This window comes from Emydura macquarii, unplaced genomic scaffold (assembly GCF_026122565.2).
Source record: "Emydura macquarii macquarii isolate MOO-44397 ecotype Brisbane River unplaced genomic scaffold, CSIRO-AGI_Emac_v2 contig_3692, whole genome shotgun sequence".
NCBI classification, from domain to species: domain Eukaryota; kingdom Metazoa; phylum Chordata; order Testudines; family Chelidae; genus Emydura; species Emydura macquarii.
The window spans coordinates 7,352,674-7,585,696 of NW_027133829.1; the positions used below are offsets into that span (position 1 = coordinate 7,352,674).

The 233,023-nt window shown below is 46.0% G+C and overlaps 2 protein-coding genes and 1 long non-coding RNA gene across 3 annotated transcripts; 1 reads left to right on the forward strand and 2 right to left on the reverse strand.

Annotated features, from left to right (window-relative positions):
• Window positions 1–2,061: 2,061 nt before the first annotated feature.
• LOC137145988 (uncharacterized) lies at window positions 2,062–87,189 on the reverse strand. Its single transcript, XR_010917808.1, has 3 exons — window positions 87,097–87,189; window positions 86,062–86,194; window positions 2,062–2,614 (listed from the first exon to the last, which is right to left on the reverse strand). It is a non-coding gene; the product is annotated as an uncharacterized lncRNA (long non-coding RNA).
• Window positions 87,190–90,966: 3,777 nt separating this feature from the next.
• On the reverse strand, window positions 90,967–172,544 carry CFAP58 (cilia and flagella associated protein 58). The gene is made up of 18 exons (XM_067537095.1): window positions 172,536–172,544; window positions 169,418–169,699; window positions 164,749–164,897; window positions 163,469–163,625; window positions 161,326–161,520; window positions 158,950–159,087; window positions 156,116–156,275; window positions 154,559–154,641; window positions 152,677–152,868; window positions 146,348–146,509; window positions 141,592–141,738; window positions 137,608–137,748; window positions 137,026–137,249; window positions 132,901–133,012; window positions 130,476–130,580; window positions 103,576–103,695; window positions 98,208–98,341; window positions 90,967–91,976 (listed from the first exon to the last, which is right to left on the reverse strand). Exons 1-18 carry the CDS (start codon window positions 172,542–172,544, stop codon window positions 91,856–91,858), a joined length of 2,631 nt encoding a protein of 876 aa, XP_067393196.1. The 3' UTR covers window positions 90,967–91,855.
• Window positions 172,545–186,303: 13,759 nt separating this feature from the next.
• Window positions 186,304–212,373, forward strand: ITPRIP (inositol 1,4,5-trisphosphate receptor interacting protein). The gene is made up of 3 exons (XM_067537182.1): window positions 186,304–186,561; window positions 208,229–208,425; window positions 208,991–212,373. The coding sequence occupies exon 3, from the start codon at window positions 209,004–209,006 to the stop codon at window positions 210,654–210,656; it is 1,653 nt and encodes a 550-aa protein (XP_067393283.1). The 5' UTR covers window positions 186,304–186,561; window positions 208,229–208,425; window positions 208,991–209,003; the 3' UTR covers window positions 210,657–212,373.
• The last annotated feature ends 20,650 nt before the right edge of the window (window positions 212,374–233,023 follow it).

Sequence of the window (233,023 nt, forward strand, 5' to 3'; positions counted from 1 at the left end):
GTTTTAAAAAAGAGATCAGTCCTCAAAAGACTCAATGGCCAGACAATTGACAGGGACTACCCATGTGAGTAACCGCTCGCCGATGGGAGTTAGGGATTTGCAATCTGACTGTACGGCTGGCAGGCCTTAGCCCCATTTTACAGATAAGTAAACTGAGGCACAAAGTGTTTGGGCCAAGATCTCCTGGCAAGATAGTGAGAAGCACCTGGCAGCCTAGACTCCAGGTCCTGGGTTTTAACCGGGCCCTCTCTCTGTGTTGGCAGAGGGGAAAAATGCAGCAACACAAAGCACCAAACACTTGATTATTCCCTTTCCAATTTTATAGATCCACCTCCAAAATCCTTAGATGCAGAGAAAATTCAGAGGCCCATCTTCCCCCAACAGCTTTCACCATAGCCCCAGGAGAGGAAACACATCTCTGAAAGTGACTGAGCGTAAACCACCTGTCGGCAAAAGGGATCATCTGCAAAGTGTCAAAACCAAGAGATTTTTGTTTTGTTTCGCTTCATTTGAAGTCTGGGATTTGATGTCAATGCTTTGAAAAAGTCTAGTCTCCCCCAGCAGCTAGTGGCAGCTTTATAAAGATCTCAACAGCTAAGAAAGTCTAGGCATAGTTCACTGGCTAAGATGCTTTGAAAGTGATGGGAAAGGAAAGGGAGTTTTAAAGGATGCTTTGCGGAAGCAGTAAGTAATTGGAAGAAAAACAGAGTTCTGTGTACCAATAACTGGCTTTAGACTGGTCTGATCTGTGTTTCGTGAGCATCGTCCAGCCCTTTAAATGCCGAAATAAACACATCACACTGTTAAAACAGAAACATACCACAGGTACCATTATTAATTGAGTGAATCAATACACAGAGCAGGCCATGGGGAATTTACATTTTCTTTGAAACTTACAAACAACTGGTTCCAAGCCATTAGAAAAAAACTGCCTGCCCTTTATGCTTTAATTCAGACAACCCCAAGGACCCAGGACAAAGACCTTTACTGCCAATTTTCCATTCTCCCCACCATTCTGCTCACCGGCTGTTTCTTAAGTCAAAGACTCACCACCCAGCCCCAGAGGAAGCCAGAAAAGTCTTTTTATAGCTCAGGGGGAAGATTCCCTTCCCACTCCGCTCACTTTATGCCATACAGTGGCAAGGGTGGCTCTCCTCTATGATGACCATGGGCAGGGCATAAGCAGGGCACAAGGATGAGTGACAACATCTGTTTGTGGTCTGCAGCTTGGGCCAGATTTCCGAAGTCTCTGGAAAACTGGACCTACCTTCATTCCACAATCCAAGCGATGGGCATAACACTGGCTAAGTGTGAAAGAGCTCTTTATTAGGGGAGGGTTGTTCCCTCTCGGCCCAGCCCTTTTTTCCTCCCCCACAGAGGGACTGCACCTGCGCTCTTTGCCTTACCCACTCCCTCTCTTTATTATTATTATTGATATTGCTTAAAATCAGCACCAGGGCCCCACCGCGCTAGGTGCAGCATGAACAGGACACGGTCCCCGCCTCAGAGTTTATGAATTCAAGGGAAAGCGAGGCACAGCGAGCGATCCTGACAAAACAAGAGGGGGGGAGTGGGAACGACTGACAAGGGTAACGGCAAAGCTGCATAATGGAGTTGCCAGCTTGGGGCATCAGGGAGCAGCATTCAAGACAAGAGGATAATTGCCTCTGAGACCACCTGCCTGTCTGTGCTCGAGGAACACACCCAGGAACTTGGCTGACATGCTGGGCTGGGCCCTGAGGGTTTCCCTCACAGGGGCTGCCTGGCTAGGGAGACAGCGCCTCAAAGGAAGAAGGCCAGGGAGTTGCTCTCCTCAACAGCAAAGAAGCCATCTTTGACTCTCCAGACTACAGGGCCAGAGACAGAACCAGTGGGGCCTAGGTCAAAGGGAGTGTTGGAGAGTCCTTGAGGAGGGAAGAACAAGGGACTTCACTCACCCTTGGGATTGGGATGCCCTAGGAGGGGGCTACATGAAAACCTGGGTTTTCGACTGAATGAAGAGAAAACAATTTGATTTTCTCAAGAAAAGAAACACGGTTTTTGTTAGAAAAAAATCCATATTAGGCCAAATTTATTTTTTTGGACATATTTTGTTTTTTGACAAACTCTATTCTTTCGACCCATTTCTGACCAGCTTTATTCTGGAGTTCTATGGTCCAATAACGAGTGTGAACAACTTGAGGCTACAAAAAAAAAATGTGCCCAGTCATTTTTAAAGTTGTCTCTCCACCCCACAAAGGAAACACTTCCAAGATGGCCCCTCTAGTGATTATGCAGTCAAATGACTGGCAGGTGCAGGATTTCAGGCCAAAATGGCTCACCACCACCTTTCTCGCTGCCAATACATAGGCATGAAATAACCTGGGAAGAAACTGCTGAAAACCTTGCATGGAAGTATATTAAAAAAAAGAAATGTATTTATTTTTGCATAGCACCACTCTTGAGGCATCGCAGATCAGCTCTTTCCCAGGGCTTTTCTTGTAGTGCAAATGTCATCTGTTGCAATGCCAAAATGAGAAAGCTCTTACATCATCTTGCACTTTGCTGCGTAGCTCCTCATGCAGTGCATACTTGCCCAGTTCGTGCCTCTCAGGAGATCAGCCAGTGAAGAACCCTATCAGTAAAATGCTGGGTTAGCAAACAGCAGAGCCTACAGACATGATGCATTGCATGATCTGTTGTTAGTTCCTCCATAGGAACGTGTACATAGATTCATATTCCGTGACCGAGGCATTGGATTAGATTAATCTAACACCTCAGAGCTCTCAGCCTGCTCTCCTCGGGGGGCCCCTCATTTTTAAAGATAGCCTAGTTTGGACTGATAGGAAATCATTCTGTTTTTATGAGGACTTTAATCCTCACCGGTGATCTTTCACTTACTGCTGGCCCTGAGATCCCAGAGCTGGGGTAAAGGAGGAAGGAGTTATTAGAGGAATTAATTATGGCAACCACAGACCAAGCTCAGATAAAGTTTGCTTGAATGACTCTATTTCCAGACAGATAAGGGAGTGGGAAACGAAGAAGGGGCAACTAGATTTTCTTCCAGTACGAAAATGAGCTGCAGCAGCACAGAGCCCATGAAGTACACTGTATCACACACTCAGAAGCACATGCTGTAGGAACCAGCCAGGCAGAGGCAACAAAGAGAAGAAATCCTCTCTCTCTCAGTCTGCACAGACAGCAGTCTGCAAAAAGCCAGACATCTGGAGCCCAATTCTGATCTCATAAATAAGGAGTAACTCCACTGAAGTCAATGGAGTTACACCCGCATAAAAGATACCCCAGAATCAGACCCTGATCAGAATGCTCAGCCAGGCCTGTCCTTGCTACTCCAGACACGCTGCACTTTTCAGTGCCCTGACATTTCTCTCTAAGCAGTCTATATTTCCATCCAGATTTCCCCTACAGTGCCCTATGCTCCCACACGTTCTTGACCCTTTTCAGGATGCACAGGCTCATCCTCTTCATATGCGCTAAATGCCACTTTTTTCCAATCAAACTCTTGAGGTTTTCTCTTAACAAAAAAGAAGGGGGATGAATGTAGTACTTGATCCAGGGAGACAAAATGGGAAGCTTCCTCTTTTGTTTTTCCTCCACCCCGTGGCTCAGCCCATGCCCTCACAACCAGGACAAATTCAGACTGGAAATAAGGCATACATTTTTAATGGTGAGAGTAATTAACCATTGGAACTATTAACCGAGGATCGTCCATCACCGGCACTTTTAAATCAAGACTGGAAAGATGTTTTTCTGAAAGATCTGCCCTAGGAATTATTCTGGAGAAGTTCTATGTCCTGTGTTATACAGCAGGTCAGATCAGATGATCACAGCGATCCTATGGAACCTATGAATGGCTTACAACACACACATCCACTCCATCGAGGCTTGGTCCTACACATTTGAAGACAGTTGGAGTTTTGTTACTGACATGAATGGGATCAGAGTTTTTACCAGGCCCATGTTGACAGAGAAAATTACTCTGTGGTTTTGTGCTGTTCACAGTTAGGAAGTAGGATAATAACCCCTGTGGTCCTGATTCTCCTCTCACACTAGCATAACTCTGACTTCAGGGGAACGACACGAGTGAATCAGGAGCACAATCATGTCCTGTAGCTGTCTATAGCACTTTCCACCCCACGGTAAAGGGCACTTGACAATCATTGATAACCTCCATTTTCCAAATGGGGGGAAACAGACAGAGAGGTGACGTGACTTGGCGAGCTTCACACAGCGAAAGTCAATAGCAAAACCACTTAACCTCATTTCCACCCACAATAGGGCTGGAACCCAGGTCTTGACCCACGCTGACTCACTGAAACACACAATAGCCAAATTTCTGAGTGTCTGCTTGATCAGCTTTTTGCCAGTCTACATTTCTTTCACTGTTATGTTGCTTGTGTGTTGACTTGACAGGATAGTCCCAAAATGAAGTCCTTGAAGTTATTTAACAGAAGTAAAAATAGAACCAATTGCTTGATTTTCTCCATATTAAGCAGCCCCATGTTAAGGGATCTTTTCCCCAAGGGTCAGAATTGGCTCCTGGGTGATAGAAAACTCAGCAAGTGAATTCAGAGCAGACTGCTAATGGGTTAGGGATGCTGTAATCAAAGAGGGTTGGAAGAAGAGAACCCTATTGCAAATGGGAGTCATAGTTAGAAGTGCATTGAGGTCCCTTAGCTATTCGTTAATGTGCTAACATATGCATACATTCTCAGCCATGCTCTAGTAGCCTGGAGGTGCCATCCCATGTCTCTTTAGATCACTGGATACGTTAACATAAGCTAAGTGGGTCAATTTAAAGCTTAAGATTCGACTCAATTGGCGTCATGCATGTTAGCATATACAGCACTTGGTCTATGCTAGACTTTTAGCACTAGTTAGCGAATTTGTTCCAACAACACACCTTTAATACTAATCTAGACAACGCTTGTGTGATAAGCAGCATTTTAGCTGCGTCCTATTTTAGCAGGGCATCTCTATGAACAGTGTGCAGGATAACATAGGCGTTATTTAGAGGGCTACCAAATGCTGATGCAAACTCCAAGACGTTGACAGTGTAACGGTGTGGGGCCAAGCCCTGATTTCATTTCCTATCTCAGGGATCCACTGTGCATGGATCTGGATGAGGATGGACTAAGGAGATGCCACTGCCAGAATTCACTTCTCTGTGCAATGCAATAAGTCCATAGCTACAACACGCCAGTGGCACATTCCTCTACAAACAGTCTGACTAAAAATCCATGAGACTACCGATGAAGTAAGAGACTTCTCAATGTGAGTGTGACCCTAGTCACCCTGTATGCACACCCTACACTCTACTGCAATAATATCTGTACAAAACACGCCTTATCATATGAAAGCTAACAGCACACTGGTTTTCAACACCATTGCAGAATGCACGTGTTCACCTTATGACATCATGAATTCCCTCTGCAAGATGCATTAGCAGGAGCGTTGTTAGCAAGACATGAGAAGTAATTCTTCCGCGCTACTCCACATGGATTAGGTCTCAGCTGGAGTATTGTGTCCAGTTTTGGGCACCACATTTCAGGAAAGATGTGGACAAATTGGAGAAAGTCCAGAGAAGAGCAACAAAAATGATGAGAGGTCTAGAAAACATGGCCTGTGAGGGAAAATTGAAAACATTGGGTCTGCTTAGTCTGGAGAAGAGAAGACTGAGGGGGGACATGATAACAGTACAAAAAGGGTTCTTGCCAGGAGGAGGGAGAAAAATTGTTCTCTTTAACCTCTGAGGATAGGATAAGAGGAAATGGGCTTAAATTGCAGCACGGGCGGGTTAGGTTGGACAACAGGAAAAACTTCCTAACTGTCAGAGTAGTGAAGCACTGGAATTAATTGCCTAGAGAGGCTGTGGAATCTCTGTCATTGGAGATGTTTAAGAGCAGGTTGGACAGACGCCTGTCAGGGATGGTCTAGAATAACCCTTGGTCCTGCCTGGAGTGCAGGGGACTGGACTAGATGACCTCTCGAGATACCTTCCAGGCCTACGATTCTACGTTCCTAAAAGATGGTTAAGATCAGAGAGGCTAGCCGAGGTAAAGGTGATAATCAGGTCTGTCCTGGACAAAGGAATGAGGGTTTACCTCTATTCACATCTTAGCAGTAAACAAAGCGATTGAACTAAACCGATGGTGATTGTTCTGATCCTGAACTCGAGAGACAGAGAATTAGCCTGGCTCCTGCACCCCAGAGAGACACAGAGGATTGAATACCCAGGAGGCCTTCCTTTGAGGGTGCTTTTGGGAAGGGTTTGCAGTGCCTCGTGGGGCAGGGACAGCACCACATGATGAAGAGGTCTGAATCCCATCAGTCCATGGGCATCCGACTAAATTGAGAGCCTCATTTTCACCTGCCCTGTCCGCCAAACTGACATTGTCAACACTAACACAAGAAGCCCCCAGAAGTGGGAGGGGGAGTGTGTGTGACAGGGAGTGAGTGAGTGAGCGTGTGTGAGAGAAAGAGAGATGGAGTGTGTGTTGGGGGACAGTGAGTGTGTTCGCATGCTGTCTCTAAGTTCAGACGGCAGCTGGAAGCAACCAATCCTGAGGCAGAAGCTGGTGCCCAGACAGCTGATGTCCCCCTGTCCCCCCAACCCCAGCTCAGGGGAGACCCATACACCTGGCAGGGGATGGGGGACCCCTCGACATCAGCCCCCACCTCCCTCCCTGGCTCTGCACAGCACATCAGGAGTCTCTCCCCTTTCCTCTTCCCCCCAGCAGCCCGTGCTGCCTGCCTACCGCTGCAGTCCTAGTTCCAGAGGAGAACAGGACTGACTCCCTCTGAGCCTCCTCTCCCCACAGACCCAGGAGCTGCACGCCCTCTCCTGTAGTCCAGGCAGCCGGCACACTTAGCTGTGTGAGCTCTCCACGCTGAGCAATTTCAGAACTTCCGGGAGCTTTGAAAGGGAAGGGGGCGCCTGTCTGCATAGCTGAGAAGTTTGACTGGTGGTTGTCAAGCGCTTTGCAAACCTCATATGAAAGGATATAAGAGCAAATATGCCATTATCCCAATGCATTTCTCCTTGTTTCTTCAGCGAGGCCCATTCTGGTACCTTTTTCAAGCCATCTCCACTACACCATGCCCTCCTTGCCCAGATGAACTGAGCTCATCAACCCTGCAAGGTTTTCCCAGAAGAGATAATACCCTCACGAGTGCCGTTTGCCTTTTCCGCTCCCCCACCCTGAAGTCAGCTCTGGGGAGAAGAGTTCCTAGTAGCACAGCATCAATGGAGGATCAAGGTGCCGATCAGAGACACAGAGCTCCCACATGGATTCTCCTGGCCTCTTACAGATCTCCGGGGATCTCCCTGCTTCATAGATAGGACCTTGCAGCTTATTCCACCAGGGAGATGTTCACCTCATGAGTCAACGAGAGGCGCTCCAGGAGGGATTCTACATGGAAACTGGCTGCTCCTCCCAGTAGCTTTTCCCCTGGAAGGGGAGATCACTGCACACACACAAGGATGCTTTTACAGCATAAGCTCTGCCATTCGCTGAAGCAAACGATTAGGCAGGCTTCTGATGAAAGAGATGGCACTGGATTCTTACAACAGGACCCAGGAAGTGGCTAGAGCAGGGGTAGACTATAGACGCCAACGTGAGCAACACAGCCAAGCATGAGTAATTCATCACCAGGGAAGGACTGTCATTTCTTTACGAGCAACTGAGAAGCTGAATTTACAGGAGCAGCTACTGTCAGAGGCTCCAGGTCCTTGAGATACTCTGTCTCTTTGGGCTTACATGTATTGTTCCTGTCTTGTTTTTTCACTGACACACCAGTAAATCCTGACAAATATTTTCACACCAGCTGTTGAAGCTCTAGTCATCCAAACGGAGTGTCCAGCTTGCTGGGTGATGCACCACACAGAGCCCGCTCACGTTCTCCTAATGGCAAAGCTTCGTCTCTCTGCTTTTGCTCAGCCAACGATATTGTAGGCACACTATGTGCTTAGCACTGTGGGTCCCACTTCTTTCTATGGCATCCACAGATGACTCCAAGGAGCTGGGACACATGCCGTGATGGCAACGCCAAGACACATGGCACTCTTGACTTACTCCCAGAGTCTGTAGCTCCATGTGACTGTATTAAAGACCGCTGCAGGGCAATTAGTTTTCAAGAAGCTGCCCACTGCCTTACTCACAGCAAAAGCGTAGAGTCAGAACAGATCCCAACCCTTTTCCTTTGCCCCTCTCCACTGTCCTAACCCCCCACTGCCCCGCCCTCAGTCCTGTGCATGTCCAGGGAAGCATGACCTTCCCAAATGGAAAATATTGGGGCTGTAGAAGCAATTTAAAACTAATCACTCAGCGCATACTGCGGAGAAACCAGCGTGCCTGCATCATCTGCAAAATTTGCCATCTCGCTTCTGACTCTCCCCCTTTCAGATCATTAACAAACATCAGTCCTGTCAGATCCTCGGTGCAGCCCTTGGTGGAAGAACCACTGGAGAAAGGATGGTCCAGTGGTTAGGACACTGGGTTCAAGACTCTGCTCCTCCACCGACCAGTGCCCATCTATGAAGTAGAGATGCAACTAAAAATGGGCCAATACCGCAAAATGCAGATACTGATCCAAAACAGCCTTAAGATTTGAGGAATGTTTGGATCCCAGGGTTTTCATTTGGCCTCAAAGTGAGATACAGCATGTAGTAGAAAGAAAGAGCCTGAGACATGAGGCCTAACATAACAGGCCAGGTGTGAGGCCTGAGGCCTGGCAAAACAGGCCAGATATGAGGCCTGAGCTAAGGTAATGGTATAAAGCAAAGTTAGCAGGAGTCATGCTGTGAATGCTGGCAGGCTCACCGTAACTGGCAAGAACAGAGCTGGTATTACAAACACACATTCCAGAGAAGTGCTAGACACAAGCACATTCCAGAAAGGTACCAGGACATCCTAACACCCCAGAGATAACGAGGCCATCCTGACCTCTCCAAATGACACTGTAAAGGATAGAAATGTCTTGTTAATATGATGAATAGAGAGGTTTTGACCGAACCATCCGGTACAAGGTAATGGGTGGTATCTTACCACGTCAAAGCCACGTCAGAGGGTGGCAACTATACATGTCAGGGAGGCAATATGCAACTTGTTTGTATCAGTGTATAAAAGAGTGTCTCAGAGGAAGTGTCTTAGTCTGGCCAAATGAGGAACAGAAAGTCCGGCCGTTTACTGAGCCAGTACCATTGCCAGGGGCACACAATATTAAGTGTACTTGTAGCATGTATAGGGCACTTTCTGCTGTGCTCATTTGACAATAAACCTGGCTGGGTGCCTTCATTGCTGAAAGGATCTGTGGTCTTATTGAATAATTCAATCGTAGAATGGTGTCTCAGTTACCTGCACAGAGCCAGGACAGCATACACACTGGGAGAACACACACGCAGCTGACAACACAGCAGTCACAAAGTTCACACCCAGATATACCTACAAACTTTCCCGAAGTGCAGAGACATCTGGGTATGGGAGTAGGCTTCAGACCCATAAATCTATGCTCATCTGCATAAGCATTTACTACTGAGTTCTGTTCTTGTTGATTCTGTGCATTTATATCCCACTCTGGTGGCTTTCAGACCGCCAACAAGTGGCCAATGCAGCATTCAGTATTTGGGCTCCCTTGGTTGAGAGACAGAAGGCGGCACATAATGAAGCTGCTGAATAACATGCAAAGTAGAGCTGGTTGAAAATTCCCAACAAAATGTTTGTCCTTCAGAAATGCCAGTTCATCAAATCAAAGCTTTCTGTGGAACAAGTCAATTTTGACAAAATTTCATTTCAGAAAGGAATCAGAACGCTCCCTGCCAAATGTTAGTGGAACTGAACGTTTCAATTTTTTGTTCTAAAACACCTTTCCATTTTGAATTGTTTTAAAAAAGGTCACAACTGATAAATCCTCTGATTTCAAAATAAAAAAAACAGAACATTCTGATTGCTCTGAAACTTTTTTTTCTCCCAAAAAATTCCATTTCAGGGAAAATCTCAGAATTTTTGGTTCTGATTTGGAAAGAAAACTAATTTAGAAATCTCACAATTTTTCACAGAATGGAAATTCTAGTTCTTGCACAGCTCCAGGTAAAATTTCTATCGTGCTCTGTGCCATGCTGAGTAACACACTCTTCAGAAGTCAATTCCTCTGCCTGTGATGGCACCTTCACGCAGAAGGCTAAATCACTTAGTGTACAACTACTTACTTAGTTAGTAAGTACTTACTTACAACTACTTACTTAGTTTACTTAGTTAGTAAACTACTTAAGCTATGTCTTCACTGACGGCAGCAAATTTGATAGAATAGGATTGCCAAACTTGCCACCGTCAGATCAACTTATCTGGATCAACTGAGCAGTCAGTGAAGACCCACTCAGTCGATCCAGAAATCGACGTATTAAGACCACCTTTTCAAGTGGCATAGCGCTGTGTCGACAGAAAAGCGGTTCCCATCAGCGAAGTGCAGTGAAGATGGCGCGCAGAACGGAAGCACAGAAGTCGACAGGAGTTACGCAAGTTTTTGCATAGTTTGCATAACTCCGGTCGACTGCCACCGAATCTCCGAGATAAGTGTAGACAAGCCCTTAGCGTACAAGTGTTTTGCTAGATCAGAGTCTAAATGATTCCACCTTCCCTGCTAATTCCACTGAACTGCATTGTTTCGAATATCTAATGTCTAATAATGATCACACCAGTATAAGTGAGAGGGGAACCAGGCCCAGGAGATGTACAGCATAGCCAACTCTCATGTTTTTAATCACAAGTGTCACGATATTTGGTGTCTTTCTTAAAACCACAGTGGGAATCACGTTATTCCTTGAGAACATTAGCTTTCACTTACAAACACAAGTAAGTTTTCTAGTAATGGTTGCCGAGAGCATGTTGAAAACATGACCCTAAAGGCTCCAACACCAGATGGCAAAATTTGTTTTTTTTCCCAGTATTTTGTGATTTTTTAAGCTAATCTCATGGACTTTTTTAACACTTGGGACTGAGAAGCCCAGCTGTATTCTGTGCAGTGGCTTTAATTCCAGAAACCTTGATATTACTAGGAACATCCTACACAGTGATCTCTTAACCTTGGTTAATGCGAATCCTCCAAGGATAGCAGAAAGGGGAAGGATGGGAGGAAATACACTAAAATGGGCTTCAGAGAACTGGAACCCAAACCTGGTGTTCACTGGTATAGCCCCATTGAAACAGAGGGAGCGAGGGGGCTTTTACACCATCTTTGGATCTCATCCCCAGACTGGAGATCTCTGCAATAGATGCATTATAACCTTCTTTTTACATCCATAGCCTTAGGGGACCCAACAGCTTCTTGTCCCACACTGAAGAGTGGTGCTTTAATCACATTGGACTAAAACAGAGCTTTTTCTCTGTCTTCATTGGGCACACTCCAAAAGCTGTGGAAGGTTTTGCAATAGAGATTTCTGTTAACTCATCTCCTATAACAATGAATTCAGATTTTCCCTTTTTCCCCCCTGCAGTAATGATATGTAAAGCAAGAGAAAGCCTGGATTGAAAGTTTGAGGGCAATGGGGTCTATATTCAAAGAATGTTGTGCCTAGGTACTGCCAGAGTCTCAAACTCCAGTCAAGAGATGGCACCCTGAGGACAAGCGCTGGTTAAGAACAATGTGATGCTTTACATACAAAAATATTCCAGGCAGCATACAGAGAAGACATTGAATTTCATTTTATTGTATTTTATAGGCTTTAAAGTGTGCCTGCCGGGAAGCATATTATGTTCACAGTAATGTTGGCTTGTGCTGTGATCCGATAACATCCTACAAGCAGGATCAGAGCTATATCTACTGATGCCAGTGATTCAGGAGGAGATGTTTGCCTCTGAACCAATCCCCCAGCATTTTGACAGGGAGTATTAATTCCACTGGAGGTTCTGTCTTTCAAATAATATGTCAAACTAAAATCATGATCACTGATGGTCATCAAAGATCCCATAGTAATTTTTGCAAGAGTAGAAGTATATGGCTGTAATTCAGCAAGAATACTCAGTCTAAGCAACTACAAACTTCCCCTACAGTTTCAATTGTATGTAGTATACTTCATTCCCTGTCCTAATCCAATGTGTAACACTGCTTGCTGTTCAACAACTGCCATCTTCCCCACTACACTGTTTGTACGAGAGCTGGTTGAAATTTTTTCCCCAAAAGATATTTTGACAAACTGTGGTTTTTCAATAAAAATAAACATTTTCACAGAAACATTTCTCACTTTGGTTGAAAGCTTGTTTTTTAGACAAATAAATGAGAAAAAAACTGAGAGCTATTTCATTTTCTAAAACAGTTTTGGTGAAGATTTTCAGGTTTTTTAAAACAAAATTTTTACTGAAAAGTGTTTTAAAAAACTGAACATTTCTCACTTTTCATTGAAAAAACCAAAATGTTAGCACAAAGTTCTGGATTTTTTTTTTAACTTCTGGGTGAAATAATTGGCATTTTTAGATCAGCTTTTGTTTGTGTATCAGTTTGTACAATTCTATGGGGTTCTTTGAGATAAGCAGCACTGTGTATATGAAGGAAGTAATTATGCACATATCTACTAGAGATGCAAATTCTAAACTCACTGGCAGTACATCTCAATGCTAGCTCCTACAGACAAGTTATAAATTAATATAACAGTATCAAATATCCAGTGCTGATCTGTATAAATGAATCACAGCTTGTATATTCCAACTTTTAAAACATATATACTTAATTTGACGTGTTATTTTTAGATTCTAATGATAAGTTTAAAAAATTAACCAGAGCTGCTTCAGTGAGGATTGAGTGAACTGGTTTAGAAAATCTAAGCATCCCTTCTTATCACTACCACTCCCTTATTAACTGTCATGATATATGGAATCACAGGACTTCTTAAAAATCACTTAAAACCACCAGCTACAGAGCGTACAAAGAGGCTTCTGCAAAGCTTCACTTCCAGCTTTGTCTTCCTTGTTTACCAAGCAGTGGCTAAAAAATATTCCGCAAGCAAATATATCATTACATTAACCAACCCCCCAAAAGAGGACCTCTAGCCACCTGCAGAAACCAACTTACACCAAATAGTTTGTTAAGGGTCTTAAATATTCAGGTAATATTTTTCTTCTGTTTGTACCTGATCTAAACACTCCTGAATTTCATGGATATTTGAGCCAGAGCTGAATTTGGAGGCTTGGGACCTTTTCTACTTTGTTGCACTCCTACATTTCAAGTGTGCCCCAACCTCAATAGAGCAGAGTCAATTTATACCAGCTGAGGAGCCAACATCTGATCTCTAGGTCACTTAACTGAACTCTCATCTTGTGGATATTCACACACTACTAGCCCCAGTCCCCGCTTTGTCAGATCAACTGTGCCATATCTCTAGAATGGTTGAAAACCCTTTACTTTTGCTTCATGCTCCTCAGGACCCAAGGGTGGGAACATAACCCAGACAATGCGAAATAACAAAATTTACAACAGATGTCGATCTGCCCAGAGACATGACGCTCATCGACTGGTATGTAAAGCAGAGAAACCCAAGGCCGGGGGTGTAACTCAGACACTCATTGGAGCATCCGAAACAGAACCACCAGAATCTCAATCAGCTGAACCATTCACACAACGTTCTTCCCAGAGAGGAGAGGGAACACTGAGCCTCAGACTAACATCACCCCTTCCCCTCACTCTTTCATGTGATGAGTAATTATTCACTTGTAGTTTATCAGCTAATTATACATGTGACTTGGCATTTGAAGAAGTAGGATCACTCCTTTTTTTCATGACTAGTAATTATACAGGCCTCTTCTGATGACTCTGCTTTAACATGAGGGCTCATTGTTTCCACCAGCATGCTGGCATCTCCAGAGGTTAAATATCAGTGGATTATTGCTTACTATCTTGTTTAACACAGAGGGCAGGCGTCTGCTTCACTTCAGTAGCCATGGCAATGCAGGGCTTTCTCGTAACTAGAGCTGGCAAATACTACAGACTACTTCCCTAAATGTTAAATATTTAAATCAATTTGCTTTGAGTGTGTGCAGAGCTCTTGTGCATTGACTTCCTGGGTGAAATTCACCCCAGCGCACAAAGGACTATAAGTAGGCCGATGCACCACTTGCATCCCACTGAGTTTAAAAGGAAAATAAATGGATGTATAACCTGTGCGCTGAATTCACCATCTACTGATGGAGCTTACTGGCAGGAACAAACAAATATTGAGAAATTGCCCCTTTGTGCAGCAATTTACAACACTCTTAACACCAGGGTTCTAAACAGAGCTGTGTGGAGGACAGAAGCTCCACTGCATGATAGTTTTCGAGATTTCAAAATCTGGCTTCATTCCAAATCAGAATGAAAACCACAAATTTTAAAATTCTTCGGAAAGGAAAATTCAGAAAGTTTTTGTTTCAGATCAAAGTGTTTCATTTTGATTTTGACTTTATTTTGTACATTATCTTGCAAAATTTTTAACAATTCCAAATGAAAAGTTGTTTCGAAATGAAAAATCCATACGTCTTGTTCAAAAATGTCAAAATGGGACTCTGACATTGTCAGAACTTTTTGGGTTTTGTTTTTCTTCAGAATAAAAATTTTAGCAAATCAACCCAATTTTGAAAATCATTTCAATTTCAGCAGACCCACATATTTGTCGGAATATGACGTTTCTCTGATCAGCTGTAGTTCAAACCGTACTGATGACCTGTATCGCACGTTGTTATATAAATCATTCTCTCCCCTTTGGTCTCTTTCTTTCCACTTCTACCCACATAGCAAACTCCTGCTACTTAACCCCACCCTGGCACCTGCCTTAACACAAGACCAGTCAAATATGGAAATATGTCCTCATTGGGAATGAGAGACTCACTCACTCCATTCTCATGGAAAGTCACGTCAGCAGCAGGCGGGGGGAGAAAGCAGACAAATGAGAATTGATGAAGTCTGGATTCCTGGAGTTATCAGACCAGACTGCTGTGCTTTAGAGGTGCGAGTTTCCACAGAAACCTCAAGCTGCATATTAAGTCCATCCCTTGGTGCTGTGTGTGTTAGGAAGGGGAGGGAGAAGGGAGTGTTTTAAAGTAAAACTGTAATAGGTCTGCAATAAAAGTGTACCAGCTTTTATATCAGTTCCTAATAATGAGCAGAGATGTTTCAGTAGCTCAAAGCTCACTGTGATAGGAAAAGCAATTTCTGGGAATAGGTTATTAGGGGTCCTATTCTGCCTTCACTTACATGGCTCATAACTCTGAATCCTTTCTATACTTAAAACGACACTGTCAAGATTGAGCTCATATATTAAATATTAACACACGCACACACACAATGCCATGCATAGCAAATGCCTTCCATTATTAAAAATGAAAGAGCTTAAGAAAATCCACTTTACTTTACACCATTTATGAGGTTTATCCAAGGTGAGTGAAGTTCAGAGAGTAAATACTTAATCAAGACCGGTCAGTTTCACTTTCTGTTACTAGTCAATTTCATTTTCCCTCTCACCCACTCCCCTGATATGGGTCCAACATTCCCACTGCTGCAGTAAAATGTTTAACTCAACCAAAACTGTTTGCATTGATTTCTTTCTTTCTCCCCCCCCCCCCCCCTTTTTTTTTTTTTTTTTAAAGCAAGAAAACATTTCTAGTCAGATTCAATTTTTATCACCATCCTCCTCCCCACTTCTTCTTTTGGCTTGCTCCAGTAGCCAGTTGTGGCCTGACCTCAGGAGGAAGGTGGTAGTGCAAACGAGAGCTATGGAGGATGCTGGAGGGAAAAGGCCATTTTTTTCCCTGTTGATTGTGACAGCCCTGCCAAGAGACTTTTTTCTAACTCAGGGCCAAACCTGGATGCCTTTAATCAGGGAAAGGGATGGAGTGAAATATTCCAAAGCAAAATCCACAGGAGGGAGCCGGAATACCAATGTTACAGTTATGGCAAGGTAGTCCGTGTTTGACCCACCAAAGAAACTACCGAACAAGAGATCTGTGATTCTGATACAGCCCCCATTACCAAAGTATCTGAGCACCTCGCAGTCTTTAGTGCATTTATCCTCACAACAGCCCTTTGAGATAGGGCAGTGCTGTTATTACACTGCAGCTAGTGGCATGCCTCCCAGCCCAGGCAGACAGAAATGCGCTAGCATCCTAAAAATACCCGTGCGGACGTTGCAACAGGGGCTAGCCATCCAAGTACGGACCAGGGAGTCAGGCGGGCTTGTGCTTGGGCAGCTAACCTGTGTTGCAACATCCTCACAGCTATTTTTAGCAGGCTAGTTCACACAGAGCTAACATGTGCCCCACTACTCTCCAGTGTAGACAGACCCTAGGTTACACCGGAAGGCTGTTCATAAACTATGTAACGCATTTGGGAGTGGGTATCCTTAATTCTGTGGGTTTGTTTCAATGTTACAAGAGGCTGGTGGGGCTTAAAAATCACCCAGAATTGTGTCATGTAATTTACGAATAGCCCCAGAGCAAGGGATTGCACCCCAACCACCCCACTCCCAGGCTGGTGCCCTCACCACTAGTCCATCCTTTCTCACTGAGGAGCTGCTATCTAAGCAACTCGCTCTGTAAATCTTTCATTTCTCTTCCTCACACACACACACACACACACACACACACACGTACGTATGTGTATGGGATTCCCCAGCATTAATGCAGCTGCATTACATTTTGTATAAACTTCCCATGGGCTTTGCGGATGAGGTAACAATTCACGTCCCACCCAACGGTTGGTGGAACTGGAAAAGCAATCAAAATGGCGTCTGTGGCGTCAATCCCCCTCTCCTCAGAAGAAAAGGGAGACGAGTTCTGGGATGCCCCAAGATCAGTGCTATGACCCCAGCTTTGGGCCAGTCCCTGAGAGGACCCTTTCAGGGAGCCAGATCCCCTAAGGGACTCACTCTTCCTCCAAGGCAAGCCACCTGGCTTGACTGCCTCCTTAACTGGACCTCTGGTCCTTCAGCTCCTCTGCGTCACATGCTCACCCAGTCCAGCTGAAGCAGACCCCTGTGGGAGACTTGTACTATCCTAGGGAGCAACGCACCTCCTCTGTCAGCACCTGCAGGGAAACTCAGCTGTAAACCAAAAGAGTTTGTTCGTCAACTGTGACATGGCGTAGGAAGTCCTTGGCTAGCACAAAGAAAAGGAAGTTACAGCGCTGTCCATCCCTGTCAGCACAGAGCCCAACACCCAGTCCCTCTGACCGCTCTTTGTCCCAGTTCATGTATGCCCCGATTGCGTCCAGCAGCCAGCTCTTAACTTCCATCTCACACCCCCCCAGTTCTTTGTTCTCCATCTGGGGAGATGCAGCTCAGCCTCCCCTCCAAGAGGCGGGAAAGTCCATATCTCTCCGGGTCGTTGGTTGCTAGGTAGCAACGCCCCACTGACTGAATTTGCCATTGTCTCTGCAGTGCCTCATCAACATGGGGATGAAAACCCATTTAGTCCCAGACATCCAGAAGCCATTCACACCTGCGTCTCTGAGCATCTGCAGAGGGCAAACAGACCCTTCCCCCCACTTTGTAACCATGCAGCATGCAGGGGAAACTGAGGCACACACAAGCTTCACAAAACATTACAGAAAATTCCCACTTCGTCACAAGTTCTATGTGGCAAGGCTTCCTAGATGCCAACTATGCTGCCACGACCCACAAAGGTGTCCAGTCCAGCACACGTTGCACACAGCTTGGGTTTGCACTGGCCATTGCCTAACGAACTGCTTGGTTCGAATTGGAACAGAAGCTTTGCAGACACAATAAGCAGACCCGGGAGCGGATGAGCGCATCCAAGGTGGGGCCCGGATTTGGCAGCTCCTAAAGTACTCTGAAACACCCGCTCACGTTTGTTGTGTGGCTCCATTTGACAGCACTATCCATGTCTGATTTACACAGGCCCCTTCTCCCCTCTGGATACTGGGCTGCCTTCCATCACCTCCAGTCTGGCCTCTGGACTCCAGTTGCCATGCAGCAACCCGGGTTAGCAGCTTGACATCTGGGCAGTGCAGGTATTGCCTTAACATCTTCATGAACAACTGGCTCAACCCATTAGGCCAGCTTCCATGATCAGAACTCTACGTCATCTCCCATCAGTTCGTAGGGACGAGGTGCATTACAGTGACAATGTCCTAACGGGGTGGGAGGTGGATGCACGCCAGCCCGTTCTTAGCCCCCATTCCTCTCTCTACCCGCTTGTCTAAGATGTGGCAGTGAAAGCAGCCCCAGTAAGTCAGAAACAGTTGAAGCACACCAGTCCCTCTGGGCTTCTCTGGTCCCCAGGACTCCAAGTTTTATCTGTCTCCCATTAACGACACACTTTCTTCTCTCCACTACACAAAGTGACCCCACAGCATTTTCTGGTAAGGGAAATTATAGCTTGGCGTCTGTTCTTTTCCCTGCCAGAATCAGATTGCTCATCTTGTTACATCTTACAAAATTGCTCACGACCAGCAAGGAGAAAATTGATTTTCACGATGGCCTTTTTTTTTTTTTTTTTTTTTAAATAGGCACTCTTAAGTCTGTGAGAAGCCATCACACACCCCAGCTATTGCGAGAACATTTGGAAGTAAGACTGTACATTTAAGTATAGATGCTAAAAAGTGAAGAGAGATGCTAGGATTTCTTACCCATTCTCCTTCCAGTTTTCTACACTATGTTGTCCAGTGTCAGTTCAACTGAGACTGCGTCCACCACCTACTTTGGGAGAAGCCTGGCGGATGATCTCAGCTTATCATGACCAAGCCAGGAAGTACCACCTCTCAAAACCAGACAAGCTTCCAGCACCGTGAGTGCACAGGAAGTATTTACAGGTAGATGTAGCCAATAGGTATTCCAATCACAGGCACGCTGGCACATGCCATGATTGTGAGCACAAAAATGCCAGGGGTGCAGCTGTATGTTTTCATTTAGCTGAGCTCTCTAGTGAATAGGAATTTTTAATTCACCGAACAGAAGGAGCAAGACATGGCATATGTAAGCTTATAAAATAAAAGAGATTCTAGATTCCCAGGTTTGACAGGCCTTTTCTGACCTGCCATAGCCTGCACCAGCAATGGAAACAAAACCATAAGAACAGTGGTGTCTGCCTGGGAAGCTTTTGGGATGTGATGTTTTTTGTTTGCAGTTGCTTCTCATGGGAAGATCATAAGAACAACAGCTGGGTGATTCCAACAGCTGGAATTCCAGTGAACTTCCTTTAAGGCACCTGCGGCTGTTTGTGCTTGTCTGCTAGTAGGTCCGAATTTACCAAATAATAAGAGTAATTAGCAGTGTCCTCCATCCTCTGTGTGTGTCTGTGTGTCCTCCTTGCATCATGGCAGCTGACGCTCACACCTTGATCCTTCATGGTCTATAGACCCTGAAGGAGCTTAGACATATTGGGTTGAAGAGCCAAGCCAAGCCAGAAGGAGCTGTGTTGAACATGTAACATGGTGCATGTTGTTCTCAAACTACAGCTAAACTCAGAATGTATTCCAAGCCCCCGGCCTCCCCGGAGCAATCAGCCTCCTAGATGTCATTAACCATTCGGAGAGCGCTGCCAGGTGTGAGCAGAGAATGCTGAAATGAACCGTCCACAGAGTCACCGGGTGTCAAGTTCAGACTTCTTGTCCTCACTTTCAAAGCCTTCCATCACGCAGCGTTAGCCTACATCTCTGACCTGGTGTTCTTTCAAGTCTCCCTCTCTACTCCCCGCTCCCCACACCCACCCAACCCTCACACAAGTGTTAAATTCAAAAGGGAAATATTCACAAGCCATGCATGAGAGGTTAAAAGAAAGGAAGATGTAACAGCAGCATTGATCCAGAAACCACCAAGTCCACAGAGCTGGGGAATCGACTTCAATGAGTCTGACCAAGAAGAAACTTTGAATGAAGCCTCGGCAAACCCCAGCAGGCTCAGCCGCGGTGGGAAGATCAGTTTGGAGACTCCCACGATGGATACTGTTGCATTCTTGCCAACCTACACTGATCAAGTGTGGCAAGATACCAGCCAAACCCTTGGGCACTGCAGCTGGAGCAGTGATGAAGAGACCTTCACCTGAAATGGAGTGAAAACATCTGGGGGAGAGAAAAGGAAGAATTCACCCAGCAGAAGCAGGACTTGAACTCAGATCTCCAGAGCACTAACTTACACACTACCCTATGCACTAGACCACATTACAAGTAATGGGAAAACATGAGGCTGTAGGTGTGCAGTGAGTGTGGCTTTCAGGGCACTCATGCTAGATGTATGCTGAAGGAAGTTAGCAGCAGGCTAGTAAGTATCTTTACAAAAGCCCTTGCCTGAAAGAAGAGAAACAAGCTGGAAGTTAAAAATGATTTTTTTTTAAAAGCCATGCGGTGTTCAAACACACAGATTATTCCAGGCCAGGCCCGACTAAGGCAGAGCACATACACTCCATAAACCAGTGGGAGCCACGGGTATGCAGCAGCTCTTGAGATGTAGCCCCACAACCCACCCCCAAAAGCAATTCCGAAATCCAGTGGGGCCTGGCCTCAGAAGAAGAGGTCCTCACTGAACCGCAGGGAAACAAACGTCCCATTTGTTTTTTATCTATAGTGTTTAATTTTTTTTTTTTTAAAGACAGATTCCAATTGAAGGAGGGCAAGGACAGACAATCTGGAACCAGCCTGCAAATCTGAATTAGGACAAGTCATGCATATTTTATTTCCCTCCTTCAAATGCAAATGCATGTCTAATGTATTTAAAGTTTCATCTATTGCGGGGCTGTTTTGCCAGCAGAGGTACAAAGGGAAAGGGCCAGTGGGAGGCTAGGACAATACAGCTGCCCCAGCACGTGAGACACTGGTCCTCAAACTGTGGGATGTGCCCCTCCCCCCCAGGAACTGGGGGGGGGGGACCGGCAGGGCCCAGGCCAGCCCTCATAGAGGGTGGGGAGGGAGCACCACCCACCCTGCTCTGCCCCTAGCTCTGCTCCTGCCCCCCATGGCTCCAGGCTCAACTCCCGGCTCCGTCCCCCAGCCCTGGCTGCCGGCCACAGTTCCTCAGCTTGGTCCCCGGCCCCACTGCCAGCCTCGGCCGCTGGCTGCCGCAGCCCCCTTCCTGGCCACAGCCCCCGCCCCAGGCACTGTTCCCTGCTCGGCCACCGTGGCCCCGCTCCCACCCGCAGCCCCGCCCATGGTGGGACAGTGGGGGGGGGCGTGGTCAGGGTGAGGGGGATGCAACCCAAAAAGTTTGGAGACCCCTGGATAAAGCAGAATCATAATTGTGTGTATGATAGTGCATCCCAGGTGGTATTGAAAGGGAGTCAGACAATGAGGGAGAACAACCACGACTTCGTCATGACTGGACAAAAAAAAAAATCAGAAAGTCATAGGGCCAGATTCTCTGCTGCTGTCTAGCTGTGCTTGAACCACAACCAGATTTGGGGGCAAAAGTGGTTTTAAGGCACCTTTACGCTTGACCGCTTCTGGCTCGGGGCTGGTGTCTCTTGTACACTTGGACCACCCTAAAGACTCCTCTGATGAATGCAGGGGTTCTCAAACTTTTTTTTTTTTTGCTGGGACCTCTTTGAAAATATTTCAGGCTGTGATGACCCTCCCCAAAAGTGATTGTCCCCCCCCTGCCATGCCACCTTTAGCAGCATGTGCTGGGGCTGACAGCTCGTGATCCCCGGGGGGTCAACACCCCCAGTTTGAGAACCCCTGAACTAATGCCAACTTCCCTCAGTGACGAGGAGGCCTCTCCAATGGCTACAGATGGCCAGGGTTTAGGGTTGCAGGGAGAAGCCTGAGGGGAGCCAGATCCACAAGTTTCCAGGCCGTTTTGCACCACCAGGGTGACACAAGCAGCTAGAGCAGGGTCCGGGACCTGACCTCACAGTGATTGTTTTGTGCCTCCTGCCCTTGTGAAGCAACACAGGCGCTACAGACAGCGCAGCCGCTGGAACCAGCCAATGTCTCCAACTTGTGGTGACGGAATGGAACTGCAGCCAAGTGAAAACCCCGCTGTGCTGTGTCGCTTGGGATCATGAGTCCCAGATTCGCATGACGTGGTAGATCCCTGGATGGAAATAATCCTTCGCACAGAATCTTGTGGAAATTAGAACTGGAAGAGACCTCGCCCGTTGCAGGGTTCCAGTCCAGGCCACGCAAGCCCAGCTGCCATTCTGCACTGGTGCTTTTCCCTTCGTTGGGACTCACAAGAACTAGATGGCTAAGTCTGGACAGGTCAGTGCAATGCTAATGAGAGTTTCTGCTATGCTTTTCCCTTCAGCGTAGCCGCATTCCCAATGACAAGAAACTGCGGCTCTCAGAATCATAGGCATTAGTGAGCAAGAGGACATATTAGACCATTAATCCTTCACTTGCCAGAAATACACTCTAAGAGTGTTCCTTCGGGTGTATTTTCTACTCCCTCATCCAGTAGGCTTTCACACAACTCAAGCAATGGAGTATCTGCCACTTCCCTGGGGCGTTTAATTTTCCACAGTTTACTAAAGATCGCACTCTCAGGAAGATTTCAATTCTCTTCTGCTTAAGTTTTCCCCTCTTTTAACTTTATCATTTCACTCTTCGTTACTGTGACCTGTCCGTGCCTAGGGTAGCCACCTGAAAACGCCAAGGTCAGGGCTGGCTGTAAAAGGTGAGCAGATTCTCCCAACACTGGTGGGTGGCACTGGAGTCAGGCTTCCCAACCAGCCACAAACTGTGCTTCTGATTCCCTACACTGGTTATCAAGAAGCCAAAATAAAGATATACACACAGCCCCCTTTACTGCATTTCAGTCTCCGGCTCCCAATCAGCCACTAGCTCCAGTAAAGAGACCAGTTATTTAAAACTCTATGCTCTTTACCAAAAAGGTTTCTCCTGACCCCAAAGGGTCAGCCACAGTACTAGATCAATACAAGTTTGGATCTTACCCAAAATACCACGCTGCCAGCCAATCCTTTAGCAACTAAAACTAAAGGTATATTATAAAAAGAAAGGAACAAACTATAAGAGAAGTGTTAAAGGATTAAAATCAATCAGACACATACAAATTGATTTGAAAGTCCATATATATCAGTTTCTAGAAGAATTGTGGAATTTGCAGGCTTGTATAGTCCCTCTGGTGTACATCCAGTACCTGGATGGGTCTCAGTCCTTTGTTTCACAGCTTCAGTTCAGTTGTCGATGAGTTGATCCAGAGGTAGGTAGGTGGCTGAAGACTGAAGACGGAAGACTGAAGACAAAATGGATGTCAAGCAGCTGCCTTTTATGTCCTTTTGCCTTGGCCATGCTGCTTGTGGAAATTTACAGGAATAAGATGGAGTCCAGGGTCACGTGAGTAAGTCCTGGTGACTCATCAGGTATATCCTTGGCTTCTCCTCCTGGGTCCCCTGTACTTGTGAATTTCTTAATAGGCCATTAAGCAGGCTAGTGCTGCAGCCATCCTGCCTGGGGTGTCGCCCAGACACAGCACAATTTGAAATACAGATATATCAAACATACCCATAACTTCCATTACACATATAACACATGAACATAAACATCCTCATCTTACTCAGCACATTATCTGTACCTGACACAGCATGGTTTATATGAATTATTATGATTTTGACATATTGATGTTAAATAATATAATAAATGCCCTCCCTCCCCAATCCAGCCAGCTTGACAATTACAACCCTGGATTTGGCATGCTCTCTTGATGGTTATCATGTTGCCCACTCCACACACACAGTCCTCATGGTCAGTGGGCCATCGTTTGTTCTTTCATCCTTTCCGTATCACTTTATCCTTCTAGCCCCTTAGTTACTTTTGTGGCTCTTTTCTCAGCTTCCCTCCAATTTCTCTACATATTGTGCTGCTCTGCGTCACATGAAAGAGGCATACTGACTAGGGCACTGATCTACTGAAAGGAAAAGAATAAAGTGACACATCGGGCTCTTGAATGATATAAATTGCTCCAAATTTCCCCTCTGGGATGAACTGAAGTTTGCCCTTCTTTGAGCGAGTTTCATAAGATTTTCTTTCTATCCTTTGCAATAGCTGCCCTCTGAGTGCACCGTCACACGCTCACCAAGTGGGAGGGGGGGTTTAGGATAACCTGGGATAAAGAGAGAGAAGATGAATGTGCTACTGATTGCTATGGCACGTAGCAAAGAAAAGCGCTGTATAAATTTCTCCAGGCAGAAGATTCTCCCCCACTCCAAAAGTTGGGGTTTTTTCTCGAAACGTCCAAACACAATTCCAGCTAGCAGGCCAAATTCTGATCTGGCACAGCAGTATAAATCCAAAGTAACTGTATTCTTAAGTGGTATTGCAATAGCCAGCTGGAGGCCGCAGTCAGGGATCAGGGCCTCCTTGTGCTAATAATTGTACAAGCATAACAAAAAGACGATCCCAGCCCTGAAGAGTTTGCTAATCCAAGTGGAATTACTCCGGAGTAACTAACTGCTCACACTCCAATCCAGAGGGTGGGGTTAGGCGAGATTGGAGAGGGAACACAGGATAATCAGACTTAGTGTTTATATAGTGCTTTTCACAATCTTTAATGTATCTATCCTCACAAGAAACCCTTGTGAAGTCAGGAAGTGCGATGATCCCCATTGTACAGATGGGAAACTGAGATCCAGGAGAAGCTAAGTGACTTGCCCAAATACACACAGGAAGTCTGTGGCAGGGCAGGGAATTAAACCCAAGTCCTAGGTTAGTACCCTACACGCGGCAGAGGAAGGTGAAAAACCCTAAAATGGAATAACCTCCCCTGAGGGGAGTTCTCTCTCTCTCATTAGTACACACATACAAACAGCCTCTTCATGGTCATTTTGAGCGGTGTGCCCTTCTGACAACAGTGTGAACTTCGCCTGCCCCAATCACTAAAGGAGGAGGCACGTGGATGAACAGACAGTACTGCAGGACCTCCGGATGGTCCCAGAGAGTCACATCCTGAAGTTCTTACCCCGGCAGATCCCCCCACTAACTTCAAAAGGGAGTCATTTGTTTAAGGGCCAGAGTACAGGCGTATCGCCTCCCTGAAGTCAGTGGTGCTACACTGATTTACACCCGGTGAGGATCTGGCCCCAGGATTCCCAGCTGTGCTGCCCTTTACTCACCTCGTTGAGCATGTACCATTGCCTTCACTCGGTGCTTACCCAGGTGAGCCCGGACTGCACAGTGAGTGCACAACCGAAACTGAATTGCCGTGTCTGTCCGCCGGGGGCAAGTCTGTTCAACTGAAAAACCCTCCAAACAGCTGGAAGGACAGAGATCCTCACGCTTTTCAAAAGCGGGAGTCCAGATGTGACCCTCTCTCAGGCGCTGTTCACAGCCCGCACTTTTGCAGAGGGATTTGGAAGCAGAGTAGCCGCTGCCTCATCTCTGCACTCGTTGGATGGAGTTTGTGGTGATTGCGGGCAAGGAAAAGCTTCCCCCAAACTACTCTCTCACTCTCTCTCTAGGGCTAGAAGAAACTTCATTAACGCATTATTTTCACACTGCATCATCTTAAATCTCTCTTGACTTTCAACCGCTTTCAGCTACAGCCACACACCTTGAAGAGCTGATCTTTTTGCATGCATGACAACCTCAGCTTTAAACTGATTATTAAAATATACAAGCTGTTAATCTAATGAGTGCCAGCTGAAGCCACATTCTCTCACTGTTTAATCTTCACTTACAATGTCAGAATTCATTTGTTCTTTCCCGCTGCACTTATTACTCCCTATTGTGTGTTCCCTAGGCCTCTCACTCGCTACACACGCCACACACACACACACACACACACACACACACACACACACACACTCCAATTCATACATATCTGAAAACAGATCATTCTGGGAAGGTCTGCTCGCAGGTTTGTTTCAGGTAATAACCCATAGCAATCAAAAGGAACAGCTCAATCGATATGAACTTAAGGACAAAAAAGCAACAAATTGACTCAATATTAGGTACTTTTTGCAGAGTGGAATAAACATTTTCTAGTGGATGCAAGAGTCTTCTTCACTTCCTGCTCTCAAATATTGAGAAACATTGCTATTCAGTGTCAATCAGCTGCTGCATTCCACCCCAGAGGCAGTTGCATTTTAGTGGTAGGTCATGACATATCTGGAGAGGGTAATTATCACACAGCTCAGAAGACACCTACACTCGCTAACAGAGTCCTATCCCTTCTAGAGCCAAACAAACCATCTTTCTCAGCTCACCACAGCCTGTTGTTCCAAGCAACATGGGGTTTGCCTCAACTGAGATCCCAGGGACAGAGTGCTTCCAAGGTCTCAGTCATGCCAGGGGTGCAAAGAACTGGTCATCTCCCTTCAGGCAAGCTCCCGAGGAAGGCAAATTAAGAACCACTCCTTCCAGGCAGTCTCCTGGTTTCCCTGCTCAGCCCACCTGACAGCACTAGGACCTGTTCTAATTCAGAGCTTCCAACCCTGGAGCAACCCTGACCTCCTCCAGCAACGTCCTCCTTATCTAAGGTGCAAAAAGGAGGGTCTTTCCCACTGCACAGTTGTTTCTCCCCTCCCCTGGGTGTCCTTTCACTGAGGGCAGGTATCGATGGCCTTTCTAAAAGAAAGGGATTTAATTGCTTCCCTGCCACTCAAGGGATGAGGTCCAGCTCACTCGATCCCACAAGAGAAGCTATTCTCCGGTGTGAGTTCTGTTTGCATCATGCTTTGGAAGTGACCGATGTAAACATGGGGCTCGAAACGGATTAACTAAATTAAAGGCAATGGTGTTACATCTTTTTACACCAGCTGATGATCTGACTCCATTTTATTAATAATCATTAGAGAACAGAGCCAGAGACATTAAGCAACTTACCCGAGGTCGCACAGGGAGTCTGTGGCACTGAAGCCAGCTCTCCTGAGTGCACCTCCTGTTTCTTAACCACAAGACCATCCTTCTGGTTATACAGCAAAGAGCTCCCATAAAAAAGCAGTTTAAGGTACCGGTACTTTCTGATATTCTGCTGTCATTGCAATCGCTGGGAAATCGGCCATTAAACAGCGTGTGAGATCTTTGCAGATAGGTCAGATGTGACCTCAGGGCATAGAACAGTATGGGCCAAATGAGCGTGTGGTGCAAACACTGAGGCCAAGAGAAGCAGTGAAGGCAAATGCCCCCAAAGGAAGAATTTGGCCAGAGTTTTAGCCTCTTTTCCTACTTTGCTTCCACTGCTCCAACTGAACAATTAACACCACATTTCCAAGATCATTAGGTTTTCCCAGTTAGGGTCTGATCTTCAACCCTCACGTGCGTGAGTAGCTTATTGAAAACAGTGGGACTGTTCCCAGGGAAGTTGCAGATTGGACACTTACATCTGTATTTGTGACGCTACAGAGCGTAAAAGGGAGAATGAATGGGGAAAACGAAAACATTTTAAAACAAAAAGGGACCTTGATTATCTAGTCTGCCATCTTGCAAAACACAAACCTTAGAACTCCACCCAGTGACTCCCGCAGGGAGCCCATCACCTTATGGCTGAACTACAACATATATTTTGGGAAGAATACCAGGCTTGATTTAAAGCCGACAAGTGAAGGAGAATTTGGCATATCCCTGGGAAATTTGTTCCAATGGTTAAATTACGCTCACTGTTCAAAAATTCCAGTTGGAACTGATGTAACTCCAGCTTCTAGCCACTATATCTTTTATGATGTCTTTATCTGTTAAATTAAAGAGCCCTCTATTTTCTGATATTTTCTTTTATAGACTGCGATCAATAGCTGTCCCTTTATTAATAAATACCCCAGTAATCCCCCGATACCCTGCAGGATTACTAGTGCGAGCCGAAATATGGTGGGGGCATTGAACATAGAATACTCTAGTTCTTTTTGTCTAAGCATTTCCATGTGGATTTCTGTTCAATTACTCCATTGCCAGATTTAATGGCCTTCCAGCACTTCTCAAAAGCTCTGCCCTCCTCATCAATGATTCACACCGACTCTTAGAACTGTGCAGAGATTAAAGAGGCCACAGCTCCCCCATCACACTTCAAACCAAAGCGTTTTTAAATATTTCATCTCGCCGCAGAACTGTTCTGCACACATCTTGAGGGCTGTCGGAAGAGCTCTCGCTGGGTCTGCGCTTTACCTAGAGCGGCTGCCGTGCTGCTGCCGCAGCAGCTGACGTTAAAAGCCCAGCCTGGAGCCTGTGTTTACACTGTTTAATGAGTTCAGCACTGCCCTGGCCCCCGAGTGGGAGGTTAAAGGTCACAGGAGCTGCTGACGCCCTCACTAATGAGAGACGTCCTAACGGCACTCAGAGGACGAAGTTGAGAGTGTTTATAACATGCAGCCTACAGGGAGTAACCACGTGTTCCAAAGCCCACTGAGGGTTTGGACTAGGAAGGCAGTGTTATCTAGTTAGTAGTACGCTCGGCCGGGACTCAGGAGAGCTGGGTTCAATGCCTGGCTCTACGACTGGCCTGCTGGGTGACGCTAAGCAAGCCACTTCCCTCAGTTGCCCCATCTGTCAAATGAATTTCTTTGCAAAACACTCTGAGATCTCTTGATGACGAGTGCTATACAAGAGCCAGGCATTATGACGGATTCTGGTTCACGTCCTAAATGACAAACACAGCAGGAAAACAGAAAGGACATCGAAATGCGGCTGGCTTTTCAAAGGTGCTGAGCACGGTCAGGGGTTAATGGGATTTGTGGGTGCTCGGCACTGCTGAAAATTAGGCCAGGAATTCACGCTTCCCGGGACAAGCCAGGTGCCTTCAACTTCCCTGGGCACCCATCTCCTCTGCGGGACAGAAAATAAAAGCTCTGTAAAGCAGAATTGGTCAGTGTCAGCACATTAAGACTGTTTCTGGTCACATCTGGACAGATCTCATGGACTTACAGACAACGGAGATGGAAGAACTGATCACGGAATCTATCCCCCAGTGAAGGCAGGGTTGGGCCCTGTGGTGCAGTCTAGACGCTTTGTACAGCTGCATTTTAAATACTTGCCCAGCAGAATGGCCCCGTGGCCACGACCCCTGCCTGTAAACCTAGAAACATGGTTCTAATCCCAGCTTGGCCACTGTGGTAAACCACTTAACCTCTGTGTGCCTCAGTTTCTCCATCTGTAAAACAAGATGGATCATTCTTACCTACCTTTGCAAAGCACTTTGAGATCTACACGTCGATAAGAGCTGAGTACATGACTATTTAGTCTCTATCTCCACACACGACTGACGTTCTCTGAGGGAGGACTGGAGTTAGGCCTACCACAAAAGAGCAGGCAAACTACTACGGGACAACATTTTGCACTCTGTTATTGATGCAACTTCCATTGAAGGCAGTTTGGACATAATCCTGCTTTTTTTTTTTCCTAATTGAAAATTTCCCCTCTTCTCCTCCCCCACCAAATGTAAGGGTAGAAAAGAAGAAAAAAAAAGACAGATGAACAGAGAGATAAAGGAAAAGACGGGGAGGGAAAGGAAAGGACAGTGAAAGCTCAGTTTCCATCTGCTAGGAATGAATAAGAGTTTTCTCAAAAGTTCTATTCCTGCATTCTAATCTCAGTTCTTTCTAGCAGAGTCATTTAATGGGTCCGGTACCTTGGGTTTCTATTTTAAAGAAAACAAAAGTTCATTGAAAAAAACCAACGCAATATGTTGATCAGAGAAACATAATAAAGAGCCATTTTTACCATAGAAGAGGCACCTCTGGGGGAGGAGAAGCGTCCTATCAGGATTTGAACCAGTGATCCATGGCTTCCCAGACAACTGCCCCGACCCTGTGCCACAAGGCTGGACTCCCACTACCTTCAGACAGGGAGGAGGGTGATTTGGGTGATAGAGCTAAAAATCAGGGCTAGCTGTAGCTCCTTGTGTGGTATAGCTACAAAGCCTACGATCAGAATCATAGAATCATAGAGTTGGAAGGGACCTCAGGAGGTATCTAGTCCAACCCCCTGCTCAAAGCAGGACCAACCTCAGCGAAATCATCCCAGCCAGGGCTTTGTCAAGAACCCAAGCACATTATGATCCCTTGCAGTAACCCCTCTGTTCACTATCATCACTACTGTAGCTGGCCAGCTGATATTTGCAAATACTTCATTCAACACCCATCAACAGGATGATTCATTTACTGATGAATCTATTCTGACCAGTGCTAGAGGCAGTCGAACGACATTCTTTGGATAAAAAATGATTTTTGTTTCCTCTGATTGGCAAATACTTTATCCACAAAAAAAATGGTCAGCTGTTTGACCTGCTCTGAATAGAGCGACAAAGACACACACAAAGAAATAGACACACACTGAGAGTTCTCTTTGCAACCGTTGTAGCTTTTAAACACTTTGCAAAGATGGATTTCACCCTCCTGATTTTTTCCCCCATTTCTCTTGTCCTGTGTTTGGAGAGTTACCCATTGGGCAGCCTTGGAACAGGTGGGGAGCAAAAGCAGTTTGCAGCCGCTTGAACACCTGTGCTTGTTCCCTCGTTTCCCGTTAGCAAGGAGCTATTTGATTTCGCAGCCTGTAGGAAGTGGCAGACAGCCAACTTTTCCCAGCCTTTTGCAAAGTGAATTTACGGCTGGTGGAAGGTGCCAAGCTGAAAGCACTAATAACCAAAGCCCTCACACCACACACAACCCAGGTACGGCACAGACAGCACCCCACGCTGCCCCTCAACTCTGACGTCGAGGGACAAGCATCCACCCTCATGGCCCAGACAGTTCCTGAGCTCTCTGCTAAGAGTGCCGGCCGGGGAGCCCTTTAGCGGGTTGTAGACATTCATCACAAGGATTTGGACTGGGCCACAGCACTGGACCGCTCTGATTTATGGTCCCTAACAATCCAGGTTAGATACGATCCAGCGAGCCAAGGGGTCTAGATCTCATTACCGACCTGCGGCCTCCATTGTCCCTTATGTCTCCACTACAGCAGCACCCAGGCTCCAGTCTGCGGGGCAGCGTTTATCCCACGGGGGAGAACGCATGCTCAGAAATGATAAGTGCACAAAGGCTGGAGCGTGGGCCTTTGGCTTCTGCCATCTTATAGCTACATAGGGCCCTGCTCATCCAGAGGCTTGTGCAGACACACACACACGCATCAGGGCAGATTCTGCGCGGTGACAGACAGGCAGGCAGCCTCTTCGCACCATTGCTGCAGGGGCATCAATGACCCCTGGTGTTACTTAGAGCAGCCCCCAAGGCTGATCTCTCTTACAGTCCCTCCCCACAGCTGCCCATTAACTATTCTCCAGCCCAGAACACCCATAGCGGTGAGCACTATGGGATGTCCCGCTCCAGCCGCAATCCACCCTAAGTCCTGCCTCCAGCACCCCTGGGACGTGCATGGAGGAGATGCTCATGTAACACCAACAGACCTCGGTCGTCAGCAGGTGGGACTGAAGCTAAGTGTATGAGCCTCTACTGCATGAGCTAAAAGCCACCCGGGACTTAGCTATGGCTCATCAGTTTCTAGCTGGGCTACGTGCCACTAGAGAGAGACAAAGCGCCATCCCCAGCAGACCTTGGTTAGACTTACATCAATCCTCTGCGTTTCCAAAGCCAGGGGAATTCTCTCTTAGCCCCTGCGGCTTGTTTACAGTGAGAGCGGGCTGGACGTTCTCCAGCAGAATGTTTTTCCAATGGAGGATGCCAATCCCAAAGCCTATTCTCAGAGCTAAACATTTCACAGAGACGCTTCAATTTTGACTATGTTGTCAAAACCGAGCTGGGTTCCTGCTGGCTTCCCTGCCTCGCTTCCCAGCAGTTCGCCAGGCAGACTGGGGAGCCAAGCACCTGGAAACTCCAGTTCACGTACTCCTCAGCTCCCAGGCTCCTTGCCTGGTGGGCATCTGTGGAGTGGGGCTCCCTGGGCTCCCAGCGCTTTGTCAGCTCCCCGGGCCAGGAACTTGGGAGTCACGAATCCCCAGCTGAGAGTCTCCCGGAGCGTCCAGGGGCTGCCCTGCTGACTGCTCCTCAGCACGGATCCAGTGTGGCCCACCAGACAGCCTGCCTCAGAGTCAGGGACCCCAGAGCTTCTAGGATCCACTGCTCCAGGCCGGCCTGCCATGTGAACTGCCTCAGAGCCACCTTGGCTTCTGGGCTGCCCACCAGGCCGGCTGACCAGGGCTGGAGCTGGAGCTCTGTCCCCTTTCCCAGAGACGTTTGAAATGGTCCGGTCTTATTCCGAATTAGAAGGAAACCAAATGGCAAAAAATCTTCCATGGAGCAGCATTACCTTCCTGCGCACAGCTCTATTGACAGCCTTTAAACAGCTCCAGAGCATGGCAGAGGAGGCGGGTCCGGCACCAGAATTTCTATCTAACTCTCCAGTGACAGCGCAACTGTTAGCACATTGTCACCCCTAGCTGCGCTCTTTGCTTCCCCCCCAGCACAGACCATCGTCACCTCAAGCAGGGGAGGGGAGGGGCTGCTACAGTCCAAGAGAGACTTTTATTTCTTTGTTTGTTTTACTAAAGCCTGGGCGTCTCCTTTGCATTTCAAGCTCTCCTAAATCAGAAGCAGCAGGAGACGGAGCAAAGAGCTTTGTGGGCCTGCAAAAGCCAGTTCTCCCTGGGGGAGCAGTCAGAAATTGCTTTAGTTAGTGCAAAAGCAAGTAAAAAGCAAGCAATAAAGCAATACAAAAAATGAGTGGGCAGGTCCAGTACCTACATTTTATCTTCAGTCAATACCTTCTCAACACAGCTGATCGTTAAATCAGGCTGCAGCAGTGTACTATAGAACCCCAAGGGCAAAATCCAGACGCCTTGGAGAGGTTGCACGCTGTGCGCCGTATTGCTGAGCGTAGCCTTTCAGATCGTCTGCCCAGGCATGTCTGCTGTGCCCATCATTGTGGTAACCGGGCAAGCTTAACTAAAAGCAGAATTCGTCTTTAGAGGCTACCTAGGCTCCGCCAGTCTGTTTTAGCAGCTGTTGCCCGTTATCTCCTGGCATTTGTTTTGCTCCATGACCTATGTCACCATCCTGTTCTGCTGCCGTTCATGAATAAAAGGAAGCTGCACGTTAAAAAGGTCTTGCACTGCAGCCCACTGACTCATCCTGATGAGGCTCATCTCCTCTCAGGTTTACCCTCCTGTCTTGCAGGGATGAGAAGGTCCATATTAGAGGGCCGTTTGTCACAGCCACTCCACCAGCCACGGAGAGTTTCCCCACAGGACTCGATCATCCCTGTAGGACAAAGCGGTCACACTGGGTTGGAGAAGGAGAGATCACCTCTAGCCTAAACGCTAAAAAATGTGAAGTGGGACCTTAAGATGGATCCAGAAATCAAATGGTGAGACAACGAAGCATCCACCGCACTCACGCAAGGTGCGCTCTGACATCAGTCTTCCTTTGCCTGCGATGCCAGGGTTCAAGGCATTCAAGAATAATTCAAACAGTTCAGTGCAGCTCCGCTTCCACAGACAAAATTCTTGAGCTTTCCCCTTTCCCAAAGACCCACATGCCAAGAGATAATAAAGATAATAATTTACATATAGAGTATACAGCGCCTTTCAGGCGGCAGGCTCCAAAAGCACTTTAGAAGAAGCATGTGTGGGTACGTGTAGACACACACACACACACACACACACAATTGTGTAGTTGCCTTGCCTCGGGGATTTTCAGGGACTGTGAATGGACGGGAAGCAGGTCCATGAGAATCTCTCTGTTAAAATCGGGTAAACACCATGAGAAAATTTGAGACCCCTGTCTTTAAAGATACAGTGTAAGCCAGGCTGGCCTTTGTACCTTGCAGGGGGTGTGCAACCACCATCTCTTCTTACGGTATTTCACAGCGCCAGGCCAATGATGCCTTCAGGAATGCTATGCAACTCACTCAGATACAGTAAAACGCTATAATGGGATGGAATGAAGAGATGCAAATTGCTTTACTGCCTGACAGTGTGCACCTTGCAGTTTGAAAATGAGTGAAATCTCTGTTTCCGGGGGGGGGGGGGGGGGGGGGGGGGGGGTGTGTGTGTGTGTGTGTGTGCGCGCGCGCATCTTCACTGGAAGAGGCAGGGTCCCGCCGTATGACCAGGATTACTCTGGAGACTGTGCAGCAATGATGCTGGAGTTGACAGAAGGGGGAAATATCAATATCTTCTACAACTATTCATCAGAAGCACCCCTTCTAGAAATGCAGTGGTAGATGTCATTGTCCATACCCAAGGAAATACATGGTTACTAAAATCTTAAACATGCGGTACATTTGATTCCTATGAGTTTATTTGTCGGTAAATGTGGAGGACCAGATTAATCCCTGGTGTGACTGCATTGACTTCAGAGAAGTTACCCCAGGGAAGTATTTGGGCTGACGTGTTTAAAAACAATGTGAAAGCACCGTCCATTGGATAGGACGGCATGATGCTACCTCTTAGTTAATTACATTTACAAATTAAAGTTAGCAGAACAGGTCCTGGCCTGGTGTCATAGCCATCCCAGCCCTCTGGAGTGAGGGCTACACTGATTTACAGCCATTGAGAAGCTGGGCCAGAAACGTAGGGGACAACTGCAAAAAGAATCAGATTGATAAGCAGCAAAACCACAACCTTCTCTAGCCAGGGTAGATCTTCATTTTCAAACATGGATTTCTCAGTGGATTTTCGGGCTCAGAGGTGCTGTACTAGCTGATAAGAGTCAGAGAGTTTAAGGCCAGAAAGGACCAGCAGATCATCACAGGCCATCAACACTACCCAGCACCCGCACACTAAGCCCAACAACCAAAATTAGAGCAAAGCATTACAGCCCACAGGAACTCAGACTCATGTGCCACAGCCAGAGACTAGGAGGGACCGAGGTGCAGGGAAAGGGTTAAGTGAGCTACACCCAGCTAACCCTGGCAAGTGACCCGCACCCAGACTCTGAAGAGGAAGTTGAACCCTCCCCCCAGGTCACTGCCAATCTGACCTGGAGAAAAATTCTTTCCCAACCCCACATATGGCAAAGCCCTGGTTGGGACGGTTTAGTTGGGGTCGGTCCTGCTTTGAGCAGGGGGTTGCACTAGATGACCTCCTGAGGTCCCTTCCAACCCTCATCTTCTATGATTTTATGGAGATGAATGAGACCCTGAACATGTGAGCAAGAACCAACCAGCCAAGCACCTGAGAGAGAATACTCGGTGCCGCCTTAGAGCCCTGGCCCTCCCCTGCCCTCATATCCCACGTCCAGCCATGGCCATCCCTAATGCTTCAGAGGAAGGAGACAAAAAAACCTTCAGAATACACTGTGTGGGGGGTGGTGAGAGAAATCCCTTCCTGACCCCTGCAGATGGCCACCTGAAACCCTGAAGCATGAGCTTTAGGAACAGAAGACAAACCAGAAGTGAGCCCCAGGCTGCTGAGCCCAGCCCCCTACCATCACAAAAAAAACCCATCTGCATACATACATATCCCCTCAGAAGAGAAGCACAGACCACGAAGAGACCGAGAAACAACAGCACTAGAAGATATACTCCAGTGGGCAGTTCCTCTACTCTAGCTGCCCCACCAGGGTGCACCAAACGCAATCTAAATACAGATGGACCCAGAGCCCTGACCTCCGCAGCCCTTCATTTAAGCCTTTTTTTTCCTCCAATGAAAAGCAGCATGGTCTAGTGGCTATGGCACTGGATGGGGTTTGGGAGATCAGGGCTGTCCCTGGCTTTACCACAGCCACCCATTGGGCAAGGCACTTCATCTCTGTGCGCTTTGGTTCCCTACTTGTAAAATGGGGATAATCTTTTTTTTTGCCCCATCCTGTGTCTGACTAACTATTTAGATGAGCAGTTCTTTGGGGGCAGAGATGGATTCCCACTCTGTGTTTGTACAGCGCCTAGCATAATGGAGTCCTGATCTTCGTCAGAGCCACTAGATGGAATGCTAATAATAGCAATAGCAGTTTTTTCCACAATGAATTTTTCTAAAGCTCTGCTGCACTATACACTAGCTCACACCCCCAGCCAGGGATGGGCCGTTCCCTATAGCATACGCCCTAGTGCATTGTCCAGCTCAGTTTTAAACAATTCAAGCAACTGGGTCTCCCATCACTTCCCTTGGGAGTCTCTTGCACTTTGCAACAGTGCCACCGTTAGGGTTTTGATCTTCATCCAAGCCAGGATACTTGGATGGACCCGCCTCATGTCCCTGAGCTCTTGCTGTCTGCCGGCGATCTGATTTGCATATTAATCCAATCACCCGTCACAATTAAATAAGATGGAGGGGAGAGAATAAGACGAATCCCTCTGCAGATGTTGCCTTTTCCATATGGTCACCCATATGGCCGTGTCTCACTGCTGCTCTGGTTTACAGGCGCTTTCTCTCCTCAGACGGCAACCTCAGCCCCCTGTGTATTGCAGTCAAGTGATTGATTAGGAAACAGGTAATTTTGCAAGGTACTTTGTCATTTCTGATAGAAGTGCTGAACAGCCATTGGTAAATTACAGCTATCAGTCTCCCTTGCGATGCACAGATACACATTCTTTCTTTCTTTCTTTCTCCATACAGACAGATACTTCCCGTTTTCTCAGCATACGCTGTGGGGCTCGCTATGCCAGCCTGGCATCTTTACACCGTTTTAATGTCTTTATTACTCAGATGTCATTTTTCCATTTCTAATAACCTCTGCAGGGAGGCAATAATACTAGTTAGCGCTTACAGTCTATTGGGCTTTTAATCCTCCCAAATTAGTTCATTTACCCTCAGATCTCCCCGTGAGGTTGGGAGGTAATTATCCCATTTTACGGTGGGGGACCCACGGCACAGAGAATGGACATGATTTGCCAAAAAGAAAATAAATAGTCAGTGGTGGGGAGAGGGAGATGTCGATTCCATGGTGATGGGTGCTGTAGAAACCCCTAAGATAGATCTAACTCAGGCCTTCTGAGCTCCTGTCCCTGTTCGCAGACTCGGTGGGCATGATCCAAAGCCATTTGAAGAAAACAAGACTCGTTGGCTTTGGATCAGGCCCAGTAAGTGATAACTCAGGATGCTTTCCCCCATGGTTGGGGTTTACTTGGGGAGGGGTCCAGAATTGTACAGAGGATGAATCTGTCAAGCTGTACAGTGGCTTAAAAATGTAAATGTGTTAATTGCTAATTGTTCATATAATAAATAAAAATAAGAACTAATAACAAACAGTAAATGATTGGTTCAACCAGAGCCTCCTGCCTCCAGAGGGGATCTGAACAGCCGCAGAAAGCCCACCGGCCACTCAAGCATTGATTACTTAGGACTCAGTGGCTAGCAGTTAAATGAAAGAAGACTGACTAGTTCAGGGGATTTTCCATCAAAAAAGCTTCCTGTACGGTCCAAGATCCTAATGGGAAAGTACCTACAGACGTGACCTTACAGTGGGTATACAGAAACTCTCTCCGATCTGTCCCCTTCTCCTGGCAGAAAGGAATGGGCAGTTTACAATAACATTTTCCTTTTATGTCCCAATTCCACTTTCGTTATACCAAGAAGATCTTCTTTCTCCAGGCTGCACTTCTCGGGTGATTAAAGACACGAACCTTAGACCTTGCGCCTTATCAACACTGCCCCAGACACACCATAACCTCTCAGATACGCTCGGTCTGTCATCTCTTATTACTTCAGAAACTTGACAGCAGACCCACTGCAAGAGAATTATGAAGCCAAATGATTGCATCCCGTTCAGTCAAACGAGGGGCAAAGTCTGTTTTAAAATAAAATAAAATAAAAAAGGTCTAATTGCAGAAACACAGAGTGGATGTAAAGATGCTGTCAGTTCAGCCAGAGTTTATAACGCGCTGGGGCTCACTGGTTCTAACCTCCAGTGGTGGGAGCGAGGGCCAGGGAGCTATGGGAAGGAAGGTCAGACCAGAGGGGGGGCGCCAGCTGGGGTGGCTGTGAACAAACTAGCCATTAGCATCAGGTGTTCAGTAGAGCACGTGAGCTCGGGATTCAGGTGAACTGCCAACGCTGCACGTGAGACGCTGGCCCAACACTTGGCTCTGTTACGCCTGGCAATAACCATCTCTCTCAGCCCCTGGCTTTCCAGAGCTTTAGAGCTGCTCAGAGAAAGAAAAGCCGGAGCTGGCTGTCGATGAGGATGGATTATTATTTATTTAGCCCGAGCGGCCGTACTGGGCAAGGTGTTTTCCAGACACAGGGGGGAGAACACAGCGCCTGCCCCCAGGAGCTCACACACGACACAGCAGGTGAGAGCCGCAAGTGACAGGTGGAGTCGGGTGGGGGGACAAAGCGAGGGCTCATGGTTCTGGTCCTGTGAACAAATGTGTCGCCTGATCTGCGTAAAACTCCCCTCAGAACTGTAACCCCTCTCTAGGGCAAAGCACTCCATTCACTGGCACCCCCCTTCCTCACCAGGCCATCTCCCCAAACATCTGCCCCCACAGCCCTCACCATCACATGCCCTGTCCCTCCCCTCTACCCAGCATCTCCCTTTCCTCAGGAGGCAACCTCCCCCAGATTTCCCAGCCGTCTGCCCCTCCCCATCCCTTGCCCCTGCTCAACACTATCCAGCCCCGTAGCTCTGCCATCATCCTTCCTCCTCACGCAGCCCCCCCACCATCCTCAGTCGGGATGGCAACCCCAGGTGACTCACGCTGTGTTACTCCATCCCTCCCTTTGACAATCAGATCCCTCCACCTGCCTCCCCTCCACCCACCTGTGCCAAGCTGCCTTCCTCACCAGACCCCTGGCTGGGTGTCTCAGGCAGAGCCAGTCCATGAGCTTCATGGGACACCAGCAGGCTGCTTCTGCAGCTTGACCCGACCCCTAAGGAGATCATGACAGGTTGAGAAGGCGTCAGGTGCCAGGGGCGTCACAGGGAGCCAGTTTCCAGCAGGGCTCCACTCCCCGTTGCTGCTGGAACAATACCTGGCTCCCTGGAGGCTGGCCCACCCCTGAAAAGTTCTGGCTGCCTCAGCCCACATGGCTGGAGGAAGACAGAGAACTATGTGCCCCTGGGGAGCCTCTTCCCATATCCTCAAAGCATCCCCCAAACAGGCATGGAACTAGGAGAAGAGGTTCCACCAGGGAGGATGTTTTCAGAGTCCAATGGCTGCTGTGATTTGCATCAGAGCTAGAGATTAGAACATGCAGCGCCTTCAAACAGAGGCTCTTGGTTTGGTTTGGAAATCCTCCCATTTCAGAACATAAGAACAGCCATAATGGGTCAGACCAATGGTCCATCTAGCCCAGCATCCTGTCTTCCGAGAGGGGCCAGTGCCAGGTGCTTCAAAGCGAATGAACAGAACAGATCATCAAGTGACCCATGCCCTGTCACCCATTCCCATTTACAATCTCCAAATTCCTCCTTTTCTTTCAGAAGGCACTACTGTTGCTCTGATTCTGCTCTTGCATGTACTGGGAAGTTGCCCCAATTACAGCCATTGGTGACCCAACCACCGGTAGGATGCAACCACCTCACCTAAACAGAGCAAACTGGTATAAGCAGGGACTTGTATTGGTTCAATTCACCCTGCAGAGGTTAGCTCCACTGTTGCAAATTGTGTCTACACGAAGGGTCTGCACCGGGGCACATATGCCAGTGGCTATAACTGGAGCAAACACCCATTGGAAACGAGGATTCATTGACACTGGCCTAAGTCAGGAATTACCTTATTAAAGTCAATGGAGTCACTCTGGATTGAGACTGTATAAAAGGGGGACCGTAGCCTGGTCTTGGATCTCTGCAGGGAGCCTATTCCACTGTATGTGGATGTCTGTCAAAGCATTTGCAAAGCAACTTCAACGGATGATTAATTTATCCTAAATATAACATACAGTTAAAGCAAGCACCAGCACGGAGCCAGCAATATCTGAATCATGGGGAAAGGTCTCTCTCTCTCTCTTTGCCTAACGCTTGTTCCCCCTCTCCTTTCCACATTCAGATTGAGAAAAGGTTTGTTTCTCCTTTAAGAAAATATAACTTGGGCTTCTCCATGTTTGTGGTTTACATGAGCTGGGAACAGAAGAGGATTGCCATGGTTACAGGCCTTGCTCAAGGACTTGGGGGAAATGGAGGCAAGCACAGAGCCAAAGCTCAAAAGCTCCTTGTATACACCAGGCAGCAGTAATCAGAAAAGTGTTTACACCAGAAGGGAACAAATACTTCTCCAAGAGCAGAAAGAAATGCAATGGTTGGTCAAAGAACAACAAAGCATATTGGGCATTCAAAGCTCACATTAAATCAGGATTTTGAGAAAACAGGACCAACATTTCTCCTGGAAAAGGTCCAGAGGGCTCCTGACTAGAGTAGACAAAAGGTTGCTATCTATAAAACTTACTCCTTCAGAGCACAGGTAAATTATTCTTTTAAAAGCATAAGGGCCTTCAGGAAAATGATTTCCTCCGTGTTTTGTACAGAACCAAGCACTGTGCTAATGCCAGGTGGTCATGCAATAGTAAAACCCAATGTAGAAATGCTTCAATCATGACACGTTGTCTCCCTGCAATCCAAAGGTAACCACAAGCAGAATTCATGACACAACGAAGACACACCAGCCGCAAAGGCATTTCAAGCTATTTTCTTTCACCGTCCTATATCCTGCGAGCATGGAATAGCCCCATCGCTATGGCAGGTTGGATATGCTCAGTGCCCTCATCATGGCTTTAGCAACAGGAGGCACCATGGTCCAACGTGCAGGGTACGGGACTAGGATATAGGAAGTCAGGGTTCTGCTTTCAGCCGTGTCATTGGCTCACTGTGTTACCTGGGGAACGTCACTTCCTCTCTCTGGGGCCACCATTCATTGTTGCCCTCTACCTTGCGCACTCATTTACACCAGCGAAAGCTCGCATGTGTCTGAGGGCCAGATCCAGCCTATGCCCACGTTTCCACTGGTGTAAACGACTACACAAGATGTGGCGGCAACACTGAATTAGGAGGCCCTCTGCACCTCAGCCACGTTTGTGACCGACCCACAGTTTGAGAGCACTTGATAAGCGAAACACTGAGCCCCAGGTGGGAACTGAACCCACAGCCTTTGACAGCCTGAGGTCCCACCAGCTGAGCTACAAAACCCAGGTCCCTTAGCAACCGATATAACAGTGCCCTCAGCCTCTCTAGCTGCCACTAGACAGCGACAAGGACAGAGCATCGTGATGAGTGGGTGTTGATTACACAAGCACTTCTTTTTAAAAAGAGTTAAATGGATTATCGCCGTTTCAATGAATCAGCAATTTTTTACCAAAAAAAAAGGTTTCATCAAAAGATTCCCAACCAGCCTCCAGGTTCCCAATCGTTAGAAGATCACACAAGTTACGAACCAGGGAACAATTTTACTGACTGACATTCTAACTTACAATGTGTCGGGCCATTGGAGACCTGTACAGTTACTGACTCTTCCAGAGGCTGGAGCGCACACGACCGTTTGTCCATTCCGCTTCCTACAATCCAGGATGGAAAAAAAGAGAGTCCCCTTCTTATGTCTCAGTAGGAGACAAACAAGTCTAAACTGTGAATGTCTGCGGCAGATGACAGAACAAGGAGCATTGGTCTCAAGCTGCAGTGAGGGAGGTCTAGGATTGATATTAGGAAGAACTTTTTCACTCGGCGGGTGGGTTACCTAGGGAGGTGGTGGAATCTCCATCCTTAGAGGTTTTTAGGGCCTGGCTTGACAAAGCTCTGACTGGGATGGTTTAGTTGGGGTTGGTCCTGCTTTGAGCAGGGGGTTGCACTAGATGACCTCCTGAGGTCCCTCCTAACCCTAATCTTCTATGAACCAAACCATACAGTGCAAATTGGCATAGCTCTGTTGAAGTCAATAGGACAGGTGCTCAGCAGATATAAATTCAGTATATTTCCATTGAAATCAATGGATCACTTCTTCACCTCATGTAAAGCAGCACCGCTTCTTTGACCTCCGTTCTCAGGACCTTTTCTGAACTGTGGCTCTGGCCCAAGACACGTAAATGGTGCTAACAGTGTAACGACCTAGACGCTGGGAGCCAGTTCTGCAGATGGCGTCAATGATTTACAGGGCCAATCTCTACCCATGAGGATCTAGCCCTAGGACTATACTGCCGCAAAAATATTTGCGTTCTCATCATATTGCACAGCCAGTGCAAAAACATTTTGATAGCAATTAACTGATTCCATTAAAAACCGCTTGCGGCCTTGGGCAAACGAGCATGCAGTTTAATTGGCGCTCCCTTACCCACGCCAGGGAAATCACAAGATGGATTTACCCGTTTTACAATAGGTTTTATTCTGCATTCTGTACAACGACACGTGACATTCCCCAGCTGGCCTCTTGCACTGAACTCACCGGTCACTTACAACTCCTGAACAGCAGGGGCTGCGATTTACACCAGCGCAATAGCCAAATCCCAGGGAAGTCAACGTGAGTCTCCCCACGGACTTCATTGGATGCGAGATCAGGCCCTAAATGCTGAGTAATACCACCGAAGTCCATGGATTGCCACTGTTGCTGTGTCACATTGAGAGCAAGGATCATCGGACAGGAGAGATCCTGCGAGCTACTCCCGGGATACACTTTGGACTGGAGAATTCCAGCTTCATTCCTCTCTTTCCCCCAAGCGCCCCATGGTTCAATTAGATTTATCACCTGAGTTTCCTTCCACATCCCTGCCCTCCTCCTTTTCCTCCTGTTAATTGGGCTATAGAGGTTTGTTTTCAAAACTGTCTGGATCCCAGCAGAAGCTTTTTAAGTCTCAGACATCAAGCAGCAAAAATTTTACTGTGGTTAATTATGGTAATTTTCGCTTAGAAGTACCCAGTCCCCAAAGAGTGGAAGCTATTTAGAAAAAGCCCCAGCCCTGGGCATGAATTTCTGAGCATGTATTTCTTGTGATTTATTTTTGCACAGAGTTAAGTAGCAGAATAAAAATAAAACCCCAAAAGAAAAAAGCTGCCAGTGCTGCTCTGGCCTGGACTTACGCAAACATCAGCCACGGCTCCGCTAAGCACACGGCCAAGAGCTGGGGCTACCAGCCACTTTGGAGCCACGGCACTATGGCTTACGTCCAGAACCAGAGGATGCTCGAACTCACACCACCATAGAGGAAGCTCAAAGGCACCTTAAAGCCACGCACACCTTGTGGCAAATGGCTCATCTAGTGTTGAACGTGCACGTGTTTACACCTCTCCCATCAGCACTAGCCTGGTGTGTGACCTTCCTTTGGGGGTATGGTTTCCTTTGGCCGAGAGGCACGACATAACGCAATGGGTTAACACCGTAGTCCCTAGATTCAGAGCTCAAGGGACTGCAGCAGGTTAGTCTGACAGCCAGCCGGTCTAGCAGTCAGGCAGTTCTCTTCAGCCTGCTCATTCATTAGGATGGCCCTCAGTCCCTCGCCTGTGTCCCTCCTATTCCCCTCGGGGTCTGTCACAACAGAGGGACTGCGGACCAGAGGGACTGGGATTTAAAGGACTTAAAGGCATGTGGCAGTGTCCAGACCACTTGTCGGTCCACCCCAAGTTACACTCCCGCCTTCCCCCCCCGGCTCGCTTCCTACTGGGCTGTGGCTCCTTCCTTTGGGGCGTAGGCACAGGTTAGTCTGCCAGCAGGACAGCATCCCATTTCTCGGGGCCTCTCCTTGGTTTCCAAGTCCAAAAGTGGGAAGCGGACCGGGATATGAATCATCACTTCCAGCGTGGCCTTACCTACGCTGGGGTCACGCTGCCCACAGCTCCAGGTGTCCGCTGCGCTTCTGCGTGCAGCCTGTAAGTCCTTTTCCCCCAGTGGCCCTTTTAAACGGCCCCTCCACCTGGAGCATGCCTGGCAGCTGTTGAAGGGTGGAGCCTCTCTAGCCCACTACTGCCCCATGCCATGCTCTGGTTTAGTGTGGGGTCTGTGAACCCCATCCCAGGGACATACTGGGCTACCCCTATCTTTGTTTAAGGACGAGAAGGATCTCAAGATAAGGAAACGCGCAGTTGAGCTGATAAGACCTAGAGAGAGAACCTGAAATGACTGCCAGTGGGCCATTTCCAAAGGACAGCACTGAGTTCAGAAACAGCCACCATCTGTTAAGTATTCAATATAGTAAGTGGCTGAGAGAGACCCCCCCACTCACCTTAAAATTTAAAAAAGCTTTTCAACACCCAGAGTGCTGGCTGGATTGGTGACAAATCCCAGTGGGACCCAGATTTGTTTTCTCCCTCACTTATAGTGAGGAAATAATTAATCAGTGCCCCTCTCTCTACAGCTCTGCTCTGGGTCCACGCGCATTGCCCAATGGAGGGTCAGTGCCGCTTAGCACCAAACCACCTCTGATCCCTTACTCATGCAGTTATGCTACACAAGTCTTCCATCCAAGCCGCAGCCCTGCACAGGTCAACTCGTTTGGCGAGTCATGACGGACATCTCAATTTGGGTACTTCCAAAAGGCAGGGAGAGATGAGTGCCTGGGAACAAACACCTTGCAAAGCGAAAAGAGGACATACATACTTGTATCTTAATGCAATGACAAGCTTGGTGGGGGTGGACTTAAGTGAAAGAGCAAGAGCTACTCGCCCTGAGTCTGAGAGTTATATTCTTAGCTCTGCCACTAAGTTACTTATTTGGACTTGGGCAAGTCATTTAGCCTGTCTTTGCCTCTATTACATTGGCTATACAACAGGGTTAGTAATATTTACCTGCTTCATAGGCTTCTGCTCCTGAAAGCACTGCCAATCTTGTAACGAGAGGCTCCCACAAAAATACTTCCCTTTAGCCTGAGATAAGCCAAGCATCCCAGAGGTGTGTGGGACACAGGGGGAAGGAATGAGTTTTGTCATTGATTTCATTGGCTGCAGGACCAGCCCTGATGATCTTGGCTTTAATATAATTTCAGGTAGCGGCTCCTAACTCTGAAGAGTCTGAGAATATGGTAGTTTTATGAATTATTGCCATATTTCATGTTCAGTCCGTCTTTGCCACTGCAGAACTCATTTCATCTTCAGAGCTCCTCTTTTTTAGGCAATTTAGCAATTCGCCTGGGAATCTATAAACCATTTGGAGCAGTTTGAATAAAACGTTCAAATATTTATTACAGGGTGGGTTCAGAGGTGAGCGTGAGAATTTGAAAGGCAGCTTCAAAGCTTCCCACATTCCGCCATCTCAAAGCTGGATAAAGAAAAATAAATTCTTTATTTCTCATTTAATCGATGACAAGTATCTAGGCAATCACCAAAGGCCTTTCCAGAAGCTCTTGTACTCGAGCTGATGTAACTGTTTGTTTGCAGAGTGCTTTGAACAGGTTATAATCATTGTTTTGTGTAAAAAGAAAATAAATAGTTTCTGAAGGTTGACAAAAACCATCCAGGTAAAATGTTTCAGTGTTGAGAAAGCCACCTACATTTGCGAGGATGCCTACTTTAAATGCGGTTTACTTTTCTCAAGCTAAGTAGATTTGTGTCTTTGGACCCTTGCTTGGTTCTCAAGTGTTATATTTCTCCTACCCAATCTTTAGTAAGGTTCTCCACACACAAGAGTGTGTCAATGCAAGTGCTGAGGGTAGCTGTTAATATAAGGAAATGGTGGTTAAAAAAAGCAGTATCTGGATATTCCAAAGGAGTTTGAAGGCCAGCAAATGAGTAAGGCACAAATTGGTATTTAGGCACTGATCCAGCAATGCACTTAAGCACATGCGTAACTTTAAGCGCATGGGCAGTCGCAACAAATCACATGCGTAACTTTCAGCAGATGAGAAGTTCCACTGAAGTCAATGGGATTGTCCATGTGCTTAAAATTACACATGGGCTTAGAGTGCTTTGCTGAATCAGGGCTATAGGGCAGAGGCCAAAAAGGTTGCTGACAAGCAGAAACAAAAATTATGCTAATTAGTCAATTATCCACAGGGCATTTTAATGATTTTTAAGGCCAGAAGACACCATTGGCTCATCTAGTCCGACATCCTGCGTATCGCAGGCCAGAGGAGGTCACCCCCTCACTCCAGTATTGGGCCCAATAACCTGTTTGACTGAAGCAGATCGTATGGCACTGGAGTAACAGATATTTCAATGTGTGTTTGTACAGCGCCTAGAACAGTGGCGCCTGGTTGTTGACTGGCGGCCCTGGGCACTTCCCCAGCACAGGCAAAACTGGGAGGAGGCTGGACCAGCACGAGGGTATTTTGGACACAAGCGTCCAAAGAAGGATGCTGCTGGCCGGCTACCTTGTCCTGGCTGACCATCAGCCTGATTCCATGTCTACTGAAGTCCAGGGAAGGACTTGAGCGGGCATCGATTCAGTCCCGATAGCCATGAAGAACAGCCCGTTCACGGTGATCTGGTCCCGTACTGAGGAGAGATCGTGCAACATAAAAGGAGGTTTGCACCGAGTTTTGAAAGGTACAAGACTCAAGTTCACACCGATCTTCAGAAGCAGGGTATTCCCGAGGCAGGGGACTTCCACCGAAAGGCTCCTGCTCCTTGGATTCTCTCAGTCGCAATGCACCTTTTGATCATAGCGTTTTTGGTGGAGTGCAGAGATGAAGGGGGGACCCCTGAGTCACCTAAGCCCTAGTCTATTAAAGGCTTTGAAGAGGAGGATTGGAACTGGACGGGGGGCTGTGAGGAGCACAAAACAAAGATGCTAGCTCTATGCTTTTGTTATGCCATGCCACCGAATGGGTCCTCCAGACCTAAACACATGAGCCTCTACTGCCTGCGCTAAAATACCTACCTCTGTTCACTGCGTCTGGAGCAGACTCCTCAGCCTATACGTAGCCTCTCGGGAGACAGAGCTCTGCACGGAAAGGCTGTAGGTTACACTTTCATCAACCTGTCCCCCGAAGGCGGCAAAACATTGCCTCTTGGAACAACATGAACCGCAGTGATGTCAGCCATAACAACGGCTTCCCCTGACCGTGGTCCCGCGAGAAGCAGTTTATGCCTTGGATTGTATTTTCACGGCAGAGTAAGCAGAGACCTGAGACAGTGGCCATCTGAACTCCTTCCGATGTCAAACCAGTCCTCTGCAGCTTCTGGTGTTCGGACGACATTTTATTCTGGTTCATGGGGAAGCACATTGACCAGTACTGCAAGTATAAAAAACCTGCTTAGAGCAGAGTGGCCCGCAATAAGAGACTGTGGGCACACATGCCCGCCCACCCGCCCACATGTAGGCACGTGTACACCCACTGAGGCACAGGCATGCTGAAATGTATTACTGCCCTCTCTCTGCTGCTGTCATCTCACTGACCAAGCTAAACCCGAGATAAAAGCTGCATCAGCTAAGCACTCCTATCTGCAGGTTCCAAAGAGCCACAATGCATCAGCTGGAGATATTCCCTGAACGTAATCTTCCCACTTTATAACTCACCGTGTAATTCTCTTAGAAACCCAGGCAACTCTTAACTGCGGATTTAAGCCCAAGCATAAATGACCCCCTAGAAATGTGATAAACTTGCACTGCCGCTCCCCGCATCGGCAGCCACGGTTCAAGGACCTCACAGCTTGAAGCAAAGCGCTCAGGTATCATCTTGGATTTTACAGCATTCCTGTGTCCCACCATGGCACCCAGCCGTTCTCCACAGATCTCATCTTTGGAACGGAACGGCGGACTTCACACCAGGCGTCCTCAGCAAGTTATTAGAGCCACATGGGCAGCCTTGTACGTTCACGTACAGCTGAGCGCACCAGTGAAAGATTAGATACTAACCACGGGCCGACAACAACTAGTGATGGCGGAACATTCGAAGGCCTGTGAAGTTCACGCCAGGGTAAACGTCTCGAAGTGCATACATCCTCTGAACCTCCTGGGCTTGCAGAAGAATACAATACAGCCTCTCTCTTGGCATTTCAGTCCTTCCCCGTCAGGGCTAGAAGATCCTCGCAGTCATTTTTGTCCACCTTGGAGTAACAACCCAGCTTTGGATGGTCCTAACAGTCAGCAGACAAGTCTCTGAGTGCGAGAGACAGATTCTTATTCTATCGGGTGCAGCACTGCCACGTCCACTGGGGAATTTCAGTTCAGGTCCCAGGGACTCAGCAGCCAGTGTTTATGCATGGCTGGGTCGGCATCGGATGACAGACACTGCATGCAAAAGGCCTGCGTTTAACTTTCTTCAGAAGCCACCCCACCGCAAAAAAATGGCTTCGTGACCAAAATACGCAAAGAGTCACAAAAGTTAGTCCTCTTCTTCTGGGTTGGTATCCATAGCTTTTCTCTCTCCCAGAACACAGTCAGGGCTTCACTCTGTCACAGCCAAGTGGGGAAACCACCAATATTAAGGAGAGAGAGAACATTCTCCATTCCCCATGTATCAACCTGATCTAAAGGGACGCATCTCCACTCTGCAGCTGAGACAAGACCCAGCCAAGAGAGGGAAAAGTTTCTCTTCCCGTCAGTTCACCAAAGGATATTTCCCTCCTTTTGGGCAAGCCCTATCCCATATGCCCCTTGTGACAAAGTAGAAAGGTACTCCACAAGCCCTAGCATCTGAGGGGTTTACCTGCCTGTCATGTGGGTGATCGGGGAAGGGGTTATAAAGAAATACCTAGGAGAAAGGGTGTGTCCTTTTCCCGTCCCACCTGGCAAGGTCTCTGCCAATCGGAAGCCACTGCGCTGAGTGATCTGGAAACCTTTGTCCCGTAAACCAATTATAAAAAGTCCTGTGGAGAGGGAGTGAAGTTCTGCTGCTGGTGAGAATGTTATTCATCTTCTAGTCATTCTGCCCCCTGCTCCACACCTCTGCTCCCCAATTCTGAGCCATATTCAGAGATCTGATGGTCGTGAAGCAGGGCCATTCATTAGGAACACAGGACATCCATTTCTCCTGCTCCTCCCCCAGCAGAGATAGCAGTAGCTGAAAGCTCTCCTTATGCTGAGCCTTGGAATGATAAATGACAACCAGACAATTGCTAAACATATTCACACTTCCTAGTCTCAGGTGGTAAAAAAAAAAAAAAAAAAAAATCATAGTCTTACTATGGGAAATACTATTAGCTTGCCCAACTCCAGTGAATTATAGCCATTGATTTCACCATCAATTTTAGTATCATTGCCTTTATATCAGTCTCCGTAACTATTTGCAGCATTAAACTCTCCTTTTTTCCTTGCAGACAGGCAGTAATAAGCTTGCTTTTATGCCCAGAGCTGAGCGACTGTAGGTCATGAGGAGTGTTCATATACCAAACCCTGGCCTAGGCCATCCAAGTCAATCGGCAGCACTTATGCTGTGCCATGCCTTCTTGCAGTTTGTTAAGAATTTGAGTTAGGAAGAGCTCCCAATTGCCAAGAATTCAACTGGAGTAGACAATGTCTGTAGAAAACACCAAAGGAAGGGACACTTCAGATAAATTATTATTAAGTTGGGGTAGGGGAACTGGAAGCTGCTGCCCCAATCTAACAGGGTAACTCGGAGCTGGTGAGAAAATGGAATTTCTGTTCAATGGGAAATGCTGATATTTCAAAGTTTGGTTTTGTTCTGAATTGGAAGTGACCTAGGGTTTAGTATATGAAATGTCCTAGGGTATGGTATATGAACAATACTCACTCACCTATGGACATAACAATGGCAAAATGATTAGGATAGAAAAGTTGAAACAAAATACAATGAAACAACATTTTGCCTTGACTTTATCTTACTGAAATGTTTTGATGTTAACAAAAGAAAACAATAGTTTCCTGAAAGTCTGACCAGTAGGCAGGCTCCAGCCCAGCAATTTTCATAACCTTCCTTTCCAAGGAAATTTTCACATTTCCAACCTTTCAATCTAGTCCAGAACAGGGGGGAAAAAAGCCCTCAGAAATGCACAAATTTTCCATGGGATGGAAATTCCAGTTCCCTCACAGCTCTAGTTCTAACCCCAGTTCTGCTGCCAACTTGCCGAACAAGATCAGTCAAGTCACTTGACCTCTCTGTACCTCAATTAACAATCTGTCAGATGACGATAATATCTTGCTGGGTTGCAGTGAGGCTTAATTAATTATTCAAAAGCATTTGAGGATTCTTGCAAGAAGAGGTGTTATATATGTGTGTGTGCACAACATTAATATTTCAGTGGGTGTTAGGTTTGCGATGTAGGAGACTGAGCTGAGGACAGGTGGTGAGCAAGTAGTAAAATAGCAGAACTATTGGTGGACAGATGGCAAATCCGCATCTTCACCAGTACTCTTCCTCCATTTTGGAAGAAGTTTGCGCATCTTTAATCAGGAATCATCTGCCCTACAAGGAAAAGCTTATTTTGTCAATGCCAAAAGAGAATTCTCCTGCACAATATAAATTAACCAATTACACTGTTGCAACAACATATTCCCTTTTATGTGCATCTCTAAATGATTATTGCTGCTCTATGCAGAATGGGTGCTAGTTAAATGGGATTTTTATTTTGTTCATATTCGGTCCAAAAGCTTGTCCATGAAGAAAATGCAGAAAGGTGTAGGTAGTTGTTATTGTCAAAAATACAGTTGCAAGGAGACAGGTATTTGCTGCTGGGGAAAGAAGGCTAATTTGAATTACAAAAAAATGTTTTTTGTTATGAGCTACTTATCCATTCCCTGAGGAAGGGGTGGGGGAGACGAATTTGTCAGGTAAACGTACTTTAAATAGATGATAATATCGATGAGAAAAATTCCATTTTAGCAAGGTACAATGAGAAGCACATCAGGCAATTTCTGGCTAGGAAATTATAAAAAGCAATTTAATGAGGCATAAAAATATGGTGAAAAATGATCTGTAATTTTTTTTGTAAATAAAAGTTACATTTCAACCCGCTTCCAATATTAACATAAAACCCCTTAACTTTATTCAGCCAAACAGCAGCAGCTGTCAGAAAGAAGAAAGATTTGGAAAGTGAGATACTGTTTAGATACTGTTTACCCACTTCTATACTCAAAGCTCATATTGGCATCGCAAGGTTGGACGGGGGTGATTATTTTTACCAACACAGCTATACCAGTGTAAACCCTAGTGTAGACGCACTTATGCCTGCATAACAGTGCTATTGTTGGTACAGCTTGTCTCTCGGGGAACTGGTGTGAGCCGCTATGCCGGCAGCAGTACGTTTATGTTGTGTCTCTGCTAGAAGGGTTTGTTGCTATTGTCATACCAGCATATAGTTATGCCAGCAAACTTTTTCTAGTGTAGACAAAACTTAAGAATTGCAGGGAATTGCAGTCCTAATCTTGCAAATATGCTTCACTTTAAGTATGTGAGTAGCTCCACTGAAATCAATGGGTCATATTCTCGTTTACACTGATTATTGTATAGGAGTAAAACCCGCTTTGTGCTAGGTGCTGTACAAACATATAACAAAGAGATGGTCCCTGCCCCAAATAGCTTACAATTTAAGTATAAGACAAGAGACAATGGGTTGGTACAACACATCAAGGAGAGGAACATGAAGAAACAATAAGACGTGAGTGGTCAGCGTGCTAAGCAGTGGTCACAGCATGCCAGTGCTTTTACACTAGTCTGGCTGTTTAAAGGGACTAGGGACCTTACAGTGGGTGTACCTGAAATTTATTTCCACTTTAAGGCCACTTTGCATTGCCAAAGCAGGATAAGGGTGTCAGAGTAAATAAGAATAAGGCTGATAGTTTCATTGTCCATGAGATTGGAGGTCAATTTCTGGTTGTCCCAGAGATCAGTGTGTCCTTATCACTAAATCTCTGTGCCTCAGTTTCCTACATACTTCCCTACCTGACAGGGATACGGTGAGGATAAATTCATTCATGTTTGTGAAGTGCTCAGATATTACATGGCTGGGCTCCATATGCAGAGTTCACAGAGAAGTATGAATCCTGTAAGCAGACATTACAGGTTTGTGCATTTCAGCCTGGGTTCTATCTTGTTGATCCAATTCAAGACACATCATATAAGTTACAATGGCCGAACAGTCTTGACGGGCATCTATTATCAATTGAGTTAAAAATTTAAAAAGGCAATGTTTTTCATAAAGAAAAAGTAAACCCCCCAGAAGGCGATTATTTTGCAAAGGACTGTATGCTATAAACAAATCAATGAGTTTTTTCCCCCCCGAAGTTGAAATCATCTGGAATTATCGGCATGCGAATCCCTTACAAACCCTGCTGCATTCAACAGTAAGATGTTAAATCATCTACTTTTGCAATTTCAATTAGTTGAAAAGGACAACTGCAGGATTGGGAAGCTGGGATGGAGAACAGCCTGCCCTGTCCCTATTGCAAAACTATCAAATCTCTGCCGGTGTCATCTTCCCTGCCCGTCTCTCTCACCAGGTCACCTCCCCCTTCAGAACCATCCACCGGTTTTCACTACATCAGGCTTCATCTTATCTTCACCTTCAAGGCCCTTCGCAGCTCTGCTTCGCACCCCAAAACCCCCACCACTTGTTGTGTCTGTAGCTCTGCATACAATGGTAATAACCATTCAGCTGGGCTCCAGGTAACCATGTTTACTAACTATACACAAACATCTAAGGCCTTGCTGTGTACATCCATCTGCTTTGGCTGGTTCCTGGCTGTTTCTAGAACACGGGGACTCTGAGCCCCAGTAATTAAAGGCCCTACTACACCATTCATCTCTTGGGTTGCCCCACCTGCACTCCCCCAGTGATTCCATCCTCAGCAGTCTGCTTCTCCCACAATTGTCTGTTTTTTCTTCCATGCTGCCCATTGTGCATGGGATGACATCCTTGAAATGTTCTGTAAAAATCACTGCCCTGTCCTTCAAATCCCTCCTCAAAAGGACTTCTGCCATGATGCCTACAGGAAATTAGCCAGCTGAACAATTACTGGGCAGAGAGGCAGCTGGAGAGAATTAATGAAATAAGTATTGTTTGTGCATGTGTTAGAGCTGATCAAGAACAAGATAAGTATTTTCACATGAAACTAATTCATTGATTTTATTAATTGATTTTCATGGATGTTTCCAATGAAATGAAAGTCAAATTTTATTTTATTTTAGTTTTCAAAAGCCAATGCATTTTCAGTTTTCGATTACTGCATTTTCTTTTCCCTACTCCATTTCTTTCTCCCTTTGGGGGGGGGGGGGGTGTGTGTGTGGGGGGGGGGGAAAATTTAAAAAAAGGAAAGGAGAAAAAAAAAAAAAAAACCTGAAAAACTGAAAACCGAAGATAGTTGGTTGGGTTTGGGGGTTTTGGGTTTTTTTTGGGAAAACTGGAAGGAAAGATTTTTTCTGTTTGAAATTAAATGAATTTTTTTTTGTTTTGATTCATGGGGGAGGGGTGTCAGAAAATTTCACTGGAAACAAAAATTTGTCTCACAAATTTTCATTCTCTTCTTAAAGACTTTTTCCTCGAAAGAACGTTAAGACAGAAAGGTTTGACCACATCTAGTTTGTGCTTTCCTTCCCCTCCCTACCCATCCTTCATCTGTTGCGGGTCTTTTGAGTTTGTGAGCTCACTGGAGCAGGAACTGCATCTTCCTTTCTGTGTGCAACACACCTAGATCACTGCAGGCACTACCGTAACCTGTATGCTAATGAGGACATTAAAACAAAAGAACGGTTCTTTAGTCCCAGGCTGGCTACTCCAATTTATGTGCGGAGCAGCTGCTTTTGTTATGTAACGATGTGGAGTGTGGCTGCAAAACCATCCTCCATTTATTATTATTTGTACAATCATAGGTCCTAGAATCATGGACCAGGAGCCCACGCGCTAGGTGCTGTACCAACACAGAACAAAGAGACAGTCCCTGCCCCAAAGAGTTCACAAACACAAATGACACTTTAGAAGGCAAGGCTCTATCAATCTAGGGTGCAGCATCAGAGCACCTCACAATCTTTAACAAGCCTGTGATGTAGGGATGCACTATTATCCCCATGTAACATATCAGGAACTGAGGCACAGTGAGGCTAAGTGACACACCTATGGTCACACAGGAAGGCCTGGGGATGGAGCAGAGATTTGAACCCACGTCCCCCAAATCTTAGGCTATTGCCTTAATCACCTTCTTCCTTTTCAGCCTCCAGAGGCGGCTGAGCCAGTGGCAGGCCACAGCTTACCACAGGCTCTCGTGTGTATGTATGTATGTGTGTAATGTGCGAATAAAAACAATATTTCTGTTAAATACAAGCTCTTGTTTTAATGCTCAGAACAGCATGTCTTGTGCTCTGTTCTCAATGCCCGAAGGTCAAAAAAGATTGGGGAAGGATGAGGTTTAAAGTTATAAGGTTGAACTCAAGGACCTGGCACAAAAACGTGACAATCCAGAAACGACGGGACTTTCAGAGATAAAGAATAAACTAGCGAGGTGTCAATCAGACTCCGCGCCCACTTAATCAAAAAGCAATATAAAGCCTTCGCTCATCCATCTTGCTGTTTGATATAAAAAGACTCCAACCAGAGTTATAATTAGAACACGGATGGAAAGTTCAGAAAAAAAAAGTTTCTAGACTCAAACTTCCAGGGTGACCTCTCTCTCTCTTCTCCAGAGCACCTTCCCTGCCACAAGGAAAGGTTATCTTGTGGTTAATGCCCCACACAAGGATTCAGGAGTACAGCAGGGTGAAATTTTTCAACAAACTTTTGGGGGCAAAAAACGCAGGTTCAGGTCAACCAAAAAATTTCACAAATTTGTGTTCATTTCAGCAAATTGTTTCAGTAAAAAAAACCAAAAACCCCTAATAAAATTCCAAAAAAAAAAGTCAGTTCATTTCATTTAGACATTTTCTAAACAAAAACTACTTTTTAGAAATTTCCTTGATTTTATTAAACAAAGGGGAAATCATAACGAGAATGCACAAAGTCTAAACAAAACGTTTCTTTTGGAGTCAAACAAAATGTTTTTCGACCCAAAATGAATTTTTATTCCTCTCTTCAATTCCCCAGTTTTTTAAAACTTCATTTTCGGGTCAACCTGGAGTAATTCCCCACCCTACCCCCCGCCGGGGTGGGGTTGGAATTGCCAGCAAACCAAAAACCCCATTATTCACACAACCGTGTTCAGGAGAGGTAGCTCCATTTCCGCCACAAACTTGCTGTGTGATTTTGGGCCAATCAACTCATCTCTCTGGCCCCAACTCAGCAACATTTTAAGCACACACTTAAATCTATCCCTATTCGCAAAGTATTCAAGCAGGTGCTTAAGTTTAGACACACTGAAGATAATGGGGCCTGAACATTTATGTAAGCGCTTTACAGAATGTGGAGGGACTGCAGAATCAGGGAACTGAGGTACGCAGACCCCATCTACACCATCGGGAAAATAATACTGCCTCCCTGGGATGGTGTGAGAATAAATGCATTAATGACTGAGGTGCTCAGGTACTAGTGTGGTGGGAGCCAGGCAAGTACCAAGATAGGTAGGTAAGTCACTAGGGGCTTGTCCACACAGGATATTAGTGCCTGGCTTGCTACATACGAAACGTCCCACGTGGACACTGCAAAATGACCTGCAGAATTCTCAGTGCTCTGTAGTAGTAGCCATGTGGGACACCGCTGCATGGCAAGCTAGAGCACTGCAGATTCACACCCCGGCTTGCCACGACCGACATCCTATGTTGGCAGGCCCTAAAATACAGGAGGCGAAACGCTAGCCCCACCAGAGTCATTGACGTCCTTGAGGTCCGGATTTCACCCAAGCTCTTGTTGGTTTATCAGCTAAAGGGACTTTAATATTTAATCTTTGAGACAAGGCCAATATGTCTTACGTGTTTATACAATGCACAGCACAACGATCCGTGGGGGGGCTCCTAGGCCAAGTAACGAACGATCATGGTTTTTAAACTGCTCTCTATCTATACGTATATTTGTGTGTGCGCACATGTCTTGTTCTCCCCCAGTAAGACACAAACAGTAACGTCACAGAGAGGATGAAATAAACTTCATTTAGACACTGCGTGGCTTAGCCCACCTCATTACCCGAAAGGGGTCTGAGCATCAAGTCCCCTGGGTTACACCAGCTCTGCCTTTGCACAGGATTGTCAATATGGAGCAGTCTGGAAACAGGGCTCCTCGTGACATGTTACAGCTTCTACATTATGAACATTACAAATGAGGTGTCCTGCTGCGGATCATTTCAGGAGGTGAGGGGTAAGATGCCATATGCCGTTACAGGTTATTTTTAAGCTGACGTTTCTGTGCAGCTGTCATTAGTTAATTGATGACACAGCCTGTTAACATTATGCCTGTCTTTGGTATTTATAGCTCGCCGATTGCCATAGTATCTTGGCACCACTACCAAGCTGCTATCAGAGGAAGCTGGGCTCCAAGGGCCAGATCTGTAGCTGGTGTAAATTGGTGTAACTCCGCTGAAGTCAACAGTTACATCGTTTTATGCCAGCTGAGGATTTGACCACAACTTTACCAGTGATGAAGGCTGATCCCTAGTTCATCATATCCCTGGATGCCACAAGAGGACAAAGACAATAAAAGAATCTGCAATGCAATTGCAGCTCGTTTCCTGTCTATCCGAGATGTTTCTCCTGTGCCTATCGCTATCACGCTCTAAAGTCAAGACTCCAATACCCTTAGTCATGCTGGGGAGCACAAATATCCCTGCTGAAGGTGCTGGGGGGAGTCCCACCCCTACTGAAGTCAATACAAGTTTTGCCATTTGGGGCCAGGATTTCACCCTAAGAGACTCTCTGTGCAGCACAGATGAATTGAAGCAGAAGGGTCTGGCCTGATTTACTGATTTCCTGTCTAAACAGGAGAGGTGAATTTCTTTATCCCCCTGTCAAAACCCTCCAAATACAAAGCGCAGAGGAAATGCTAGGGATCCACCTGCAGCAGCCACCGCCTTTCTTTAAAACGGGGGGATACAAAGCAGGTGGCCTCAGCCTACCTAGTTTTTGCTAGATGAGCTCGCGTAGTACCTCCCCTCCCAGGGATGTCAAAATGCTTTGCATATCTTAGAGGGTTTTTTTTTATTTCCTTGGTACAGTTTTTGTACCCCTCTGCTGTAAAGGCCAGCTACTTCCGCACCACAAGTCCAACCCTACCGGGCTCAGAGGTTGAGGAAGAAACATACCTGACCTGAGATGGTTTTAGTGTTGACAGTCTCGCTCCCTGGGCACAGGGGAACTCTGCAACAAGAGTCACGCTCGCCTGTGCAGGAGACCGTGCTTTTCAGGGGGCTGGTCCCAGCCTGTGGAATGAACTCCGGGAACTAGAGGACCATCACAAACTCAATACCTTCTGCTCCAAGTACCAGGCGCATTTGCCTTCTCCCACATAACTACATAGCAACAGGTTCATTTAAAAAAAAACCAAACACACACCCTAATAAAATAAGACACTCGACTGCACTCACTTCTCGCCCTGGGGAGAGGATGAGAGAACAAACCACACATGGCAGATGGGTAGTCACTACTGGAAAGCACTCCGATACTATGGTGATAAGTACGATATAACGACCTATAGAATAGAACAGAATAGCTTTAATCTGCAACCCCTTCAGGATGTTCTACGGCTGTGCATTGCACTGGAAGGTGGGGAGCTAGAAAGAATTAAAGTTTCTCTCACCTTTGGCCTGAAGAGAGCCTCGAAAACAAGCCAATCAGAAGGGTTGAAAGAGAAAAGCAGCAATGCCTTATCTGCCTCATTTAAGAACTGATCACTGGGGGGAAAAAAAACTTGTGGACAAAGTTCTAGGGCCCATCTTCCCTCCTTTTCTGATCCTCCTCTTCCTCCTCAGAAGGATAACAAACAAAATACAGCTTGGAAAAGAATCTCTTGCCACAGAGTTGGAGCAAGTGCATGAAGACAGGGATTAAAGAAACACAGAAGATCAGCGTTTCTTTATACTCCCAGCAATGGCATTTTACACTGCACAGAAGGCGTTATGCATGAGAGGAGGAATATTTCCCCGTCACTCGTGAAGTTTAATGTTAGACTGGACAAAATATAGACACACTGGACTGAGCCAACGCCGTGGTGCACCGTATCAGCTCCCTTCCACTGGCAATGTGCATTCTTGCAGAGGCTTCTGGGAGAAAAGGTCTCATGGTGTATGTGACCCACTGCAGCACTGAGTTCACAGCCAGGCAGGATAAGACAAGGGGCAAGAAACCATGACAAGATCCCTGAGAGGGATTTATGATTAGGGCCCTACCAAATTCATGGTCCAGTTTGGTAAATGTCACATCACAGAATATAGAAATCTGGCCTCCCCCATGAAATCTGTATGCTATACAGATTTCATGGGGGAGGCCAGATTTCACAGTCTGGACTGTGACATTTACCAAACTGGACCATGAATTTGGTAGGGCCCCAATCTAAACCCTCTCAGGATCTTGTCATGGTCTTATCCTGCCTGGCTGTGAACTCAGTGCTGCAGTGGGTCACATACACCATGAGACCTTTTCTCCCAGAAGCCTCTGCAAGAATGCACATTGCCAGTGGAAAGCACCTTGCTTGTCTCAGAGTGGAATCTTGCAATTCTCCTACTCTTCGACCAGGATCAGAATACACCATCCTGTGTATCAATCACTTATCCCGCAGACACCTGCGTCCACACCAAGTAGCCTGGGGGTTCAGCCATGTGGTCTAAGGACAGGAAGTCCAGGATCTCTAGCAGCACACCAGCAAGGCCTGTGATTTGATGTGAATTGATCAAACCCACACCATTTCCACGGAACATTTCTGTTTCTATAAACTGGAATTTTCATTGGAAAAATATCCAACCAGCTCTACTCAGGAGATCTGGATTCAAACCCTGGCTCTGCCAGAGACTTCCTGTGTGACCTTGGGCCAGTCAGTTAGATGGGTCATCTCTGCAGAGCTGACTTGGGTGAGCAGCCACCCTGCAAAATCCTCTCCAAGTTAGCTTGCTTTCCTGGTGCTGCGCGATCCTGCGTGTGTCGCTCAGAGTTCTGGGGGCATACCCCAGGGCTTTTAGCACTGCAGTAAGTGGAGCCACTCTAGGATCCTTAGCCAGGGAATAGCAGGAGAACTTCTGTCCTTCTGGGCAGATGGGGGGAACGGTGGGAAGGCACTGGAGGACGATCAGCACGCCAAGTGGGATAGGCGGTATTCTCACTGCAAAGTGGGTGGGTTACTAGCCTGCATGAAAACCGCATCGGGGCTCTAACCCACACCCCAGCCATCTGGCCTGAGTAAAACACAGGGGGGAAGGGGGGGTGTGTGGACAGAAGGGGGTTGGAGACAACACCTGAGTTAATTCTGCCGTAGAGACAACCTGAGGAACTGAGTTTTCGGGAAATCTGTTCCCAACCACGGGTGTTGAGCACTTTTGAAAATCTAGCTAGTCATATCTTCTGGGTTTTAGCCCTCTATCTGGAACCCTAATAATCCCTGGATCCCAGCCTGGTGCGTCTTGTCTATTTAGATTATAAACTCTTTGGAGAGGGGACTATCTCTTCGTACCTGTCTGCACAACATCTAGTACTATGGGGCCCTGATTTCATTTGAGGCACGTCAATGCACCTGGAATACAAACAAATGCAATATAAATAGCCTACCAGCCCTATTTCATGCAGCCCTGATCAGTGATAGAGGCTACAGTCCTGATGTGCCAACACACACCCATGACAGCTGAATGTCAAGTTAACGTAGGACGATGGTGGAGCTGTGACATACCACTCAGGCTGGACTTAGGTTACAACCTATCACCCCTGAGCCATGCTTCTAGTCAAAACACCTATGCTCATCTGCATGCTAATTTCTCCCTCCATCCCTTTTGCCACAGCCTGGGAATGGTGATTACAAGCGCTCTGCGTAACTCATCCCTAGGTTTCCACATGAAAAGCCTTTTGTTTATATGGATTCTGATCCTTCAAGGTGCTGGTCAACTTCAGCTCCCATTGAAAGAGCCTCCTGTCTATGGGAGTTGAGGGTGCTCAGCACCCTCTCTTGGTCTCTCCAAACCTAGCAGGATCAGGTCTTGGAAGACAGAGCATCTGCTCCAAGCTGATCTAGGTGGTGTTGAACAAGCTGGGTTATTATCTACTAATTATAAACAGAGCCCGATGGCCATGTATTTCATTCCTGCCTTTGCCATGTAAACCTAAGAAATGAAAGGGAACTGGTGGAGAAAGCGTGAACTTGTATTGCAGAGGTTAAATGCTCTATAATGTTAAATCAAAAAACATAGCTTCCTGGGCAGCAAATGCCAGGCCATTTATTTTAGCCAGGCTCAGATTCCTGCTGTGATTGGTGTGTAATTGTCCACAAGCAAAGAACAATCTCAAAATTAGTGCATGTCACAGAGCTCCACATTGCCTAGAACAACAACTTACCGGGGCTTGAAATCCACCGCTGACCCAAATCAAAGGATGGTCTTTCTGGCTGGAGTTCCTCTCTAGCCATCCCTTCACCCTTCCTCCACAAATGGACCCATTTTGGCCCTCAATAGTATCCTAAAGTTATAGAAACTGGAAAATGACATAGCCACTAGTAATATATCTGCGGTGTGTTCCCCCCTCCCTTCCCACAAGGCCTAATTTCCAGGGATTAATAGCAGGACAACATCGTGTTACCATAGAACAAGAATCACATAGAATAAATAGAAGGCACCAGCCAGGATTGAAGATCAATTTATTTTTCTGTGGAAAATTCTTACATTTGTGAAGCATTTTTGCTTAGTTAGAATGGGAGCAAGAAGAGCTCGTTTGCATCCCGAGTGCAATTCTCCAGCAGCTTCTAAACCAGAAAAACCATAGCCTGAATTTTAAAAGATAGAGGAAGATTTTTGAAGTCACAACATAGACGCCTTGGTATGATGGGGAGAAAACCAGCCCGCCTGGCTCCTGCGCACACACCAGTGCAAGTTGCTGGCTTTTCCAGCTAATCCAGGAAGAAAAAATAAATCCACAAGTGACTGCCTCCTCCCCCAAAAAGAATATTTAACATTGGAAAAATGTTTGTCCTTCTTTGGACCCCGGTGCCCACGTTGTATACACTGGATCTCCAATTCTACTTTTCCGTTTCAGCTTGTGTTTCCCTGGAAATCTTTCAGAAGCTGTGTGAGATCACATGCCCCATAATACTACTACTTAGCTCTTATCTAGTGCTTTTCACTAGTAGATCTCACAGCGCTTTTCAGAAGGAGATCAGGGTCATTTTACAGAGGGGGGAAACTGAGGCACAGAGAAGCAAAGCGACTTGCCCAAGATCACCCAGCTGGCCAATGGCATAGTCAGTAGTAGAATCCAGGTGTCCCCAGTCCCATTCCCGAGGAACCAAGGGCTCTGTATGTACATCTGAGTACTCCAGGCTTAGCTTCCCCAGAATCTCTGGAAATTAAAGCAAGATGTACGTGTGTGCTACTTTCCAAGCTCCTTGCACGACAGAGGAAGTCCTGTCCTGCCAGATCATCGCAGAGACACACTCCAAGACAGGAATTGCCACGTTGGATCTGACCAGTGGTGCAGCTACTCCAGGATCTGGTCTCCAGCTGTGGCCGGTACTGGAAGGTGGGGGTGGAAAAAAAAGAAAAGTAATGGCCCATGTGATGGGGGCTCTCACCCTGGCAATGTCCCTTGGCAGTACAGCGCAGCATCAGAAGTACATATGCCTCAGTTTCCCCAGCAGGTTTTCGATGACAGTCAAGGTTGATGTATATCAAACCCCCTTTCAGCGGTCTAGTTTATTTAACCCAAAAGGTGAAACAGAACACAGATAGGCCTCTATCCCAGTGCGAAACCCTAGAAGCTGGAACGTTGGTCATAAACGGGAGGCTTATAAATAGCATCACACTGGTTAGCAAATCTGCCACCGGACTCAGCAGAGAAATCGTTAAAAGGGACAGTGAGAGAAAATAACGGAAGACCTCGCGGTGAAGCAGTTTAACCCAGCACAGGAGAAAGTTTCCTTTTAGGAAGCCTAGGATAAAAGGAAAAGCAGCCAGGGCTTGAACCTCAGAGGGGCTGAACGTCTGCAGTTGTTGTTCACTTCAGTGGAGTTGTGGGTGCTTAGCACCCTTAGAAGTCCAGCTCTGTGTGTGTAAAGTAAAAAAAAATCAAGTGACATCCAGTGTTGAAGAAAGGTGCTGGGCTGGAATAATTTCCATAGACCTCCCAGGAAAGTTACAAGCGCCCTCAGACAGTGGAATTCTCACAGGGCCGGATCTAAAGCCCGCTGAGGTCAACAGACGTCCAGTGGGCTTAAGTGCAGATCTTTCTCAGACTAGATACAGTAGCCGGGAGTCAGAACAACCTCTAGGGCTCCGAGGGGAGTTAGGACCATTGGGACATTGGCCTCTCTCCTGAGACCGCCAACCAGTTGGGGTGTTCATGCCAGTGGAGGTGGGGAAGTGAACACCTGAGTTATGGGGACCAAGTGAGGCCCTCATCTCATGCAGGCTAGCTAAGAACGCAAACCACTTTTGTTGAGAACCAAGCTGGATTAGAGTCAGACCAGACACCTGGCAGCTCCCTCACCAGTCCCCTGAACCATCCAGGCCCCGAGAAGAGCTGTTGCCTTTTGATATTTTTCTAGACTGTTGTAGCGTAAAGGCACATGAACTAAAGGAAACAAAGAGAGGACAGGAGAATGGCGAGGCTGTTTTAAAGTGCATTAAAATAAGTTTGAATCAGCAGCATAGGTTGCTGTGTGTGTATAAATGCTACACACGTGAACTGACAAGTCTCATCCGGGTTTCTGTCTGACGACACGGGCCCGTACCGTGCAGTTAGATCAGTGCACTGGGGCACCACAGACACACGCGCACGCCTGCCAGCACACACTGGATTGCAGGACCGTGCTATGGTGTGTAGTGACCAAGTGAGAGAGCTGTGCTCTCTACAGAACCAAGTCAGGAGAGAGTGGGCCTATCACCAGCTCTGCCACAGACTCCCTCTGCAGCCTTGGGCGAGTCACCTCACTTTTCTCCATGCCTCAGTTTCCCCCATTTATAAAAGGGAGGATAACGAGACCCGACTAACCCTCCTTATCTCCTGCTTGGATGGTGAGGGGTGGAAAGCCCTATAGAAAGCAAAGTATTGTGCATTTCTGTACGCTGGGAGCGTGGAGTGGGAAGAAACAAGGCAGGTGTCTAGCCTTGTTTAACTTATTTTGTCTCCTCATCACTCCTTAAAACCACTCCTGTCCCCATTTCCCCTTCATTCCCTCCCCTTCACCCCTGCTGCTTCCCGCCTTCAGCCCTTCCTGTTCTCCCTTTTCCATCTTACCCCACATTTCCCCCCTGCATCCCTTCTTACCCCCTGCCCCCACTCTCACTCCTCTCTGGCCCTCTGTCCCGTCCCCGGATTCTTCCCTCTGTGGCTGGCTCCTTCGCACTGGCTCCAACACGGCTCACCGTGCTTTATTGTACATTAAAAACGCGGAGCAGTCAGCAAATCCAGTACTGAGCCCGGCTCTGAAATGAAGGAATAAAACCAACCTCTGTCTAATAAAAGGAAAGCAGACAGCGTCTCACGCTGACAGGGGTGCTTTCCCTCCCAGCTACACGGTGTGATATCAGGGAAGTTACATTATTGGCTAAAAGCGGCTTGGTGTTTATGATGAGAAGCAATGGTAAGTACTGCAGGTCAGGTTTGTCTCAGCACAAATCAGATGTTAATAACAGCACGGCGGCTAGATGCACCGATGCCTAGACTCTCAGCATCTGTCAAGATGACAGCCAAGCACCAGCACGGAGATCCCAACGTCTGAGCTCTCTTTCTGATCCTGCAGCCAGTGTGCTAGGCCGTGCCCGAATGGAAATCTATGCCCAACGAGTAGCGGAAAACGACCCCAGCAACGTTAAAATGACCTCAGCTTTCGCAGCCAGCTTCAGGTCTGGTTTTCTCGCTGTCATTCAAAATCAAGGGGCTGGTGTCCTGGGGCGGGAGAGGTGAGAATAGCAGGTTTGCAGTGAAGCGAGCCAGCTGGCATCGTTCGGTGAAGTCTTTGCTGGTGACCAGAGAAGTGCAGGGAAGCTAAGCAGCCACTGGCTGTGGGGACCCCAGACATAGCCTCCTGCAGCTGAGGGGACTTGATTCAGAGCCGACACAAGTGTTCACCTGGGAGACAACGGGGACCTGCAGGAGAACACTCAGCCCTCCTCGCATGTATCTGAGCACCTCCTCCAGGACACAGATTTCCTCCTGGCCTCTCCGCCACGTAACCTTTGAAGATCTCCATCTTCCATACCGCCCTGCGGAGGCTGCGGCTTTGTCCTGTAGTGTGACTGCACGGACGTACCCCCATACCACAGCTGACGTGAAAGGGGACTATAGAACGCATTTTAGCTGGCAGAGAGATGCTGCCTGCCTCTTTCCATGCTGTGAATCGAAGCAGCCTAGCACCAATGTACAATGAGTCAGACGGAGCCACAGAGCAGGACGGAGATGGATTTAGAAGACAGCCAACACCTGTTCCTTTGGGGGTGGTGTGCAGCAGAAGGGGAGGTCTCGGGAGAACTGACAGATCTCTTTCTGCTCATGCTCCCATCTGGGCGTCGGAGCTTCTTCCAACATCTAGGGCTTTCGCTTCAGAAAAATCTTTGCCTTGCACATTTGGGACTCTGACGTCATGAAGCCTTTTTACTGTTATCTACAGGCTGCAGGGATCCCTCTTTCTAGTTCTCTTTGGAAGCCTTTGGTGACCACGTTCTGAAGAAACTATGCTTCCTCCTAGTGACGGAGCACTCTCTGCACTGCAGGATGGCGCTCCCTCCTGGCCGTTCTGGGGATTACCTCTGCCAGGCCAACACCACTTCCCGCGGTTATACTCCGCCACTCTCAGTCTGCAGCCCCTCTCTCGCTCCAGGAACCTCAGTGTCCCTCTTCGGGACACAGAGGCCTGGCTGGACAGCCGTGCCGTCTCCCTTCCTGGTGGGGGAGGGAGAGAAGTGTATCAAAGTCCCTGCTCACCAGCAGTCTCAGGCAGTCCTCTCATTCACTGCCCCAGTGGCGGGTTGGAGAACCTGGGCCTGCCCTCTACTCTGGGTTGTAGCTCAGGGACTCTCTAATCAGCAGCCAAGGTGCGGTTCTCTCCTGTACCTTGCTACCTTTCCCTGAGCCTCTTCCTTACCTCCTGGCCCTGCCCACTCCTCTGGGTTTGCCCTCTCTCAGGGAATAACTGCAGATCACCTCCCTGCATCCCTCTCTGCTGCCAATTTCCTGCCTGTATATAAGCCCCACCTGTTCCCATACAGGCGAGCTTGGGCTTTCCTCCCAGATCGCAGCCAGATGGGCTGATTGGGCCAAGTGGGCCCGATTCAGCTCTAGCAGGGCCATCACACCCCATCCCACTCTTCCACGCAAATCCAACTCCGTCCATGCATTAGCCGTTTTTTTACCTCTAGCCGCCACCGCTTAAACAACGTAGCACTGGGTACAGCCAAACCACCAGGGCTTTGGTGCGGCACTAAAACGCGTGGAAACAAAAACAGAGCCCCACCCATCTTGTGCATGGCTTAAAAAACAATGTCCCATGGGTGCCATTCAAAATACAATGGTCATCACCCCAGCGACACACATCTTCCTATAGCCGGGAATGAAGGAGGGAGAAGGATGAATGCGTGGATTGAGGAACACAAGAGGAGGGCAGGGGGAAAGAATAAAATGGAAGGGGCTTGGCTGGTGTGTTTTAAACTTGAACAGCCCTTTGTTCCACACAACGGAGAGACAGAGGACATGGGAACAAACACATGCAATGAAGCTCCACGTTCTGTAATCACTGCTGCCTAGTCCTAGCTCAGTGTTTCTCAGCGAATGGTCTGTGGACCGGCGCTGGTCCCTGACACAGTTTAGGAAGGCAGCAAGCCAGTCCCTGCTGTCGAAAAGGTTGAGGAACACTGTGGCTGATCTGCTAACCGTGCACCCCGTATTGCAGCAAGCTGGCCCACTTTTAACCTGTTCACAGACAGACTGTGAGCTTTATTACTTGTTCATTATTCTTACTAGGTGTTTGTACGACACCTAGCACGATGGGCCTTTGCCTGGGAGAGGATCTCTCTACGCTACCATGATAGAAATGTTACACAAGTAATAAAAACACTCACAACTGTTCAACAAACAGGAATTTCAGCCTAGGGGTTACCGACCAGCTGTCGTTCCATGGATTCATTCTCTTTGATCTGCGTGATCAAAGACATGGGGTAGTTTTTCTGCTCACTGATTGGATAACCGGAACTCACAGATACAAAAGATGGGACGTCTCCTGAAGATTCTCATTCTTTGTCAGCAGGAATGCCTCCTAACTTTGAATGAACGAAACCTGGCTGAGGCAAGTGATCAGACAGTGAACAAAACAGACTCACTAATTCCCTGGTTTTTTGTTTGCACAGATATTCTGGGATAATTCTGGGGTATTTGCCTACCTCTGTGGCTGAGTTTTAGTGCTTGGATTTGAGGAGCTCTCAGTCACCTGGGACAAAACCTGCACAAATACACAGATTCTGATGCCCTTTTTAAAAAAAAAAAATCACACGAAGTGGCACCTTGCTCCATTGACTTCACTAGAAGTACTTGTGGAGTAAGGGACTATTCAGTGTGAAGCAAAGTATTCAGAATCCGGCCCTTAGACCCTGTTCCAAAGCCTATTGATTACAAAGGACTTCGGATCAGACCCCTACAGAACTTACTATGGGCTCATATAGGCCCCAGCTCTGCAGACCATTTAAGCACATATCTAAGCCCGCACCTACTTAGGAAAGCACTTAGGCACATGCTTAAGTCCCATTAAAAGTAATTGATCGGAGGACAGCTGGTCCTGTGGTTAGGGCCCTCACCTAGAACTTGGGAGAGCGGTTTTCAACTCCTGACTCCACCACAAACTTCGTATGTGAATTGGGTAAATCCCTTAGTCTCTCCATGTCTCAGTTCCACACCCATCAAATGGGGGAAAACAGCACAACTTTGCCCTACATGAGTCTTGTGAGGCAGCCAAGTGACGGGGACCCATAAATACCCTAGAGTGAGGTGAAACCCATTGATTTCAAGGGGACTGATGTACACATATTTTGCTGAATAGATGCGCATTACTGAACTGGAGCCAGAAAGTCAATATATTCTATTCCCTGATTAATGTTTTACCAGTAGGTCCTGCATATACAGAAAATCTTGGCCACAGTGTACAACCAACCTTTCAACACTGTAGGTGGCTATTAAATATGTATCACACATACCCACACTGTACATCCCCCACAAACGTGATTAACTTTAAGCACCTATGCCATTTCCTGCAGTCCTCAAAAATAAATCAAACTGCAGTATCAGTGTCAAATCATAAAGAAAGATCATTTTATATGGTAAAGCCGCACTTTGAAATGGCTTATGCCAGCTGTATTCAAAAAAACCTGCACAATATTCCAAAATAGTAATGTGTTTGCCTTTAAAAATGAATGAGATAGTAAACAAAAAAATACAGCCCCTAGGGGATAGTCGTAAAACGTAGCAAAATAAAAATAAATATATTTTTTTAAATGTGTAACTACAGCTTCATCGTTCAGGGTGTATTTCCCATTCTGAACATGAAACAATGCTGAAGAACCGTTTGCCTTGAACAGCTGTGCTTTTTTCCTTGGCTTCTTAATGCCACTTTCAGCTTAATTAAAGAAAATGACGTCTGAAGTAAATGGCATTCTTCACACCTGTATGAGATTCCTGGGATGGGGAGCCCTGGGCGTTGTTACAGGATAGAACAAATCAGTTCTCCTCTTTATTAAAGTAACCAGTCCTTGGGTATCTAGGAATTCCACCCTTGTCATCACGTCACCCCCCACCCCGCAAGAACTTGTAAGGGGGAAGTAGGCCTAGAAATTGGTGCTCTCTGCTCCCCAAGCACACACCCCTGCCATCTGAGCTAACCAGGTGTTGCTAGTAAGTGTGGCAATATAAGAGTTTTGTAAAAATGACTACTTTTCCCTGACTGCAAAGGTTGATGCTATTTCTCTCTCACTCACACACACACACACACACACACACACACAAGTGGCTTTTATGTTCCCCTGACTCAACATCTGATTTATCCAGCGTGCTATTCCATAGTGAGAGGCAACCTGCAGGGGACAAATTATGGGACTTGCCAAGTGATACAGACACATCAATCCTCAGCAGTAGCAGAAGCCAGGATCATCTCCAAGCGCACAGGCCCTACCACACAAACAAGGAGAATCCCCTCATGCTTCTAGCACTTTAGGGTCTGTGACACACAGTCGAGCTGTTCTGATTTCATCCAGTAGGGAGCAGTAATTCACATGCACGTTTGTTGGAATAAATACAAATAAAAAGCTCCAAGCCGACAGAGGAAACCAGACCCAGTTTTTGAGCCTGCAGCTTCTATCTTAGGTACCTACACAGATCTCATTACTGGGGTGTCTGAGCACCTCAGTCTTTAGTGTACATAACCAGTGAGATTATCCCCATTTTGCAGATGGGGAATTGACACTCACAGGCTATATATCTTACCCAAGGTCACACAGCATGTCTGCAGCAGAGCAAAGAATTTAAGCTGGCTTTCCTACAGCAGAGCCTAGCATCAGACCAGCCTTCCTCTCTGCTTTTAAAGAGCATTTCTTCATGTAAAGGCAGGCATGACAATCTTATACCCAGCCAAAGCAGAGAGAGATGGAGGAGGCCAGTGATATGCTGGAGGGGAGGTTGGGACCTTTCAAAAGATTTCCTTGCTAAAACTGAAGAGAGGGTTAGGGGAATTTCACTATCTCTGGATAGTGATAATTCACCCCGACAGAGGGGACGGATCCCTGGAGCTTGTCTAAATACTTTAGAAGACTACACAACTCTTGACAAATGTTTAGGCAGCTGGTGTGCTGTGACAGCTGTTTATTCCACCCTTCACACCTGTATCACCCATCTCTTGCTCTCCCAGATGGTTGCCATATCCCTCCTGCTGTCTCATCTCAAACATAGATTGTAAACTCTTTAGTGCAGGGACCCTCTCCTTCTCATGGGTTTGAGAAGCACCTAGCACAGTGGGGCTGGGATCTCTAGGCACTATCATAATATTAAGCTTAAAAAACGAACATCGATTCTGTCTTTACAATGGAGCAGAACATCACACATGGCAGAGATGGTCAACAGGTCTCCCAGGGCAGGGTAGGACCTTCACCCCTGGCACACGCCATATTATACATGAGACGGTGCTATAACAGAAACACACTCGGCGTATTCTACAGCAAGGAGCTCTTAACACCCCCGTGTAAGAGTGCCACCTTCATCCTTCGCGGCACTTACAAAAAAAGCATTTTGGATGCCACGGGGAGATGAATAGATTCCTCTGTCCCTCGGCCATCTCCTCAGCAACGCCCACGCCCCGGGGACAGAGGGTTTAATCACAGGCAGGGGGGAGGCAGAGATTATTGTGGCAGCCCCTTGTTAAGATATTGGCAGCCCATCACGGGGCTAGTGTGAGAGAGAGACCCCGGCCTGTTTAATAGTCACCTATAGATCAGGCTTGGCGCAGCCGGGGACCGTTCCTGAGGCAGTTTCGTTTCTGGCTGCGGGGCCCAGAGTCCTTTTGCTCCAGGAGAGAAGCGCTCCTCTTCGGAGCGGCCAGGCCAGCCCCTTGGCTTGCTGAGCCGGGGGCTTGGAAGGTGTTTCTGCAGCTGGAGGCGGCAAGCCAGCGTCTCGGGAGACAGGCCCCTTTTGTGCACACTCGGGAACTCCAGTGCCCATGCAAACGAGACGACTCTCCAGACCGAAAGGGCCGGCTCTGCGCAGCTCTGCCTGGAGCCTGCGCGGCTGCCTGTGAGGTGCAAACTGCTCGCTGGGATCACATCAGCCCCGTTTGCCCTGGCTGGGCTCCCCACCCTTCGTATTTGTGCAAGTGCCTGGCTGACAGCTGCCCTTCTGTTCTTTGAGGCTGGAGAATCAGTGGAGCAGAAAACAAACACACAACCCAGCCTCATCACTGGATGCTAACGAGGAAGCTTAAAACACACGTTGTTGGGAAGCTGTCCCTGTGGGGTCGGCTGCCAGCCTGACCTGGGAAAGAGGGGCTCCAGAACAGCTGGGGACAGACTTCACGTCGGCATTTACTCTTCACAACTCCGCAGCCAGTGCCCCATAAACCTTGGCATTTAGCCCAGAGGCCCTTGTCAGCTTCCCCTGGTTCCATGCTCTGGGACTAGATAGATGCCACGTAGCCATGCTCATGGGACGAGGGACTAGTAACCGAACCGCCCTAACAGGACCCCGTTTATACCATTCCTCTCACCACAGCATCCAAGAGTCACTGGTGTATTTTCTCCTGACATTACACCCCCCAAGCCAGGCAGGCATTATTCCTATTCTACAGATAGCAACTGAGGCACAGGACAGATGATGTGACACACGGAGTCTGTGGCTGAGCTGGGAACTGGACCGAGGTCTGTCGAATCCCAGTTCACAGCCTTATCCACTAGACAGGCACACACAAATATCTAACGCCCTTTACAAGGTATTGTCGAAACCTGATCTACCCCTGGGGCATCTGGTATAAACATTCCCATCAGTTCTGCAGACATACCACTACAGGGGGAAGGTAACTCACACCCACAAGCGTGTTACACACGTCCCATACTGGGCCACGCTTGTCCTGCACATCTGAGGCCCACACTAGCTGAAATCCCAGAGAAGTCCCTGCCTGTAACAAATGATATCATGGATCAGCACCCGGCTGAAACAGGACTTAATTGTTGTCTAGGCTTCATGCCGGCCTTCTGCACAGGGGTGAATCATAGGACTGGAAGGGACCTCGGGAGGTCATCTACTCCAGTCCTCTGCACTCGAGGCAGGACTGAATATTATCTAGACCATCCCTGAGAGGTGTCTCTCTAACCTGCTCTTAAAAAATCTCCGGCGATGGAGATTTCACAACCTCCCCAGGCAATTTATTCCAGTGCTTAACTGGCCCGACAGTTAGGAATTTTTTCCTAATGTCCAACCTAAGCCGCCCTTCCTGCAGTTTAAGCCCATTGCTTCTTGTCCTATTCTCAGATGTTAAGGAGAACAATTTTTTCCCCCTCCTCCTTGTAACAACCTGTTATGTACTTGAAAACTGTTGTTATGTCTTCCTCCCCACCCCATGTCTTCTCTTCTCCAGACTAGACAAACCCAGTTTTTTCAATCTCCCCTCATAGGTCATGTTTTTTAGACCTTTAATTATTTTTGTTGCTCTTTTCTGGACTTGCTCCAATTTGTGCACATATTTCCTGAAATGTGGCACCCAGAACCGGACACAGTACTCTAATGGAAGCCTGATCAGCGTGGAGCAGAGCAGAAAAATTACTGCGTGTGTCTTGCTTACAACACTCTTGCTGATACATCCCAGAACAATGTTTGCTTTTTTTGCACCGGTGTTACACTGTTGACTCATATTTAGCCTGTGAACCACTATGACTCCCAGATCCCTTTCTGCAATATACTTTCTTAGGGACTTACTTCTCATTTTGTACGTGTGCAAGTCATTGTTCCTTCCTAAGTGAAGCACTTAGCATTTGTCATCACTGAATTTCATCCTATTTACTTCAGACCATTTCTCCAGTTTGTGCAGATCAGTTTGAATTTTAACCCTATCCTCCAAAGCACTGGCAACACCCTCCCCTCAGCTTGGTATCATCCACCAACTTTATAGGTTTATTCCCTATGCCATTATCTAAATCATTGATGAAGATATTGAACAGAACCGGATCAAGAACTGATCCCTGCAGGACCCCGCTCGTTATGCCCTTCCAACTTGACTGAACCACTAATAACTTCTCTCTGGGAATGGTTTTCAACCAGTTATGCACCCACCTTATAGTAGCTCCATGTGGGTTGTATTTCCCTAGTTTGTTTATGAGACAGTCACGCAAGACAGTTATCAAAAGCCTGATTAAAGTCAAGATATACCACATCTACTGCTTCCCCCATCCACAAGGCTTGTTACCCTGTCAAAGAAAGCTACCAGGTTGGTATGACACGATGTGTTGTTGACAAATCCATGCTGATGACTGTTACTTATCACCTTATTATCTTCTAGGTATTTGCAAACCTAGGCTGCAGACACAGGCAGACAGGGATAAGCCGCGCAGTGACTGGCTGAAGTGGGAGGTTTATCCTGAAGAGGAGTGGAGATAGATGCATTACATTAACAAGCCTGCACCTGCAATTGACTCCGGCTTGTCCCAAGGTAAAAACGCTCTCATGCTGCGCACTTCAGCCCACAGCATCAGCTTCCTGCGGCACTTCAGCGGTTTGATCTCCCAAGATTGCAGAGAACCAGGGCTGTGGCAATTAGCAGCACAGAGTGACCTCGGCGGCACCTCCCACTGGATCAATGGCCGGGGCTGTGCTGCTTGGACAGCTGCAGTCAGACCTGGGAAAGCAGCAGACTCCCATGTATAAGCCTGATGTTACTGCAGCATGGGAACATTAAAGGAAACTGCACAGACGGGATGGGAGGGGAGGGGGAAGCGCTGTGTGTTATTTCAGTGTTTAGAGAAAGGAGCTGGATAAGATTTTAAGAGGGAGGCTACGGAGACTCAGGCAGAAGGAAGACATTAAGATGATGCAAGTGTTGCTAGTGGTTCTCCCAAGAGCTCCTGGTTTTGCATCCCACGCTCTCCCTCTAACGAGGTGCTCCTCATTAGTATGGCTCTATCCCCTCACTCACCAAGCAAACCTAAATGTCATCCTATTTTCTAAGGCTGAGCTGCCCTGCTGAGAAAAAAAGCTAGGTTCCTGTCTCAGCACAAGCAGCTCACTCTCTCTCCACGCCTGGGAGACGGGTTGCAGATCTGCTCTTCTGACTTCCTATTTTAATTTCCCTTTTTTGCATTGTTTGAGTGGTTCTCTTTTTCCCATTGCTACTTCTCAAACATGCAAACGGTTAAGTCCTCACCATAGATGCTGCTAGACACTGCTCTGGATGCGTCCTCACCACACGCCAACACAGCATACAGCACATGCAACGAAGATACGCTGGACAGTATTCTGAATAAATACTCCCCACAAACACCTGCTGGACAACTTTCCAGAGGAGGAGACGCTAAAAAAAGCTTGCTGGACAGCACTCTGGGGGCCCAATCCTGCTCCCAGAGATGTCAACAGCAAGACTCCCTGTCCCAGGGGTGCTCCACTCACCGCCAGTCTGGCGCCTCTCGGTCACAGTGGGGATTAGCTCCGAGGTAGACTCCACCGTCCGCATGCCATCTCTCCGACTCTGGCCTGCAGCGCCTCTCGCTCCAGGGCCCTCAGCCTTTCCTTCGGGACTCAGCCTTCGAGCGAGGGGACTCAGCATTGCTCCTTCCGGGATACAGTCCCTCAGCGGTCATCCCGGTCACTGCCTTAGTTCTACACCACACCCTCGGCCATTGGAGAACCCAGGCCTGCCCTCTTCTCCGGGTTCCAGGCCAGGGTCTCTCAGCTCGACCACTCCGGGGCTTTCCTCTCTCTGCCCTCACTGCTCCTCCCCTGGACTGCTTCCTACCACTCTGGGTGTGCTGGCTCCCAAAACCCTCTTCCCAGGGCGTGACTGCTTCCAGCAGCCCCCAAACACGCCTTCCACTGCCCCGTGTCAGCAGTCAGCCCCTCTGCAGTCTGTCCCCCAGCGTCACAGGCCCCACCTGCCCCTGCTCAGGTCAGCCTGTTCCTAATCACTCTCCTGCTCCAGGTGCAGCCTGTGGAGTTAATTGGCCCACCCTGCCCCCTTAACCCTCCCCCCCCAGTCCTGTGTAGGGAGGACACCATCACACTCCCATTGATGTCAACGGACTGGGATTTGGCCCTGAATAAGTACTCACCCCACACACACACACACAGGGCAGTGCTCACCACAAACACACACAGGGTGACTCTGAACCACAACAGAGACGTGAGTGTTTCCGAATATTCCCCCCGCCCCCTCCCTTCCTTTGCTCCATGCCAAGCACCTGGGGCAAGGTTGTGTCCCACCCCTGGATAGCCGCTGAGAACACAAACAAACCGGCTGCCCCCCAGCTCTCAGCCCGGCCTGGGCCAGCCCACGGCATCGGTGGCATTGCCTGTGTATACCCGAGAGGAATTTCACCCCTGGTCTTCCATTTGCTCATGTCTCCTTCCACTTCTCTCTTCCATTCTCCCTTTTTCCTCCCTAATCATTTTCCTTCTGCTAAGCGTCCCTATGGCTCACCCGCCTCCCCACCCCCAGCTTTGCTTCCTGTCCCCTTTCCCTCCATCTCTCCCTCACTCCGACCCACTGGCATGCTCATCCCCCTCCCCACCGCTGCCCTTGGCTCCCAATTCTCCTTTTCCCTGTCTCCCTTCCAGCCCACCAAGCCCTCCCATCCCACCCCAGGAACCTGGGGAGGCAGCGTAGGCAGGAGAGGATCGGAGCAGGATGACCAGAACTGAGACCAGGGCCCCCAGATGGGGCGGGGGGAAGGTACACTTGACCAGGGCCCGGAGGCCCTGACCGGGCTGCAACCCCCATTCTGTGTGTGGGAGGGGGCCCGTGTTACAAGTTCGTACTGGCCCCAAAAAAATTATGCTTGGGCCCTGGAGGGGGAACCACCCCCACCCCCACAGAGTGAGTAGGCCAGAGCTCTTCACTCTTGTGTGCGCTGGGCTCCAGGGCACCCCGCACCACCTCTACAGTCACACTGGGCTGCTTGCTCACTGCGGATTCTGGGGGGCTCCCTGTTGCACAGGGGGCATGAGGACCCCGTAGCTCACAGCAAGCAGCCCTAGTCCCGTGCAGGGCTGGTGGGTGTTGGCAATACACGGGATCCCAGCACGGCCATCGCAGGAACAGGAATTCCTCCGGAAGACTGGGAGAGGATCTACACTTAGCCATCTTACTCCACCCCCTCCCTGGGAGAGGCAAGAGCTCCCACGCCTGCCACTGTCTACCATGGCAGCTCACCGGAGTCTGGGACCACAGGTGTGTTCTTACACCAGATAAATCAAGCCGACAGTGCTCTGCCTGAGGCATTGCGCTTTTAAATAGAGTCATGAAGGGGAGGAGCAGAGTAGCTGAATGTACCCAAAAAGGAAGACGGATTTCTCTTGACGCCGTCAGCATGCCTTCCAAGAAGATGTCCATCAGAGTGGGCTCAGCATAGGCATACCTGGGTGAAATTCTATGGCCTGTTGAGGAGTTCCAGAGGGGGAGCCAGGTTAGTCTGTTTTTAGCAAAACAGCAAGCCCTGTGTCACCCTAAAAGACTAACACATTTATTTGGGCATCAGCTTTTGTGGGCAGAAACCCATGCACCCGATGAAGCGGGTTTCTGCCCATGAAAGCTTATGCCCCCATAAATCTGTTAGTCTTTAAGGTACCACAGGACTCCTGCTCTATGGTCGGTGTTATCCAGGAGGTCAGACCAGATGATTAAATAGTCCCTTCTCACCTTATAAAGCTAGGGGTGGGGAGGCGAGAAAGAAAGCCCTCTTTGTGGGAAGCTCTGCCTAGTACAGTGGTTTTTAATCCTGTGGTCTGCAGCTCTCTAAGATTGCCAAAAGGGGTCCACACCTCCATTTGAAATTTTTTAGGGGCCTGCAAATGACAAGAGGCTGAAAATCACTGGCATAGTATATAAAACAAGAACGAGAGAACACACACAAGAGCTGTAAATCCCATGCAGTATTTGTGTGTCCCCCCCCAGCCCTGCGACACAGTAATACCCGTGTGACTCAGCCGGCTGCCCTTTATTGTACTGGCCTCTGCAAAATCAGCCTCCAACCCTGTGAGCCGCTTTCTCAAATTATCCCTTGCGTTTCTAGGATTGTCATCTGCCCCTCCTGTCCAGGAAGGGGAAGAAACCCGGCTCCGTTCGACTCAGCAGAATGGGTGGGATGTTTCAGTCTCATTGTCTGCGTGACTTGTGAGTTGTTTTAAGATGCACATTTTAGACCAGATTTTAAAACGTCTCGCTGCCAGGTGGTGAGGATCTGAAAGGGCTTTTCTGTGCTATCACAGCCCTATGTCTGCTCCACCTTAAAACCAGACTCCTAAGACACACTGGCCTTGGAACCATCTTCCCAAAAAGAGTCCCAGAGTTTCAGGAGCAGAGAACACACGGCAAAAGAAATCTTAGGTGCAACAGGATACCCTAAGGCAGACAGAGCTCCTGGTCACCCTATAGTCAGGGCCTGTGCCTCTGTTTCCCCTCTCACCCTTTATCTGTCTTGTCTGTTTTCAACGTACTCTCTCTGGAGCAGGGACTGTCTCATGCCATGTATTTGTGCTGCACTAAGCACAAGGAGGCCCTTGGGCTCAAGAAGTCTGATGGCTACTGTAATACAAATAAAATAAACACCAGCAGTGATAACAAACAATTGCTCTGACCTAGTTGTCCCATCCCCACCCTCCCTCCGCCCCTCCCACCCAACAGCAGAAAGGTTTGTCGCATGTCAGGCAACAAGAGGCACTTTGGCCCAGATCTGTAAAGGTATTGAGGCGCCTAACGTCCACTCCGATCACAAAACGTGCTGGGCTTTTGAACTCCCAAGGTATGCGGCTGTGTGGCGTTCAGTAACCACGCAGAACAAGGCACTTGTTAGAGCTGCTTCGTTCAGCCACTGCCTCTGCACGACACTTCTGCAGTACCACTTCCCAGACTTCCGGTCTCCACAGCTAAGCCGCTTAAAGGTACAGTTTCCCACAACGTGTAACCACAGTATAGGGTTGCCGATTTTGGTTGGAGGTATTCCTAGGGGTTTCATCATAGAACTTAGTCTTTAAAGATTAAGTTTTAATTCCTGGAGACTTCAGGACATTCCTGAAGGGTTGGCAAGCCTAAAACCACACACCTATGTCTAGCTAAACCTGGACCACCTATTTGTGGAGTGTGGGTATGCAGTCCCCTCCCAGAACATGATCAGTGCCTTGGAAATAGACATCTTTGGTATGAATTGATTTGCTCACAGCCGTGCAGCCTTCACGCCACTGATGAGACCAGCAGCAAAGCTGGGAAATAAATCTAATTAATTCATAAAGCTAAACAAGGTTCTCATCTTAGGCATGCCATTGTAATTCCACTGAGTTCAACGGAACCCCCCTGGTTTTATGGGATCAGAATCTGACTGGTAGGATTGCAGTGGAATCCATTTACTGATCACACCCGAGTGGGCAGTCTATTTTCCTGCTTACTCCTGTGTCTTGACTGAGGCTTGGTCTACACTTACCTCAGCAATTCGGCGACAGTCGATGGGAGTTACGCAAAGTACTGGCGTAACTCCCGTCGACTGCTGCGCGTCTCTTCTGCGCGCTGTCTTCACTGCACCACGCCGATGGGAACTGCGTTCCCGTCGATGCAGGGCTACGCCAGTTGAGGAGGTGGTTTAGTATGTCGACTTCTGGATCGACTGAGCGGGTCTTCACTGACCGCTCAGTCGATCCAGATTAAGTCGATCTGACGGTGGCATCAGTGTAGACATAGCCTGAGAGAAAAACCAAAAGCAGATATCACAGGGGAAAGGTGGGTGTAACATACCAGAGGAGTTCCCAAGGATACAGATGACACTTGCAAGCAATTATTGACAAGGGACAATCACAGTGTGTTCTGCTTTGGGTAGTTATAAAAGCCTGTATTTCACGACTATCCCATTGCCTCAGAAGTAGCCTCTTTGGAGATGAGGTTTTCTCTCTTTTCTTTTATAAACCTGGACATTTTATGAAGTTCTAGTATTTGCTGAAGTTCCCAGTGCTTCATTCCTTCCACACTACTCTTGTCCCAACTGGACTTCAGGCCTTACCCCTTTCAAGATGAATCAAGAGACATTACAGAGGAGTTACACTCCATTTGCTCCTGGAAATGGTCTTTGTGTTCACATTATTTGCCAGCAACACTCCATCTCCATAATTACCACTGCTATTTTCTCTCTCTCTGTCTGGAACATTGAGGGGGAAGCAGCAGTCAATGCTTTTATTTAAGTGGCTTGTTCAACTTAAACACATTTACATCTCTAGAATAGGTCTACACTGCATCTGGGAGTGAGCCGCCCAGCCTGGATTCACACTGTGTTAGCAGGGCTCCTGCTAGCATGCTATAAATAGCTATGTAGACGCCCCAGCTCGGGCCAGATCTCAGGCTCCAAAGCCTGGTGGCAGGGTTTGAGAGTCCAAGCACCAGCCTGTCAAAGCGCTGTCTACATAGATGCAGTGTGAACGTATCCCTAGATTCTAATATACAGCACAAATCCACCAGCCCTTCAATGCACCCACTTGAGAGCAGAACTCCACACTGTACAGAGAGGTGCTATTTCAAGGACAGAATCGATGGATTTGGGCTGATTCAATCTAGTAGCCTCATATCAGGGTGTTTGAGAAAAGGGTACAACAATGGAGTGCCTAACACCACAGAAAAATCAATTGTAAACGCTTCTTGGTGAATTTGAAACAGCTATTGTCATGTTCAAATCCAGCTGGGGGATCAGCTGGTATTCTGAGAGAGGACTTGTTTCATTTTTTCTTTTATGGGCAAATCTGGAATTGTTCCTAGGATGGGTTCTGTTCCTGACATTGCCACTGCCTTACGCCCGGATCTAGGACAAATGAAATCACTCTGTACCTCAGTTTTCCCCATCTGTAAAATGGGGTATGATCCTGACCTCCCTAGCCGGGCTGTTATGAAGCCTAATTCATTAACGTTTACAAAGCACTGTGAGATCTGTGGGTAGAAGGCACAGGAGAAAGTCAGAAGTATCATCTCCATGGCACTGTGCAGCAGAGCCCCAGGCAGGTCTCTTTTTTTAAATCTCACTCACGTCCTACCCTGCAATACCCACGCCACCCACCTTGTTCCTTTCATTTTTACCCTGCTCCTACCCGCAAAAATCTTGGATCCCACAAATCCCTCAAGTGAGAGATTCCCCCACGGTGCTAAAAAAGTCAGTTATAGACATAAAAATGGAATTCAGACAATTTTTAGCCACTAAAAACAAAACAAATCTTGCTTAAGCAATGTAAAAAAAAATACTTTAACTCCTGTTATAATAGACGTCAAATCTCTTTACATTCCTCAAGTATTTAAAAAAAAAAATTTTTTTTTGAATAGAGAAAAACTTGCTTACACTGCTGAAGTTCTATGTATGACAAACCAACGAGAGATTTAGTGTTTGCCTGCAAATTAATGGGATCTGGTTTTTTTGCCCACCCACTCCCGCCTGCAGAGTACATTTTACCCGCTCCTGCTATTATGACAGCAGGTCCTGAGGAATCCCAATCCCACGGCAGGGCTCTACGACACAGCACACAACTTGGTGCCATGTGGTTAGACAAGATTTATTAAAGGCACCGCTCGATGATATGAAGCCAAGTCTACTCACAGCACTGCAGGCTGGGAACTTGCTGCTTTATTCACTTGCGTCACAAGGCAAGAACATGAAGTCAGGAAGGGGGTGGAGCCTGGCTCCATCCCATAATACTCTGAGTAACTACCATGACCACAGAAGGGATTTGGGGCCAGATTTTTAAAGATCTTTAGGCGTGTCAAGAGGCAGGTCAGCACTTAGTGGAATTTTCCCGTTGGAAGTTAGGCCTCTAGGTGGCTTCTGAAAATCCTACTGCATCTTTAGACAGCTAGATGCCTTCCAAAGATTTGACCCTGGGTGAGCCTGCACTATTTCTGGAAGGCACATTTTTCGCTTCCCTGCATCTCCAAGCGATTCACCCCCCTATAAAGTGGGTATTCTAGGTCATTGAATCAGAATCTCTTCGCACACTGGTGGTGGCAGCCTCTGTGCCCACTTTGCACTGGGGTAAGTGCCAGATTGGGGAAGGTAGGTGGGAAGAAATCAGGCCCTTGCATTCTATAGCTTTTCAAGGGGAGCAGTGGGGGCAAAAAACCCTAGCTGGCTTCAAGACTGAGCTTGATACATTTATGGAGGGGATGGTATGATGGGACAGCCTAATTTGGCAATTAACAGATCTTTGACGACTAGAGGTAAATATGCCCAAGGGCCTGTGATGTGACATTTCATGGGGCGGGTTCTGAGTTACTACAGAGAATTCTTTCTGGGTGTCTGGTGAATCTTGCCCACATGCTCCGGGTTTAGCTGATTGCCATATTTGGGGTCAGGAAGGAATTTTCCCCCAGGGCAGATTAGCAGAAATCCGGGGGGGGTTTCACCTTCCTCTGTAGCATGGGGCATGGGACACTTGCTGGTGGATTCACTGTACCTTGAAGTTTTTAAACCATCATTTGAGGACTTCAGTAACTCAGTCATAGGTTGGGGTCTATTACAGGAGTGGGTGGGTGAGGTTCTGTGGCCTGCGTTGTGCAGGAGGTCAGACTAGATGACCATATTGGTCCCTTCTGACCCTAAAGTCTGAGAGTCTATTCCTGGCTCTGCCACAGATTGGCTGTGACACCTTCAGTATGTTGCTTCTCCTCTCTGTGCTTCTCCATTTTACAGACTAGGAAAACGCATGATACTAGCCCCACTCACCGGCATGGCCCAAGTTTAAATTCACTAGCATTTGTAAAGTTCTTTGAGGTACTCTCGGGTGCAAAGCAGTGTCATGCTGCAGCGGGTCCACTTCGTTCATCGGCGTGAATTTCATTTGGTAGGGACAGGTCAAAACAAGCCCCTTGCCCAGTCGGATGACATCTCCCCCTTAAGGAATGGCTACACCAAGAGGCTTTCCTGACACAAAAGAGCAGCAAGCTAGGTTTACAGAGGTGCTATCTACCTCCCACAACCATGGAAAAGCTCCGACAGTTGAATACTATTACCTAGCTCTTACGTAGCGCTGTTCATCATTAGATCTCAAAGCACTTCACCATCTTCAATGTATTTTAGCCCTACAAGCCCTCTTTGAGGTAGGGGCTGCTTTTATCCCCAATTTACAGATGGGAAACTAAGGCTGAGAGAGGCGAACGGACTTGCCAGAGGTCACACAGGACGTCTCTGGTGGAGCAGGAAATCGAATGCAGGTCTCCCAAGTGTCTTAACCACTGACGCATCAACTTAGTGACCCTGTCTGTGAGTCGAGGCAGCTGGTATTTCTGACAAAGGTGGCTTGCGAGGATCCTCGGCAAAAAGCTGTAATTCCACCCAGAGGGGGCCTTAAATCAGCCAAGCTAATTCCCACGTCCTTTCTCCTCCAACCCTTTGAAGACCCCAGTGTAAAAGGAGAAACCACCCCACTTCGATCTGCAGTCTGAATGCTCTGCCCCTATATGGGAGTGTACCATGGCCTTTATCTGGCTTGGATACTGCAGGAGGAATGTATTGCAGACCCCACAGGCTAATAGCAACATTTTGCTCCTGTATATAACTGGTGGATCTTAAGTCCCAGCACTCTGTGGATCTCAAGGCTACTGCTACAGAGACTGTGCTTTAAATGTCAACGTCTCCTAGTGGGAATGTTGTTCAATAATCCATCCCTGCTTTATTCAAAAAAATCACAAACCCATGGAGGTTTTTCTGGGATTTCAGATTCCCCCGAGGCCAATTTTGCTGAAAGCCACATTAAACTAATAGTCCCATGAAAGGCCCATTGTGGGACGTAATTGGATTGCAGGACTTCGCTATAAAAAGGCTGCCAAAAGGCAGTTTCCTAAGGTCAATTATCTTTGTGTTGCTGGAGCCCCAGTGGAAGCTGGCCTGAGCATTCCATTTTACAGGCAAGTTAATCAAAACCTAGGGGCTGACCTCCAGATCTGACCTCCTTGGCAGCTGGAAGCAGAAGGGAGAGACCCGCTTGAGTTCTCCGGGCAACGAGCGAAAGCTTCCTTGCAATCACCCACTTAGCAGAGGTTAATGCACGTGGGAACTGGGCAGTAAACAAAGATTGTGGGGAAAAGAAAAAAGCCGAGTCACAGCCTCAAAAGAAGAACATGGATTCAACAGCTCTGCTCTCTTTGGTGCCTGAAGAAGATGCCAGGATGTCCTGGCTTGGTGTGTATAGGGCAGTCTTTGAGTGGTGCCCCTCCGTCCCTAGAGGGGAGAAGGCAGCTAATACTAAGCTGTGCTAGTGTAGTTCTACTGTATCTTGAGCTACAGTAGTCAGTATCTTTAGAAATGAAGCACTGGGGGTCTCGTCTAACCTCCCCCTATGTGAGTGATCAGACTCATGGTGGCACCTGACTGCTCTGGTGTACGGAGTTGTTACATCACCAAAAGCAGCACTTAAAAATCCCAGTCCCCCTTTGCATTTTTCCCCCCCTCAACTCCTATTTTAGCTCACAAGAATGGTGGGGGGCCAGCCTGCCGCAGCAAGACAGCACCACCTGCTTTGCGAAAAACAGGAGACCTCTGGCTCTTCAGATGCTTCTGCTGAGAGGGCCACCGGCCAACCACAGCTCTGGCAGCAGGTGATGTGTTAGGAACTCCCCATGGGAGCGTGGGAGCCAAAGCTGCTGGGGCTAAAAAAAAAAAAAAAAGTCAGAAAAATGAGGCGAGAACTTGACCCAATGCTGTCGTGCGCTGTTGAAGCTCAGCAGAAATGAAGAGGCCGCAGGGAGAGGTAAGCGAGAGGCATGTACTGCCTGGCACCAGGCTTGCTTTGCTTGCTGCCAACGGATGGCCAGAAGACCCCATCCCAAAGTAGTAACGAATATCTAGCTTGCACACAATAATGGAGACAATGGCTCAAACAGCCAAGGTGAGAGAAAGACAGCTGAAGTTCATGTATCACAATTGTTTTTGGCATTAATGAGGATGAACCACCAGAAACAGCAAATATGCACTAACATCCAGTGTACAGACACCGTACGAGGAACAAATTTGGAACGCCATCTAATTACGCGTAAACACGATGGAGCTGATCCTTAGCAGATGTAAATGGGCACAGCTGTGCTGGGCATAGATCCACGGACATCAACAGAGCTGTGCCTGTTTACACCAGCTCAGGATCTAGCCCCCCACATGTGTATTCATAATATGCATCCTGTCTAGCTTATGGATTGCAATACTCGTCTTCAAAACAACGTACAATGCAATCTGAAAACAACTTGTTTTAATGAATTTTGGAGGTAAGTTTTAGGCAGTGGTATATTATGCTGTTGATACTGAGCCAAATTTAGGCCTGGTAGGAATGTGGATTTATCCAAGAGCTCTCAACAAATAAAGAAGCACCAATCAAGAGGAGTGGAATTAAATGCATTTCAAGTTCCTCACTTTCCTCCACTGCACCTGAAGCAGCAAGGGAGTTAGTCATTTCTGGAAGATTCATGCACGATCAGTTTAAATGAGAACTCCAATGATGAGATTTCCTAAACTGTCAAAAGGGAATATGTCCAGATCACAACTCTGAAATCTCAGGGGATGGAAAAGACCAAATGGTGACAGGGAAACCCCAACAGTTATTAGTGCACCTTGCTGTGACACTCCAAGAAGTCTCACATCTAAGTGTGCATGTATTGGAAAGATTCTGAGAAATGACTGAGTAACTTTTAAAGCGCTAATGTGGACAATGCAGCTACATCACTCCGGCGTGCTGAGGCCTGATCACTGGAGCTAGTCAAAACAGTTTTATCAATTTTTGCCAAAACAAGTCTATTTTCAACACAAAAATTCAGGTTTTAGGGGGTTTTTTGGGGGCAAACACCCAATTATTTCAAGGGGGAGTTTAGGGGAGAGAAATAATCTCCCAAGTAATTAGTACTGTTGACAAACTTTCTACTTCCTTACTATTATTAATATTACTCTAGCAACTACAGGCTGCAGCCAACATACACACATGTAGGGCATGTCTGCACTGCAATCTGTGGTGCTTTAATCCCGCTAGCACAGCTAAAGCAGCAGTGAAGAGAGGGCAGCCTGGACCCTGACCTGGGCTAGCAATGTCAGAGCGCACCCAAGGTCCCAGCATGGGCCTGTCTGAAGTCCATGGCTGCTGCACCTTTACTGCTATTTTTAGCTGTGCTAGCTACACTGACGCTAATTTAGGTGTGTCTAGGCATGCTGCAATCACACCTGACTGCAGCAGATAGAAACAGTCCTTGTCCTGATGCGCGTGCACGCTAAATAGACAAGACCAGTAGAGGAAGTTATCTTATGCCCATACCACAGATGGCAAACTGAGGCACAGGGAGACGACACTGAGCTGGCCAAGATCACCCAAAGATTCTGTTGCAAAAGCAGGATTTGAACTCGGAGTGGCTCAGATGATCCAGGCCAGCATCTCCTCAAAAGACTATCCTGCCTCTCAAAACTACTTTCTGAATCCATTGTGGAATCAAAGAATTAGTCATAGAATTGATTATAGAATGCCTGGCCTGAAATTGATTATAGAGGGCCTGACCTGAAACTGGGTAGCCTGAACTGTGATGGAAGCCCTCAGGTTAAATCATTGACAGGATGCCCAAACTGAGACGGAGATAAAGATGCTAAAATCCCACAGGATGTCTCAGTATCACAATCTAAATGCAAACCCCTGTTGTGAACCTTAGCCCTATTAAAGTCTCTTTTGAAGTCTGGAAACAGACATCTGTCTTGATAAGTACTGGTACCTGCTCCCCAGACTTACCGGCCCCTAGACATTTTCTGTTTAACAGACTAACACCCCATTGTGTATTGCATAACTCTCTGACACTTGGGTGATAGCCGGTGCAGTTGGAAAACCCCATTGTATAATCATTTGTTCTTTGGTCTTACTTGATTAACATCTGGTGTACCCCATTGTGCATTATAATGTGTCTTCCTGTAAATTATAACCTGTTAATTAAATTCCACTATACGATCACATGAATATGTAATATTACCTTATATAAGTCTTCTAGTCTCAGGTAGCTGGTTGAAGTTCCTATGAGCAGCATCTAGACATGCTGCTGGGGCTTCCCTTTAGCTAAAGTCTCTGTATGTGTGTGTGTGTCAATTAAAGCTGCACCCAATCCAACTCTAAATATAGCAGTGTGACTTTATTTTTCCACGACACCATGTAGTACATTGCAGTGTTCTTTTTTCCCAGGCATTAGCTAAACTGACTTTATTTCACCCACTGTTCAGGCTGCAAAAAAAAAGGAAAACTTGCATGTTGTTTTTTTATATGAAACTAGATGGGATCAGACACACCCAGTTGGGACACATGGTTGGGTTACGCAGGATTAAAAGGCAGGAAATTCTGACTGACTATATGTGACAAGGTCACTCAGTCACGGTCACAGAAGATCCTGTCCTTCAACTAGCTGCCACTGGTGACTTCACTGGGAGTTGAAGTCACTTGTTACCTTGCTGAAGATACTCAGCATATTACAAGAGTGAGGCTCTACCCTGGGCACACTGAAAACCTGCATGTGCACCATGGTTCCGCAGAGCGCTTAGGCCAGATCCTCAAAGGCATTCAGGTCCCTAACTCTCATTGAAATCAATGAGTTAGGTGCCTAGTTACCTTTGAGGATCCAGGCTGTAAGTTCTTGAATTGTCAACGGGACTGCTCACATGCTTAAACACGTATTTAAGTGCTCTGCACAACTGGGGCTTCAGTGAGGATCCTGCCATGCCAGTATGATCCATTAACTAGTCTGGGATGAGGAAAGTGGTTTGAGATTTTGCCCGGGCACACACACTCTCAAAAAGACACAGGTGAGAATCAGACTAGCTGATAGATGACCAGATTCTACAGCTCCCAGCCTCAGTCTAGGAAACTAGAGCAAACATTGGGGCAAGCAATCAACCAAGCGTGTGTGGGTGAGAGAGACATTGACTCACCCAGAGCAGGAGTTTGGGGCATGCCCAGTTTTGGGCACAGAGCCAGAGGCTGTTTTGGAAAAGGTGACCCTAAGGGACCAATGACTCCAAAGCCCACCAGCAAAGGCTGAGGCTACACCTTGTCATTGTGATGTGGTGCATGAACCCCACACTGGCCAACTGGGGGTTAAGGGATTATTTTGGGCCCAGCCAGCCCTGTCCCCCCACACCTGCAGCCAATCTGGTGGGGCATTTAAACAGCTCATTTGGCTAGCAGAGCTTGAAAAAAAGCTGAGCTGCAGCCCCCAGCTCCAGCAGTGCAGTGGCAGACAGAGTCTGGCATAGCTACCCCCAAAGAGACCTCCATGAGGGAAGGGAGAACACACCCCTAAAGTAATCAGAGAAAGGGAAGCATCTCCCCCTCCCACCTGCTGTTCACACCGTTGAGGCCTGGACCACTAGGTCTCTCTTCTCAGAGTGCAGAGCTCCACGCTTGAACTGTTCTGTAAGTAACCGCCCTCCTCCCCACCCAGAAAAAGCAACATGCCCCCACCCTCATGCATCCTGTTTGGGATCAATCACAAGTCAATTAATACCCAGCCAAGGAGCACACCTGCTGTGGCAACCCCATGAGATCACTGGCATATAGCCCTGACCCCTCTGGAGGCACCTACATTCTGACAATCACTCCACCTCGGGAGACCGCTGCGTGACCAAATCTCACCAGGGTGAGCTAAGGACAGGATTTCCGCTCTATCTCTAAAAAGGGCTGTTGCTGCGGCTGCATGGATGCGATCATGCCTGGTGCAGAGCGCCTCTGAGGACATGACCCAGCTCCTTGAACTCTATTGGAGTTCTTGTTTGCTTACTCACCAGCGTTAGTCACTCAGCACAGCGTAGGTTCAAGTCCTGGGTCAGTTTCAAATATATGGTCACACTCTGATGCCTTCTCATGCCGGATAGTTCTTTACTGCACAAGCTGCCCCGCTGAAGCCAATGGGACTGCCTGCAGAGAGAGATGCCACTGAGCGTGAGCAGGGGTATCAAAAACTGACCCATAGAGCCCAATGCACCGCTTCAGATTTCAGTAGAAGGGGGTAGCTTTCAGCAGGAGCCCGGGGCGCCTTAGGCCCCTGAAAGTTGTTGCATTTATGGAGGATAAAATGTAAAAAGCAGTCTATTTTGGGAGCACGTGTTGTGATTATTTCCTTTCCTTTCAATAATTCATATAGGTTTACGACAACAAAATTACCAACACCTAACCCCCTTGGCTGGGCTGTCAGAAGGGTTTGAAGATGGGACCCTCAGAGCTAAAAGCACACATTTTTATGGCTTAGGCAAGAGGACCAGTGCTTCTAACCAGTAGCGTTAGTAGGCTTTTATCCTCTCATGTGGAGCAATTGCTAGAGAGGAGAACAGAGATATACCGAGCTAGACAGGAGGAAAGACACCATGCTAAGTAGGTTACAGTGCGTTCGCAGATTGAGAAGTGACTCATTTAGCAACCACGCATTGGCCTAGCAATGGGAGGCAAGGCATATCCAAGGGTCCCACAGACACCATTCACTGCCTCTTTGGAGAATGCTATAGGGGGAGGTGCAGACATAGCATATCCCCTTCAAAGGTGCTGAGCCCTTCTGGACTAGCTTTAAGTCCATGTCTGCCTGGTTATAGAGCAGTGCCCGCATGGCTCTCTCCCTGGAGACTCTTTAAGGCCTGCCCTTCACTGGGGCCTCTAAACAAGCCTTAGCCCCTTCTCAGGGCTCAGGCCACCCTGCCCGTGAGGGAACCCAGAGCAGCATACTATGCCAGGTCCCTACCCAGGGTCCCTACAGATAGCAGCCACGTGCTGCTTCCTGTAATGGTTGCTGCTGTTATTCCCTGGGCCACTTCCCTCCTAGCCCTCACCTCAGGCTGATGTTCTTCCTTATCACCAGAACCCATCTTCTGGTTCTTCCTTGAGCACCAGCAAGGAGCCTCTTCCTTGCTCCTCTGGTCCCCACCAGCAACTGGTCTGCACTCAGACAGCCCTGCAGCTCCTTTTATCTGAGTCTGCTGTGCTCCGATTGGTTGCTTCCCTGAAGCCTTTCTAGGCAGAACTGGAGGACCCACCTTTACTGCTCTTTTTCTGGGGCAGTGTGTGGTAGGACCACAAGGCCTCCAATAGGGGGCCTCAAAGGGCCTGGTAAACCTAGTGTTGCCACCTTGGAAATGCAAAAAAACCAGCACCCATCCCTCCAACAAGTTACGTCCACCACAACCCCCCACCACAAAGCAACTTCGCAGCCCCTCACCCCCTTCAACAGGCACTTATAATATCTAGAGAGAGAACACGTCTCCTCACTCTCACATGACTCAAACCCTCTTTCACACACACACGTGTGGTGCACTTGTGTGTTGCCGGGCAGACAGCTGCTGTATTTTCAACAGTTTTGATCGGTTATCGCTTACACTGTGGAAGCGGAAACACTGCAGCATCTTTAGCTGGACACAGAAACTTTTCACATCAGATATCCTAGTGTACTGTGATAATAATGCACATCTTTTAGACCCACGTAAAAAATTAAATTATTTTTCTGGCAACCGGCAAATCCATAAAAAAACTGGCTGTGCTGGTCAAAAACTGGCCAGGTGGTAACCTTAAGTATACCCCATTGCACACCTCTCTCCAGATTTGCTCATGGTTCAGCTAATTCAGCCCTGGCATAAGAGGGGGTGTGACTCCACAGCCATCCAGGGAATACTGCTCAGTTTGGCTCAGTCATCTGAGAACTGACATATTCCACACCAGCCCAGAGGGAAATTTGTACGGCTAAATTATAAAGCTCCGATAATAGTGTTTACCATGCCAATGTTGTCAGACCTACCTGGCAGAGTGTCATCTCTGTAGTGATGCTTTGCTCTGTGTTAGCCGTCTCGGTGATGTCTCATTTCTCCTTCCCCAGGCTGCTAACACCTCTGCTAGTTTTCCTGTAAATTAGAGCAGCCTCTTCTTTGCTGGCCACACTGTCTCTCGCCTCTCACTCTTCCAGGCCATTTAGAGCAGCGGTTTTGTAAACTGTGCTCTGTAGACCGCAGGAGATGCACAGACCATGTCGCAGATTTCCAAAGGGGTCCGCACCTCCATCCCAAAATTTTTAGGGGCCCGCAAATGAAGAAAAGGTTGAAAACCACTGATTTAGAACATGTTGCTAAAACCATATTCCTCTCCTGCTGTTCCAGCCACAGCTCCGTAGCCTCCACGCACAAATCGCACCTTCTTCAGTGACACATGGAAAAGCTCCCATTCACGAACACCCCCAACCCGCTTGTGATGTGTTTGCGGTACTGATCTCCCCACAGGTGGGTCCTGGTTGTGACCTGCCTTACACGAGCGAAATCCCATGGACTTCAGGGGCATTATTCCTGATTTACACTGGGAGGAGATGACAATCAGGCACATGGTATGTTCTTCTGTTATTCACACTGCAGTAGTCCCTACGGGCCACATTTACAGATCAGGGCTGCCTGATGCTAGGGGCTGTGTACACATGTAGCAAACAGATGGTCCCGTCCCCGTCCCCACCTCCCCGCCAACAGATCATGCTTCTGTGGCTGAATTTGTTGTATCATGTATGGTGTGTGTCTGAGGCCCTGCTCCTGCAACGTGATCAGGACAGACCCCTCTGCACCTACTGACATCAGCTTGAAAGGTCAGGGCCTTAGATGGTAACTTCTTCGGGGCAGTGACCTTGTGTTTAAAGTAGTGTGTGCCCCTCCGGAGCTCTGAAATCAAACAATAATGGAAAAGAATTACACCCACCATGAGAGAAGTTCCTTAGAATCCATGATAAACCTCATCAGGCAGACAGCGATGGACCCAATCCAACACCCATTAAAGCGAGTGGTAAGGCTTCCATTTTCTTCTGGATCGAGCCCTACATCTCCATCTTTTCACGTACTTTTCCAGCAACAGAAAGGTGAAGTGTGCCTGTTCTTTCTTAAATCTTGCCCAGTATTGGATTCAATTATCATTATTCAGCTATGGGACTTAAATGAGCACTTCAGAAACACTGCCCACAACGCAGGGCTAAGTGAACAAATGATGCTACCATTAACGTTCTGTCATTTCCTGCTGTGTAAGTCAAATCTTCGAGCGTTAAAAGCACCTCAGCACCATGCAGATTTACAGACAGCGCCAATAATTTTCAAGTTCTCTGGCTTTTATAGTCTCCGTTTTTTTGTTCTGTTCCTGGTGTGCTTTAGTCAGTTTTATTTTCTGAATCCACAAAAGGTTTCAGGACTCTCTGATGCTATAAATTAGGCTGGCTATAGTTGCTTAGTTCCTGGCAATGACAAAAGTTATTAGCAACAATCTTGTGGTTGTAAAAATATTTTCTTTCTTAATTTTTCAAATTCCTGAGCAGATTTAGTTCTCCTGAAAGCGAGAAGCTAATGCAGTTGAGCTGAGCCAGGGCTAGTGCCCAAGGTATTCAAATTTTGGGTGCCTAACATTAGGTATCTGTCATTTTATTGCTATCTGCTGCAATTGGTAAGTAGGCTAATACTCATTACTCATCCCTTGGAGTGGGGAGCGTACTGGGTGTCACTAATTACAGTACTTTGCATTCCTATAGTGTTCTTCATCTAAGCAGCTTAAAGCACTTTTCAAAGATGAATGAATTAATCCTCATAATTCCCCACTCAAGTACTAATATACCCATTTTACAGATAGATAAACTGAGACAGTGATCTATTTCGGATCAGAATCTGCCTTCCTTACTCAACACTGAATAGTACCTTACTCCATTCGTAGTCCCATGTATTTTGACACTAGATACTACTCAGTGCAAGTAATGGTGGCAGAATCTGTCTGTTAGGGACTTGCCCAAGGTCACAGAAGCGGAAAAAGGAAGAAGAGTGAATGTCCTGGTGCCTAGTCCCCTTAATCATTGGATCACACTCACTCTCCTAGATCCTGATCTGAATTAATGGAAAGACATCCATTGACTTGAATCCATTTTGGATTAGGCCCCTATACTGAACAGTTAAGATATGTAATAAAAAAACAAACTACTTATCCATAATAGGCTGGGCTTCTGGGGTTCTGTGAGCCCAATTCTGCCATCATTACTCATGTGGAGTAAAGCTTTACTCTGGAAGTAGTTTAATTTATTTCAATATGACTACTCCCAGAGTACATTACTACTCAGTCTGTGCAAAAGTGGCAGAATCTGGTTTTATAGGAGCTACTGGAAATTCAGCTCCTTAACGCAGGCCCATATTCTAAAGAATGGCCTATACCCTATTTGGGATACCTCCAGACCCATGTATCCAGGTCAGCCATCTTAGCTTTACTGTGATTGGATTATTGTGGTTATACAGCAATGTCATGCACACACAAAAGACAAGATTCAGACAGTAAGACTGCCCTAAAATGATACGTGGCATAAATACAGTTGACAGACAAAAAGAAAAGTACGATAGATCTGATGATTCAGTGTTCTGGTCCCTGATATAACAGCAAAATAGATCCCTGTCATATTTAACTTGATTCCTCTGAATTAAACACTTCCATTAAAAGTTTCCCACAGTAGCTTTAATATTTAATTATGTATTCCACCAAAGCAAAGATCAAAATCTCTGCAAAGGTTTGGGGTTTTTTTATATTAAATATTTATCAGCATATCTCTTTGGACTAAGTTTTCATCCCCTAGGCCAGGAGAAAGCATTCCACATAGAAATCAGTTTCAAAACATTTTATTTTGCAGCTCGAGAGTTTTCTGTACTTCAACAGTGACTTTCTCATGTCACTTTTTAATTAATGGTAATTACATCTCTTTTGGCTGAAAAGGTTGGAGGGCTCACGCTGCGTTGCAAAAAACAATTTTTTAAAGTTCCAAAAATGTTCCAGGATCTTTCTCCTAATAGAAATTAAAGTGCAAAGTTTGCCATATTTTGAGTTCAGATTCACAAGAATCAATTTATATAGGATGGCAAATTCCAGACAGTGTATATGGACAGCCTATTTGAACAGACATAATTATGTTGCTTTGTAACCACAGCCAGTAAGCAGAATAGCATCCTTTAACAATGTACAGTGGGTAGGTCTACTGTGGCCACAAACTCCCTTGATCTTAGTAATGGCTGTAGCAAATATTGAATAAACCAAATGATATTACACCTGCATGAAGAACTCTCTCATGTGAGTAACTGAGCAAAGAGTTGTCAATTCTGTGTTTGCTTAAAGTAGGACATGGAGCTTCTACCTATTCCTTTTCCTTCTTTTCTGTTTTCTCCTTCCTTTGAGTAGATTTGAATTGCTGGATAAACGGAGTGTGTGCCTGGGGTGGAGGTAGATAGAGGATATATAATTCTGCACATTAAAGTATTTTGCCATGTTACAATTCTAAGTAAAAAGTCACAGTAACAAGGAAGAAATATCAGTATATGTCCCAACTGTGCGGCTCCATTGGCATGTGGTGATGTTTGTGCCATCAAGGGCAGAACTTAGCCCATAGTGTGTAAATTACAACACTGCCCACTCTAGAATAAGCCTTTTATGAAAACAATGCAGTGATATCAAAGAGAATGCTTGATATGAGTTACTCTAAACCTAGTCTCAGAAACACCCAAGAAAAAATTTAGTTCAGCCGAAAAAAGTGGGACATGATGAGATGAGTCCAGTTTAGGCCATAATCTTGGGTGACTGCTTGGTGAGAGCAAAGCCTCCCCCAGTGAAACGAGGAACGTCCATTCTCTGCATTGGATACTCCTGCTCCATGTTAGCCAATGCTTGCTCCTTATCCCTTTTGAGGAAACAAAGAAGAAAAGGAAAGAAATGTTTTTCACTTTAATTATGCAACAGTTTTCTCAAACTAAGAAAGTCTGTGCCTCCAAAGTTTCTGTGATGCAATCACTTTACCAAGAGATCATTAAAAATATGTTGATTAAAGCCTGTTAGGCTAAATAACCAAGACTAGGTGTCTGTTGGATGTAATTAAGCGACTACCAATGGTTTTCAGAATTATTAAAAATTAGAAATAAATGAGTTCTAATGTTAGCCCCCCAACGTCGGTCAAAGCATCTCTTTAGAATTAGAATAAGCAGGAGCTTTGTGACTTTGGGTTTCTAATCATCGCCCCGTTTTACCAAGTCCTCATTTGTTTTCAAACAAACAGCTGGATTCATCAAGGCACGATGGAGAGATATTTTTCCTTCGTTGAATTTTAATGAATAAATGGCGTTATCAAAGTTCCAGTTATAATTACCCAGCCCGGTGTATTTGCAAAAAACCAACACTATATGTGTGTGGATCTGAATGTGCATCTATAACCTCAGGAATTTGCTCCATCTGAAGATCCATAGCTTGAATGTGGTAGCCTTAAGAAAATGGAGCAGTGTTTACATGCTCACTCTTTAATAGGTCGGGGGAGTATTCAGAGTAGAATAAATATAAAGGGGCAGCATTTTCAATTTACTGTGATACACCTCAAGGCTTCAGAGACAGGTGTCAGAAATCATAGACTCACAGAGTTAGACGGGACTGCAGGGATCCTCTAGTCTAACCCTCTGCCAAGATGGAGGATTGGTTGTGTCTAAACTGTCCAAGACAGATGGCTATCCAGCCTCCTTTTGAAAACCTCCAGTGAAGAAGCTTCCACACCCTCCCACGGCAGTCTGTTCCATTGTCTGACTGTTCTTACAGCTAGGAAGTTTTTCCTGAGGTTTAATCTAAATCTGCTATGCTGTTTGAATCCATTGCCTCTTATCCTGCCCTTTGTGGCAGAAGAAAACAATTTTTCTCCCTCTTTTTTTGTGGCAGCCCTTCAAGTATTTGAAGACCACTATCACATCCCTCCTTAATCTCCTCTTTTCCAAACTAAACACACCCAGTTCCTTCAGCATTTGCTCGTATAGCTTGCATTCCACCCTTCTGATCATCTTTGTCGCTCACCTCTGGATCCTTTCCAGTTTCTCTACATCCTTTCTATACATTGGTGACCATAACGGGACACAGTACTCCAGCTGAGGCCTAACCAATGCCGAATGAAGCAGTACTATCACCTCCCATGACTTGCATGCTATGCCTCTGTTAATGCAACCTAAAATTGCATTTGCTATTTTTTTGCAATAGCATTGCATTGCTGACTTGTGTTGAGGCTGTGATCTACCACAACTCCCAGATTCATCTCAACGTTGCTGCTGCCAGTTTTCCCCCATTCTGTATTTGTGCATTTGGTTTTTCTTCTCTAAGTGTAGCACCTTACATTTGTCTTTGTTGGATTTCATTTTGTTGTCTACAGCCCAGTTCTCCAATTTATCAAGATCCCTCTGAATTTTAGCTCTACCTTCCAAAGCATTGGCAACCCCCACAGCTTTGTCATCTGTGAACTTGATCAGTATGCTCTCTCTTCTTAACATCCCATAAAGATGTTAAACAACACTGGACCCAGAAGAGAGACCTGTGGAACCCTACTTGAGACCTCCCTCTAATCTGACATCAGCCCATGAATAGATACTCTTTTCTAATATTTTAAAGTAAATCAATCAGGATTTTATGAAGTGCTAGTTTACTATAATAACAATGGAGCTCTAAATGCTTTACAAAGGAGGATACCGCTGGTTTATAGGTGGGGAACCTGAGACACAGAAAGGGGAAGAGATTTGCTCAAGGTTACCCAGCATGCCAGTGGCACAGCTGGGAATAGATTCCAGGTCTCCTAAATCACAGTCCAACCTGTCAACTAGGCCACATTGCCTAGCCCTGCTTAGCTGAGATTAAATAAACAGTTACTATAAAGGAACACAATTTCCTTTTTTTGTATTATTATTATTTTGGCTTTCACCACTAATCTTTGGCCTCTGCTGAGTCCATCCCAGTCTCCTTGTGCTCCTGGATTCATCTCCCAGTGAAACAAATGGCTTCCTGCAGTTAGCATTTGTCCCTTGGTCCTCCAATATTACTATCTGTAAAAGAAAAATCCCAGGGAAACCCCATACGGAGGCCAGGGATGGTTTCTTGTTCCATGTGTCATTTGTGTGGGAGCGTGTGAATGAGCATAGGTTGGCTTAGATGTGCACAAATAAACCAAACCGCTTGTAAATGGTTTTAACGAAGTCAATGCAGCGTTGAGGGAAGGTGGCAGGCTGACTGCCTGGGGCCTGAGATGCTCCATTTTCACAGGTAACACCATCCTGTCAGTGTACTTCAACCCAAACACTGAGGTGAGAAGGTAGGCCCAGCTTCATGTCCTTTCAAACTGTGGGCCCACACTGAAGCTGTCGGCAAAGGTGCCAACCGCAGCACTGCTGGTTCTCGTGCGCCAGGTACTGTTTCACACAGCGTCATTGTTCAGCGGTCAGGTGGTAATGACTTTCTGTTCCCAACTGCAGTCAATACGGCTACTCACACGGGTAAGGGCTAACGGATCAGGTCCCTGATCTAGATTCAAGCTATTGACCTAGAGACGACTAAAGGCTCCACTTCCCATGACCAATCCTCTGAGCTCAGACAAGCACCCAGGTGTTCGAGGCAACCAGCAGAAGTAATGGAGAAGAAAAGCAACAAATAGTGGTAGTGCAGAACAGGAAGGGGGAAAGAATGTCACAGGGAGCTGGGGAAGCTGTCAGGTAGGGCCAGGGACCAGAAAAGGAGGATTATAAATTTATAGTCCCAAACACATGCTTGAAGCCAAACCCAACGCTAAGGTCCCATGCGAGTTCATCACTCATTACAGCCATGGAAAGCCACATCACTTCAATAAGCAAGTCTTTAAATCACCAAAGAGGGCAGGCTGGTGCAAATCAATAAAGTCCTTTAGATTAAACCTTTGTGTGGTGCTATCTAGGAGTATTAACTCAGCCACATTCCAGCATAGTCAGTACTGCGGCTAATGCTGCTGTAGCAATAGGATTCTCTTTTTTATCGGCAAAGGCAGCCACACTTACAGCGGACGTGCTGTTGACATTTGCCGCTATTGCAACGATCAAAAAAAAAAGTTTAGTTTTGGGTTGAACTAAATATGAAATGTCGAAACAATTTCAAGCTGGGTGAACTGAAGGAGCAGGAGCAGTGGTGATTAGGGCACTCTCCTACGATGTGAGCGTGCCAAGTTCACTGCCCGCTTCTAGCTGATTTGGAGAAGGGATTTGAACCCGGGTTTGGCAGAGTGCCCTACCCACTGAGCAATGGGGCTCTCTCAGTCTCTTCTCTTGAAGCTTTCCCACTTTTTATAAATAAATCATTGGAGCTGGGACCAATATCAAATAGTTTCAGTCAACCTGAAACTGCATTTTTTGGCAAATAAACTATTCACCAAAAGAATTTTGCTCAGCTCTAGCGATCTCCCAGAGGGGGAATGCAAGTCACTGCTTGGAGCCAAAACAATGCTGTCAACTTCTGAAACAGGCGGATGAGGGAGTAGGGGGACATAAGACGCTGAGGTCATGGAAAAGTCTCAGCACTGGCACTTGGATGAATTCCCAGAGCACAGATAGGGTGTGGCTATCAGGGAACAAACGTTCATGCTCAAAGGACTGCCATTGTGCCTGACCCGTGCAGGGGGCCTGATGGCTGAACCAAGGGCAGCATTTAATCCTTAACTTTTAAACAGTATGATGGGTCTGGCATAAACTGAGCAATGACAGGAACCTCTGTATCACTGTGTGTGAATGACGGGGGAGACACAACTGTCCCATGCAAGGTTTTCAGTTACTTAAAAAAAGTCATGTCCTGAGTAACGTGCTTCTCCATAAAACTGTGACAGGACATGAGTTCCAGCTATGAACATACAGCAAACAGGAGTGTATTTCTTTTCTTCTAATGCACACAAGCAAATGTGAAATCAAGGTCCAAACTGTAAACATTAAAAATGTTTTCAAGAGGACACTTAGCTGTTGGAAATGGATGGTTAGACATTAAGGGCGCCTCGTGTATTGATCCTAAAACTCCAGGAAAGCCATTAGCAGCGAACAATTGTTGACAATTCCAAACATCAAGGCAGCCTTTTATGCAATTTGCAGATGGACAAAGGTCATTTTTTATCCCTGACTATTTTGTTAATTCCACCATCAGAACTGTTTGTTCTCTGAAGTACAATTAAGGCAGAGACAGATGCAGGTAGCTTTGAATCACAGTCAACAAAAATGGGGTTCTCAGTGTCAAGGGGGGCAGACTGGGGGAAAAGATGGGTGGAAGGAAGACGGGCTCATGCAGAAAACCATGACTGCAAATCAAGCCTTCCAATTGCAGAGTCACCTAATCTCCTAGAAACCTCTCCTTGGAGGAAAAGTCAAATACCCACATTTCCAGACATGACTAGTGATTCTGGGTGCAGCCTGAAGCACCATAATGGAGCCTGATTTTCAGACTGTGCCAAGCACCCACCCATGGCAAATTAGGCCCCTTTAAGGCATCACAAGTGGAACACCCAAAAAACACGAGTCACTTCTGAAAATTGAGAGCAGTCAGTTTGAATGCTCAACTGAGGGAAATTACCTACCATCAAACTAAAACACTCACCATTGGCTAAAACACTAATGACTAACTAGATACGAAAAGATTCAGACACGGCCTGAGGTAGAAAGGGGTGACAAGTCTGGCACAGAAAGACTCCAGGCACAGCTGAGGTTCCTCCATTTGCAGCTAAGGAGAAGGAAGAAGTGTTTGGACACAGCTCCTCCCTTCTACAGCTGTGGACAATGCATTTCTGCAGCCACAAGGGAGCACTCATGCAGCCCCAATGGGCGTGGCTTTTCTCCAAGGCTCTGTGGCACCAGGGACACTTTATCCCGACACTAAGAACGGGCACTCAGAAGAAGAACTGCCTCCCCCACAAAGGTGCAGTTTTAATGGTTTTAAAATGCCTTGAAATTCACAGTCCAGTCAGTGCTAGAGAAGCATCCAGTAGATGCACCTCAGCTGCCCAGTTACCAACCTGCATCCAAACTCCTATTTCTGAGTGAGATAATAGAGAAACTGGCAAAGGCCCACTTCCAACCATACCTGATCACCACCAATACCATGGCCATCCTAACAGGGCTTCCGATGGGAATAGACACGGAGATGCTGCTGCTGCAAGATATTCTCCTGACCAGGGGCTGTGGCAGCTGGCTGACGCTAAACCCAGCCATGACCCAAGTGATGTTGGGAAGTGAGGGGATACATTTAGAAGAAGTGACACACGCGACTACATCACGCTCAACCAAGGTTGCCCTCCCTCCAATAATAGGGACTGTCTCAAGACCCTTAGCAATAATGGCAATGAATGCTTTTTTCTCATCTATAGCAGGCTAGGAGGTCTACCCCATCCTGGTGGATGCAGACCTGGCCACATTGATCCGGAGACGCATGACCTCCAGGGCTGCAAAGAACCATGCCTAGGAATGAATATGACAGTTTTAAAAATAGCTCCAGCTGGTGTAACATGCTACATTACATCTGCCAAGAGACTCAGACCAAAGCAAACATATCCACTCAATGCAGTTTGCTCCCTTCCCAAAACCAGATCAAATTCACAGTCCTTGCACTGATCTTCAAGTACCTCAGTAAGACAGAACTAAGCTAGCTCAGAAGTCACCACAATGATGACAGTTGATCTCATGGAATTGTTCAGTTGTGTTAGTGGCGGGGGGGAACAGCGCTTTCTTAGTGCCTGACCCATGATTACGAATCAGATCCTAATGCAATAGCATTCGCACAGTAACATCCAACCCTGAAGCAACAAATATACTATAAGTGTTGCTAAAAAAAGGAGACTAGGGAATGGAAGAGAGGGATAGTGAAAGGAAGCAGAAGATGGAAGTCATATGAGAAGATGGGAGAAAAGAAAGGGAGGAAGAAAAACATGAGAAAGAAAAACATATAAAGATTTTTTTTAAACCTTCTAGACCTCCTCAAGGAGACAAGTGAAGAACTCTGAGAGTACCCAAACTTTTCAGCATTTGTCTCTTTGTAAGGCACTCAGATGCAACTGAGATGGGCCATACCTAAGGGTTGGCTGGAGAGACAGTCTGACAGAATTATTATTATTCCTTACTTGGTTTGTTGTTCCTTGCGTTTCTGGGTTAGGTATTTCTTCTTCACATTCAGAAGCTCATTGGCAAGTCTTTCTATTTCATACTTGTACTCTTGACTCTGTGACTCATACATGTTCAGTTCTGAAGACAAAACCTAACAAACCGAAAACAAAAAGTAAGGACATAAGAGGCCAGCTTCACATGCAGGTAGGTTTCTTATTTCACAGCCTCCCTTCTACCCTATCAGATAAAATCTCTGCCCACCTGAGGACAGTTTACAGAGTTAAAACTACATCACGTATCTACACCAAGCATCTTTTGAGTGACATTAACAACATTTACTGTAGTTCTCTACCTTCCTGGACTCAAATGAGAGGCAAAGACCCAAAACAAGGAGCATAGAAAAATAATTGGTAGGGAGTTTTAAAATGGCATGGGATCTATCTCTTTAGCACAAGTCTTGATTATTCATGTCTGATGTAAATAATTTACAGCAGTGAAAGTAAGGTAAAGGCAGATTTGTTTGGGTTGGAGAAAACTGTGGCTCTTAGAATGAAAGTTGTCCAGTATAATGAGGGTATGCTGAGAGATATAATGTGAGCTGGACATTTCAAAATGCCTTTCAATGCTTTCTATCTTTACTAATCAGCAGAGAGCTGGCTGGGGTCTAGACTTCCAGAGAGTAGAGCAAATGTTACTCTGGAATATTTCTGCCATCTGCCTATACCATTACATCATTAATGTTTCTAACTGAAGGACGACTTTAGACATAGCTGAAAAGTTATCCTGTTCTACTAGCATTGATGTACCTTCTCTTGTGCACCCTTTCAAGTCATTCATAAATATCTGTTTCATGCGGACCTTAGGAGAGCTGCCTCATCAGAAGCAAACAGGAATTTTAATATTGCCATTTTTGTTCAAGAGGACCCATTGTATTACAGAATATAATTAACTCCACCTAAGCAACATGGCATCATTTGATACAATTATCCGCATGATCCTGATCCCATTTAAATCAATTAATTAGGAAATAGGGTCATGCCAAATGCACTTTCCTGCTGCAAGAAGAAGAATAATGAGAAAAGTCAAAGTTTGGAGCCCTGGAGATGTTCCAGTTAGGAAGGTAAATTGGTGAAAGTCAGGTATTTTCTATGATGCAACACTGTTTATTTACAAGGAATGTATGAAGTCCTGCTTCTCCAAACATGGGAGGAACCAAAGACAATGGGAGCAGTTTTGTGGCTTACAATCCTAAACCTCTTTGGTTAACAGAAGTTCTCTCTCTAGTTTTTCCCAGGGTCACACTGTGCTCATTGGCTACTGCTTGGCTTTCTTGCTTTTTGCCTCTGCCTTGCTCACTGTTCTATCCTCAGTCTCTTCCAGTTTTTTGTCTGTTCTCCTTCACACACACACACACCCTACCCAAAACAATACTCAGCAAAAGCTCCTGGATGGGTTCACATACTTCTTTTGTCTTAAGTGGAGGCTTATCCTTACAATAATAACAACAGTATGCTTAGACAGCAGAGGTCCATGGTGCTGAGTGTACATGCCCACTCTGTTCAGCTTTATTCCAGGCATCTAGGAGTTCCACAGGGTTATTAATGATCTGAGTGAGGGGGGATTTGATAGCAGCCTTCAACTACCTGAAGGGAGGTTCCAAGAAGGATGGAGCTAGGCTGTTCTCAGTGGTGGCAGGTGACAGAACAAGGAGCAATGGTCTCAAGTTGCAATGGGGGAGATGTAGGTTGGATATTAGGAAAAACTTTTTCACTAGGAGGGTGGTGAAACACTGGAATGAGTTACCTAGGGAGGGGGTGGAATCTCCACCCTTAGAGGTTTTTATGGTGTGGTTTGACAAAGACCTGGCTGGGATGATTTAATTGGGGTTGGTCCTGCTTTGAGCAGAGGGTTAGACTAGATACCTCCTGAGGTCCCTTCCAGCCCTAAGCTTCTATGATTCTATGATCTGGTGCAGCCAGCTTAATCGCAGAGGACTACATGGCTGCCCCCAGTACGTGACCAGGCAGGGTCCCCTCCTAACCTCAAGGCCAATCTTCAGGGTTTGATGTGCACGGACTTCGTCTCAAAGGTGGGCAACATGACCAAAAGAGCCAGCCACCGGTGGCCAGTGACGACTTCAGTCCTCTCAAGGCCAGTTTTCAATGATACATCCCTATTACTGATAAAGTCAAACCATCTTATACCCAGTAGTTGCTGCTGACAAGGCATATGAAATACCTCCAGTTTCCTGATGTTTTGTTTAAACAACGTCCATGTTTCAGATCCACATAACAGAATCTGAAGTATGCAGGTTCCATACATCCATACTTCTGTATATAGTTTCAACTTCTGTTCGCCCCAGACACAACGCAGGTCCTTCATGGCTGAAGCTGCTAAACCAGTTCTCCTTAGGTTGTCTAGCTGGCTGTGTCTGTTCGCAGACAGTTTAGTGCTGAGGTAGATTAAGTCATCCACTACTTCCACAGTTTGCCCAGAAGCACAGATGTCTTGTACCACAACTTTCGCACCAACACTCTGCATTTTTGCTTTTGCCCAAGAAATCCTTGGCCCAAGAGCTGCTGCCACATGCTGGAAGCTCTCTAGTGTAGCTTTTAGATTATTTGCGTCCTGAACAAAGAGGATGGCTTCATCCGCCTAATCCAGATTGGTAAAAGAGGTTAAATTAACAGTTTTACCGATATTTGTGGAAATATGTTTAAGGAGCCAATCCACTGTGCAGCAGAACAGGCTGCAGACAGGACACATCCCTGCTTCACTCTGGATTTAGTGTGAAATCTGTTAGACCTATAGGTCTCCAAATGCACCCATGTCCTTGAGTAGTAGATCTTGAATTAGCCTCAAGAAGATGTCAGGGACACCAATGCCTCTCAGGATCTTCCACAAGACCGCTCAAGCCTTACAGTTACATAAACAGAAGGGTGAGTTCACAACTATCAGTCTCAGTGAATTTTTAACTCAACCCATAATCAGAGTTCACTCAGCTCATAAGTATATCTTGGCCTGGCACAGGAAAGTAGCATGCATGTCTGTTTGCTAACAGAATATCGTTTGTGAGGAAGTAAAAATGTATACAGCAGCAATTTAATGCACTAACAACCAAAGAGAGCTCTGTGGAAAACTTTTAATCACATTCATCTTCACTAAACTTCTGTTTCTATTTTACATTTTCTGCATTTCTTTTCTCTTCTTCTGCCTCACTAAGATCTGCATAAAAACAGGATTCTTGTTTATTGAGGGCCCATCTGCTCCTTCAGGTTTTTCCCCATGGTTGGCGTAGAGTTGACTATGATGCAGCAAACAGAAGATGATGTCTTCAAGAGGGAAAGGAGTTGTAAGAGCAGATGAACTCTTGGGAAGAAGGCTCTTTCTTCCATAGAGTCAAGAACAAGGGAAGAGCCCTATATAGATATAAGTAGAATTGCTTCTCAATATCACACCTTCAAAAAATTTTCCGTGAGGCATAAGAAGCTCTTCAGAATCAGGAAATCCTGATTTCTAGTGACAAGGAGTTAAGATAGATTACTCTTGTCAGCCCTATAATAAGATGTGAGACTAATGTACGTATATGCACTGTGAGAGAAATATCAAGGATGTAGGAACGGTTTCCATTACTTTGTTAAAAAGGAGTGTGAAAATGTTTTGACTTGCTTATTAGAAGATCTCACTCACTTAAGAAAAAATTAAATTAAGCCTCATGCAAAATCCTGTGGTGTCTCAGAATGCCCATGTGTATGAGTATTTACAGTGATATGCTGTAAATTAATATTCTAATTAGACTTTCATTTCTTCTTTATTTTAATGAAACAAATAAACATAATGTTACTAAATTCTATTCTCAGAATGCTTAGGAATATTACACATTTGTTTTCTCCAGTAGAAAGGCTGTGAATATTATTATGGACTTTCATACAGAAAGCACAGTTAACAGATAGCACTGGCATTACACAACATTGTATTGTAGAGTGGAGAAATGTCATGTAAATGCTTGTGAATATACCTACAATAACATGTGCTGTTCTGTCCACCTCAGAACCAAAAAACCATTGGAACAAAGTACTAAGGGAAGTGGTGGATTTTCCATGTGTTGAAGTATTCAATTCAACACTGGATTCCTTTCTAGAAGATAAGCTTCAGTGAAACACAGGTTATTGGGCACAATACAAGGATAATTTGATGAAATTATCTGCCCTGTGTTAGGAGGTCAGAGTACATGATCCAATAGTCCCTTCTGGCCTTAAAAATCTATGAATCCATGAAAAAGAAGTCAATTTCTGAAACATAACTGGTGCCACTAGCCTCTGTGGGCAGACCAATAAACAGGTCCTATATCTTGTCCAACCAAGTAAGCCTGTTGAATAAATATTTACAGAGCACTTTATTCCTGAACTGAATAGATTTCAGTCTTTCACAGATTTATTTGGATGAAACAGAGGACATACTTATTGATCTGTCCTCAATGGCAAATGGAAATGGTTAGGTTTTGGATAGTTCTTAGAAAGAATGCTTCTCAACTGACGTACCAGTCTTAGCTTGTAGAGACATTTTATAGTAATCCTTCATCTTTGACTATTGATATAGTGGCTCCTGCTTGCCCTCTTAGACTTATATCTATTGACTAATCAAGCTGAGTTATTTTAATCTTTCCAAATAAATCAGTATTTTCAGCCTTTTGTCATTTTTTGCTATTCCACTCTGAACTCCTTCCAACATGTTGATGTCTTTTTGACACTGAGGTGGGCAGGGCTGTGACTATTAGTTCAGTGTTTCATGGAGAATGTAGGGAAATATTAAACTATCCTTTTTTGACAAACATCATAAATATTTGTTTAGGACAAGACAGGACTGCTAAAGGAAGAAAACTATGCTCATTCCTCACAGTTAAAAGGTCGTTGGCCTCACAGGTCATTGTGGAATACAGATGCATAAAAAGGTGAGAGAAAACCACAGAACTGCTAAATAAGTGTATAGCTAAGTAACATCACAGGAAAACTAAGGTGTCTTTTGATATGCAGCTATAGTTTAGGAAGTGTCTTATTGTAAAGAGTTTGTTCCACTTTTCCTGACATTATTATGTCTTATCTTTTCTCACTCGCTGTCCACCTTACTGCACTGAAGTATTATTGGCCATCCTGCACAAAAGCAATGAAAGCACTGTGAAGAATTACAGTATCCTGAAAAATCCGACAGTGAAACATTTAAAACTCCTTGTCCCCCTACCCAGAGACTGAGGCGAAGGTTCTTGGCACCAAAAGACTCCTTGGGAAGACAGACTTCCCTTTGCAAAGTGTTGATGTAGTCCTATAAGCATAGCAGCCCTTTGGATGGACTTCCTTTCTGATTAATCCCACGAAGGGCATCTCTTACTTTCAGTTGCTTGGTCTTCTCTCGGAGGGTGTGCCGATAGAGCTGCATCTGTTCTGCGGCTTCGGGCCCAGGCTGCCGGGCCAAGATGTGCTTCAGCTCTACATACAGCTTTTCCTTTTCCTAAGAGACAAGATAAGCAGAAGAACAACAGTTCATAAGTGCTCTTATTTGCAGCTACAATAGCAACAGTACAACCTGTATTTACATCAAACTATCTGAAAGATGCAAGTAAATCGAGCAGCTATTTGCAGAAACAAATCTGCCTGTGTGTTAGTCTCAGCCTTGCTAGCCATAAGGTATTTAAAGTTGTTTTGATAGCAATGGGATAGCTCATTAAGAGAAACACCCAGCTAGTTCATACCAAGAATTAAATATTCTTAAACACTGTCATCAGCAAACCTGCTTTGGCAAAGGGAGTATAAAACAGAGTCAACAGAAATGTAGTCAAGGAGAAAATTACTTACCAGTAATTGTGTTTATTGTAGTCCCTTTTTCCCACCCCCATCACATTACACTAAGGGATATAGCTCCACCAACCAGGAAGTAAGGAGTCGACAGAACTGTCAGTCAGAGCCTATACAAAAGACCCAGCCCACCCACTTTCTCCTCCAAATAGAATTCTTCAGAGCAAATAAATATATATAAAAAAACAACACACACCACTTACTGAGAGAGCACCCAAGGGGATGTGGGAGGAAAGGAAAATTAGGGATGACTATGACAAACACAATTACCAGAGAGTAATTTTTCCTTGTCATATGTCTCCTCTTCCCCCGCATTACAACAGAACCTATGTGGTAAATGGATGTAACAAGCCATAAGTTCCCAAAGGAAGGCCACACTCTATGGCCACTTGTGGCTTTCAGTGCTGAAAGTTTGCTTCCAACTATGCTTTAAGATCTAATTTATTGTACCTGAGGACTGGTCACTTACGTCAACCTCCGTACACCTGCGTCTACACTGGCACTACTGTTAATTTGAATTAAGTCGCGTTGAAAATCGACTTAATAAGACCACCTCTGCAAGTGGCGTAGTGCCTAATTCGAATTTTTTAAGTCGATTTAGTGTCAGTGTAGACACAACTTCACTTAAATTGAATTTATTGGCCTCCGGGAGGTATCCACAATGCCCCGTTTTGACCGCTCTGGACAGTCGCGCTGTGCTGCTCTGTGGTCATGCTACCAGGAAATGTCCCCTCCCCTCAAGCCCCGGGAAGATTTAAATTTTCATATCCTGTGCTGCCAGCATGGAGAGAGCTTTGTTACTGTACTCCGCATGGCTACTGCAAAGCCCAAACACGCTCCAGCATGGAGTCAACCAGAGGTCTTAGATCTCATCGGTCTGTGAGGCGAGGAGTCCATTCTGGCTCAGCTCAGAGCCAGCAAAAAGAATCTGGACATTTATGGGGAGATATCCCAGGGCATGCTGGAGAAGGGACACAAGAGGGACGCTCAGCAGTGCCGCGTGAAGATCAAGGAGCTGCGCCAGATGTATCAGAAAGCCAGGGAAGCTAACAGACGTTCTGGCTCCTCACCCAAAACATGCCGCTTCTATGATAAGGTGCATGCAATTCTCGGTGGCGATCCCACCATGGTGCCGCCCCACAGCATCGATACCTCCACTGGGTCACAGTCCATGGACAATGATGAGGACTCCGTGGACAAGGAGGAGGCTGAGGAGGGCGGGGTGCATGAGAGCGTGATGTCCGTTCTCCCTGAAAGTCAGGACATATTCCTGACCCCAGAGCAGTGCAGCAGCACACAGGATAGCACTAACGATCCTGTGGAAGGCACATCTGGTGAGTTTTTTTTCTTCTTAGCAGTTCTGTCTTTTTACATTGGGAAGGGGGGGGAGGGAGGAAGGGGATTTCAGGCATTTCGGTGACTGTAGTGGGGGCTTACCCAGGGAACAGTTTATTTATGTGATGAGAAATGCTACGTTTATCATCAGTCGATATCTCACGGAAGCTTTCGTGTATGTAATCTGTTATCCTTTGCAAACGTTTTCAGGGGAGGGCTGCCTTGTTCCTCCCTCCACGGTAGGATATTTTGCTGCATTCAAGGGAGCCTGCATCATGGCAGAACACTGCTGGTACCTTGCTGTGTCCAGCAAATCTGTGTTTTAAGCATAGACTTCCCCCCCCCCCCACCTGTCCGCAGTTCCTCTCTGTCAGGGCACAGCGCGTGTTTAAAATACCAGAGCTATAGAGCAGATGCCCTGTGCCTGTGTATTCCCCATTGTAGTGTCCTACCAAGTCACATTGCTTACTTTTATTTGGTTTAAGCAGAGACTATATACTCCCCTCCCCCACGCTGTCCTCAGATCCTCTCTGTAAGGGCACAGCGAGCAGACCCTTCTGGGACGTCAGGAATGGAATGAGGCTCTGTGTTTGCCCTGTGCACTGCATGGGGATTATTGTCTGCATTGTTGCAGTTGTATCATTTTCTTCATTCTGCTAACAGTGGCTACCTTGTTATTTTTTTTTTTTTCATTCTGTAGACACCTCAGCCTGGGTCCCACCCTCAAAAAATGCTGCGGAAAGACTATTGCAGATTAGAAAGAGGAAAAAAACCAAGAGATGACATGTTTGGCGAGATCATGAACGCCTCAGGAGCCGCAGAGACAGATCTCTGAGCGTGGCAGCTCACCTTGTCCCAGAATATGGACATGGACAGGGAGAGTCGCAGAGAAATGATGGAGCATGATCGCAGTACCACGCAGGAGATGCTGCGAATCATGCAGGACCAGGCAGACGTGCTGCGGCAGCTTGTGGAGCTTCGGGAGGAGTGGAGGCAGGACAAAGTCCCGCTGCAGCCCCTCCATAATGCTCCTTAACCGAGGGCTTTGCCGCCCGCCCCCTCTCCCGCCCCGAACAAGATATGATTTAATAAAGAAACATGTTGAAATGATGCAAAAGTTTATTCCTGAACATTCAAGTCATGGGGGAAGGGAGGGAGTGTTCATTCACTGTCTCAAGGGGTAGGGTGGTAGCTTGCTGGCCAGCTGTCAGCGTGGCCGCCACTGCTTTGTACTCGCTAAATGCACAACAAGTGAGGCAGGAGGGTGAAAGAACAGAAAGACTCTTGGGCATAGGGGTGTATGATGCTGTGTGTACCACACTGCTCATGCAGGATGCAGAATGACATCATGAATGGGCAGAGCTATAAATATCGGGTCCCGGGGATGAAGACTGCTGCGACTTCTAAAAATCAGCTGCTGAAAGTCGACTTAAAGTAAGTCGACTTCACTCGGCAAGTGTAGACATGGCCTGAGTTAATACATGTATTAGGTAAGGACTATATCATGGCTTTGCACATTTCAGTGTGGTTCACGCCTCACCTCTCTCAGTATTGTTGCCACCTGTCCAGGTTTTCCCAGGATCATCCCTTTTTTAAGGTGGCTGTCCCAGGAAATTTGCAAATGTGCTCAGTACACACTGTCAGCTGTCCAGTTTTATGGGCACAGGATCATCTTGGATTTCCTGGTTTTTTGTACCTCAGAGATGGCAACCATACCTCTTGGACTAAGATAATTATTATTATTTAATATAATCATCATCTTAGAAAAGACATAGCAGGCCTCTAATTTGCTAGATAAAGGGAAAGAATGATCCCATTTCTGTATACTATGAGTGTAGAAGCATTCTTTTCCCAGTGTTGCCACCTCTCACAATTTTATTACGAGTCTTGCAATACTTGGTGTTTTTCTTGATGCCTAGCTCCTGCAGTTAGGTGACTATGAGAATTTCAGCTTTCATTTAAAAAAAAAGTTTCTAGCCCCATGGTTGCAGAGAAAAGATTGAAAATGTGTGCCTCCAGAAGGCTCAGAAGCCAAAATGAAAATAAAAAACTTCTTTAAAAAATCTCATTTTTAAGCCAATCTTGTGATTTTGGGGGCCCCGACTCTCCATTTTTGAACAGTTGGCGTTGGCAATACTGCTTATCAAATGAACCTTGGAACCCCTGCAGTGCCTTTGGGAGCTAATAAAGGACAAAGGAAAGACAAGCAGTGACAAAAGGTGATATTGGTTGGCCCATCAGTAATTTCAGAGGCAGTTAAGGTGTCAGGTAGGGAAGGTGATCCACGAAGTGGATGCCAGGACTGAGACATGCACCGTAGGCATAGTTAAGATCCTGTTAGACATAAGGCATCAAAGTGTGTCAGTGTCTTCAAAATGCCTCTCCGCATGGCCACATTCCTCCAAAAAACAGACATGCACAAAGGAGCAGGAATTCTCCCAAGAAGATCTATCAAAGCCAATCATCTTGTATTACTTCAGACTGGTATTTTCTATAACCAATGGAGCCAGTGACAAACTTATGAGGGACTTCCATTCCTCTGGTAAAGGAGGGAACTCTGTCCGGCTCAGAATCTGTGTGTGTGCATGTCCAGGTCTATCCCTTCCTCCAAAGATTCCTGTTCTTCCTCAACCCTAGAGTGCTTAGGGAAGAACTCAGGAGGAGGTTGGGCTGCTTGGGAAGCCAGTCAGTTGTACTGCAGAAAGCTGGCAGAAGGAAGTAGGGATCTTCTTTAGATGTTGTTGAGGATGACACTGGCCAACGAAAGTCATGGTAGGACCAATGAATGATGCAATCCTCACACACAGAGCAACAGAGAAAGAGCATGGACAGAACATCCTCGTTGCTTATCTGATCTGGAGAGGGAGCATTAGCAAGCAGATGGGGTCAAGAGAGGTGGCATGGAAAGAAGTGTGACACATGCAGTAAAGGGAACAGGAAAGGAGAGGAACTCAGGAGATACTGAACTCAGCTAATCCTCAGAACACCTGAAAGGCTAAGAAACATGGATGGAAAGTAAATAGGAAGAGTAGGAGGAGGGTGGGTCTGGTGAGGAAAGCAGGGACCTGTATATCATGTCATCGCATGCTGTGTCTGGAGCCTGACAGACAAAAGAAGGTGTAATGTGATACTGGGACTCTGTTGAGATTACCAGATTAGGAGACGGTGGGGCCAGTGAACGTCTAGACATTTTTTTTGTTTGTTTTGTTTTTGTAGAAGATGCTGAGCCTCCTTAAGTCTACAGTCCAAGTACAAGGGAGAAAGCACTAGGAAGGCTGCCTGCACCAGGCCTTCTCTACTCATTTACTAACAAGCCGTAGAGTATCTGGGAGTTCACTGACTGTATCTCTCTCTCTGTTTTTATCCTTTTTACTCATCTTTTTTTTTTTTAAATTAAAAGAAACATCTTCTATTTTATCCTTCTCTGCTCCCAGGAGAGCTGGAAGGGGAAAAGAAGTGTGTTTGAATAGAAGAAGAACTAGAAGACAAGGAATGAAGAAAGGGGCCTAGACTTGCAGGCTGAAGAAAACAAAAAGACTGAGTAGGAAGTAGGCAGGCTTGGTCATTTAGACTGGCTTTCATGAATATCCTTTTCACCTACTTGCTTCGTGGAAGGTGGAGCTATCCTCAATCAGAATTCTTTTGTAGATGTGAAGAAAGGAGACCTACAACAGTGCGTAACTGCTGTGTATGCGCTATATTCGCATTCAACTTTTGACCTAGACCAGGATTTGCAAACGTGACTTGTGATTTGGGGCCCTTCAACTTTTGGATGCCCAACCTCAACATCTTCAAAGGGCCTGGTTTCAGCACTTTCTGAAAATCAGGACCTTTTAAGGTGTCTCATAGACTCATAGACTCTAAGGTCAGAAGGCACCAATATGATCGTCTAGTCTCACCTCCTGCACGACACAGGCCACAGAACCTCACCCACTCACTCCTGTAATAGTTCCCTAATCTATGACTGAGTTACTGAAGTCCTCAAATCTGGTTTAGAGACTTCAAGGTACAGAGAATCCTACAGCTAGTGACCCATGCCCCATGCTACAGAAGAAGGTGAAAAGTTGAGCACCCAAAAATCACAAATTACTTTTGAAAATCCTGGCTTTAAATTATGATCACTTATTCAAAGGAAACCCCTTATAAATTTTTATCAATGCCTGGCAGAAAACACAAAATCATCACTGATCAAGTTTGCAGATAACACAAAGATGGAATGGTAAATATGGAAGAGGATGGGTCACTGATACACAGTGATCTGAATTACTTGGTAAGCTAGGCACAAGCAAACAATATGCATTTTAATATGGCCAGATGTAAAGTTATACATCTAGGAATAAAAAATATAGACCATACTTACAGCATGGAGGACTCTATCTTGGGAAGCAGAAACTCTAAAAGTGATTTGGGGGCAAGAGGGCTAATCAGCTGAACATGAACTTCCAATGAGACGCTGTGGCCAAAAGAGCTAACTCAATCCATGGCTGTATAAAAATGGAAATACTGAATACAGGTGTGAGTTTATATTACTTCTGTATTTGACACTGGTGCAAATATTGCTACTGGAATACTGTGTCCAGTTTTGGTGTCTGCAATTCAAGAAGGAGCATGATAAATTGGAAAGGGTTCAGAGAAGAGCAAGAAGAATAATTAAAGGATTGGAAAACATGCTTTATGGTGATAGACTCAAGGAGCTCAATCTATTTATCTTAACATAAAGAAGATTAGAATCTGTAAGTACATACATCAGGAACAAATATTTGACAGTGGTCTCTTCAGTCTGAAAAGCAAAGGTCGGACAAGATCCAATTGTGAAAGCTGAAACTAGAGAAATTCAGACTGAAAATAAGGTGCAAATATTTAACAGGGAACATAATTAACTACTGGAACAACTTACCAAGGGGCTGTGGTGGATTCTCCACTGTTGGCAATTTTTAAATCAAGGTTAAAGGTTTTATAAAAGATATGCCCTAGTTCAGAGAGGAATTAATTCAGGGAAATTATCTGGCCTGTGTTAAACAGGAAGTCAGACCAGATGATCACAGTGGTCCCTTCTAGCATTAGAATCTATGAAGGGACATGATTTTTTTCACAGAACTCCTCTGTAATCAGAGAGTCCATTGTAACATGAACTGCAATTTGCACATGCAAAGCATTACATGGGACTTTCATTCAGCTGCACAGAGTTTCACTACGACCCTAAAAGCGGCTTCTACCTTTTTTTGTTACTTTTGGTTCAAGCATTTTGCAAGTTTAAAAAACAACAGCAAATGAAAAAACTGCCTTGTGAAATCCAGACTTGTCTGTGTTAACATTCCATCCATGAATGTATCACCAATTTGTATGTTGGGAGAGTGTACTGGTAATTTGGATAAATATGGAGCAGTTGATGGATTGAAGGTCTTATGTGCAATTGTTTTCCAATTTATTTCTCTCCTAACCCACTACAAGGGCCAACCAAGCTCTTCAAACATTGTGCAATGGTGTGTAAAATAACCCCATTTAGAGACAAAGCGTGCAATTCTATTATAAAGGGAATCTATCTTATGCAACAGAGACTCATTAGCTGTCCAATGTGTATTGTCTCCATAATCCAGCAGTGGCAGAACCAGCTGTCTTGTAATGCATATCCTGTGCTTCTTTGCTAAATCCTGTCCACCTCTTTTATATCTAGTCAATTAATTTGTCACTAGGTTAGAAGCACCATATGTCAGTGAAACATCAAAAGAAAATCCTGTATACTTAATCCTTTCCTCATCAGCAAAAGTTTGTATTCACAGGTTGATGCTTCTAAATATTCTAACATTTTGGCCAAGGATGCAAAAAATGTGACTTTTGTATCACGTTATGGTGTTTGCCTTTCAAATTACTTTAAAAACACCTACAGCCGGAATAAATTTAAGTCAGTATACAAGGTATATCTGATACTATCAGTAAAAGTGGTGCAGTTATTGCCACACATACATATTTGGGAACGTCTGACAAAAACAAAGTAGCACAAAATAACTGAAAAAGAACCTTGACTTTCACAATACATAGTCAGGGTGGCGGAATGGATGGGTTGAGGAATATGCACTGTAAACTACACATGGGTATCTCCTCTATATCGAGCCACTGGTTGGCACACTGACTATATGGAGTCACCAGCCAGTGTTGTCCAACGTATTTGCAAATGTATTTGAAGAAGTGCTGCTTTCAGCTGTGATATTTCCTGTGCTGCAACCACAGCTTTGCTCCAGGATTTGGCTTGTTGTTACAAGAGGCTCTGTACAGTTAGTGGGCAACAAAAACAATTAGGGGGCTGGAGCACAAGACGTATGAGGAGAGGCTGAGGGAACTAGGCTTGTTTAGCTTGCAGAAGAGAAGAATGAGGCGGGATTTGATAGCAGCCTTTAACTACCTGAAAGGGGGTTCCAGGGAGGATGGAGCTAGGCTGTTCTCAGTGGTGGCAGATGACAGAACAAGGAGCAACGGTCTCAAGTTGCAGCGGGGGAAGTCTAGATTGGACATTAGGAAACAGTTTTTCACTAGGAGGATGGTGAAGCACTGGAATGGGTTACTTAGGGAGGTGGTGGAATCTCCATCTTTAGAGGTTTTCAAGCTGCGGCTTGACAAAACCCTCGCTGGGATTATTTAGCTGAGGTTAGTCCTGCTTTGAGAAGGGGGTTGGACTAGATGACCTCCTGAGGTCCCTTCCAACTCTATGATTCTATGATTCTTCTTCTATTCTATGAGTGACGCAAGCTATTTCACAGCTATGGCAAAGTGATGAGCCCACATTCATTGTGCGTAAGCAATGCACATGGGGAGTCTCAGATTAGGGATTACAGTCAGTCTCCAGGAGTTCCGAAGAGGAATTCAGTGCCTCTGTAGTAGCTGTTGTATAATTTGTGTAAATAAAACTCAGAATTATTTTTAGAACAATCTTGTCAATCTGAGATTTGTTTTCCAGGAGTGCTCAGAGAAGCCCACAGATCTGCCTTTAGGCTGTGCTCTGATCATATGTTTCTGTGTCTCTAAGTCTCTCTCCCATTTACTCTCCTGCTTTTTATTTCCTTCCTCTGAATATGAACTAGCTGCTGTCTTAAAATTTCTGCATTCCCCTGACCAGTTTACTAGGCAGTTGCTGAGTGAGAGGAAATCATTGCTTCTGTAGAGGTCTGACTAAGTGTCTGGCAAGTTCCAAGGGACAGATTCTTCAAAATCCCACAGTCATCAATTTACTCAGTCTGTGGTCAGGCAGAAGCACCTTACCAAACACTAAAGCTATGTCTATATTTGAGCTGGAAGTATAATTTCCAGCTCCAGGAGACATACCCACACTAGCTCTGATCCAAATGGTGCACTGGAACGTGGCCACGACAGCATGAGCAGTGACCAGGGACTAGCCACCCCAAATACTAAGCCCACGGTCTTGGATGGGATTAAACTCAGGGGAGCTAGGCCCTCCGGCCACTAGTGCTGCCATAGCTACTCTTCTGTTTTTAGGTGCTAGCTCGATAACAGTTAGCGTGGGTATGTCTACTTGAGCTGGAAATTACAAATGCAGAGATCCCCTAAGCCAGGCTTGTCTACACTTACGGCACTACAGCTGCGCCACTGTAGCACTTAGTGAAGACACTACCTACACCAATGGGAGAGCTTTTCCCATCAGCATAATAAATCCACTTGCCTGAGAGGCGGTAGCTGTGTTGATTGGAGAAGCCCTCCCATCAACATAGCGCTGCCTACAAAGGAGGATAGGTTGGTATAACTGCATCGCTTAGGGGGTAGAGTTTCAACAGCCCTGAGTGATGTAGTTATACAGACATAAGCTGTATACCAAACTTAAGTCTGCTTCACACAGTAGAAATTACTGGTGCCCAAACTGGCTCACTTTGCTCACTCTTCCCAAGCAGGAAAGACAATCAGTGACTGATATATCAGCTCCTTGAGTGACATTCAGTCGTATTCCCAGAGCACCTCTCAGCTGTTATTTCAGTCACAACCCAATTCCTCCTGTAGGTGGTAGTATGTAACACAGAAACCAGTCATTGGGAACCCAGGGCTGTGTTCAATTATGGCATTTTCTTACCCACTCAGGACACTGGCAAACACCTGAAATGATTCTAGTCATTAGTTAGCCCAGTGTATGATTTAGAACTAGAGGTGATCAACAAACTGACATCTAATGAAGACGTATTCGCAGCAGAAATAGACTAAAAAGCCCCCGTTCTCTCACAGTACCAGCGTGGCCTTCCGGTTAGATTTTTCAACAAACATGACTAGTATGGTTGCTACACATCAACAGCCTTCTCAACCAGTTCTGCAAAAATCCTATTATGCACCCAGCACTCTCCCTCATGCAAAAAAACCAACATTTCAATCTGAGTACATTTCCTTTGTGTTTGTTCCTGTCTGCAGCCACAGGAGCTCTCCAGCCTTTAGCAAATGAAAAATAAAGGAAGACTGAGATGTAAAGCAAAAATGTGTCATTTACTGTACCTTGGCATCTCCCAAAACACTTAACCAAACTGGAAACCCTTATTTTAATTAGTAAGAGGTGAAAAACAGTACAGCAGCTCTGTAAGCACATTGCAGTTCAACACAGTTTTGCTGAAGAAAACAGTTAGTCAACATGCCACAGGGAGTTCCTTGTTTATTGGCATTATGTTCAAAATGTCAGAGCTCTGCTGAACTCCAGTACCATTCTGTTTATGACATCATGGAGTCGTACAGCCTCTTAGAGGGGTTGAAATCCCCCCAGTGAGATGTTAAATAGGCGGCTAGAATCTGGTTTGAAATAAGAATATATATAGTCATAGTCATTTTCCCTTTATAAGCAAGGTCCTTTTTTTATAATACAGTATTTCTTGGCTCAGGATGTCTATGATTAGGAGTTTTATGAGGCATATGAGAAATTAGCATACGGTAACCTTCACGATTTTTGTAACAATAGAAGAAAGTTGCCTCTAGCACTTTTGAGCTATGCGCAATATGAACTTTCTCAATAAACACTTATCAAGAGCTCTTGCTCTTTCTCCGTGTCTATTTTAAATATGTCAAACACCTTTGCAAGTGGCAGCTCTCTAAAATAGCTTGCATTTATATCATTGAGTAGGCTCTCCTTTAACAGTCTTGGGCAAGATTTTCACTGGACAAACTAAATCAGGCTTGAAACATAACACTGAAGTCCCTCCACCATGTGGCAGTGCTAGCATGGATGTGCTAAAGGAGCTACAGGTTGCTCCCTGTTAAATGCTGCCACCAAATTGACAGGAAGGTCAGCATGATGTTCCTGCCTTTGCTGGAATTTGTACCACTCAGGTACAGTGCTAAATTATCTCTGCCGGAGGTGAGTTATCCCTCCGGCTCAGAAAAATGCTTCTGAAGAGCAAATTTGTTTCCTTTGGAATGGAGCAGATTACACCAAAATGACTGGCATTTTCAAACAACTTAATGAGGGGGAAAAAAATACCTTGGAGCCTCTTATAAAGACTTCAACCTCAACCCTTTCTCCCAATGACACAAGTTGAACACTACATTATCACTGTGTTTCAGGAACAAAGTATAAATATTTCCAGCAAAAGTGCAATTGCTTCAAATACATTTATTTTTGCCACGTGGTGTTGCCACCTTCTTTGGGTGTGGGTCTAGAAAGCTGTTTCATTCAAATGGGAAAACAAATGTTTCTCTCTGCTCCTTTACCTGAGAGTTCAAAGTTCTAGGACACAAGGTTTATAACAGGCTAAGGGAGAGGGAAAATTACATGGGAGCCCCTTACTAAAATATTGACAGCATTTCACTAATTGCTAGTGATATGGGGTCAGATTGTCAGCGGGTATAAATCGGTGTAGTTCTGTTGATGTCAATATTTACCCTTGTCACATCAAAAAATGAAGGATTAATTATCACTTGTTCTTTTCTTTATGTTCACAAGAACAAACAAAAACTGAGATTTGGTGAGCTGTTCCTTGAAGCTGAGAATTATAGGTGGAAAGGCGTGGACTCATTTAAATGGTCTAGCTCTCTTCAAGGTCCTCTCAACTTGACAGAGTTTTGGCTGAACAGAGTTCTAAACAAACTTAATTTATACTAAAAAGAGCTTCCCTTTGACCAGCTGCAACTTGAACTAAAATCTGATGTGCACCAACAGCTCTTAGCTTTGCCAGTGTGTTTATGAAGAATGCAGAGGAATGATATTAAAGAGAGGGAGAACAATGTAGCCCTTCTTGACCAGCAGAGGCAACTGCTATGCCCACAAAATATGGGCCTGGATATGTTTTGTTTTTAAACTATGACCTCCAATGTGTCCAATTTTAAGGACATCAGGCCATAACGAGATTTTATTAACAGTGATACCTACCTCCCACTCAAAATGATCTAGCTGTTGTTGCATATCTTTCCATCTATGTTCACCCAACACTGACACTATTTAGATTCTTCTGGATATGAAACTGAGAGGATTTAAAAAAAACAAAACCTTGACTGTCACTGTGGTATGTCATTTTTTAAATGACACACACACTAATCATCCATCACCGAAGGTGTTGTCATGGATTTTACATGTCCTGAAACTCAGAGGACTATTGAATACATTCGCCCTGTGGGAAGAATGCCTGCCAAATGGTACCTGAGTAATGGGATTTTCAGCCAGCTTTGGGATAGGTGCTACAATGTGGGCTTGTGAATGCATTGCTATACTGCTGCTGCACTCCTCCGGTATTTTAATTTCTCTAACAGGGGGTGGATGGCTAACAGTCTATACTGCATTGCTAACACCACAGCAAACTTCATGTATAGCAATGTATTTATTCAGCAGAATGAGTAATTTACCTTTCCTTAACAAGATAACTATTTGATTAATATATTTCACTCTAGGGTGCACGGCAGATTTATTTCCTTCCCAAATATATGCTTGAATCCAGAGATGAGGAGTAAACATTCTTTATTCAGTTCATTTGTTACTTACTGGACCAAATCCTGAAGTCTCCATTCAGACTTTATTCATGTAAAACTCTGACTAAAGCCAATTGCAGTTTTGCCTGAGTCAGAACTTAAGAAGTTGACCTATTGCATGTAATGTTTGCGGTTTAATAGCACTTTGGGTTAATGCTCGGGAATCGGATTTATGGGTTCAGATTTGGTGTAGGGAACCAGCAAGAGGAATATGGTGGTCTCTGTGACTTCTGTTTTTCTGCTAAATTGTGTGCATTTATCTCATCCTTCCAACCCACTTTCACCCAGTTCATCTGCCTTTTGCATCCAGTCTGTCATGTAAATTGTGAATTCTCTGGGATGGGGACTGTCTCTGTTACATGCCTGTGCTGCACTTACACATGAGGCTCTGATCCTTGATTGGGGCTCCTGGGGGCTACCAGAATACAAGTAATTAATAATAATGGTCTCTGCCTTAGGTACTTATATGGCCCCTGTTACAATAGTATCTGAATGCCTTACTACCTTTAACATATTCATCCTCACAATTCCCCTCTGAGGCAAGGCAGTGCTATTAACCCCATTTTAACGATGGGAAAAATGAGGCACAGAGTGGCTAAGTGACTTGCCTAAGGTCACAAAACTTCTATGGGGGAACAAAGAGTCCCATGCTAGTGCACAGACCATTACGCAAATATATATGGTCCTTGATTTGAGGGAACACTAGAACTAGACTAGTGCTGCAGGTCAGGAGTGCAGGGAATATCTCTAGAGTGCACTCCAGTATATCTATTGCTATCAATCTTTCACCTGAATACTGAAGTTCACATATTGGGAGTACATGCATTAAAACACAGCAAACAAAAGATACACTTGAAACCCATATGTCAAGGATGGTTTAGGTGTAATTAAATCAATCCTGCATGAGGCATAAGGATGGAATTTAATGACCCACTAGAGGTCCCCTTTAACACAAAGGGAATCCATAAATTCCCCTAAAAACATTAAAAATGGGTTAAGTATATATGTAGGTTTCCTGTATCTATAAACCCAAATGAATTTCTGCTCTAACAGTAATTTCCTCCTCCGTATAAATGGCATCTTTATACCTGAAAAAATTCTGGTTGAAACACCATCACAGCAGCTAAAAATGGCAAGGACTTCCCTGAATTGTTATTGGGATCCATTTTCTTCTAATTCCTCAAATAAATTTGCATCTTGCAGCTGTCCAAAATCATTTATCACAGGGAATCTAGGTTTTGTAGAGGGGGAGAGTGTAATGTAATTGCACAAAGTTTTAATAAGAACTAAAGTGTTCCACTGAAAAAATTCTTCATCAAAAATGTTTTGTTTGGATGCTAAGTAATCTGCTTTGCTTTCCATCTCCCAGAGCTAGACATATCATCACTATTTGTTTTTATTGGAAAACAATTTTCTTAGTGTTAAACACAGATGATTATCTTCACCTGATGCAGTTAAACTCATTACTACCATTCCTGCCTTGTTTTTAAAAGTGCAATTTAAATAGACATCCCCTAACCAACAACAACAAAAAGGTTGTTTTCCAGTGAAGATTTTATTCTCATCTGTTTGACTGCCGAAGAGAAGGCGGGAGAGGGGAAAGGAGGGAGGGCAAAAAATAATATAAATGTCAACATGTTTTTAAAAGCAGTTTATCATGCAGCATGTTTCCAGAGCACATAACTATTCTAATTCTAGATGGATTGAGATTAGAAAGACTAAAATAAACTAATGTACCTTGAGATGTGTTCTGAATACGTAAGAGTAAAATTTGCATTGTGAAATTCACACCTGTGCAGAGAGCAAGCACATAGCCTAAGCATCACTTACGTCCCAGTTTAACCCTGTTTGTTTGTAGAGAACTTAAGAGGTGCATGCAAAGACTATGCCATCCTCTTGCACATGTGAACTTTGCCCTCCAGGCCTAAGAAATGTGCCCATTTATGACATCACAGCTGCCTTGTTTATAAAAGGAGTTAAGCCTACAGCAAATTAAGGCACTGATCCTGCAATCTGCTTCATGTGGGGTGCGCACACAGAAAGCCCCACTGACTTCATGATCAGCACCTATAGTTATGTAAGGAAAGGGAATAAAAGATTAATCAAAAAGGGATGTGTTGGTGATAAAACAAAAAAGCATTAAAGAAATGCTAATTGTACAGAAATATCCTCATACCATACAAAGGATCTGAAAAAATAATCAAATCCTTCAACATAACACAGGATACTGCAGTGCAAAACATTTCCACCTACAGGCACAAGTAAAGTGCCTGAACAAAGGCAAAGTTCAGCTACCAATGTGCTAAGCACAAAGAAAGGAAAAGAAAAAGATGTCACAAGAAGGAAGGAACCTGAAAAAATGCTCCTGAAGGATGAGTCAATATATGAAGTACCTACATATGTTACTTTATATACTGCATTGGAGACTGCTGTTGAAGTCAGGTCCAAGGAACTAGGTGAAATTAATTTGACTGCAATAGCTCAGTGGGCTGCTATGAATCAAAACTTATGTATCAGTAATTAGATGTTTGCTGTTGGCCTTTGACTAGAAGTGTTCCAGAGCAGGAGCTCATGAGAAGTTATTCTTCATTTTAAGAAAGAATGGTGCTCTCTTTTGATCCAAGTCTAGATCACTGGGACCTTGGCCAAGGCAATTCTGAATGTGTGTGTGTGTCTGTGTAAATTTCTTTGAGGCTACTAGCTCCCAACTGCAAAGCCAAAAGACAAACAATGTGTTTGTGTTAGGGCGTGCAAGACTTTGTAACGCGAAATCATTATAGTTTGACAAGAGCAAGGCCCTAAAAGCAATGCTAAGCCAGAAAAGCAAGAGTTAAGACCTCTCAGGAGCAGAACCCAGACGCTGCCCTCTGCCCGACCTTAGGCCAGAGGAGGAAGTGCCTTGGGGTCTGGAGCATCCTGAGATGACCACAGACATTTGCTAACGCTTGATAAGCTAAAAGGTCCCTATTTTAGTAATAATAAAGGGGAAGTAAGACTATGGCTGAGTTCTTTTTGAAGTAAACAACTAACGTCACTTTATTCCAGAAGGTCCCTAGCTAACTACCAATAGACTAATAGCAACTAAGTGTTAAGGCCCAATCCCTACTGGGATTGAGATATACGTCATGTATTACTGGGTAAGGTTTGCTGCAAGGTGAGGGGGGAAAAGGGGTATATCAACCCCCCGAGAGCCTCCCCAAGCTGAGACTCTCCGTGGATCCGTGGAAGCGCTAGCGGATGACTCGGTCAAGGCGGTTCCCGTACGCTACTCGCTTATCAGAACGAAGTACGGGTTTCCCTCGTTCTTGCAAGTGGTAAGCGTCCCTGCACACGTTTAGATAAGGCTAGCTCTCTTACATCGATGGGCCCTCAGGAGTATATTGCTGTAGGTATCCTCTTGGCAGGTCTCTTCCTTGCTTAAGGTTCACTTCTCTGTTCACTAACTGCAGCTGCTGCTGCAGTTGCTCAGCTTATGATAATAATAAGTCCTGTGCCTATAAGTTGCTACTTTATATCCTTGTGGTTAATTGTACTTTCATTGTACTTTTCATCTTAAGACTTGTGCCGGAGCTTCAGTTCCTGTATGGTAAAGGACTCCCGCTCCTGTCTTTCTTATGCTACCTCATGCTACTTTATATCCTTGTGGTTAATTGTACTTTCATTGTACTTTTCACCTTAAGACTTGTGCCGGAGCTTCAGTTCCTGTATGGTAAAGGACTCCCGCTCCTGTCTTTCTTATGCTATCTCATGTAATAAATAAGCACTTTTGACATCCTTTTGCCAGTGTGCTCCATTCCGCCACCGAGATAAAAATACCGAACACTACAGTTTGATACTCCACTGTACTACTCCAGCCGTACATCAGTGTAACTTCGCCGCCAGCCGCACAACTGGCTTAGAGCTGGAATCACAGAGTTGAGAATCCAGCTCCATGTGCTCGTGCTCTTTCCTGGCTCCTCATGTTGCTTAAAGACAGCCTCAATGTTCTGCTTTTTCAAAGGGGGGTGGAGGAAAGTATTTTTCTGCTTGTTTTTTACATTAGAAACATTTGATCAACCCTAAGGCTTTGTCTACACTTAAAGTTTTGCCAGCATAGCTATGTCAGATAGGGTGCGATTTTTTTTGCCAACGTAGCTACGATGTCAGAAGCCATAATGTAGATGCAGTTACACCAGCAAAAAAAAAGTCCTTCTGCCAGCATTGCTTATTTCACTCAGGGAGCTGGTATAAGATATACTGCCAGAAGGACTGTGTCAGGGATGCGTTTGCCAATATAAACTTCACTAGGAGGATTTGCTGGTACAGATATGCTGGCAAACCTTTTAAGTGTAGACAAGGCTTAAGGCTATGTCTACACTGCAAATGAAGGTGTAATTGCAGCGTGGCTAGGCATACCTGGCTAGCACAGGTAACAATAGCAGTGAAGGTGTAGTGGCACAGACTTCAACGTAGGCTTGCACAGCAACCCAAATACATACCTAGGGTCCCCAGCAAGCTTGTAATAGGAAGGCTAGTGTGTGCTGAAGCTCATTCCGCCACAGCTGCACTATTATTGTTACCCGCACTAGCTAGAATAAAGCTTGCATAGGTATATGCCTACCTGTGCTTCAATTACACCTTAATTTGCAATGTAGACATACCCCCAGACTCCGTATACCCTCCCCCTTAATTGAGGGCTGCAAGAGTTGCAGATCGGGCTTCAACCTCCAGATGTGATGTTACAGTCCAGTTCTCCAGTCAGAGGATGTCAAAGTCCCCCAGAAAACAGAAGCAGAGTAGGCCATGATGTATAAAAATCTATGTAAAAAATCCCTCCTTTTTATTTTTTGGATGGAAAAATCTTCTTAAGCAGATAGCTTTGTACATCACAAAGGAGCTGTACAAGGGAAGGATAATTTTTCGGAGGGGGAGTTGCAGTTACACTAATGTAATGCTGGAGTAATATGGTGAAGTGTCAGGCACATTGTTTATCTGTTGGCTTTGCAAGTGGGAGCTAGCAACGATGAAGAAATTCGCTTCCCCTGTTGTACATGTAGCAGACAGCATACTGAAACAAGTCTCAGAACTGCCTTAGCCAAGGTACCAGTGATCTAGACTTGGACTCAAAACCAAACACCATTCTTTCTTAAAATAAAAAATAAAGTCTGTGAACTCCGGCGCTGGAACACTTCTAGCCAAAGACCAATAGCAAATGTCTAATTACCGATACAGACGTTTTGGTGCATAGCAGCCTCCTGACCTATTGAGGTCAAATTAATTTCATCTAATGCCTTGGACCTGACTTGAACAGGAATCACCAGTGCAGTATATAAAGTAACATCTGTAGGTACTTCATATATTGACTCATCCTTCAGGAGCATTTTTTCAGGTTCTTTCCTTGTGACATCCTTTTTCTTTTCCTTTCTTTGTGCTTGGCACATTGGTAGCTGAACTGGGCCTGTAAGTTTCATTGAGTTTGAAACACTGATCCAACCTAAAGACTCTCTGCAGATGAGAAGACAGAGAGACAGTGATCTACAAGTCATACGCATAGTAATATGAAAGTAGAAAAAAGGTATCATATGATCCAGTTGCTGGAAGTTGAAGCTAGACAAATTCAGATTGGAGATAAGGTGGAAATCATTAACAATGAGGGTAATTAACCATTGGAACAATATACCCAGGGTCATGGTGGATTCTCGATCACTGGCAATTTTTAAATCAAGATTGGATGTTTTTAGAAAAGATCTGCTCTAGGAATTATTGTGGGAGGAGCTCTTTGGTCCCAGTTATGCAGAAGTCAGACTAGATCACAAGGGTCCCTTCTGGCAATAGAATCTATGAACCTAGAAAGTCCATTTATTGTAGGTTAAAAGAGATTTTTAGGGATTCCATAATGAATAATTTCCTGAAATGAATTGCAGGAGTTTTTATCTAAACAGATTATCTTTTGTCAAAAATTCCCCAGCTACGCCTATCTACCTTGCATGTAAAAGACAGTTACTGACCTTCTGTAACTGTTGTTCTTCGAGATGTGTTGCTCATGTCCATTCCAATTAGCCGTAGGGTCGGCTCTATAACCCCCTGGAGTCGTGCTTCATATAAGGGCCTGCCGATCCTCCGCCTCCCCAGTTCCTTCTTGCTGAGAGACTCCGACAGAAGGGTAGGCAGGCGGGTTTGGAATGGACATGAGCAACACATCTCAAAGAACAACAGTCACAGAAAATTAGTAACCATCTATTCTTCGAGTGCTTGCTCATATCAGTTCCAATTAGGAGGCTCACAAGCAGTCCTTTAGGAGGCGGGATTGGAGTTCAATGTAGAACTGACTGCAGGACCACTCTGCCTACTGCTGCATCCTCTGTGGCTTGTTGGGTGATGGCGTAGTGCACTGCAAAAGTAGGAACAGAAGACCACCTTGCTGCCCTGCAAATATCTTGGATCAGGACCTGGGCTATAAAGGCCCCCGTGGTCGCCTGGGCTCTTGTCGAGTGGGCTGTCAAAATAGGGGCTGGTACTTTTGCCAGCTCATAACAGGTCCTAATACCTGATGTAATCCACGATGAAATTGTCTGGGAGGAGACCGAATGGCCTTTCATTCTGTCCGTCACGGCCACAAAGAGCTGGGGGGGTGGTCTTCTGAAAAGGCTTCGTTCTCTCTATGTAGAAGGCCAAAGCTCTCCTAATGTTGAGTGAATGAGGGCTTCGCTCACGGTCGCTAGTATGCAGCTTAAGGAAGAAAACTGGGAGGAAAACGTCCTGATTAAAGTGAAACTGAGAGACTACCTTTGAGATGAACGCCGGGTGTGGTCGTAGATGAACCTTGTCCTTGAAAAACACCATGTAGAGAGGCTCCGAAGTCAAAGCCTTCAGCTCTAACACCATCCTAGCCAATGTAATGGCTACCAGGAAGGCCACTTTCCATGACAAGTACAAGAGGAAGCATGTCATCAATGGTTCAAACAGTGGTCTCATCAGTGCAGTCAATACCAAATTAAGGTCCCATTGAGAAACCGGCTGACAAGTTTGGGGAAACAATCAGTCGAGACCCACGAGAAAACAGCTCACTGTGTGCTTTGAGAAGACTGAATGGCCCTCCACCTATAGATGGAACACCGAGATTGCCGCTAGATGGACTTTCAGTGGGGATACAGTAAGCTCTTGATGCTTAAGGTGCAAGAGATAGTCCAGGATCAGCGGCATAGATGAAAACTCCGGGGAAACTCCTATCTGCTGGGACCAGAGGGAAAATAAATTCCACTTCACCTCATAGGTAGCTCTTGTGGAAGGTTTCCTACTATCCATTAGAATCTCCCAGACTTGTTCTGAACATTGCAACTCCTGCTGTTTTAGCCACGGAGCTTCCAAGCCATGAAATGAAGAGATTGTAAGTTCGGGTGACAAAGGCAATCCTGATCCTGGGTGATCAGATCTGGGAGCAATGGGAGACTGAAAGGGGTCTCTACGGTGAGCTCGAGCAACGTGGTGATCCAATGCTGGCGTGGCCACACTGGGGCAATCAGGATAAAATCATCGCCTTGTCTTTCTTCACTTTCAGATGGACCTTGTGTATCAACAGGATTGGTGAAAAGCATAATACAGGTAACCTAACCAGGGAATGAGGAAGGTGTCCACTATCGAGCCTCGACTGTGACCTTGGAACGAACAAAATTTCCTGAATTTCCTGTTGGACCTTGTCACAAACAGGTCTATTTGGGGAATTTCCCATCTCTGGAAGATGTTGTTCGCCACGTCTGGGAGTAGAGACCACTCGTGAGCCGCTATTGACCTGCTGAGGAAGTCCGCTAACACATTCTGAGACCCAGGAAGGTAGGACGCTTCTAAATAGATGTCGTGAGTTATACAGAAGAGCCACAGATCAAGGGCTTCTTGACACAGTGGAGAGGAGCATGCATCCCCGTTTGTTTATATAAAACATCGCAGTCGTGTTGTCTGTTTTTACTGCAATGCCCACCAGATGATCCTTGAAGGCTTGACACACTAACCAAACTGCTCTCAACTCTCTCATATTGATATGGGCCAATAGGCCCCTTTGAGACCACTGGCCCTGAGTTCTCATCTGGCCTACATGGGCTCCCCAACCCACGTCCGAGGCATCGGTTACTAGTGTCACGGTAGTGTCACAAGAAGGGGATTCCTGCACAGACTACTTCCCGGTCTAGCCACCAACTAAGTGACATTAACACTGACGTCAGGATCAACACCACCTTGTCTATACAATCCCAAGAGGGGCGGTAGACTGAAGCCAGCCAGGTCTGCAATGGCCTGAGATGCAGCTTGGCATACCAAACCACCCAAGTGCAGGCTGCCAGGTGTCCCAACAGTCTTAGACAGTTTCTGACCATGACCACATGGTGGTGGTTTCACTCGTCTGTGTTGGACAGGATATTGTGAAAACTAGAGCCTGGTAAGAATGCTCTGGACTTCCTTGAATCAAGAACCACCCCCTATGAATTCTATCCTCTCTGTGGGGGCGAGGACTTTTGGGTGTTGACCAATAGGCCTAAGCGAGTGAATGTTAACTTTATGAACGCTATGTCTGATTCTACCTGTTGTCTGGACTTCCCTTTGATCAGTCAGTCGTCCAGATACGGGAAGACCTGTATCCCCCGCTTCCTGAGGAAGGCAACCTCCACTGCCATGCATTTCATGAAAACCCTGGGAGTGGTCAAGAGGCCAAACAAGAGCACCGCGAATTGGTAATGGTGACTGCAGACCATGAATCTGAGAAAACGTCTGTGTCTCCGGGCTATCAACACATGGAAGTATGCATCCTTGAGGTCGAGGTTGGTATATCAATCTCCTGGATCCAGGGAAGGGATGATAAATGCCAGGGAGACCATGTGAAATCTCAGCTTCTTTATGAACTAGTTGCGGTTCCTTAGGTCTAGGATGGGCCTGAGACCACCCTTGGCTTTCAGAATTAGGAAATACCGAGAATAAAAACACTTTCCCCTTAACTCCATGGGAACTTCTTCCACTGCTCCCACTTCCAGAAGCTGCTGAATTTCTTGAATTAGAAGTTGCTCATAAGAAGGGTCCATGAAGAGGGATGGGGAATGGGGGGGGGGGCATAAGGGTGGGAGGGAGAGGAACTGGATAGAGTATCCCAGTTTTACCATATGTAGGACCCACCTGTCTGACGTAATTTGGGTTCACACATGGTCGAAATGGCATAAACAGTTCAAAAATAGTAGGGGTTAAGGATCCGAGCTCTGAACTGCTATGCCGTCCTCAGACGCACCCTCAAGTTTTGTTTTGGGCCTGGGGGATGCTTTGCTGGCCTCTTGTTTCTACTCAATGGGGACTGGTAGGGCCTCCTTCTATTATTATTATTGTTTCTTCCTCTCCTGTGATTGGAGTCCTGTCTCTGATGTGGCTGGTAAAACTTGGGGGAGAGGCTGTGGCCTGAAGTGTCCCCTCTGTATCGCCGGCATGTGTAGTCCCAGTAACTTAAGAGTAGCCCTGGAGTCTTTCAAACTGTGCAATTTTGCATTGGTTTGATCAGAAAACAGAGACTGGCCCTTAAAGGGTAGGTCCTGCACAGTTTGTTGGACCTCATGAGGAAGGCCCGATGTCTGCAACCAAGAGTTGTGATGTATAGATACCCCCGAGGCCACAGTCTGGGCCACTGCATCTGCTGCATCTAAGGCCCCCTATAACAACGCCTTTGCTGTCGTTTTGCCCTCCTCCATGAGGGCCACAAATTCCTTCTTAAAGCCGGCAGGAATAGACTCCATGAACTTTTGGATAGACCCGCAGGTATTAAAGGAGCGTCTGCTCAGGACAACCTGTTGGTTTGCCACCAGAAGCTGCAGGCCCCCGATGGAATACACCTTCTTGCAGAATAGGTCCATTTTCTTGGCCTCCTTGGTTCTAGGTGTGGGGCCTTGGCTGCCCTGCCTTTCCCTATCATTCGCAGCCACTACGACCAGGGAACCCAGGGAAGGGTGGGTGTACAGGTACTTGTAACCCTTAGATGGGACAAAGTACTTGCGCTCAGCCCTCTGTGCAGTTGGGGGAATGGAAGAAGGGGTTTGCCAAACTGATTTCATGTTCTTATCAACAGTTTTTATTAATTGCAAGGCCACCCTCGATGGCCCCAATGGGGACAATATATCCATCGTATGGTCTGATTCCCCTTCGGCAACCTCCTCAACTTGGATTTCCAGGCTCTGTGCAATGCGACACCTCATCCAGCTCCCTGGAGGGAGGAGTGGTTGGCACCAGACTCAACGTACCCCTTCCCAAGACCAGAGTCGACGGTTCCATGGTTCTGGAAGTAGTGCTTGAGTGGCCCGGCGTGGGTCTCACTGCACTATCTCCCTTGAGCCCCACAGATTTTGGGGTGGGCGAGTGACCCGTCCGATTTCTTGTGCTTCTTCCTGGGAACCGGTGAATGTGAGCAGTGCTGAGCACTTTCCACTCTCGGTACCAGCGACTCCTTATGGTGCCGAGGGTCTCGAATACCTGAGTCCTTCCTCGGCATCGGGTCATGGACAGAGGTTGGGGCACTTCTGGCCAATGCACTGGGCGCTGGATCCAAAGAATTCAGAGATGGTCAAAGAGCTGCCTCCATCAGGAGGAACTTCAACCTCTGGCTCCTCTCCTTCTGGGTGCGAGGACGGAATCCCTTGCAGATCTTGCACCGGTCTTTCTGGTGAGCCTCCCGAGACACTTGAGGCACATGGAGTGCGGGTCACTCCTTGGCATGTGTTTCTTGCACTCCACGTATGGTTTGAATCCAGGGGATTGAGTCATGCCCCGGCCCCTGGACTATCACACTCTTCCCTGCTAACTATTAACTCTAACAAACTATTACAGATACAAAGCAAACGAGCACTGGGAGAAAAGACTCTTGCTGAGTCTATGAATGTCCATATGCTGCATACACCCGCTTATGCTTATGACCAATCTGTAGAGAAGATAATTGACAACTGAGACATAACATGAATCTTCCCCCATTATGGAGTTTATAGAGGCCTGTGGTTAAATAAACCAGACTTTTAGCCAGTCAGACATGAAATCAAATTAGAGAATGAGTTCACTTTGAAGAGACAGAACTAGACTTTAAACAAATAAAGCAGAACGTAATTCACTTCTAATGGGACATTTTCCTAAAGCCACACTAATCATAATCCCAACAAGGTAATTTGGTTACTTTGTGCATTTACTGCAAGTCATTGTTCATTATGCAATTAAGCTCCATACATGTGACAAACTTGCCCCATACACACAAAATGAGCAAATACATTTTAAATAATTATTTATGATTCACTCTCCAGAGCATCTCTGCCATAATAATAATATCTCATGGCTAGAAAGTACCTTTTGCCCTGAAGGATCCAAAATATTTTATATACTACAGTACATATGTTCACAAAGACCACCACTGAAATCTCTGGGGTGACATGCGCCAGCATTTTTCACAGAGCACCGCAATACTATACATGATAGTTGAAGACAGGGTTGAAAAATAATATATCTTGTTGAAACTGCAAGAGGAATGTAGGTGAAAAGAAGGTAATGACTCAAATTTGGAAGTCGGCTAAACCTGAGATAACAGGTCATATTCGTGGTGAAAATGGCATGAGATCTTTAAGGTGGTTAGGACCTTGGTTTTGCATCTGAATTTTGAAACAGTGTTCTTCATCAGCACAGCAGACCTAGCTAGAGCACTGAGTCATAGGGAGAAACACCACCTACTGAATCGCCAATGTTATTTCCAGCAACACTTGTGTTTTCTTTAAAGATCTACCATCCAAGACCTCATGCAGTTCATCCCTGCCTGGCATGTGAGATCTGATGAATTACAGCCCAAGGTAAGGTGGCTGCAGGTTATGTGTAAGACAAAAAGAGGAAAGGAGTTAATAATTTAACACACAGAAGCATTTTTCCATTCGTCACTTAAAGTGCAGTTCTCTGAAAAATGGCTCGAAAAATGGCAATGTGATGCTTCATATGTATTACCTCTCAGTGGTTGATTTACAGAGTAAATCTACTTAGACGACAGGTTTAAAAAGGTGGTTTTGTTTACTGAGAGTCTGGCATCTGAGAGTCAAGCTGGTTTCTTCCTGGCTCATATATCACCAGCTATAAAGATTCTCCGTTTGAAATGTAGTTAATTTTTCTGTTGATGATGAATAAGCCAGAATGGAATGTAGCGCACTCTCTCATAGGTGCATTGTTTTTGCAGAGCTAACAGGAGTAAAAAGTAATGAAAACATATTATAGATGCTAAAGTAAGTTGACATGACCAAATACATATCAGGAACAAATCTGATGAGTAAATAGGTAGCTTTTTACATGGATCCATATTCTGTGGTCCTTAATCAAGAATATTCCCATCAATGTGCCCATCTGATCCTAAAAGTGATTCCTCACTCACTGCTCTGTGTGATTTTTTTAATATTATTCACAACAACAAAAAAGGCTGGAGTAATGGATGGAAGGCAGAGCTGGCGTATGTATGATGCAGATAGCAATTATTTTTCTTGTGCAAATGTTATGGTTCTGCTGTGAGAATGTGACAAAATGAACAATCTCCAAACCGTACCTGTAACGGGCTCAGCCATTTCCAGAAAAAAGGGATGTTTCCAAATACCAGTGTTTTATACTGTGTTCAATGCCTGACCCACACAGCTCCCACCACACCATGTGTGACTCCATTTTTGTTCTTATTATTTGATCTAAACACATCCAAAGCACCCAGCATGCACCCCCAGAACACTTACAAAACTCACTGTGTTCAACACATCCTTAGTATACAAAAAACAGCGTGGTTATCTGAACCAGCATCATAGCTCCACCAATCTACTAGTCTCCAGTTTAGAGCATTCCAAAGATTAATAGGAAAACATCAAAACATCAAGAATTCTCACTTTCCCTCAAGGGCCCAGAAATGACCTGACCTGAATGCAACAAAAGACCCATAAAAATTCACCTCTGTTTGGAAATGGTGAGTCTGCCCATAGTATTTACAGTTCTGGCATAAAGGGACCTGTTTGTTTCCATGTTATCACCTTCCACCCACAGAAGCATAAAAAAAAAAGATTCTGTTGGTGACAGGAATCAACAAAACTTTCATTTCTTCCCGCAATGGCAGAGCAGTTCCTGGGAGACCAGGGCAATTTGGAACAATAACTAAAGGTGGAAAAATGTCAAATATCTTTAAACACAAGGGGCTTTATTCAGATTAAAATATGTATGGTAGGACCATATGGGATAGGTGTGTTCCGTATCTGGCTGCACACAGTGGCTACAGAGTAAATGCAATAAGTAAGGCCAAAGGGAGAGAGGAAAAAGGCTCCACAGTAAGGAGTTTTGGTGCTGCTTGTTTCCTACAGTCTTAAACCTTAATCAGGATCTGGTTCCTCTCTTTACTTCCAGTCGAGGTGCTCTATTTGCGAAGGTGCATGAATGCTGGTAGAGTAACCCTGCCCTCAGCCCCATATGCAGCTCCATCAGGAAAGCAATACAACAACCTCTCTTCTTCTTGATCCCTGTAGTTGGGGGCTGGAGAATCTCCCAGTCCCCAATCACTAGCCAGAGGAAGTTGAGGATCTCCTGCCCCTAATCAACTAAGTCAGAGTGAGATTCTCCATCTATGTCGGCAGGAAGAACCCCTACTGAAAGGGGACTTGCCCCACTTTCCCTTCTAGCACCATTTCAGTTTGTGTGTATGGTTCAGTGGCGTTGTGGTAATTTAGTAAGGAATTCTGATATTGTGATGATGAATGCCTATAAATCAATAGATCAGCTTTAGTAAATATAATTTCCTTGGTCAGGCATTTTGATCATGTCTGTCATTACCAGGACACTGAAGAAGATATTATTTTGATTATTTTGATTTTATTTTTATTGGTTTTTGGTGACAAAATAAAATAAATCAAACCTTTTGTTTTATTTTCCAGAGTTATCCAGATATCAGTGATTGAGGTATAAAAAGCAACTTATCAGGTGATATTTGTTCTCTATGTGTGAGTGAGTGCTGCCATCTACCACTATCTAAGGGAAATGCAAGAGAACAAGCAAATTCTATAATTCAGAGGAAAGTAAGGCATCCTAACAACTAACTGGGAGCTTACCTAATCAGTCTACATATGCAGGGCAGAACAAATATGCTAGGCAGAGATACTGAAAACAGAGATGATGCTACGGTACCTGGAGGAGCAATTCTTTCTCAACCACTTCTTCTGTCTTACTGATGAGCCGTTTCTGCAGCGTGTGTATCTTCTGTATCAATTCATAGGTACTTGGGTCACTGGCCTATTCAAGAAGAACATTATTCTTTAAAGTAGATCAGTACAACCTATACCTAGCAGTCTATGCCTCTTGCTTATAATCGGATATTTCTGTGTCCTTACTGTGTATCCCATAAAACTGAATGAAATCTGAACGTCTGGGTTCCTCTTTTACCCCAGTAGCAGCATGACTTGGTTGAAAAGCACAGGCATACAAGCAATCCTTCTGAAGGTCAGGCCCTCAGTATGGGAGATCTGCCATGGGAGGCTGACGTTTATGACCCCCAACCTGGAGAGTCCCTTTCAAAACAAACTTTGTGATGGGGCATCCCAGCAGCTAAATCCAAAATGGCAAGGCTGAGATATCTGCACATGCAGCTTGTCCAGGGGAGGGAGAAGAGGAGATTAGTACTTCGTTTTTTAGCAGAAGCCTTGAGTGACATATGTGGAGCAGCACAGGCATTCAGGAACCGTGCTGATGGATGCATATAAGAACCCAGACAAAGAGGAGTTCCAGAGGGGAGCTAGATCCTGTCCTCTTGAACCAGAGGGAGGGACACTGAAACATTGTCTTTTGGGAGTGGCGGAGTTGATTCTGGAGGACCGTCCCCCTACATAAATATTCTGAGTCTTTAAAGCTCCCCTATTTATGGCATCTCATTTTTAAACTGAATCGAGTGCTTATAAAGGGAGCAGAGTGTAGCCACTATACTGGGAGTTCTCTAGCCATTGAATGTGTGCAGCACAGGGAAAAGCAGAACAAGCTTTGTCCACATTTTTCCCTTCTTGCACTCACATGCCTCAGCCCCGTTTATCCCTTGCACTCATGTGTCTTTATCCTCCTTGCACTCATGTGTCTCTGCCCAGATGCATCCCTGCCGTGGGCATGCATGCAACACCATGCTCTGAGTGTTCCTAGCCTCTGTTTGCCAGAAGCTGGGAGTGGACGACAGGGGATGGATCACTTGATGATTGCCTGTTCTGTTCATTCCCTCTGAAGCACCTGGCATTGGCCACTGTCAGAAGACAGGATGTTTGGCTAGATGGACCATTGGTCTCACTCACTCAGTATGGCCATTCTTATGTTCAGTTTTTTAAGGAATAATAAAGGGAGTTCAGGCCCCTGGATCCATTCAGTCCCTGACGGTCCTTCTTAGGACACTGCCAAACATGCTGCAAATTCATGACAACTGTAGTGGTATCATTTGTCACAGGGATGTTTGTTCATAAGGAATTGGATTGAGACCCCATCAAAATCATTTCATATGGTTACTATCTGCTGGCCTTTCAGTGTTCCAGATCCAAACCAGTGACCTAGAATTGAAAGGCTTCATCTCCCATTATCAGTCCCCTGATGCATCCAGTCTCCTACCATCTGATTTTTTGAATGGCCTGATTTCCCATTTTTATCTGGAACTACTGGAGATTGTGCTTAGATCTCCTCAGCGCACTTCAGCATCCTTTTTTTTATCTCCTTTCCATGAGGAAAGGTCAGCACACTGTGCAGCTTTAAACTCAGCTCTGAAAGATCAGAAATTAACTATCATATTAGCTGGCACAGCCAAAACCTTCAAATGCGCTTCTTCGGGGGTTAGCGTGTTATCGCTCATTTACGAGGGCAGCTAAGCAACCCTGGGCATCAGATCGGAGATCGGGCATGTGCAAAAGAGATCTCAGCTGGCTCTGACTTAGTCTAAGAAATACCCAATGGTGTCAATTGATGCTCATATATTTGGTTTATGCTTAACAGGTTGGGGGTTTTTTGTCTTCATTTCGCAGGGTTGGATATTGGGAAAATTTAGACTCGCTGCTCACATAACAATTTACATTGTGCTACCCACAATGGTTTGCACTGGAAACTCACCATTATATAGTTGGCTGCCTGTTCTTCTCCATACCAATCACTTACTTCTCTGACCTCATATCCACCCACTCCCTGTCCGTCTGTTGCATCCCCTCCTCTCATCCTAGCCCCTCTAATTTCTGTCCCACACAACTTTCCATACTGAGTGAAGGGAGGGTCACACCTTCACTGGACCCATCTCTCTGTTCATCCCTGCTAATGAGTCATTTTCCTTCAAATCTGAACTCAAGACCTCCCTATCCTCTTTAGCAAAGCCATTTGCAATTGTACATTAAGGAAGCAACACAAAAATAACACTGATTGCATTGTGTGAAGAAGCCATTCAGCAGTTAACCACCATTGGGACTATGGAAATTTCCGTCTGTCTGCCCCTCTAAATGCCAATTTGCATAACATTAAACAAAATACGCTTTGTGCTATGCTATTGATTTGGAAATAGGGCATTTTTGGTGCTCGTGATAATGTTATGCTAAAATGCTACCTCCAATTTTCTCCATCTGTGAACATTCATAGGGTTCTCCAGCTCCTCCTCTAAGGCTCTGCATCGAGTTCGTTCCTTCAGTAGCTCCTTCTGCATGTGATAAACCTCCTGCCTTAAGTTCAGGACAAAAAGAAACAAAAAACCCATGACCTTTCACAAAGAAACCAAACATCAGCATTAGCATTAACTCTTCATTTTCTTACACGCAGGATCATTAGCAATGGAAGAGACTCATGTGTTAACCAATCATCCTCCCCATTCCACTGCATGGTTGTTCCCCACAATATATTTTCTATTGCTTCATCTAGTCTTAATGATTCAAGGGCAGGCTTTTCACCACTTCCCACTATTTCTCAATTTAACAGATTTCAATGCCTGGAATTTTTCTAGATATTTCATAGATTTACAGCTAGACAGGATAATTGGATCCTCTAGTCTGACTTCCTGCTTACCATAGGCCATAGAATTTTACCCAGTTACCCCTGCACTGAGCCCAATAACTTGATTCTGGGCAGGTCTACACTGCCAGCAAAATTTGGCAGCAGTCGACAGGAGTTACGCAAGCTACACAGAGTAGCTTGCGTAACTCCCGTCGACTTCATAACTTCCCTTTAGCACGTCGTCTCCACTGCGCTGCACTGACGGGAAATGTGCACTACGCTTTTTGGGAAGTGGTTTTATTAGATCGACTTCTGGATCGATTGAGCATGTCTTCACTGCCATTCAATTGAACGAGAAAAACCAATCTGACAGCAGCAAATTTGCCGCCGTCAGTGTGTACCATAGCCTCTGACTTAAGCATTTCATCCCATAGGGATCACACATGGTCCACAGTATTCATCAAAGGCCACACTTCAGACTGTTCTGAGGAAGGAAATATGAGATGGGGCATCTAAGTCCAGTTAAGAAAACAGATAATTATGGTCCAGCCTAGTGGTCACTACACTGCAGGAAACCCAAGTTTGGTTCTTAGTCAGAGTCTCTCACTATGTGTCCTTGAAGGGCTCAGAACATACTGACACTGTGACACACATACACACTGTAAACTGAACATGTCGCTGATACTCCCAACACACAGGATTCTGGAAGTACAGAGGGCAGCTGTAAGCAGGCCAGGCAATTTGTTACCCCAATACCTAGCTGCCTGTGGTGTAGAGATCAAGTCACTCAGCACTAGTTTCAAACTGCATTCTAACCCAGCAGCTTGTGAGCTGCAGTGAAGTAGAGGATAAAGGTCTGGAGGGCCTGTATAGTGGGCATATTATTATTACCCATCCGCTTCTATCACATGCAATAGTAAAGCCTCCTTGACTTAAATATCTACATTGAAAATTAATCATATAATTTTTCCTTATTACAAAGGCACAGTTGTAGCCTTTACTGTGTGATTCCCATGTCACCAAACAGTTTAATACACAACTGTCTGGATGGATTTACTGCAGCTGGCATAGGGAGATGTAAAAGACAGTTACTTACCCATATTTTAACTTTTGTCCTTTGAGATGTGTTGCATGCGTGCACAAGAGGAGCAGACGTGCACTCACTCAAAGAAGAATTTACACCTCCCCGTTCTAACCTCACCCACATGCTCCAGAAGTCATTCACCACTAACCAGTGGCTGATTTAATATTCACTAAGCACCCCCTAGGAACTTTGGCAATCAAGGCTGTTGTGTGTACATGCTGAATCAGTACATTCTCCAGTAGCCCTGCCCATACTATGTCCATGGCCACATCCATCGCAGGGCTGGGCCCCTGCAACTCTCCGCCACCCAGCAAAGGGGAGATAATGGCTGCCTTGCCTTCCCACCTTGCACTCCGCCAGTGAATTTCCACCTCTGAAGCTTCAAAATCCTAGGCTAAATTTGGTTGCCTGTTTGGAAAATCCTGATGCTGCAAGGTTCTCATCTCCTGAGTATAGGTTTGGATGGTGTGGGGGGAAAGGAAAAAGGCATCGCCTATTGTCAAGTCAAGAAAGCTTATAGCAGAAGTGGGTTAAATCTAATTAGGACTCCTTCAGCTGGCAGTTTCAGTAACAGTTTGGGAGTTCATTAAAGTGTGGACTTGCTGCTGTGGTTAGCAAGAATTGATTCAACCATAATGGAAGGCATCACACCATATGTCAACAGATTCCTTACTTTTCAGTACAGGAACAGGCTTCTAGTCCAATGCATTTGGGCAGCAGACTCTAACCCCACCTTTATTTGCAGTCAGTAAATGTGAGCCACCACTGTTAATATTCTGGGCCTGGTTCTCCAAAACTAGTATAACTTGACTAGTCATAAAATCCCAGAATCATAGAAGATGAGGGTTGGGAGGGACCTCAGGAGGTCATCTAGTCCAACCCCTGCTCAAAGCAGGACCAACCCCAACTAAATCATCCCAGCCAGGGCTTTGTCAAGCCAGGCCTTTAAACCTCTAAGGATGGAGATTCCACCACCTCCCTAGGTAACCCATTCCAGTGCTTCACCACCCTCCTAGGGAAAAGGTTTTTCCTAATATCCAACCTAGACCTCTCCCACTGCAACTTTGAGACCATTGATCCTTGTTCTGTCATCTACTACCATTGAGAACAGCCTAGCTACATCCTCCCTGGAACCCCATTTCAGGTAGTTGAAGGCTGCTATCAAATCCCCCCGCTCCCCACCGCAGACTAAACAAGCCCAGTTCCCTCAGCCTCTCCTCGTAAGCCATGTTCTCCAGCCACGTAATCATTTTTGTTGCCCTCCACTGGGCTCTCTCCAATTTGTCCACATCCTTTCTGTAGTGGTGGGCCCAAAATTGGACACAATACTCCAAATACCAGTGACAAACAGAGGGGAATAATCACTTCCCTCGATCTGCTGGCAATGCTCCCACTAATGCAGCTCAATATGCCATTAGCCTTCTTGGCAAAAAGGGCACACTGCTGACTCATATCCAGCTTCTCATCCACTATAACCCCAGGTCCATTTCTGCAGAACTGCTGCCTAGCCAGTCAGTCCCCAGTCTGTAGCAGTGCATGGGATTCTTCCATCCTAAGTGGTGTACTCTGCACTTGTCCTTGTTGAACCTCATCAGATTTCTTTTGGCCCAATCCTCCAATTTGTCTAGGTCACTCTGTATCCTATCTCTGCCCTCCAGCATATCTACCACTCCCTCCAGCTTAGTGTCATCCGCAAACTTGCTGAGGGTGCAATCCAACCCATCCTCCAGATCATTAATGAATATGTTGAACAAAACTGGCCTCAGGACTGGTAAATGGGCCAGCATCTCAGCTGGGGTAAATCAGCATAGCCCCATAGAAATCAATGAAGTTAGGCTTTATTTCCCCAGCTAAGGATCTCACCCAAAGGGATTATTGTAAAATTAATGTGAATGAGGGCAGTACCACACCCTCCATCTCCAGGCTTAGGGACATGGTTACCTGCTGGAAACAAAGCTCTGTTTCTTTAACAAGTTCCTCAGTCATTGTACAGCAAATGGCCATGTTTTCCCAACAGGAGAGAATATGCCTCAAGTACCATAAGGTTAAAAAAAAGAAGGAAAACATTAAGTCAAAGTAGGAGAAGATAAATCAGGCTGGGGCTATAAAACTGTGCTTTTAAAGAAACAGCTTCCAATGAAAATTTAACTAAATCTTTCTCACCGATCAGACCTACATATAAATCTAGAAGGACAGGACACCGAAAACATATGGGGGTTTGTTATAAATATGTCAAATGTTCTCCTTTCTCTGTGGATTGCCTAATAAAAAGCAGTTCCACTAATGTGGGCCCTGGACACCACTAAGTAGCTCACTGAACTGTGAACAGCTTTTCTCCTGCTATCTGTCAAGCTTGTAATGTCACCAGTAACTCACAAGTCCAAGGTGAATTTTGGATATGGATTCTTTTGGGTCCAGGCATCTTTTTTTTTTTCTTTTTTTTTTTGCTTCTTCCTCCATATTTCTTCTAATTACTGATTGATTGGTTCTTGAATGTAAACTAGTCAGTGTTTGAGGTCAGATAAAGCAAACCCCTCCTTCAGAGTACCTTGTTTGTCACTACAAATCTTTACCATGTGTGAAAACAAGCTTTCTCGTGTGTCTCAAATGCAATGTCAAGGCTGCAGCCACTAGTGAAATTTATTCATTCTGCCTTTCTACCTGAGTTCCTCCACATTAGCCACGCTCTTGCCAAGTATTCCCTTCTCCCGCCGAAGTTTCTTGATCTCCAGCTTGAGGAGTCGGATGTCTTCCATTCTCTGCCGGTACTGAGTCTCCCCCTTGTTTAGAATGGACTGCTGGATTTTGATCTTTTCATAAAGCAGAGCCAACTCATCATTGCGCCGAACAAGCTGTGACCCCAGGATGTCTCTCTCGCTGATAACCTAGGCGCACAGAACAAGGCAAGATATTAAGTTGTAAATTGTCAGACTTAAAACACCAGGGCCAATTTCTTCATCAGTCAAGAGCACTTCCATCAAAATGTATTTCATTATCTATCAATGAAAGCTTGTCAAGGATCTATATCTCCCCCCAGTGTAAGATCAGACCCCTGGGTGATGTAAATTCAAGTCATTCAGTTGACATCAATACAGTAACAGGTTGATTTCTATACCCCAATTTACCCCAGCTGAGGATCTGTTCCATAAAAAGGGGGTGGGAGGAAGAAAGGGAACAAAGGATTGTTTCTGCAGGTTGGAATGCCAGTTAAGGAGAAGCTCCTTCTCAATTAGGTGTTCTTACCTGGTCTAATTCCTTCTTCTGCCTCAGCCTCTCGGCATCAGCCTCAGCAATAATTTTCAGGAGTTTTCTCTCTTCTGCCTCCTGTTTTTCAATAAAGTGTTTGGTCTCCAGGGCTTGTTGTTTCATCTTAAGCAGCTCAGCCTGACGGAAGCAAAGAATACAGGTAAACTGTACTTAGTAACAACTTCCCCTACATAATCCTGGGAATTTAGGATTAGGGTTTAGAGATAGCCTTGTATTTTCATTTAGTTTCCTGTATTGTGCACATGTTGCTAGTTCTCAAGAGCAAATAAGAAATACAAGCTAACACACAAAAAGTCATAAAGAAAGAGTGTAAACAGCATGTCAGACATTTTTGTATTGAATGTTATACATTGGAGAAATTTGGAAGGATTTTGCTATATTTATGGTAAAGTCTTGATCTGTATTTCAGGGGCACTTCATATAATGCAAATAAAGGAAAAATGTGTAGGATGGCAGGGGTTAGGTGTCTAGCTGCTGTTCTGCTGTTACAACACAGCAGACTTGGATTCAAAACTAGCTTAGGTTGCAAGTAAACACGAGTTTGAGGATCTCATCCTAGTGCCTAAAGGAATTGAATCCATCTTGTAAAACCTGATACAATTCAGAAGAGTTGTGCACATTAGATATGAAGAGGGACAAGAGTGGAATGACAAGGGTTGCCACAGGTCAGGATTAAGGCTCCTGGGCAAAAGTGTGTGGCAGCCAGGCATGGAATGGCAGAAGGCTCTGAAAGGCAAAATAAAGGTGCTTTAGCAGAGTTGGGAGGGGGGGAGAAGACTGGAACAGCAGGGGTTGCCACTGATCAGGAGTGATACGTCACTGCAAAGCTGTGTGGAGACAGCTTGCAAACCACCTACCTGTGCTACAGCTGGGACTTGACCAACGTCTATATCTTATTGTCACAAGCACTAAAATTCAACACACTTATTCAGAGAAAGAGTAATAAGGTCTTGCTGGATTATTGAAGAGGTGTCTAGCACTGTTAGGCAATTAGCCATAGTCAAAATGGTGCTACCTTAATGAGGGCTGTTTGTACAGGTTCAAAACTCTTAAGCCTGGACACAAAGAAAAGAAATGCTTTAGCTAGGATCTGATCCCAAAGTAACTCTTAAGAAAGAGCATCATCCAAAAGGAAGGGAATCAGAACGTGATGAAGGATGTGCCTGAAACAGCAATAATTTAAGACAACAGAAACAACAATTTCATCATCATAATAAAGGATCTTGTTCCACTCTGTTTTCTTTAATAAAACTTTTACTTTCCCATATCTGCAACATTCACATCTCTCATACTCAGTGTTGGATGCTGATCAGAATCCATCAGCAGAACACAAACGTAAGCCACTTTACATTAAAATGCAATCAACAGTGTGTAAAAGCTGTCTACAAATGTAAAATTGCTCATGCATTTGGCAATGCTGTATAATATTTTTTTAATATATCAAAATTCAGCGTTCTCCTTATGTCACAGAAAATACAAGTTGTAAACAAGATGTGGCATTAGATATTGGCAGCAAATGCTTACATAAACAAATCCCCTCTGTGAAATGCATTAAGTACATATAAATCTGGGCTGGCAGGTACAATAAAGAATCTAACCACTGCTAGTCACTCAATGGCCCTACAAACTCAAGCAGAAGTCTGATGGAATTAGTGGTTTCAATAGCTACAGTATTGGGATCTTATGTACATAAGGTAAGAGAAACAAGACAAGGTTATGTTATATGCAGATAAAGGGCCAGATCCTCAACTGGTGTAAATCAGTGCTGCTCCTCTGAAGCCAGCTAAGGATCTGGCCCAGAGAGTTATTAGGAACAGGAGAACCCATTTTGAAAAAAAATTGAGAATCCCTTTGAACCTTTGCCAACATCTAGAACCAAATTCAAACCAGAGTGTTATTTAGATGAAATGTTCAGGAAAGGGGCCCTTTTAACATTCAATCTCCAGCTAGGACTGGAACCAGGAATGCTGCAACACCATAAGAAAGCTGTTCCCAAGAGCTTTCTATCTGGGATTGGAACCACAAGTGCTAGAAATCTCAGCAATGGCTATCCGTGTGGAATCTCCAACTCAATTTTGCAGGGTCAAGAATCTGATAGTTTTCAGATACACATCTCTCAACATCCGGACATTAACCAAACCACTTCGAACCACAGGCTGGATCCCAAACATACTGAAATCAATGGAAAGACTCCTGTTGTGTCCAATGGGCATTGGATCAGTCCTCATGTGAAGTTCACTCATCATGAGTACATATATGTAACACATCTCTGATAGCTACTATGTCAAGCATAAACCTGTTATTTGCAGAAAAGCACCTGTGTAAATCTTACTCCTCCGTGTTACACAATTTCACCCAAGCTAATTTTTCAGGCACATCAGTGCTTTCTTCACATCAGTGCAAACAGGACAAATTGAAGCCCTTGTGCCACAAAAATATATGGGCTCTTCTGTGCCTATGCTAGTCATTCCTCTCTCTGTTCTTTACCTTTGCATTCAGCAGATGTAGGTGAAAAACCACAAGCCCCAAAGCCAGTCACTAATATGATGCTAGTCCATGGACATACTTGCTAGTGAATAACTGAGTTGGTAAAACAGTGTAGCAATCAAATTGCTGTCAAACTGATGGTGGATGATTCTGAGGTGATAAGACAGGACTGGGGACTAGTTAAGGCAGAAGCCTGCCTGCAGAATATTAGGTGCTGTTTGGCTTCTCAGTAACTGATATAACAACTGTGAGACAGAACAGGTAGAGGAATCGCCTTTATACCAAGTTCTATTGACATCCTGTCATAAATGTAATGTGCTGACAGTGGCTGAAAACCTCAGGAATCATTGGACCACAGCAAGAAACTGACGAAAAGAAAGCATTATGGAAACTGGCGGGGGATTTTTTTTATGATACTAAGTGAAGAGAAAAACAACCTGCTATGGACACTGTTTCACTAACTCTAAGTCTTAGGACAGAGGAGTAAATTGGGCTGAGCTATCAACACATATGTAATAATATATCCAAGGAGTGGCTACCGCCAGTGCTGAGAAAAAGAACCAGAGATCCCTGGGCTGCTTTCCTTTGATTTAACACAGGTTTTGCTGCTTTACAGAACCCACAATAATGAAGTTTCTTTCTGAGCAGAGTGAGCTACTATAAGATACTACCTGATTCCCTGAATGCTTATGTTTGCTAATTACACAGCAATACAGGACTGAGAACTGTGATAGTATTGTGTTAGCACCAAAAGCCACAGACACAAAAGTTAAAGGAAACAAAACTGGTAGTCATAGAGTCAGATTCCAAGCCCAGAAGAGACCATTGTGATTATTTAGTTTGACCTCCTGTATAACACAGGACAGAGAATTTCCCCAAATTAATTAATATTTCTATAACAATAATAATTCTATAATAATAATTCCTATTCTAAGGGCCAGCTATACAGAGAATGATGCAATCAGTGCACCCATAAAACCCTACATTTCTTATCACAGTTTGTGGTTTTTGAGAAAGAGGGAGAATTTAAGCACTCAACAGGAAATCTAGGAATCTGACAACTATATTTTTAGGTGCAGAGAAACAAAAAGATCTATTCTTCCATCACATACATGGAAGACTCAGACAAATAATACCTGTAAAGGCTATTGAAAGTTATACTTCAATTACAGATAGAATCATAAAAGATTAGTGCTGGAAGGGACCCCAGAAGGTCATCTAGTCCAACCCCCTGCTCAGAGTAGGACCAACCCCAACTAAATCATCCCAGCCAGGGCTTTGTCAAACCGCACCTTAAAAATCTCTATTCCGTCACCTCCCTAGGTAACCCACTCCAGTGCTTCATCACCCTTAGTTCTTAAAGAGTTCAGCAAAGTGACTACCATGGGCCAGGGAATACGACAGAACCTTTGAAACCATGTCCTTTCCTTCCTAGTGAGTACTGGCAAACATCCCACAACCAAGAAGCCTTACCTTCAGAGCTTCCTTTTCCTTTTCTATTCGCTGATGTTCCAGATGTACTTTCACAAGAGCTGCCTCTTTGGCTGTGATCTCCTCTTTTAGCTGATCTACCTGATGGGTCATGATCTTCAGTTTTTTCTTCATTTCGGTGATCTCATCCTAATGAGACAAAACAAATGTTCACCAAATATCTGTCAGAGATGATCTAGGTATACTTAATCCTGCATCGGCAAAGGGAGATGACTAGGTGACTCTCAAAGACCCTTGCAGCCCCACATTTCTATTGTTCTAAAAAGGGATAAAAGAAAAATCAAGTATTTTGTGCCTGGCAATTCAAGATATATTGACACTGGAATTAAACTACAGCACCTGAAATGAGAAGACTCCCAGCAAAATCCTTATCCTACTGGGTTGTGCATACATGACACTACTTTTAACATTAGCAAACAAAAGCAATTCCATTAAATGATAATTTGATGTTTATGCTGGCACGATACTGCAGTAATCAGACTGTTAAAGGCCACTGACAACAACAATCATTAACAATAAGCCCAGTAAGCCACCTTATTTAGAGTACTGGACACTAGATACTAGAGGATCTAGAATAATAGGACCTAGAAGTGGATATAAATGAATAATGCATCTATGATCCTATCCATCTGTTTTCATGACTTTACTGGCTTGCTTTTCAACAAACATTTGTACAACCGTGCTTTGTTTGCACAAATGTTGGGGGGAAGCTATTATTTTTGCAAATGAAAGTATTCATGTGCCAAGGCATGTGCCTGCATGCAAATGGGCATAATCCTTCACAAATACCCACATTCACATCAGAAGTGGGCAGCCAGCCATCTGTTATATGTAGGGTTTCAATGTTTGGGACTGAGGGTGTTAGGAGGTAGATAGGTCTCTTGGCTGAAGACATTTTTTCCATGTCTCAGTCCCCGAACATACATGAAGGTGTTTGAAATCAAGTTAGAAAGCGTGGCAGAGCGTTCAGTGACTGTGGACAACTATCCTATGGAACCACTTCTATACTCACCCAAGATACATATATGATCCTACACCCAGAGAGCCACCTGCTGGGACGACATTGAGAGGCTGCTTTTGTTTGTGACTGATAGTGACTGTGATGAATGGTGACAGAAAATGGGAGGACAGTACATTCAATAAGTGCAGATTCACTTGGTAGATAAGTGAAATGGTTTTGCAGAAGACACTTACCACAGCAGTTCTCCAACTCTAAGCCTCTGGCCAGAGTACCAGCACTGACAAAATTTATCAAATGAGACTGACAATGATGGGTCACGGCACTCTTCACAAATAACACTGAGGCACATACATTACATTAACGATTGCAGTAAACGGCTGGTGACGGTGAGACTGGTAAGAAGATCATTGGATTCAACACATGTATTTGGCAGATGCATGAACCAGTGTGTAGTATGGGATTTGGGCTCCATAAACACTGCTGACCAGAGCTCTGGTACTTTGTCAATTAAATGTCCCAAACAATGATGTAACCTTTGTCACTAGGCCTGCCCATGTGCACGTACACATAATTACTCATGTAAATGTAACAGGAGAAAATTAAATGCAACAGTCTGCTAGACAACCTTATAAATCTCTCCCATACTCTGGAAAGAGACGAGATATTTTAAAATCTGGAGCCCAGATACATAACCAAATACACCGCTGTCTTTGTGTGCAGAAGAGGACATGAAGGGTACCGTGATTCTTGCAAAGGACAGGATTAGCTTCTTCTAAATAAATGAATAAAGGAGTTTCCAATGTGGGAAAGAACCCCAAAGCTGAAAGCATGCCTGCAAATACTTCAGGCTGAAACGCAGCCAAGGAATCCTTTTGCAAGAGATTTTACTGAGTTGGAGATTATGATGTCTTGGAGAGCAAAAGCAATGTGGACTGGACAGGTTAACAGAGAATCTTTTGTTATTAAGCAATCCAAAAATATCTACAGCTAGCTTTGCTCTAAACAAGCTTTTGCCAATTTGTTTTACTTCCCAAGAGGAACGACAATTTTGCACAGTTTTTAAACCAAGCTATTTTTTTTCTCCATGGCTGGCTGGCTTATTACTGAACTATGAATTAGTATTTCTTTTACTGCTACATACAGTACAGTGTGATTACACCCAAAAGGAGGCTTTCATCTCAGTAGTCTTCTGACACACACAGCTGTCAACTAGTACAAATTATAAATAAAATACTCCATTAAGGGATAAATTAATCACCTCGGTAGTAAGTAGTATCCTGCACAGATCTTTGTGTGGGCTGTGTATATATATACACAACATGCCAGGGTCTAGTTAGCTACAGAGTTTAATGCCTGAGCCCAACTGAGAGTGGATCTGCCAGGTCTGCAGGAGCGTGCAAAGAGCCGTGTTGCAAGTTAATACTCTATCTTTAACAATTACAAAAGGAAAGTAATTTAGGGTTCTCTACATGCTCAACCTGGTTTTTAGTGTTTTTTTTTTTATACGGACATATATTAGGATGGAGGACCAATGAATTATGAAGCATGTTTTCCAAGGAATGCCAACGCACAGTTGACAACTGTGAGGTTGCCAAAGCTTCAGTGGCACAACAAGATTGCCAGTGATGGACAAAAACTGAATGTCCAGCCAAACCACCTTTAAGGACCTCGCTAGAATCGATCCATTTGATCTGCAAGGAGGCCACATCCCTTTGGGATCTGCCACAATGGTGATGGCGATGATGACATGTTTCACCCTTATTTCCGTTGATGCTTCACACATGCAAACATTCACAAGAATGTTACCTACTTATCCTCAATTACTGTGTACTATGTTGGCACAGACCTTACCTGGCCACAGAGGGGAAGTACAAAAGAGCAGCCCCCTCCCCTTACTCTCCTGACCAGCTCTGCTCAGATTGTGACTCCAGCTGCACTAGGGAGAGCAGGGGCTATTTGTCTGAAAAATCTGGATATGAGCAAGAATCAGAGAGAGGCTGGGAGTCACAGGAGTCCTGGCTCCATCTCTGCTCATTGATAGCCAATGTAGTGGGTAGGATGCAGAGAGGGAGCAAGTACACTGCTCCACACTAAGAGGTGAAATAACTAAGTCCTCCCCAGACTGTGGGTATTTCTACACTGAAATCATGGGGTATAATTGCAGCTTGTGTAGACATATCTGAGCTAGCTTTAATCTAGCTAGTTTGAGTACCAGTAGCAGTGAAACTGTGGTGGTACAGGCTTCAGTGGGGGCTGCACAAGCCCACCCGGAATAGTTATTCAGGCAGCTAGCCTGCACTGAAGACAGTGCTACCACAGCTTCACCGCTCCAGTACCTTAGCTAGCTAGATCAAATCTAGCTCAGGTATGTTTGCATGAGCTGCAATGACACCCCCTGGTTGTAGTGCAGACATACCCAAAGCGGGAGGCAAGTAGGAATTGTATCTCTCTGGCGCAGCTCAGTCTCTGCTCTGCTCCTGAAGCAGTGCAGCTACACACCACCCCTCACTCAGAGTAGATTATAAATGTACAAGCGAGTCTATATGTTTATCTTGTATTTCCTTGTTCTCTCAAATAACCCAAGGCCCTCAACCTCTCCAGACTACGGTGCCCCTTTCAGGAGGCTCATTTGTCTTGTGTACCCCAACTTTCTTCTCACTTAAAAACTACTTGTGTACAAAATCAGACCTAAAAACCACAAAAGTGTCACACTAGTACACACTAGTACTGAAAAATGGCTGACTTCCTCATTTGGACCATCTAATTGTAAAATAAATAGATTGGACTATAAATAGCGTACTTACATTTCAGTGCAGTACTTGATCCTTTTTTCCACTCATGAGCCTTGGCTGAAGCCCGAGCCCCAGGTGGCGGGGCCGAAGCATGTAATTTAGCTTCGTGGGGCCCTGGCCAATTATCCTGCTTGCCACCCCCTAATGCCGACCCTGCACTTGTGACCGCCCCTAAATCCATCCCGTAACACTCCCAACCCCCAGGGGTTGCAACCTCCAGGTTAAGAAACACTGATCTAGATGAGTTGAGCACCCCCTGGAAGACCTCTGTGTACCTCCAGGGGTATGCGTACCCCTGGTTGAGAACCACTGCTCTAAACCACAGTCATCTACGTCCCAGACTTTCCAGTTTACAATAGGATTCCTGTAGTGTTTAGGCCATTACTATAGAATAATGCAGTATATTTTTTTAACAAGTGATCTTTACCGTTCCTCCAGTATTGTTGGAGGGATTCACAGTGAAAAGGTGGAAGAAATTCACAAGTCAGGTGGAAACATTTAGTTATGTGGGAAAATGCTACTTCACCTGAAAAGTGTTTCTTTCATTACAACTTTCTAATACAGAGTCACTGAAGCGAGAGTATGTACTAGGTGTGTGGGCGGGGCGGGTTCATTTTCACTTATGTCATGTCAGCCATGTGCTTATACCAAATCTAACAGAGGGCAGAGAAGAGTGAGGCAGGAAAGAAAGGGAAAAATTTCTCTCTGTGATGTGAATATATCTCTCCAAAGTACCATGTTCTTTATGCAAAGCAGGGAGCAGTCAGACATTTCTGCATGAGGACTGCAAATTCCACTTCTCTGTCCAAATGCAAACTGCCCAGATTAGCTGATGACCTAGAAAATAAATGCCCAGCGCACACACACACAATCACCTGTGTAGATTTTGTTTATCTAAGTGTCTTTCCTTTCCAAAAGTATAAATGAGAATGATTTTCTTTAAAAAAAAAAAAAAAATCACAGAGCAAAAAATATATCCTTGTACCTGAGCTTCAATCAGATTTTTACTGTATAAGTTCCTGTCTGATCTCACGGCTTCATACAGATTCTGTTGCTGTTTCAATTTAGTCTCAGCCTCTGCTATCTTCTTCTTGTAGTCAAAGATCTGCATTTCCCGCACTTTGATATCTTCCATGTGCTGAAGGACCTGGAGCGGAAAGTAGGAAATGAACATGATTAAACCATCTTCCCATGATTATCAGGATGGGACAAAACTTTGTGATTTTTATCAAAGGTGGCAGCTGCAAATCCCTTTAATAAGAAACTGTGCCTACAGCGACAATCAGTTTGGTCCAAGTGGGAAATTTAACCTTTCTGAGTTGCTGTTTTGCGGGAACATTTTATTTTTACCTGATGCCTAGGCTTTGGCTTAGACACAAAGGCAGAATACACACACACACACACACTTTAAGATCAGATCAACATAAAGCAGCATTCATAGGAAAAGTATTAGGTTTAGAAAACCAGGGCCAGATTTCAGATATTTACCAGCTACTCATTAGGGAGAGAGACAGAAAGAGTATGTATATGTTCCAACACTGACAACTGGAAATAGACAATTGTGAAGGACATGAGGTTTCTGTCTCTCTTACTTACTTACTGTTTGAACTAAAATCTGATGCTAAATGTTTGATGGCTAATTACAATAATAAGAGAGTCAATCACCTATACTTACACTTGCTTTAAATAGCCAGGTAAGAAGCCACCACACTAGCATTCACGAGGGGCTGGGAATGATGAAGTGCAGTGGGTTGAGGGGGATGGTAGTGGGTGGATTTTGCAGAGGGACATTTTACCCAAGGAAGATCACATTCATTGCCAATGGGGTGGAGAATTTGCGAGGGAGCTCCTTATTAAAAGGTTGGTGGCATATAACTTCAAAGGGAATGAAAAGTATTATGTTAAAGAAACAACAAAAATGGTTTGCCTGATCATTTTGCTGGGCTTTTTAGTAATGCTCTATGAAAAATAAGCCCCTTTAACCTGCTGGTGGAGACTTCATAAGACATGAGCATAAACAAGCAGCACTGTATGGATATTCAATCTGGATGCACCAAACATTGCACAGAAAGAAAATTAAAAGCGGGAAGGTGCACACAGCAAGGAATATCTGCTTCCGGTTTCATCATGCAGCTAAGGATAAGAATTCCACCTTTAAAATCAGCAGAAATATCAAGGGGGTAAAAAAAAAATGAGGAAAACAGCTTTATGTATATATATGTAGGAGAATAAATGCTCATTTACAACTGCAATTTGTACCCAAGTGTCTGGTCTCCATTCTTTGAGGGTAATGGTTCAAGTACAAGCAGAATTTATATTCATATAAATTCATAGCAAGAAATATAAAAATGTTTGGAACAGACACTCAATAACAGCAAAGCTTTCTGTCAGCATCGTTGTCCCCTGCTTGTGAATGTGATAGTACAGCCAAAGTACTGTAAGGTCTTTAGGGGGCTGGCTATGGGGCAAGAGCTTAATTAATTGATTATTCTATCAGACACATCCATCCAACACTGGAGATCCAGAGTATCTAAATATAGAAAGTTTTATCACAGCAATGGGGATGGAGTTCCAGCACATTTGTAGCGGACTGCAGAGGAGCCCAGAAACTGCTTGCAATGCAATATGAGAACAAAGTCCCAGTTTATAATCTACTCCTGCTTTTCCTTTTGGCATTAAAACAATCTACCAATAGTAATAAGGGCCAGATAAAATCAATAAAGAATGTTTAAAATCTGCAGCGTAGCCGACTGACCACATAGGCTGAAGCAGGATTTGAAAGTAGGTCACTGCATTTGTAACCCTTTAACTTGGATTTGGTGCAACAGAAGTACAATAAACTTCTGGACTAAGTTTTCCAGATTGGTACTCATGTTTTTATGCTGACTATGCCTTTTCTGAAGTGATGAAACTCAAACAATTCCCCTTTACAAATACAGAAAAGGCACATATGACGTGACCCAAGGACTGATTCTCTGAGGGGCTGATCTCAGATCTAACTGGGTTCAAGGCACACAGAAACTTTCAGGGTGAGTTCACCTCTGTGCAGAGGGCCAGCACAAAGCCTATTAATTTATGTACCACCAAAGCCCTTCTTAAGTGGGAATTCAGTGATGTATGGGCCCTGTGCTAGGCCTGTACAGAGGAGTGGATTTTATCTCAAGGTAGCATAGGAAAAAGGGTATTTTTTGTCTGGTCAATCATTTAATCATGAAAATGGCAGTGCAACCCGGAGGCACATGTACAACCTGAAAGAAACTGACTAGAGTATATGGTGGCAGTGTCCCTTTAAACTCCAGATTTGCATCAGGAAAACTAATCATTCATATGTGTAGTTTGGGGAGAAGGTGAATTCCTTGCACTCATGCAAAAACCAGAATCTGCAGTTACTCCGGATACTGAGTGCACAGTTGAGAAGGCCAGTTAGGCTTTGGGCTTTCAACCATAACATGAGCAATTATACTAAGGCGGTTTTGCATCTTGTGCCACACCCAGTTTTGTGGGGTATGAAATTAAACAAGACTACAGTACAAGGACTGAGCTAGATCCTTGGCTGTGGGCAAGGAGGGCATGGTGCAGGTCAGAATGGAGACACATGGGTGCCCTTTGTACAACTCTGATCTTGGGCTGGCTGCATGCCAACCAGTTTCCTGGCATGTTAGAGCAACCGGAAGATTCCTCCACATTACACAGCCTGCCAACAACAGCCTACAGGGGCCAATGTGACAGCCAGAGATCAACCAGGTGTGAGAGTCTTGGCCACCCCTTTTCCTCGGCCATGCCACCTACACTGGTGGCACAGGATTCATTATTAGGGCACTTTGCACTGGTGGACTGGCACAGTGTGGCCACAGCTTAGCAAGGAAAATCGGCTGTTATTTGTAGGCAGCTTTTTGGGGTAGCCTCAGACCTCCTGTGTGCATATCTGGCTATTATTTACTTCTTCACCATTTCGTTCAGTGAACCTACCCAAGAACTCAATCTTGGATCCTCACTTATTTGCTTCACTTCATTTAACCACTATGAGATCTTGAGACGTTCTGTCTGTGGTGTAAATGTGTCCTGGTGTAGCTTTAGGATTTCTATAGATGAAGCGTATTAAAAAAGAAATAGGTTTCTGGATTTTCTTGGGTATGACACTAACTTTGTAATGGGCTTTTGGAGAAATAACACCACTTTGTCACCTCTCATTAACCAGGACTAGGGAACAATGACAAGTGAGATTGAAGGGTTTACTCATCTGTTTGCTGTCCAACAGATTCTGAATGGTGAGTCTAAAACTGCAAGAGGGGAACAGAGATTTTACCACCAATTCAGAGATTCAGGTGAAAACAGCCTCCTCTCTAAAGAGAGAAATGTCAACTCTACAGAGTTGATATAGACCACATAAGAAAGATTTTCCTCTCATTTATACTGATGTAAAGCAGGAGTCAGACCACTGAAGTCAATGGAGTTACACCAATGTAAAAGTGGTGTAGGTGAGCAGAGAATCAGGCATAATGAATAGAAGGGTGAGTCTAGCATGACTTCTCACCCTAAAATCCTTTGCCATCCTGGCAGTAACTTTAAACTACTGGCTGTTCATCAGATAACCATATAGGCCCAGTCCTACCTGGAACTTACCAAGCCGTGTTAGGGTCAGAGTGGCATAGCATGCTCCAGCAGGAGCTCTGGAAGGCACTGCACATCAGACAGGCATTCCTAGCATTCCCCAAGAGCACAGCAGCTGTGCCCCCAGCATATATCATGTGCTCCCTGGGAGCCTGGCTAGCTCTACTGATTGGTGCAGTGGGGATGACAGAGACAGGGCTGTCCACAGGGGAGGGCTTCTGGGAGGAGAATCTTCCCCCAAATTGGCATCTGGCTCCTCTATTGCAGTATAAGGACTGCCACAACCACACAGGTTACTGTGCAAGGGGAAATGCTAACAAATCTGCATAATCACAGCTGCACCAGCCTCACCCTGAGCCCTTCCCTCAACAAGGAAGGAGCAGCTGATCAGAGGAACTCTCTGCAGAGCACACAAAGGGTGTGAAGGTCTGTGCCGATCCCAGCATCCTGCTCTGCTTGCAGAGTGAATTGGCACCAGTCCTGATGTGGCCAGGGACCGCTGCAGCTGCAAGGTGAATCTGGAATTGCCCCTTAGTGAATAAAATAAGCGGAAAAAAGCAGGGGGAAACAGATTGACACAATACAGGCACCATTACACAAACAGCTCTAGAGCCACAATCCTCATTTCCTGAGGCTCTGCTACAGTGAGGCCAATATTCCTTTGATCACGCTTTGCCATGTGTGGTGTCTGTCAGGCTCGCACTTGAATGGGTATTTCTGGAGCGGCCTAGACCTGCAAGAACTTTGCCTCGCACCGCATTGTACCAGGTGCACAGGTGTTAGGGCAAAAGAGTTATGGAACTTTTAGGGTTAAAATGCCAGAAATTTTGCACCCAAAGTGGAAGAGTCAAAAAACCCTCAAGTATTCATCCTTTTCACCTAGGTATAAAAAAATGTGTACAGCCTTAATAAAAAATGCATGGTTCTAAAGCAAGATACTTGCAGTTCTGATTTCTGTGACTTACAGCTTGACCGTACTTTACAATGATCCTAACTCATAGCTACATAATTAAATGCAGTGTGCGAGGGAACATGTAAAATGTGACTTTGGAACAAAGAGAAATCTCACTTAAATGGAATATTATTCCAAAGAAATGATACAAGATAAGCCAGACAAGAGGTTATGTATCATTCAAAGATGATTTAGAAGCCACTGATCACATGAATTTGTAAGAGGTAATTATAAAGTGAGACGGTAGCAAATAACTTGTAAGTTGAAACAGCCTGAAGGTTAGCTTCCCAGTAAATCAATGAGCTTCTTGGAGAGCTCTCCAATGTGATTTTCAGCAATTAATGGAACATGTCACCATCATGTTCCTGGGCACACCATGTGAAATAAAGCTGTACATAACAGTAGGCAATGGACACAACACAAAGCTTATGTAGACATTCTCCGCATAGCCCACGTATCACAGACTGGATTGAATTTGTATGTTCACAAGTAATAGGGAGTTTTACAAATCCCAGTCCTATGAGATAGTGAGCTTTTCTTGCGGAGTGCTGAGCATCCTCAGCTCCCACTGCCTTCAGCAGAATTAGAGGGCACTCAACAGCTTGAAAGATCAGCTTTGCAGCTTATGTAGAGGCAAGACAGAGTAAGATATAAATGAATACAAAAGGGTCTTCTCCATGGCTTAGAAGTAACAAATAGGAGACCTAGGTTTGAATCACAGACTATTTCTCATTCCTTGAGCCAGGATGGGTGGGAGAAAAGCAATGGCAGCACACGCAGGGTACATCTACACTGCAAAAAAAGACCCGCAGAAGCGAGCCTTAGAGCCCAGGTCAGCTGATTTGGGCTAGTGGGTGCATGATGGAGGGCTAAAAATAGTAGTGAAGATGTTCGGGATCGGGCTGGAGCCCAGGCTCCAAAACCCTCCACAAGCCCAAGTCTGTTGGCCCGGGCTCTGAGAGATGCTGCCATGAGGGATTTTTGAGAGGTTTTATTTGCTATGTAGACATACCCTCAAACCCCAGTGGCCTTGCCCTGAGTATCACTGCATACCTTGCATATCTGGCCTTGCGTATCATTGTGGATACAGTCACTGGACCTCCCAGACAGAGCAGAAACACAGTCATGTGCATCATACACTGAGAAAGAGAAGTGACTTAAGCAGAGAAAAAGGTCTTGATGAAGGAGCAGCTTTGATTTGAACCTAGGCCTCTGAAGAGAGTAATCTGAAAGTAATTAACCATTGGAACAATCCACCACTGACAAGTTTTAAATAGAGATTGGATGTTTTTCTAAAAGATCTGCTCTAGCATTTATTTTGGGGAAGTTCTGTGGTCTGTGTTATTCAGGAGGTCAGACTAGATGATCACAGTGGTCTTTTCTGGCTTTGGAGTCTATGAACCTATGATCCGTTTGTAAGGATCACCATGTGGGGCAATACTGAGGTGGCCGAACCAAAAAGCATTTTGGTTAAAGTCAGGAAAATCTGGCAGAAAATGGGCATCGCCAAAATTATTTCTAAATATAGGGAGGATAGGGGAGAAAAAAAGATGCTAGCCTAGAGAGGTGTACAAATGTACAAGATAACGCTAAGCACAATGATCAGACTAAAACCTACAGGCTTTATTAAAATCTTTCTAAACTCCCTGCAGACCATTGATCAATCCTATCCATCAGTTGAATCTAGAGTGTCAGGAACTGAATATGCTGTCTTATGGATGAATCATGTGTGTACGCATATTATCTCATACCTTCTGGGTGAGGTCACTAGCTTCATTGATATAACGGTCTCTCTCTTTTTCCAGCTGGTAGATGATCTTCCTCTGCTTCTGAGCCTCATCCTTATAGTTCTGAATTTCTTCTTCCAAGTTCCTCTTGGACTGCTCATGGAGCTTCACTAAGTTCAGCTGCTTTTGAGTGACACTGGCAGCCTTAAGCAAGTTCTGCAAAAAGAATCCCAAAGCAATGATCATCTATGTCTGTAACTAAGTATGCTGCTCTGTACATGCTATGTCAAACACTAGCTTCTGTTTGAGTGGATTAGGGATGCCCTAGTGTCATTACACCTCATCTGATTTGATAAATTAAAGAAACTCAGTCTCAAAATATGATCATGAGAATTTCTCCAGGAGTCTGACAGTTACTAAAGAATGAGGCAGAGCTCTGCAAAGGACTATTTTTAAATCCTGCTCCTCTCCCACCCTGCAATACCCACTCCCACCCACTCCAGCTTTGTTTCTTGCATTTTTATCCCGCTCCCACCCACAAAAACCATAGATCTCGCAAATCCTGCAAGAGAGACAGATTCCCCCATGCTACTAAAAAAAAGAAAACCAACTGTCAATTAATATATTATATATAGAAATGGAATTCAGACACATTTTTACCACTAAAAGAATAAAACAAATCTTGCTTATACCATGTAAAAAATACTTTAACTCCTGTTATAATAGACATAAAATTTCTCTCTCCCCCTCGCTTACATTTAAGTATTAAAACCTTTATTTTAAATAAAAGAAAAACTTGCTTCACATTGCTGAAATTCTATTTATGACAAACTGACAAGAGATATAGTGTTTTCCCACAAATTACTGCAGTCTGGTTTTTTTGCCCACTCAATGCCACCTACAGCAAAGTACATTTTACCCACTCCCACTATTATGGCAACAGGTCCTGAAAGACCCACGGGATCACAGAGCCACTGCGCGGCTCTAGAATGAAGCAGTACTTTTGAATTGGAAGCTGGTATACTGATGTTTGCATTACAGAAGGAATGGAAAGGGTTGTTTATGAGGTGGTATACTAAAGGCAGAGGGGAAACCTATCATCTTCCAGCCATATAAATTATAAAGCATGCAAAAAGCCATAATAGTAATTATGGATCCAAACACCCTTCAGTCTCATTTCCTAGTAACCAGGTTGAACTTGTAAACTGAGCAAGCCTGGCCTGGAAGTCACAGAGTGAGAATAAAAATGGGATACCATGATGTCAGCTTAACACAGTTACTTTTCTAACCCCACTTTAAAAAATCCTTCCAAATAAAAGAATTGGTTTTTCACCCTCTTCAAAATGTGACTCTGGAATAGACTCATTCAAAACGCGGGACAATGTTTGGTTCTCAATCCAGTGAGGAACCTAAAGAATCACATTATAGAGTCAAATCTACCAAAATTAGTTTCAGAAATACCAATAAGCACGAGATATTATTGCCTGGTAGGAGAACCTTGGACACATGAAAAATGGTCAGCATGAGAAAGGAATCTAAAAGGTGGCAGGAGAGATCAGGGTTAAAAAAAAAGCAAGGCTGTCATGCAGACAGATGGTGTGTTTTTTATTATCATAGCCTTAATTTGACTAGATTAACATTAAACTTGATATGTTGTAGATTATTACAAGCAGAGGAGTAATCAACTGCTTAGAATATCAAATAACAGGTTTGCAATAAAGGCGAATGCACATAACACTTACAGCCTCCTGCTGTTTTATATGCTAATACTAAGAAGTCCCTTTAGGGTTCACAGGTAATAATGTTGTTTCAATTCACAGAGAGGAAAAAAAGCATGGTTTAAGCTACAAACATCTCATACTCAAGGCAAGATATTTGTTCACCAGTGTAACCAAAGCAAGCTCACCTTGTTTAATATGTCTCTTTCTCTCACCAGCTCATCTATAGCTTTCTTATCAATCTCTACCTGCTTTTTTGCCATCTCCAACTCTAAAAGCAAAGAAAAGATTATAAACTCTGGGTTCAAACTGCTGAGCTGGCAAAAACAACGGTCTGTGGACTTTTTAAAGAACTTAATTAATTTCATATAAATGGAGATATAACTTATGACCTCCATTTGCAAACTCAGGTGCCTAAAGTTAGGGACGTGAATCCACATTTAGGGATTAGATGAGTATTAGGCCAAGATTTTCAAAAGAGACTAGTAATTTTGGGTGCCTTCAATTTTTACTTGAGACACCGTAAAGGAGCTGGATTTTCAGAAAATTCAGAAAATAAAATCAGTCATTTTAAGACATCTCAAGTTTGGCATCCAAATGCTGAATCTCTTGAAATCTCTAGTTCCTTTTGAAAGTATTGGATTTAGATTTATAGAGTTGTTTTAATCCCTATAGGTCAAATCCACTGCTGGCATAAAAGGGCATGACTCCACTGGCTTCAGTGGAGCTGGTCCCACTTAAGGCAAGTCTGGATATGCCCCTTCATGCAAATGCAAAGATGAATAAATCACTAAAAAAATAAGTAGGAGGAAATGTGCTTCCGCTATAGTGAAAAACTGAATGAGAAACTGACATGTTGATATCCGGAAGCCTGAGATGCACTGGAATGCATGAGAACAATCAAAGTTGCCAGAAGGTGTGTTGTTATCTGTTGCCTTTCTCATGCATTCAAAGACAGAGCTGCATTTCCTGTGTCTTCCCCTTCATTCCAGCATGACACCTGGTCTCATAAAGCAACAGCAGAATGGCTGTTCTCTAGGAGAGAGACCCTCACCTTTCCCAGTTATGGAGATATACATATGAAAGACAACATGTCCCATATATACAGTCATACAAAATACTTCATGTCCCATACGTGCAGTCAGATCAGTACACAACCTACAGACCAGGCAGAGCATGGGGAAGTCTTTACTAAGGCAACATGTCTACACTTGGTATATAGCAGAATGGGGTTTTATATTTCAGCACTCAGCTATAATTCAGTCTATTAACACATTGGGCTGGAATCATCTTTGCACTGGCATCATTGTAGGGGCACAAAATTGCTGGGGCAAAAGAATGCCCTGCTCGTGCCTTCATCCAAGCAGCCTCGAGCCAGCTGTGGAATGACCTCTGCGTCAGGGGCTAGTGCACCAGCAATACAGACTTACACAGAGGCACACATAGTGAGAGTACTTCCTGGGGTGGGATGAGTTACACCAGCTACAGTCCCTTTATGCTAGCTAAGTTGGTACAAAGGGACTGCAGATCAGGCCCATTATGTTTTCACCCAGCACACGCAACACTGTGAAAATTCCATAGACCCAGGAGACATTCGTAAGGGCATTACAGCTATAGTGCCATGCTGCTGCTGTTTATATGGTCTTATAACTGGGCATCAGAGGCATGATCTTAACTTGGAGCATACACTGAATGAGCATTATAACAAACAAAACAACAGTTCCAACCATTGCTTTGATTCCTACCTCTCTCAAGTCCAGAGATTTGGTTTTTCAGGGTATCCCTCTCATATTCTGCTTCAACCTTTTGTTCCTCTGCAATGCGCAGTTTTTTCTGGATAACTTCTCTTACCTTGGAGAGTTTTGAAATTTCATGACGCATCTGAGTTACCTCATCCTCTCTCATCTGTGTAGAAGCATGAGGGGGGGGGGGGAAAGAACAACCCATTTAGAATCAACAAAAGGAAATGCTTCTTTATTTAGCATATAGTTTATCTACAGCACCCATGGCACAGGAGGCCACTGACATAAATGCTGTGGCTGGATTTAGAAAAAGACGGGAGACTTGCACCACTATTAAAATAATTTAAACAAAGCCCAAGGAGGCAATGAGAAAGGTAATCAAATCTCATGCTTCAGGGCATAAAAGAGATGAATAAAGAATTCCCAACTGCAACCCATGTACAACACTGCATAACTGGCTCAGTGGATTAGGTATGAGTCGCTTTGTCTTCCACTGAAACATCAGGTACTGATCCTACGTCCCTATAGCAGGAAGCTGTTACCATGGTCCTTGTTAATCTACAGCTTTAAACCAAATCTTTGAGTCCACATCATGTTCTGGAATCAGAAAACGAAACTATTGATCCATGACATTGCACTAAAATGTTGCCGATAGTGGTCACTGCACTAGGGAATGCAGCCAAGCAATACATCAGAAATAATCCGCACACCTACCAAGAAACAAATATAAAATTGCCCTTGAGATGCAGCAATGCCATTACATTTTAAGTCCTGCACATCAGAGTGCACACTATCCCATTCACAGAATCAGACACTACTAGGGAGCTATGATGGGGCATCTGCCCCACGCTGGCAGGGAATGGTTAATACAGTGCTGGGGAGGCTGCGTGGGAAGCAGCCAATAGGAGGGGGGGCTGCGAGGAACAGCCAATCAGGGCCCAGCAGATCCATATAAAAGGGAGCTGAAGGACAGTGTTGTTCAGTGGCTGCTGGGAGCCCAAGGAGTATGGATTGTGTCTCTGGACAGCTGTAAGCACCTTGGACAGAGCAGCTGAGTGCCCTAAAATGAGGGCAAAGAAGGCGCTTGAGCCATGGGGAAGTAGCCAGGGAAATAGAGCATCATTGACAGAGGTTACAGAGGAGCAGCAGGAGGCTGCTATTTACAAAGTCCTGGGTTGGGGCCTGGAGCAGTGGGCGGGCCCAGGTCCCCCCCCAATAGCCACTGAGGAAGTGGCTGGACTGTTCGACAGAGATACTTCCCTCCACTCTGGAAGGGAGAAACACAGATGATAACCTAGCCAGAGGGCTGAGTTGAGATGAGGACGCTGCAGTCCTGGGAGCTGAGAGAGGAACCGCAGGCAGGGTCAGAGACAGAGTCTGCCGGTGTGCAGACTGCAGACATAGGCGCTGCCATTGAGCTAATCCCCAGCATGACCAGGAGGAGGCGCCAGTCTGACCCTATAACAGGAGCCTAATCCTGTGAGATGCAAATTCCACCTATGAGGATCTGAGTGCCCTTAAATCCTACTGACAAACACCAGACTTCAAGAAATTACAACAGGGTTGCTCAGTATTATGTTGGAGGTGTTTGCACCCTACAGGATCAGGCCCCAACTACAGCACCTAACCTAGCATGGTTCAGGACTAGGGCACCCGCATGATACCACAATACAAATAAATAATAACTGGACAGCATCTTAACAACAAATGTTCAGAAGTCTGTGCACATAATGAAGTGTTGAGCTCCAACTTCGCATTCATCTTGAATCCTGTACTCAGTTCCCATTTGAACACATTGCTTGCTAAGTTTTACACAAAGATGATACTGCTGGGAATAACAATGATGCCAGCTAACCTGGAGGACAGAGTAATCTGTTTTTTCAATAAGTACTAAAAGTGTCCTTCCAGTGTGCACAGCAATGCAACAGAAAAACAAACACCTACAGTGAAATCTCACTGGGGTTCCAAAATAGGATCTTTGTTACATTAGCTCTGGACAGATCTTTTAACATATCTGTTGAGGTTTGTTTTCATTGTTTTAACCAACAGTGCCCACTGAAAGAAAGCTCCCTATCAGCAATCGAGTTCTTTAGTTAAACAGAATTGGTTGTACTTTACTAAAGTTTGATAAGCTATTGGTTTTCTGTCCTGTTTTCTAACATAGCCAGTGCTGTAACCACAGCAATGCTCTTAGCTGGAGATCAGATACAGCAGACATATTTTAATAATATCTAACATTTATACATTGCCCGTCATCCCCAAAAGATCTCAAAAAGCTTTAAAAACCATATGTAGCAATCACTTTATCCACTGATGAAATGCAGCTAACTCTGGAGTGATGCAAAATAGCTGTTTAACAGTGCACAGCAACATAAGATAACAGTTTAGGTCAGCAAGTGAACAATAATATACTGATTTGCATTTAACTTCCCCAAGTTGATGCTGAAGGGGAGATTTCAGTAGGCCGGATGTAGTTACCTACATTGGAAGTTGGCTGGAGCAGTTATTACTATATATTATTAGTTTCCAGTGGCATTCACAATGAGCTATTCACTATAAAAACATAAAGGAAGGCACAGCCTCTATCCCAAAGATCTTACAATCTAAAAAAAACTTTGCCCTGGTGAAAAATATCCTGGGATCTTTAATGATCACAGGTGATCAGGACTTCAGCTTTATGTCCCATCTGAAACAGTACAGTATAATCTAGTACTAGGCTGGGGCACTAGTGTAGAAAGAATGTCACCTACTGAAACACCAACACAAGACCCCCATCCAAAGTAGTACAGCAGCAGAGGGATATGTCTGATGCCGTGCAAATGTGACCTACTACTTACTTTCAGCTCCACTGTTTTCTGCTGGTTCTCCTGTGTTATCTGTTCAAAGGCCATGCTGTGCTGCTCGTTCTCTTGCTGGAGTTTAGAGTTTCTCCCCTGAAATTGCTCGAGTTCTTTGGCAGCTCTTTCATTCAGGATCTGTTAGATTATGAAACAATCCAGTTAATTCTTTCTAATCTAATTCTAATATATCTACAGAGACCCACTGGCAGCACCTTGAATCTTCCTGGGGGTAAGAGCTACTGAAAATGATTCTCTTAATAGAAATTATTCTTTATCCCTGATGAAATTACTAATGCACTCAGAAATATGATAAATGCTCAACGGCTAGGAAAAATGACAACTCCTAATGAATAACATAGCAAGCATCACTTTTTCTGGAAGCTTTGCAAGTCTCCCTCACAGGTGGTGGATAAATATTTTAATGCCTCTTTGCCATTTGGCAGGCATCAGATACCTAGCAATTCGCTACAATCATTGCAAATGAGTATGAGATTCAAATAATTTTAATCAGCTGAGGGGCAGGGGAGCTCTATCTTAGCAAGCAAATCCTACATTAATATGCCTACAACACTTTCTTGAATGCGCAGTTTGCTGACATCAGGGCACAGACATTTTCCCACTCTAATCTGTCTTCAGTCAAAAGCCCGGAACAGCAGTTTCATAGTTTATATGGAGAACATATATTTCTATATTGGAGCTGCCAGACTTTTCTTCTGCTTGATGGGACTTCCCCTGGCAGACATTACTTTGTAAGTGAGGAAAGAGCTATCAACATATTTTTTGGTTCAAGCATCCATGTGTGGCAGATCAAATGTATCATGTTGTTTAAAAAATAAAAGGCGTAGGAAGAGGAAACTCCCCATCCCCAACGCATGCTGGGCGCAGAGAGAGATACAGGAGGTGAGCGTAGTGACTTCTGCAGCATAGAAGAGTCAGGACTCAGCTGTAAAGACTATCAAGGGGACTCTTTATTGAAGTTGCTGAACACTAAGTTCTGGACTAAGAAGCCATGGACAGAGTACAACAGGGAGGAGAGAGCATTAGAGAAGAGTATAACAGAGCATGTAGCTGTTGCTGGGTGGAATAAGGGCCTTTTGGGAATATCCTAGCAAATAAACCTTGGACTGGGTTTGGTGGATCCTGGAACTGTTCTCAAGAGTTGCGCCAGACCCAGTCTTGTTCAGAGAAATAATCAAGTTTTCCCTCCCACTCGTCATGTGAATTGTGTTTTATTTAAACCTTATACTGAATTAACAAAGACATTGTCACACGATTCAACTCACATTGACTCATAGACCTAAGGGGATGAGAGAACCGCACATTTGCAAGACAAACAAAACTCCTGGGAAAGTTTCTCTTGAGGAAACATTGCTTTATAATTATCATATCTCGTACGCTCTTTATTGAAATTGTTTCTCTGGGGGCTTCTCAGAGTCACGGTAAATGAACTGAAGATACACACTAGTAGCAAAACACTGCTTTAGGACTTTGCCAGAAAAACTGCTTCAAAACAGGACTTGGTTAAAAAAATTAAGACTGAATACTTTGCACTACTCTAGACTTTTATAATGTTTATACAAACATTCACTAGCTAAACTTCACAGCAAACTTGAGAGGTTGGTAAGTGTTATTTTTCCCCATTTTTCAGATGGGGAAACCAAAGCACAGAGGTTTCCCAACACAACACAGCAAGGCTTTGACAGAACTAGGAATATAACCTAGGAGTCCAGTCTGCCAGTCTCCTGCCCTGACCACTAGATCACACTTGCTGTTGCGGTACTTGGTCCCAGTCACTGTGGTCTTTTGCAAGAAGAGCCCAAAAACCATCATCAATTGGGTGGAAAACCAACGGCCTTAAGTATGGGGAAAAAAATAACTTGTCCATAAGAAAAGAATACTACTAGACTGTCACGCATTACTATTTTAATTAGGATTTAAACACCAAGACTTGCCTTTCCAACAAGCCTAAGGGAGTTAGCCACTCTAATCCCAGTGAATTCGTTGACATTTGGGCACCTAAAGCCTCAAAGTTCCGTTGTAAATACCAGCCTAATACAATTAAAGCAAAACATATTTCCTTTCTGGCCAGAATATAGAAAGTCTCCTTGGATCATAGGTAACAATCCTGAGGCCATATCTTGTCACAAATCTTTAGGCAGTACACCTTGTTGATTTCAATGGAGGCTTCTGTTTAAAGTCTTATAGTGTGATGCAGTCCCTTCATTGACAGGGAGATTATCTTGATGATCTAATGGGTCTTCTCCATCCCGCCTTCTATTATGAAAATGCTAAAAGAGCAATCTAATTTCCTCTGTATCTGACCCTGATATTATTACCTGTTTGTGTTGGAGTTAACAGAACCACCTATTGTACCTTCTGTTCCTTGAGCTGCTGTTCCAGTTTTAGGAGTTCCTCTTTATTCTTCAGCACATGCTGCTGCAGAGCCTTTATTTCACTCTGCTTGTTGTCCATTTCAACTTGAATGTGTTTCAGCTCCTTCTCTAGTTTGTCCTTCTTTCGAGACTCCCGTGATGCCTCATTCTGACGCATCTGGATTTCCTGCTGGAACTGCCGTCACACACATATAGAAAAGAAAGAAGTCAGGGCCTTGCCTGTCTTTTATTCAGACAAATCAGGTATGGTTTCCCTTTATTCTTACTGTACTTAGCTTTCAGACACATAGGCCATGTCTATACTGATGGCGGCAAATTCGCCGCCGCCAGATCGATCTTTCTGGATTGATTGAGCGGTCAGTGTAGACCCGCTCAATCGATCAGGAAGTCGATGCTGGTAAACCACCCCCTCAAGTAGCGTTCCCGTCGGCACAGTGCAATGTAGACAGCGCACAGAAGGGAAGCAGAGCAGTCAACGTGAGTTACGCAAGCTACTCTGTGTAGTTTGCCTAACTCCCGTCGACTGCCGCCAAATCTCCAGGTAAGTATAGACCAGCCCAGAGTGGCTTTTGTGTAATACTGCCCTCCACTGGATGGAGTATGGAAGTTCTGCACAGATGTAAACAGGTTACCTATGAGCAGAGCTGTATTTTTGGAACCCCAAATGATGAGCTCTATTTATTAATTACAAGGATTTCTTAGTCATCAATCACCATACCCTAAAAGCAGCCAATCAGAGGGCTCTGATGGATTTAACAGAGATGAGGATATCTACTATGGCTGAGAGTACTTGCTACCCAGACACCGTGTTTTAGTCCCTGAGGATTAACAGCAAGAACATTCCTGTGGGGATCCAATGGGGTTTTTGTAAGTTACCCCATCTGATCCTTGGTTTATATTAAAAGTAACTTGGGCTCTGAGCAGTGTTTGCAGGGCCTTGGTTTTGCTTATTGTACCTCACCAAACAAGCCATTTTTATAAACATTGATTACACACACGTAAACAGTAAAGAAAGTGGGGGAAGCCAGAACACTAAAGCAACACATTCATTGCAACATCTGCTCTTGCTCCCTGCCTTTCTATAGAACCTTTTAAAGGGAAAAGCCCCTCTCTTAACAGACATGGTATCAAATATCTTCTGCCTCCCCACCCCCACACCTCTCAGAGCCAGCCGGGGACAGGGAAGGGTCATGATGGACTGATCCACAGGACCATTCTAACCAGCACAGCATAGAACAGCCCTGTGCAGCTGCACCTGAGACAAAGCCACCACTGCCTGTCCCTTCAGCTCTGCCAAGCATGAGCTAAGGATGGAGCCCTCTGTCTCCAGGTTGCAGCTGAGTTTCTGGGACGGCCAAAGCACACTCCATGGCATACGACCTAACAGTGATGACGGCCAGTGAGCAAAAGGTTTGGCTCTCTGGTATTGTTAAGCAACCCAGCTTTTTAAGGCTCTTTCCTTCTAGCCCCACTGATTCTCCCCTCATTCTCTGTGGTCCTTCCATAGTCCTCCAGCTTCTCCCTCCCTTCAATAGGCTCACACCCCATTCCCTCTCCAGAGCCTCAAACAGACCTGGGTTCTCTCCCTGCTTAAGATAGACAACAGCTCGTCTTCCCAGTGACCACTGCCATCCCATCATGTGACCTAGAAGATCTGATGGTCTACTTGTTGCGACATGGCTGCTCCAATTTCAGATTTCACAGCTCTGTGCCTAAGAGATAATGCATGGCCCAGGAACACATTATTTGGATTTGCTAGAGCCTAGATCAAAGGTTGCCAGAACTGATCTTCCAAAGGAAGTGGATTCCAGAGGACCACAGGCAGGATAGAAGACCTCCCGCAGACATGGAGGCTTCAAATGCAGGAGGGGACAACCCCAAAGTAAGAGGAAACTAAGATTCAGATATCTCCATCAAATGCAGGCTGCTCTGAAAGGAGTCAATAGAGGGTATAGCAGAGAAATAAGGCAAAAGATAAAAAGCACTGATGATGAACTTCTCACTGAGTCGCCTAGGATGTGAAATGGCAGGTAGAGCATAGTACTCAGTGGAGATCAACTGCAAAGGTGGGGAATGGTTCAGGACAAAGACAACTACTGCAACCTGGTGAGCTGCACACAGACCTGAGCAATGCTTTGTTCTGCCTCATTTTTTGCCCTCTCTGTTTCTTGCTGTTGCTCTGTAGCTTGGACTAGACTTTCACGTAACTTCACCACCTCTGACAAGAGCTGGTCTCGCTCTTTTGTTACTTCTTCCTTAAACCTCAGCAAATCCCGGATACTAGAAGAAATGAAATAATAGTCAAGCAACGTCGCTGTCCCCTCCGGGCTCTCTCTGATACCAGAACAAGCTGTTTTGTGATGACTGGGAGTTTAAAAGTCACTTATTTAATTTTGAACTCCTTTTGAATTAGTCCCCTGCAGCTGCCAATCAAATACAGGAGCTACCTACTATATTCATTAAAGAGTCACCATCAATGCAAATAGCCCCAAAATTTAACCTACCAATCCATAAATAGCTTTACTTTCACTGCCCTCTTGGGTCTGAAAATCCCACCAATCCCCCAAAACAAGGTTTGTAACAATAGACAAAATTCCAGCTACTCCACCCTGTGTCCCTTGGAAAGTCATTGATCCTCCTCATTTTGCACTATTTTCCAGGGTCCCTATGCTGCTGCAACCACTCTCTTTGCAGCCTATCTGGCGGGGATGGCTGTACTGATGAGATCTTGCTGCTGCACCAGTCATAAATAAATGACACTCCCTGATCTGAGCAGCTTGCAATCTAACTACCTTGGTCTGTCTTTGTATTATGGCAGAGCCGAGAAGCCCCAATTGAAATCAGAGCTCATTGTGCTAGGCACTGCTAGACGCAAAGCAAGAGATGATCCCTGCCTTTGAAAAGTTTACAGCATAAATATAAAGACAGGCAAAGGATCGGAAGACACAGAGAGTGACGAAAGCAACTTACCCAACATCATCCAGCAGGCCTGTGGCAGAGCCAAGAATAGAACCCAGGTCTCCTGATGCCCAGTCTCTATTCACTGGACCACACTGCCATCATGAGTGCAAATATTCGCAGGATCAGGCTCTCAAAGTTAGACACAGATCAGACAAGAAAGCTGGCAGATCCTGAGACAGCTGATAACTTACATTTTCATCCGACTTCCCTGAGCCTGATCCAACACTCATTGAACTTAGCGGGCCTGATTTTCTGTTGTCCTGTACTTTGCATCGTCATTTGCCACAATGAAAAGTGAGTACAAAGTGGAAGTAAAACATTTTCATTTATTTTGATTTGCACTCACTTTGCATGGGTATAAATGACAAAGTGCAGGACAGTAGAGAACCAGCCCAGGGGGCACTGGATCAGGCTTTCCCTGTCCTTCATGGAGATAACTTACTTGTGCTCTTGACCCAATGATAATCCAGATCCTTGCTCCACTAATTTAGTCAGGTTCATAATTTCCTCTTTCAGTGAGAGAATGGTATCCTTTGCTTTCTGCTCCTTTTCATAGGCTGCATCCACCATTTTCCAGGCTTTTTCAATCTCCTGGGAACATGATTGGAAAAAAGTTTAACAAATTAAATTGGATGCAAAATAACAAAAAACTGAAAACTAATTATATTTTGTTTTTGCTAACAGATAATACAGATTTTGGTGTTCTTTCATGTTTAGATATACATCAGTTTTCTCCCCCTGAGGACTATTCAGTATGGCCAGTGCATATTGTATTGGGTCAGTCAAGCGCTATCCATTTACAAGCTGTTGAGGATCTGGTCCATTTTCTCTAATAGACACATTGGCCTTCACATATGCAAAATCTTGTTGTAGGGTTTTGATTGCATGACTCCCACTGAAGCCAATGGGAGTTTTATGGCCAAAAACTCACTCAGCTCTCTGCGAATTCATGTGTAAGGCACATTAAAAATCACATTTCTGTCTTAAAATGTTTCATCTACTCTAGTTACAAGTAATACCTAAAATCATTATAACTGAGATTAGAAGAAGGGAAAACAAGATTTATTTTTTCCAGTTTACTTTGTGCATTTGTTGACAGGACTGCCACAGTTCAGGGCAACTGCCCCTGTATTCCCTCTCCATGGTTCCTTGAGGCCATTCACTATCTGTCACAGAGACTATTTCAATAAAGTCACTTTCGTTGTTTCCCATGTAAAGAGTTAGTGTGGCCCTGTTTCAGCAAAGCACTTGAGCATGTGCCTAACTCTAAGCCTGTATGTAGTCCTATTTCTATTGATTTCACAGGTCTTACTGTAAACATGTGTACTTAGAGCTGTAATGGAACTACTCCTGTGCTTACAGTTAGGCAGATGCTTACTTACTTTACTGAATCAGGACCTTATTCAGCCTCCTTTGGTTGTACATGGGTTTGTTTATTTTGTTTTTGGGGAGGAAGAGAGAGGGGGCCTTTCACCCAGTAACCGGAAAGAGAGGGAAACTTTTTGTAATAGGAAAATGTGACTGTGACACCATAAAAATTGCCAGGTGACTAACACACACTTGTATTATCTGAAGCTGCTTTTAACTTTTTTGAAATGTATTAAATTCCAAGTTAAAAGTGTCCCCTTAATATCTTATGAAGGCTGTGTAACAAACAGATGGAAGTCATGAAATTAACAGTCAAGGCTTGCACTTGTCTCTAACTCTCATTATTGTGGGAGAAGAAAAGAAACTCAGGCCAAAAGTACTAGTTAAGTATCAAATGCCAGACTTACCAGGAGTTTGGAGACTTGTTTCAGATTTAAACCCCAAACCTTTCAATGCAACATTTTACAGGCACTAGAATCTGCACTAGTAGATCCCGATATCAGGTTCTCATCCAACTCGCACTAAAGTAATGGGGAATCTTTTTATTAACTTCAATTGAACTTGCAACTTTACTGAGGTGAGTATTCTCACAGAAGTCAATGGGGCTACTCAGGTAAGAAATGATTGATCAACTAAAAGTAAAGGTATCAGGGTTGTGCCCTTAGATCCTTATGTTCTCTATCTGTGACAAAAATGTGGTTTGCATATAAATCAATCTAGGCAATATGTAAACAGGAGAAATCCTGAATGGGATTTTGCCATTTACTTCAGCTGGAGCAAGACCAAGCCTAATGTTACCTAATTCTAGTAATCTGTTTTTAACTTCAGGTGGAGGAATGGGAGGTTGCTTCTTTTAAATTCAGGATTAAAAGGGAAGAAATCTCTGATGATGGAAACCTCTATTTTAAAAATCACATATTATTCATCGGAAAGATAGGACTTAGAGCATACAGAGCATGTCATAAACTTTTAGATAACTACAGGTTTTAATTAGGCATTAAAAATGCATTGCAGTTTATTGCATAATTAACTCCAGAGACTGAGCCATACCTGATGTTTGTACTAACAGGCATTCTGAAAATTTGTGGGAAAGATTTCTAGTAACTATGAAGCAGCTAGTTCATAAGCTGTAACTGCTTCATTTTATTGGTGTTTAAGTAACCAAAGCCAATTGAATTTTTCAAATACTGAGGGCTTGTCTACACGTACAGTGCTGCAGTGGAGTGGCAGCAGTGCTTAGTGAAGACACTACCTATACCAATGGAAGAGCTTCTCCCATCAGCTCAGTTAATCCACCTTTCATAGAGGCAGTGTCTATGTCAATGGGAAAAGCCCTCCCATTGACGTAGCACTGTCTACACCAGGAGTTCGGTGAGTATAACTGCATCACTCAGGGATGTGTATTTTCAACACCCCTGAGTGACATAGTTAAACCAACATAAGTCTGTAGTGTAGACCAAGCCTGAAAATGAGTTTAGTGCTGGTGAACAGTGCTGGGTTGATAGCCCTGTAGATTGAGGTCCTGTTAGCCAAAGCAAGGGCAATGCAGACTTCTGCACACTGCTCTGATAATGTCCCTCCATACTAACCTGGCAGGACAACATCTCCAGAGGTAAGCAGGAAATTCATTCTCTATGGTTCAATTCAGTATTTAACTTCTCTGATGTGACTGTCAACAAGGGGCTGAAGTGTACATTAAGAAAATGGATTGAAACCACAAAACACAGCACTGAGTGGCCTCAAATGGTAACAGCTATTGATCACTACTGATCTGGGCCACTATCCTGCAATCTGATCTGAAGAGTCAGGCCTCTGCACCTGGACATTTCAACAGGCGTTCACAAGGAGCAAGGGTCTGCCTCTGCTGTTCAGACTGCAGGATTGAAGCCCCCTTTTGAATTTGACCTAGTAACCTAGAAGGAAAAGGCTCTGCACCCTTTACCTCTCTGCACCCTTTACCTCAGTGACCCAGTCAATCAGCAACATTTAGGTCTTTAATTTTATGGATTTTACAGGAACAGCCCCAATATATTTCTCCTTTCTCTAGCACACACAGGTACATCTACACTGTGATAAAAGACATAGGTACAGCCACGGCTGGCCCAAGCCAACTTACTGGAGCTTCCAGAGTTCAGGCTGCAAGGTTATCAAACTGCATGGAAGGCATTCAGGCTTGGGTTAGAGCCCTGGCTCTGAGGCCCTGTGAGGAGAAGAGGGTCGCGGAGCCCAGGCTCCAGCCCAAACACAAACATCTACACTGCAGTTTCTAGCCCTGCAGCCTGAAACCCATGAGCCCAAGTCAGCTGACCTGGGCTCTGAGTCTTGGTGCCGCGGGTTTTTTACTGCAGTGTAGACGTAGCCACTGAAACGTCAGAATAGATTTTTTTTCTTTTGTTGCAATTTAGTAAAGGAAATATGCTTCAAAGATCTACTCGGATTTGAATCTACATGGTAATTTGCATTATGCACATCTGACAGTCTTGTTTTCAAAGCAACTAGTGAGTGAAATTACAATGAAGTACAGTGAAATTAGGATTAGTCATAGGATTCCTTTTCAGACAGCAAAACAGCATGCAGTTTTGAGGGTATGCTGAAAATAAAATCAATAGCTACTGAAGTTTCTGGAAGACATGACAAGAACATTTTGTAACAATGTTATAGTGATACCTGAGTACTTAGCCCAAAGAGTAAAACTCCTAGCCAAACTGAAAAATACCTGTGCTCTATGCCCCCAGATCAGCACATCGCTGTGCTTTAAAAGAATAATTATGAGCTGTTTATTGTGCACTGTCTCTAACAGTAACATATTGTCAAACACCCTTGGCTGATTCAATGGTGGGTGCTGTTAATCTGTACACCCCTTCAGCCTCTTGGCTGCTGAGATTAGCAGAGATAATATCCTTCCCACTCTACCCCTCTTCAGCTTTATGGCATTTATGAGAGTAGTTCTCTGCTATTCTATCCCCCTCCTCATCTTCCATTTTTTAGTCTGTTTCCCCATGCATAGTTCCAGTGCCTGCCTCCACTCCTGCTGAGAGATTGCCCAGATAGTAGCAACTGTCTACAAGGATCTGATTAGCAACAGGAAAAACCTGAAAGAGTCACTCTAGACAGTTTTCATTCTGCAGCAACTTGGGAAATCTCTGAGCAGTAGCAGAGGCACAGAAGCTGTCTGTCTGCAGACTTGGGATGACAACACTGCCAAAAATTTACACTCAGATCACGTAAGGAAAATTGTCTTCACAAACACAAGGACAATGAAAACTTACAGAAGTTGATGACATTCCCCTGGGGAAAAATCCTACTTGCAACAGGCAGGTGAATTTTTTATTTCCTGCCAATATTTAAAATGTATATATCATTTCAGAAACATCAGCTAATTAATCTCAAATTCCTCTTGTAAAGTAGGTACTATTACCCCCATTTTACAGATGAGGCAGTTTAGGCATAGAAGTAGTTACTCCTTTGAAGACAGCTATTAGTGTGGATTTACCCTTGTGTAACAGAATTTGACTGAGAATAATTAAGAGACTTGCCTAACAGAATACAGCAAGTCAGCAGCAGATTAGAGATCAGACAGGTGGTTTCAGCTTCCAGCTCTATATTCAGTCCACTAGCACATCACTTCTCTATAGCAGAATAACATCTTCAAGACATTGAACTGATGAAAAATTTCCCTCAGCTTACTACTGTGTCCTCCATTAAATATTTTCTGCTCATATTTAATTCTATTTAAATTTTACCTTCTTTAACGATGTTATCGTCGTTTGATCATCTTGGGAGAGCTTCAGGGCTGCAGCCACTTTAGCAGAATTCACCACAATCTCAGCATTGAGCTCCCTGCATTTTGACATGAGACGCCTTTCATTTTCGTAGGATTTTTTCATAACCGTGTGGAGCTTCTCATATTCTATCCGGAATTTCTCCAGACTTTTATCTCCCATAAGTTCACTGATGACTTCTTGAAAGTCTTTTTCCAGTGTTTCAAAGGCATTTTCTTCTATACACGGTCTGTCGTACCTTTCCTATATTAAATGAGGTGGATAATCAAAAATCTCAGTTTTGCCTGCAGATGACCGCAAGAGATAACAGCAATATATTAATAACAGTTCATTGGTAACTAACCATGATGTAAATCTTCTGTGGAAGCAGTTCCCTCCCTCCCATAGGAAATTCACATTCCATTCTATTTTTTAAACAGATATCTGCTAATTCCAGTGAAATACCTTGACCTTCAAACAGTTGGAGCTCCTGAAATTGAACACGACTAATCTAAAACTAGATCTTAAAAAAAAAAAAAAAAAAAAAGCCACCACTGTTATAGCCTTTAAAGAATGCATCAGATACTTACTTAGCTGAGCATTTTAACTCCAATTTTTCGGTGTACCCCACATCCTATAGTCTGATATATGCTCTCTGCAAAGATATTTCCAGCATATCATTGTCTCTCAGCCAAGTCTGGCTGTGGCACTAACAGTATCATCCCAACACCAAGAAGTTCTATAATTGGCCCTTTCGCACAGGGAATTTTGATTAATCTCAGCTATGTGGACACATTTTGCCAGCCTTGGGCTAGAGATACAACTGAACAGTCATTGATAGCATTTTCCTAGGTTCATGATAGTGAGAATTCCATGCTAGTCTGAGAAAATTACTCACTCAAACCATATAAAAAAACCCTTTATATGTTGGTTACCAGCTCAACATACTCAGGGCCACACCCTGCTCACCTTACTCACACAAGTAGTCCCACTGATTCACATGGGAAAATTTGGTGAATAAAAATAGCAGAATTTTATTCCTCCCAATTACTTGGGATTACATGGCGTCATCTTTCTCAGGATATATGGACAACTTAAAACTGGAGATGGCAACATCGGAGCTGCCCATCCACCTACCAAAATTTAGGTAAATTCAGATCTAGATTTAAACATTATGATTCAGCCTTTTCTCTATGTCAATCTGAACTAGAACACTGGATCCAAATCTTCCATATCTCTGCAGAGGTTCTGATTTGGAATTGATTCCAGATTCAAACCAGAGGTCCATCTTTATCTGAAACTCTGTAGCAATCATGGGAAGAGCAAAGGAAATATAAGCTGAATATCAGAAAATGGAAGGAAAAAAAAAGATGTCCCAACAGTGTGGAATAGTGTCGGAAGGGAAGCAGTGCTTAGCACATTTAAAACTAGATCAAGTGGGGACAATCCAAAATATAATCTAGGGGTAATGGACAAGATGGATGCTTTTTATCTCTAATGTCTAAGACTTTGATTCTGATCATTTACACTGGAATAACTTCATTAAAATATAGTTGTTAAACCAGTGTGAAATTGGTGTTAGAAGAGAATCACACTAAATAAGCTTGTGAGTAACTGATCCTTTTCTAGTCCATGTGAAACCTTCATCTCATATCTCAAGACAAAATGTATTATTATTTCTTATATTATAAATATTATATCTCAATATGCCGTTTAACCAAACAAAGACTAATTAAATTGAAAGGTGCTCACAATATTCATTTGACACTTAAAATACTTCTGTTAGAGCTTACTAATAACATCCTAATGATATGAATTAAGGTTTATCTTTTTTTGTGTGTTGGTAAGAAAAATATTTTTAGTAAAACTTTTTGGTGACAATACATTAAAACCACCAACACACATAGGGCTAAATGCATCCGTGGTGTAAATCCACTGGTGTATGTAGTGCAACAGGTAAGAATTTGGCCCACACTCTGGACCAGATTTTTTAAAAGAGGCCAATGATTTGTGGTGCCTGCTTTTCTAGGTGCCTGGCTGGGCCTGATTTTCAGAAATGATGGGCACCATGCCTCCTATTAAAGTTGATAAAAGTTGTGGGAGCTCTGAAAATTAAGCCCAACATGTCTCCAGATGGACACCAAAAACTGAGGCATCCAAAATTATTGGCTGCTTAAAAATCTTGCTATGTGTCTTGCATCATTTTCTATCTTCATCAGAAATAGCTTCCAGGGCACCAACAAGCAATTTCTTGTCTACCACCTAGTCAGCCTCTGACACCATTTTAAACTCTGCAACATTTTAATTGTTGATAGAAATGTGTACGTGAAAACAAAGTGATACGGAAGAGGTAAACGGCATTAGTGTCAGGGTGTGGTCGGCCCCAACGACCCCTTCGCCCAGAGCTTCAAGAACCTACACTGGCAGAGTTTCAAATGAAGGACACAAGACAAGAAAAGGCCAGGGCACAGTGAACTGCAAAGCGGGTCCGCCTTCGTTCTCGGCTAGATCTGTGCAGAAAGTCACAGCCCATTGCACTGCTCTTCTGGGTGGGCAGGGAGGAAGGGTGGGCCGCCAGGGGCCACAGACCCAGCAAATGAATGGTTTTTGTAATGGGACTGGGTTGCTGAGGGACACACTTTCAGAGCTATCTTACCGAGGTGGCTGCTCCCCGCTTATGACAGACATTCCCCCCAAGCTTTTTGCAGAGCACTTTAAGCACCATGGATAGGCACCTGGGGACACTTACATTAGTGACCCTGAGAGCTGGAGCCCCAAGCCAGGGGCTGGGATGGGCTGAGAGGTTAAGGAAGGCAGAGAGGGGGATGGGGTGAAGGGGAGGGCAAGAGGAGTGAGGGAAAGACGGGGGGCAGAGGGGGAGGGGAGAAGAGGGGGATGGGGATGGCAGAGGGGTGGGGAGAAGAAAGGGGGGGAGGGGAGAAGAGGGCAATGGGGAGGGGAGGGGAGGACAGGGGGAGGAGAAGGCAGTGGGGAGAGGAGGAAAGGGGGGAGGGTAAGGGGAGGGCGATGGGGAGGGGATGGGGAGTGGGGGGGCAGGGGAGAGGCGCAGGGAGTGGGGGGCGGGGGGCTGGCTGCTCACCTCACTCATCTTTCCGTGGGGGGAGGGGGCCACAGGCCGGCGGGGGGGGGACGAGCGGGCCCGGGGCTGGGCGGGGGCCGGCGGGTCCCTGCAGGGAGGGGGCGGGTGTCGGCGGCTCCGCGCCGGGTCTGGCTCCCGGGAAGCGGCTGTGTACACGGGCCGCCTCCGCCGTCTCCTAGCAACCGGCTCCCCGCCCCCTCCGCTCTCCGCGGGCATGGGGGGCGGGGCGGGGGGTCACTAGGGCAGGAGGTGTGGGGACAGTGGGGCAGGGAGGGGGTGGGGTGGGGGTCACTAGGGCAGGAGGGGTGGGGACAGTGGGGCAGGGAGGGGGTGGGATGGGGGTCACTAGGGCAGGAGGGGTGGGGACAGTGGGGCAGGGAGGGGGTGGGGTGGGGGTCACTAGGGCAGGAGGGGTGGGGACAGTGGGGCAGGGAGGGGGTGGAGTGGGGGGTCACTAGGGCAGGAGGGGTGGGGACAGTGGGGCAGGGAGGGGGTGGGGCGGGGGTCACTAGGGCAGGAGGGGTGGGGACAGTGGGGCAGGGAGGAGGTGGGGCGGGGGGTCACTAGGGCACAGGGTGTGAGGACAGAGCAGGGGTGGGGGATGAGGTGGGACGTGAGGGCAGGAGGTGGGGAAGGCTGGCGCAGGGGTGGGTCAGAGGGGTGGTCACTAGGGCCAGGGGTGAGAAAAAGGAGGGGGCACCCCGACTGGCAGTAACATGTTAGATAGGGCTGGCTCCAGGGGCCATGCCTGCCCTCCTTTGAGCCAGGGTCCCCACCCTCAGCCTGTATCTCTGGCTTTGCTGATTCCCCTAAGCCACCTGCATAGAGAATAATCTCCTGGTTCCTGCCTCCCAACCCCGAGCTCCTCAGCTGTAAATCAGGGAACCAACATCTCCTCCGCTTCGGTGGCTTTGGACATGGCTCCAGCATGTTGTCGCACTCACAGCATTGTACCACAGATTACATCCAGGGATCCGAAAAGCTGTGCTGAGGACCTAAGAGATCCCCCCCCAACCTGGAAAAAGCAGCTTTGATCATCTCCCCCATCCCATCCCACCCCTCTTCCTCAATATCTTTTTCTATTACAACATCTCCAGCAAAGGATCCCAGAACATTATTACAAGCTACATACCTTGCCACTGAAATGCAGCCACTGGGGAGGGGCTGACCATCCAGCACATAGCCCACCAGTGCAGCCAGGGGGAATTTTGGTCAAAGATGCTGAGGAAAAACTCCTATTCGTAAATAAAATGCCTGGGGAGACATTAGAGAGACAAGATGAGTGAGATAGTAGCTTTTATTAATATTATTAAACATCTGCCCAGAGTAGACATACCAGCAGGTTTTCAGTTCTCATCTGAAAGAGCCACACACATCTACCATCTACCTCAGAAAGATGAAGGACTACATTGGGCCTGCAGATATTTGCACTTTTGGCTCCAGGGAATTCAAGTTTTTCACATCAAAGTTAAAGAAGATGCTGAGGCTCAGCACCTTTAAAAAACTGGCAACTTACTTCAGGGCCTTAATACAGATTTTGGTGCCTAACTTTCAGTCTCCAAGTTTTGAAAATATTTGCCCCAACCTCTCTGAGCCTCAGTTTTCCCAGCTGTAAAATGGGTCTAATGGTACCTGCCTACATCATAGACCTGTTGTGAGTAGTGCTGGTTAGAAATTGTCTGACTAAATGGCTTTTCATCAGAAAATGCTCTTTCACTGAAACTAAAATATTTCACAGGCAGGCTTCCTATAGAAACCTGCCTCGTTTCCTGCCAGCTCACCTAACAGGTTTCCAGGGTCTGCTTTTCTGGGAACTCCAGGGCTTCCAGGCTCCCTGCCACAGAGCTGGGAGTCTGGAAGCCCTTGGTTTCCAGCCCTAGTCTATTTATACTGTAAGCTCTTTGGAATAGAGACTGTCTCTTACTATGTTTTTTCACAGTGCCTAGCACAATGGTGTCCTGATCTTGACTGGGGCTTCTAGGTCCTTCTGTGATACAAACAAATAGTAACAAATGATAAACTTTTCTTTCCCTTGTCTACAAAGGACGGCTGAATGAGCAGTACCTTGTTTTACCAATTAGATGACAAAATGGAGAATTTCAGTCCTAGTTTTACCATTTTGGTTGAGGAATAGTCATGCATTTTATAATGTATTCTGCAAGTAAATGACCCATATACAATTTCCACCATACTAAAACAGTATAGAAGTTCCAACCCAAGGGAAGACTGATGAAAAAACATCCACCTAGTCTTGTTTTTTCTTATTATTTATTATTTCAGAAGCATGGCAACAAACAAACAAGACAAACTCCCTACTCCAAAGACCTCACGACCTAAGGAGCCAATCCTCCAACCCTTGTTGACCAAGGAAATTTTTAATATGAGGAAGAGTTGAGGGATCAGCTTCTAAATTTGACAGGTGATTAAAAATAAATGATAGGGATGGAGGGGAGAGAGCAACATCAAAGCAAAACTGATGCAGCTTCAAATTTCCTTCTTACATAGACTCACAGAAATGTAGGGCTGGAAGGAACCTCATAAGAATGACTATACTGGGTCAGATCAATGGTCCATCTAACCCAGTATTCTGTCTTCGGACAGTGGCCAATGCAGAATTAAGTACACCTATGCCATCCCTGACAAATGTTTGTCTAACCTGTTCTAAAAAACCACCAATGACAGGGATTCCACAGCCTCCCTAGGTAACCTATAGCAGCCCTTAACTATCCTTATAAGTTAGAAAGGTTTTCGTAATATCTAACCTAAATCTCCCACCTGCAAACTAAACCAATTACTTCTTGGCCTACCATTAGGGGACATGGAAAAGAATTGCTCACTGTCCTCTTTATAACAGTTTTCAAATACATAGATGATCAGATATTCCCTCAGTCTTCTTTTCTCAAGACTAAACATGCCCAATTTTTTTAACCTTTCCTCATAGGTCAGGATTTCTAAATCTTATATTATTTTTGTTGCTCTCCTCAGGACTCTCACCAGTTTGTCCACAGTTTTCTTAAAGTGTGGTGCGCAAACCTGGACACAGTACTCCGGCTGGGACCTCATCAGTGCTGAATAGAGTGGAACTATTACCTCCCATGTCTTACATACAACCCTCCTGTTAATACACCCTATATTAGCCTTTTTCATATATACATACACGTGTGTTGTTGATGTTTGTCTTGCTCTTTGTTATATAATTATGGCTGAAAAGGAGAGCCGTTAGGGCTGAAGTGGAGACTGATAATGGAAGGCAGTATTGTCCCCAGGCTTATCTTTGTGTGTTTGTAGAGTTATACATGAGAAAGGACCTAGAAAGGTAACTGTGTTAAAAGAGGATCCGTCATATATTGAGGGATTCCAGTGATCCTGCATTTGCCTACACTGGCCAAATTCTTGATAATTTGCATCCAATGCAACCCACTGAAGTTAGTAATATAAACTATGGCTTCACTGCAGAGTTATCTGAAGTTATCTATGCTCATGTTAGCTCCTCTTGTGCTAACCTAGCACAGATCAGAGTGGTCTCATTCGACCTCCACAGAGTGACTGTGTTAGCAGCTGACGAGTCGTGCTTACTCAAGCTGTAACCTATACCCCCGACGGGCCAGCCAATTCTAGCGAAAAGAGTCCCCACACTTGGGCTAAGGGGTTTTGTGTGTGGACAGGACTCGAGTTGGGGGAAACACAGAAGTTATTGACCACGTTAATTCTGCAGTGAAAACAAGCCCGTAGAAAGGAATTGGGCTGCGAGACAGGACATCTGGGCATGATTCCCGGCCCTCAGACTTCCTGTAGCCTTGGACAAATCACTTAACAATCTCTGTGTGCCTCACTTCCCTGTTTGTACAATATAGATCACAAGACTACTCTATCTCTCCCAGGGGTGTTATGACAGTAAATTCATTAACATTTATGAGGTGCTCAGATACTAGGTGAAGGGGGCCAGATGAGAATCGAGACAGAACTTGGCCATGAAGTAGAATCCCCTTGTCAAGCTGTCTAGTGGGGCACACAACCACGAGTGCCAACCTCAGAGCAAACTGCTAAGAAACAGGGCACAAACCCCAAACTGGTTGTGTTCTCTATAATTAGATTTCATCAACCAAGTAACAAGTGTGAACTCCCCAAGCACTATAACAGCCTTAACATGGAGTCACTGACAGTCCCCTTGGGAACTCTGATCTATCTTGCCACCCAGGCAACCTTGCCTTTGTGACAGAGGGTCTCTTACACCAAAAATCACAATAATGTTCAAGTTACTCTCAGTCCCAATGGATCAGTCACTTACGCTTGGTCAGTTGTACCCTAAATCTCTCACCAAAGACAATGCTTGTAGCCAATCATGTAATAAACTAACCAAAAATTTATTAGCTAGGAAAAAGAAATGAGAGTTATTTACAAGGTTAAAGCAAGTAAACATACACACGCACATAAGTTACAATCTTAGGTTTCAAAAGGTAATGGAAGCTGCTGCAATATACAAGCTTTCTATGTCCTTTAGAGCTAACCCAAGCTAAGCAGCTCAGGGATCCCTTGCTTATGCTTAGAAATATTGTCCTCTCCAAATGCCAAGCAGCATAATGATACAATTCCTTCTGGTCAGCGTTTTTAATTCCCTTCCCCCAGAATTCAAACTGATGAAATTCGCGCCTGTCTCCTCTTCATGGATGTGTGTGGAGGGGGGGCAATCACAAAGTCTTTGTCCTTTGATATTTCACAATGGCTCATTTGGTTTCAATGGGCCTTCTTGTGTGCAGGCCCAGAACTTTATATTTATTAATGCCTCTTTCCTGCCTGGTGAGCTACACAATTCCAGAGGTTTACAATGCAAACACTCAATATAACTTTATATCATGGGATATAGACGTTATAAGTGAGATCAATACATGCATCCTACAAGCATTTCATCAAGTCTAAACACTAAACACGTTCTTACCAACTTAACATCAGTTTTACAGGTGAGCCAGACTGGTTTCCAACTAAGCATTTGTCAATGATCAATGAAGCGTAGGGGCCTTGACATGAGCTCACACCTGGTCTATCAGCATCACACGCCTCTCACTTTAGTTTTTAAACGGTACTATTATTAGTTTCTTCCATTTATGTCTCTCTGAAACTATGAGTGATGGTGAAAGCCAAAATTCTCTGGTCATGCAAACACAAACATAAGAAGCCAGGTGCAATCCTGGTGGGATTCCATTAAAAACAGGGATGAACTTGATTCAAGATGTTTTATTTCATTTAAAGTGTTATTATTTGTGTCCTCTTGTAGCAGTGCTGGGTTGCCTTAGGTGACATTAATAGTTTATAATCAGATGGCAGAATTGGCTGTTCCTTCAACTACCTTAAAAGAGAAGTTCAAGAAAGTGATCTCCGTGTGTGCGCACACGACAGTGGGTGACTAGAATAGAAATATTTGCTTATTGACTTATTTGAGGTCACAGCTCTAAGGCAGTAATTTAATGTGTACTTTAATTTGTAGTGACATAAAAGTGATAAGCCATTATTCAGTGAAGAAAGGATTTATGGACCTCTGCAGAGATATAAAGATACAGTAAAATCTCATCAAAACATCACCCAAGAGATTGTAAGCTCTTTGGGGCAGAGACCATGACTTTATGTCTTTTCTGTAAAGTGCATATCACCCTTTTGGGAGTGATAAAATAAATAAGGATAAGAAGAAGAAATAACGGAAAGCAGAGGGATAGGTTTTTAATGTCTTCTTTTACATCTTTGCATTGCAGTAACGAAAATCACTAGGTGGCACCGTACTATCACAATGACGTGGGGGCTACCATCATAATAGTCATTAATAATACTCAGCCCTTAAAACCTTTTACATTTCCAGAGCATATTACAAATATTAATTAATCAATAATTAAGATATATAATAGTCTAATTAATATGCAAGTGTGAGTGAGGTTCCACATGTGGGTCCATATTCTACTTTCTTCACTCTTGCAAACTGATTGACAAGGAATTAACAGCATGATTTATGTGAGTAAAGAGAGCAGGGTTTGGCCTGAAATTTGCTAAGATTACAAATCAAAACCTCATTTTTCTAATGGCTAGCACTGCAAATTTCCCTGGGATGTGGAAATCCAACCATGTTCCATCAGCCTCATACACCATCACCAGTACTAATAAGGATTCTGTCAGTAGCATTTGACTGACGTTGGTTTGTTCATAGATTCATAGATTCCAAGGCCAGAAGGGACCACTTGTGATCATCTAGCCTGACTTCGTGTATAACACAAGCCACAGAACTTCCCTCAACAAAATTCCAAGAGCAGATCTTTCAGAAAGATATCCCATCTTGATCTTAAAATTGTCAGTGATGGAGAATCCATCTTGATCCTTGGTAAATTGTTCTAATGGTTAGTTATGCTCACTGTCAGAAATTTACACCTTATTTACTAGTCTGAATTTGTCTAGCTTCAGCTTCCAATGATAACTATGATAACTGTAGTAAGAAGTGAGAGCTTAAGGCCTGTAAAACAGGCTAAGGCCTAAACGGAAAAAGCCGAGTGAACAGAAGTATAAGGAGTCACTCAAGTTAACTGAAACTGGTATAGGAAAGTGCTGATTCTGCAAGGTTGTAAGACTGCCAAAATATTACTAAAATATGTAGTAGGTATAAGAGGTACCAAGATACTAACTCTCTGAAATGACACTTTGATGGATAGAAATGATACATGGAGTGGTGGTGCCCAAATCAGCCAATCAACAGAAAAAGATGGTATTAGACTACGTCAGAAGGGTGGCAACTACCTACGTCAAAGGGGGCAGACTGAAAGTGTATGTAACAGTGTATAAAAGAGGGTGTCAGAGGGAATACCGGCGTCCGGCCTAGGGGATAACGGAAAGTCCCGCTGTTGGGCCGAGACCATTGTAACGCCGCCTATGCGAAACTGACCCAGAGATACTCTGTAAGTCATTTCTCATTGTGCCGCACGCAATAAACTTGGCCTGGGCGCCTTCGTTGCTCAGCTAATCTGTGGTCGTGTCGACTCATTTGATCGTGAGAGCCGTCTCAGTTTCCTGATCAGAGCTGAGACAGCATCTACACAGGGACACATGCACGCAGCCTACACTGATAAACATCGGTGACCAACACACCGATTACAACAATAACTTTCTGTACTAGACTGAAGAGCCCATTATTAAATATTTGTTCCCCCTGTAGATACTTACAGACTGTAATCAAGACACCCGTTAACTTTCTCTGCCCAAGGCAGAATAGAACCAGCTTGCTCTCCTGTAGTTGTGTCAGGGTTGCAGTGCTAAAAGAAGCAGGGCCTTGTCAGTAAAAGTAAATCTTATTTGTTCCTAGTCATTGGTAAATGTGGTGGGTTCTCAGATTGCTTGATTAGTTGTAGGCATGGCAGAATTTCATTTTTATCCTTTTTATAATTTTAACAGATAATGTCAATGTTCATTTTAAAGCATTTTTTTCATTTTGAGCCATTTAAATTGTTACAGTTGTGGGAAATTATGCAGGGATCAGACAATAACTTAATGACAGTATACACTGAGATTCAAAAAGTTAAAGCTGATAATTATTAAAACAAATTGTTAACATTACATGTCAAAATAAACAAATACCTTTAAATCAAACTCTAATAAATTCACAAGCAGCAATTTTCTTACTTTGCCTGTCTATAAATGTTTATTATCATTGGTGGAAATGCTTTTTCATCCATTTATCAGTGTATGTTGATATCAACATTTACCGACATTTATCAAATAAAATCTAGTCTTTCCAAGCCTACTTATTTGTGATATATTTCTTGTTTTGTTTGTTTGTTTTATAAATTCTTTCTGTTATTCCCAAATTAAATAATGATTTGAGCGCTCATCCATTAGAAATTGGACTGAACCTTCCTACGCACTGCACATAGGACACAGAACAGATATCAAATGGTAACAACCTTTGATCACTTTTGTCTTGGACTGGAATTGAGCCAGTAACCTAGAGATGAGAAGCAATACCTCTCACATTACCATTTCCATAAAGTCAAATCATAGGCTAGCTAGTGGGTCCTGCAGTCTGTGTTCCTGTTATAATAAAAATTCCCAAATAAAGAACTTGGTGAGCTAGTAGCTAAGAGTTAAGGGTGCTATGTGCTATTCTAAGCTACGCACACAATTACCTACTTTGTTGGGTTTAAAAAAAAAACCCATTAAAATAACTATGAAAATCACCCCCTAAGGTTAAATCTACAATCCTGACACCAAACTTAACCCATCATTCATTAACATCCCCCCAACAGACTGCAAACTTCTGCGGGACAACAAAACATCCTTGACTTTGTCCCTCTAGCAGCACCAGCCTCTAAGATTTCCATTCCTATGTTCCATCTGGACCTAGGGCCAGATCTTCAAAACCCTTTGTCACAAATCCGATCAAGTGCCCCTCTCATTGCTGTTCACCAGATTGTTGTGTTACCTGTCAGCTCTGTGTTCTTGGGGAACCAGGGCACAAAACCCCTACTCTCTCTGGCTCACCTGAATCACCCCCTAGTCTCTGCTTGAACCAGAAACCAAAAGCAAGGAAAAGGCAGTGGGAGACACACCTAAACCCCTCCAAACAAGGGTGATAGGATTAAGGCAACTCCCCTAGCCTCATCTACATCAAAGATGTAAAAAGGAGGTATTTAAATTAGCACATCGAATGGAGAACAGAAGCCTCATCAACATCGAAGATGGAACAAGAATTAGCATCCTGAATGGAGAACCACGCTCCAAAGCAGAAACCACACTGAACTCAGGGATTGGCAAAGCAGGGACGCACTGCATGATGGGAGATCTCTGCTCCTGATGTAAATGAACCCACACCTGCACACACCCAACTCCTCAGTTATCAGACCACTCTAGTTATTGATCTCCAGTGCACTGAATCTGCCTGATTACATTGCGAGCTCCCTCAAGGAACACTGCCCATAGCCAGGAATGATCAGCTCCTATTGTCCAGCATAAAGACAACCACTCTGGTATCCTGCCTTGAATCATAGTCTGCCCATAAACAAACCCAGTGTTCTCCCTTGAACCATTGTTTCTTCCCTACAAAAACCCCTACCCAAGTTCAAACCCTGGTTCTGATGCCTGGATCCAAATGCTGCATCAGCTCCACTGGGACTTCTCCTTTTCCTGACTGATTGTGTTGGGGGCTCTGTCTGTCTCAAGCACTCTGGACCCTAAGCTGAACAGCCTGTCTCCTGGGAACCTTTGAGCTGAACGAAGTGGTGAGACCCTCCCTCTCTTCCCCCAACACTTTCTCTCTCTCTCTTTTAGTCCAAGTATAACTTTCTACTTTTGTAATCAAACCTGGGCTAGCTTTCTCCAATACCCCACTGAAATTATGTAGCATTGTAAGTGTTTGATTGTTTTTCTCTCCTTGTATGGTATTACTATTAGTATCTTAAGTTTTATAGAGCTGGCAATAAAATAACTGTTATAATCAAGCTGGTTGCCAGTCTCTCTCTCCGAACTTCATTTAGTACTTTGTGTTCTTGGCTTCTCTGTCTTGCTCTGCAGCAACGCTTCTTTTACCTAAGCCAAAGATCCCCGCAGTGCCCAAAAATCCTATGGGGTTTGCTCATCAAGGGGGTTACTACTAGAACAATTGTAGAGTGACAGGGGAGGCAGCTGAGAAGTGCTGTTCTGCCTAGCCTATGGAGTCCAGGGGCATATAAGGGGGGCAGCTGAAAAGTACTGTTTGGAGCCAGCCTGCTCAGAAGTGCGCTCTATTCTGGTGCGGTGCAAAGGGGCATATAAGGGCGGCTGCTGAAAGTGCTGTGTCACCCAGCCTGCTGAGTTCAGGGACATATAAGGGGTCAGCTGAGAGTGCTGATAGCCCGGTCTGCTCAGACACACTCAGTTAATCTGGAATGTGTGTGTGTATGTGGGGGGGTTATTTGAATCTGGGACTGGAGGAACCCAGCCCTGAAAACCTCAGGTCCTGCAGGATAGCTCCATTGGGCGAGGGCTTACAGCCATATGAACATGCAAGTAACACCAGCAGTACATTAATAGACTCACACACCCTCTTCCAGGAAAGTAACCCTAATAAATGAGTGAACCCCAAGGTGACGGGCAAATCTGGTAACAGTTGTGCGGGAAATCCCATGTTGACATGCAGACACCCGTTTTACTTTATTTTTCACTGCACTCCAGTATCTTGATTAGTGCCCCTCCATTATCAGCTCACCAAGCTGCCCATATCGATTCTCCCTACATCCTCCTGTCACCGCTCATCACTCAGATGAGTTGGTTTCAATAATTTATAGTTTTATTATTCTCTGACCAATGAGAATAATTTGCCCCTACTTCTCCCCATAGCAACCCTTTTCTACCAGCGGCAGGAGCCATTGCCATCGCCTCTGACTTCCAGTCTCCCCTATGCATAACCTATTCCTTTGCCTCATAACTCACTCCCACTAAACCCTTTGGTAGCTGTAAATTAGCCCGACATGTTCCACTGCTTGACACTTAAGTCCCCAGGGGGACTCTATAAAAAATAACCCTCCTCTTTTAATACCCACGGAAGGCCATAAAACTGCAAAGTTCTCAGATGATTAGAAAGTCAGGTGTGAGGGGGAAGATGAGGACACCATATGGCCAGCTTGAAGCCGGGAAAAGGTGACTTTGTCTTTTGGCCTGTTTATTTGAAGTAGTGAAAGATTCACTGGTTGATGGAACTCCCCCCCTCCCCCCAACCTCTTCAAACCCCCTTCTCCTTGTGCTGCTGTCCTCTGAACACCTCATTGCTGAGTGGGAGCACTGGGACCCCAAAGGTATAGTGGTTGATGCCATTAAAGGATTGTGATGTTAGAAGTAAGTGGGTGATGCAGGACGCTCGGGAGGCACGCATACACAGGGGCAAAGACATAGGCTATTCGATGCACCCTGTTCTATTCTTTCACAGCCAGATGCACTATAGCATTCAGGACCTCAGCAGATCTAGCAGCATCACTCCTGCTTTGTTTGTTGTTAATCTGAATCCGTGTGTGTGTACCAGCAAGGCAACCATATGTTTCATTCCCTTTGTGAACCAGATAGCTTAGGGGGCTACCCCAGAATCTATCCCATTGACGCATGGCCTGACATTTGACTTCCCCTCTATTGTGTCCCTAATATTTGTTTGCAAAGCTGTGTAATTATTTATGTGTGCTTTTGTTGTTGTTTGTTTTGTTTTGAATTGCTTATGGAAACATAGTGCAAGGTTAATTTTACAAGGGATTAGAAGCAATGGTGGGAATCATAAAAGGAAATCCCTCCACCTTCTAATGTGACTGAAAGCAAATGGGAGACCTGTCCAAACTTTCCAATCCTGGGGCAGATTCTGTGACGCTTACTCAACATTATTATTTGTATTGCAGTAGCATCTAGGCACGCCAGTCATGGACTAGACCGCACTGCACCAGGTGCTACTTATTTCAGCGGGGTTGCTCCCAGAGTAAGGTACTAGCAGCATGAGTAAGGGTGGCCAAATTTGGTCCCTTATTAAATTAAATTAATACCTTACTAAATGATCTTAAATCATGCCCGTGGACTACAGTTGTCTGGACACATGTTACTGGCTCTTCTTGTTTCCAGCTGCTAAATTGCATTAAAAGACTGATCCAAATAAATTAAATACTTTCCTAATATGACTTTCCCCTAGAGATCTTATACTACCACTACTGGTGAGATGGTGGATCAAGAATGGGATGGGAAGTGGATCCAAGAGATAATCTACTGTGTTGTGGGTCTTGCTCTGAAAAAGTATGAGCGCTACTATGTCGTGAGGTTAATATTATTTTATTCTTAACAGAATTTTGCAGATGCCTTTAATTCATAAGATGCCACAGAACTCTTGTTGTTTTTCTTTAATTCACAATTACTGTAACTTGTATTGATTCTTTTATTTACAGAGAGAGGGAGAGAGGGAGAGAATGCATTCTGCATGTCCTCCACTCTGATCTGTACTGGACAGAATCAGAACTGATCAACTGCTTGTCATAGGCTCCATACTATTGACAGCTAATGACGATTCTTTAGTTCGGATGATAGGTACCAGTGTTTCTGGAGCAGGACGAGCTGCGTCCTGTCCCTGCTTTTCCCATGAAGTTTCCAGTGGCCCCAGTGTGCAGTCTAGTGACAACTACAGAGCCCTACGTGAGCACTGATTTGTTGCAATATTTTAATTTAGCGCTGGTGAAGGATGTCGCAAACTCCTCAGGGAAGAATTCTTGTAATGTTTTAAAATTGTCTAGAAGGTGCCTTGAACCCCTCTGGGGCTATATAAAAACAACTATAAAAATAAGGTTCATCTCTGACCCTAGTGGGCAAGTAAAATAGTCATCAGCTGGGTGCATACAGATTTGGAGAAATCAGCTGAAAACCAGGAAGAGAGAGAAAAGGGGAGAGAGGAACGTGCTCTAGAGCAAAAGGTGACAAAGGACAATTTGACAAGGAGCCGGGGAAATAAAGCATGCACTAAGACAGGCTGAATGTTGCACAGTAGCGGTGGTGAGATTCCAATGTCTGTTGTTCCAAATAGTTTTCACAGATTAGCATATAATAAAAAAGGACCGTAGGAACAATACACGTGTTGCCAATGTGCCCCGACAGAGTCGGACACCCACATACACGAAGCCTTGTCAGTGTGGATAACGTTGCCTAATGTAACAAAAGTCAGGAAATGCAAATGACAGAGTGACACCACACCCCAACTCAACACTTACCACATAGAAGGTTTCAAGACGAAGGGGTCCTGTCACACTTGTACTGTGTCTTTTTGATATTGCATCGTCCTGGTGCAATACTACCCAGGGGTCATAAGCAAGGTTCAAACTTGGGAACCTTGCCACCTACTTCGAAGGCTGTGAGCCCATGAACAATTCTAGTAGCACTTGTAAGCTGTTCTCCTATGTGTGGACAAGCCCTTCAGGCGAGGGTAACACCCATGTTGCCAGCGTGTTACCATATTGCAATGCAATTGTCACCAGGACCTTGCACTGACCCCCCCTGTGATTCCAAACCTGCTTTAACCGTGCAGTGCTGGCCCACCAGAACCTAAGCAGCCCTGCTGCTCCCACCGAGTTCAGATGTCACTCAGACCCAGCACCTCACATTCGCCTTGTGTTTCATTTTGGAGGTGGCTGGTGATTGTAAATGTTCAATGGTCCATTAGAACTTGAACTGGGAAGCAGCATTTTCACTGTGGCACCCAGCACGGGGTTGGGAGCCGCCATCCCTTCATTCTCACCCCACTGATTTCCTCTACCCAACCTTGGGCAAGTCCCTCAAACTCTCCTGTACGGTGAGGGTGACAGTGCTCCTCTGCCTGGCCGGGGTGTGGGGAGGATTCAGGAGCCTTTCCCTGTGCACAAACAAACCAGCTAAACCTTCTCCTCCGGTCCCGTTTTAACTCTGTTCTCAAGTACCCGCTGTCCGAAGGGCTGGGGCCGGCCCACGGCGGAAAAGTAACTCCAGGCAGGTTTTGCAGCGGGCCGGGGCTGGTCCAGAGAAGCCCCCGGGGGCCGGCAGCGCCCTGGCTAGCGGCGCAGCCGGGAAAGTGGCGGCGTCTCCCGCGGATTGTGCAACAGGCGAGAGCTGAAGGGCGGCCCCGCTCGGCTCGGCTCGGGACGCTGCAGGTTCGGGGGAGCAGCCGGGCTGGGGGGCGTTTGCTGCACCGGACATTTAGGGGCTGCCTTTTAAAGCTCCCTCCCCCCCGGGTCTGTTTTTAGCCCGCCCTCCTTCAGAAGGTCCCCGGGCGCAGAAAGTGGAGGCCGGCGTTGTGCTCTTATATGGAGCAGAGAAGTTCCGCCGGGTCCCGTTTACACGCAGGAAATGAGTAAGAGGACGAGCGAGCGAGCGGGCGGCGGCGGCGGCGGGCCCGGAGCGGAGCAGGGGAGCCCAGCCGGCCGCTAGGGAGCCGGGACGCGTTCGCCCCTCGCCCCGGGCAGCTCGCACTTCCCAAGGGCCCGGCGCCGGTTGCGAGAGCGGGGCAAGCGGCCGAGGAGGAGCAGGAGAAAACGCAGTAAGTCCGGAGCCGGCCTGGCTCCCCGCGGGGGGGAGAGGAACAACCCCCCCCCCCCCCCAGCCCTGCTCCGCGCCAGCTCCCAGGGGGGCTCTCCGGCTGCACCAGCCGGGCTGCTTCTCTGCTGGCGTGGGGGTCTGATCCCCCATCTGCGGGGCTGGGAGGCAGGAAGGCAGTTTACTGCCTTTTCACCTTCCTCCTGCCCCTGCCCGAGGGAGCTCCCCGGGCGTGGGCCGGCAAACAACCCCCCTTCCCTCCCTCCGCGGCGTGCAGCCAGGGGTGCCGTGTGGGCGCCGTCTCCCTGCAGAGCTCAGGAGCATGGGCTGCGAAGAGCAGCGGGAGGAATTTGACTTCCCCTCGTCCTGACTTGGCCTGCACTAGTTGGTTAGTTCCCTTCCCAGAACCAGGGCGGAAAGTCCGGCTCAGAAAAAACGCTGCTTCTGAAGGGCTGCCGGGCCCTGTCTTCAAAGGCCAGGTTGTTCTAGTCACTGGTGATCGCGGGCTGTTCTCTGGCCTGGGGGAGACAGTCCATCAGATGATGGTTTACCTTGCAATTAATCACACACAGGTCCCTGGGTTGTCACCAAGTTTTCAACACCAGCCTGTGTCTGAATAGATTTTTTTTTTTCCTTTCCGCCTCTGTTGACATGCCTGCCTTGTGTCACTTTCTTTTTAAAGCAAGGAGTTAATTGCGTCTGAGGTGGGGACAGAGAATAATAAAATGGGGAGAAACTCTAGTTTTAGTTTAATCTTTAAAAAAACAAAACCTCCCCAGCTTCTGTACATTTCTCAATCCTCAGCTACGCCGTGTGTCACCAACTTAACACTGGCAAAGGTTTGCTGAGGTAGCAATACTGGCACACTCTCCGTGCAGATGCAGGTTATGCTGGCAAAAAAGTGCTTACACCAGAACAGTTTATCAATTCCCTGAGCAAAATAACCTATACCAGCAAAAGCGCTTTTAGACCAGTATAACTATGTTTACAGTAGAGCTTTTGCCACTGTAGGAATTTCTTTTTTTTTAAAAACCCCACATCCCTAACAACAAAAGTTCCTAGTGTAGACCTGGCTTTGGGGTCCTTACTCCTTTGTTTTCCCTGAACCACCGGACCCAATTATGCAAACACAGGGTGTAAAGTTAAGCACGCATGGGGGTACTCCCACTGATAAGGGGATGGACTCGCTGTGTGTAAAGTGAAGCACAGGTGTAAGCCTTTGCGAAAACAAGGCCACAGCGTATAAAGTCTAATCATCTGCTCTTCTTCTTCTGTGCACAATTACAAGGGATCCTTACCCTACACATGTTGTTAATAGAATAACAATGTGGAATGCGTGTTTCACAAGCTTTGTCTCTTGCTTAAAATGACACACGGCTGTCTTGGGTTTTAGTGCTAACACAGCCATGCTTAAATCTAACATCAATGTTGACAAGCGAGGGCTGCAATGTTACTATTTCTTTTGTACGTGTATTTAATTCTTCCTAAAATAGCCTGGTTTCCATTTGCCTCTCCCACCAGTGCAAATCAGGAACAGTTCTGCTGTAAGTCAGGAGTGGTAAAACCAGTGACAAAGGGGAATCTGGGCTCCAGTGGACTTCCCCACTCTAGAATTGGGGCTGGACTCTTCCCCTGGTGATAGCAATGGTGGAAGTGCTAATGTGTAAACAGAACTCTGGTATTTACTGGCATTCTTACCACAATGCCACCTGCATCAACTCTGAGGCCGGTTAGACAGCCTGCAATAAAAATACTAGTGCAGTAACAGTAGGGTAGACAGAAACTGTCTCTGTAGCTTCTCCTTGGACCACTCTTTGTCGTGACAGATTTGCACTGACTTATTGGGAGCGTGAAGGTGCACACAGGACCCTTGGTCTATCAGATGTAGCTGCACCTTGGACGTGCAGCCCAGCCGCCGCAGCTCGTTTTGAATGATCTTGGAACTACTTTAATGTCCGATACCAACGCAGCACTGCATTATTGCAGCTGTTCCTATTGCAGCACTGTCGACTGATAGGGTGTGGACTCTTAGATGTAAAAATGACTGGTGCAGGTTTTCCGTAAGCTCCTTGCCGTATTTGAGAGAGTCTTCTGTTGCCATGTTTGAAAGCAGCTTCTCCAATCCTTGAGTGATGACAGAGCATGAAAACAAGGAATGGAAACTTAAACTAAACCTTCTTTAACACAGGGCCTTGCAGCGTGTTTCACCTTAAAGCACTTAACTAACCCTCGCAATGCTCCCAGGGGGGAGATAAGCTCAATAACTATGAGCACCATGGATTCAGAGAGAGGTGAAGGATTTGTCCCAGATCAGAGCGTGAGCCAGTGTCCATGTTGGGATCATCCACTAGGGATTCCTGGCTCCCAGTGTTGTGCTCTCGCCACTAGGTCACTCTTACGTGCTTGAGTAAAAGTATCTGTTACACTTTTAAACAGGGATTAAATTGGGGGGTAAAGTGGGAATAGGAAGAAATCAGGGATATTCTTTCAAGGTGAGCTCACAAACCAAACTCTGCCTATTTAACAAGAATTCTGTGGGTAGATCTTCCTCCTATAACTATCTCTGGCCTTTCTTCCATGCTTTGATCAGCAGTGAAATAGTGAAGAATTTGACATTTTAACCGGTCATCACTAGCATTCAGAGTTAACAACCCCTTATATAACAAACAAGGGTATTTCGCACATTCCTATTGTTTCAGGCTGTCTGCACGCCCAGGCAGACATGACTGTGTTTTACATTTTTGGTTCCTATTTTGAAGGCTCCCTTCACAACTGTAAGGGCTTGGGCACGCTAATTAAATTACAATCCGTTAACAGAGGGAAAACTAAACACAAGAGATTTAGGCCCAGAGCCTCAAAGATACTTAGGCCAGGTCTACACATCAGACCTATATCGATACAACCACATTGCTCAGGAGTGTGAAAAATCCACAGCCCTGAGTGGCGAAGTTATACCAACCTAATCCTTGGTGTAGACAGCTTCTCCCATGGACATAGCTATTGAATCCCTGGGGGGTGGATTAACTACGCTGACGGAAGAAGCTCTGCCATCGGTGTCGGAGTGTCTTCACTTAAGCGTACAGTCACACAGTTGTGCTGCTGTGGCGCTTCTACGTGAAGATGAGCCCTTGGGCATCTAAGTCCCACTGATTAAGGTACCTAAATACCTTTGAGGATCTGGGTCTTAAGCCCTGGCTTTCATAACTGCTGACCACTGACTGTTCCAAATGAAGTTAACAGCAGGGGTGGACGCTCAGCAGCTCTGACCATCAGGACTGGTTTTAAAGGACAGCTCGGATTCTGGAGCACCAGGCAGCAGCTGCCATAAAGCAGGACCAGTTTACTAAGCTGCTGTGAAACCAGCCGCGCCTCCCCGCCCCCCGTTTGTAGCTCCTATATCCCACCCCGTAAGGACATCACTCCTGAAAGGAATGTGCATGGGGTGGAGGTGGTGGGGGTTCACCAGGCAGGTGATCGCCACAGAAGCATTACTAATACTTCCCGTGATATAGCTACCTGTCCTGCACTGCCTGCTACTCACAACTGATTCAGGAGTAGGGGAGTGCAGGATTTGAACCTGCATAAGGAGGAGTAATTTGGGGCGAGGTGCAGGTGCGCAAATACACACACCCTTAAAATGGCTTATTTGGGGGGCAGCTTTTTGCTTTTTTTTTTTTAATTCCAGCACTCTGCTCTCCATGTGTCCCTTTAAACGGCACAGCTCTCCCTGCTTCGGGTCACCGCTACTCTCCATGGGCTCCGGCATAGCACCGGAGAGCAGCAGATGCGCTCTTACTGTCCCTAGATGTGAATGTCTGTAGGCCAGCGTAGTGCAGGAGAGAGCCCTCACCCTGCATTTGCTTCCCCTAGGGGTCCAACAGAGCCTGCGTGGCCGTCAGGACGCTGCCTCAAAGCCATTTGCTTTGCTGAACCCTTGGCTTCAAGCAGGCGGTTTCGGGGCCGGTTTGTGTTCGCAGCTCAGGGTCTGTTATAGTTAGTCTGGCAGCGGCTTAGCTAATTGCGTGTTGCACCCGGAACTCTAAAACGTCTGCATCAAAAAATAAATCTCTCTCCCAGCTGTACCTCTGGGCTGGCTCTCTCTCGCTCTCTCTCTCTGCATGTTGCCCTGTTCTTGGCTACCTGCCTCCCATCCTGTTTCCCCCGCTGGAGGAGCCAGTGGGCAGAGAGCTGTGCTTACACAGCTGAGCTGGCCCCTCTGGCGTTGGGCTGAACAACTGTCCCTTACACACAGCAGCAGCATCGCCACCCGCACGGCCCCCGCGGTGCTCTCTCACTCCCCACCTCCACTCCCCAAGCCAGAATCGCCACCTTCCTGCACCACCCAGCAATTCAAAGCTAAACGGGAAAGCACGCAGCTTGGCAGCAATCTCCGGGCCGGTCGGTTTAAAGGGACAGGTGGAGAACGGAGTGCTGGAATGGTAAAAGCAAGAGGCTGCCCCCCATAAGCCATTTTAAGGGGAGAGGGGTATTTGTGCACCTGCAGTTTGCCCCAAATTGTTTGTAGAGGCCAAATGCTGCACCACTGACTTTCCAGCCCTCTCTGCTAGTCAGTGCAGGGCCTCTCCAGCACCTTGCAGTGGTGACGTGGTCTTCGGCGCTAACAGGCCTTCGGCGGGCGGTCGATTTTACAAGCGTCTGACTGCTGCCAGGGGTCTGTTGCTGGGACAGTCTGGCCTTGATAGACGTGGGACCTGATTCTCCTGGGCCATGCACCTTCGGTTGTCACATCTGTGCAAATCCGGTGTAAAATGCCGCTAGACCAGACACGGCAGCACTTTGCATCTTGCGGATGCTTGTTTACACCTGTGCAAGGGTGGGAAGAATCAGGCCTACTGGGGCCTCTTCTCAGTTAATGAGGAAGCACTGCTTTCAAACCTGCTGACCCTGCCCACAACCTGCCAATGGGTGTTGGAGACCCGAAAAACAAGGGAGCTTTGGACTGGAGCCGCAAAGATATTGAGGCCTTTATGTCCCAGTTTTGGCTCTGCTGGGATCCACAAGACTCCGGTAGGTGCCTAAATTCACTCAGCACCTAAGTTTTCAGGGTGATAGGTCCCTAGCCACCTGTTTTTCTGCCTCTCGGCACGTACGCTGCTGTCTCCCTCGAGGCGCCCAGACACCGATCTCCTGCCTGAGCCCCACAGCGATTAATGAACCAGCGGAAGATAGGCCTGACATTTGGCCATCTAAGTCATGCGCTGAGCCAGACCCAGCAGGTGTGCTGAGGGGTGTAGGACCCATTCAGTATAAAGTCATTCTCTTGCTCTCTGGCCCAATGAGTGGTTCACTGTGGTACACACTTAACTAGTCATTGGGCCAGAGAGAGATGCTGGAGATCAGTGGTCTGGGCGTCCACTGGGAGGTGGGAGACCCTGAGCCCAGTCCCCCTGCTCCAATCACTCATTTTTTACCCATGCTGGAACAGCTTCCGCAGGAGGGACTGGGGGACCCCCCGCATCAGAATAGCCCATAGTTCAGTCATGCGGGCACTCTCCTGAGAGGCATGGAGAACCCCTGTTTAAATCTTTCTCCCCCTCTGACAGAGTGGGGGAGTTGAAGCCGGGTTTCCCACACCCGGGTCTCTAACGGCTGGGCTAGATGTTATGAGGTGGGCACCACCTCCTCCTCCTCCTCGGAGCATTTTGTGCGGCAAGAGGTAGTCACCTAAAACTCATCTCTGCAAGAAACACCCAGGGCATCTAAGCCAGCTGACTCCAGGGGGCTGGTTCCCATGCCTGGATCGACAAGCAGAGAGAGGCAGCTCCCGGAAGCCGGGAGTTAGGCACCTTTCAGTAGAGAGGGTCGGAGCTTAGGGCCACCCCTCTCCTCGGCATCTCCCAGTGCCTAGTTTAGACAGCTCCCTGCCCTAGCTTTTGTGGATCTCAGGCTAAGGTGCCGCTCTCTCCTCATTGTAAAGGGAGCCTAGGTGCCGAGTTCGGGTGCCGAGTTCGGGCTTCATGGATCAGGGTGGTGTTCCTGTGATTTTTTTCCCCTCCCTTCTCCCCATGGCTAAAAGTTAGGTCCCAGGATGCCCAGCATTCCCCCCTCTACGCCCTTCACGGAGCCCACTCCAGGGATCATTGTTGAATAGGAAAGTGAGGCTCTAAGCGCCCCCACTCTTGGGTTTTCTCATTGGGACCAGGTGCCCAGCAGGCTGTCCTCAATTAACGTCGCTCCTCCTTTCTCTCCCCCCAGCCCCCTGCCGTTACTGCCAGATTAAAATGAGGGTGACCCCATCACCTAAAAGGAGAGGAGACATTGATTGAATATTTAGCCCTTAGAGGGCCTGATCCAAGGCCCTATAGAAGGGCTCCCATTGACTTAATTAGCCTTTCGGATCAGCCCAAAATGAGGGTTTGAAAAATGTACGCAAGACTTCCGAGTCTGAGGACAACGCCTACCCTCTGGGTTGGGAACTAGATATGCCACTGCTCCCCTTCCCCCAGTGCCGGGCACAGAATGGAACAGCTGGGCCCTCTCTGAATGACCCACACTTAACTAACGGATAGGGCCAGTCAACTGTCTGCTTAATTTCTCTGATGTGTAACTTCCTAAGTGGTTGATGTCCAAAAAAAAAAAAAGGTCCAGTCAGCGCATCACTCTCTTCCTCTCTTCCAAAAGCTGGTCGTGGATCCTTTCCTGCATTGTTGCTCAGTATCTGTTCATGTTTTCTGCTCTCCTCCCCTCTGTTCTCTACCTCCTCCTCTGTTTTCTCCTCCTTCTTGCTGAAATTAACCAGTCTCACCTACTAAACCTTGCTAGCTTGTGTAAGCTCTTTCAGGCAGAGAGGTGCCTTTGGTGAAAGAACTAGCATTCCTTGGCTGGGTATAAATTCATTCATCCCCCTCAGACTGCTGTCTCTCTGGCTGCTGATTTGGCCCCGTTCAGCAGTATTAAACTTGTTTAAAAGTGCGGGATGATAGATGAGACTGGAGTCTGCTGAGGGATTCCCTCACCTGCATGTGCGTTTATGACTGCAACAAACCTGTGATCTGACTCGGGTGGCCAGTCAACGGAGTTGGGATTTTCACACTGCTGTTGACTTCCCTTCAAAGCTGATCATAACTGGTCATTATAGGCCAGAACCACAAAGGTATTTAGGCACCTCACTTCCACCGAATGCCTCTGCAGATCCAGGCCTATGGATCCTACGCTGCACTACTCTTTGTAAGAATCTGTACCCTGACTAGTTTCCTGTTCAGGTAACTGCATTGTGCCTAACTCACTTTCCCCTTTGCTTTCAATTCTTCTTCTTGCTCAGTTCTTTGTTATGCAGAATTCCATCCCAGAGCTAGTTGCATTTTTGAGGGGAAGAAGGGAATGTCTATTCCCTACAGCACAGAGGTAATAAAGTGAAGCTTAATGAATATCTATAAAGCACCTTGAGATCTTTAGCTGGTAAGTGCTGCAAGCAAAGTATTTGTTGCTGGAGGTGATCTGGAAATAGAAAAAGCCCCTTCCAGAGGGACATACTAGAAGGGCTTTCACTTGGGAGCTGTCACACTTGACAGTAAGTAAATCACCTTTAAAATACTGATGAGCAGTGCTGTAAGGAAAACATTATGGGTTGCTTTTTTTGGGTAACGATTTTTTTTTTTTTTAATGGAAATCTGGATGCTTGGGTCATGTGCTAATACCAACCGGAGTTGGACTGAATCAGCAAAGCACACCTGGAAATGCAGTTACAAGATGATTTACACAAGACCTTTAATTTGGAAACTATCTTGGCTTGTGGGTGCTGAAAGGGGAGGTGGTTAATGTTTGGCCCTCAGTCTGGAATTACTCTTGGCTGGCTGCTTGGTACCATGTTGCCTCATGTAATTTTTTGGATCCAGTCTTGTGAGAGGGGGTCCCCCCCACTTTGCTTGAAATGGCTGTTCTGATGCCAGCAAAACAGTTTTCCAAAAGCATTCCCGGGCATGCTCTTTCCATCTGCCAAGATCAAAACTGTGTGGGTTACAGCACTTGCTCTCTGCCTCCAGCCGCTTCCTGCACGTAAATGGGCTCCTCCATTTTTTTTGTTTTGTTTTTTTTATTACCCCTTTTTTGGAGGTCACTCTTCTGGCTGAACCAGCTCATGAGATTTTACCTGGGGCAAAGATGCTCTTTCAACATATGCAGTGAGAGAATGTTTTATGCACCATGCACAACTTGGCAAAAATTGAGACCCCATTGGCGAGCGGAATGCTTTCCTTAGTGAAAACAAGAGCCAAAGACACCTGTTTCTGCAGAACTTCTGCTCTTTTAATTGCACTTTCTAGCCCCTGTGGTTGTGATGATCACGTTGCAAATGCAAATGAAGTATAGCCTTCCTGAGCCTTTAAAAATAGGGTGGGGTTGTGGAGAGAGTTCTTTCTTCACCCAAGCGGAAACAGGGAGTGATCTAGCCCTCCATTTTCAGCTAAGTTAGCTCTGTAGCTAACTACCTCCTCCCCTGAATTGCACCAAGGGATGTTGGTGCTTCTAGTTGAAAATATTTGATGCATAGCTTCAGACAAAGCAATGAAAATGAAATCCCGTAGGGCCAGACCAAACCCTGATGCCCACTGAGCAGTTACTTACATGTGTAGTCCCACTGAAGTCCATGGGATCACTGCTCGGAAGAGTAATGCTCAGCAATAGGAATGAGGAGTTCACACACTGGTCCAAGAAGAGTAAAGAAGCTACCGTTGTAAAGAGTCAATTAGCAAAGACCCACTGGCCCATTAGGAGACAGAAATAGAACGTAGAGGCCGTGTGAATGTTGACAAAATTGGAGGACGTTGTCTCTTAAGAAACAGTCTGTGATCATGTAAAGGATGTGATTTATAGACATGAGGGGCAGAACTAAGGGTATTTGGGTGATCTTAAATTGGTATTATTGCTTGCCTCTTGAGTGCTAACTGGTGCAACTTAATGTTCTTAATATAGCTTTTTCTATGGAGGAGTGGGTGTATGTATACACACACACACATATTAAGGGTAAACTTTTTTCAAAAGCAGGCTTTGGCCCTTTTGAAATTTCATCTGTCTAACGCAATGGTTCTCAACCTATTACCAATGTGTTATGTGGGCTGCATCCAATACTACCTGTATGGCTCTGAGGATGTCACATGGGCTGCAGCTGTGTGCTGATGGGGCTGCAAGCGGGCCACGGGGTGAGAACCACTGGTCTTTAACACAAGGCATGACTGAAATGCAGCCACTCCTGGAGTTACAAACTGGGGGTGGGAAGGTAAGACTCTGACCTGTGGGCTCTGTCTCTAGGGCACATGGGGTCAATCAGCTGAGCTTCAGCTGGTGTAAGACAGCAGTGATGCTATGTGTATTTACATCAGCTGAGGATCTGTCCCTCTCAACAGAGCCTTGTGTAAAAGATCCTTGCACAGTAACCTGCCTGGTACTAAAGCGACCTCAGAAGATCTTACCAGGATTTGAACCCAAGCGTTAGGTATGTCTAGCCTGATGGTTAAAGCATTAAAGTCAGGCTTGAGTTAAAGGCGTTCTAAAGACATTCTCTACCGAAGTTGGCTGAGCTGCGCTGGCTGAGCTTCTTATTGATAAGCTGCTGCTTCAGGCACTCAGATGGTGGTGGTTGTGGTGTCCAACTCTACAATGACAACAGGAGGAAATGTAAAACACTCGGGACTGGCTCGCAATCATACAGCCCTTTGGAATGGGGATTTCTGGCTCCGTCCTACGTGCGCTTCTAGTGTTGGAAGCTGTTGAACTCTGGTTTCCCACCTGGAGTGGTAGGCTTGTCTTTACTCGTAAACCCAGCTCACAGGCTCCCCTGGATTTTGTGCCCACCAGCGGGAGCCATCACTCCCGCGGCACTGCAAATTAGCCTGTCAGCTATAGCAGGGGCGTGTCCTGTGGCTTCTGAACAAAGCCCTCCTTTCATAAGGAAGCGAGTGTTCATGTTGACCACAGACGAGTCCCTAACGAGAAACACGTGGCCTAATAACGCAAAACCCAGCACACCCTTGTATTCAGTGCTTTCACCATGGCAATGTGCGTCACATCTCTCCTGCGAACGATCCCCTGCAGAGCTTCGTTTTCCAGCATTTATTTTATGAAGCACTCAAGGGAGGGGATAGTAAAAGGATTTGTGGTGGCAGGAATGCAAAGGGGGAAATTGTCCAAGCATTCCAGATAACTCTGAGGCACTTTTTGCAATAGGTATGTCCCTGCTGTGCTGTGAAATTGACTAAGGGCTGATGGCTTGGGATGCAGAAGCAAGAAGGTGCATGAAATTATATGGGGGAAGGGTTATCTTGTTTACTAGTAAGCCTGCTTATTTTATCTTCTGGCTCCTACTCATTAAACTAGATTTAAACCACAGTTTAGCAGAATATATTTAGCCAACATATTTGTGTGTGTTCTGGGTTTATGATCCCTGATCCAGGAGGGGTGTTTGGAAAAGTTTGCTACTCCTGAAAGCGTTCGCGCTGTTCCTCCCACAGACTAGCAGGGCGCTAGGCAATACGATATTACACACACGCATCTACTGGGAAGCCACTCCACTGAAGTCAGTGCAATTACACTGGTATGTAATCAGCCCATCAGACCTTAAAATCTCATCTCTCCTGTTTACTAGCTTGCTTTCCCCTTTGCTCACATCCCTTCATGTCAGCTGCAGCAGGGTTCTAACGAACAGATGCTGACTAGCTATTTTAAGAAGTATAACACTTGGAGAGGAGTGTGGATTTTTTTATTCCATTTTGAAAGCTGGGATTCCAGGCTCCTTTCAATATAAACTTCAAAGCATTGGTTTCCTGTGGTTCTTTCTACAATGGTCAATGTAAGTTGGAATTCAAATGATTGAGGAGAAACAGCGGTAAATGGTTATAGAGATAATGTGTCCTTTAAAAGGTCCAGTATCTTGCAAACCATCAGTGCCCCCCTTTCATTTTGAGCCCTGTTTCTTAGCAAGGTATTGGACCCTTATAGTTATTGCAGGTCCCCTAAGCTAACTGTGTTATCTGAGTCCTGAATCAGAAGGTCTTGGACCCATGTAACTCTCAGTCCTTGCCTCCAGGGTGTGATTCAAACAGCAGTGATGACAACAAGCATCTTTCCAAACGCTTCATGAGACTTTGGCTCAAGCCCTTAATGCAGAGATTCACACCACCCCCTTAAAATCCATAGTCCATGCAGGATCACCCTACTTCCAGCTAGTATCAAGATAGGAGGAGGTTGGAGAAATGGAAGAAATAGGAGCTCCAAATCTGCCATATCTCCAGTACCCGTAGACGTGGTTGGGGGAAAATTCTGGATGCTGGGAGAGTCAGTGTAACAGTTAATACTTGCTTAACTTTATGACTGGTTTGACTTTTTCCCTTGTTAAGAATTGTGGGAGGAGGGGAGCGATTCTGTGTAGAAGTTTTGGGCAGCTGGGCCCTCTCTATGTATTCCTAATGCACTCTGCGTTTCCCTTCCCCTGCCATGAGACTACGCTTCCTGCCGGATATCAGCCCTTGCTGCCTACAGAGGAAGGCCATGGGAGAAATTCCCTTTAATGAGTCCCCGTGTGGACATCAAGCTGGAGACGGGGAGCATGTGCGCAATGACATTACTCTTTGCTCGTGGTTACTGTTATCGGGCTAGCCCATAAAATAGCAGGGGGCTGCTGTAACGTGCTTCCATCTGTGCTGCTGAAAGATTGACTGACTATTGGGATTGTTTCTGTCCAATTCAGTGAGCTAAAGGGGGAGCTGTCCAGGCCAGTGGGTCAAAAGTTTTTGGCCTAATTGTAAAAGTTTTAGTCTCTTCCAGTGGTTCTAGATCAACAGCAACATTTATTTGACTTAAAACAAAAAACCCACAAGCCAAGATTTCACTGGCAGGGACTCTATTACAACAACAGAGTACATCGTTGGGATGGGTGGGTGCTGCGTATATACTTCCTGCCCCACCGCCTGTGTTTGTAGTGTGGGGGATGTAGACAGGCAGCACAGTGAAATGTTATAAAAATCATCCTGAGCCCTTCCTGGGGAGGTGAAACTTCTTGCAATACGTGTCTCTGTGGCCTGCTAACTAGAACGGAGCAGGCTAGCAGTCAAAAAAAACCCCAACCACTCGACAATGGTGAGACAGCTGCTGTGCTAAGACCACTGCCCATTACACAAATATTGTGTCCTTGTACTCTCCCATCCGTCTTTATCGACCTGTAGTCTCTGGTCTTAAACTTGGATTGTAAACACATTGGAGCAGGGACTGTCTTTTTTTGTTGTTGTTGTTCTCCGTCTGTACAGCACCTAGCACAATAAGGTTTTGGTCCACAAGTAGGGCGCCTGGGAGCTACCGCAGTACAAATAATTCATACTTGCACAGGAGGGCATAATGGCACTTTCGCTGGTGCACGTGGTGCCTAAATGCCACGGTGAATGGTGACTTGGAAATACCTCAGAAGACTGAGCACGTGATGATGAGATTGGGTGTTGGATCGAAAACCCAGTGGGTAGCACGGTTCTCTGGGTTTTGGCCATGTGCTCCTGAGTGAGTGGGTGTTCTCTGCTGGAGTCAAAAGAAATCAGCTCTCTCTTCTACAGGCTTTATTTTTGTAATGGGAACTACTAAAATGCATGCATCTGTAGATGAAATACTGGGCTTGTTCCCTTTGAAAAGGGAGCAAATAGCAGAGCCGGATTAAGGTCTGAGTCAGTCGCTCTGTTTAGGGAAGGAGGAGCTGCCTTGTCCTGCATCCAGGATGAACATCAACATTTCCATGAAAATACCCGATTGTGCTACTAGGGGAGAAAACCAGCGCTTCCGAATGTCTGCGGCAGGATGTCCGACTCTGGCCGTGTGACTGACCCCGCTGGCATTGAAAAGATGCCCAGGGCAGGATGTTCATAGATCTCATGAAGACCACAGTGCTCTCAATCAAACGGCAAAACAATCGTTACCAGGCAAGTATCCTTGGCAGACAGTTATCCCATGGTTCAGCACCTAATCTGGGGTGAGGTTTCCAAGTCAGTGTTCCGGCCTCTCTAAATGCAAGTACTTCTCATGAGTGGGGGAGTCCTTTCTCCCCCTTAAATAGTTTTGTTGTAAGGGGATCAAAAATAGAGTGTGGAGTAAGAGGGGTGGGAGTGGAGGAAATAAGTATGGTCCAGGGATTAATCTAGAACTCGGGAGACACAGGTTCAATTCCCTGCTCTGTCACAGTCTTTCTGTGTGACCTTGGGTAAGTCACTTAGTCTCCCTGTGCCTCAGTTCCCCATCTGTGCAATGGGGATAACTCACGGGGGTATTGTGAGACAATCAGTGTATTTAGCCTTGCAATCTTTAGATACTACGGCAATGAGGATCTTTATAAGTACCCAAGATCTAGATAGATAGTGCAGAGATGATTTTTATAAAGTATCTAGTTTTTTAAAAGAAAATTTGAATCCTAAGGGATCCAGCTACTAGATTTCCTTGCTCAGTTGTGGTGGTTTTGTTTTTGAGACTTTAAAAACCAGCTGTCGCTGAGCACTGAGCAGCAGAGATGCACAAATGAAAACCCAAGGGCAGGCATAGGCCTTCAGCTTCATGTTCCAGTAGGCAATGCACCATGGAAGGAGGCTCTGAGCAAGGCAGTGGATAACAAGCACTCTTGGGCTCTGTTCCTGGCTGGGCTACTGACATGCCGTGTATCCTTGGGCACGGCCCTTCATCTCTTTGGCCTTTTGCTTCCCCCGCTGTGAAACGGAGGGACAGGATTTTGCAAAGAGTGGGGTGAGATCTTAATGTCCATGGAGCAGTGCGGAAGTGCGAATGGTTGCAGTGATGTTAATTTTAACAGGTGTCAGACGAAGTTGATACTGGCTCTGTGTTAAATGGACTCAGAGCTGACTGGTCTCTTAAAACTAAACTAGCTTGAAAGTTGTCCCATGCAGCAGGGCTTAACTCGAGGCTCTCCAACGTGTCTTGCTTTAAGGATACCCATCCAAGGGACCCTGGCTGTCTCTGGCACTGATACGGGGATATAGAGCTCTTCTCTGGGTCACCAGTTTAGCTCACGTGAAGACTCTTCGGTGATCTGTGCCAAAGGAGCTGGCAGGAGATAGCTGTCCAGTTCCCAGTGCACAGGGCTCCACGTCCCGTACCAATGGCACTAACTGGTCCCTCTTCACCGGCAGCCTTGTTAGAAAAGCCGAGGACTGGGTGGGCCATGAAGATGGACCCTTTCCACTCCCTCCCCTGCCGCCACCCAGGCGGTGCCTGTTCTATGGACAAAGAGAAGGGGGGGGAAGGATTGTGCTGGGAACTGAAAACTGGCACCTCTTCCCAGCACTAAATGAACATGATGTCAGAGCAGAGCACACGCCTTAGCTGCAGTATCCTCTGTTCTGTGAAGTGCTGATAGCCGACACGACGGGTGTACAGCAAGCTTCCCAGGCGAGTTAATTCCCAGGAGCCAAAGGAACAGCACAAGACTCCATCTGATTTTTTGCAGGCCAGAGAAGACTGTATCCAGCGGTGCTGACTTTGACTGATCTCCCTCCATTCAACTGTCGCCTGTTCCTCAGAGCGTGTTATCCCTTCCCCAGGTGATCAGGCCTGTTTGTTCTCTGCTTTGGCACTGTGTGGTATGGTAGTGCCTGTGTAAGTACCAGCTGGTAGCAGAGTGGGACGGCATCTCCGGTCTCCATTGCTCAGTACAATTCTGGGGGCATTTTCACACGTCGGCCCTGGCAGCAGTATTGATGATGGAGGTTTTATCGTCCTGGGTGATAGAAACTAGATCCCCCCATTAGGTCTGTGCTAGGAGCTATCCCCAAGCAAACCTGGAACTCCCTGCACAGGTGCTGTGGCGTGGTTACACCTGCCGCACTTCGCCAGCTGGCAAGCAGGGGTAGGGTGGGAATGCATTTATAAATACTGAAGTTCTCGGTGTGTTTCAGCTCATGGGTCATGGGTGTTGCATCTATCTGTCCCATGCCAAAAGAGCAGCCGTGCCCTTCCCCAGAGCACTGTACGGCGTCAGCGGGATCTGCCGTGGCCCTGCCCCGCCTCATGAACGGAGAGTTTCTTTTGATGAACCTCCAGGTTTGTCCCACCCCACTTTTGATGTGCAGCGGCTTCTGTGAGATGCCGACTCAGGACTTGGTTGTGCAAGCTGGCTCCAGTCTGATCATGATACTCTAATCCAGGCTTGGAAAAATGTACCAAGCGTTTACTAGGTGTGGACTTAAACCTGCCTGCTCAGAGGGAGAGACAAAAGAGGAGTGTGGGGAGGCTCCAAAGGGAAAGCCCAACAGTGACAACAACCCCAACTATCCTGTCACCAGCAGCTGGGAAGAGGGCATGCGGGCATGTTTACCAGGGTACTTACCCTGGCTCTTGCATGAGTGGGGTCTTTTATCGGCTGTATCCGCCTCTAGCCAATCGGTGTCTACATTGACACTCTAGCTGTTGGAAAGGAGAGGGAGCTCTGTGTCTCTCCTCTCCCCTCCAGAGCTGCCTGGGGGACAAAACGGTCTCTGTTATCGAGGCAGAGTCTCTTTTTATGGAGTTTTGAGGGTCATCCTCCCCAGTGAATAGCGCCAATGTGTGCTTCTGAGCGTGCAGCAGCATGACACTGGCTGGAGTCTCAGTAATTCACCGTAAGGTTCTGAATAGCAGCAGTGGCACTGGTCAGTCTTGTTCACCTTGTTCTGCTGTAGCTTGGGGAAACTATGAGCAGCAGCAGAGGCACTGGTGGTAGACTCAGGAAGGACAGCACTGCAGTAATTTAGACTCCGTTCACCTACCGAAAGAGTTTATTTTTTATTTTTTTCTTGCAACCCGTAAGAGCTAGAACCCCCTTTTTTTTTTTTTCATTTTTTTTTTAAATGAAAGCTTAGATTGAACCCACACAATCACTCACTAGGGACTTGGACACATAGTTCCCTCTTTCTCCTCCCTCTCACCGCCTTCCCCCCGAAATGTATCATGAATGCTTAGGCTGATTCATAGGCCACAAGATAGCACAGTGATTATCTGCTCTGACCTCCTGTATAACACAAGCCACAGAACTTCCCTGAATTCATTTCTCTTTGAGCTAGAGCAGGTCTTTTCCAGCAGAGTTTTCAAAGCGTGGGACGTGGCCAGGTTACCAGTGGGTTATCTGGGCTGTGCTGAAGGGCTGGGATGAGGAGTGGGGGGAAGCAGACGGGCTCTGTGCAGGTGGTCTCGGCTGCTGGGACCAGGCTGTCTGCCCATCTCGTTCACCCACTGCCACAGATACAGCAGCCCTCCACCAGCGATTTACCCTCCACTGCTGGGCTGAGAGCTGAAGACCGCACCGTGGGAGTATTGAACACCCCCTGCCAGACAGCGGTACAGCTGGCCTGCATTAGGCAGGAAAGCAGGCTAGTTGATCACCGTGGCCCCTCCTGGCCTGGTCTGTAAGGATGGATTTGGCCTCACAAGTCTGGTGTCATCTTAATTTCCATTTTTCATGGCACAAAATCACACCCCTTCTGCCCCCTGCTTTCTGGCCTGGCTGACACTATGCCCAAGTGTGGAATAGGAAGGGTCCCGGCCCTTGGGTCTGAGGCGCCAAGGCACAGCTTTAAGGCAGACCCCACACACCCTTTATTTTTATGGGGTGACCGTAGAGGAGGTTGCCTAGCTCTGTAGAGTACATTGCACCCCCCTCGGCTCCAGAAGGCAGCCTGGCCCAGGGGGAGAGTGCCGGACTGAGATGGGGGCGCCCTGGGTTCAATTCCCAGCTCTGCTGCTGGGTGCCCTTGGGTGTGTCACGCCTCCTCTCTGTGCCTCAGTTTACCACTCTGTACACTGAGCAGCAAGGAGATTGGCTGCCTTTGCACAGCGCTACACAAGAGCTGAGTATCCCAATATTCACCACAACAAGCTCCATTAAAAGAACATTATTAAAGTTGAAAAGTCAACCACGCCAGCGGTAAGGTCACCTGTGTAATCCCCCCACTGCCCCACGCCTCTTGTGCACAGTCTTTTATTAGATGGCATCACGCTGTTTTCTCCCCTCCAATAGGATCCCTGCCTCATTCAGCTCTGGGGGCTGCACAGTGAAGGAGGCTGCTGTCTGTGAGACCTCGGCCTCCTTGCCCGCCCTGTGCCAGTCTCTGCTCTTCAGGCTTCTCAGCCCCCAGTTCACCCTTCTCCAGCTCCTCGTCCAGTCTCTTACCCCACTGGTCCCAGTCCTAGTCCCATCCCCCAGCTCCTTCATGCAGGCCTTTGGCCCACCCAGTTACCCATCCTGGTCACAGACCCTAGCCCCTCCTCAGATCTGTCTTTCCAGTCTCCCTCCTCCACCTTCGTTTCTAGGCCCAGTGCCCCTCCCGTCCCAGTCTTGCCAGACACCCTGTCCCACACTACTCCTTTCCCTCCCATGAGCCGGCTCTTCTCCCCTCTGCGCTGAAATCAGGTGCATCGGTGCCAGAACAAGAAATGCTGGGGGTGCTGTTGCCCGCCCTGCCTTGAAGTGGTTTCCATGATATACAGGGTTTACAGTGTGGTTCAGTGCCTCTCTGCACCCCACCCCTCATAACAATGGTTCCAGCACCCCTGATCAGCTGGCTTTCCCCATCCAGCGTGGGTGCCACTGACTGTACAGAAGAGACCAGCTCCCCGCTCTCTCTTTTGGTGCCTGGCTTCACCTTGGCCTGGAGCAGCCATGACCGGGAAAGTTTGGCTTTCCTCACCATAGTCCTGGTTTGGAGCATGTCCGTCGCTCTGTAGCGATGGTGCGTGAGCAGGCCGGTCCCACGCAGCAGCTGTAAGGGGATGGACCATGCTCAGTCACAGAATCCTAGACGATGAGGGTTGGGAGGGACCTCGGGAGGTCATCTAGTGCAACCCCTGCTCAAAGCAGGACCAAACCCAACTAAACCATCCCAGCCAGGGCTTTGTGAAGCTGGGCCTTAAAACCTCTGAGGATGGAGATTCCAGCACCTCCCCAGGTAACCCATTGCAGTGCTTCACCACCCTCCGAGTGCAGCTTTTCTGGTCACTCTGGGAGGATGCCACATGCAGAGTCTGGTCTCACCAGGAGCTGAGAGAGGCTTGAGCATCCTTGGTGAGGACAAATCCTTTGGCAATTTTAGCTGTTCTAATTAGCTTCTCCTGTGCAAACTTCCCTGAGGAGGGTTGTTCCCCCCCACCCCAAAGCAGTGGTGTACCAAGGGGGAGAGGGGGGGCGGAGGAGGGCCAGGTCCCCAGGTACCGGCCTGTGGGGCAGTGCCGGGCCGGCCCTTCATGACACGCAGGGGGTGCAGAAGCAGGAGTAGCTGCCCCTCAGCCTCCAGCGCCCTCCAGTGGTGGGTAAGTGGAGGGGGGGGCACACCGGGCTGGCCCTGTGCGACGGGCGGAGGGGCAGGAGGTTGAGGGGCGGCTGCTTCCACTTCCATTCCTGCGCCGCCCACCCACCTCCCAGGCTGGGGGGTGAGGCTGCCCTTCACCCGAACCAGCGCCAGGCTGCTGGCGTGGCGGGTAAGTGCGGGGGGTGGGAAGGACGTGCCGGGCTGGCCCTTCGCAACGGGCGGGGGGTGCAGGAGGCTCTGAAGGATGCCCCCTGCGCATCATGAAGGGCCAGCCCAGCCCCCGCCGAGCTGGCGCCAGGAGAGGCAGATGCCACATGCCGGGTAAGTGTGTGTGTGGGGCTGGGGAGAACAGCAGAGCCACGCCTGCATTTGCGCCCTCCCCTGTGCCTCACGCCTTCCTCCCCCTTGCCCCAGGTACAGACCCTCACCTCCTGGGGGCAGTGCTGGGACCCCTCCTGCCCTACGTGGGGGAGGGATGTGAAGCAGTGGGGGGGGGGGGGGGCAAATGTAGGCGCCAAATCTTTAACGTGGTCAGAACAACGTTCTCGTTCTCGGAAATGGCTGAGCCGTTTGGGCTGAAACACTCGCCAGAAATAAAACCGCCCCAGACGGACGTCGATCACAGGAAATTTCACCCCCAGCGGCTACCACTTGGCGAAGAGAAAAGCAACTGAAAACAGGGTCTTGTAATGAGAAGTCAGGCGGGGCAAACTTAATAGGCAGCGCTACCAGGCCCTGTGTATGTTGTTCTTATTTCTCTCTCTCTACGGGCCACAGAAGCTGCGTCTGGTATAGGTAAAGCAGTGCAATCCCCCTAGTGTGAATGCAGGGTCAGGTATAAAGGTGTTTTGTAACGGTGTAGCTATTTCCAGGATAATGCACCTTTTATACTGGGAGAACTCTACCCATGCTGGTAGAACTGAATGTATACTAGGCTTGTACTGGTATAACAACGTCCATTTAAAAAAATCATTCTTCCAACCCACATAGTTGTACCGGTACAACTCCTGAGCGTAGACCATCCCCTACTCGGGATCTGAAGGCAGAGCAGCATGGCTTTTGGCACCCCGCCATGCTTTCTGTAATCTCTAAACGCACATGGCGTTCTGCAAAAGCGCAACGCTGAGGAAAGGAGCTCGGCAGCGTTTCCTGCCTTTCCCTTGCAAACTGATAAAAGCCTTTGAGACACTGGGCGAACCCGGCTTATTTTTAAACCGCACCAGGGCACCAGTCTCCCGGTGTAACCTCCCCGGTTTGCAGCGGTTTAACAAAATGAGTTTACGCGAGGTGCAAAAAGTGATAAACAATGAGGGAAGGGTGAGGATTTCCAGTCGTCTTTCGATGAAACGTGTGTGTTTGGAGGTAAGGGGGGGTGTGGCTGAAAAACATTGGGAGTGACTGTAATGGTTGTGAAGGGGAGGGACTGTTATCATTGTCTTCATTACTGTGTGAACTTCCTTTGTGCAGTCCTGCCAAAACCCCTTTAGACTGACTTGCTCTCCCCTCTCTTGAGAAGAGGCTGCCACTTATGGATAAATATATACACACCAGCCAGTGGGATTTCCACCACTCTGTAGGTGTACATGGTGCTCTGGAAATACACAAAAGCAAGGTCCCAGCCCTCAATCCAAGTTAATCCCTAATTATGGGGTGTGCCCAGGGGAAATGCATGAATTTGGGGGGTAGAACAAGAAACCACTGAACACATTTTTCAATGCCTTTTCTGTTAAGGCAGTATATAAGGGGTAAGAGAGTAGTGTGCACCTAGCTCCCCATGTCACGACGTCTAAATTAATGGTGGGCTCAGCGGGGGCCAGGATTCGGTAGCCTGACCTCTGACAATATTGTAACAATGCCTTTATAGTACAAGATGGTATCCTCTTAGTATGTACAGTATTCTCACGTGGAAGGGCAAAGGGCACCTTATGATACCGTATTGTCTCATGACTTCTTGTGCTGTAATGAAGTGGCTGGTGTGTCTATGAACGTCTGTTCCCTACTGGCTGGAAGTGCTCAGCTGTGTGTCATATGGCCCATACTGCTAACCTAACTGGAGATTCTCCTTCAGTTCAAGTGTTGGCCCGTGTCTTTGGAGCAGGAGGATCAGAGTTCTATTCTCTCCACTATCATAAAGCACTGAGTAGTAAGGGGTGCGGCAAAGCAACAGCCAGGGATTCCTAGTTGGCATGGATTTGTTACAATATGACATGAGAAAAACCATGAAGGTTGTCAGCTTGTGAATTTGTACTACAAAACAAAACAGCCTCTTATACCATGTAATATACTATCATTATTGCCCGGAAGCTAAAGCGATGGGCTCACCATAATACCTACTTATATCGACCCCACCCCAACAGTATACATTAGTTAGTTATGAAGTATTCTACTCTTGGTTCTGGTTGGCTTTTATTGTATTTTATTAATATTTTTATTCTCATAGGAGTCCCTTCTTTCTCCCAGAGGCACCCTGCTGTCTCTTTCTTGCATGGACATGTACATACACCTCAGGGGTTAGTTGTATCCAAATGTTCCACCAGGGAAAAAAACCACACTGTACTCTTTTCTAGTCCTCTTGGACTCTACATTGTGCTACGGCCCAGGGGTGATACTTGGCAAACAAGACATTCAGAGCTAGAAACTTCCCAGCACCATGGACATATAAGTACTTACAGAGAGACCAATCTCCAGTCAAGGGAAATGCCATCCTAAGTACCCAAAGAACTCATCCCGCTTCATGCTGGCCAGAACTCTGGATGTTTTGGTCAGTGTTGGGTAGATGCCCAGGCAATGGGATTGTGTCCAGCAAAGCCGGGAGTTAATGCCTTTAATATCGTGTCAGAGACTCAGTGCATTAATTCCTAATTAGGCTAATTAATTCCTAGGCTCCCCCCAGCCCCTTCAGTGCTAAACACACCTTAGTTTGCAAACCCAATGCATTCTGCTTTGAGCAGGGGGTTGGACTAGATGACCTCCTGAGGTCCCTTCCAACCCTCATCTTCTATGATTATCGTAGACGATATAAACAAAGCCACATAAGCACCGTGAAGCTGTCACCCAAGCCAAGACTGGGCAAGGGGGGTGTTGTCATGTGGCGGCTGTTGCTGGCCCAGCACTGCATGTAAACTAACCGAGTGGCTCACATTGGGCAGGAAGACAACACGCACCAGGCAGTTCTGAATAGAGCCGGCTGCCTGGCCCTGCAGCGCTGGGGGAGAAGTGTGGATGTTTCTTCAGACCTGGCAGGGATGTTTTCCAATGTATCCTTCCGTAATAGACCAGCAAGCGCTGCAATTTAACCTGCATGATGTATTTAACACCATTCCTCTTGGGGTGTGAGGAAATACCGCCCCACCCTCCGAAAGCTGCCATCTCACACTCCTTGTTCTCTTCCAGATACCACCGTGTCCTGGCAGCCAGTACACTGGGAAGGACGGGCCCCAGCATGATCTCGACTTGGTGCTTTAAAGGAGCAGGAAGCGACTTGGGATGTGCCCCCTGTCCAGAAGCACAAAACAATGCAACCACGTTCCCAGCCCATGTGTGACTGAGCAGCGCTGATTGTGAAGACGGCCTTAATCCAAACTCGCTAGGTGGGGCCCTAGGCATGCCCCGCCCCAACAGTACCCTTGCTCCCTCCCCCGTACCATGACCATTCTCCTTCCCCATGGTCCCAACCCCTGCACTGTGGCTCTACCCCTTCTTAGGGTGGCAATGGTCAACTGCAAAAGATTGGGGGGATAGGGGGTTGCTCTCCGGCACTCCTTGCAGCTGGCCTGTTGTTCCCTGTCTTCAGGTGGGCCGAGGTAGGCCTGCTGTTGTCCACCCGTGGGTCTGTGTGAATGGGAGGGGCTTTCCAACAGAGTCACAATGCATTGACCGATGATTCTGGGGAGACACACTTGCCCACCTTTACTGGACAGAGACTGCCTCCTTTCTAAGCCCCTGTGTAACAAGTGCCTGTGTCTAAGAGGTCCCCTACAAGGGTGTCCTGGAGACTCTGAGGCAGGTATCTAGCTGGAGCAATCAGAAAGGAATTGACCACCTTAGACCAAATGTTTTTTTATGAATGACCTTATTTCACTATTCCTCGAACCACGTGTGGATGCTGGAATGTCAGATTCTGACCGTGGGTCTTTCTGCCCCTCTCTCTTGCAGGGAAAGAATCACCATGCCAGCCGGGATCTTCCGGGTGTGTCTGGTGGTGATTACAGCTATCGTCAACCACCCACTCCTCTTCCCCAAAGAGAATGCCACCGTTCCTGAGTACGCTGAGGACATCATCCAGAAGATGAAGCAGCACGAGGAGAACCTCCGTCTGGAGCAGCTGCGTTTGGAGCAAGAGATTGCCGGGCAGGAGGCCGCTCTGAAGGCTTTGGAAAAGGCTACTGAGACGGAGGATCAGCACATCCAGGAACCCCTCCCCTGGGACTTGTGGAGTGCCATGTCCATGATCATCTTCCTGTTGATCGAGCTCTGGAGGCAGGATTTCCAAGACGGGCACTGGCAGGACTCAGCCTGCGAGGAGGACGACATGGTCGTTCTAGGGAAAGCGTTCAAGGGAGTGGCCCTCCCAGACAAGGCGGCGTTGGCCAACTTCTACGAGAGGTGTATCCTGGGTGCCACCGGTGACACGGCCAGGATGCGAGAGCTGGTGGAAGGCTTTGCGGATGACTTGCTGGAGGCCCTGAGGAGCGTGTGTAACCGGGACGCCGACATGGAGGTGGAGGAGTCCATCGGGGTGGGGAGCGTGTATGAAAACTGGAGGGTGCACAAGCCATTGGTTTGCGACTTGATTGTCCCTTTCACGCCCCCAGAGCCGTACTGTTTCCGATCCCAGACCTGGTGCTCCAGGGAGTCTGTCCCACCGGACAAACAAGGTTACGGCACCATCAAGGTCTGCAGGGCGGATGAGGGTGCAGCAGGTTGCATCTGTGGCAAGACTAAGCTGGGGGAGGACATGTTATGCCTCCTCCATAGCCAACCCAGCCAGACCAAGCGCAATGGCGAGGTGGAGGATCTGCTGTGCTTCAAGAACACTCCGTACTTGGATGCTGACCAGGTCATGAAGTGGTTCCAGATCGCGATCACCAAGGCCTGGAACAAAATCTCCCACAAGTATGAATTTGACCTCACCTTCAGCCTCTTGGACTCCCCAGGAGCCTTGAAGATAAAATTCAGGTCTGGGAAGTCCATTGCCTTTAACCTCACCCCTGTGGTGCAGTGCGAGGACTCGGATGTCTATTTCATCTCCCATTTCCCCCGCAGCAGCCTGACCGCCAGTCCTGCCTCCAGTACTTACTGGTTCGTTACGTTTGCAGTGTACGAGAGGAGATTCATCCAGTCCATGTCCAAAAAGCTGCCTGCCAACGCCTGCCACCTCAGCTGCCTGCAGTTCCTCTCCTTCCTTCATGGAAAACAGTGCAGCTTAACGGGTCCAAGTAGCCTCACCAATTACCACCTGAAGACGGTGATGTTGCATTTACTGCAGGCCCGGCCCTATCAGGACTGGGCCCCTGAGAATCTGAAAGCCAGGCTGCAGGACATGCTGAAGTTCCTGGAGAAAAGCCTGCAGGAAAAGAAGCTCTGTCACTTCTTCATTGGCAACCGGAAGGTGCCAGAGGTGCTGAACTTCCCAGTAGTATTCCAGAAGGCCGAGCCGCTCAACCTTTTCCGTCCGTTTGTTCTGCACAGGGACGCTTACAGAAAAACCGTGGACACGTTTCATGAGATGCTGAGGAACACAGCCGCTCTGATAAACGAGTACACGGTGCACATTGCCCCTGTGGGACACACAAATGTGCTCCACAAAGAATCCCTTTAACAAGGCCAATGGAGAAATGCTGTTCCACTAAGCACTAGTCCCTGGGGCATCGCAGAAACCTCTTGCAGGGAACTGATTTCAGTGGGAGAGACTCACTTTTCATGGAAACCAGTGCAGGCCCTGGTTTCTACAGAGCGGGATGGGAAAAAAGAAGGGGAGAAACAAAGATTTATGCTGTCAGCATCCCTCTGCGCCACCAATGGGTTGGCTGATTTTTTTTTCCCCGTTGTCTCACTGTGGTGGTGACAAGCAACAGATGACAAGACTAATCTATTCAGGTGTTGCAGTGCAATCTTTGTGGATTAGTCAGAATCTCTCATCAAATATTTAGTTTATTTTTAAAGGGGCCGGGGAAAGGGAAGGGGATGAGAGGGAAACTAAGATGGCTCCCACAAAAAATAATGTTGCAAATGAGACTTCCTACTTGTAAAAAGCAACAGCCCTGTAAGTGCTGGGGAAATGCAGCTTGAAAGTTTAGTAACAGCTGGTTTTTTTCTGTGGTTTTTTTTTTTGGGGGGAGGGGGGGAGGGGTTAAAACTCAGACTCTGCAGATAAATTTCAATCCCCCGTGTAGCAGCGGACAAAACTGCATTTAAATCAAGCTTTTTTTTTTTTAAACAAATGGAAATTCAAGTTGCAAAAGTGCCCACTTAATAGGACTTTCAGCTGCAGCTAAACAAACTCTTTCCCGTCCCTCCCCCGCCCAAATACACGCTTCCTGTACCTTGCAAAATCCTTCTCCCTTGGGGAGCCTACCGGAGACAGGCGGCAGGATGCATTTGTGAGACAATATCATTTGTCTCTTTCATGATCATCCTGGCAAAGGGCAGGGGAGTGGATTTTGGCCAAGGTGAACGTATGTTCAGGACGGTGACCTGCTGCTGTTCTGCATTACACAATTGAGCATTCTTTTGATTTTTATCATCCTTTGAGCATCAAGACAGACACACAGAGCAGGTTCTTAAGTGAAAAACACAGTTTATCCCTTAAGCAGCTGAGGCATGTGTGGAGGAAACTTCTGATGCTGCCATGCAATGAGCCCAGATATAACAGTCTTCTAGCAACATAGATATTAAACTCACAACCTGATATGAATCATCTAGTACAATGTTATTATCATACCAGGGCAGGCAGAACTGCTATGACTAAGGAAGAAAGTGGTGCAGAAGGGCGATTGGCAAACAGGAGCTTTTTAGCTGGATGTGGCAAACCCTTAGCCTCCACAATAAAACTGCTTTCCTGTCCCCTAGTTCAAAACACCCATATGGGAGGTCTCCGTCTGCACCGAGACCAGACTGCCTGCTAATGCTGCTGCTTTGATCAGTGCCTTTTAGGAGTCTCTGAAGTGAGGAGAGGCCCACAGCCGTCTGGGACCAGGTGAATGTGCAGCCCCTGCAAAGCTTCAAGCAACTGCAGGAGAGAGAGAGCCAAGATTTGAGTCTCAGACACTATCAAATCTGGCAGGCTTCAAACAGTTTTGTATCTGGAGGCTAGGGCTCTTGATTCGGCTGTACGCTTCACAATGGCTCTCTCTCTTTCAGAAGAGAGGGATGCTGTCCTTGACGGCTGCGTAGACAGCACAGGTGATGCCACCTTACCACAGGGTTCTGTTCCAGCAGCCCACTTGACCTAGTTACAGCACACCTAGAAGGTAGATTTGATCCCATCTCATTGATCGTCACGCCCTCTGGCAGTAGACTGACTATCCAGCCTGCTGCTGAGAGCAATCCTTCAAAAGAAGGTCCCCCTTTCCAGGAGGAACCATTATCCCACCCAAATCCACTCTTCCAGTGGAAAGGGGTTCTTCTTATGCACCAAGGCAGAGAGTCTGAGCTGAGAATTCTGGGGGTTGTAAATCCTGCCATTAGCTTGACGCCAGGCCCCCGCTGACACAGATTGATCCAGACCCTAAGGCAAGCGGGTGAGGGTGGCTAGGTTAAAAATGTTTCGGATCAGAAAGTGACTTCTGCATCGCTAAGAAGCGGAGGAAGAGGGGCTATTGGTTAATGGCCACAGCTAAAGTCTCTGATCCACTGGAGAAGTGAAGTTCTCCACTCCACACTCCAGCAGGCATCTTCTGTCTGCATCCCAAAACCGCCACATGCCATGGTCTCTTTGCAGGAGAAGAACGGGACTGGAGTGACAGGGCCTGTCTGGCTGCTCTAGGTCAGGCATGAGGTAACCAGTGCTATTGGGCTTTGGCTTTTATCCGCACAAACCATTAAACAACTACGGGGTATCCAGAAAAGTCAGGAGGGACTAAAGGGCAGCTTGGAAATATAAGGAAGGGTGTAGAGAGCAATGGAGACTTTGTAGATACAGCAGAAGCTCCGTGGAGCATTTAAAAATGAAAGTAACGTGCCCCTGCCAGCGGTTGAGCTTACAGTGCGTTATATGGTGTCCTATTTTTACACAGGGTCTTGTGAAGCAGCTGTAACTTGAGTTCCTCCCCAGCGTGTTACTACCACAGCTAGAAATGAAAATCTGTTTGATGTTTCCTGTGCGGAGTCTAAACTTAGCATGTCAGAAGCACAGAGAGAAATCCGTGACCCAGGTGGCACTGGAAATGACATGTCCTGGGCTGAAAAAAAAAATTGATACAAGAATTGGGGGGGGGGGGGGGGGGGAAGAATTGGGGCTAAGGGCTAGGACAAGGCCATTATTAAAAATGTCTCATTTCCCTTGTGTAAACCAAACCCACTTTGAAGGCAGCCTGGGTGTCTCGACTGTAATGCAGCTCTTGGTGGTTTTGGGGAGAAGGTTTAATGTTGAGTTCGCAACCATAAGCCGGCAGCGGGGGCGGGGAACTTCGGTTCGTTTGTCATGTTAGCTGAATGTGAAGTAGGGACTTTCTGGATCCAGCCGATTGCAGGAGTGCTTTGCGAAGGGCTGCTTAAACAGGAGGCGCTCACTTTGCAGAGTGAGCCTCTTAAAGGTGTTTACTGCAAATTCAGGCTAGGGAGGACTCTGCAGATGCACCTCCCCCGCCATGGGGGAAGCACTCTATTCACACAGCGTGTTTTTGGTAAACCTGGCAGCAGAGATCCCTTTCAAAGCCTTATGGCTGCACTCTGAGGGCTGGAACCACTGGAAGACGAGGGTACTCTGCGTCTCATGTGATCAGACCTTAAGTGTAGCAGCAAGAATAGGCACCAGGGTCAGGAGCTTGGTCCTTCATAGTTAAAACTGCGTTAGCCAGACCTCATCCTGCACAGACCCCCTTCTGCTGCTGGGATAGTGCTGTTGCTATTTATTTGCCAGGGGAACTTTGCCATAAGGGGCTGGGTTTGGTTTGCCTAGAGTCTAACCACTTCCACCAGCCCCGAGTTATTGCTCGAATCTTTCACTACTGGCACTAGCAAGGTGGGGAACTGATGACGGGCTGACACAGCTTTGGACCCAAAGTGCAGCCTCAGAGGCCATTCCCCTGCAGGAAATGCAAGGGGCTTACGCCATTATTGCCACTCAAGAGCTGAATGTCTGTCTTAAGAGAGCCTCTCCCATTTTAGGGGGTGTGGAAGGAGATTTCACTCTTCAACATGTGCCAACCGTGGCATCTGTGTCTCCGTTCCATGTGCGGCTCTTTAAATTTCATAAAGAAAATGTAACACTTGGTCCATCATTCAAGCAGGGTGGGGTGGTTGCTCCGCTTCGGCTTTTCTAACGTATTTTAATGTACAATCGGTAAGACTCTCTGTGAGTGACGGTGAGGAAACAGCAGATCTTACCATGATCTTAACAACAGGGCTGCTGCTGATTGACTGGTTGGTGCTTCTCATGGGACCATGCGTGGTAAACAGCCTTATTTATTACTTGCCTTTTTGGGTACCCTTTTGTAACTTTGATAGCTTGGAAGGGAACACTGTCCTGTACTGTACGGTGGAGGGCCAACCTGGGAGGATCCATGGGAGGGTGGGGATGGGGGAACAGTACCAAAAATATTGCAGCTCGAGTTCCCCCTTCCTTGGGGTTTTTAGAACATCCATATCCTATTCCTTTTAAAGGATACACCAGGAAAACTTCCTGTATTACAGTGCTGCTTCTAAAGCAGGAGGTTGTTGAATTATGTATTATATATACTTCTCATGCAGCTTTATTTATAATAAAAGAAATACAGGAAGTCTTGTATGAAATCTTCAAGAAGAGAAGGTGTGTGTGTTTTTCTTTGCTCCCATTGGCTTGTGTAGTTCCCAGAGGGAGCAGCAGGTTGGAGTTGGGACGCTGCTGGTGGAATCCCCGACTCCAGTGAATAAACAGCAAAACCTGCGTTGACTTAGACTCGTTGGGTGACTTCCCACCTCTGTCGAAGTCAGCTCTGGTGTAAGTGGATTTCATCCCTCTCCACTTCACTGAAGTTGCAGCTACTTAATGAGGATTCAACCCGACCTCCGGAATTTCCAATTCTGCTGGAGGAATTCCATTCACTTTCCTGTCTGACAGGTACCTAGACAGCGCCAGACAAAGCCTCTGTCTACTGCACGCTTTGCTCTGCTCACTCCCTTGCATTTTAGGCAAAATGTCACCTCCCTGGGAAATTAACTGTGTGGTTCTGTCTCGGAAAGAAAAATGCTGAATGTCTAAAGCTGCAAACCATGCTGTTTTAAATCCATGTACAGCTACATATAATAATTCTGAGCCTCTCTCTAGTGCCTCCCCTCCTGGACCCTCCAAGGTCTTTGCAAGCCCATAATTAAGCCTTGCACAACCCAGTGGATGGTGTTCTGCACTGAGCAGGTCTGGGCGTATCATGGTCCTAGTGGGTGACCAGGGCTCCTAGGTGCTGTGGCAATACAAATAATTAATAAGAAAACGTTACCCAGAGTCCCAGAGCAAGGCCGGGGTAAAGCTGGGAATGCAGTCAAGAGTTGCATGTTGTCCTTTCCCAGCTCTCATGAGTGGCCAACGCTAAATGAAGAACAGCAGTGTTGTGGCTTGTGTGTTGCATTTGGGTGTTGACAATCCCGGTCACTTTCGTGCAGTCGATACCCAACAAAAGACTGTGTTCTCCAGCTTAGCAGTCCCCGGTGCTGCCTGTATCCTGCCACAGTACGTTCTTCCAGGAGCAATCGGTTTCATGGACCACAGAATAGGTTTTTCCATTATTGTTCCTCTGCCTGAGATCTAAAGGATGGAGGCAAAATCAGCAAGAAGAGCCTTTTGGGGGAGGATTGAAAGCCCCTGGATTGATTTCCGCTCCTAGCTCTGTCACAGTAAAGTGAGGTTTGGGGTTAAACCCATCTCTATTCTCATTCCTCCAAGGAGTAGCAGTGGGCGTCCCCCATTTCACTAATGAGGAAACACAGCTGCAGATGGTGATGTGCCAAAGATCCTACAATAGAGGTTGGGACAGAGGTGAGAGTTCTTCTCCCAGTCCTCTAACCACACCTGGTTTAAATTCACACCTACTTTTATCCATGTTAATTTTGAAGAGTAGACAAGCCCTAAAGCTTCCTGGTTTGGTCTTTCTGTGGGGTGTGACTTAAATGTTTGCGATGGACTCCGATGTGCTCAGCAATCTTGATAGATAGCTGACTAAGTTCCTGAAGAGCTGGGCTCAGGCTCTCTCTGACAATTAAGCTACAGCAAACTGAGACCACTTCTGGATGAGAGCATCCACATGTGGGGTTTAATGCACTCTAGTTTCTGTGCATTAATGTGACAACTTTAGCGGATTTATCTTAACTGCCCCCATGTAGATAGGCCCTCAGTGTGAATATCAAACCTTTACTGGAATAGTTTCCTTACAGTCACCATCCTCTGTGCTGTACCGTTAATGTTTTCTCTATTTAATTTCTAATGCCTGTCCTCTCCTCCTCACGTATCCTGTGACCAACTTCTTGCAAAATAGAAACTGCAGTGGAGAAACTTATAAGACAACCAATTCCGACTTGGTTTTTAAAAGTAATTTGAATGGAAACATCCCCACTTCTTCTCGCTAGCAGCATCTCCTCTTTTGTTCTGCCTTAAAATGATTCCCCGGAGAGATGAACTTTTATGGTATAAAACACTTCAACATGTTCAGAGCATGAGGGATAAAGAGTTGAGACATTCGAAAGGTAGAAGAAGGCAGAGCCAGCTAAATGCTTTTGAAACCTGCAGTGGTGGTTCTGATATCTAGTTTCTATGGGAGAGAAGATTAAAGTGACTAAAGCTTAAACACTGAATACGTTCCAAGCATATTCCTTACGAATTGAATGTAGTTCACAGAAGTCTGGATGCTAAAGATCCAGATATTCTGCCCTTGTACCTGTCTGGAGTTAGAATTTTTCAGGCAGGATAAAGAAAACATGAAGATGACTCAGCAATTACAACAAAGGTCTTAAACATTCACAGCTCCTTGGGTGGAACAAGAGTTCAACTAACTTTTACCTCCTTTTCCTTTAATAGCCAATAAAATTCTATCTGGGACATAAAAAACTTCACTCTAAGGCCTTGTCTACACTAGCACGTCTGTCGACAAAACTTTTGTCATTTTGGGATGTGAAAAAACACACCCCTCAGCGACAAGTTTTGCTGGCATAAGCGCAGCTCAAACAAGCACGTCTGACCGCAGGAGCTGCTCTCCTGTCCCCATGGTTACCGCCACTTGTTGAGCTGGTTTTATGAGGGCGATGGGAGAGAGCTCTCCTGTCGGCATACCGTGGCTACACAAGCGCTTATGCCTGAAAAATCTATGTTGGTCGGGGGCGTTAGTGTAGACTAACATTGCATCTACACTGACACTAATTCGAATTAACAAATTCGAATTAGGCCCTACGCCACTTGCCAAGGTGATCTTATTAATTCGATTTTACAGGCACCTTAATTCGAATTAACAGTGGTGCCAGTGTAGACATGGGAGTAATTAATTCAAATTAAGGGACTTTAAATCGACCTAAGTCGCCAGTGTAGACCAGGCCTAAGTCTTGTCCGTCTCCCTCCTCGTAACGTAAACTGCAGTCATTTTGGCCTTAGAACCTAATGCCCTGGATGCCATTTATAGCTTGTACACTATCATTTAGGCTTTCTAAATAATTTTTATAGTGGCAGCGGAGGTGTGTGTAAGGTTAGTATTTGGTTAATCTTATTCAATTTTAACACCCCGTCGCCCACTCCTTGGCCCGCTTCTGGAAGCCCAAGCAATTTCAACAGCCAGTCAAAGGGAAAAAACATTTCTTGCCCAAAATGATGAGATTAGCCACACGGAGCTTGTGATCTTTAACCTGCTGCCAGTGTGTAACTCCTAAATGCCAGCCCGCTGCGCCCTCTGCTCTTGGGAATTCTCCTTCCTATACGAGGTCCTTGGTTTCTGACCGACAGGTACTTGCTACTTGCACTGCAGAGAGAAAGGAGAACCAGGGCTGTCACTCGTCGGCAGGACACAGCGTGGAGCCGTGTCAGTCCCTGGATGTTACAGGGAGACAAGGCGGGGAAGGGGATATCTTTTACTGGACCAACTTCTGTTGCTGAGAGAGACAAGCTTGAGAGCTCTTCTTTAGGTCACCGGCAGAGCAGAGAAGAATCTAGCTCACCCTGCAGAATTCCCTGAATTGCTGTTTCACCTCCGCAGAGGAGGCGAGAGGTCCCTGGGCTAGGTGGCTTTAGGAGGAGGACCGGGGGGTTTAGATTTAGTAATATAATTCTGTAATCAGAGAAATGGGAGCTGCCCCTTTTAAAACGGGGTGGTGGCTGTCAGTGTGGGCCGTGGCCGGGGACCGGGAGCAGCACGTGGTGCTGAGTGAGGGCTGCAGCCCGCCAGGGCACCCAGCGAGGGTTAGGCTAAACAAAGTTCTCCTGCAGGAACGGAGCCGCGGTGCTGAGGGTGCAAGCTGGGCAGCAGAGCCGCCGGCAGGGTTCTTCCTTAAGGAGTCCACACCCTTCGCCTGGGGAAGAGAGGAGGGAGCAGAAAGAGGCCAGGAGCTCAGGGCCGCTCAGGTCCCTTCTTCTCTCCGGTGAATGATGTGACGGTTCCTCTGCTCCCCTGCCCTGAGAGAGGCAGCTGACAGCCCCAGGCAGTGCAGAACTGATAGGTCTGCAGGGGACATAGTTCATTTGGGGTCAGTTAATGGCATAGGGCAGGACGGGCAGAGGTGGGGTGGTGAGACACCCTGCCTCCCCACCCACTTCAGATCACATTAAGCACTGGGGAAAGGAAAACATGGGGCCCAGCTAGGGCCACCCTTCTCCATCCAGAAATGTGAAAGGGTGACCCCTCACCCAGGTCACTAGGATTCAAGCAGTGCCCCCCCCTTTCCAAGCCAGGCCTGGGGAAGAAAAATCCCAGGGGAGAGCAAGGTAGCCTCTGAAGAAACCACAGGAGCAGACAAACCAGCCCAGAAACCTCAGCAAGGACCAGTTAACCCTGGGACAGGCTGTAGCTGGAGGCGCGTCAGTGCTGAAAAGCTTTCAATGGATGATGATGCCCAGCTGGACAAGGGGTAAGCGAAGCTGCTCTAAAACCAGCAAGCAGAAAGTAGGGGGGGGCTTTCATCCCTCCTTTGGCTTAGAGAGGGACAGGAGGAAGTTACAGGAGAGAATAGAAGCCCTGGGATCCTGGGCCTAAGGGACAGGCGTACCCAAAGGAGGGAGGAGAAGGCGCCTGACAAAGGTGAAGTAGGAAGCAACCCAAGGAAATGGCAGCAGCGTTTGGGGCAGTGCAGACGTGGGCTGCTAGTTGCAGGGTCCCTGGACTGGAACCTAGAGTAGCGGGAGGGCTTGAGCGATGAAGAGGGAGTACCTTGCCTCCAGGGAGAGAGACACCATGGGGTGAAAGAGCAAAGGAGTGGGTGTCAGGCTGGCTATGAGCTAACCCCCAGATAGCACAGCAACGAGTAGCAAACCCCAGGACAGGCCTCTGACCCTACTATGTACAGCACCTAGCACAATGTGGCCCTGTTCTCAGGTGTCCCTCGGGCACTATGTATGACAACAAACAGTAATGTGAACCCAACAGCATGTGGGAGATTTCAGCTGGGCTCACACCTGAACCAATTGGGTTTAACCAAATATTTCAGCTCTTTTAAGGGAATATAGTGTCTTGATCAGAAAATGTACCCTCTCTGCACCAGATGATGAGTGACTATCTTGAATGGGTGCATAGCATCAGGAAATGGGTCCAGCTTTGAGCTAGAAGCCAACTTCTAACTCTCTTAGAAGAAAACTTAGTTTGTCCTCAAACAGCTGGTCTTGACCACTTGTGCAAGCAGGATACTGAACGAAATGAACGTCTGTTGTGACCAGTATGGCAATTCTTACGTTCCTAATAACAGTTAGTCCTCAAGGTCTGAGAGAATACAGACGGGATTTAACACCACTGTCCCCAGAGGTGATGTGCTGCGGACGTGCTCGCTGGTTTTGATGTGTCCGTGAGCAGTAGTATGAACCTGGAATTCATAACTTGGTTCCATTATTCTGTTTTGTTTGCGCATACAGATTTGCTGTAACATGGAACACTGACAACATCTGAAATACTCAAGAGTGTGTTAAATGTTGGTAATTTGGATGCTTGTAAAATATATGGCTGTGGTAATGGCCATTTAAAAATGGTACATGGATATGAGGATTTTTATGAAGTTCTAAAAGTACTGTTTTGTGATTCTTAGTCTGAAGAAAATAAAACTCCTTAAATTTGCTGAAATCCTTGTCAAGAGAGTTCCCCAACATTTATTCGGGTTATTTGGTATCCCCACTTGCTTGGAATAGCTTCCTTCTAGTCCCCTTCTGCTGTGCAGCAGAATGAATGGTTTCTGTGTTTAACTTTTAATGACCAGTCTCTTATTATGCCAGTTAGAATATTGTCCCTATGTTACAGAGGGGGAACTGAGGCACAGAGCGACTAAGGGTAAGATCCACAGAGGTACTTAGGTGCTAAAATCTTGGATTTAGTCACCTACATTCCAATTTTCGGCCCTGCTGCAATCTACAAAACTGCTCTGCTCTGTAGGTGCCTGAACTCACTCGGCGCCTGTGTGTCTGCCCCTGAGAAGGTGCCCCGCTGCTTTACTCTAGCTGCCTGGCACCTGCCGAAGCCCTACACTGAACCACAAACCAGGGAAGATGAGCATGCAGCTGCCTACATTGTGTGCTGGGCCCAATCCCGTAGGCGTGCTAGGGGTTAGGGCTGAATTCCTTATCCTCGTCAAGCTGGTGGGAAGAGACTTGAACCAGGAGTTTCCCACTCTGAGCACCTAACTACTAGGCTACAGCTCACAAGGGAAGTCCTCCTGTCTGACCACGCCTCCTGGAGTGGGCTCCAGCCATGACTTAGGCAGCTGATGGCCTCTCTTTCCCCAGTTCGTGAACCACAAGCAGAGACTGGCACTTCCCTGCCACCCACACTTGGGTGCCAAACTCTTAGAAAGGTTCTGGGCTTAGGACACCCCTGTCTCGGTGGCCTCTCCCATTGGCTACCTCGGGCAGCTGCCCGGCTAGCGGGTTGGCTGTGTGCATTGCTGTCTAAGGTGCCTTTCTCTACCTGTTCATTGTACAGACCAGTTGCACAGTTGGCTCAGCAATAGAGCTGAAGACAGAGCTGGAGGCAGAACTGGGGCTGGTATAGGAGTTTAGCACCTAATTCAGGCTTTGCGGATCAGAGTCTTGTTCTAGGCACTTAAAAATTAGGCATCAGAAAACCTAAGTGCCTTGGCAGATCCGACCTCAGGTGACTTACCCAAGGACATATAGAATGTCTGTGGCAGAGCCAGTTCAACTTCTAGGCTAATGGTCTACCCACTGGGTCATCCTTCTCCTCAATCTTGGCCTCAGCTCCCAGGTCTCTCCCAGAAGGGGGCTCTCCTTAGCAGGTGGTGCTGCTGTGAAGATACAGCAGAGACCACCCATCGCTAGCCCCATCTCCCCCTGAGCAGCAACGGTGCAGGAAACTCCTCGGCGTGGTCGTTCTTTGGGGTGTGCAGCAGCCCAGCAATCTTCTTGCAGAGCTGAATGCGTTTGCTGACTCCAGCTGCTCGGGGGCTGCTGTGCAGAGGGGCCGGCACAGTCTGTCTTCCCTCCAGCAAACAACCCTCACATGTCCTAGAACCAGCTTGTTGGGTAATGACTCCCACAAGGAGACTTGTAAAATAACCAATTTTGAACTTCAGGGGTTTTTTAAGTAGCTAAATGTTTAAACTAAAAAAACACTGCTGCCTGGAAGAAATGAGCAGCTCAGCACTTTTGTTTTTAACCACCGTAGAACAATCTCACTGGGGAGAGACAAATCCTAACTTTTGCTGTACAAAATACTCCGCATTTTTCAGAGCGCTAGGAATAGACCGTCGGGAACGCTGAGAGGTGCAGGAAGAAATCGGAACCAGCCAGATGCCTTTGAACCCTGCACTGAATCCGTACGTCTAAGGTGGTCACGTAGGCATGGGAGGTAAGATTGAAACTTATTTCACTGGAGCCCAACTGTGAATTAAGCCACCGACTCCCACTGAATGCCAGTAGGATTGGGGCAACTGATTCCCATTGGCTCCTTAGAAAATTCTGACCTTAACACACAAGCTTGAGCCACTGATGCATGTTCCTGACACTTATTTTGTTTAGTAAGAGTTTGGACACTAAATGTGAAATCCTGCCCCCCCCTGAAGACAATGGGAGTTTTGCAATTGACTTAATGGGGTCCAGGATTTCACCCTAGAGATCTTGACTCCATGGGCTTGTCTTCATAGCAAAGTTAATTCAGCGATTGTCCCTAACTCTCGTGCTGTCCACACCCAAAAGCCCTCCACTCAAATGCATTGGTGCTTTTACCTGGAGTTGGCCGGCCTGTCGGAAGGTATAGGCTACAGCCGATGAGTTAGTACAACTCATCAGCTACGAACACAAGAGGCCATTTTGCAGTGCAGGCTCAGGTTAGCTCCACTTGTGTGCTGCTAATCCTCGGCCGCCTCCCCACAATTACCCCTACCCACCCCCTCCTGCGCTAAGAAAGAACAGACCAGTTCTCCCACAACTCACTGTGAAGAAACTCATAGGGCAGATCAGTTTACGGCGGCGCCAAGACACACAGAATATGCCCCCTGCGGTCTCAATGCCATGCATGAGTGAGTGCAGCGCCAGGACGGACGCAGCAGCCTGAGTGTAAATTTGCAGTTACGGCTGTTCTCAAGCGAGAAAAGTAACAAAGTGCAGATAACCTGAGTGACTTCTCCAGTGAAGCAGCCCCTATGCCTCTGCTAACCACCTGGCCTTTGAGTCAGCAATTACACCAGTTCAGGTACTGAAATAATACACAAACTCTGACGGCAGACAAAACTTCCATCGGAGACCTCAGACATTCCCCCGTGAGCCTTAACATCTCCCTCCCCGTACAATAAACTGAAATCAGCTGGGCCTGGAGTAGCCTGTCATTCAAGTCATTTACAGTTTGAACACGAGCAGTTATTTAGTCTCCCTAAATACCTCTGGGGAGTATGTAAGCATGTTTGTTGGGTTACTTTTAACAGTCCAATCTCGTGCCCCCACCCTCTGCCCAAAGCTAAAGCAACTTTATTTTTCACAGCTACTGGAGGAAAATATTCCTGGCCCCAAACTGCTGATACAGAAAGTTTTAATGGCTATTTAACATCACATAACTCCCACTTGCCAACCTGACATGCACTGGGCAGGGCTGCTCTGAGATTGTTCCTATGCCCCTGAGGGAGCACGATGCATTGGCAGCTGCAGCTGCCCGTGATCCCTGCTATTATTCCTCTTCTGTGCTGCCAGTGAGACATTCCCAGCATCTAAACCCCCCTTCGGGGCCATGAAAGCATTACGATATCAGGTCAGGCTGCTGCAGCTTTCCAAGGCTCACATTGTAAGGGGCTCCCTCTGTACAGCAGAGAAGTTAGGATTTTTGAAGGGGGTGTTCGTGTACAAAGGGATCCTGATCTCACATTCCAATTGATCAACCCACTGACTTCCTAAGGAATCCAGGTTGGGTATGGTTCTGATTATAAGAGATTATGAACCACTATGCAAACCCGGCTGTGCAGTCTGACCACGCTAAGTGAGCCCTGTGAAGAGGAATTTACCATCACCAAGCCTTATGGTTATGCAGACGCGCTGTATAATCAGAGTTGTCTTCCCACAGCTAGCGGTGGCTAAATAATCCCTCTGCCTTAGCTATTATGAGTAAGACGAGCCAGTGCCCTAAAGGGTTTAAAGTCTAAATAGACAAGGGAAAAGACTACAACCAAAAGCAGTAAGTGACCGGTAAAGTTGAGGCATGCATCAAACCTCTGAGGGTTTTTTTTATGGGAAGGGATGGACCATATTCTTATTGAAAGCACTTTTTGGTGGGGAGGATTGGGGTGCAGGTTTTGAGTAGGGGAGGGCAGAAAGTACAGATGCATCACTAAGGGTTTGTCTGCACTTGGATCTAGGGGTGCGATTTCCAGCTCAGGGAGACGTACTCGCCCTAGCACTCATTGAGCTTGTGTGCTAAAAATAGTGTAGCTACAGCAGCATCGGTAGTGGGACAGGGTAACTGCCCCCACTATGTGCTTGTCAGAGAGCCTAGGAGTGCACGTGGGGTGACTAGTCTGGCTCAGAGCTCGTGCTGCTGTGGCTACGTTCCAGTTCGCTCAGAGCTAGTGTGAGTATGTCTGCCTGAGCTGGGAATATCACCTTAGTGCTTGGCAAACCAGGGTGTGACTCTACAGCCTGTTTCACATATGCGGAGCTGCATGGAAGACGGCTTTAAGAAATGATGTTTTAACCGTCAGTTGTTCCTATCAGCTAATTTTGGATGTTTTGGTTCTTTTTTCCTCCTTCTCCTGCTCCCAGTGTCTCATGGCTGGGCTATAACTACTGCAGAGATGACTAATGAGACCTCCCCTTTAAATGGTTTGTTACCCACAGACTCCAGGAAATGCAGCCTCCTCAGCTGGGTTGCATGCTTTTTCCCATCTTGGATCATTCCATTTCCATGAACGGATGGTGTTTTTCCACCAGCTTCATTCATAGTGGGAGAGCTATAAGAGAAGAGGATTTTCTGTTGCTATGTGCGTGCCTGGTGTCCCAGATTATACCTTGGACCCGTGCATCAGAAAATAAGGTGACTACAAATGGCAAAGGGAAAACTCTATTTCAGGTGTGCATATGCAATGTGTGTTTTCATTTCCTGTCCTGAAGTGGTGTGTAGTGTTGCCCTGTTAAACAGCTGTCATGTTCCACCCCAGAGGTGGCTGCATCTCACTAGGTGACCAGTTAAATGATTTCTGTATATAAGGTTAGCAAAGTACTTCAGGAGGGAAAATCCTACCTAATTGCATTACATTAATAAGCCACTTAGAAGAAACAGGTGCCAGCCTGTTTGGTTACAGTACCCCCTTGCAGCTGAGCATTGGCAGTAGTGGAGAGATGCAGTTACACAACTGTATGCAAATAGTGAGGTGGCAGGGGAGAGTGCAAAACTTACATCAGCTCTCGCTGCCCTAGGATTGTGGAGTGACTAAGTCTCACCAGCCTCACCCATGGGCAGCCGTGATTCAGCCAGCCTGAATAATTTCACCGCTTTGCTTCTGCCTAATGGGGAAGGTCCGGCAGGTAAAAAGCTCCTGTGGTGCCAGCGGTAGCCCCGGCTGATCTAGGTGGAACATTTATAGGATACCATAACAGCACAGAAATGGGATGGGCAGGACTGGCAGGTAAAATACCATTGTTCACACATGCCTCTGTTCACATCATGTCACACAGCCTGGGCATGCTTGGTTAGCAGGTGTGGACAACTTCATCCCCCTTAGCAGTTCAGGGCATTAAATGAAGGGAAATCTACACTAACAACATGCATTAAAAAGACAGAGCAGGAGATTGTGATGTGTTTTCCCTCTTGCTTTTTAATTTACCCTCAAGAGTAGCAATACCCAGGGCCGGCCACTTTGGGTGGTTGTCTGGAGTTCTCCTAAATGATGCTTGTGTGGGCCCCAGCCCTTGAAACTTGGTTCTTTTCTTAACAGGAGGCCCAGCCCCTCGGTGTTTCTTCTGAAAGCACAAGGGGAAAACACTTGTAAAATCCCTTCAAAAGGGGCTTTAGTAAAGTGTCTTGCTGTAGACGTTGGCGTTCTGCTGATCTACGCATCATTATAACCAGAGGTTAAGGGCAGCCTCCCTGAATTGATTTCTCATTGCTGCCGCCACGTACTTACCCTACGTCCTCCCATGCCTCACCCCTCGCTTCGGAACAATGGGCCTTAAATAAAACAGCCCTGAACTCTGAGAGCCAGATTCTGCTCTGCTACATCAGTGCAGCTCCAGTGGCTTCACTCGAGGGGGTACGGCTATTAGGGTGGCTGAGAGCAGAACCTGTCCCCCTGCTCCTTGTCTTGCTAATTTTAAGTACTCATCCTCCCCTAAGCTTTCCATTATTACCCTGTTACGCAGGCAGAAGGACAGAGTGTTTTGTGCATCTTTTTGCCTCTATCAAGAGCAATCACACACTCTAGCTGCCTGAGTCGAACTATTGTAGATCGGAGGGAAACTAAGGCTGGGCCTACACTTAAAAATTAGGCTGAAATAGGTGTGGCGGTCAGAAGTGTGACCGCACTACACCCCAGCCAACGTAAGTGTGCTGCCCTAAGCATCAGCTGCAGCTATGTCGACCGCTGATGTAGCTAACTTTGTCTGGGGCGGTGGTGTTCCCACACCGATGGACAAACCCTTCCCAGCGGCGTAGGCTGTGTCTAGGCTATGGCGTTATGCCAGCGTAGCTACACTGACATAGCTATGCCAGTATGACCTCCAGAACGTAGACACGGCTTAAGACTAAGGCCTGGTCTCCACTAAAAATTTAGATCAGCATAGCTCCGTTGCGCAGAGAAATGAAAAATTCACACCCCTCTGAGCGCCAGCGCTATGCTGACCTAGATGTGGCTAGGCTGCCGGAATAAAACACCCTTCTGTCGCTGCAGGGCATAGCTACGCTCTGAGGTTATAGCGGCATAGCTGTGGTGTGTCAGCTATGCCGCTGTAGTGCCCACACTGTAGATAAGGCCGAAGTGACAGAGGTGCTAATCCTCCTGGTTGTACACCCCCCGGTCCCCACCCGACTGCAGCTGTTTAAACTTCCCGGTGGTAAGGAGTTTGCCTTCTACACTGCCAATTTCAACCAGCCTGGAGCCAGGCGTCCTTTGCACCACTTCAGCGGGAAGAGAGAGACTCAAGTCTCTTCCAGATTGCTGTTTCTTTCCTTTAGACGTCTCAGACGTGTCTCCTGGTCCCCGCTGACATTCAGAAGTCTGTGCCTAAGGCCACAGTTCCTCTGCCAGCCATAATGGGTCCAGGACCCTAGCTGTCTGCCTGTGGATTTAGAGAAGTGGCTGATGTTTAATGGTAAATTATAGGGCAGTATAGTTCATTGATTTTTTTTTGTTGAACCAGCATGTTTATAATGGTACACCACAGAGCCAGGAAACTAAAATGCAGAGTGTCTCTCTGTTCAAATAACACAAACGTACCTCTTAGTTACTGATGTCTGGCCTTAATCACTTGCCTTTTTGCACACTGGTCTCTGGTAGGGCCCTTAACCCACTAGGTTAGCTTCCTGAGGCAGCACCTCCCATCATTTCCCAGCAGTAGACTGGCAGCAGTTGCATTACATTCCCAGCACGCTTAGGTCAGTGCAAACCAGTTTCCAACCTGCTTTAATAATAATAGCTTTAAAAAGCCTGAAGGCTAATACGTAAACAATGGTGAATATTTAAAAATTAAAAAGAGTTTTTTCCTTCACTTAAACAATTCCTAAAGCCCGCTGGAAACTCGCCACCGGGCTTTCACCCGGCCCGGCTCACTGATTGTGTATTGGCACCTGCCTTCAAATACCATTTGCCTGTGATTAAAAAGCATAGAAACATTTTCTTATGTGACTATAAACGTGGCATCTATAAATGATATAAACATGGCAGCTTTGTTCTCTCTGTGTGAACAGTCTTAGCTGTTTACTGTAGTAACTAAAATAAAGCCCCATCCTGCTATCACATTATGATTATTTCTTTTGCAGTAGTGCCCTAACAGCTCTGGTCATGGAGCAGAACATTATAGTGCTGGTGCTGTACAAACACACACCTCTGGACTCTTATGTCCTCACAGTGTCCCCCTAAAGTCCAGGGTGCTCCACACATTGCATGGCAAAACTGGCACCTACGTTGTCATGCCTATTACAGTGGTGGAGCTAATGCAACTCTGGGATGGGAAGCTGGATTCTGTTCAGGCTTGCACACTGCCAACAGCGTTGCTAAACAGGTTCCAGGTGCTGAGTCTTTATCATTGGTAATGTGTGAACCCAGCTTGACTCTCAGAGCCCAGGCCACATACAAAAATCTTTAAATTGTACACCTAGCCACGGCTGCCCGTTTTACAAGCCCTTTTTCAAAACAGAACTTCACTTCCAATAAAATGGATTGTGCTGTTTGTGCACCGAAAAAAGAACTTGCCCCATCAGCTTTCCATGCTGCCACCCTCAGCAAAATAATGCAGTTTTCCTTCAGTGTTTTGTTTTGTTTTTTAAAAGTCTAGCATCCTACACTTTTACCCAACGTCTCAAATTTAGGCTAGATCTATAACCGGCTGGAAAGCCTCTGACAAATTAATCAATGCAACAGGAAGTGGCAGGGGTAATTTAAGATGTGGTACGCTTCCTTCTGAATTAAAGATACAGTTGCTCAGATGAGACAAACTAGGGATCCTGGGTACTTTTGGTCATTCAAGATGACATTGTCTCATTTTTAAGAGTGTTAACCCTAACGGGTAGGCTGCTCAAAATCCCAACTCATGTCATTCTGCTTCTCTAATTGCCCCCTGCAATTCTACACTTCCTGTCCTAAACTGTAACATGTAGTGTTCGTAGGTTCTATGAACAGCTTTGTTCCCTGCGCTACGTTTCATGAGGGCTTTGCCTACTTTTAAGTGACTGAAGCAATGGGCATTCCGATGCACTAAGTCTGTCTTTGCTACAACAAAGCATCCACCAGGTCATGCTATAGTCCAGCGAGAATTCCTTACACGTTCAAACTACAACACAACAAATATTAAAGTTGTGTCACCTCACTTACATTCCTGCTATATATATACACACCCAAACACCGAACAAGATGGGGTGAGGAAGTAAAAAGGGAAAGTGATGTTTTACTCAAGGTCCTCGTATAAGCCAAGAACAGCTGGCTTGTCCGCTAAAAGGCTCAGCAGTGAAGTAGTTCATACTGATACGTAAGCTGCCATCATTACATTTCAGGGTTAACATCACAATGAAAAAAGGAGGCCATTCACAAATCTTTTCCAGGCTGTAAGATAGCCCTCTGACTACTTGTGTTCAGAAGCTTCTCTTGCAAACACAGGTGCTGAAATGCAGATTGAAGTGCCCGAATAACCAGCCTGATTTTCAGAGGTGCAGTGCTGTAGCTCTGACGGACTTCCCACATTAAGACTGCAACTTCAGTGGAAGTGGCAGCTACTCAGCACCTCTGAAAAAAGCAGGCCACTTAAATGCCTCAATATGTATTCAGGTGCCTAACGTGAGGTACCCAGTTTGGAAAATGTTGGTCTGCACAAATTCTGCAGGAACTCTTTGGGCCCCAGCAAAGGGCTAGAAAAGCACATGAGCAAGTGTAGGTGCCATCAGAGCCCTGCGTAGCTCGGTGATTTATTCTGTTCTGTCTTCTCCAGGCTGGATTCTTGTGCTTTATTGCGTCCCTCGAACCTTTACGAAGTTGCACCTAGAACTGCAGCTTCACAGCCAGGGCTCATCGTCACTGCAGAGTTCACTCAAGTCCCATCCACGCCCAAATGCGCTGGTGTGGCGGTGCTTTTAGACACAGCTGCAGACTCCAGCGTGTGCTAAGGAGCAGAGGCTTAGCCTGCTGTCTTTGCCCATCTCCAGCATACGCTAATCCCTTCCAACAATGTCCTAGGGCAGGAGACAAAGGAGATTTTACAGTGCTAAAAATAACCAACCCTGCGATTAAGCTAGGCAAAAGTCAAGGCCTTTAGTTTTCAAGTTTCTTGATGTCGGAGAACACCTGACCAGTTTTTAACAGGAGCTGGTGTTTGAATGGTAGGGGAAGGTTATTTGGACAACTGGCTTGGCAGAGATGCTCCCATTTGGCACCATGACACTTGAGATCAGAAGCAGAGTAGCAGCCAGGGCCTGTTCCCAGCGGGGCAGCAGCCATGGGTTTCTCGGATGTCATGCTTACTTTGGAAAACCCAGCGTTTTCCACTTACAGTTGACAGCGGGCTAGTGGGGAAGCTCTGTGTAAGCAGAAAAGCTGCCCTGCCAGAAAGGAAAATGGAGCGCTAATTGCAAGGCTTGCTAAGGGTCTGTTTCATTAGACTGGGACTGAGACCTCTTAAAATTGTTCGAGGGGACAATGCAGCAGTTTAGGTAGCACTTTTTTTCCCAGGCATCACAAGCTGTGTTTAAAAAACACACAGAAAAAAAGGGAAACTCCAGAGGAAGAAAAAAACCACCCTATGTCTGATTTAGATAAGACTAGATAGTAGCATAAACCGTCTCATCCAAATGACTGTTCTGCTGCATGCATCTATGCATCTGCCAAGCTCTAAAGGGATGGAGGTTACGTGGTAGAGGGAGCGTGTGCGTAGGTGTCAGAGGAAACTACTGGCAGAAGGGACTCTGCTAGTTACTCCCACCACACCCTTCTGCATGTCACATCCACTTTCCACCCTGTGACTTACACCATCACGCCTGGCTCCTCTCACACTGGTCCACAAAGGTGAAAGTTGCAATGTGTCAGGGTAGAACACCCTAGGGAAAAGCAGTAAGACTTCTCCTCTGGAGCAGCCCTGGGACAGCCGGCGTGGGATGCCAGCGAAACAGTGATTCACTTGGACACCATGACAGCTGACTGCCAGGTGGTGGCACCCACAGAAACTGCCCTACACCTCTGACAAATTGTCTCACTGCTTTTGGCCCTCCAAAGATTTGATGCACTGCTTGTTTTGGCTTAATCGCTCCAGTTTATTTTATGTAACTCCGTTTGGGGTTGGTTTGTTAAAGCAGCATTGGTGAAGTTGATCTTGCAAAGACGACACATTTTACCAGCACCATCTGAGGCTGCAGTTTGGGGGAAGGGGCGTGTCACGCTGGCTGGATTCACTAGAAAGGCTGTCATGTGCTAAGATGATGATGTTTATGTTCATGTGTTATGTGTGTAATGGAAGTTTGGATATGGTTGATATATCTGTATTTCAAATTGTGCTGTGTCTGGGCGATGCCCCAGACAGAATGGCTGAAGCACAAACGCCTGCTTAATGGCCCATCAAGGAAACTCACGGGTACAATGGGCCAGGGGGAGAAGCCAGGGATATACCTGATGAGTCACCAGTCACTCATGTGACCCTGACTCCATCTTATTCCTGTAAAGTTCCACAAGCAGCATGGCAAAGGACAAAGGACATAAAAGGCAGCTGCACCACATCCATTTTGTCTTCAGTCACCTACCTACCTCTGGATCAACTCATCTACAACTGACCTGAAGCTGTGAAACAAAGGACTGAGACCCATCCAGGTACTGCATGTACACCAGAGGGACTATACAAGCCTGCAAACTCCACCATTCTATTAGAAACCTGATATATATGGACTTTCAAATCAATTGTATATGTCTGATTGCTTTAATCCTTTAACACTTCTCTTATAGCTTGTTTCTTTCTTTTTATAAAAAACCTTTAGTTTTAGTTGCTAAAGGATTGGCTGGCAGCGTGGTATTTTGGGTAAGTTCCAAACTTGTATTGATCTGGTACTGTGGCTGACCCTTTGGGGTCAGGAGAAACCTTTTTGGTAAAGAGCATGGAGTTTAAATAACTGATCTCTTTACTGGACCTAGTGGCTGACTGGAAGCCAGAGACTGAAATGCAGTAAAGGGGGCTGTGTGTATATTTTTATTTTGGCTTCTTAATAACCAGTGTAGGGAATCAGAAGCACAGTTTGTGGCTGGTTGGGAAGTCTGACTTCAGTGTCACCCACCCGTGTTGGGAGAATCTGCTCACCTTTTACAGCTTACCCTGACCTTGGCATTCTCAGGTGGCTACCCTAGGCACAGCCGGGTCACAGGCTGTTACAAGGCAGAGGATCACAGAAGCCAGAGATAAATGACAATGTGACAGATTACCTATTTCACTACAAGCGCAGCATATAGCTTCCCTCTGAGAAGCCAGCTGCTATTAATCACGCCTGCAGAGGACCCCCCCAGGAACCTCTCTACGGTAGATGAACTAACATTGCTGGTGTTTAATGTGCAAGAGTTTGAGCATTGGTGAGGAGATGGAAACTGGTTTTCTACCTGCCCATCTGTAAGGGCACAAGATTGGGAGCCAGGAGTGCCGGAATGCTAATCTCTCCCCTGACCTTCCACTGCTAGTCATTTGGTTTCTCTGTACCTTAGTTTCCGCCACCTGTGAAATGGGGATGGCTTGCCTCTGCCAGCTCTGGTGGAAATGATAATCATGCCGTTCTTTACACATGCACAACTCTAGAGGTGCTAATATAATATACAGCACAACAGCAGCTGCACTAAGACCAGGGGCTAGGCCAGTCCTAGGATGAATCTGGTTAAAGCAAGTCACTGCTGTAAGGAAGTTGAATTGCTTGGAAATATGGGGCTGGTTCCTCTCCACCAAACACCTCTAAAACTGGATTAGTTAGTCATGCTCAGAGACTTCCCTAGGAAGTCTCACCGCAGATCACCCTGGAGCTAGGGCCACTGCTGCTATTCCACTCCACCCATACCTAGTGACAGAGGGAACAGGGCTCAGGTTAACATGCTAAGGAATAGCTCACTGTAATTCATTCACCCAGCTTTTCTGAAGGTAATGGCAAAAATCCAGTGCAGAATTGCCCCCCCTTTTGCTCCAGTTTGGGAGAGCAGGAAAAGGTAGGTGAGAAAGTGCCTTTGGTCTCTACTGGGTACTAGGCTGTTTTCTCCAAATGAAGGCCAGCCGGTATTGCTGCCCTGCTAGTATGCCTAATTCAGCTCTGGAGGTGGATTCCATGGTACCTGTATTGTGAAGCGTTGTTCTATGTAAACCAAGCGCAGCTCACATTCCACTCCTTCCATCTCACAATGAAGTTAGAGTGAAGCCCAGCCCCTTTGGCAGAACCAGCACTGCTCACGTCATTAAACGTCACACCTGTGAACATGCAGTTTTGCATTCTAGAGACAAAACCAGGCCACACCGTGGGCACAGTGTGGTTTCTGGCACTGCTACTATTGACTGCAGCAGGCCAGGCCTGCACATTTGTTGAGATTAAAGGCCTGAAACAAAGTGAAAGAACACTGCAAGACAGCATGGAGCAAGGGTTAGAGCCATGTGTCTCTAGTTATCCCAAGAGGATGCAGCACAAATTAAAAAAATCGGTAGCTGTATTTTCTCTTCCGTTATTACCTCCT

Bases quoted from the DNA above. Each gene is read 5' to 3' on its own strand.
- CFAP58 (XM_067537095.1), bottom strand. The intron at 163,626-164,748 runs GTAAGTTATCTC...CATTTCTTCTAG, and splicing joins TCATTGGGTCAAGAGCACAA to TATCCGGGATTTGCTGAGGT. The intron at 141,739-146,347 runs GTACAAGGATAT...TTGTCTCATTAG, and splicing joins AAAATCTGATTGAAGCTCAG to GATGAGATCACCGAAATGAA.
- ITPRIP (XM_067537182.1), top strand. From the start codon at position 209,004: ATGCCAGCCGGGATCTTCCGGGTGTGTCTGGTGGTGATTACAGCTATC.